This window comes from Hippocampus bargibanti, linkage group LG07 (assembly GCF_051943395.1).
Source record: "Hippocampus bargibanti isolate YZ-2025 linkage group LG07, ASM5194339v1, whole genome shotgun sequence".
Taxonomy (NCBI): domain Eukaryota; kingdom Metazoa; phylum Chordata; class Actinopteri; order Syngnathiformes; family Syngnathidae; genus Hippocampus; species Hippocampus bargibanti.
Genome location: NC_142740.1, coordinates 21115200 through 21320199, shown reverse-complemented (window position 1 = coordinate 21320199; position 205000 = coordinate 21115200). Strand labels below are relative to the sequence as shown.

The following is a 205000-nucleotide window of genomic DNA, read 5'->3' as shown; positions in this document are numbered from 1 at the left end:
TTACCTTTTAACACAAACACTTCAATCTCGTCTGCTACACACGAGCTAGCGTCTGAAAATGAAAATGGCTCTGCTACACGGGTGCTGGGCACGTAACCAAGTCACCTGACCAAGTCGACCAATGGCGCGACTGATGGCGTGACACGTGACAAAGTCACACGGCCAAGTCGACCAATAGCGCGACCGATGGCGGCTCATGTGACCAAGTCGACCAATGGCGCGACCGATGGCGGCTCACGTAACAAGACACGTGACCAAGTTGACCAATGGCGCGACGGATATATCGATATAAACAACAAAAATGGCCGGCGGGGGATGAAAAGGAGCACCGGAATAACCGGATTATCGTAATAACCGGGTATCGTACTAAACGGTACTAATTATACATAAAAAGACTAGAAATGTGCAAGGGAAATAAAAATAGTATCGTAATAAGCGGTACTATCGATATAACCGATATCGATATAACGAGACTTTACTGTATATATATATATACATACAGTAAAGTCTCGTTATATCGATATTCAAGGGAGTCCGAAAAAATATCGATATAACCGGGACTATCGATATATCCGACCCTGTTTGCGTGTAATTTTCTCCGTGCGTGCATAGAAATAGTATCGATATAACCGGGGCTATCGATATATCCGATATCGATATAACGAGACTTTACTGTATATATATATATATATATATATATATTATTTGTAAACATGCTCCGAATTTGTCTTGTGTCTATTTTACACATAGTGACCTGAACCTTTCTGGCCTGTTCTGAAGGAGAGACATGACGGAAGTGGGCAACAATAAGCCATGACCTAATGACAAAACCCATAATTCATGGAAGTATTCAGAGGAAAATGCATTCTGTTATCATCATGCTATGCACTCAATGAACTTTCTTTATCACTTCCCTTCTTGTCCTTTGGCCATAGCAGCAAAACTGTGGTGAACTCAAGGGCCAATCATGTCGTTTATCACAAAAGGCCTTCCCAAAAATCCATGAGCACATACATCTGATTACCGCACCGATGGACGAAACAAATTGTCCCTTGCATTTATCACCTACGAACAATATTTATGTTTTGCTTCGTTTTTTTTTTTCCTGTATCCACTCTTGTTTCTAGAAGTGCGTAAAGTGCCCCATTTTGGGATAAAACAAAACCAAATCAAACAGATTAGCATTAATTTTAGTTTATCGGAACTCCAAAATAAGAGCTGTTCAGGAGGGGCATTCTGAAAGGGAACAGGACCTGAGTGGGAGTCATTTTTACACATTTCTTAATCCTTCTGAAAGCCTCAGAAACCTTTGCCACCAGTGCAACCAACTGCTACACAATGAATGAACCATTGTTTTAGTGCTAAAGCACTAAAAGTGCAACTGAACATGAAGAGCACACAACTGCATGCCAGGTGAGCCACGAAAATGTCTTCTTTGGCGTGACAGCTCAGAAAATACCCAAGATGATAAAGCGCGACATTCAAACTGCAGGTGATACATTCTGAGTTGGATCTCGTGTTTAAACTGTTGTCTATCTAAAATGTAAACACTTTTTCATCACAGTTATGCATTGTAAATGGGTTCTCGGGGACTGAAGAAAAATGTTTCCATCTTTGCTCCCTGAGCTTGAAGCCATTTTACCTTCCATTATGTTCAAAGAATTTTCTCTGTCATCTGTGCAGACAAAATAGAAAGAGACAAGTGAGGTCAGGCTAAACCTTGACCAACAACCTGGTTCAACAAATAATAGGAATATAGCCAAGTAAAAGTGTGACCTTCATATAAATATGGTCTGTGAAAAACAGGCAAAACCTATTACATCTGCGACATAGGTTTATGCGAGTTCATGACATATATTATCAAGTCAAGTCAGATTTATTGTCAAATATGCTCTGTGCAACATACAGCACAGATGGAAGTGTCTCTTTCCTCCCAACCACGATGCAAACATGGAGTGCATTGAAAACACACACAGCTAAAGATGAGGGTCGCAAGACCGAACTGCATAAAAACGAAAGAAATAAATATTTAAATATAAAGAAGTAAAACAATATCTCGCGATACCCACTGCAGATAAGGGTTGAAATTTATTTGTTATGCAAGAATTCTAAAATGGCAAAAAAATGTCTGTCATTATGTCAATCACTAGATGATGGATACACTGGTATTGTAATGAACATCAGATTGCACTGCCATTTCGTGTGGTTTTTAAAACAATGTGCAAATGTTTAAGTATTCCTGCCACAGTGGCCATACCAAGTCGATATTGTGTTTTCTGTTTTCAGCACACCTTTTTAAACTTTGGCAAAATATACCGGCAGCTGCAGTTTAAAAATAAAACATTAACTATGCTACAATCCCTTGGTTGAAAAAAGGCGTGTTGTCACATTTTAATTCCTAAGAAAGTACACATTAGCCAGCATTGCGCCCGTAACCAAGGGTATGCAATTCATTTTGCAAAAAAAGGTCACATGAAATACTGAAAGGTTTGCAGAGGTCCAAGACAAAATTCTCACCATAATATTCAGAAATGCATTTTGTCATTTCACTAAAGTGATTAAGTATAGATGAGAAATGCATTATTTCATAGAAGAAATAGACATTCAAAGGAAAATAATCAGGGGTTATTAAATTACATCTTTTCATTGTGCACCAACCGCCAACTCTTGTGAGCCTTTTCGACTCCGAACCAAATAAGAAAAGAAAAGATACGGCCAAATTATACTGACATTGGTTTATAATTACAAAACGATGACCTTTCATAATTATAAACCTACAGATAGATAAATAGTGGTCAATATACTGGTCGTGAAAACGTTGCCAACACTCAAGACATGTTGTAGCTCTTGATCACTAGCTCACTTGTACTAGCATCCAAACTAGCACTTGAAAGTAAAAGCACCACTGTTTGACTTTGTCGTGACCCTGCAGGGGTCAGAGACAGTAGGAATCCTGCGACCTCTTGTGGCCACCTCCGTTTGCACAGGCTGATAAATTCCTTATATGGTGCTTGGACGCCTTCTTCTGGCCTTCTGGCGGCTTTTGGGTGCAACACGAGGTCCCCAGACCAAATAAGTACAGCAAAATAGCGACCTCTTGTGGCCACCTCCGTTTGCACAGGCTGATAAATTCCTTATATGGTGCTTGGACGCCTTCTTCTGGCCTTCTGGCGGCTTTTGGGTGCAACACGAGGTCCCCAGACCAAATAAGTACAGCAAAATACATCAACGTGATGGAAGGACCGCTACAATGCGTCTTTTTTACGGTCAGGGGCGGTCCTTTAGTGACGTCACGTACGGACTCGTCACCAACTCAAAAACAAGACTTCCTGAATATTCAGCGCGAGTCTTAAAATGTAAAATATAGCTATATGCGGTGGAATCTTTGTAAAATACGCTCAGTATAAGTCATTTGAAGCCATTTTACAAATTATGAACACAACTTGTCCGGAGACGTCGGTTGTCCTTTAAATATAAATATATTTTAAAGAATAAATTAAGATATCTAACAGCGTTCATGGCAAGCATGATGGCACACATGGTGACAGATTTTTTGCATAGTTTGACACCAGATCCCTTTTTTTAACACAACCCTCCATTTTTATCTGGTTGGAGATTCACTGGGAATTGGGTGTATCACAAAAAAGGGTCTCGCCTCGCGACACATGTGGGTTCTACCAGAATTTGACCAGAAGTAGAACCCCTTACTTTCTCCCTTTATGTCGGAATGCAAAGATATCACCAACTCAGTCATCACTCAATCGCGAGGTAACATATTTGTGTAAAGCCTACCATCCCTTGTTAGAATGTACTGTTAGCATAGTACCAAAAGTTGAAATTCAATGTTTTTTTGCTGATTAGAGATCATATTAAGATGTGAGTAGTTGGAGATATAAACCAATATTTGTAAAATGCTCAAGTGTTAAGATTATCTAAGTATAGTTTGGCAGCTGCAAACATGAGGAACACGTCGACAGTGAATATATTGCCAAGCAGAGATCAAGTGGCCGTGTTTTGACATTGCCCAGCCTGATGTTGCACGGTTTCTTCATATACAACATGAATTTACAACTCAATTTCATTTTTTGTTCATATTTATAGTATGCTTCCCAAATTTGTATTCCCCTCCAATCATCTCCAGTACAAGAAATACATTCACAAATTAACTGATTACTAAACTAGATGACCAATACTCCGGCTCAGATTGGTCTTGGAATAATGTTCCATTTGCACTATTCAAGATGTGTTTTCAAGGATTTTGAAAACACAAGGTCGCCACAGCAAATCAGTGTCCTCCATCTTTAGAGTTTTGATCCGCGTGTTTGTTTTGGCCAAGCTTTTACGTCGGATGCCCTTCCTGACACAACCCTATGTATTTATCCGGGCTTGGGACAGGCACAAGAAGACGTATGTCCCTTTGTGGCTACAGAACATACTTTATTCAACCAGTAAGAGAAATTCATTGAGTAAACATTGAATCTTGAATTTTCTTTAATGACAGCAGACCCCTTGAAACTTGAGTTCGCTTTGGTTAACCATAAAGTTAAGTTGTCATGGTGAAGACATTCCAAACGCCAAGAAATAAACCATAAACAAGTCCTGGTAGCACTTGAAACAACACGAACTTTTAACTGGGAGGTTTAACAATGAATACTGAGCGGGCTAGCTGGCCAATGTTGGCGAAGTCAAACCGTTGACACGCCACCCAAAACCGCCTTCACACTAACCCGTCCATGGTGTCGCGACCTTAAATACTACCCATTCGTTTCGTGTAGCATTTTAGCAGCCGTCTACACCTGTCGTGCATTCAACGTGGAGCTCTGACTGGCGGCAGCTAGCTTTCAGCCATTGGCAAATGCCAAATAATGACCGCCACACGTGTGAAGAATGACAGCAGGATGGCTCACACTCACCCAGAACCACCGGGACACGCTGAAGATCACCTTCGAGTCATCGTGAGATAATAGCAGCCGTTATCTTTGGGGCAACGTCGTTGAACAGAAGATACGGCTATGTTGAGACACGACAGTTAAGAGATGGTGCTGCGTTGACGGCTTAGCTCAGCAAGACACTCCACTGTTGCGACTTGTCAACTGGCCTGATCCGGCTGTGTGAGTCTTTTACAGGACGTGACGTTTACTACGTCACAGCGCAAACGAGTGAAACCTGCCGACAGATTAGCAAAGCATAAACATGTTTCTTATTTTATTATTTGGTGAATATAAGACCATTACACATTTGTAACACATTAATATTCCTTTCACGTTTCTTGACTGATTGAAACCAGTCCAACATCAAATTAGCCACGTTACCCAAATGCTACACGTTTCACTCCTCTCATTTTCCAAAAACATTTTTATAAAATTTGCGATATTTAAAGGATGATGTTTTTACATAATTTACGTCTCAAACGTTCCACCGATTTAAACCATTTGTTCACAAATATGGTCCACATTCAAAAAGATTCCCACACAGCAAACAGTAAATTCCACGTTTCACCCTCCCAAAACATTTATGTGATATTAAAGAATTGTTTTCTGCTTTCAAACGTTTTTGACATTGAAATTATTCATTTGTGTATTGGTCTGCTTTATCCTCACTAGAGTCACGGGCATCAGGCGGAAGGGTGGACACCCGGAACTGATTGCCAGCCAATAGCAGCGCACACAAACGAACCACCATTTCAAATTTAGAACTTTCAATCAGCCTACCATGCATGCTTTCGAAATATGAGAGGAAACGTAAATATCCAGAGAAAACCCAACCAGGCCAGAGGAGAACATGCAGACTACACACAAGGGAGGCCAGAGCTGAAATGCACTGTTAGGTTGACGCACAAACCACTGGATCACCATATTGAAAACCATTTAAAACTAATTATTTTTAATCTTCCCAGAAACATTTTCACGGTAAAATTCCCCCATTTTTCACGGTAATATTTCATACATACCGCCCTCTTCTTCCAAATTTCTTGACCAATTAAAATTGCTCCAACATTAACAAATTTACCATACAGTAGTTCTACAATCCCGACATTTCTCTTCCTTTATGCATTGGTTGCTATGGAGTTGCTAAGTAGTTGCAGTAGTCCTGTTAATGCCTGAACTGTGTTGATTATGTCAGGAGACTCAATGTCTTGCAGTATAAAAACAACTCTGGTGACTCATGTTGTCAATTCGTCAAGTTTTCTACCAGCAGCAGCTGTCTTCCATGTCTTCTGCATCCTCCCCTGACCCGTCTTTTGTATTTTTGTGTATTAAACACTTTTACATTTGAACGTTTCTGTCATGTTTGCTCCTCAGACCAAATGCCGCTCCTCTTGTGACAATATCCCTAGCTAGAGATACAGTGCATTCATACCCCTCATTTTTGTATGGTAGAATATGCATCTATACAACGTGTAAAAAGTATATTTTTGGAGGGGACAATGCCGATTATATGTGTTTGTCAAATGTTAAGTGAATAAATAATTGGCCTTTAGTTTCTGTTGTAGTCATGTGTTTGGAAACTACTGAGCATTTATTTTGCATTTCTTGCTTATAAACTTTCAGAATAGACCCCCCACCCGCACACACAAAAAAAAAGTCCTGCTTGCTCAGACAATATGGCGTCGACCATGCCTTCGGCAAGTAAGGCGATCGCTGACGTACGGGCCAAGAAAACACAATGGGCCTTTGCAAACTGTTGCTTGATGTCCTAATCCATGCACTTATCCCTTCTGCAAACAAGATTCCATCATTTTATTTGGGTCACCGTATGTTTTCTTTTGACACCTGATATTGAAAGGGGCAAGAGGCGGCCCAGAGATAGATATGCTAACTCAGCATTCATGATGACATTAGTTTGCGTCTACTGACGACAAATCCATACAAAACAGGCCAAAGCACACAAAGCACTGCAATAAATGGCTTGCTTAAGAGTCGTTCAGAAATCAGGTACAGTGGGGCCTCGGTTTACGAACAGCTTGCCCTATGAACTTTTCGGTTTACGAACGTTACATTTATGAAAATTAAACATTGGATTAAGCACTACCTTTGGCGATAGACACCCCCCACCACAGCTGGCGGAGTAATCTTCGGCAGAAGAACACCAAAGCACATGACCGAACATCGCCCCAGCCGGCCTACCTTTCCACACCCCCTTTCTATGAGTGCACACGTCGATTGTCTTCAATGATACTTTTGCCGTTATAGGACCGAAAAAGACACCACCACAGGCTCGTGTTCAGCCGAAGAAGACACAAAACTAAATTACAGTCGAGGAGAAGAAGGAGATCATTGAGAAACACGAACGAGGTGTGCGTTTGTGGCGTCACAGGTGCACACCGTGGCTTTCATGTGAATCTCAGCCTGACACATCTCCCACGCTGTGTGTCACTTCCCTGAGAGTAACTTCCCTGAGAGTAACTTTCTACTACCATTCTACAAATAAAGAGCCCGGTACCGATATGCTAAGTCCACCATTGCTACCATCTTTCGCAAGAAAGGTTTACACAAAGGCGTTATTCACTCGATGCTTTTACGTGACTAATGACACGAACCTGTCACGTGCGAGTTGACTGCTGGGGCGGGGCCGCCCCTCCCGATCTCCGCCACCTGATGTCAATCCCTTATTCACCGATACTGGGACATTTCAACGAGTCACTGTCACCTCACCAGTGACATGATTACAACGCCCCGCCAGTGTCTTGGACTTGCCAGCACATTAGTGTGCTTCACCCGAGGTGATTGTTAGCCGCAATCGCGTAAGTTTTTTGCTTTTCCGGGATCGCAAGTTTTTTCACCCCGCGTGCCATTTTTTTTTTTTTTTTTTTGCCAAGCTTGATAGGCTGGACGGATCGCCGCCGCCCGCTTTCTTTTGTCGGGTCCCTGGAATCATCGGACTCGCGCCTTTTGTTATAATAAAATCTCTGCCAGCACCTACGTCTCTGCCGCCTGCTTCGGGATTCAACGCCTTATGATAATGTGATGCCTCAGTTTTGTAAGACCTTACAAGTCAGAAAGCAACAGGTGTCAATTAAGAGCCATCAACGACTATCACAAATGTACATAAAATGACTTTATTATACAGTGCAGTGTAGTTCTTTCATTACAATACAATAGCACATTTTTATACATAGAATAATGTATGTTGTGTGTAGTTTTAAGGCTTATTTAGTTGAAAATTATATTGTATGGAGACCTGGGAATGGATTATTATCATTTTAATTGTTTTCTATATGGGAAATTAATTTTGGGGATACACACTTTTCACCTTACACACTGTGTCTGGGAACCAATTAAGCTACTAAGCCAAGGTCCCACTGTACCAGGCTATATCATTGTGGTGGCAATAATGGCGTTTCCTGACAGGAGCTCACATTTAACATCAATAAAATTCAAAATAATGTGATGATCGTTTTAGTTTTCAAAAGTTGAAGTGGACGCGAACAGAGCTGTACAAATGAATTTGGGCAGCTATTAGTCACTGTTTTCAGACAGTAGTTGATAACAGAACCTGATAAAAACAAGTCAGGAAAAAAAATCACAATGCTAGACTGCTTCCTTCGATTATGTTGACAGTCTGATAAGGGGAGTAAAAAACAGGCTACGGCTGTAAAAAATGGCTCCCACTCTGATATTCTGAGCGTATTAAAAAAACACACACACCCATTGAATCAAATTTTTTTCATGGTGTGATTTTTTGTGCTCATACAGAGAACTATCATACAAATTCCAATTAACGACGAAATCATGTGTCCTTTAAAGGACAACTGACGTCCCCGGACAAGTTGTGTCCATAATTTGTAAAATGGCTTCAAATGACTTATATTTTACAAAGATTCCACCGGATAGAGCTATATTTTACATTTTAAGACTCGCGCTGAATATTCAGGAAGTCTTGTTTTTGAGTTGGTGACGAGTCCGTACGTGACGTCACTAAAGGAACGCCCCTGACCGAAAAAAAGACATATTGTAGCGGTCCTTCCATCACGTCAATGTATTTTGCTGTACAGTGAGACCTCAACTTACAAACACCTTATCTTACAAACTTTTCGTCTTAAGAACCTCTAATTTATGAAAATTAAACCTTATAATAAGCACTATTTTCATAATACACATCCACCACGGCTGGCGGAGTGATCTTCGGCGGAAGCACACGACCGAACAGAGCTCTAGCCGGCGCTACTTTGCACACCCCCTCTCATTGAATGCACACGTCAATCGCCTACTTGGAGCTTTTTGCTCATAATTTTACTATGATGGGACCGAAAAAAAAAACCACAACAGGCTCGTGTTCAGCCCAGGAAGACACAAAATAAAATCACCATCGCTGAGAAGAAGGAGATAATTGAAAAACACGAACGAGATGTACGTTTGTGTGATTTAGTGGCACGGCTATGCTAAGTCAACAATTGCTCCCATTCTCCGGAACACAGAAGCCATCAAAGGTGCGTCTGTTGCAAAAGGTGTTTTCGTGCTCTGAAAGCGACGGTCTCGGGCAATCGAAGAAGTTGAAAAAAACATTATTTTACAGCACAGTTTATTTCTTTAATTACAGTCCTCATGTAATGTGCCTCTCTTTGTGACTTTATGATACAATGCAGTGTATTTCTTTCATTACAATACAATAGCACATTTATTATACATAGAATAAAGTATGTTGTGTGTAGTTTTAAGGCTTATTTAGTTAAAAAACTATATTTTATGGAAACCCAGGAACGGATTATTCCCATTTTAATTGGATTGGATATGCCTTTATTAGTCTCAAAGTGGATAAATTTACTTTTCACAGCAGCAAAATGATGAAAGGAATGAAAGTAGAAAAACAAAATACATGAGCTGCTGGAAAGGCAGCCACTCTCGCGGCGCCGTCTTGAAGTCAAAAGAACAAAAAAAAACTAAATAACAAATAATATGACAGCATAGAGACAATATAACAAAACAAAGACACAGAGAGACATTCATTCTTCAGGACTTGCAGTACCCTCTTTGTGATGACATGAAGCAGTTCTAGATGAAAGAGGAGAGGATCAAAGTGTCTTTCCACCAGTGGATCAGGGACATCATGATGGAATGTGCACGTCGACTACAAGCTAAATGTTGAAAGCAATGGTTTCCTATGGGAATTTTTTTCTTGAAATACACACTTTTCGCCTTACACACTGTCTGGGAACCAATTAAGTTCGTAAGTTGAGGTCTCACTGTACTTGTTTGGTCTGGGGACCTCGTGTTGCACCCAAAAGCCACCAGAAGAGGGCGTCCAAGCTCCATATAAGGAATTTATCAGCCTGTGGAAACGGATGTGGTCACTGGAGGTCGCCATTTTGTGCCTTTTTTTTGTTGAGACATTTCCCCTCAATGTTGCCTCATAATGGACGGATTAAATTTGTTAATCGATTGCAAACATGTATGCTTTCCTCTTCAGAACTATTTGAATCATATTCATAACTGGATGTGTAACAAGAAAGAATATTCTCCGAATCTGAAGCCATTGTTTTGATTCTCCAGCAATGCGAGACGTCTTGGCGTGACATCACGAACTGGGGGCGGGACTTTCTGAAAATGCGCAGCTCAATTTTTGGCAGATTTTGGACACTTTAACTCCTTTTATTGGTGTTTTGCATTTGACTAAAAATATCAGTCTGCGTGTTTTGGGTACTTTAGATGCTATAAAACGTTTTTCTGATGTCAGTTAAGAAACAAAAAAGTGACGTTGGTTGTCCCTTAAAGGTAGGGAAGAAAAGCAGTTAAGCATGAAGAAAGAACTTGGTTAGTCTGGTTGCATTTCGAAGAATAAAACACACCAGTGGTTAGATTATGATATCATTAATATGTAGCACGGAAAAAAATGCCAGTCATAGCATATTCTGCCTTTGTCGCTTATTCAGCCATTAATGAAGTGTCTCTTTACTTTTACTTGTTTACACAACTGGTTAAGTGTTTTGTTGCAATAAAAATACCAATGTGTTTGGAGAAAAATACAACATGTCATTTGTCAAAAACATACAAAGATGAGCCAATTATGATGTGCCAAAGTTCGCAAAAAAATTGATTCCTTTTGATATGAGTGTGTCTCCAGAAAATGCACTCAATCATTGTCCGAACTGCTTTATCCTCACTAGAGTTGCTGTTATGGGGCAGTCAGCAGTGGACACCCTGAACCGTTTGCTAGCCAATTGCAGGGAAAAGAGAAACCAACAGCGATTCGTGCTCACCCCTGAGGACAATTTGATTTGAGTTAGTCTGCCAATCATGTTTTTGAGGAAGCGGAATACCCACAGAAAATCCACACATGCACGGGGAGAACATGCAAACTCCACACAGAGAGGACAGAGCGGGAATTGAACCCACAACCTGCGCACTGCATAGTCAATGTGCTAACCACTCAGCTACTGTGCCACCCTGGGTCAGAAAATGCATGATATGAATGTGGAAACCAGAAACTGCTTCATCATGCGTGTTCCATAATGTGTCATAATCATTATATAGTTCTGCAATCAAACTTCAGGAAAGTACTCATTTAAAAATTGACTTGGACGCTAATGGTCATGGTGTAAAGTTTCGGAGCAGGCGGAGGAAGGAGAGGACTGTGCACCTGTGGTAAACTATTCTGCTTCTTATCTACACCCATCACCCTTGCCCTATTTTACCGTCTTGATAGCCTCGACACATAATTCACCAGATATGAAAGAAATTACTCCATGACATGATACAATTTGTTTTATAACTCCTTTGATAGGATATACATGACTCATTTTCCCTCTCGATACTTTCTATAAAGGAGAGGTTAGTTTAGTAGTCCCATTTTGCCACGCAACAGTCAGTAAAAAATTATGTTGTTAAATAATACATTTTCCATAAAAAAACTGTGTGAACCTATTTGTCCTATCTTATTTTAATCAAATATGTGACAATCAAAACCAAGCAAATTACATTGCATAGGCTTTTATCCCAAAACATTTGTGTCATATTGCATAATTTTTCATTACAGCACTGTACTGTACTATTGTATATTGCCATGCTAACCAAAATCATGCTGTGACTTGAGGAGACACGATAGGGGAGTAACAGTGCACCATGGTGGCGAAATGTCTGTTTAATCATACTACATATTGGATTTAGGTTTGTCACACACTGTATTTATATATTTGTTACTTGCCTTCCGTATCTTATGATCCAGATAGATTGTAACAAATCTTTATGGTGCTAAATTACATCTCTCTAATCTGTTTATATTGTATCAGGAAGTTTCTTTTCCTAGGATCTCTGCAACAACTCCACCCACCTGACAAGAAACAAGAAAGAAATAACTCAACTTAACTTGTCACCATTGAAAAGCTGAAAACCCCATCTGGACTGCGTTTTGACTGTAATGTTGACCTGCTTTATTTTGTTGTTGCAGTCTTCATCAAACTCGGCTGACTGCTCATGGGTAAAATGATTTTTCCAATTATCAACAATTCCTGCGGTGGAAAAAACCGAGACTTACTGTGCCCGTTTTGAATTGTGCTGACAAATAATAAAAAAACACTGAAGTCATGAAAACAGTGGAGTCAGGAAATATGGCCAAAATTTCCACACCCCTACTTCAGACATCTTCATGAAAATGGATGGATGGTTATTGTTTCAATGTTGTTGTAAAATTTGGTTTAAAAATATACAGTATACTCACTTTTTGGGCGGCTTACGGCTCCCAAAATAGTTGAATGGCCCTTTCAAATGAAGCTGGATATGATACGTGTCCGAATGAAGGACTACTTAATCATTAGATTTAATATTCTTGAAGGTGGTCAAGTCCATAATATATTTGACGATGTCATCAGCCAGGGACAAATCCAGGTACCTCGGGTGGAAAAAGTGGACAACCATGAACAATTTTGCCGCAAGGTTCATAGAGATAACAAAATCTAGGAGAAATAACTCAAAGACATTGAAAAAATATTTTCATTCATGAAATAAAATGAAAATGATGGTGCTTTTGCCAAAATGAAAACTAAAACTAGATTTTATATTTATAAAACGACCCATTATCGTCTTTCTCAAAATTTTTCATACATTAATTTTCTGGGGTTATATTCAACTATTTCATAAAAAATAAATCAAATAATAGTTTTTTTGGTTTTATGATAATGTGGCGGGCACTAGGACCAGGCATCTCACCCAGCAGGTGCAGAGGAGGGGGCGGTTCATGTTACATATATTACACTGCTTTTGCTGTTCAGTTGAGATCCACTTGTTAGCCGTTGGAATAAACACGTCTCCACATTTAATCGTGTGTGTTCATTCCTCAACGGCTACACTGGTGACCCCGACGATGGAAATGTTCATGGCAACGGACGAAGATGTTTCTTCTACGGCCATGTCGCCACGACCGGCGCCCAAACTCGCAGCTGCCGCCTACGCCGCAAAGTTGCCCGAGTTCTGGCACAGCGACCCGGCTTCATGGTTCCAGCATGTGGAAGCACTTTTCCACCTACAAGGCGTCACGACAGATGACCTAAAATACTACATGGTCGTGGTGTCCCTCGACCAACCGACAACGCATCGCATGATGCAACTTCTGTGCGCGCCTCCACGATGCAGGAAGTACGACGCGCTCAAACAATGGCTGCTCCGACGGTTCACGCTATCGGCCTCCGAGAGAGCAGACAGACTTCTTTCGCTTCCCGGACTCAGCGACGGAACAGCAGTGGATCTCATGGACAAAATGCTGTCGCTGTTAAATGCGGATGATGGCGGATTCCTTTTCCCCCACATTTTCCTTCGCCAGCTACCACCCGAAGTGCGCGCCGTGCTCGCTAACTCGACATGCCTAGCCACCGGCGACTATCGTGGCGGAAGAAGCAGATCGAGCGCTTCTGGCGATACGGCGGTTAGCCGTGCAAATTGATCCAACCGTCGTGGCCGCAGTGTGATCGCAGAAGCGGCGCGGGAAAGCCACCTGCTATTTCCATCAGCGGTTTGGCGCCAAGGCTCGACGCTGCGCACCCCCCTGCTCCTACGAGACAACGGGAAAATTCAACGCCCGACACCCAGTAGCAGCCGTGGGCGCCAGCAACGAAAGCGAGCTGCTTTTCGTCACGGACTCCTCGTCAGGAAGACGTTTCCTTGTGGACAGCGGGGCACAAGTAAGCCTGCTGACGCCCACCACTGCAGACAAGATGGCAGGTGGATGCGGGCCTGCCTTGTGCGCAGCTAACGGCTCGCCCATCGCAAACTTCGGTTCCAGGTCGGTGACTGTGCGTTTCCACGGACGGGAATTCAAGTGGAACTTTATTGTTGCCGCGACCACAGTTCCCATAATTGGCGCCGATTTTTTATGTGCTCACGGACTTCTTGTGGACATTGCCAACTGTCGTTTGATTGACGCCATCTCTTTCGCCACTTTTCCGTGTGAGGCTGGAGGGCTCGGGGCGTTAACGCATGCAAATTATTTAACATCGGGTAACGTTTATGAATGCCTGCTGACCGATTATCCGTCGTTAACCACACCCGCCTTTTCCAATGCCGATACTAAACACGGGGTAGAGCATTTCATTCCCACGGTTGGCCCGCCAGTTTTTGCCCGCGCTCGTCGCCTTGACGCGGCAAAATTGGCAATGGCGAAAGGGGAGTTCGCGACGATGGAGCGCTTGGGCATCGTGAGGCGTTCCAACAGCCCGTGGGCCTCACCATTACACATGGTGCCCAAAAGTGACGGTTCTTGGTGGCCGTGCGGTGATTTTCGTCGGCTTAATAATGTAACCACACACGACCGTTACCCAATTCCGCACATGCAGGACTTTTCCGCACGTTTGGCCGGAGCCGTGATCTTTTCCAAAGTTGACCTCGTTCACGGTTATCACCAGGTTCCGGTACGGGCAGAAGATGTGCCCAAAACTGCAGTAATAACCCCTTTTGGCCTTTTTGAATTCCTCCGTATGCCTTTTGGCCTAAAGGGGGCGGCACAGACCTTTCAGAGACTGATGGACTCAGTCTTGCGAGGTCTTGATTTTGTATTTGTCTATCTAGACGACATCCTTGTGGCCAGCCCTTCACCGGAGGAACACCTGTCGCACTTAACCGAAGTTTTCAAGCGCCTTGATTCGCACGGCCTTATAGTTAACCCTGTTAAGTGCCAATTTGGTCTGTCCAAGATCGATTTCTTGGGGCATCGCATTTCTCCACAGGGCGCCATCCCCTTACCCGCCAAAGTGCAAGCAGTGGTGGATTTCCCCCGCCCGGCCACAGTTAAGGCTCTGCAGGAGTTTTTGGGCATGATCAATTTTTACAACCGGTTTCTTCCTCACGCAGCCGACGTCCTACAACCCCTCTACGGCGCCTTGAGAAAAAAGAAGGCTAACGACCCCGTCGAGTGGGCACCGCAACGAGCACAATCCTTCCAACGGGCCAAGGAAGAAGCTCTTGCGGGTGCAACTCTTCTGGTCCACCCAATCTCAACCGCACAGGTGGCTTTGACTACCGACGCGTCTGATGTTGCCGTAGGTGCGGTGGATGAGCAGCTTGTGGAGGACGAATGGCAGCCCCTTGCATTTTTCAGTCGGAAGCTGCAAGATAACGAACGCAAGTACAGTGTTTTCGACAGAGAGTTGTTAGCACTCTATCTTGCAACGCGCCATTTTCGTTTCCTCCTCGAGGGGCGCCGGTTTACCGCATATGTGGATCACAAACCACTCACATTCGCCATGTCAAAGGTGACTGAACCGTGGTCGGCCCGACAGCAACGGCATTTGGCGGCCATTTCTGAATTCACAACAGACATTCAGCACGTGGCCGGCAAATGTAACCCTGTGGCCGATTGCTTGTCACGCGCGATTGTGTGTCCAGTCCAGCTCGGGGTGGATTTTTCAGAGATGGCCACCGCCCAATCTGAGGATCCGGACATCCACGAACTCAAGGCAGCAGGCCCTGAAACTTGAGAAGGTGGCACTGTGTGAAGGGGGTCCCGCTCTCCTCTGCGATGTGTCTACGGGTCGCACTCGTCCCGTGGTTCCGCAGGAGTGGCGTCGGCAAATTTTTGATTCTATTCATTCCGTTTCACACCCTGGCGTCCGGGCGTCAGTCAAACTACGTGGGGCCAAGTTTGTCTGGCCTGGGTTACGGAAGGACGTCAGGAAGTGGGCAGCTGCATGCGTGGCATGTCAGCGCGCCAAAGTCCACAGGCACACCCGAGCAAACCTGGAAACTTTTCCAATTCCGGACAGGAGATTTGACCACGTCCATGTGGATCTGGTCGGGCCCCTCCCTCCTTCGCAGGGTTGCACACATCTCCTCACCATGGTCGATCGAACCACTAGGTGGCCGGAAGCAGTCCCCCTGTCCTCCACGACCTCGGCACATATTGCCCGCGCATTTCTGTCGTCCTGGGTCGCACGTTTCGGCACGCCATCCGATATCACTTCGGACAGAGGCCCCCAGTTTGTGTCCGAGCTCTGGTCGGCCATGGCGCAGTCCTTGGGTGTGCAGGTACACCGCACTATGGCCTACCACCCGCAGGCTAACGGGATGTGCGAACGCTTCCACCGGTCACTGAAAGCCGCGCTACGGGCCGCGCTGTCGGACGGTAACTGGGTCGACCAGCTTCCGTGGGTCCTGCTCGGGTTACGTTCGGCCCCTAAAGAAGACCTTAACGCCGCCCCCGCAGAGTTAGTGCTCGGTCAACCACTCCGCGTTCCTGGTGAATTTCTGCCTGAAGCTTCGGGTGCACCTTCATTCCCCCTTTTGCCAGCAGAGCCCCTGACTCCAGCACCAATTCACCACTGCGTCCCCAAAATATTTGTTCCGTCTGCTCTTAGGTCAGCCCGTTTCGTCTTTGTGCGTCACGATGCCCACCGCTCTCCCCTCCGACCGCCGTACGACGGCCCGTTTAGGGTGCTCGAACACGGTGAAAAGAGTTTTGTGCTCGATATGGGTGGGCGGAGGGAGGGCATTTCAATAGACAGGCTCAAACCGGCTCATTTAGTTGCAGGCGAGGACGTTTCGCCTGCCCAGGCCCCACGTCGCGGACGCCCTCCGAAACCTCCAGCCGCACCGCGGCATGCCAGGGTTGAGTGTCGTTCCCCCACTGAGGTCTCGCCCGAATCACCTTCACCACCGAAAGACGGACTGCGTAGTCGTTGGGGCAGGCTGGTTAAGCCCCCTGCAAAATTTTCACCTTGACCTTCCTTCTGGGTGTTCTGGGGAGGGCTGTGTGGCGGGCACTAGGACCAGGCATCTCACCCAGCAGGTGCAGAGGAGGGGGCGGTTCATGTTACATATATTACACTGCTTTTGCTCTTCAGTTGAGATCCACTTGTTAGCCGTTGGAATAAACACGTCTCCACATTTAATCGTGTGTGCTCATTCCTCAACGGCTACAATAATACTTATTCAAAATCTTGAACTCACTAAATGCTCTATTGATGAAAACAACAGCAAATGCGAAAACAAATTCAAACATGTTTTTCAAAGCTTGTAAGTATTCCATTTTAGTGTTCTACCAGTATATAAACACATTTCTCTCAGCTCATGATGGCAAAAAAAACCCGAGATCTGTTTTAGATTCGGCACCCAAAAAACTGGTTTGAAATGGTTGTCAGAACAAACTCAACACAAAGCGTGTGGGAAGTAATCTTTTGACTAATTTTATGAATCTTGATCATTTTCCACTGCACAATGGATCGAACATTAATGTGCTGTGGGACAGTGGTTGGCAATCGCTGGCCGAGAGTTACTTGCAAAAAACATGACGCAAACCAAGAATCTCAAAGTGAAAAAGGGAGGCGTTTAAAATCAGTTTAAAAAATTAGTATTCAAGAGTGCGTTTTACGGTATTTGTATTTTTTTTTTTTATTGAATAGTAAATATAGAAACTATTTATGCTATGTAATCCAATTAGTTGCGTGATGACAACATTTCTTCATCATTAGGACTGGCTGTCAGCCTCGTGGCAAGTCATACCATTCTGAGGAAGCATTCATGAGGCATAGGTGCATATGTTTTGACAGTTTGAGGTTGTTCGGCCACTCGTGTAAGGGGAACGCCTCTCAATTCAAGGGTTTTGCTTCACTCCACTGCATTTTGCTCTTCAAAATCACACTACAAAACAAAGAGAGTTGCAGGTAAAATCTTGCATAATCAGCACACTATAAGTGAAGGATGGACTATTTTTCATCTGATTCATTGCAGACAGTGACTGACTGCAAAATCTCTGACTAAATGTGTAACCACATTTTCATCCAGATTTCAACAAAAAAATGTGAATTCCTGATTCAAGGGCCAACTTTGCAAAATACTGGTTTAAAAAAGTGGTTTAAGGACATTCACTATCATCACAATACATGTTAGCAATATACGTAGTTAGCGTGGATAGAGAATAGACAGAATAGAAGTTATCATATTTAAAAGTTTCATGCTGTTGTATGCTTAGTTGGCCGAACACAAGGCCCACAATGGAAGCACAGAAAAATATGGGGTCAATCTGAAGCCTGTTAAACTATCATCCTCAGGTAGGAGATCTGGCCTTGGGCAGAAGTAAGGACTTGGTAAACTCATTCACAGGAAGAGCTCATTAGCCAGTTTATCAGTTCATTGAAATGTTTTTTTTTACTTCAAGATGGCGCTGTGAGAGTGGCTGCCTTTCCAGCAGCTCCTGTATTTTGTTTTTTCTACTTTTTCCTTTCCTTTCCTAACTTTGCTGCTGTGAAATGTAAAGTTCTCCATTGCGAGACGAATAACGGTATATCCAATCCAATCCAAAGACAACACATAAAATGTCTATGTTCTGTTGGTTTACGGTTGTTGGTGCGTGAACATGAGATGTCCAAGGGTGTGGTATTCAAATCAAGAAGACTGTGTTTTACTAATGTCTCATTTACATTTGCATATACGTACTCTCAATAAATAGCTTGACAGAGGGCTGCAGAGGTTAGGCGTCGGTCATGAATGGCTACGTCGCCTGCCAGAAGTAAAAGACAATCTTCCTGTGTTCGAGCCTTTGTTCATAGTGTCCAAACAAACATCTCTTACAAGTGTTTACACTTTTTCCAGACTTTAAGTCACTTTTGTTCCTTCCATTTTCATCATTTCGCTATTCTTGTGGATTTTACCTGGGTGTGAATTCTATATCTTAAAATTAGAAATGTTCGCTAATCATCTTTGACTTTCTGTGAATTACCACTACCCTCTTTCCACTTGCAATAATGCATTTAAAATACATTCCAACTGCCAAAAGATAGAAGTAGTACACTATGTCCAAATTTGAAGGCAGAGTCTTCCAACGGAGGCTCATCATGAATTTTAGGGGGAACAAATATATACATACATATTTAATCACCTGCACATATTGCGTAGACAGCACAGAAAAAAATGGATAAATAAGATCTGACATTGGAAGTCAAGAATAATGACTGCGAATGTGTATTACCATGACAAATTGACATTTTGGGTCAGACGTTTGCAAGCATTATATACCTCAGCATGTTTGATTTGCTTTCGTGGGCCACATAAAATGATGTGGTGGGCCAGATCTGGTCCCTGGGTCTTGACTTTGACACCATGCTCTTAAATCTTCTCCTTCTGCCTTGCATTGTGGCCAAAGGTAGAATCCTGGTTGGTTAATGTGCCTTTTGCCTTTGAAAATAAATGGCCAAATCAATGGGGAGATTAGGGGTGGGGTGTGACCTCTAGAACCAAAGAAATATGGTATTGTTTTTTTTTTTTGTTTTTTTTTTTTGTCAGATGACCTACAATGACTCCCGAGCAGGGGAAAAACAAAAAAAACCCATCTCCCAAAATAGCAGCGATTGCTGGCCCCTTAGAGAGAGGGACCAATTTTCCTTCACAGACGTGACCTACTCAGCTTCCATCAACACTGTCACAGGAGAACAATTGGGGAGCACATAAAATAAACATTGACAAGTTTCCCAGCTTCAAGACTATTCTGTTTCATGATGAAATTGGTCTCTGTACAATACTGGCACATAAAATGCAACTGTCAATTCAACCTACCGGCAAATGTGAGATACATTATAACGACGACTGTTGAATGTGAAATTTCAAGTGTCGTAGCCCACCCTTAATTACTTGGAATGCATTTTACTAGGCAACAAGCTAGGTCTCATTTGGATTACTCCTCATAAAAAGGGTATTACTGGCTTGGCATTCATTAATCGAGTCATATCATAGAATCAGAATGCATGACCAACAACAGAACAAAATATTTGTTTGGGAACAGAGGTCAATTGTGGCTAAATGTCTGTAAAGATATATTATCATTCACTTTATGTAATCATTTGTGTTGTTAGACAAAATTTATCACAAACACATTTGCCCTTTCTAGTAAAGTGAAATAGTATGTAACGTGAAATAAGATAAGACAAATAAAATCCATTCCAGGCAGCGATTTGACTATTTGTTTAGATTTTGCCATAAAACCCTTGATGAACCATAGAAGCATTGTAAATATTAAGTGTGAAAATATAAATTGGCCACAGTGATAATTAATTTGATTGGAGTTTAATTTTAAACTTTAAACAAACTACTCATCCAAAGTTTTAGCGTGAATGTAAACATGTCACTCTTTTCACATTAATTGTCTCACAAGAAAAAGCAAACCAAATGCAGCGTTAATCAATTGTTCCTAAGTCAGGTACAAAGAGTTCTTGTGCGGCATAATGTGTGACATTGGTTAGAAATTTAGAATCCTTTCCACATCAAAGAATGTTGGTTGAATTGCCAATAGTACATTGAATTTATGTTGTTTCACTGTATCAGGTGTGCAAAGTATGTCCATTTTAGATATCAAAACCATCATCTCTGACATTAAAAAGCCACAGAATTACATGCATAATTCTAAGGTCTCGCTACAGCATCTGATCAAACTGGCTGACGGTTTGTCTCGTGGGAAAGACCTCCGATTGGCTCACTTCCCCAACAGTCATGTGAAAGTCTCAATGTTAAATTCTTCCACATTGTAAAGCAGTTGGATACACAACAATTGACAACATTACTCCATCTCAAGTCATCAAATACAAGAGCTTGGATTGGATTGGATTTGCCTTTATTAGTCTCACAGTGGCCGTCTTGAAGTCAAAAGAACAAAAAAAAACTAAATAACAAATAATATGACAAAACAAAGACAACATGACAAAACAAAGACACAGAAAGTCATTCATTCTTCAGGACTTGCTGTACCCTCTTTGTGATGAAATGAAGCAGTTCTAGATGAAAGAGGATCAAAGCGTCTTTCCACCAGTGGATCAGGGACATAATGGTGGAACGACTCCAAGCTAAATGTTAAAAGCAAACACGCAGCTGTAGCATCCATTGACGAAAAGAGATTGTCTCACATCTCCTGTCCCACATAAATCTGCTTCAATTCCAAGCCGCAACAGTTCCACAGACGCATTGGCGCTCTGCGCTGACGCTCCTTTCTTCTTATCACGGGCTCCTCAAGCCATGCATCCATCCAGCCGCAGACTGTCCAACAGCACCGACCTTTCCGCTGAACAAAGCGGGACAGTGAAGATGATGCCCATTACAGGCGCAAAAAAAAAAACACAATGGCCCCTTTGGTGTCCAGCGATGGCAGTCGAATGGCGCCGACATTCCTCCCATTCAAAAACAGTACTGGCATATTCATGCTGCCGAAAAGGCGCAACCGCTCAGCACAGTCTCCTCCTTGATGAATGTCATGGTCAAAAATGCTGAAAAACAATCCGTATCCATTCCACACGACGCCCAACAAAAGAAAACACAAAACAAGACAAAAACAACCAAAAAAAGCAAGGCTCATGAGAGCACTTGCTGACGGCCGCCTACTCGGGCGCCATCTTGGACTTCTTTAAAGTTGAAAGTGAAATAAGTACAGTAGGTGTTAATTATGCAACATTCCCATTCTTGTAGTTTGCAGAAGTAATCCTGTTCTATAATCCTACCACAACCCAAATGGTGGTTATTTCTTCTCTTAAACTACATAAATCCAAATTGCAGTGACATCTATATGGTATAAAGCTTTACAGTAGTCGGGCGCCATCTTGTGGTTTTTCCTGGGTGGTACTTGAACAAACTTGAAATTACAATACTCGTGCAGTATGAGTAATATTAAATTAGTGATTATTCTATGTACCGGTAATATTACTTAACCAATCTTACCCACCTCTGGATTTAGAATTGACAATTGAAAAGTCACATGATGTATTACAACTACCAACTCGTACCATTGGGCTTGTCCTCCTCAGAACCTGGGTGTGCACTACCTTCCCACACACTGTTGCTGCCTCTTTAGGGTCCATCAGCCACTAGATTAGGATATACTGTATATCTGCTTTATATGCTGACATTTATTCATGAATTATTATGAAGTAGTGTTATTTTTACACACATGGTGTTCAGTGTGTGAACCAACATAGCTTACTTGTTTTGTGGTGTCAATACTGACATTCCTATTGCGGCACCTCTTGGACAGATTTACATTTTTGCCCTTTGAAGAAAGAAGTTCCAAAAGTATCATTGTCAAAGATGTGAATTGCTAGCTTGTGTGGCTAGTAATTCTCCCCTTGCGCCTCTAGCCATCCGCGCGAGCTGCCTGCCCCACTGGGTACAAGCAGTTCCATTATGTGCCGTCCCAAAGATTAAAACATCTTTTTATTCTTTCTTTTGATTCCTGTTTCATTAATAATGATCCGAACATAGTGATTGGATCAATTCACTAACATTTTGATACCTGAAACAAATCAGGTTATGTGCAATTAATAGTAACTTGACATCACTTGAAGAGGCTGTGAGGATATTTTGAAGAATTTGATGCTTTCAGAGGTGTCAAACTTCTTCATTAATTTATTTATGCCGGCAGGGCATTTTGGAGTTACGTCTTCCCTCTGAGGGCCATTGTCACAGTGAAATCACAAAAATGTTTAATGTTCTCAAGTTGACACACAATTTGCATTCACTGGCCACATAAAATGACATGATGGGCCAGATCTGGTCCTCAGGTCTTGAGATGGACACGTGTGTGTTAAACTAGCGACTGGAAATTAACATGCCTCCACAGTCCAAATGTGGAAGTGGTGACTGCATGTGGTCTAACGTTGGGAAAGCATTCATGTGGATTCTGCAGTTTTTCCATCAACCATTTATATTTATGTAGCTGGTTGAATATCCTCATAATTTCTGCAAGTATGGTCTGAAGCAGTTTAAAAGCAGCTTGTACAGTATACAGGTATGCTGGAAAATGAATTGTGAAAATGTAAAATATGTCAGACATGGCACACATAAAGTTTCATAATTCTATCCCAAACACTGATTTGGAACATGCATCATATTTGTGGAGAGTTATGTACAATATACATATGTGGAATGATGTATGTTTAGAAATGAGATTTATGCTGACTGGAACAATCTGTATCTGATGAATATTAGTCATGATGTTAGTGCTCTTGTTTAGAACTGATGATCCAGGAAAAGGCGAAAGGAAAAAAAAAGTAGATCCAGTTGATGGAATATATCTCAGATAATGTTAACACCTCTTCAGTATTCAGAGATATGAAAATTCACAGATTCTATTCCCCATTAATTTAATAAAGGCACCATCTGGGCTGCTTTTCCAGTCTTTTTGGATTATTTTATACTTGAGAATAGAGCTTCAAGCATCAAGATGCTTGTTGAGACGACGAACTTTTTCCTTCTTGTTCCTGTTGCCATGTTTCTTCCAAGGTTTTCCCACCACGGTCTCCGTTCCGGCTTTTCCAGGAGCCACGATTCCGCTGCCTGGTTTGTAGCCCATGAAGCCTTGGACCCCTTTCGAGAGTGCTCGTACATTCTCCTATAACAGTCACACAAATCCCACAGTCTTTAAACAAGCCAAATCAAATGTTGCGACTGATGCAGTTTTGACGTTGTTCATTTACAGCATGAAAGAAGTTCTTGTCCACCATATTTTCAATTCTCTTGATCTTTCGTGTGTTACTGGTCGAAGAAGGGTCACAGTTATCCAAATCGTTTCTTTGGAATTTACTGTGCTGTGGCTGGAAGTCCTCAGCCTCGATGTGAGGTGGAGGGTGGCAGTACAGGAGTTTTCCCTGTGTAAGAGGCAACAATGTATGCAAGGCAATTTAGTTCCCATGACGGTTTAGTTGCTTTGAAGAGAAACTTACACTCTGGAGAACTATCATAAATATGGTATTTTTGTACGTTGAAACTTAACTCACATGAACATAATCCTTCAGGATGTAGCGAGCAGATCTGGGCTGATCAGGCTGTCCGTGTGATGTCATAAAGCCTCTCATGTCTGAAAAGAAACACAAAAAAGATTGCTAATCCCGTTCAAAACAAAAAAATTGTAAACACAAAATTAAAAAGATGATAAAACCATCTTTTTTGACTTTGGGTTTTTGTTGAAGAAATATATTCCCTGTGTATTAATTTGTTAAGTATTGGAGTCAGGCGGGAGAGAAAACGGCAATAGGCAAAAAGATATAACAGTGATATACAAACTTTCTTTGGCGATTCCATCAATACAATAGGCGACTGCAACTGATTTGAGTTAAAAAAAAACCAGCACTTTCAAAAATTGAGAGAAATTAGACAGACTGGCTATCTAATATCAATAAAGGCCCAATGTGATCAAATGACATCTTTCACACTTATTTCCTTGGGGGTGCCATTGTTTCTTTACAATTTTATAGTGTACCATAATCCCATGTAGCGTGCAAAAAAGTGCAACATCTTAAACCACGCTTATTGGTAAATTATTTCAGAAGATATCGTAAAATATTTGTTTATTTTGCAGTCATAATTTATTCTCGGCGTTCTGGATTGTTTGGACAGCTAATCCCAATAAATCAATTAATTTAATTTTGTTCCTCATAAATCATTTATGTTCATGAAAAGTAAAATTATACATTGGCTCATTTTTGAAGAACACATTGTGCATTATCATTTTTACAGCAGGTAGACTGCTGCAATCTGTTGTAATCTTACATCCATACGCCATGAGCAGCTCCTCCGAGGTGGGGTGTCTGTCGGGGTCGTCATCCTCTCGTGGCCTGATGATGTTGATACCATACGTGCCTTCCAGTACATGCCGAGGGATTGTCTGGCAGACTTAACAAACTCATTAAGTTCATAACACTCTTTTTTGGGAAGGTGGGAGTAAGAGGTTTGTGGGAATATGTTTCTCAAGTATAAAGGATATGAGAGAGACTGCTGGTACATGGTCTCTCATCTGGTCAATGGGCAGAATCCCACAGCAGATCATATCAGCTTTGGTAGAGACAAAGGAGGGCATAACTAGACCGGGGCAGTCACACAGGCACAGCCCCGGCTCCACAAACAAAGTCTGTGAAAAGTGAAGTAACATTCACATTTGTCTCCAGCACAGAGGGATAAATGGAATGGTTGATGCTGGTACCTGAAAGTGCTTTGTGTGTCCAGGAGTTGCAGAGACCGACACTTTTTTGTTTCTTAAAATGGTGTTGATAGTTGAACTCTTCCCCACATTAGGATAACCGACCTGTTGAATGCATAATGGTGAAAATGGTTAATATTAGCTCAAAATGCACCCCTGTTTGTGATATCTAGTACTTTCTGACCCGAAGGCTTGGTGTGAGACCCTATAAACTGCTCTTAAATGAAAGGATGAAACAAATACAGTGACACCTCGGTTTACAAACACTTTAGCCAACAAACTTTTCGCCTTATGAACATTAAATTCGCGAAAATATAATATTGGCATACAAACTAGTTTTCGGGAAACACACGGAGCGCCACAATGGCTGGCGGACTAGTTTTCAGCAGAAGAACACCAAACCACACGGCCGAACAGCGCCACTGTGGCTGACGGACTACTTTTCCACATTAAAGCTATCCATAACCTTGCCCCCCGACCATACCTATTATCTGACCTTCTTCAAAATTCTATTCCCTCTTGTTCCCTCAGATCATCTTCCTCCCTCCGCCTCTGTGTGGCCCCCCTGCCCGTCTCAGCACGATGGGTGACAGAGTCTTCAGCTGCTCTGCCCCCAAACTTTGGAACTCACTTCCTCCCAACATTCGTAACATCCATTCTCTTCCCACCTTCAAGTCCCATCTCAAAACCCACCTATTTAAAATTGCATTTTCTTTGTCGCTCGCTTTCTTGTTTCTATTTATAATTGTATTTTATTTATTGCATTGTATTTGTGATTATATTTTATTTATTATAGTACCTATGCTTGTTTGTGACTGTAAAGTGTCATTGAGAGCTTTGAAAGGTGCTTAAAATGTAATGTATTATTATTATATTATCACCGAAAAACCACGGCAAATTCACTCGGATATCAAAAGGCCACTACATCAACGACCATCACAAAGGTAAATAAAACGACGTTTTTATACAGTACAGTCTATTTCTTTAATGACAATACAATAGCACATTTATTATACATAAAATAAGGTATATTTTGTGTAGTTTTAAGGCTTATTTAGTAGAAACGTATGTTTTATGGGGATCAGGAAATGGATTATTCTCATTTTTAATGGTTTCCTATGGGAAATTAAGGTTTGGAAGACACACTTTTCGTCTTACACACACTTTCTGGGAACCAATTAAGTTCGTAAACTGAGGCATCACTGTAGGTTAAAAAACATGTACCCACCAGTCCGACTGTAAGTTGTCCCTCTTTACACCTGGGCCCATTGTGAACCATCTTGAACATCTCCAACAACTCGTCCTTGTGCAACAGTTGAGTGGGATTACGGAAAGGTGTTTCATTGGATTTCCAAACAAAATCTTCCACTTCCTGCATCTCATCTTCTGAGGCAGTAAACCACTCCTCCTCTTCAACGGTTACATTTTCCCGCAGCTCTTCCCAGTTATCGCTCTCCTCTCCCTCTGCATCTACCTCCTTCAGCCTCGAATCTTCATTGTCTGGCTCTGCTCCATCTTCTTGGTCACTCTTTTCAGATTCTGGCTGCTCCACCTCCATGCCCTGTGGAACACATACAGGTGTCCTCTCAGTAAATACTAATATTGGAAAAACATTATTTTATTTCAGTCGATTCAATGAGAAATTATGCTCCATGCACGCTGACCTTTTCTTCTGCATCCAACCTGTCACTTTCAGCAAGGGCGGACCAAAAAACTGCCCTCAACCCTTCTTTCTCAAAGTGTCGGGCCCAGGCTCTCCTCTGCTGCCTGGTCAGCAGGTCCGCCTTATTCACCAGTAGCATGTTCACTTTGTTCTTTGACACCTCTTTTACATATAACTCCTAGACGGATATAATGCAATTAATACTACATAATGGAAGCAAAATTAATATAAAAAAAAATCTCACCAGGTCAGGGCATCTGAACAATGATGGATTTCTGGCATCTACGATCTGAACAACAACATCACTGCAAGAAGTCACAAAATGTCACCTAAATTTTCAAATAATGCATTCTGATAAAGAGGGAAGCATTTTTTCTGTACCTCCTCTCAATAACTCTCCACAACTGCCTCCAGAACTCCAGATTCCTCTCAAACGGGGTCAGACACAACTTCTGTTCCTCTTCCAGCCTTAGGAAGCAGTTACAGTTATATTCTCGCTTCTTTGTTATACAAGATATATTTTAAGGCTTATAAATAGTATGTAGAATATGAATAATCACTGTGCCAGCTGTCTTCTCCATTCCAGGAAACTGTCCTTTTCTGCCAACTGCAATGTCTCAGGGCTGGTGCTTTCATCCCAGTTGGGGCTGGGGGAAAAAAAAGATGATATTGAAATATTCTAAAATAAAATGGTAAATATATATTATTATTTATTTTTTTTTTTTTTTTTGGGGGGGGGGGGGTACCGTCGAGGGATTCTGAGAAAATGCTTGTTTTCTTCATGAAGGTTCTTCAGCCTCTTTTTTTCCTCAGCTGTCATTAAGCCTGCTCTCGCTTCTGCTGGTACAAACTTGATGTTGAGTTTCTCTATGAAAATTACAACAAAAATAGAATGAATTAGGAAACCATATTATTACTTGAAATTATGGTGTTTATTTATGCCCAGCAGAAGAACATTGATCGAATTATTTATTGTCTCTGAACAAACTTGATGTTTTCTTTTTCCATTCATTACAAGAGAAAGTTATAGTCACCGGCTACAAACTCTGTTCCTGCTAGTTCCGCAGTAGCCAAAAAGTCATCCATGGAACTTTGTTCAGTCACTGACTGCAGGTTCAACCGTCCCCAGTCATACCCGTCATTCAGTTCACTGGTGTGAAGCTAGAAAGACAAAAATAACAGTCCAGTCAGTATTCAATGCCCTCCTTAGGGGGAGGTGTGTGCTCCGGAGAACACGGCACTACTGTTTCCCATACTGTCCAAGAATTTATACCGCAACAGTTGTTACAGGTGCCTTTACAAAGATCATCCACCCCTTCATTTTCTGATCCATCACTTTATCCTTACAAGGGTCGGGGAGCATGCTGAGCAAAAGTGTGGGACACCCTGAGCCGCTTGCAAGCTAATCGCAGGTCACACAGTAACAAACAACATCCGCACACACACTCACAGGTTGGGACAATTTGAAGTGTTCAACCAGCCAGCCATGCATGTTTTTGAAATGCGGGAAGAAACTGGAGTACCCAGAGAAAACCCATGCAGACACGGGGCAAACATGCAAAATCCATATAGGAAGGTTGGAGCTGGGATCGAACTGATGCACTGTGATGATGACGCACTAACCACTGGTACACTTGGCCGCATACAAAGATGCTAATCCTAAATTTTGATTGTCAATCAGATAGCAGTACGCAGTAGAAAATCAGCTGTATGTTTAATGTGCTGTTCTGTTTGTAGTCGGCAACGCGTCAGTGCTCCAAACTTTAATATTGAGTGATGCACTGAATAGTTTGGTTACCTCATTAAGCAATAGACTTCATGTAATTAGATACGAGATGTACGTATATATTCCCGTTACGCCCTTTGCAACGAATATTATACAGAGCTGTGTATATTGTGAAGTGCAGTTCTAAACTGTAATAAAAACAACAACAATATCAACCATAACTACAATAACTTTCCTTATTACCGTGATCAGTTGATCTGTGTTCAAGGTAGAAAATGAGATAATAAAGGTCCAAATCAGCCTGGATTAGTATATCTGACCCAAATGCTAGTCTTTTTTGACAAACCAAAACCACAGCAATGCGGCTACTGGTACTTGAAAAGAAAGAAACTTAACAAACTTCAGATGACACACATTTAAGTTATATGTGGAACAATATATTAATTCACACCTGGTTAAATACTTAATTGTCATTAGACACACCTATCGGGATACAATGCTGAGACGTAATGCGTTCTGATAGTTAACTGTGTAAATCACAAGTCATACCCATGTGTCGCCCCTCTTGTTGCCTCGGCCTGTCTGAAGTCTTTCCTTAATCAGAGCCCTGCCGAGTGATCCTCCACCTCCAGCCTTCTTCTTACCCATAACACCTCTCGAAGAATTACTTCACCCCACAACAATATACTTGTTTGGCTATAAAATCACGAAAAGTCACCAACGGATGTACATGTGCAGTGGGTTGTTGTCGGAATAACCGGAAAAGGAATATACCAATTTGGTAAAGGTGTAACAATGACAGCTTCGATTTTATTTCAACCCGTATTCCAAGCAACAATTTATTAGTTTATGAAAAGCCACTAATATTATAAATAAAGTTTATTCAATAATTAATATTTTAGCGAACCCGACTTGCACAATAAATTTTGGAACGTTCGAAATATGTGTCCAACTTCCAAAAATATCCCTAGAGAAAACGCGACCATGGCAGTTTTTCGTTCCTAGTGACCAACTGTCTTCGACATAAAAAAGGCCAAATTATTTTTCTTCAGGCAGTACATTAAAGCAAATTTATCGCAGACAGAAACTAATCTATCCAAGATGGTCTGTTACGCAGTTCCGGAACCTCTCAAATATGACCATTTGCAATTAAAACTTTCAGAACAATATTTATATTTTCTATTTCAATACTAAAATGAGAATTAATATTGATGTGTATTTTTATGAGAAACCTCGTCAAAAGTATTTAATAAATAATAAACGCATGCCATGTGCGAAATGCAGCTATTGTAAAAACCGGAGGGTGGCGTCATAACACATTGATACTGTGTTGCTCAGTTTCGGTGTTCAGATTCTCAGTTGGTTCAGCCCCCCCTACAATGGCAAAATGGTTTGTTCCAGTATATAGTCATCAGCTCCTGGCTCGCCGCTTTTCACTTGTTGATTCGACGCACAACATGCTGCCACGGGCAACTTTAGAGGATGGACACATGAAGTACGGTGTCTAGAGTAGAGTAGAACCTCACACGTGACTTCACTGGGATTAGAGAGCGCTAAAAATATTTCCTAAACTTGAGAAGTGCTATTCAAAAGTTCACCTTTCCTTCTCTCTCAGTCGAGGTGCTCGCTGCGAACGGCTCTAAAATGCTTCCTTGGAAGAAGAACAAGTTCGACTTGATCGAGGAAGACAAACAGTCCAAGCCGAAGGGCTATGCGGTGAGTCTCACCTACTCGGCGCTCACCTCCTTCGCCAAGTCGTGCCCAGAGAGCGCGCTCAACCGCGTGGGCAACATGTTCAAGTCCAAGCGGAAAAAGGTCAGGATCACCAGCGACGACCCCACGTACACAGTGTTCTACTTGGGCAACGCTACCACCATCCAGTCCAAGGGGGACGGCTGCACCGACGTGGCGGTGAGCAAGATCTGGGGCAAGAGTGACATGGGCAAGAACGGCACCAAGATGCGGCTGACCATCAGCTCGCAGGGCATCCGCATGGTGCACGTGGACGACAAGGCGAAGAGACCCGGACACTTGTACCTGCTGCACCGGATAACCTACTGCGTGGCAGACCCTAGGCTGCCCAAGGTGTTTGCTTGGATTTACCGGCACGAGATGAAGCATAAGGCAGTGATGCTGCGTTGCCATGCCGTGCTGGTGTCCAAGCCGGAGAAGGCGAAAGCTATGGCGTTGCTGCTCTATCAGACGTCGGCCACGGCCCTGGCGGAGTTCAAGCGCCTGAAGAGGAGAGACGATACCCGGCACCAGCAGCAGCAGCTTATCGGCGAGCAAACAATCCCCCTGGAGCCACTCAGGAAGCTGCTGAACGGCCAGTGCTGCTACAAGCCACCGGTGGAGCGCAGCCGGAGCGCGCCTAAATTGGGTTCCATCACGGAGGACTTGATCGGTGAGGAGGAGGAGGAGAAAGCCATGCACTTTGAATGCGAGGACATTCTGGACACGGCGGAATGTGTGGCCAATGGCAAGCAGGAGCTCACTCAGATTATTAACAATTTAGGCGAGATGAGCATAGGCAACGACGTGCAGACGCTGAAAGCTGACCTCACAGTCACCAGACTACTATCGGGAGAGAGCACGGGGAGTGAATCGTCTATAGACAGCACCCATGAGCTCAAAGCACTCTCCAACGGCTTTGAGCAGATACAAGTACAGTGAATAATATTGACAATACGCCATTATTATATGCTGAGCCAATGTGTCTCCTCTCCTAGAGACAAATCACCTGTTGACAGCATGGAAACTTGCTTAGAATTTGTGCCTCTACAACAATGTGAGGAAGGGTTACACAAACATTCACATAATTTCAGAGATTTGATGATATTGAGGAATTTGTTTCTGGGATGCAGGGAGTCTATTTGAAGATGTGTTCTTATAACCTGCCAAATTCTGGTGCTCAGAAACTAGAACACACAGTACTATTTCCCATGTTTTATTTAAGAGGATTTTCCTCAAGACTTGTTTACCCAAGTTTTCTTATTGGTGAAAAATAACATTTGTTGAAAATGTGCCGACGAGCATCCAGAAATATTCAGTTTGTTAGTTTTTTTTACATCTATTGTGGGGTGGGGAACCTGATATAGCATGCCAAGTGAATTTCTCCCAGCAGCCATTGCAACATTTAACCAAAACATGCTGATAATACATAATAATACAGTAGTCGGTTGTATTTTTCAGGTTCTCCACCCCTGCCTTTGTAGATGCAGACTTTTTTTTGTCTCTTTAGAGGACAACCCCTTCTGTTCTTTTATTTTTGCACTGTTGTGGACTTAACTTAATTGTCACATTGACAAAAATGTACATAGTGTCTGTTTTTGTTATGTTGTCAAACATAAATGTGATATTTTTGCTGTGCAAAAGAAAAAACACTTTTTATACAAGATATATGGTCAGATGTTTTAAAGTCTAAAGTATAAATATGTATTTTTTGGGAAATAATACAAAATTTGCTCTGTGAATCTTATTAATAAAAAAAATAAGACATGATCGAAGCTGTCAATTCATGAGTTTTGTGTGAGAACTTGACTTTTGAGTCCTGTTTAGATCCAAAGAAAGCACCTTTCTTCACTTTTATTTTTTTTATTTTTAGTTTGACTTCCAAAACTAATTAAAAAAAGATTACATTGGATTTTAATTGGAAAGACACCCTTTTCATTGGGAAGCAACTATACACTGAACATGATTAAAGCCCATACCGTATTTGTCTGGAATCAATGTGGCTTGTGGAATAGAGATAGTCTGCTAATAGATACTCTATTATATTTTCCTTCCATAGATTTTGGGGTGATTTCAAGCAAGCAAGCTGTTGAGAAGTTATTTTGTCACGCTACTGAGGTCTCATTCATTGTCACCAGCCTCGGGCAGAGACAGAGTACAGAAAGTTTGAACATCACGTGGCTCCAAATAGCAAGCAGAAGCAAGAGCACAGGGATTAATAGAATACTTTATGATTCTTAAAAGATATATTATTGAGTTATGTGCACAAAGACGTGTCATATGCTTAAGCAAAAAAAAAATCGCCTTTTGAGTGGAGCTTGTCCACAACTCAGATATGAGCCTCAGAAAAAAAAGGACAAAACACGTGGCTTGTTACCACACAGTAAACAACACGTATATTTTGGGTTGAAATACTAATTTGGGTTGGGGAAAAAAGTTGAATGTAAATTACTTATCGCTACTTATTTGGCAACGATATTAAGTAGCACAACAAAGTTCAGCAAGTTGTTCTGACTTATAAACTCAATGTACGTGTCTATTTTTAAGTTGGGGGTTCTATAAAAGGGACAACCATGCCAAAAATGTACTTTCTTTATTGTGAAATTCAGCAAAAGTAATTTTCACAAGAGCAAAACTTAGAATATAATACGATACATTGATTTATATAGCGCTTTAACAACAGCTGAAACGTCAGCAAAGTGCTTAACCTGACCGGGTATCAGATACAGGACATATGAAGCAGTCACAAAGTTAGTAGAAAGGACCAGGGAGTGAAACAATATCAAAACTTAAAACATTTAATCAAATTGCCCCACATAAAATCTAATGATTTTTTTGTTGCATTGAAATTTGTTGTTTCGTCAAACCCTTTTTTTTTGTTTTGCAGTGCACCATTGCCGACAAGTACTTTAAATATCCCGTATACTCACAATTTGTGAGCAATACAAATGTCAGCATGATACACTGGTGAAAAAGACACCATGATTCACTTATTCTGCATCTATACCTGCTTCAAACTACAAACAGTATGCAGTAAAAGTGGTGAGTGAGATTTCACAACTGTCTGTATCTTATGTATTGTATTATTTTGTCATTTTATGTTAACTGTTCTATTAATGGTGGTGCGGGAACCCACAATGGCTCTACATTTTGTCTGTTGTCTGGTTGAGAGGGAAGAAATTTCATATGTGCTGTATGCTGCACACATTTCACAATACAGTTATACTTCACTTCACTAGTTGCTCCACATTAGGCTCAGTGATATAACAACTGGACCAAAGCACACGTCCCTATTGATGTATTGATACATGTGGCATGGCTTGCCGTGCACTGCATAAAACGTTGGCACGAGGTAAGCAATAAAGCCAAAAGAAGGAAAAAATGCAAGGTAACCTTTATCTTGTAAACAGAGGTGATAAAATCTCACTGGCCATGCTAAGTTGAACACTGAATACAATACTCCCCCTCTCTATGAATTTAGGTAGAGATGTATAGACAAACAATGAATTTCATATTTCAGCTGCATGCTTGGTTTCCAAACAAACCCAGGGGTTGAAACTCTCCTGACTGGCAGCACTTTAAATGAGTCCAAATTTCCTTTGTCTCTGTTGATCGCTGACTTCAACATGATTGTAATTCCTCAACCTACATTTCGTCTCTTCCAGTGCAATGTGACAGTGGTTGAAGGCAGACCGTAGGTGTATCTGCGTAGACGAGACGACATCGTCATGTGTCACCGCCAAATATGATCTGCGGCCATGGCCTCGCGCATGCAAACAAAACTCTTGTCCGTCGCACTTCCCGTTAACAGCGGCTCAATACAATTCTAGGTGAACACATTTTTTCCCTGACCTACATTGTCACAGGAACATCTGTTACACCTCAGCGAAAATCAGTAGTTTTCACATAGGCACCCAGGCTTTGCTTAACGACGGCCATATACAGACAGTGTGGCTATTGAACAGTTGATAATGTTTGCGATCACGAGTGGTTCTCAAACATCCAAAGATGCCAATGTCTGCCCTTCCTTTCAGATACAGAGAGTCCATTGATGTATACTTGTTGAGCAAACACCTCAATGTTTGCTCACCTCACTATTTGGCTTATGAGCACGAAAGAGTCTTCCCATCTTCAAGAGAGTGCCAATCAAATTTAAACAGTGGTAGCCCATCAGGGCCTGCAAGGTCTTCTCTGCTGGTCTAAAAATATCTGAATCACAGGCTGACGTTAATTATAATTTGTCCATCAATTCTTATTAAATAATTCTAAATTGTCTTTTATCTTCCTTTCATTGCTTTTCCAGATGTGTGTTTTCACATTTAAGCATTTAATCAAGCACATTTCAGCCATCATTTGTTACTAGGGTCAGAAATCTACCTGAATGCCTTCACAATCAGTTCTGCAGGCCCTGGAGCAAAGAAATCAATGTTGATGAAATTATTGCTTTAATCAATCTGAGTTCGAGTTATCAACCGAAGGCCTGCTGGAAGGCGCTGAAAACGTCAGAGTTTTCGCAAACTATAATTGGCGAGTCACAAGATTGGCTAGTTACTAGCCAATAATAATATCACTCGCCACTAGTGAAAAGTGCATTCTGGCCAGAGCTAGCATACTGTATCTGTAGCGAGCTGCATAAGAAAATAAATTTTTGTGTTGATGTAATAGCGGTTTTGTCAACCCACAATAACTGAAGGAGGAGAAAAAATGGATTTCATTGGAGATCTACTGTCAAAGCCATTTTCAAGATGGACATTTCAAGAATAGATGGACATCATTAAGAAAGGTTAGACAGCTCGCAAAAATAGCAAATAATATTGCAATTTTATGAGGTTATCATGAATCCACACATTCATTACAAACCATTCCATCATCCATCCACCCGTCTGTCATAAATGTAGCTTATCCTCACCAGGCTCACACGTGAAAAATTAATTGAAATTAATCAAGAATTTCATGCAAGTTGAATAATTAAAGGAATGTTTAATTGTGGCTTGTCCTTTTTTTACATCCATCCATTGCTTTCTGCATATCCTCAAAGGGTAGTTGGTGCACTGGAGCTAATCCCAGCTGACTTTAGGCCAGAGGTGGAGTATAACTTGGCAGTCGACCAGGAAGTAGCATGGATAGTTTTCATGCTTGTTGGCCAATTGCTTTTTGCATTTCCAAGCAAGCATCCTTGAGCAGCGCGGCGCATCATCGCGCCCTCGCAGCACATGCACAATGAATGGACTTGTCAACAGCTTATTGAGTGAGCTCTGCTGTATGCAGTGTGAAAAAGCATTTTCAGGCAAAAGGATGGCTGCATGCACGTGTACTCGTACGTGAGTCAAGACAAACATGCATACATACAGGCAACATTCATGTTTTGGGAATTTGGAAAATGTCAAAATGCCACTTAAGCACAAGGAACACGTTCAAATTCCAAACAGAAAGGCAGGAACTCATGTTCAAACCGAAACTATCAGCTCTCCACTGATCTATTTTCCTTTTTTCCTGACTATAAAGGCATACATATACGCAGTATTTTTATATGGAATATCAGTGTCTGAAACTCATGACAAAAAGGGCAGACAACTCTGAATAGTTGCCTGCCCGGCCATAAAGTTGCCTTCCCAATTTTTCACAACTTGAAATATGACGACTAATCGCAAACAAAAAAAAGTAATAAGGATTGATAATCAGAATATATCACAGAACAACACTGTATTAAATATTAAGTAATTGATCGATGAGAAGGTTTCTTCAGCCGTCATCTGTACAAAAGTGAAGGTTACCTTCACTTTTTCACAAAAGTGAAGGTTACCTTCACTTTTGTACAGATGACGGCTGAAGAAACCTTCTCATCGATGGACCACTCCTGTACGACTGAGAGCTTACACAGACGTTAAGTAATTGATGTACCTCCCACAAATGCTCCCTTGCTTAATTTATCGTAAATATCCTTTGCTGATGATTTTGCTCGAGTTGTCGTTTGTCCATACACTTCCTGGCAGGTTGCACAGTGCAATATTTGCGTTGCGTCATCTGCTGCAAGACACGTAAACTCCTCTTTCCACGATGCTCTCAATGTACATTTACATTTTCTAGCGTCATAAATTTTGTTAGTTTCTTTTGAGTCTCTCTTCTGGGGCTGAGGTTTTGGCTTGATTCTTAACCACATATCCATTTTTTTGTGTTCTACTTCTACTTTTGAAAATGATATGCAAATGCACGACCTGATAACGCTCGAGAAAGTCCGGGCGCAAAGTTATTCGATGCAGGCTTCTGATTGGCTGCCAAGTATTTCAATTGCCAAACGAACCGAAATTAAAAATTGCCAAACGAACCGAAATTCCGAAATTTCAAACCGAACGAATATTTCAAAATCGGAATTAAGTTAACGTTTGATTTAAAAAAAAAATCTATTCCATTTTTTTTCTAGAAAAAGTTGTCGGCCACCCGGGCAGAGAGGTTCTGGAAGTTGTACGCCCGGCTTAAGTTACACGCCTCAGGCATCCGACCAGACGTTATTTCAAACACTGCAAATATTCTTCCTGAAATTCACGGTTGGATTTCATGTCGCAGCAGATGTCACAAGGCCCTGAATCATAGCTGTCAAGCAAATGTACAGGAACATTTCCACAGATTGCTCGTGACCAGTTCATCCGCAGCCAGTGAACATAATTAGACATTTGGTAGTTGCTGTTCTGAAGAATTCATGACAGGTGCTGAGCTTGATACTGCCATTTGTGATGACGGAGCGTGTAATTAAAACACACATTACAGGCACCTCTGCTGGAGGTGATTTCAATGTGTCTTTCAATGTGAATTACTGCATGTCGAGTGTTGACGGCTACAAACTATAATCAATGAAATCTAAAAGCGACAACTACTTGTACTCATCTTTTTAATTTACCCTCCTCTGTTAGAAATCATCCTATTGTCAAATGAATATTGAGTGTTGTGTTGTCAATCAAGCCTTTGGGAATTCCTGAGGAGTGACACCCACAGTGAATAATGGTCTGTCGATACTCTTTAAAACGTGCATTGCTGATGCAATGATTATACTGTGCCTTCGCACTGAATGGAGATGGGGATGCTTTGACTGGGATCTGCTTGAGAAAACATAACGCCATCATCCACATTATATGAACAAAAGTATTTGGTTGCCTTACCATTCCGCATAATGGAAATTGCCAAAGGTCGATATCTGTGCTTTACTTCTACCTTAAGGTAGTTGTTATGATTGAGGTCTGGCTTTTTGACACACTAAACTTATTTACACTCACCTTTATGGACTTTGCTTTGTGCAGACATGTTGGAACAGAAAAAGGCCTACCACAAATAGTTCCCACTCGGTTTGAAATATATATATTAAAATGTCTTCAATCTTGGCGAACGAGAGGAAATCTGTACAGGTGCAAAAGGACTTCTACTTCCTTTCCCAGTCAAGCATGCACTTCCCCATACAGTGCACACAGTGTTCTTTTGCTCCCCACATTGTATGAGTGATTGACTGTGTCATGATTTGAAGACAGGTTTGTTACACAGACGAATAGCAAGCATAGGGCTAGCCTCTGGGAACATACTGTACCAGTGCTCCAGTGATAACGTTAACAGGTTTATCTTGAACAGTTAGAATGTTTGCCAACCAGAACTGAAGAACTGTTTCATAGCAGGAGTAATATGTTGACAAAAAAGGCATTCATTTCAGTTGTCATGTTTGAAACTCAATTATTGTATCCCAGCATTTATGCAAAATTACCATTCAAAATAATTGTAATATAAAGAGAATACATATACAGTAAAGTCTCGTTATATCGATACGCAAGGGAATCCGAAAAAATATCGATATAACCGGGACTATCGATATATCCGATCCTGCGGGGGGGTGCGTAAATGCGGCATCTTTGTTATGGCATGTAATTTCATCATTGGGTTCATGGATTGCGTATCTAACATGTTTTTTGTACAGTAGTGAAGTGAAAAATAAAGTTGTGCATAAAATAAAAACGTCTTTACACTTTTTAATGACTATTTCCTTTCAAAAATGCAACCAACCAATGCTAAATCGTCAAGTTCTATTCACACGAAGCCACGAACGCCAGCATGTACAATCATATGAAAAACAGTGATTGTTGCAAACAATAAAGATATCTGGATGCAACACAATTAAATACTGTACATGGATGAAAAACCAAAACTGCAACGTTTACATAACTTACGTGACGTTCGAGAGTGGCTGAATAGAATCCCGGCGCGCAGCTGTGACGTTACAACAGCTTTTTGACTGACTCAAGAAACACAAAAAGTGATGTTGGTTGCCCTTTAATGCACAGTATGGAATGTACAGTCATTTTCAAAATCATGACGCTTCAGCAGACAAAACAACAAACATTGTTGCAAAAAACGCTTGCATTCATGTAACAGTACATGTACATAACACTGCAATTAGTATGTATGTAAGCTATTTAAAAAAGTCATCAATCTTCTTCTGCTTCCCATTTTTATATTTTAATATGAACACTTCCATCTTGTTTAACGTTTCTAAAAAACCGGATGCATTTTCTACGGATTCAAAGAAAGATCGCGTGTCCGCAACCCCTTGCAACGCTTTTGTCGAAGTTGCAAAAGGTGTGCATTCAGTCGCTTCTTCTTCATCGTCATCAGCATCATCATCATCACGGGAATCTACTGTGGCATACTTGGCTTTGACCTCCGCTGCGATATCCGCATCTGATGAGCTTGGGAATGTCGCAATGTCTTTGTCGACTGCGACATACGATGCAATGTCGGCGACTTTTAGCTTTTCAGCCAACACTGCAAGAGGAATGTTGTCGTCATCCTCTTCGTTAGCTGCAGATGTTTCCTCACTGCACCCTGGATTTTCAAATTTGCAGTGACGGAAGCAGTTCTTGATGGTGTTTTCGGACACCGTGCTCCACGCTTTGGAAATTGCTCTGATGGCATCCAAAACAGTCCATTGTTGAAGACACACGAGCAGCCGTCTGATACACACGAGCTGCCGTCTGAAAATGGCGTCTGCTCGGAGAGCTGCTCACGTAACAAGACACGTGACCAAGTTGACCAATGGCGCGACGGATATATCGATGTAAACAACAAAAATGGCCGGCGGGGGATGAAAAGGAGCACCGTAATAACCGGATTATCGTAACAACCGGGTATCGTACTAAACGGTACTAATTATACATAAAAAGACTAGAAATGTGCAAGGGAAATGAAAATAATATCGTAATAAGCGGTACTATCGTTATAACCGATATCGATATAACGAGACTTTACTGTATATATATATATATATATATATATATATATATATACAGTAAAGTCTCATTATATCGATATCGGATATATCGATAGTTCCGGTTATATAGATATTTTTTCGGACTCCCTTGAATATCGATATAACGAGACTTTACTGTATATATATATATATATTTCAAATCACATTGAAGTATTCACCTTAATAACATTATTGAGTGGCTTAATTTTAACATTGTATAAAGAGCATCCAACTCAAGGCACTGGTGCCAGATCCAGCCCACCACATCATTTTATGGAGCTGCCTGTCACAATTTGCAAGGTGGTGGTGGACACCAAAAAAGCAGGCAGGAGGGAGGAGCAGGGTGTATTTGACAAATTGTATTATATAGAGTCAGCAGGAACATAATGTCAAATAACAAAGTCATCAGAACAGAAAGGTGCAAAGTAGCAAACAAAACCAGGAGTTCAAACATGACAAGTGAAAACAAACGTGACAGGGTGAAACAAACAATGACCCGATCCTGAATGCTCGTGTTGGTAGTCCTTATAACTGCCGCTGATTAAAACGACCAACATCTTTGCAGCAGCTGCAGGCGGGGCCCTACAGTGCCACCCGTTGGTCGCAAACTGAAACGTGACACTTCCAAAGGAAATTTTGTGCATCAACTTCATGGCTCTGTGTGGCTAAAGTACCTATACAGAAATTGTCTTCACTTTTAAAAACATTGGAGACATTTTTGTGACTAAGTGCCATTTTGAAATAAAGGTAATATATTTGAAAAACATATTTTACATACGACTAATTACAAAAGTAGTTATTCATCAATTTGATAAACAGAAAAAGGGGGTGTTAAAAATGGACATATGCTGGAAGATGAGGTGAGCACACATTTAAAGTGATTGACAGTCTTAACATCCCTCATAAGGAAAATCATCCATACGATGTGGAGCGTGATAGAAATGGATTTGACACCCTTCCCCAATTGCCTTTTTTCTTCCTGAACATGAGACAACATTATCCGTGGGTTTTTGTGTATTCATCTGGACGGTATTCTTGTAAAATGATGCATTGTAGTAATAATTTCATTGTTTTAAGTGTATTTTGTCTTGTAATGTAAGTAACTCATTCACTGCCAGACATGTGCAAAAATGTGTCCACTCCAGTGTCAAGGTTTTTGTCATTTTCAGTCAAATTCGAGGACCCACGGAATATTGAGTTGTATGACTTCATAAACATTCAATGCAGCATAAGAAACCTTAGGCTTTCTTCTTTAAAAAAAGAGTTAATTCATAAGTTATATGGGTTTGGAGTAATAGGATGTGCAAGTGGGGGCGGCTGTACAAAAGGCACATTTTTCCCCCTTGCGGAAGGGAAAAAACATTGCCAGATGTCTGACCAGCGCTTTATCGGCATCCCCCCACAAGAAAAACCAAAACCCAAACAAATTCGGGATTGGTGCTCCACGTCATATTTCTCAAATAAAGTCGGGAATGGCAGTGAATGAGTGAAACAAAAAGATAATATAGATTGTAATATATATTTACATGGAAATTTCCATACTATTATGACTTTATCTTTCTAAAAACACGTTAGCATTACATAAAAATATATTTGATATAAATGGCAACTTTATTGTTGAATATTACAATATTGGTTACCTAATTTCACAATATTATTTCCGAACCACTTCTTGATGTCAGTGGCCCTTATACTCTTTTATATGTCTGTACACTTACAGGTCGCTAGAAATTAAAGGAGTTCAGTGCTTACTGTCACCATTGAGTTTTGGACAACGCAAGCGCTTTTGAGACATGATGCTGAGTGTCACACTTATCACAAGCTCTCCTTACAGAGTGTCTGGTGAAATAAGTGCGCCTGTGTCCCTGGACTCACCCCAACGAAGCTGTGAAACTTTATATCTCACAGTGTCCCATTCAGCGAGCGGTACACTTGTTTTCCATTTGCAGCAAGACAAAAGCCTTGCCCCTGTCATAGATTTCAGAAGGGTTATTTTGGTCTTTCCGCTCACGGGGAGGAAATGGAATAATAACCTAGCAAAGAGAAAAGAAAGATAACTGGCTGACCTCTTGGACGCGACTGTCTGAGGTCGAAGCAAACTGGGGGGATCCTTTTATGAGATTCCCCCGATACCCATCAGTATGTTTTGAGCTGGCCGTCTAATGACGGCAAGGAGGGGAAGTAGGTGACGTGTGAGCTACCTTAGTTACCAGAAAGTCTGGCCTACTTCTCTCATGTTGAATCCTCATGTGTAATTTTCCTGATTCAAATGCAGACAGGAGACCTGTCCAGTGGAAGGCTTGTTACTGTTGTCCCATAGAATGAACTGTCAGTCTTTGTGTTTCTACTAAGCAGTAACAGCAACTCCTTCCTTCCCCAAACCACAAGATCTACAGGACTGAACTTTGGGTTTAGTCACATGAGGGGAGCAAAGAAAGATAGTTGTTAGAAGTGCGGAGTGCCAAAAATGTGTCCTCCCCCTCCAAGGGGGAATACAATAAAGAGCCCTTTAATCCCAGCAACTCCATAAAGGGTAGCAGGACAAAAGGTGTAAGGATTGAAAGTTGCCTCAGGTAGATTCAAGTAGTGAAGTACATAGTGTTTACACATGATTTTTACTTGTACATCTTCATTCACTCTTTCCAAAAATAGCATGTAATGTAATTAGGCTACTCGTTCGCAGCACTCAAATGTCATATGGTGCATTGTCTCAGGAAATAGCTTAAAGAGAGACAACCTCACCAAAAAAAAAAAAAAAAAAAAACTCAGCTGTGCACCATTTGATTTGGGTTATACTCTATCTATTTTGACTTAAAATAAATATAAAGTACAATTGTAGTTTTATTTCTGGTTTGTTTTTTTGCTGTCCATTTTCCATGGCATTGATGTCATCATGGTCACAGGTCTGAACTATGACCTCTTCCAGCTGACTGAGTAAGGGGCAAGGTTGAATTGTGCATCCAGTATATTTAATTTTAAGTAATAAATTATATTCAGGCTTGCCTTATTCATACTAATAAAGTATTTCCAAAATTTCCAACAATGATACAGACTTGATCTTAGTTTTACTCCATGGTGCCTTCTACTATCTTTGTGACTCCTTTATTCATCTGTATATGATAGTTGTCCAAGTTCAGTGCTATGTTGCAGCTTCAGCTGTGGTTAAAACGATATATAAATCAACATATATTGTATGGTATTGTATATTATTTCATACTTGTTTCAAAGTCAGACAAGACATTTTATGCTTGACACACACTAAAATACACAAAAAATAATAATTATTGTTAGTTTTAATTGTCATTTATCATATTTATAGTAGTCATATTAGTCATCGCAGAAGTAGCAGCAGCCATAGTCCACAGTTGTTATGTTATTTTATTGATGTATTAGACTTCTGTTATTTCCAGTACTTTTTGTAGTTTACACTTTGCTTATCTATGACATTCATGTTTCCCTGAACGTCTCTCTAATTTAATCTGGAAGAAGAAAATCTTTCATCACATATTTCTTGTGGACTTGCAGCAAACGGTATCAGCCGGCTGCTTTCACCTCACTTGGAGATGAGGTGGCACAAAAGTTGAAAGCCCGGGCCAAGTCTGTGTTCCGTGCTTCTTTTCAAACGCCTCTCTGACATCATCTGCATTGAAGGCACGTGTGATTGGCTGCACAGGGGTTTAGCCAGATGGCCGCTCATCTAGGTGAAGCCTCTGAAAGCCTCTTAAAACGAAGGACATGAGCACCAGGAGACAACGGAGCAACCGTGCCGCCCGACGCTAATCTCCCGGCAATGTGCCGCAATCGCTGCGGAATTAGCATGTCACGGGGCTCTCAGGAGCCAAACACCGTTCAGGAAATGCTCAGCGACCGTGCCTGTTGCTATGTCCGCCTCCCTCACCTGGAGTCTAGCCAGCGTGCACTCATACAATGTGGGGCCATGTGTTACACTTCTGCTTGGGATCACAAAGGGCACATCACTGAGTTTATCGTAGTGTTTGCTTGTTTAAGTAAGGATGTTGGAGCTGGGAGTAATCCAGAAGGGAGTCATACTGGGTCAGTGGGGTAATATCATTAAACCATCATCAGCATAATTATGCATCAAATCATATGGTTGTCCATGGTATCCAACCAATGGTCCACGGGAGCGTCCTGGTCTAATTATGGCTTTTTTTGGAGAATAATGAAAACAAATTTGTTAAAAAAAACATCCTTAATGACAAATCTGAGGACAAAAGTATTGCTTTATTATGTCAATCAATTTTAATGTAGTTGTTTTGGGGAATGCCCATCTTGAACACCAACTTTGGCTATAAATTGTAAAAATAAACATAAAATATTCACAACTGTATACATAGGCCAATAAAAAAAATCCAATCGTCTGGCGAAAAGGAAGCATAGTCACAGTCAAATTTCATCCTGGAATATTTGAACATTTCATGTCACTAGACTGATTTGAATTTTGATTAATTGTTCACATTTTAGCCTTTTAGTGTGGGCAGCCCAAGCTACATTTTTCTCCAACTCAGATAATTTTGGAAGGAGCAGTTCTGTACCATGGAAGTCAGGCATTGCTCAAATCACACCGTTATCGTGATGGCCTGTATGGAAGCTATTTTGAACAGCACATTTTGAATTTTCCAAGAATAAAAGGCCAGTGTGCAAACAACTTCCATTAAGGGGAATGCATCAATGTTGTCACATTTTGGTTTGCGACCAATGGGTGGCACTGTAGGGCCCTGCCTGCAACTGCACAGGTGTTGGCTGTTTAAATCTGTGGCAGTTAAAAGGACTCCCGGCATGTACATTCAGGGTCAGGTCATTGTTTGTTTCACTCTGTTCGGCATGTCATTTCTTACCCATGGTTTTGTTTGCTACTTTGGACCTTTTTTGTTCTGAAGACTTTGTTGTTCTGCAGACTTTATTTAATACAATTTGTCAAATACACCCTGCTCCTCTCCCCTGCCTGCCTACCACCACTTCATTATCAAGCTGCCAACTTACACACCTATACATGCAGAAGATACAACCGCCCAACACAAATACAGTATTACCACATTTGATGAGCACTCAAGCACTTCAGAAATTATTTTTTAGATATTGAACATAATTACATGCATGACCATCAAAAATGCTAAAATGTTTATTTGAGATTTGTGAACAAATGACAATTAATAAAATGGAATTGCATTTCCTGTGAAAAAATAGGAAGACCAATAAACATGCTCACAATCAGTCTGTCAACGAACATGATTTAAAATAATTCCCTCAAAACCAAACTTTCCTTGATACCCGCGACATCCACACACGAACGCACACGCACACACACGCACTCACACACGCACACACACGCGCGCACGCACACACACACACACACACACACACACACACACACACACACACACACACACACACACACACACACACACACACACACACACACACACACACACACACACACACACACACACACACACACAATGTGTTTCCACAGACTTATGGCAGCTTGTGTGTGAACATGCGATAAACATGCCAACGACATTCTTGAAGTGACCCTTGACCTTCCTCTGACATTCTTTACTTGTTTTTGTGTCTCTTCCTTAATGGCTGAATTGTAATGACCTCAGAGCAACTTCTCATTAAAGTGATCTTTAAATACACAAGTACCACAGTGGAGGACGAGCCAATGTTGAACTCACGACAGGTTAAAACAAACAATGGAAAATCCTTTTGTATTGTTTGATGCAGGATCATTGTATTGTTCTAGCGTGTTTGAGTAACATTGTAACAAACATTTGTGTTTTCACTGTGGATACATAGGCCTCATTTACTGCTAAGACTGAAAAAAAGTAAGATATAAACAACCACCCAAAAAAAACATCTAATTTACGATTGTTGACTATAGGTATTGTATTTTCCGGTGTATATGGCGCACCCAAAAGCCTTGATTTTCTTCAAAAAATAAGCTTTGAAGTAATATTGAGCCATAACAGGTCTCTCAACTACAGTACTGTCAGCAGTCACCAACTCCATTTCCCCTGGCAGAAGTAGTGCGTAACCCCAACCTCGACTGTAGCGCCTTATAATGTGGTGTGCCTTGTATTTGGAAATCTATTATAGATTTATATATTATATTTAGAAAACTTCATTAATTGAAGGTGCGCCTTATAGTCAGATGCACCTTATATATGGAAAAAGTTATAAAATACACCATTCATTGGGGTGCGCCTTATACTCCGGTGCGCCTTATACACCGGAAACTATGGGATATTTAAATCGAGGGCCGTTATGAATTTGGGGAACCCATTAGAATGTTTAAATCCCTTCAAATATTACATATAGAGCACACAGCAAATTAATGAATAACTCGTTTTCAAATCTGAAGTCAAGAATAATGACTTTTATTGTGGTTGACATCTAAAAATATGAAATTTTGGCTCAGATTCTAGCAATCATCATGGAATTTAACAAGTTTGATTTGCTTTTTGTTTTTTTACACGTTTTCAATTACCTTCATGTTTCAATCAACACCTTTCCTCCCCTCCTTTTTTTCTTTATCGTTATGTCTGTTTAACCAAAATTTTCACCCTAGTCACAACAACAACATGGCCTTCACACGTGTGTGTTTTTTTGTGAGTCCTAGTTTCCACACAGGATGACAAAGGGAGAGTTGTAGTTGTGTGGATTCAGAGGAAAGCCTTTGACATTTCCTTCCCGTTTCCTTAATTTTATTATTTGGTATCCTGCTACAAACTGTCCCCTCTTGCCTCCACCTGGACACACATATAAAGCCAATTCAAATGAAGTTATGAAACCTTGCGTAAAACACACAAAACAAACAAAAAAACGACAATGATTTTCAAATCATATTTAACTTACAAAGACAAGATATTTAATATCAATGTTAATAATAAAGAACCGTTAACTTTTACAACACTTTTATGGCTGCAATAGGAGAAGCCACGGTGTGACATAAACGTCTTTTGACAACTATTCAGAGTTAGAGAACCAAGGAGAAAAGTTGTTGGAACTTTGTAGGATAAATTAGTTCCCATTCTAGCTTCTCCTGTCCAAAAGTCCGGGTGCTATGTTGTCCTATTTTATACTTCATAATGTGTCATATGGTTTCAATGGGAGACAAGTCTGGACGGCAGACAGGCCAGTCTAGTCCCTGCACTCATTCACTACAAAGGCATGCTGTTGAAACACATGTAGAATGTGGTTTGTCATTGTCCTGCTCAAATAAGCAAGACGTTACTTGGATGGCAGCTTATGTTTCTCCCAACCTTGTATGTACCTTTCAGTATTTATTACGCCATAACAAATTTCAATTGCCCTTGCCATCACAGATGCTGGCTTTTGAATTTTGTATCCATAAAAGATGGTTCTTTTCCTCTTTGGCCCAGAGGACACAGCATCCACAATTTCCCAAAACAATTTGAAATTTGGACCTGCCAGATGGGTCACTTTTCCACTTTGCAATCCGTCCATCAGAGATAAACTCAGGCCCATAGAAGTCGACGGTCTTTCTAGGTCTTGTTAATAAATTTCAATGCACTTCACATAAATGAAAATACATTTATAAACAAAAGAGTTCAAGGCATTAAAATATAAGACACACACAAAAAATAACTTTTGAGATGACCTTTGATCTTCTCTTAACTTTTTCAATTGTTCAATGTTTGTCAGTGACAAAAGAAGGTGAAGAAAGTATCAAACTTTCAAGACAATCCTCATAGTTTTGACAGTTTTGATAAGTTTTGACCAGGATGTGAATTTACAAGTTTATGTCACATTAGAAAGAGATTGTGCATTTCAATTTGACAAATGGCACCGCTAGTCACATCTCGTACACATTGGTCGTAGGAATTGGTCATAGGGAGGCAGAGGAACTGCAACACACTGGCCTGACCACAAAAGATCAACATGAAGCTCTATAATCCTTTCATTTATGAAAATGAAATTGACAGATACCATTGTTTGCTCCAATAAGCAAAATACATGAACTTGTCGTGACAGGTATGTTCCCAGTCAGAATACAGTTGATTAAATGGGATTGTATTTACCACCCATGTGTGTGAGTATAAGCATGTTTTGAATACTTGGTGTGAACAAGAATATTTTTACTTTTGCTTTGACAATACTGTATACTGTATAGTCTAGAACAGACATGGGCAAACTACGGCCCGCGGGCCACATACGGCCCGTTAGGCTTTTTAATCCGCCCGCCGAACTTGCCCAAATTATAGTACAAACAGTGTCTAAAACTCATGACAAAAAGTTAGCGAACAACAGGAAAGATAACTGAAAAGTTGCATGCCCCATTTTTCACAACTTGAAGCACAATGAGACAACTAATCACATTAAAAAAACATTGTAAGAAAGCATAAAGTTTATTCTAAAATCAAGAATGCACCTACTACAAATGCTACCTTGCTTAATTTACGATAAATGTGCATGGCTGTAGATTTTGCTGCAGTAGTCGATTGTCATTGCCGTGCACAATGCAACGTTTGCATTGCTTCCTACGAGCCACTACGCCCCTTTCATAAGTCTCACGTACACTTTACAGTCACGGTTTAATGTAAATTTACGTTTTTTAGCGTCACATATGTTGTTAGCTTCTTTTGAATCTTTCTTCTGGTCTGAGGTTCTGTGCATCTATTTTGGAAAATGACATGCAATTGCACGACTTTATAACGCTTGCGAAAGTCCGGAAGAAAGAAGCAGGTTTCTGATTGGCTGCCGTGCCGAGTATGCAAATTTCAACTGCAGGTAGTCTATGTTTGTGTGCTCGGCGACGGTACACGTGTATTGTTTGCGCGTGAAGGCGAGGGCGTCAGTGAGGAGTTTGTTGAGCGCGCGGTCAGGACAAGCCATCTATGATTTGGCGGAATTTAACACAAGTAGGTATTATTGAGCTTGAATATTTCATTGTGTAATAATATGTTTTGAATTTTGAAAGTGATTCCATTTTTCAATAAATGTTGATTTCTTTAACTTTGCCCCTTCGATGGAAACTTATTAAAAACAGACGCATTCTTGATAAATCACAGTGCATGTTATTTCAATCTATTGTAGCAGTTGAGGAATGAGAACACACGGTCGATTGGAGTACGTCTTTCACCCATATCGAGCACAAAACTCTTTTCCCCGTGTTCGAGCACTCTAAACGGGCCATCATACGGCGGCCGGAGGGGAGAGAGGTGGGCATCATGACGCACGAAGACGAAACGGGCTGACCTGAGAGCAGACGGAACGAATATTTTGGGGACGCCGTGGTGAAATGGTGCTGGAGCCAGGGGCTCCCCTGGCACAAGGGGGAAAGAAGGTGCACCCGAAGCTTCAGGCAGAAATTCACCAGGGATGCGGAGTGGCTGACCGAGTACTAACTCTGCCGGAGCGGCGTTAAGGTCTTCTTTAGGAGCTGAACGTAACCCGAGCAGGACCCACGGAAGCCGGTCAACCCAGTTACCGTCCGATAGTGCGGCCCGTAGCGCGGCTTTAAGTGACCGGTGGAAACGTTCACACATCCCGTTAGCCTGTGGGTGGTAGGCCATAGTGCGGTGTACCTGCACACCCAAGGACTGCGCCATGGCCGACCAGAGCTCGGACACAAACTGGGGGCCTCTGTCCGAAGTGATATCGGACGACGTGCCGAAACGTGCGACCCAGGATGACAGAAATGCGCGGGCAATGTCTGTCGAGGTTGTGGAGGACAGGGGGACAGCTTCCGGCCACCTAGTGGTCCGATCGACCATAGTGAGGAGATGTGTGCAACCCTGCGAAGGAGGGAGGGGCCCGACCAGGTCCACATGGACGTGGTCAAATCTCCTGGCCGGAATCGGAAAAGTTTCTAGGTTCGCCCGGGTGTGCCTGTGGACTTTGGCGCGCTGACATGCCACGCATGCAGCTGCCCACTTCCTGACGTCCTTTCTTAACCCAGGCCAGACAAACTTGGCCCCAAGTAGTTTGACTGACGCCCGGACGCCAGGGTGTGAAAGGGAATGAATTGAATCAAAAATTCGCCGACGCCACTCCTGCGGAACCACGGGACGAGTGCGACCCGTAGACACATCGCAGAGGAGAGCGGGACCCCCTTCACACACTGCCACCTCCTCCAGTTTCAGGGCCGTGCCTGCTGCCTTGAGTTCGTGGATGTCCGGATCCTCAGATTGGGCCGTGGCCATCTCTGAGAAATCCACCCCGAGCTGGACTGGACACACGATCGTGCGTGACAGGCAATCGGCCACAGGGTTACATTTGCCGGCCACATGCCGAATGTCTGTTGTGAATTCGGAAATAGCGGCTAGATGCCGTTGCTGTCGGGTCGACCACGGTTCGGTCACCTTGGACATGGCGAATGTAAGGGGCTTATGATCTACGTAGGCGGTGAACCGGCGCCCCTCGAGGAGGAAACGAAAATGGCACGTTGCAAGATAGAATGCTAACAACTCTCTGTCGAAAACACTGTACTTGCGTTCGTTATCTTGCAGCTTCCGACTGAAAAATGCAAGGGGCTGCCATTCGTTCTCCACAAGCTGCTCAACCACCGCCCCTACGGCAACATCAGACGCGTCGGTAGTCAAGGCCACCTGTGCGGTTGAGATCGGGTGGACCAGAAGAGTTGCACCCGCAAGAGCCTCCTTGGCTCGTTCAAAGGACTGCACTCGTTGCGGGGCCCACTCAACGGGGTCATTAGCCTTCTTTTTTCTCAAGGCGCCGTAGAGGGGTTGTAGGAGGTCAGCTGCGTGAGGAAGAAACCGGTTGTAAAAATTTATCATGCCCAAAAACTCCTGCAAAGCTTTAACTGTGGCTGGGCGGGGGAAATTCACCACAGCCTGCACTTTGGCGGGTAAGGGGATGGCACCCTGTGGAGAAATGCGGTGCCCCAAGAAATTGATCTTGGGCAAACCAAATTGGCACTTCACAGGGTTAACGATAAGGCCATGCACATCAAGACGCTTGAAAACCGTTCTTAAGTGCGACAGGTGTTCCTCTGGTGAAGGGCTGGCCACAAGAATGTCGTCGAGGTAGACGAACACAAAATCTAGGCCTCGCAAGACTGAGTCCATCAGTCTCTGAAAGGTCTGTGCCGCCCCCTTCAGGCCAAAAGGCATACGGAGGAATTCAAAGAGGCCAAAAGGGGTTATTACTGCAGTTTTTGGCACATCTTCTGCCCGTACCGGAACCTGGTGATAACCGCGAACGAGATCAACTTTGGAAAAGATCACGGCTCCGGCCAAACGTGCGGAAAAGTCCTGGATGTGCGGAATTGGGTAACGGTCGTGTGTGGTTACATTATTTAGCCGACGAAAATCACCGCACGGCCGCCAAGAACCGTCACTTTTGGGCACCATGTGTAATGGTGAGGCCCACGGGCTGTTGGAACGCCTCACGATGCCCAAACGCTCCATCGTCGCGAACTCCCCTTTCGCCATTGCCAATTTTGCCGCGTCGAGGCGACAAGCGCGGGCAAAAACTGGCGGGCCAACCGTGGGAATGAAATGTTGTACCCCGTGTTTTGTATCGGCATTGGAAAAGGCGGGTGTGGTTAACGACGGATAATCGGTCAGCAGGGGTTCATAAACGTTACCTGACGTTAAATAATTTGCGTGCGTCAACGCTCCAAGCCCTCCAGCCTCACATGGGAAAGTGGCGAAAGAGATGGCGTCGATCAAACGACGGTTAGCAATGTCCACAAGCAGTCCATGAGCGCATAAAAAATCCGCGCCGATTATCGGAACTGTAATCGAGGCCACAATAAAGTCCCACTCGAATTTTCGTTCGTGGAAACACACAGTTACCGACCTGGTGCCAAAGCTGGCGATGGGCGAGCCGTTAGCTGCGCGCAGGGGAGGCCCACATCCACCTGCCGTCTTGTCCGAGGCCGTGGGCGTCAGCAGGCTTACTTGTGCCCCGCTGTCCACCAGAAAACGTCTACCTGACGAGGAGTCTGTGATAAAAAGCAGCTCGCTTTTGTTGCCGGCACCCACGGCCGCTATTGGGTGCCGGCGCTGGCGTTTCCCGGAGCCTCGTAGGTGCAGGGTGGTGTGCAGTGTCGGGCCTTGGCGCCAAACCGCTGGTGGAAAAAACAGAGGGCTTTCTCGTGTCGCTTCCGCGTGACCACTCCGGCGACTAGGGTCGGGTCGATGTTCGCTGCCGCTCCGCCGAGGGGTTCGGCCGTCACGCTTTGCACGGCGAACCTCCGTGTCGCCAGCAGCACCCGGTCCGCTTCTTCAGCCAAACCTCGGTAGTCGCCGGTGGCTAGGCACGTCGAGTTGGCTAGCACGGCGCGCACAGAGGCCGGTAGCTGGCGAAGGAACACGTGGGGGAACAGGGGGAACAGGAATCCGCCGTCATCCGAACCCAGTAGCGACAACATTTTGTCCATCAGGTCCACTGCTGTTCCGTCGCCGAGTCCTGTTGCCATGGAAGAGAAAGAAGCCTACGTCTTTATTCCAACTGCTAACAAGGAGAAAAGTAAACCAAAACCGAAACTGCAGTGAAATATATGTGACATAAACCCGCCCCCTCCCGTACACCTGCTGGGTGAGATGCCCGGTCCCAGTGCCCGCCACACTATTTCCATTTCCTCCTCCAAGTATCTGCGAAATAGTATGTAAAAACGCCATATTCCTTGAGACAAATTTATTAACTGATCAGGGATATTTTTCACATTTGAAAGACAGTTAATAAATTGGGTTGTAGTGTTCTTACTGTGCTATGAGTTTTGTACATACTACATTTAAAGGACAACCGGTACCATTATTTGTTTTTGTTTCCCACTGACATCAGAAAAACGTTTTATAGCATCTAAAATACCCAAATCAGGCAGGCTGATATTTTTAGTTAAATGAAAAACACCAATAAAAATGACTTCAAATGAATCCGGAAATGTTCAGTTTCAGAAGGTTCCACCCCCCTGTTCGTGACGTCACGCCAAGACGTCTTGCCTTTTATCGAGAATCAAAACAATGGCTTCAGATTCGGAGAAGATGTTTTCTTGTTACTCATCCAGTTATGAATATGATTCAAATAGTTCTAAAGAGGAAAGCATAAATGTTTGCAATTGATTCAAGGAGTCCTCCCATATCAATTCAAGCCGTCAATGACAGCAATGTAGCACCCAGAAAATGCAGAAGATTGCGCCCAAGCTCCGTTGGAAATGGGCTGATTTGTCAGCTGGGAATTTGTGTCAGCGAATATCAAATAGTTGTCTTGGTGCAACACACAACGATTCACCATGGCGTTATTTATGTGTTTTCCTTCTAATTTCACCATCAACACGGATCAACACGAACTATAGCTATATATCTAAATGCATTTCTTGATTCTGCACTATGTACAGTCTTGTTTATAGAACGGTTTTTGCCCATCTACATTTGCACAGTATACAGTTGACATTTTTATTTTGTTATGCTTAGAATATCTTGTTTTCTATCCTTTCACTCCCACCCCAACCCCATCCCTCTTCAATTGCTGCTGTGGACTGCAAATTTCCCCATTGCGGGACGAATAAAGTGCGACAGGTGTTCCTCTGGTGAAGGGCTGGCCACAAGAATGTCGTCGAGGTAGACGAACACAAAATCTAGGCCTCGCAAGACTGAGTCCATCAGTCTCTGAAAGGTCTGTGCCGCCCCCTTCAGGCCAAAAGGCATACGGAGGAATTCAAAGAGGCCAAAAGGGGTTATTACTGCAGTTTTTGGCACATCTTCTGCCCGTACCGGAACCTGGTGATAACCGCGAACGAGATCAACTTTGGAAAAGATCACGGCTCCGGCCAAACGTGCGGAAAAGTCCTGGATGTGCGGAATTGGGTAACGGTCGTGTGTGGTTACATTATTTAGCCGACGAAAATCACCGCACGGCCGCCAAGAACCGTCACTTTTGGGCACCATGTGTAATGGTGAGGCCCACGGGCTGTTGGAACGCCTCACGATGCCCAAACGCTCCATCGTCGCGAACTCCCCTTTCGCCATTGCCAATTTTGCCGCGTCGAGGCGACGAGCGCGGGCAAAAACTGGCGGGCCAACCGTGGGAATGAAATGTTGTACCCCGTGTTTTGTATCGGCATTGGAAAAGGCGGGTGTGGTTAACGACGGATAATCGGTCAGCAGGCGTTCATAAACGTTACCTGACGTTAAATAATTTGCGTGCGTCAACGCTCCAAGCCCTCCAGCCTCACATGGGAAAGTGGCGAATGAGATGGCGTCGATCAAATGACGGTTAGCAATGTCCACAAGCAGTCCATGAGCGCATAAAAAATCCGCGCCGATTATCGGAACTGTAATCGAGGCCACAATAAAGTCCCACTCGAATTTTCGTTCGTGGAAACACACAGTTACCGACCTGGTGCCAAAGCTGGCGATGGGCGAGCCGTTAGCTGCGCGCAGGGGAGGCCCACATCCACCTGCCGTCTTGTCCGAGGCCGTGGGCGTCAGCAGGCTTACTTGTGCCCCGCTGTCCACCAGAAAACTTCTACCTGACGAGGAGTCTGTGATAAAAAGCAGCTCGCTTTTGTTGCCGGCACCCACGGCCGCTATTGGGTGCCGGCGCTGGCGTTTCCCGGAGCCTCGTAGGTGCAGGGTGGTGTGCAGCGTCGGGCCTTGGCGCCAAACCGCTGGTGGAAAAAACAGAGGGCTTTCTCGTGTCGCTTCCGCGTGACCACTCCGGCTACTAGGGTCGGGTCGATGTTCGCTGCCGCTCCGCCGAGGGGTTCGGCCGTCACGCTTTGCACGGCGAACCTCCGTGTCGCCAGCAGCACCCGGTCCGCTTCTTCAGCCAAACCTCGGTAGTCGCCGGTGGCTAGGCACGTCGAGTTGGCTAGCACGGCGCGCACAGAGGCCGGTAGCTGGCGAAGGAACACGTGGGGGAACAGGAATCCGCCGTCATCCGAACCCAGTAGCGACAACATTTTGTCCATCAGGTCCACTGCTGTTCCGTCGCCGAGTCCGGGAAGAGAAAGAAGCCTTGGCAGTTTTTACAGGGGATATATAATGATCAGACTAGGATTGTGGAGGGGAAAACCCTCCACCCCCACCTGCCGGAGACAAAACAAATATAAAAAACAAAAAACAAAATACTGTATAAATAATGGTCGTAATTTAGCGGAAATCCTGCCTGGTTACAAGATACACTTCAAAAGAAACATAAGAAGCTTTAAAATGCCACCAATTACTCCAAAGTGCTTGTTTAATCTGCCTCATATATAATCCTAGCAATGCAGCGATAATGGGATTGACACCATCATTTCATTACAGCTAAATTGGGCAAAATGCCATTTATGAAGGCACCAACAGACAACACACAACATTGGCAACACATTGATCTCTGCATTAGGGGCCCCAAAATCCACCCATCCATGTTGTATACCACTAATCCTGTGCAGGGGCATGAGAACCAGGAATTTATCATAGATGTCTTTGAAGGCAGACGACACTCTGAACTGTTCACCAGGTAACCGCCGTGCACGTATAGACAAACAGCTATTCACACTCGCATCCACTGCATCACTGAGTGGGAATGCAACCTGCACAGAGCAACTTCAGGGCCAAAATGCTTTTTTGTGTCATACAGAGCAGTTCTTAAACCGCCTGTAGATAAACGTGTCACATATATTTGGACATGAACTTTGCCCAGCAGCAAGTCAACCAACCCGTCAATGTGTGACTTGGAAAAAAAACCCAAATAATTTTACATTGATGCGCAAGTGCCACATGTGAATCATAAGACAGCATTCTGAAGAAAGGCGATGCTGGTAAGTGAAGCTTCGGCTTCTGCTGTAGTGCTGGAGAAGTTGTTTCTCTGCATCCTATTATGCCAAGCAGAATTTATAAATAGTGGTAACCACGTTTTTTTTTTTTTTAATGAATGTTGGTTGTTGTTTGTGTTTGCTCATAGTGTACAGAACGTTGTGTGTGTTATTTTCTTGTGTTCAGTCTAATATTAATATTTTACAACTGTGTTGAGTTGACTAATAATATTTGTTTATTTATATGCACAGCAGGTATATATATATATATATAAATATAGATAGATAGATAGATAGATAGATAGATAGATAGATAGATAGATATAGTCTCGTTGTATCGATATTCTCGGGAGTTAGAAAAAATGAAAATGCAGTCTGCTACACGGGAGCTGGTCACGTAACAAACTCACGTCACCAAGTCACGTGACCAAGTCGACCAATGGCGCGATCGATACAGCGACCGATACAGCGAAAGCGACCATACAGATTTCGATAATGGTGGTACTGTATAGAAACCCCTAAGCAAATATCGATTTACCGTAAGTATCTTTTGTATCGATATAAACATAGCAAAATGGCCGGCGGGAGATGAAAAAGAGCGCCGTAGTAACCGGATTATCGTAAAAACCACGAATCGTACTAAACGGAACTAATTATACATAAAAAGAATAGAAATGTGCACGGGAAATGAAAATATTGTCGTAATAAGCAGTATTATCAATATAAACGATATCGATATAACGAGACTTTACTGTATATATCGGAGTTGTGCACTAAGATTAGTAAATTATGACGGAAGTGATTTAATTCAAGTTTTGTCGAGTGGAACTTTGAAGCACATGTGCTTCATAGTGCTTTTCTGTTGCGCAGTTAATCACAAGATGAAACCCATGCGACTTCACCCATCCCTTCTGCCATACTGTGTTGAATGTAATAATTGTTTCATTTTGTTTTTATTGTATAGTATTTCGTTTCTTATGTCGTATTTAATTTGGCCGTGAGTGTTCATGGCGGGTCGAACTGTGCCGCCATTATCCAACGGACCGCGTGTTCACGCAGACAGTCTCGAAGGTGATGCGTTCAGGGACATCATGTAAATAACAGTGAACTTTTGTTGTATTCTCTTTTTCTGTAAATAACCACTATACAAACACACGTTGTTCATTCTGTTTTGTTATCTACAATATTTTGCATATTAAGAACTTCTTGGACGAGACTTATGTTAATCACAAGACGAAACCCATGCGACTTCACCCATCCCTTCTGCCATACTGTGTTGCAGCAATAAAAGAAATAAAAAGACACATCCATGGTCTGGTATTATTAAGACGGCAGCAACATGGAGCTGAAGACATGGAGCTGAAGACATGGAGCTGAAGACAGTCACTGTTGTGACACCCGTCACATTGGAGCCGTGACCCGTCACACACACACACAAGCTTTCCCCCTGTCTCTAAAAAAACTGCACAGTATAGAAACTGGATGGGATTTCACCATGCCGAAATGTTTCGTAAAAACTTCACACATAAATGAACTATGATCTTCAAACTAAGAGTCCATTCTTCTTTTGAAAGCCCGTGTCCCAGAATCGGTGTCCCAAAGCTGCAGCAGCGTAAGGGGGCTTTACTATATGTAGGTATGCATATGGGCACACATACACAAACCTGTTTCGGGAGCGGGTGAGCTTAAAAGAATGTGAGGGGGAATGTGCATGTTTGTTTTGTACGTGTATCTTCTGTGAGGCTCATTGTTGTTGAGCAAAGACTTCCTGTCAGCCAGAATAGCATAAAATCTCTTATCTCCTCGAATGGATGGGAAACACGGCTTTACAGCATTTGTGTTAGCAAAGCCAGAGCTCAACGCATTGGAACATTCAAAGCTGACTCTGTCCAATATACAAGCACTATTTCATAAATAGATACACAACTCTGTCACCAGCCTTATTAGAGGCTCTGCGGGTGTAAGGGTGAATCCCTCTGGAGGTTTCTTTGTTTTGTCGCTCAACAGTTCTCACAATCAACATGAGCATAATCCTACACCCCCCCCAAAGAAAAGGTACAGTGCAACACAATGTACTTATTGTTAAAAGCAACTGTGTCTGTCATGGAATGCAAACGACATCCCAGTGACGTGCAGTCAGTGGAGGCAGGGGAGGCAGTGCCTCACCTGTCATCATGGAAAGCTGTCATGGAAATATCAAATGAAAAAATAAATTAAACAGTTATATGTATTTAGTGATTTGTACTTTAAAGTTCTTGTCCATTTAACTTCACCGTTTTCGGATTTTTTTCAAAATCGCTGAATTTTCACATTTACCGTTCAAATACTAAGTAGAGACGAGCAGTGAGGCACCAGCCGGCTGATCCTCACCATGGATTGCGCAATCACTACGCTTACTGTGCTGGCTTGCTCTGCAGTGAGTCCGCATTGCTGTCCTTCTGTATATCGCTATTAAAGCGTTCAAACACGTTTAGTATATGAACTAAATTTCTTGAGTTTAGCTGGTGTATATAATGTAGAGTCATTGCACATTATAAACACTGCACTACAGTTTTGTTTTATTTTTATCAAAACGCTGTGCGTAGGTGAGGCAAACAGTTCTCCCGCCTCATGACAGGGAGGGGGCGCTTGTGATTCCAGAGATACTTCTTACTCCACGTCTGCAGAATAATAGAATTAGAGACAGAAAGCTACAGTAAACAGTTAGCAAGTAAAGTGCAACCCTGCAGTCATTTTTTTCGTGTTGCTTGGCCTCACTTTCAGAATGGAGGATTACATATCTAAATTGAAAGCATTTTCTAAACTGGACTTTCAATCGAAGCAGGAGGTAATAATTAAAGGAAGACCAACACCGGAGCTAAAAGGTTTGCTTCAGACAATGGGACACAATACTCGCTCTTTTCAGGCGGACTGGTACATACGAAAAGGCTGGCTGTGTGGATGTCCAGCAAGAAAATGCCTTTTCTGCTTTTCCTGCCTTCTGTTCTCAACTTGTGACAATGTCTGGACTCAAATGGGATATTGCGACCTAAAAAATTTACAACGGAGCCTCATCGAACATGAGCGAAGACTCAACATCAGCATCCACAATGCTAAGGTAAAGGAGAAGCGGGAGATTTTAAAAGATCTCATCAATGCCACCTGATTCCTTGCCAAACAACAGCTGGCATTTCGTGGAAATGACGAAAGTAAAGGCTCTGCTAATCGTGACAACTATGTTGAACTATTACATGCTTTCGCTGAGAAAGATGACAGGCTAGCGAGTCATTTTGGGACATCCACTGTATATTCTGGCCTGTGAAACAGAATACAGAACAATTTAATTGAAGCAGTTGGTGATGTCATTAGAAATGACATTAAAAAGGAGATCGGTGCAGCCCCATTTGTTGCTGTAGAAGTAGACGAGATTGTCATTCTCAGCACTGAAAAGACTGAAAACATACAGTCGGAACAGGACCGATCAAGGACGACTTTCTTCACTGGCAGTGATCTCCGTTGCGACAGAGAGACTTTTAAAACTGAAGAAAGATAAGGAAGGCTTCGACAAAGAAGTTATCGATGCCTTTCTTCAGAAGGAGCGGCGCATGAACCTCATTTACAAGTAAAGGTAACACGATAAAAACGTTTTTTTAATTATTTTTTTCTATGCTACAGTTTGTATATATAAAGAATGCTGACATGAAATTTTAAACAAAATACATTAACTGTTGCCAATCAAATGGTGAATAAACTACTCTGTAGAGTTCATATGTTTGTAAATCTGACTATGATGACGTCAGTGCCTCACCAGCCATGAACCTCACCGCACGTCACTGCTACATCCCCATGCCGCATCTCCAAATTTAACTTTATAACATTTCTTTCTCTTCACAACTTTTCATTCTGTTAATGTTGTTCATGTTGGCATGCTAATGTTTTGTTTTTGGATGATAATTTTGCGCCATTGATGAAATCGAGTAATTGATGAAATGGAGTAAGTGACAATAGCCACAATAAAGTGTACATACAGTTCATTCTCCTTACGTTTACACTTTGTAATCAGTATTGAGGTTACTAAAACTAATTTAGGTGGAACATACTACAGGCAATAGTAAAATAGCTGTGCCATCACGATGACATTTTGACAAGAGGCATTTGGTGCAATCAGCAGGATGCGCACTGGCTAGAAAGCAGAACTAATGAATTTTAAGCACACACATTGAAAGCACACACAAATTCAGACATTGCTCTCTTTCCCGTTGAAACATTCAGATGATCTCAGTGAAATGGAACAGATGATTCGCACAGGAAATAGATATGCGTTTTGCGTTCGTGCGTGTGTACGTACGTACGTACGTACAGACAGACAGACAGACAGATAGGACTCCAATTGTTCCACTTGAAGGCCTGATACACACGTGTGGACAATAGTGCCTTGCTGTCAACAGGAAACAGGACAGAGGTTTGGAGAATGTGTTTGGAAGGGGTGTTTGAAAACTGAGTGATTTGCCATTGGCTACCTCTCTTCTCCTTTGTCAGCCTATCTCAATTAATTTCATCATTTGTGCCTCACATGCAAGCATTTAGATAAGAAGTGTGTGTGCGTGCGTATCTAACTGTATTTTTGGCTCAGTCTGTTTCCCTATAAGAGGATTACTGACAACACTCACAGTGCAAGAATGTAACTGTTTGGCGCTCTATTTGGTCCCAGACCTGTTTTCTCTTGTAAACCTTACTTTTCAAAGAGTGAACGGAATAATGGCGAAAAGGTTAGGTAAGAGAAAAATTGATTCAGAATGCTGGGTATTTAACCTGCACTGGACAAACGATTATTTTTATGTTCAATGCAAAGAAAATGCTGTTTGTCTCATCTGTCAAGAGGCGGTGGCGGTATTCAAAGAATACAATCTTCGCCGACACTATGAATCCCGTCACAAAGACAAGTACGATAGCTTGCAAGGCCACATACAAGCAGCCAAACTCTCAAAGAGAAAAGTGGACTACTATCTCAGCAGAATACATTTGTACGCCAAGCTCAGCTGAAGAAGGCATCCATTCGGGCCAGCTTTCGGGTTGCTAAACTGATAGCAAGCAGCGGTAAGCCTTTTACGGACGGAGAGTTTGTTCAGAAATGTATGAATGCTGTCGCGGAGGAGTTGTGTCCCGAGAAGACAGATGCATATAATGCCGTAAGTCTGTCGGCGAGTACAATCACCAGACGCGATGAAGAAATCGGGATTAATGTATATGCCCAGCTGCAGCAGAAGACGAAAGAATTTGACTTTTTTTCATTTGCACTGGATGAGAGCACGGACGTGCAAGACACAGCGCAACTGCTCATTTTTATTCGTGGACTTAGCGCAAACTTTGAGATATGCGAGGAGCTGCCAGCCCTCCAAAGTCTCAAAGGGACTACAACGGGAGAGGATATTTTTGACCAAGTGTACCAAAACCATGGAGAAGTTGGACCTGAGTTACAGAACTGTGATGGTCTGAAAGACGGATTCAAGCCCAACAGTCTCATTGACTTGTATGCCGCCCTCCCAAACGACACAGATCCAAACATCAAAAAACACGCAATGAAAATGTCCACGGTTTTTGGCAGCACGTATATCTGCGAGAAAAGCTTTTCTTGCATGAGACTGCTGAAATCTCCGATGAGATCAAGATTGACAAAAGAACATTTGCATCAGTGCGTGAGACTGGCTGTAACTAGAATGGAACCTGATATTCAACTCCTCACCAGCCAGATGCAGACCCACAGTTCACACTGATGAACATACATAGGTAAGCTCACTTTTCAGACTTCAATGAGTCATTCTAAGCATAAACAAATATAATCATAATAAAATCTACTGTCTTGGCGTGACGTCACGGACTGGGGGCGGGACTTTCTGAAAATGCCCAATTCGCAGCTCATTTTCTTTTGCAGATTTTGGATACAAAGTCATTTTTATTGGTGTTTTGCCTTTGACTAAAAATATCAGCCTGCGTGTTTTGGGTATTTTAGATGCTATAAAACGTTTTTCTGATGTCAGTTAGGAAACAAAAAAGTGATGTCGGTTGTCCTTTAAAACTAGGCAAAGCTTGATGCGGAACGAGAAACAGGTGCACCACTGAAGACACATGCCCTCCATTAGAGCAAAATAAAAACAATGCAAAACCATGGCAAATTCCTTTTCCATGTATACTATCTTGTGAGGATTCACATTTCATTTTTTAAATTGAATGAATACTAAAAGCAATAACTTCTTGAATCTGTGTGAGACAGAAGTAAAAAAAGGGCAACAAAAACGCCATACACACTTGTTCACCTGTATCTCTGCTTCTATATTTAGCAACAGCCTGTTTTGCCTGGCTAAGGCTGATCTGCGTCTGGCTCCTGTATTGCAACCTTCTCTGTCTCTGCTGATTAGCAGGATGACAATAGGGGTTTTGGCGGAGACGTTGCCAAGAGCAATCTGCTCCGACTAGTCCTGTTCGTCTGGTCTATTTCGAGTTGCCGCCAGTGCAGGAGAGGAAAGTAAGCAGAAGACTCCGGTCCTGGCTCGAGTCCCTGCGCGCTCCGGAATAAGTCCTCCAAAAGGTGTTTAAATCACAGCAATCTCTGACGCCAACGCCCTGATCATGAACCCATGCTTTTGTTTCAAATGAGGTGGCGCTTTTTGATTAAATTTAACACAAAGACCATTGAAGAGACAGGATGTTTGGTCATGGAGTGATTCTGGCATAAGAACTGACAGCCTCTATTGTTATTTTACTCATTTCAAGTTATCATTCGTTAATTGTGGACATACATCGTAAAACAAGGACAGCAGTAAAGAAGATGGTTATTCTTCATCATTCGCACCCACGTTTTGACACATAACATTTCTGTCCACCTGCAGTGTCCTCGCCTGGACTCCCATTATGTCGGTTTCATCCACTTCAATTACTCGTGGTTGCAAATAAGCTTTGCACACAGCTAGTTTCAAAAGCATGAATGCATGTGCTTCCCTGCTGTGGAAGGAAGTGGTGTCCTGCATGTGTGTGCGTTTGTGTGTGTGAGACCAGTCTCCACGATATTCTTAGCCACAGGTATAAGCAGGGGCCTGACAGGCAAAGCATGGCTCTCCTATCAGACGACAGCTCTGCTCTGATAATAACTTGCTGGAGAGGGAGAACTGAAGAACAGATTAAAATTTGAAAATGGGTAGTTTTGGTTGATTTATGGTCCAGTCGTCTGATTTTAGAACTGCTTATCTTCCAGGCGGTCACGTACAAACAGCAGCCTATCTAATCTGTTTTACATCCCAAACTGGTTGCCAGCCAATCTCAGGGCACACAGTGACAAACAACCACTTGCGCCGACACTCACACCTAGGGACAATTTAGTGTTCGGTTAACCTCCCATGCATTTTTTGGGATGTGGCCTACCCGGAGAAACCCGCCCAGGCACGGAAACAATATTACTATTCACTGCTTCCTCGTATTGTAGCTTGATTGACAAACCGCTCTTTCTGATCTGCTCGTCTGACTGGTTATGACCCTGTCCATCTGGCCGTCAGTCACAACAGTCACAACATGTTCAGTTTTGAGATTTGTTGAAATGTACCCTGCATGTGCTGCAGTTTTATCCTCAGAATAAAACCAGGCTCCCTTTGAAGGAAAACGGTTGGAGACTGTTAACTAATTCACTGTCAGATACGTGCAAAAATTTGTCCACTTCAGTGCCAGGGTTTTTGTCATTGTCACTAAAATTACAGGACCCACATAATAGAGTTTTAGGACTACATAAGCATTCAATGCAGCGTAAGAAACCTTAGACTCTCTTCTTTCACTAGAAAAAAAACAGTTAATTCCTAAATTATATGGGTCTGGAGTTATATGAGCTTGAAATGAGGACGGCTGTCCAAAATACAATGCAATACATACATATTGGTTTATATTACGCTTTAACAGCTGAAGCTGGAACAAAGCACTAACATCAAAAAAGGGGAAAGCTGCTCTCTTGTGGAGAATTAAAAACATTGCCAGAGGCCATGGCAATGGCTTTCTCGGCACCCAAGCTTGATAAAACAAAACCCAAACAAATTTGGGAATGGCGCTCTACGTCATATTTTCAATTCCTGAATGAATAGTGAATGGCAGTGAATGTGTTAATTGTCATCTTGCTAGCCAGTCAGAAATACTCTTAGTCGACTCCTACCGATACACACATAAAATTACTTCCTAACATTCATGTACATTTTTTATTGATGTAAATGTTGGCAAAGTGAGATTATCGGAAGAAAAACCCTTCCTGTTTTGTTTCTTTCCTCCTTGTTGGCTTCCCGGACTTTTAGCTGAGCGCAAGGAAACATTTGTAACTTTTCTCTGTGCCAACTGACCCTCAGGGTTTGGGGCGGGACTATGCTTGCTTTCTGCACAGCAACTCACACCGCCAGTCACACAATGACAATATTCCTATTTCATTACACAGCACAAATCAGTTCCATGTATATACACCCACACATTTCATTGTGAAGTCTAATCCTAAACTTTTTTTATGGTTAATGTGACTTTACGCAATAACTGCGACAAATCAGCTTCCATACTGACTGATGTCATTAAAAGGGATGTATCTCTAGACACATTGACGGTCATTCTGATTCATTAGTTCCGTCTCTGACAAAGACTATTTTATGAATATGGTTGCACTTGACCAAAGTTTGTGAGCTGCAACAGGTTGTGTCACTGTCTGCTGTGCTCCGAAATAAATATCAGACAGATTACGTAAGAAAACAAAACTGGCCAAAATTGATGAAAGCCTCTAAGTTTGTTCACGTGAATTCTGTTACATAACGACATAATTTATGAAGCAGAGTGTCAAACCTTCTCTGGACACACAAAAAAATCACAATGAAGCATGTGACGTACAGTATTTGGACTTCTTCAAATATGAAGGATAACACATTTCACCGTTAAACCGACCAGATTTGAAATTCCAGCAATACCGCAGTACGAATGCCTTACACTTTAATGAAACTTTTCACACTGCACTGCTTTTTTAAGCAGGCCAAGCTGTGACTATTGGTTGCCAAGAAACAGATTTCAACTTTCCCCTTAAAACAAGAGTACAATGCAACAAAACAAAGTACGAGACATCTTCACTGTTCGATTTCATTCAACACTATGTGTTGTTATAAAACAGCAAATGACAATGACAACATTGAACTGCTTACACAAAAGTCTATTACATGATTTATTAGCGCTTTGCTATTCTTTATCTTGAGCTTTACAGAGAAATTCAAATGGAATCACTCAAAGGGAAACATCAGGTACTTAATTGGATGTTCTATTGTTGCATGGAACTATTGAGGAAATCATTACAAAAGTATGCATGTTTTTGCCCCCCTTTCTCTTAACTGGGTAGAATCATACTTGCAAGAAATGGCAAGTAACCTTGAATTTTCTTACTCATGTAAAAGATTTGATTCCACGCTGCAGCCACATTAGATGGCGTAGACAAAAACATTTCACAATTGTGTGGGACTCATCGGTCGAATAAAGTACAAGAGTTGAGTTTTAACAAACCGTAAGGTGCAAAACTGAAAGCTCCTTTTGTAAACATTTTATCACTACTAAAATAAGCTACCTTGCGAGAAGCAAATAATTAGGGTGCCAAAATAAAGAGTGTAAAGTTTAAAGGATTAAAATGCCACTCAGCAATTTGCTGTCTGTCTTCAAGAAACACGTTGAGAAACTACTTTACATGCCTCGGTTGCACCTTTTCGGCAGCACGAATATGCCGGCGCTGATTTTGATTTGGGAGGAATGTCGGTACCACTTGACTGTCGTTGCTGGACAGCTCTGGGGCGATTGTGCTGTTTTGCGCCTGGAATGGGCAGCATTTTCACGTTCAGCGGAATGGTCGGTGATGTTGGATAGTCTGTGGCTGGATGGATGCATGACTTGAGAAGTCCGCGATGAGAAGAAAGGAGCGTCAGGGCAGAGCGCCGATGCGTATGTGGAACGGTCGCGGCTTAGAATTGAAGTGGACAGGAGATGTCAGACAGTCTCTTTTCATCAATGGATGCTATAGCTTTGTGTTTGCTTTCAATATTTAGCTTCGAGCAGACGTGCACATTTCGCCACGTCATCCTCTGGTGAAAAGGATGCTTTGATTCTGTCCTCTTTTATCTAGAACTGCTTCATACAACAAAGAGGGTGCAGAAATTGCTTTAAATTAAATGACTGTCTTTTGTGTTGCTACATTATTATGATTATTTTTTACTTCAAGATGGCGCCGTGAGAGTGGCTGCCTTTACAGACTGTCCTGTATTTTTTTCTTGCCTCTTCCATTACTCTTACTTTCATCACTTTGCTGCTGTGAAATGTAAATGTATCCACTGCGAGACTAATAAATTCTAATCCAATCCACTTTATAATGCGCTTTTAAGGTATTTCAAGGCATTCACTGTCCATCCGTGAGAAATCTATGCTTTTTTTGCAGGCGTTGTAACTCATCTGGAAGGATTTGAATTTTTAAACTGAAGTGTGACAATTAAAGTCTTAGGATTCGCTGTGGTGACCCCTGAAGGGAAAAGCCAAAAGGAAAAGAAGACGTCACTCTTGCAGTTATTGTACTGTAACACTGGCTAAATGTTGAATATTAAGGAATTAATAAGATTGAAACGGTTTCTTTCTCTTGACTCAAACACATTCAGTACGACCCCAAGAATCAGAACGGACAGAAGTGATGCTATATATTGTAGGAGATTAGGATGTGCAAGATTAAGCAACCTGTCATAACTGTCCTATGGAAAAACACAATGTGCTGTTCAGTGTCTGTGTGTTCTCCTAAATCTGACAGTTATATAAGACACACGGACACACACATTTCAATCAATTCGATTTCTAATTTCTAATACCAATCGATGAGAAGGTTTCTTCAGCCGTCATCTGTACAAAAGTGAAGGTTTCGGACGTTTCGCCTCCTATCCAAGAGGCTTCGTCAGCGAACTAAAGTCTGACTGGTCGTATCGGCCCCATTTATATATCCCTAATGTCCAGACATGGTGGCGCCGGACACAGCTATGATAGGTCCCTACTCTCAGGTTGGGGGGAGCAAGGGGCCCCTCCCTGTGGCCCCACTGATTGTTCCTACATTCCTGACTAACGACTGGCCTATTACCCCCACTCCCCCCGGTATCACCTCATCAGCATAACGACCCTCATCAGCATTACGAAAGTTGCCTAACCTGTTTTGCCTAAGCAGGCTATTGTATGAACGATCCAAATTGAACCTCACCCCGGGAGATTATACCCGGGAGAGGCCACGCCATGTATCTATGGCCTGCCAAAAATACATAAAGAAGGGTTCCCCCTCAGACCCATTGTTTGTAGCATTGACTCCTCTACATACAATGTAGCCAAATATTTAAAAACTATTTTAGCTCCGTTGGTTGGTAACACACAATATCACGTAGAGAACACCACAGGGTTTGTAGAGAGGATCAAAGACCTCATATTGGAACCTGAGGAAACTTTGGCATCATACGATGTGACTTCTCTCTTTACATCTGTCCCAACCCCAGCAGCAGTCTCAGTGGTGAGGACGAGGCTGCTGGCGGATGTTTCTCTGCATGAAAGAACCAAACTTAAACCGGATCACATCTGCCAATTATTAGAAATCTGCCTTAACACTACGTATTTTCAATTTCGGGAAAACATTTATAAACAAATTCATGGTTGTGCTATGGGCTCACCAGTTTCACCCATAGTGGCTAATCTTTACATGGAAGAGATGGAGAAACAGGCCCTCGCATCCTTCCCGGGGACAAAACCTAGACACTGGTTTAGATATGTGGACGATACTTTTGTCATAATTAAGAAACAAGAAATTCAATCCTTCACAGATCACCTCAACTCTGTAGACTTCAACATTAAATTTACTCGTGAGGACATTCAAGAGAACCAACTAGCCTTCTTGGATTGTAAAGTAATTATAAAAGAGGACAGAGCGCTAAAAACAGAAGTCTTTAGGAAGGCTACGCACACTGACCAATACTTACTTTTTGACTCTAACCACCCTTTACAACATAAACTAGGAGTTATCAGAACCCTCCAGCATAGAGCTAAACTAATACCAACTAGCACTGAAGGTAGAGAAAAGGAGTCAATACATATCAGGAGAGCACTCACTAACTGTGGGTACCCTCAGTGGTCATTCAACAAATGTCAGAAAGAAAGAATAGCGAACGAAACCAATAATTCTCAAGATTCAAAAAGGAGAGGAGTAGCAGTACCGTACATTGCAGGAGTTTCTGAAAAATTACAAAGAGTCCTTTGGCAACATAAAATTCCTACTTATTTCAAACCGATAAACACGTTAAGGCAAAAATTAGTGCATCCAAAAGATAGGCTACCAAATGAAAAACAAAGTAATGTAGTTTATTCCATACATTGTAAGAATGAAAATTGTAAAGAGCAGTACATTGGGGAGACTCAACAAATTCTCAAAAAAAGACTTTATCAACATCGCAGGGATAATACTAGTGGGCCTCAATCGGCAGTACATTTGCACCTAAAAGCTAGCAACCACTCATTTGACGACAATGAGGTTAAAATCTTAGCGAAAGAACATAGATGGTTTGAAAGGGGGGTAAAGGAGGCGATTCTTATAAAACAACAAAATCCTTCATTAAACCGGTCTGGTGGGGTGAGGTTCAATTTGGATCGTTCATACAATAGCCTGCTTAGGCAAAACAGGTTAGGCAACTTTCGTAATGCTGATGAGGGTCGTTATGCTGATGAGGTGATACCGGGGGGAGTGGGGGTAATAGGCCAGTCGTTAGTCAGGAATGTAGGAACAATCAGTGGGGCCACAGGGAGGGGCCCCTTGCTCCCCCCAACCTGAGAGTAGGGACCTATCATAGCTGTGTCCGGCGCCACCATGTCTGGACATTAGGGATATATAAATGGGGCCGATACGACCAGTCAGACTTTAGTTCGCTGACGAAGCCTCTTGGATAGGAGGCGAAACGTCCGAAACCTTCACTTTTGTACAGATGACGGCTGAAGAAACCTTCTCATCGATGGACCACTCCTGTACGACTGAGAGCTTACACAGACGTTCTAATACCAATCCAAATCCAACACGTAGACGTGAATGGGGTACATGGCGACATACCTGTGTATCCATTCGGTGCCCCAAAAACTAAATGCAACAGCAATGATTTATGGAAATATCACTCTTTACTTAAAAATAGCAGACCCAATTACAATTTTAGCTTGGAGCTGTATTTTTCACTAATTAGCATAATGTGAGCAAGGTGAAAACAGTGAGAAAGTACACCAAAAATGTAGTTCCTCTGCATCATGCTGTGATTGTCCTAAGATGTTACTGATATTCATGTGTGATGATTTGTGAATACTAAAAACTGTCGTTGGCGGGTGTGGATCCCAAAAAGCAGGTAGGAGGGAGCAGGAGGTTGTGTTTGACAAATTGTATTAAAATAAAGTCAGCAGGAACAAAATCTAAAACATCAAAATCATCTGAACAGAAAAAATACAAAGTATCAAAAGAAAACCAAGAGTAAAAGTCCGCCAAGGTGAAACGAACACAAACACAGCATACAATGCATACACAATTGCATACAATGACTCGACCACGAATGGTCGCGCCGGGAGTGCTTTTGACTGCCACTGATTGGAACGACCAGCACATGCGAGGCTGCAAGCAGGGCTGACAGCGCTACCCGTTGGTCGCCAATCCGAACGTGGCAGGCTGCCACTGATCGGGACGACCAGAACCTGTGCAGGTGCAGGCGGGGCTGACAGAGCCACCCATTGGTCGCCAACCAGATCATGACAGTACCCCCCCCCCCCCTTCCAGAAGTCGCAACAGTCTCCCAAAAGGTCCATCTCGCCAGGAAACAATGGTGGAGATGGCAACCGTTGCCTCTCCAGCATATGATGGGCGGCGGTCCGATGGGAACGGGACTCAGCCTGACGTGGACGAAGATGCGGCACGGATCGTCGTGGACGTGTGTGTGACCCTTCTCGAACAATCACGTGATGACGCATGGCTTGACGTGGACGTGCACTGCCAGGCGCAGAGTGGCACCCCGGACGACCGTATGGGAACGGGTCTCGACAGGATGTTGACGTGGACGTTACGGCTCGTCGAGTGATGCAGTTCAAACTCGACCCACCGTGGGCTAACGTGGGCGTGAACTGCCCGGCACCGGGATAACGAGACCAGTCCTTAGCAGCTGTGGGATCCAGCGGTGATTGGGGTCTCGGACTGACGTGGACGCGGACGTTGCACAGCTCGTCTTGGATGCGACTCAATTCAACATGCACGACGACGCGTGGCTGAACATGGGCGTGCACTGCCAGACACCCAGTATCACCCTGGACGGCCATCTGGAAAGATGTCTCGGCCTGGCGTGGGTGTGGACGCGGCACGGCTTGTCGTGGCCGTGAGTGCGACCTTATCTCACACAATCACGTGACGACGCATGGGTCAACGTCGACGTTACACTGCCAGGCACAGGGTGGAAATGAGACCGGTCCGTTGTACCTGCGGGATCCGATGGTTGGTCGGGTCATTCTGTCACGGTTTGCAAAGTGGTAAAGGCGTTTGTGGATCCCAAAAAGCAGGCAGGAGGGAGCAGGAGGTTGTGTTTGACAAATTGTATTAAAATAAAGTCAGCAGGAACAAAATCTAAAACAACAAAATCATCTGAACAGAAAAAATATAAAGTATCAAAAGAAAACCAAGAGTAAAAGTCCGCCAAGGTGAAACAAACACAAGCACAGCATACAATGCATACACAATTGCATACAATGACCCGACCACGAATGGTCGTGGCGGGAGTCCTTTTGACTGCTACTGATTGGAACGACCACCACCTGTGCAAGTGCAGGCGGGGCCAACAGCGCCACCCGTTGGTCGCCAATCAGATCATGACAAAAACTTTGGTCAAGAAATGTGTTGATTTATGTTTAGTTAGTTGACAACAATACTTGAACATAACCAAAACCCTTAGCACCTACCCCACCCAAACATGTGGTTCTAATCCTGGGATGTCCTCGACAGTGTAACTATGATCGTGAACACCTGATGATCAGTGGTTGAAATGTGCAGTATGTCTAGAAAAACGCATCCATTCATCTTCTAATCCCCTTATCCTGAGAAGGGTTGCGAGCATCATGGAGCTTATTCAGCTGTCTGTACACCCTGAATTGATTTTCCAGGAAATACATATGAAATAGATATTTTTAATATTGAAACGCTTAACCAATATTGTAATGATAAGGATACATTCATTCATTTTCTATAGTGCTTGTCAATACTAGTCTTCATTAATAAGCTTGAACCTCGCCTAGCTAACTCGGCAGTACATTTAAAAATCTTATAAATAAAATTGCCTGTCTTGCACACTGACAAAACTTCAACAACAATTTTTCTGCTAACAAATAAAGTTCACCCGACTCACGACAGGTGTGTAGACAAAAACGTGCCCCTGAGTGTGACAGTCATTCGGAGAGGTGCCCAATATTGTCCCACATGTTCACATTGCTGAGAATTCCTCTGACGGGCACTTGATGGATTCTGTCACCTCCTACTGAGTCGACAAACGTCTCCATCCTGAAACATCACTTTGTCCTTGCGCATGTTATCTGTTCTAAAGCAGAAAATAGCTTCCATAATAGGCCCGCACATAAATTTGCATGAGAACAGAGAGTATCTAAATTAAGCAAATTGATAGTATATTTGTTACAATTTGTCCTCATTATTTGAGACCCAGTATTCAAACACTGTTTATTATTAGACGTTCTTCGAAGTGCTCTGAAAGAAACTCAAAGCTACAAATACCCACAGAGAAAGGTCTACATGCATCCTTGTTAGAAATGTCACAAGACCTTTCGATGCGCTTTACGCCTGCACGCACGTTATATTTCTGAAGAAGAAAAACTCACAAAAAGTGTGACTTGTCCTTGGCGCGTGCATGCACATGGACACACAGACACACACACAACACACACACATTCTTGCTCATATTGTTTGTGGTATGTGTGGACTCAAGATTCATGGCCTGATTCGTCCGACTGCACGTGCCAAAAGTTGGTGTTAAAAACAGAATGTCGGTGTTGAATTAACACCACTCAGAAATAAAATCGCCCCTGAAGTTGAAGTAAAAAATGTGACACACAGATGTGGTTAAAACAGTGACACCTGGACCAAACACTGATTGGGCCCTAAAATGCCTGCAATACGCGGAATATATATATATATATAAAATCCTCGTCTCACCCCTCATGGGTGGTGTCTGTCCCCCATTTTAGCTCGGGTCCTCTCGTCGAGTTTGGGGGTCACTGCCCCGATATATATATATATATATATATATATATATATATATATATATATATATATATATATATATATATATATATATATATATATATATATATACAGTGAGACCTCAACCTACAAACACCTTAATTTAGCCATCAACGACCATCAAAAAGGTAAATAAAACTTTATTTTACAGCACAGTTTATTTCGTTAATTACAGTCCTCATGCAATTCCCTTTGACCTTCGACCTCCAACGCCATTCCATCAAACCATAAATGACCATCACAAATGTAAATAAAGTGACTTTATGATACAATGCAGTGTATTTCTTTCATTGCAATACAATAGCACATTTATTATACATAGAATAAGGTATGTTGTGTGTAGTTTTAAGGCTTATTTAGTTGAAAAGTATACTTTATGGATACCCGGGAACGGATTATTCCTATTTTAATGGTTTCCTATGGGAATTTTCTTTTTAGATAAACTTTTCGCCTTACACACTGTCTGGGAACCAATTAAGTTCGTAAGTTGAGGTCTCACGGTATATATATATATATATATATATATATATATATATATATATATATATATATATATATATATATATATATATATATAAAACACCCCAAGGACCACCCATCTCACTCTATTTCAAAGGGAGACCTCTAGATTCTAGAATCTCCCTTAGAAATAGACTTTGGACCCCATAGGGAGACATGTCGGTAGAATAGAAAATATATATACGTACATGTATTCGAATTTTTAATGATTATATCCAGTTGTGCTTTTAGGATTGGTCCTCTGCAATTATGATTGAATTAAATAAATGTTTCTACAATATCTGACAGTAGTGAAACACATCTGTCTGCAGTATAGAACTGGATGAGAACTATAGCTGGTCCAATATGTTGCCTACTGGGATTTGTACCCAAACACATTTCCTCATAAAAATGCAGCTGTATCCAAGCATGATGGAGGAATTTGTGTGTATATGCACTGCATCCCTTCCAAATGCAATACCCTATATAGCTGCTTTTGTGGAACAATGCGTTTATTGTCACTTCCCCTAAAGTCCAAAAAATGGCCAATCTTATAATTAATCGATGAGAAGGTTTCTTAATCCGTCATCTGTACAAATTTGAAGGTTTCGGACGTTTCGCCTCCTATCCAAGAGTATCCAAGTATCGGCCCTGTTTATATATCCCTAATGTCCAGCCATGGCGGCGCCGGACACAGCGATGATAGGTCCCTACTCTCAGGTTGGGGGGAGCAGAGGACTACTCCCTGTGGCCCCACTGATTGTTCCTACATTCCTGACTAACGACTGGCCCATTTCCCCTACTCCCACCGGTATCACCTCATCAGCATTACGAATGTTGCCTAACTGTTTATCCTAAGCAGGCTATTGTATGAACGATTCAAATTGAACCTCACCCCACCAGACCGGTTTAATGAAGGATTTTGTTGTTTTATAAGAATCGCTTCTTTTACCCCCCTTTCAAACCATCTATGTTCTTTCGCTAAGATTTTAACCTCATGGTCGTCAAATGAGTGGTTGCTAGCTTTTAGGTGCAAATGTACTGCCGATTGAGGCCCACTTGTATTATCCCTGTTTTGTTGATAAATTCTTTTTTTGAGAATTTGTTGAGTCTCCCCAATGTACTGCTCTTTACAATTTTCATTCTTACAATGTATGGAATAAACTACATTACTTTGTTTTTCATTTGGTAGCCTATCTTTTGGATGCACAAACTTTTGCCTTAACGTGTTTATCGGTTTGAAATAAGTAGGAATTTTGTGTTGCCAAAGGACTCTGTAATTTTTCAGAAACTCCTGCAATGTAAGGTACTGCTACTCCTCTCCTTTTTGTATCTTGAAAATTATTGGTTTCATTCCCTATTCTTTCTTTCTGACATTTGTTGAATGACCACTGAGGGTACCCACAGTTAGTGAGTGCTCGCCTGATATGTTTTGACTCATTTTCTCTACCTTCAATGCTAGTTGGTAATAGCTTAGCCATATGCTGGAGGGTTCTGATAACTCCTAATTTGTGTTGTAAAGGGTGGTTAGAGTCAAACAGTAAGTATTGGTCAGTGTGCGTAGCCTTCCTAAAGACTTCTGTTTGAAATGGGCCAGTCGTTAGTCAGGAATGTAGGAACAATCAGTGGGGCCACAGGGAGTGGTCCTCTGCTCCCCCCAACCTGAGAGTAGGGACCTATCATAGCTGTGTCCGGCGCCGCCATGGCTGGACATTAGGGATATATAAATAGGGCCGATACGACCAGTCAGACTTTAGTTCGCTGACGAAGCCTCTTGGATAGGAGGCGAAACGTCCGAAACCTTCAAATTTGTACAGATGACAGCTGAAGAAACCTTTTCATCGATGGACCACTCCTGTACGACTGAGAGCTTACACAGACGAATCTTATAATTAGTGCACCCGTTTCACGGGGATGTGCTCAGTCTGGGCCACACTCCTTTTAAAGTGTTCTTCACAGCAAATAAAACTGTGACGGAGAGACCCTTGGGTGCACACTTGAGAACAACAACAACAGAGAGAGGAAACATCTGCGGAGCGACTCATTGCACATGCTGGAATGTTGGCATGCAGTATGTAACATGACTCACTGATGTTTATTTTGACTTGCATACGAAGTGCAATGTCTGATATTATGACAATTACACATATGCTATTTGAGGAATCCACCAAGACAGCAAAATATGAGCTCAGTAGTAAAATGTGCCAATGAACATCTTGGTCAAGGTGACGAATGTCTTTAAATGTTGCTTAATTCAGTTATTCTTAAAATTTCCACAGCAAATACCACCTAATAAAATCCTCTCCAAGGACCACAACAATGACCACAATTTAAATAATGTTCCATAGTTGGGCTACATAAATTAATCTAAACAATATAGAAGTTTGATTGTTGATGTCATGTTTTGTTCTGATTGGTATGGTGTTGTCTGAACAGAAACTCCTCCCGTGCACTTTCTTCTCTTGAAGGCTCACGTGCAATGTAGGTGTGAGAGAACCACCCAGTGGCAGAGACCCCCAAACCCAAAGATATAATTCCAGATCAGTACTTCAAGGGAGTGTTACAGGGGGTAGACAAGCAGATGATTGAGGAGGTGCACGAAAGAACCCAAGTCCCGTATATATGCCCCTCCAGATGACATTTTGTTCCCATTCATCACTAACCAGAAGTTCTTCAATGGAGGCACACATACAAGGATCAGCAGAATCAGAAAGCCTTTAATAGTCCCACCCTGGGGAAATTTTCATCTCATCCGCAAATAAAAAGAACTATGCAAGTAATTGGCACAGTTTTTTTATGAAATGGTTTTGCACATTTACAGTATACAGTTGACATTTTTATTTTACTATGCTTAGAACAGGGGTCGGCAACCTTTACGACTCAAAGAGCCATTTGGACCCATTTCCCACAGAAAAGAAAACACTGGGAGCCACAAAATCCTTTTGACATTTAAGATGAAGACAGCAATGCATATTTTCATCATCGTTTTTTACCTTTATATATGCATGAACAGACTATAGTGTGTTGCATTTATGAATCAATGAACTGTTACAGAGAAGCGAAATTACATTTCTGCACGCAACAAAAACATTTTAAACTCTGAAAAAAAGACGTTGGGTTGAAGATTACTTTCAAATATAATACTCAATGTCTATTTGAAAAAAAAAGAATATTTGCAAAATGGCAAATACAATATTTATCACCTGGTTAATGTGATTTCTGCTCCTGCACCTCAGCGCAAAGCCTCTGCACATCAGGGCTGTATGATCATCCACTTCATAAAATGATTTTTGCTCTGATCAGCCTTCCGCAATTTGGCGGTTGTGACCGGATATATGTCCACTGTCGATTGTTGTGACGTATATTATGAGTGACAAAAAATTGAATATGTTTTATTTTGTATTATTTATAATCGCCATAATCTTCAAATTTAGAATTACATTTTAAAAACAAACGAACTAAAATAATACACATTAAATTAAATATGAGGTGATACTGGTGGGAGTGGGGCAAATAGGCCAGTCGTTAGTCAGGAATGTAGGAACAATCAGTGGGGCCACAGGGAGTGGTCCTCTGCTCCCCCCTACCTGAGAGTAGGGACCTATCATAGCTGTGTCTGGCGCCGCCATGTCTGGACATTAGGGATATATAAATAGGGCCGATACGACCAGTCAGACTTTAGTTCGCTGACGAAGCCTCTTGGATAGGAGGCGAAACGTCCGAAACCTTCAAATTTGTACAGATGACGGCTGAAGAAACCTTCTCATCGATTAAATTAAATACTCATTATTTATTTTCTAAAGCTGCAGGGAGCCGCAGCAGGGGGGTGAAAGAGCCACATGCGGCTCCGGAGCCGCGGGTTCCCGACCCCTGGCTTCGAATATCTTGTTTTCTATCCTTTACCCCCCCCCCCCCACTCCATCCCCTTTCAAATTGCTGCTGTGGACTGCAAATTTCCCCATTGTGGGACAAATAAATGTTTTCTGATTCTGATTTTTTCTGATTCTTAATTTCACAAAGATTTTGGTGTCCAGAGATTGGAGAGGATGTCGAGGACTTTGTCAAAATGTGCTCCGCCTGTCCCTGTGGTAAATCTTCTTCCACCAGCTGCGACTGTTATGACCTCCACCCTGACCATACTCACACATCTCAAATGTCTTCAAAACTGGTGTCCCAGCTTTGCATTGCATTGTTGAATGTTCATTGTTACTTTGCATTGTTGAATGTTCTTCCATGTCCACTCAGGTCACCGCTCGTTCCGAACTTCCTTCCACCACAGAAATCACGAATTGACTTATTGATGATGTTTTCAGCATCGGTGGGATCTTGGTGAACAGTGTCCAAGACCGGCGACCCCAATTCGTTCCCCAGTTTTGTCGAGCCCGGGAGCCGCTGTGAACCTTTCTTCCGGATATAATCCACAAACAAATGGACAAACACAAAGGAAGAACCAGGATGTGAAGACTGCAGTCCAGTGTGTTTGTCCTTATCAGCCGGCATTTTGGGCCCATCTAATCTTGGTAGAGTACTCTCATAACATCTTGTTAGTAATGGGGCAGTTCTTAACAGCCTTTGGGTATCAGCAACCACTGTTCAATGTCGCAAAAGGAGCTAGTTGAAATTCCATATGTCCAGCTCCACTTGCGGCGGAGGCCCATAAGATTTGGAGGGAGACCAGGGCCGCCTTGTCTTTGACGACACATGGGGCCGAAGATCTTCATCTGGCTGGCACCTAAAGGAACTTGGGACCAAGATTCATCGGACTGTTTGTGATGGAGGTCATCATAAATCTAGTTTCCAAGATCTGTCTACCCCCCCCCCCCCACCATGAAGGTCCACCCAGTCTTCCAAATGATCTCGCTCAAGCCTGCTGCATCCAGTCTTCTGGCCCCAACTGTCATCTAGCCTTCACTGCCATGAGAAATTGATGGAGACCCCATGTACGCGTTGACTCTTTCCCTACCAATAACTAGCATTCTAGTAAAACTTGTGCCAGTGAGATTCTTTCAGTGTATTATAAGGTATTATAACTGCTTGTGAGTAAAAAATCATTCCATGTTTTCCACATTTTGTTGTTGGAGCCTTATTCCAAATTCATTTGAATTAGGACTTTTTTTCCTCATTTGCAATAAACTAAAAAAAAAAATCAAACTCAAATGCAACCTTACTGAGGACAAGCACTATAAAAATTGGCTGGGCAATACAGTGATAAATAGGAAGACAATCTAATAGGCAGTGTTCACTTCTGGTCCCAATACAGCGTATTAACCTAATTTTCTTGACAGCATTATAGATAAGCGTGTCCAGTCTAAGTCACAACAGTGGGGTCAGGAAACAGGGTTACTTGGGATCAAATGATACAGTTACAGAATCAAAATTGGGATGCCACACTTGACCAACTTTGATCTTGTCAGCACATCAACTTTATTGCTTTTATCATGCCATTTAATTCATTAAGTCATCTGCTCATCACACTAGCGATATCTAACAGTAGTTGAATGTCAACATTACCACAGCACAACGAGGACACAGAGTAACAGTACAGCCACCGCACGTGTCCTCGTCAGAGACACCTGAGCCTCACTGGTACACGTGCCTCATGACCGCTCATTTCAGCCATCATTTTTCCATCAGCGAAATGAATGTCACACCGAATGTAGGTCAAAACACAGACCGAAAGCCTTTCATAAGATGCTGCTTTCCATCCCAACTGCAAATAGGCGGATGAAGCTTCTATCGTGCCATTTTTCCGGCCTTAGTCGAGACCCATGATGAAACTTAATGGACTACTGTTACGGTAGGTGAGGCAGGGCCATCTCATTCAACAGTGCTTCAATCAACCTATTTTACAACTTTTGATGAAATCAAGACTTTCACATTAACTTTCATTTTTTGAGTATTCTAAGTGAAAATAAGAAATATGTATATTCCATATACATACTGCATCAGGCAATTCGTGTGTTTTTGTTTTTTGTGAGATTTTTGCGATCCTACCGCATATGAGAGTGAACTGGTGCAAAGAGAAACATTGTGGTGACATAAGACTCAAAATGGAACTGCAGTATCATGGGAACATAGAGAAATGATTTGTGTACCACGGTTTGCACTGGCAGCTCAATAAAATAGAGAACAAGCAATAGAATATACACTGCAAATCCATCATCCATCCATCCATTTTTTGTACCGCTTATTCCTCACTAGGGTCGCGGGGGGTGCTGAAGCCAGCTATGCTTAAATCTTATGAGACACACCTCCTCAGGCATGGATAGTAATCGCAATTCGTATATCTGCAGGTGAATCCTTGAGAAGTACATGATGAGTTTTAATATGCGGCAGTTCAAGAATGAGATTGAATAACTCATGAATATGAGCCACACCATTTTGAGAGAAAACATCACCAGCCTGAGACCGAAATGAGTCGCTTTGTGAACGTAATGTGACCAAGCACAAATGAGAGGTGCGTCACGGCCCATGTTCGCAAGGCCGTTTGACGTCAATTTCAGTTGATAGCAGGTGGTGATGCAGGATAAAATGTCATTTCCCTGAGATGGATGAAAACAAGTGGATTAATCAGACTAATTCTTATTGCCCAAATATAATATTAATCATATGACCAAAATTAGATTTTAGAATTTTGCACCATTCTTTTGAATTTTTAATTGATTGTCCATTCCATAACTTAAAACACATTCAATGTTCCGCGATTTGATAGCAACACTATATTACAAACAATTCATGTTTCCAATATTGCGGCTTTGGGTAACATTGGCTTGATCCACAGTGCTATTGGTATCTTAATATTGATTGCAGGGCTATATTGTAGAAACCAGGAAAACTAAAATGGTGAAAAATACTTTCAAGCTAAATCCCCAAAGATGAATATGACACAGTTCACAGTCTATACGTTTTTAGCAACAATCTTCAAAAAAGGGGAATGAATTTAGAAACAATTCTGATGATATTTTTCTGTTTTTTTAAGTTTAACACTAAATTGTAAACTGTGAAGTGATGTCATTTGTTAGAACACCTTGCATATCAGCAGCAAGAACCATGTATAGATCTGGTGGGGCACAGCGCTGTAATCCTTAAAGGACAACCGACGTCTCCGTACAAGTTGTGTCCATAATTTGTAAAATGGCTTCAAATGACTTCTACTGAGCGTATTTTAATAAGATTCCACCGCATATAGCTATATTTTACATTTTAAGACTCGCACTGAATATTCAGGAAGTCTTGTTTTTGAGTTGGTGACGAGTGCGTACGTGACGTCACTAAAGGAACACCCTTGACCGAAAAAAAAGACGCTTTGTAGCGGGCCTGCCATCACGTCAATGTATTTTGCTGTACTTGTTTGGTCTGGGGACCTCGTGTTGCACCCAAATCCGCCAGAAGAGGGCATCCAAGCTCCATATAAGGAATTTATCAGTACCTGTGGAAACGGAGGTGGCCACAGGAGGTCGCTATTTTGTGCCTCTTTTTCGGTGAGACATTTCCCCTCAATGTTGCCTCAAAATGGCACGGAATAAATTCTTTAATTGATTGCAAACATGTATGCTTTCCTCTTCAGAACTATTTGAATCATATTCATAACTGGATGTGTAACAAGAAAGCATATTCTCTGAATCTGAAGCCATTGTATTGATTCTCCAGCAATGCAAGACGTCTTGGCGTGACGTCACAAACTGGGGGCGGGACTTTCTGAAAATGGCCAATTCGCAGCTCAATTTTTTTTGCAGATTTTGGACACTTCAAGTCATTTTTATTGGTGTTTTGCATTTGAATAAAAATATCATACTGCGTGTTTTGGGTATTTTAGATGCTATAAAACGTTTTTCTGATGTGAGTTAAGAAACAAAAAACTGACGTCGGTTGGACTTTAACATCACATCCAAAGTAGAACATTATTAACAAATCATTCTCTTGTTGTTTTGCAAATGTGGCTAAGAACTAAAGTGTAGTTGAATTGAATGACTCATGCCAAAGTCACTCACACATTGCTAAAATATGCAAAAATGTGCCAACAACTCCTCATTCAAGCCTGCAATTCTGTATGTTCACTTAGCGCTGAAATAACCCTGCACCATCCAGCGGCTGGCAATCACACGTGAGCTGCGAATAACACCGCCCTCCCTTTCTTTCTTTCGTCAAGCGTCACACACTGTGAATGAAAAAGAATGAAGACCTATTTGTAAGACTGAAAAGCCTTTCAACCTTCACATGTGAGTTTGCATTGTTGCCAAATGATTTTGTCTAGTCACGGGCGAATGGGAAATCAGTGAAAGAAGGATGCGGACACTTCATTCATTCATCTTCATTGTCACGTTTTTATTTTGAATCTGATTGATTCATGTTTTTTTTGTGATAAATGAATCTGATATATTCTTAAACACCACAAGAGTATCTAACATGTTTACATACTTTACAGCTTTGATAAATGCACACTTATATTACAGCGGTTTTCTGTTTGGTTTCAAATGGACAGGCCCTTCCTGGAAAGAAGTCGCTTCATATGTAGCATTTACACTTTCATTAGGCCACACAACATATTCACATTTTAGAATGGCTCTCACGGGACTTTTAATTCCTTTTGCACTGGGAAATATTTGGAAAGCATGTGGGAAAAAGACATCTGACAGGGGGAAAAAAAAAATCCAGTTTTGTACAGTATTACTGTATTTTCACACTGTAAGGCGCACCTAAAAGCATTCATTTTTCTCAAAAGCGTGCAGCGCATGTTATAACTCAATGTACCTTATATGTAGATCAACATTCTGATAACTTGGACATTATTTTTTAAAGATTCTGCAACTAGATTGGTTATAGCTGCAGTCGTTGAATAAACTCAATATAAATGAAGCTGTATTGTGTTGTACTGCATTCCCTTTATCGTAGGTCCATTGAGTGAATGCACAGTGCAACTGCATAATGCGGTGCACCCTACCGTACATGTGAAAACATTTAAAATGGGCCATTCATTGAAGGTGCACCTTATATGGTGAAGGGAATTATAGTGTGAAAAAAAAAATATATATATGGGCGGCCCGGTAGCCGAGTGGTTAGCACACCGGCTTCACAGTGCAGAGGTCGCCGGTTCGCGTCCCGGTCCGGCCTCCCTGTGTGGAGTTTGCATGTTCTCCCCGGACCCGCGTGGGTTTTCTCCGGGTCCTCTGGTTTCCTCCCACACTCAAAAAACATGCATGGCAGGCAGATTGACCACTCCAAATTGTCCCGAGGTGTGAGTGTGAGAGTGACTGTTGTATATCTTTGTGTGCCCTGCGATTGGCTGGCAACCAATTCAGGGTGTCCCCCGCCTCGTGCCCGAAGACTGCTGAGATAGGCTCCAGCAACCCCCGCGACCCTAATGAGGAATAAGCGGTACGGAAAATGAGATGATATATATATGCTGACAAAAGCTCCCTATCACCTGTCTGCACTGGTATTGTTCAAAGAGATGAGCATTTTATGAGCTTTGCTACACTTGCTTTTATATTGACATCAAATAAGGCAGTCGATGAGAAGGTTTCTTCAGCCGTCATCTGTACAAAAGTGAAGGTTTCGGACGTTTCGCCTCCTATCCAAGAGGCTTCGTCAGCGAACTAAAGTCTGACTGGTCGTATCGGCCCCATTTATATATCCCTAATGTCCAGACATGGTGGCGCCGGACATTAGGGATATATAAATGGGGCCGATACGACCAGTCAGACTTTAGTTCGCTGACGAAGCCTCTTGGATAGGAGGCGAAACGTCCGAAACCTTCACTTTTGTACAGATGACGGCTGAAGAAACCTTCTCATCGATGGACCACTCCTGTACGACTGAGAGCTTACACAGACCAAATAAGGCAGTGTATTTATTATTAAGTATTTTGTCTTGTAGAAAGAAAAAAGTGAATGTTAATATATTATTACACAAGCATCTTTAATTTGGGTTCATGTAAATCAAAAGTGATGCTTTTTCAAATTCAAATTCAGTGTGAATGGGCCAATTAGAAACCTGCTGATTTGATTTTGTCTCTGCAAAGCCTTAGCTTTCTTATGGTTGAGAAAAACAAGCGAATGGCTAAGACTGGTGGAGACCAACTGCCTTTTGTTTAAATGCTGTACAGAAGTGCTACTTATCTATTCTATCTTTAATACAGACAATACTTATTCATGCCAATAGCAAGAAATCTTTGTGATTATGGCAGTGGCGCCAAGAGATGAATCAACTGTGAACTACACGTTTAGTGTGCATCTATTGGCTGTTGAATGCTCCCCCTTTGAGTGCAATTTATGGAAATTTGGACCTTTTTAATCGTGAATTGTATTTCATATTCTCAAGTATGTGATGTCAAATGGGAGTTTGCAAAAACAAAAACACACTTTTTGAAATTCTCCTTAAAATAACCAATGTGACCTGAAAGAGGCACGAGTAAAATAATCTTCAAAGAAAGAAAAAAAAGAAGAAAAAGAATGTTGCCCAATTTTGTACTAAGGGAAATACATTTGCTCAGAAACTAGAAACTATCACGATCAGTATGGAATCATTGATGCAATTTTTTTTCCGATGCCGCCGATGTAAAGATAGTAGAGCATAGTAATCCTAGCGCTCTACGTCCTTTTTCAATCTGAATCAACTTTTAATTCTCAAGAATTTGGGGCTTCAGGGGCTTTGCTGAAACTGGGGCAGATATATCCACCTACGGGGAAAAAAGACCATCCTCTGCTTTCCATCCACTGTGCATAAGACTAGAAAGCAAAGGCAGACCAAAGGGACGTCATGCAACTGAAGATTCAGAAACAACATGGAACAAACATTTCTCTTAGACAGGCAAGGTTTTTTTTCTTCAATTGACCGTACATTCCAAATGATAAAACTTCAAACGGATGTGTTGCATTCTACTTTTGGTGACGGGCAAAAATCCCAGACAGGTTTGATCCATGTTGTTTACACAGCAGTGCCCCATTTTTAGGGAACATTCATTTACAAGATGAGCAAGCAGTGCCATCACCTCAACCGTCCTAAAAGCTGGCACTTGCATTGCCTCTCATTAGGGAAAGGCTTTTGAAGGATGAGTTCCCAGTGAATGTTTACACATCCGTGGAGCATTCCTCTGACCTCTTCTGCTCCCCCCAGTGCATCCTTCTTTACTTGGAACATGAAGGGCTTTCTGATTATGACATATGACATCTTTCTGTGATTAGACCATTGGTTTTGCAGGCCTTGTTTTGTACATTGCAGGAGTTTCTGAAAAACTACAAAGAGTCCTTTGGCAACACAAAATTCCTACTTATTTCAAACCGATAAACACTTTAAGGCAAAAATTAGTGCATCCAAAAGATAGGCTGCCAAATGAAAAACAAAGTAATGTAGTTTATTCAATACATTGTAAGAATGAAAATTGTAAAGAGCAGTACATTGGGGATACTAAACAAATTGTCAAAAAAAAATACTTTATCAACATCGCAGGGATAATACTAGTGTGCCTCAATCGGCAGTACATATGCACCTAAAAGCGAGCAACCACTCATTTGATGACAATGAGGTTAAAATCTTAGCGAAAGAACATAGATGGTTTGAAAGGGGAGTAAAAGAAGCGAATTTCATAAAACATCTAAATCCTTCATTAAACCGGTTTGGTGGGGTGAGGTTCAATTTGGATCCTTCATACAATAGCCTGCTTAGGCAACATAGGATTAGTAATACTGATGAGGTGATACCGGTTGAAATGGGGCAATCAGGCCAGTCGTCAGAACGACAGGAACTATCAGTGGAGCAGCTGCAGTGGGTAGTCCTCTGCTCCCCCCAACCTGAGAGCAGGGACCTATCAGATGACGGCTGAAGAAACCTTTTCATCGATAGACCACTCCTGTACGACTGAGAGCTTACACAGACGTAAAACAAATGATTGTATGTCTATGTGTGCCTGGTGCTTGGCTGGCATCCAGTATAGAATGTACCCCATCTCCTGCTTGAAGATGGCTGAAAAAGGCTCAAACACGCCCACAACCCCTGTGTGGATGAGCGGATCAGAAAACGGATGGATGTTCGATTTGACCGAACAGTAATCATTCTGTGACCTCGGTTGTGGGGGTGATAGTTTACTCTAAGTCTGGTTTAGATGCCAAGTCTCCTCTTCCATTAAATAGCAGGCTGGGCAATCCCATCAGCAGGAGTTGCCGCACTGTCCAAAACTGTTTTCATCATTAGCTGGTCAAGGGGAGGCAAGTCTTTATAGGGCATGAGCTGAGCTGATTAGTCCTGTACGGAGATCCTGTAGATTAAAGAAAGGTGAAAGTGCTGTAATTGCCAAATGTACAATTGAGTTGTTTTTCTTTCTCCAGTTCTACAAACTTGCTGGAGCATTTTAAGAGAAAGCCCAGAAACATACCGCATGAGGGCTCATGGGAGGCTTGACCCTACTTTAGTTGACTTTGGGTGAACTACGGCGATGTTATATAAATTCGACCACTATAACAGTGACGTCAAATTTTGCAATTTCAATTTCAATGATTTTTCCTCAAGTGGCCGTTGTTGCTAAAAGTGCTTTTTTTTTTACAGAACTGAGTTCCTTAACTTCTTATTGGCTAAAATGACCTTAAGGTTCTTGGTTATATTTTAAATTGTTGCTCTGGCATGCTCTTCTCAGAATGCAAACATTTCTACACGTTTTATAGCATCTAACTTGATACATAAACATCGTCCCACAAGAATATTTTCTAGCCAGTTGTTAATCTTCTAGTCTTGGAAGTATGTTCACCCTCCTGAGAGTTGCAAACGTTTAAGGAGACATCATTTGCGGGACTGTTTTGACAGAATTGATGTGTTTAGCATGAGTCCATTAGATAATACATCTTAATGTCTGTTTGTTGTTCTTTATCCCAACTTGGCAGCACTCCAAACTCCTGAAAAGCCATTCCCAGGTGCCACAGTTCCAGGTATGTAAATAAATCCGTTAATAAATATATAAACTACCATAATACTTCACCTCCAGTCATTCTTATTTGTCAAGACATCTCCAGAATGCTCTTCCTGGCACGAAAGGGCCTCGTGCTTGTGTTTTTCCACTGTTCCATTATTTTACAGGTGATCGGCTATTTTTAAGTATTGAGGTTAAATTTATCTCCCTAATCTTATTTTTCTAAAACAGGCTGGAGAATTGAAAAGTTTCACAGATTTCCACTCAATAAAATGTAACTTTTTCTGTGTGAGGTGGTTGGACACATTGACATAGTATGGACCTGTCACGATTTGCAAGGTGGTGATGCCGGGCGGGTGTGGATCCCAAAAAGCAGGCAGGAGGGAGCAGGAGGTTGTGTTTGACAAATTGTATTAAAATAAAGTCAGCAGGAACAAAGTCTAAAACATCAAAATCACCTGAACAGAAAAAATACAAAGTATCAAAAGAAAACCAAGATTAAAAGTCCGCCAAGGTGAAACAAACACAAACACATGCACAGCATACAATGCATACAAAGCATACAACAATGACTCAACACCAAATGCTCGTGCCGGGAGTCCTTTTAACAGTCACTCATTGGCAATGACCAGCACCTGCGACGCAGCAGGCAGGGCTGACAGCGCTACCCATTGGTCACCAATCCGAACGTGGTAGTCCGCCACTGATCGGGACGACCAGCACCTGTGCAGGTGCAGGCGGGACCGACAGCGCCACCCGTTGGTCGCCAACCAGATCATGACAGGACCCAGGGAATTATATATCTAATTTTAAAAATTGGTCTTTAATCCAGTGGATTTTATTTCATGCAACCACTTGACAAAACAAAACAAAAAAAACCTTTGCGGGAAGGCTGACAATAGGCTCCTAGCATTTATTTCTGTCAAAGATGTTTACAATGCCAACATATTTGAAAATCTGATCACAGGCATTCTAATCTGGTGGTTCAAATTGGCAGTTTATTGATTTATCACAATTTATCTCCCTTCATGACAAAGATCACAAGATACTCCTCCATTTGGGGCAGCATGTCATCCGTGAGAGGGCATAACACCTTTTCAGATTGAATCCCATGGACTCAGATTCAGAGATGCTGAATCTCAATCTACTGTACTGTATTTTTGTGTGACTTTATAATATTCATCCATTCATTCAACATCCAAACCATCTACTCTCATGGACATTTTATTATATTTGGGTCCCAGTAAGAAGCTACATTTCTAATTCTGGACAGAATATGCTTGGGAAAACCTAAAATTGAGTCAAGAAAAAAAAAACAAAGAAACATGAAAAGAAAGGAAAACATATTTTGAACTTTCAACAGCATCATATCAGTACATCAACATGGAGCATATTAATAAAAAGAAGTCTCAGAATAACATTTGGACAGAATTAGAAAATGTTACGCAACTCCCCTCTAATGAGGCGTTGTTTGGGACTTTGTGTAATGACTAATGTGCATTTGTGTGTGCATGTGTGTGTAAAACCTAGATTAGAAACACCTTTACATCGACTGAAAACATAAAGGGGAATATAAAGTGTATAATGTATGTAAGATTGTTACTGTGGATGAATTGGATGACTTTGTCAGACAAACTTCAGCGGAACAAGGAGCCAAAGACCAGGACGCAAGCCAAAAGAGTTTCTCACTCTCATATTAAACCAAAAGCAGCAGCTTCAAGAAATATCGGGTCAGGGTGTCGCTATCCCTTCACAATGAGGTCAGGCTGAATTCATAAAAATATGATGTAGACTAAGAATAGCAAAATTGACTTTTTCAAGATGTTTGCCAAGACCCCAGACTGTTGGTCCCAATATTGCCCAACTTAATGGCAAGAAGAAAACTGCAAATTGTATTTACTGCATCAACACTCGATCAGGTTTGGTGCGCTATTAATTTTCTGACCTTAAACATTGAATTCCATTTTTGGTGCACTCTGAATAGTCATATGACACATTTGAGGACCACTCGTAGTTTACAAATGATCGCAGCGAACCAGTGCCTGCTCGGTGATTATGACTGAATATTTCTGACGGAGTATAACCCCTCTTGCCCTTGTGTCTCGCCGTGCATTCTTTAAGCCAAATAATAGGTCAGTTGGAAAAGCTCTCATCTCAGTGTTGAGTAATGTTTTCCCAGGATTCCTCTTTTCTCAATGTGCCTGAAATGAATCACGTGAAAAATATTTTTAAAATTTTATTTTAAAACCAAATCATCCTTTGTGAACATATAACTTCAGCACTTCGCCTTTTGAAGTGAATCACGTGAAAAATATTTTTTAAATTTTATTTTAAAACCAAATCATCCTTTGTGAACATATAACTTCAGCATTCCGCCTTAAAATCACCCACTCTTGACAATCGGTCACAAACAACAGAAGCAGGGTTCAAAACACAAAACCCTTTGACACAAAATCACCAACTCCTGACTTCGACTCCAGCTTTGACTTTGCAAAGCAATCTTGCAGCTCACGTGCTGGGAAACATTTGCTGGCGAAAACAAGATTGCTTAAAAAAATACTGACCCATTTTTAAACCCCTTATTTCATGACCTTGGAGAAATGAAACATTGAACAATCACAAATGGAAAAGTGGATATCTAAAGTTATATCTCAAATCTGTCAGTTGTAGTCAATAATATTTTGTTTTGGGAACAACTTGAAATCAGTTAAGTCTTGCATTCGGTTGTGTATGTTTGACTGCATTAACTGTTTGTCAAAAAACACATTTAAAATATCTTGGGCAAAGCCTTTTTCTGCTTGACCTTTGGACAATTTTAAACTTAGGGTTTGAGTTTACTGAAGGATCGTTCATTTACAACAAATTATTAAATCGAGAAAGAAATATCTGATATTGACTGAGTGGTACTTCTGATTGTGATAATGAGAAATACAAGGGTTCAAAACAAGATTGGAAGGCATCAATGAATTAATGTCGAGTATTTTGAAAGCTTCCAGGAAAAAAAAAAACTTAAGTGAATGAGCTTTTCCCCTGTCAGGAGTTGCCACAGCAAATCAGCTGTGCAGCTTTTACACTCGACAGCATTCCAGAGAGTTTAAAATAATTTTGCAAAGCTATGGATACATTTGATAAAGAACAGCATTGACCTGAGAATGAGTAACATGACAAAGAATTTGATGTCCCAGAAAAGAACTTCCAAGAACAGCATGTACCGGAAAGGAAGATTAAAACTGAAAAAATGACTACATGTGCACATCCAAATGAAAAAAAAGAGCTTTGCCGGAACGTTTTCGAATGACCCTGAGCTAAATCCAACTCATTTGTTCGGTAACTTGAATACGTATGTACACAGGAGTTACAGGAGTTACAGGCATGATCTGTAAGTTTTTAGTAAGTTTCGTGCACTGTTTTGGATGCTGAGCAACAAAATGTCTCACAGTGCATAGTACCGTACAGTGGTACATCTACTTATGAGATTTATTGCTTCCAGAAGAAATTTCATCACTAGAACATTTTGTAAGTAGAGACGCGTTTTCTATTCCATGTAAATACCCTAAATTGTGCCAAACCCCAAAAATTCAGACATGAATGTTTTCTAAATAATAAAAAAAACACCAAAATATGTAACACATACATGTTACAATGACATTATTGCACAATAACTGAGAGTTGTGCATAATTAACTCATTCACTGCCATTCATAAATTTATTTGGGAATTGAAAATATGATATAGAGCGCCATTCCAGAATTTGTTTGGGTTTTAGTTGTTGATGCTGGGGTGCCGATAAAGCGCTGGCCATGGCCTCTGGCAATGGCCTCTGGCAATGTTTTTTCTTGTCCACACGGGGGAAGCATTTCCCTTTTTTCAAAGCCACTCTGATCACAGACGATCCCTTCTATCACATTCACCAGTCATTCCAAAGACTACCATCAGGCAGAAAGGCCAAAGTCTCACTGTGCCGGAAAAACACCTACAACAAAAAAAATATTTGACTGGATTTGCTGTCAGCGTTGTGAACAATTTGACCTGATACATTTTTATTTTTCTTGTCTTTCTTTCTTTGTTTCTTTTTATTGTGTAAAATGTGTCTTGATGAGAATGTGTTTATTAGCTATGTCAAGGCCTCATAAAAACATGTATCCATCCATTCATCGACCCATCCAGCTAATATGTGACTTGGGACGTTGCTTCTAAAGTCAGTTGTTGTCAAAGGAGAATAACGTTGAAATCGATCAGGGATGTGTTCTACTTTTGGAGGAATTACACTGTATTATTCATTTTTACAAAACTACCGGCCGGGTAAGTTTTTATAAAGTAACATTGCCGCAGTGAAAAAGTTGATCAACTCACTAACTATAAAATCTAACCTAGTTTGGAAGCAAGTCGGTATAAGATAATAAAGCGAGTGCAGTCAAGGTACAGAAGACCAGAACAAAGGGTATAAGAATTCATTTCATCCAGCCATTTTCCAGACCACTTAATCCTCATTAGGGTCGCGGGGGGTGATTGAGCCTATCCCAGCCGTCTTCAGGCACTTGGCGAGGGACACCCCGATTGGTTGCCAGCCAATCTCAGGGCACACAAAGACAAACTTCCATCCGCGCTCACACTCATACCTATGGACAATTTAGAGTGTTCAATCAGCCTACCATGCATGCCCTGGGGCCTCTCTGTGTGGAGTTTGCATGTTCTCCCCAGGCCTGCGTGGGTTTTCTCTGGGTCTTGAACTCACGACCTCTGCACTCGACTACCAGGCCGCCTTCATTTCATTCTTATTTTGTAAAACAACAATGACTGGAACAGAAACAAAAACAGCACAACCCAGTACGTCCAGAAAAAAATATTTGGACAATGACCAATATTTCCTGACATTTACTGGAATACATTCAGAGTGGATTTGAAATTAAACAGTCAACATGTGATTTGAAGTTGGGCATTGACCATTCAGGAATCCTAATCACTTTCCCAGTAAATCCACACTTTTTTCCCCCTTGTCTCGGCCTGTCGCCAGTTAAGATTTTAAAATATGTTCAGACATGACAGTTGAGAAGGGCATGGGGGCACCCTGAAAGAGGACTGGCTAAGCACAGATTGAACTGACAGAATGTGATAAGAATGTGAGAGAAAATGTTCATATACGGCAGCAGTGACCTATTTTTCATTGATCCACAGAAAGCCTCAAAAAACACGTGTCCACACATAACTTTCCACAAAGTGGTGACAACAGCATGTGAAGGTGAGAGAGAGTGCGAAGGAAAAAAGGTGAGTGTGGGAGGACTCAGCAGTGATAGAAGACCAAGAAAGTGAATGTAGGTCATCAATTTAGAAATGTATGTCAGGAGGATGAGAGGAAGGATGGTAACCTCACAAAGCAAAGCCTAAGAGTTTTATAAAAAGCACAACGAAAGGAGCAAATCATTCATTCAGCAGTCCTTCCATCCATTTTTTTTAATTTGCATATCCTTATGAGGGTCGCTAATAGAGTTGACTTCTAAGACGAGTACAATACAGGTGTAAGAAGAGTTCCAAAGATTCCGAAATACAGTAGATTATTTCAACCAATTTCAGATGGTTAAAAAAAGAGTTGATGAATTAGCTGTCATTATCCCGATGATGGTGATTTTTTTGTGTCACCGTCACCAAAAGTCATTTTGTCCGGGCAGGAAGAAGAGATTTTGCCATTGTGCAGAGGACAACCACAGACAACTTGACTCTCATCTACTTTTAACCATTGTCTATTCACTATTATGACTGCCTTCTTGACTAATGTGGCTACTGCACTTGAAGTTGAGTTACAAAAGTAACCCTGGGCAAAATGACAGACATTTTGAGTCATCTTTCCAGTTTTTCTGTGGCGCATAATATATAGAATTTAATGAAAACATAACTAAAGGGAGGCTGGAATGGTGCAGTGGGCGACTGGTTAGCACATTCAACTCCTGTATGAGATGAAATAGAGTATGCAAGATTTCATATAGGACACTTGTGTATTCTCTGAGGAGAAAAACATGGGTGAAACACTTTCAAAGAAAAATATATTTTCTTGTCATGGTCAATTATTTTTCTTGATTTTATTCAGCTAGGAAACGAATGGATAACTTGAGTGTCTCTTTTTTCTCCTGTACTGAAAACTTCATTGTCACATACATTATTTTGGCTTGTCAAAAGCAGGCTTGGACCACAACAATGAACCACTGACCTACTGGATTGTACTATGCCGTTCTGTGTACCTCGACATGGTACAACCTTGGACATTATGTACACATTGAACCATTTCAGCCATTTATGCTCACGAGGGTACAACTTTACAATTGACGATAAAAATGAGGTTTCAACATGCAATCTGTCCATTCAATATGTTCAAACAGAAGCTTAATTGTGTTTTGTTTGTTTTGTTTTTTAATTTAGGTCACATCTCTGCACAAAAACACTATGATAAACGAACACTCTATGGCACTCTCTCATCTTCCCTCCATCCTTCATGTAGGCTTCCAATTGAGAACAGGCGCATAGGGCCAAGATCATCAAGTGTCCTCTTAAATCAAAACGTCTCCACTTGTGAATATAATCAAGTTTGAGAACAGCACGTGACACTCTTCTTTTGTGAACAAGAGTGGTGACTATTTGACTCAAGCGCCAATGACTCATTAGCACTACTGTAGCAGAGAAAGTGTGGAAACCAGCTACTGCCCAGGAATGAGTACACACACAACTTGGTACACACACATGGGGACAAGGTACTTAATACATGCAGCTGAAAATAGAAAATGGGTGTGTTGATGAGTGATGCGCCATGGCACTCTGATGATGTTTGCATCATGCAGAAAGTTCGAAAGCATCTTTGCCATTTTTTAATGCTTTTTCATACATCACTAATTTTCACCAGTTCTTCTGGTTTTTGTTTTGAACTAATTGTGACATTTGTTACCATCTGGTGTCATATTCGGATAAGTGCGACCTGAGCATTCAAAATGCAGTCATCACTGATATATTCACCCATCCATCCATTTTCTGTCTCATTTTATCATCTCAAGGTTCACAGGGGGTGTTGGAGTCTATCTTCAGGACGAAGTCAGGGGACACCCTGAACTGGTTGCCAGCCAATTGCAAGGAATACACAGACAACCATCCATACTTACACCTAGGGAATATTTAGTGTTAAATCAGCCTGACATGCATGTTTTTGAAATTTGGGGGGAAACCGGAGGACTCAGATCAGAATAAAACTACGCAGGCATGGGGGAACATGCAAAGTTCATTCAGAGCGATCAAACCCACTGTAGGGTTGAAGTGCTAAAGACTTGACCAAAGGGACGCCCATGTCTGATACATATCAAATTTATACCGGCATACGAAAGAGGTTTGGATTTTTTAAAAATCTGAATTGTACAAAAATGGATACTTGACACTGAGGAAAAAAAACTTTGATCTGCAATACAAATAGAGCATGCCTGAAAAAAGATGTGGAGTATGGGGAAAAAAAAACACAATGAACTAAAAAACATTGAACTGAAAGAAGGGAACAAACTATTTTGAGACAGCTGAACAGGACAAACGAGGAAGTAAGACAGCAGAACACACTTAATCAGCATAAACACAGGGAAACTCCTGCCAGAAATGGAGTATACTTCAACGAGTACACAAAGCAGTGAAAAATGTCACTCCAGAGGAGATTAGAATATAATGTGGCTCAGTTAAACTTGTTCTGGGTTGAAATTATGCTCTTCACGATACACGTCTTGTGATAAAGCATATACCTTTTTTTCTTATGACCGACTTATTTTGTATTGACCTAAATACTGCCGTCCGGTGCTGAGGAATTGGATGGATGTGGTGAAATTAGGTCAGGTCATAATCATGAAAGGTGAACTTTGGTCTTTTCTATCGAGTGGCCATCTGCATTTGCATCTTACTTCAAATCAGTGAGAATTACTCCATTGCAATTAATGCCCAGCTCAAAATCTCTGAACAAAGTCTAATCTATGTGACCTGGTGAATCCTCCGCAGAAGATTCTCTTCTCGTGACATCAGCACATCCGGTTCTAAAGTGTTTCACCCTTCCTAATAGATGCAATGACACAGCCTGTCTTCATCATAGCTGAAGATACTGCGCAGCTGCCTCGTTGCATGCGCTATAGCACACTGACCTAATTCTGCTTCTGCTACTATTTCACGTCACACAACTGCAAACAATGAGCAGATAATTACATTGAGTCTTACAGGATTTTTCTTTGTCCTTCTTGAATGTCTACCTCACAAGCAACAGAAGGAGTGAGACATAATATGCATTTACATTTGCATTTTGAGTAAAGTAAGCCCATTTTTTAAAGAATCTGATAGAAAAACATTGCCCCCCTGAAAACAAAATATCACAAACAAAAATCTGTGGAATAACGAATTAAAAATAATTTAATTCAAATTTAAAGATAAAAATCAATTTCTTGAGCCAACACCTTATTGTGGTAGTGAAATTTTTGTATCCAATTGATCATTGATGCTAAATTGGGTCACTTTTCACAAACAGGTCAGAGGTGAGTGACCAATGTGCTATTCATATCACAATCAGAATCATCTTTATTGCCAAGTATGTAGAACACACAAGGAATTTGTTTCCGGTCGAACACGCTGCACTAGTATCATCAGCAAAAAAAATGCAAAGAGGCACCCAACATCCGCAATAAAACCCACTTGTTTAAAATTGCTTTCAATGTATAGTTCTATCTGCTATTTTATTATGTATCATTTTACTTATGGTTTTATTGTTATGTGCTTTGTTTTATTGTTTTTATTGTCCTTGGGTGTTTTGAAAGGCGCTTGAAATAAAATGTATTATTATTATTATTATTATTAAATGTCTGCTGGATTTGGTGCGCATGAATCGGTAGCGCCTGCCTGAGGGGAGTAGCTGGAAAACATGGTGGGCAGGGTGCGGAGGGTCCAGTATGATTTTCCGCACCCTAGTTTGGAGTCTTGCAGTGTGCAAGTCCTCGAGAGTGGGTAGGGCGGTGCCAATAATTTTTTTCCGCCGTCCTAACTGTCCGTTGAAGTCGGATTTTGTCCATTTTTGTGGCGGCCCCGAACCAAACAGTGATGGAAGAACACAGGATGGATTCGATGACAGCCGTGTAGAAATGTTGCAGCACCTCCTGTGGCAGGCCATGCTTCTTTAGCAGCCTCAGCAAGTACATTCTCTGTTGGGCCTTTTTTAGGATAGAGTTGGTGTTGACCTCCCACTTCATGTCCTGGGAGACTGTGATTCCCAGGAACTTGAAGGTCTCAACGGTTGACACCAGGCAGTTGGATAGTGTGAGGGGTAGCTGTGGTGATCAATGTTTTCTGAAGTCCACGATCATCTCTACTGTCTTTAGCGTGTTCAGCTCCAGGTTGTGACGGCTGCACCAGAGCTCTAGCTGCTCCACTTGTTGTCGGTACGCAGACTCGTCGCCGTCTTTGATGAGACCGATGACCGTGGTGTTGTCTGCGAATTTTATGAATTTGACAGCTGGGTGCGTTGAGGTGCAGTCGTTCGTGTAGAGAGAGAAGAGCAATGGAGAGAGGACGCATCCCTGTGGGGCTCCAGTGCTAGTGGTTCGTGTTGAGGATGATATTTTCCCCAGTCTGACTTGTTGTGTCCGTCCTGTCAGGAAGCTGAGGACCCACTGGCAGATCGTAGGGGACACTCCAAGCTGGAGAAGTTTGGGGATGAGGAGTTCTGGGATGATGGTATTGAACGCAGAGCTGTAGTCCACAAACAGGATCCTTGCGTAGGTTCCTGTGTTGTCGAGGTGGTCGAGGATGTGGTGCAGTCCGATGTTGACTGCACCCTCCACAGACCTGTTTGCCCGGTAAGCAAACTGAAGAGGATCTAGCAGAGGTCCGGTGATGTTCTTTAGGTGGTTCAGCACGAAGCGTTCAAAGGACTTCATGACCACAGACGTCAGAGCAACAGGTCTGTAGTCGTTCAATCCCGAGGGTGCTGGTTTCTTTGGAACTGGGACGATAGTAGACTGTTTGAAGCAGGATGGGACTTCACACTGCTCCAGGGATATGTTGAAGATTCGTGTGAAGACAAGAGCCAGCAGGTCAGCGCAGACTTTCAGGCAGGAGGGGGACACTCTGTCAGGTCCCACAGCTTTCTTGATCTTCTGCTGCTTGAAGAGCCTTCTCACGTCCAGTTCGTGATATATGATGATAGACATTTTTTTGAACTTTTCACTTACCCGAATGGGGTCCACTTGTGTACCCCTCTGGAGCAGGGCCGGCAGTAGATGCTTCAATATGGAGCAGGGCCTGCAGTAGATGCTTCAATAGAGAGTAGCTGGTGTCTGGGCCTACATCCATCAGGCATCATCAGCACTGGCTAGAGTGGGAGGTGAATGCTGCTGATGTCAACTGGTGGCCCGTTCATTTTGTAGGGAGAATATTTTGAAGACCTCCTCAATTCCACCAACATGCCTTATCATGAAGAAGCAAAGACAGACTGGGTGCTCTGAGGAGGTCTGTCCCATCATTGGGGTTGCGGTCACTGAATTGGTTAAAATGCTCCTCGGTGGAAGGGAACGTGAATGAGATCCACTCCGAGTTCTTGAAGGCTGGAGATGTCATGGGGATGGCCTGGCTGACAAAGGAAGTGACAATTTCTGACTGGCTGACAGAAAATTGTGATACACTTCAAACTTGACCGTTATTTTTGACATGAAAACTGATGAGATGAGGTAACGGCGTGTAAACATCTCCGTGTTCCGACGGAGTCGGTGCTAGGAGTGTTTTCTAAATGTTGACGTAGAAGCGGCAATCCCACAGGAAGAGCATTCAAATTAACTTCATAGAAAGAATTATTTTATGAGGTGTTTAGGTGCTGGTTTTTATTTTGCTTTTGAGTGGATTCATTGTAAAAGGTTTGTTTAATAACTCATCAGACTTTGCGTTCACTTTTTCAATCTCAAATCCGTTGCACCATAATGGTCAAACTATGCCAATGCTGCAATGAAAACAATCTTATAAAGCCAAGGACAAATACAATTTCCTCTCATTGTCCTTCATGGAGCTCAAGTTCATAGATTCTAAAGACCACCACATCAAACATCCAAGATCCTTACTGTCGTTATTCTAAGTGAGTGACAGAAATAGGTCAGCTCTTGTTTGTGACAGAAAGAGGTCCAATTATTTTTTAGAATGAGAAACAAAGGTTGCAAATGAACAAACGTACATACATCGTTTGTACCTTCCAAATGAGGGTTGTCAAACTCAGGTCCTGGAATGCAGCCTTCCTGCATGTTTTCCAAGTCTCGCTGTTGCAAGACACTTGATTCAAATGAGCAGGTTCAATGTCAGGAAAAGCTGACAAAAATGAAATAACTTTCTAGCTCTTGATCAGAGCGTGTGTTGTAGATGTTATACTCCCGTACGAACCTACCCTACTACAGAGGGGAATAAACATTTCCAGTGTAAAAGAGCATACAGATCCATCACTTTAAATCATCATGAAGATGAAATGAACTGATGCTTACAATAAGCACAAATCCGCATAAGTGTAATCAAAACTTATTGAATTTATTTGAAATGTTTCTTTTCAAGAGTGTTTGGTTGAATGACTTCAAGCACATGCAGTCAACACACTAAACACTTGGGTGATGAATATTGAGTGTTGATATTTATTTGAATGTGAGAGATTGATCAAAATTGGGTCAGTATTTTTGAAGACATAGGAGGGACAGTTCATATTTCTCTGTAAAATGAAGACAAAAAAAATACAGACAAAAAAAGAAACAACTGGACATAAATACAGCATTCAAGTACAGTAAAGTCTCGTTATATCGATATTCAAGGGAGTCCGAAAAAATATCGATATAACCGGGACTATCGATATATCCGACCCTGCTTGCATGTAATTTTCTCCGTGCGTGCATAGAAATAGTATCGATATAACCGGGACTATCGATATATCCGATATCGATATAACGAGACTTTACTGTATTAACGAAATGCGATTTGTAGTGTAGTTTTCCTGTGTGGTCGACAGAGGCAATGGTCCAAATTGGTAAAGGTCTCAGCAGCCCATCGACCAGCAAAGAGAAAGTGAGTCTGTTCCAAAAAATCCACTGGTATTTTGTGAGGAACGCAGGACGGCATCTTAAGTGTAATCAAACAACACTGCATTTTCTGGATCTGGCATTAATGATCTGGTATGGGGCTGTTACAATTCCCGTGGTAGATATAAATGGGTCCATCACACCGATAATACAAGTCAAAGACATCTCTGTAGCCGTGGTCTCTCCACCAAGTACACAGCTGTCGATTCCAACCACAGGCCAATGAGTAAAACAGTTCTGGGTGCTCCATACTGATCATGGTAAAGAAGTCCTGGTCCCCGAGGTGGCCCCTGAGGCTGTACTTGTCAGCCAGCTTGGTCACATTTCTCGTATCCAGCAGTTGGTTGTAGAGGGTGGAGGCCCTCATTGCGTCGAGGTCCAGTAACATCACACCACTGTTGAAGCCGGGGAAACCCTCAGGCGGAGGATCACCAACTCTGGTTTGAGGGTTTTCCTTGCGATACTGCCAGAATGTGTGTCTGCGTGTGAAACGGAGATGTCAGCTGACAAATGTCAGTATGATTCTAATGCAACAGTCATCTTGCCCGTGGCTTCAAATTTGGTGTTCTCATGGACAACATTTGTAAGGACTATCCCAACAGAAGAGTTCCAGTATGAGTATAACTGGTATGGAAATTGTTTTCCAAAGCACAGCAAGCGCTCCCAACATGGGAAATTTCATATGCTTGCCCAATGCTTTTGGTTAAAATGAGAGGCACTTGTTGCAGTCTAAATATCCTGTTCTCATTTTATAAAGAAATATCTTTGAAGAAAACACAATTAAAAATACAATAAGCAAATATCTTTGGCCAGCAAGTGTGAGGAAGCCTGAAACGATTGACAGCCAATCGCAGGGCACATAGAGACAAACTACCATTTCTAATCACAAACACACCAAGGGACAATTTAGAGTATTCTGTTAACCTGACATGCATGATCTGGGAATATGAGAGGAAATGGGACTACCAGGACAAAACCCATACAGGAACGGGTAGAACATGCATACTCTACACAGGAACATTGGAGCCGAAATCGAAACCTGCACCTCTGCACTAACCAATCATCCACCGAGCCACCAATATTGAAATCAGGAATACGAAATAAGATAATTTACTTCAAGTTCTAAAAGTCAAATGTAATGAACCAGCAATTTATAAGAACAATCAGAAAATGAATCAAGACATTGTTTCTGCTGTGCACCCAATGGCCTCTTAGTGGCGCATGCATACATACACACTACCTATACTTCCGTACTGACATATGCGGTGAAATTAATTCATCTGGGGCGGACAATAAGTCCTGTCTGAATTGAACCTTCACAACTGTATCAAACCAATAACAGTTGACGGAAATGTACAGTTTGCTGATATCTAATTTTAGTTGCCCAACTTGCCAGACAGTGTAAAAGTATCTTGCCAATTGAAAAAGCACCAAGTACTACATGTATATATTTGCATTGTTAATGTGAAAACATCAATAAACAAGGAATGCTTCATGGTTGTTATAAGCAGTGGAATGGTGGTGACTCATTTGTCAATGAAATTATGATTCAGCCATTTTTAATGACCTGTTAACTAAAAATGTTTGTTTGAGCACATTCTTAAAACCCAGTAGCAATTCTGCTGTTCTTCCATTTGCTGAACAAACAACACAATAGGTAAAAAAATAGGAAGTTTGCAGGTCCAGAAGTGCTCGAGGAGCATGCCTGCTCAACAGCCTTCTCTGACGACATACCATGACTAACATTGGTTAATATGGGTACCTTGTTGTACATTGTGCACTTTTAAAAGTCTGCTTTATTGTCAGAAAGGCATAGACCATTTTATCACAGTTTAACCTTAGTTGAGATCGTAATACCAATTTTAATATTTCATGTCAGAGGAAATGAATACATTTTGACTTTTCAAGAAGAAATTGTTTATAAGATAAGCTTTGATTTTGGAAGTGTAGTCGATACAGTTAATTTTTCTTTTGCCCCGTTCACAATACTTCATAATTTTTGTTACTGTTGCGATTGACTAGCAACCAGTTCAGGGTGTTCTCCACCGACTGCACCAAGGCAGCCGGGGATGGCTCCAGCATGCCTGCGACCTCCGTGACGATAAGCGGATCAGATAATGGATGGATGCACAAAAAGAATGCAAGTGTTAAAAAAAAGATTCTTCAGGATAAGCGGTACAAAGAAGAGATGGATGACCATTTATTTCAGCCATTCTCATTCAAATAAAAATTTTGTTTTTGTACTTGGACAGTTTCTAAAACAAACTACTGGATAGCAACAATGGAAATTACGGAACTGGAAAATGTAAACACGAAGTAAAATGTGAACTTTGGATTAATATTGAACTGGATTAATGTACAGTATGTTGTATTTTCATAAAGCACTCTTATCACCTTCAAAACACCCCCCCTTGCTCTTCTCTTACATTTTAGCAACATAAACCATGGGTTTGAAGAAAGTCATTCATGAAATGAAGTGTAGATATCTGGATAGATATAATGTACTTTCCACTCGGGTTGTTTGCCCTTTCTAGGTTTTGAACCTTCAGTTTCTGTCACTTTCTGTCCTGCTCTTGTCCTTGCAATCTTTCTCTCTTTAACATGCATTCTAGACGCACATTGATTCATTTTCATAGAAAAATATGATTTGAGGAGTGTTTTAAGTGACGGGCTTCATCACAGAAAAATTAAACTTGCATCTTAAAGGCACCACTGGATGAGTATTGAGTGGTCTTGTGTGTGAACAACGTCAAGTTGTTCTTACTGTATTTACTGGCTGGAGCTTATATAACGGCATGGTCAACTGACCACGTTTTGTGATAAATTAGCACGTAGCCTCCTAAAGTTCGCTCTGCTCTGCTTGTAACTTGTATCCATGACACTTACATAAACGGGCCTCATCTCTTGGGCTTTTAAAACAAGTTAACTGCAGCTGTGGTGCAAAGACATGCAGCCCTCCTCCCGCTCCCGCAACACGCACATACACACACAACTATTGAACTTCTCAGTGGCAGGATGTGGTCTGAATAGCAAGAGGAAGCATTGTCCTGAATAATATTCTGTCCATTAGCACCCAATAGGAGTGGGAGCTCACTGTTGAAAACAGGAAAGTTCTCCAGAGGAGAGGATGCACACTATAGCTCGCCAGTACACATTCAATGCTTGGCTGTATTTCAAACCTTTTACAACCTGTACTCAACTCAAAAGACTACAAAGACAAGAAAATTAATGTTCAAACATTTCATATTTGATGTCTGTAACATGAACCGACAAAACTGGGACAACAAAAGAATGCTAAAAAACAGCACCTGTTCATTGCAAATAGGTGAGTGTCATGATTCAGTACCAAAGGGGCAACTCAGACAGGCTCAGTTGTTCGTAAGCAAGGATAGGGGCAAGGTCGACCACTTTGTGAAAAAAAATCTATGTGAATAAATGTGAACAAAATTTGAATCCAGTTTCTCAACCTGCAATTGTAAAGACCATCACAATTTTATCATCTACAGTCCATAACATCATCAAAATATGACTCTGGAAATACCGAAATTCTACAATGAAGGCCAGTGATCTAGGATCAGTGTTTTGAGGATGGGGCCACATGGGCTCAAAAACCCTTCAGAAAACCACTATGGGTGAACGGGATTTGTTGTTTCAATCGAAATGCAAGTTAAACTCTTCCAGACAAAGCCGAAGACTGGATTTAGCTCCCGATCAATGCCAAACTCGAAAGGATCAAGGTGTAGTTATGTAATGTTTTGTATAACGTTGCTTATGCGGATCGAATGCAGGCAGAAATGTAATATCCTACCAGTGACGTGGACGACGTACTGCACACATTTTAATTTCCTTCAGAAACTTTACTTGCAGGAGTAGTATTCACCTGATGGGACGTGGTTATCAAGTATGGACCACAAAGTTTTGCTCTTTGTGAAATAGCTTCTTCTTCTAGGTTAAGTTGAAAGGGTCTAGTCACAACAGGACACCAGAAATGAGCAAGCCATGTGTTTGCTCCAAATAAACAACTGCAATAGTAACTTTCCAGGTGACCTGACTTCACATAATCATACCGTGCTCCCCATATGCTAACTTGCACACGAAAGCGCATTGTCACAGCGACGTCAATTTTGACAGCCTGTGATGCCCAGAAATTTTAAATAAGTCAGAAAAAAATACTCCACTAAATGCACATGACCCGAGTCTTGACGACTAGATCGTATTTCCGCAGTCACGAGTCAGCAATTTACTCTTTCATGTGAGCAATAGGACAGAAATGCAACAAGTCAAAACATACTAAAGATATTAATAGATGGACACTTCTTTTTTTCATTTGTAATCCTTGATTGGTCAGGTTCGAGCAGTGAGCATATTGTTAATTTACTCCAGAAAGGGAACAAAGAAACAGAGGGCAAACATGAATCAGTGCGGCAACAAAAGCCTTTAGTGATTAGAGGTGTTTCTGTGCCAACTTCTCAGTAATCTCCTGAGAATAAAAGAGCAGACCGGCATCACGCCAGTAGGACAGTGGGCATTGATGAGCAAACACCTGAAGAACGGTTCCCCCCCCCCCCCCCCAAAAAAAAGAGAAACCCTCTTTTGCCAGCAGATACATTAATTTGACAAATACCAATGCCATTAACTTGGTCGCTGTGATTCACGAATTTATTTGGGAATTGAAGAGTGTGACATTGAGCGCCATCCCCAAATTTTTTCAGGTTTTGGTTTTTCTTGCTAGGGTGCCGATAAAGCGCTGGTCAGACCTCTGGTAATGTTTTTCCCTTCCACGACGGGGCAGAATGTGACTTTTTTCCATGTTAACACTTTGTTCCAGCATCAGCTGTTAAAGTACTATATACAGTGAGACCTCAACTTATGAACTTAATTGATTCCCAGACAGAGTGTGTAAGGCGAAAAGTGTGTATCTCAAAAAAAAAATCCCATAGGAAACCATTAAAATGGGAATAATCCGTTCCCGGCTTTCCATAAAATATACTTTTCAACTAAATAAGCCTTAAAACTACACACAACATACCTTATTCTATGTATAAAAAGAGAAATAAATACACTGCATTGTATCATAAAGTCACTTTATGTACATTTGTGGTGGTCATTTATGGCTTGATGGAATGGTGGTGGAGGTCGAAGGTCAAAGGGAATTGCTGTTTGGAAAGAGAGGCGCATTACATGAGGACTGTAATTAAAGAGATAAACTGTGCTGTAAAATAAAGTTTTATTTACCTTTTTGATGGTCGTTGATGGCTTATGGAAGGAGAGTCACCTTCCATTAACTCTTTGAACAGTAGCCCAAATGGAATTGTATAGTGCCTCTTTGCAATTTTTTGCTCATGATACTAGTGTAGCGTGTTCGACCGGAAACAAATTCCTTGTGTGTTCGACATACTTGGCAATAAAGGTGATTCTGATTCTTATTCTGATTCTGATAAGGACTGTTGGTAACTTAACCTCTGGTGCTGTTCGGTCGTGTGCTTCCACCGAAGATCACTCCGCCAGCCGAGGTGGGTGTGTATTATGAAATTAGTGCTTATTGTAAGGTTTAATTTTCATAAAATTGACGTTTGTAAGACGAAAGGTTTGTAAGATAAGGTGTTTGTAAGTTGAGGTCTCACTGTAAGTCAATATGTACAGGATGTATTGTATCATATTTTGTACAGCTGCACCCATTTCAAGCTCAGGTACCTCCAGACCCTGATAACTTAAGAATTAACTCTTTTTCTGATGAAAGACGAGAGACTAACGTTTCTAACGCTGTATTAAATGTAATGTAGTCCTAAAACTTAATATTCTGTTGGTCTTGCAATTTTAGTGAATATGGCAAAAACTCTGGCACTGTAGTGGACACTTTTTTGCACATCATATGGCAGTGAATGAGTTCAAAACACACATGTAGTAACCGAAAACGGAAAACGTCACTCTTGTGCAGCTAGTAAATAGATAAACAAAATAAATGACTGTTATGATTGTCACATCTCGTCGCCGCCCGGGGCGCGCCCCGCCCCTCCTGTCACCTCCTCCGCTGCTCCATGGAGACGGCCCCTCCCATCATCACGCACCTGGGTTCCCACAGCTGGTTGTCATTCCCTTGATTGTGCCTTCTGACTATATTTACCGATCGCGCAATACCGTCTTTGTCGGAGTATTCTGAAAGCCACCATTACTACTTCCATGCCGTCAGGTCTGCCGTCACCGATCTCTCACTTACCTCTCCCTGCTGTTATTTTTGCATGCGTGCCTCAGTAAAGACTTTTTGTTCACGAGTATCTGTCTCGCCGTGTATTTTGGATCCAACCTCCCCGCTTTCCTTTCGTCACTCGAGCCCTGCCCTCAAGCCTCGAGTGCCGTGACATAATACTCCGACCACCCATGGATCCCGCCGGCGAAGACAGATTCCTCGCCGCCCTGACCGTGCAAGCGGAGCGTTCGAGCCAGCTGGCCCGTGCCATCGCGGAAGTCAGCCAAATTACCACCATGCTGGCTCAACGCTTCGAGGCGGCTGAGGCACGCATTTCCGCCCTCACAAACAAGTCTTCCCCGCCCGTGAGTAGGCACGCTCTTCAACTACCGCTCCCCTCACGCTACGCAGGCGAAACCGGGCGCTGCGCTCAGTTTTTAATGCAGTGCACGCTCGTGTTTGATCAACATCCATACGCCTGCGTTAGCGATGAGGCGAAGGTAGCCTTCATCACCAGCCTGCTCACGGGAGAAGCCGAGAAATGGGTGCTGGACATCCGAGAGTCCCGACCGAAGCTGCGCACCTCGTACCCGGACTTCGTCGCCGAGTTACGCCGGGTTTTCCATCATCCGGTGACGGAGTCCGAAGCTGAGGGGAGACTACTGGACTGCGTCCAAGGGGCCCGTTCAGCCGCGGAATACTCCGTCGGCTTCCGCATCCGGGCCGCTGGCAGCGGCTACGGCGACCGAGCGCTGAGGGGGGTGTTTCGTCGCGGATTGAACGCCGATCTCAAGGACGAGTTGGCTACCCGCGACGCTGGCACCACCTTCGACGACCTGGTCGCCATAGTCACCGGCCTGGATCACCGCCGGCCCTGATGGCCCCGAAGCCGGTCCAGATCTCCCACACCCGGCAGCGAGCGCGTGCGGCGCCTGGAGGAATCCCCCGAACCCATGATCATAGGGGGAGGGAACGACCGCACTATCCCCGGGGCTCGCCGCACCCAAGGCCCCCAGCCAAAGACCTCAGGTCCCCGCAAGTCCCCGTCGAATCGGCGACCACAGCGACCTCTGGAGGTCAAAGCCACGACCCCCGTTACACGGTTGGAGCTGGACGGCGAACTAATCGGCCCGTCCAGCTCCCAAACCGTGCGGGCCCTTGTGGACTCGGGGGCCGACGGGTGCATCATTGATCCCCAGCTGGCGGACTCGTTGGGCTGCCAGCTGATCGATCTCCACCCCCCAAAGGAGATCGTCGACCTAAACGGCAGACTGTTAGCCCGAGTCACCCACCTCACTGCCCCGCTAAAACTCCGGGTAGCGGGGAATCACGTCGAACACCGCCAATTTTTAGTTATGCCCTCCTGGAATGCGCCGTTGGTATTGGGTCTCCCCTGGCTCAATACCCACGACCCATCCATCTCCTGGGAGGGGCCCACCATTCAGGGCTGGAGCCCCTACTGCTACGCCAACTGCCTGCGGTCGGCTACGGCAGGGCGAGACCCCTCCCGCGGTGGCCCGCCAGAGGCCATCTGCCTCAAGGGCGTGCCACATTGCTACCACAACCTGCGGGAGGTGTTCAGCAAAGACCACGCCCAATCCCTGCCGCCTCACCGACCGTATGACTGTGCTATAGACATGCAGCCGGGGGCTCCATTACCGGACTCCAGACTTTTCCACATCTCACAACCGGAACGGGAAGCCCTGAGCACTTACATAGACACCTCCCTCCGGCGGGACTCATCCGGCCGTCACGGTCTCCGCTGGGCGCAGGGTTCTTCTTTATTGACAAGAAGGACGGAACCCTGCGTCCGTGTGTCGACTACCGGAGTCTGAACGACATCACCATCCGGAACAAATACCCCCTCCCCCTCATGGACTCAGCCTTCACGCCCCTTCAATCAGCTACCATTTTTTCCAAATTAGACCTCCACAGTGCGTACCATTTGGTCCGCATCCGGGAGGGGGATGAATGGAAAAACGCATTTAAAACACCATTAGGACATTTTGAGTATCTGGTGATGCCGTTCTGACTCACGAACGCGCCCGCCGTCTTCCAGAATTTAATCAATGATGTGCTCAGGGACTTCCTCAATGTTTTTGTTTTTGTTTATCTTGACGATATTCTCATTTTTTCTCGTTCCGCAGAGGAGCACCGGCAACACGTCCGACGGGTCCTGGTGCGGCTCCTGCAAAACCGGCTCTATGTGAAGGCAGAGAAGTGCGAGTTCCATGTCCGCTCTCTGTCCTTCCTAGGGTTTGTTGTGGAGCAGAGGCAGCTCAGGGCCGACCCCACTAAGACTAAAGCGGTGGTGGAATGGCCAATCCCGAAGACGCGAAAACCGCTCCAGCGGTTTTTGGGGTTTGCCAACTTCTACCGCCGCTTCATTCGCGGGTATAGTCAGAAGGCACTCCCCCTCACTAACCTCACGTCCTCCAAGATTCCCTTCAGGTGGACGCCCGACGCTGAGGGGGCATTCAACCGCCTCCGTCTGGCCTTCACCAACCCCCCTGTTCTGCGTCATCCCGACCCGCATCTCCCGTTCACGGTCGAGGTTGACGCATCCGAGTCTGGAGTAGGGGCCGTCCTGTCCCAGCGCTCTCCCACGGACCAGAAGCTACGCCCATGCGCCTTCTTCTCCCGCCGGCTCAGCCCCGCCGAGGCCAACTATGACGTCGGCAACCGGGAACTGCTGGCGGTCGTCCTGGCCCTGCTGGAATGGAGACACTGGCTTGAGGGAGCGAAACACCCCTTCACCGTCTACACCGACCATAAGAACCTGGCGGCCATCCGGTCGGCCAAGAGACTAAACTCACGTCAGGCCCGATGGTCACTCTTCCTCACCCGTTTTAACTTTTCTCTCACCTACTGCCCAGGGTCACAGAACACCAAGCCCGATGCCCTATCCCGCATCCATGAGCCGGCAGAAAGGGAAGAGACCAGCACCAACATCCTGCCGGCCCAGCGCATCCTGGGTGCCCTGAGGTGGGAGGTTGAGAGAAAGGTTCAGCAAGCCCAGGGGACGACCCCCATCCCCAGGGGCTGCCCTAAGGATCGCCTGTTCGTCCCCCCCCTCTTCGCACGGAGGTGCTCGTCTGGGGGCACACCTCCAAGATAGCCTGTCACCCGGGGGTCAACAGGACGATCCAATCCCCATGTTGGCCGACGGACCGGTCTACACCGTGCGGGAGATACTGGACTCCAGGCGCATGGGCAGAGGAGTGCAGTACCTGGTCGACTGGGAGGGCTATGGACCGGAGGAACGACAGTGGGTGCCACATGCCTGGATCCTCGACCCGTCTCTCATCCGGGCGTTCCATGCGGCTCTCCCTTCCAAACCGGGTGGGCCGCCAAAAGGCGTCCGTTGAGGGGGGGGGCACTGCTACATCTCGTCGCCGCCCGGGGCGCGCCCCGCCCCTCCTGTCACCTCCTCCGCTGCTCCATGGAGACGGCCCCTCCCATCATCACGCACTTGGGTTCCCACAGCTGGTTGTCATTCCCTTGATTGTGCCTTCTGACTATATTTACCGATCGCGCAATACCGTCTTTGTCGGAGTATTCTGAAAGCCTCCATTACTACTTCCATGCCGTCAGGTCTGCCGTCACCGATCTCTCACTTACCTCTCCCTGCTGTTATTTTTGCATGCGTGCCTCAGTAAAGACTTTTTGTTCACGAGTATCTGTCTCGCCGTGTATTTTGGATCCAACCTCCCCGCTTTCCTTTCGTCACTCGAGCCCTGCCCTCAAGCCTCGAGTGCCGTGACAATGATAAACCCAGGTCTCAAAATAATATATGCTGAATAAGCATACCTTTCCACATGAGCCGGTCATCTTATGGATAAAAACGACATCCATTTTTGAAAGTTTGCAATATAGAAAATGATGGGAATCTTGTCCACAAAACTTGATGCTACTTGAGGTGAGAAAAAAAAATTGGATTTGGACCAGTTGAATGGGGTAAATGAAAGGAGCCATATCGATGACAGAATAAAAAAACAATTGTGATACAGCATTGCATGTGTCTGTGTGTGTATGATTGTGTGTGTGATTAAGGAAACGCTTGAAGTTCACAGAGGAAGCCACCAACCTCAATTAAATTATTCTTCCAGCAAACCTTGCGCCCAGAGTCATGCAAGCTAATATAAAAAAAAAAGATAGTTCCTTAATTCAATGTTATCCACAACCAGGTTCGCACATCCGCCTGTTGTAGTCTCTGAGGTTGGGGGACCTACGGTAAATTGTCCTGAAAGGTGAAGGGATGCTCATCTTTATGAGCCTCATTTGGCGAGTCACCCGTCTAGGATGTACCCAGCTTCCCATACCTGTGAGGCATTACAAAGCACCAGGTGCCACTATGTTGAGAATGTTCGTGAAACATTGTGTGCTACCTGTACACTGGCTGCATCTCCCTGACAATGCCGAGTACCGCTCCTGGTGGAAAGCGGTCAAATTCATGGAAGAGATCTCTGATGTTGGTCCTGTATTTCAGATCGATGTCAAGCTGCACAATGCGTGTCAAATCTGAAAGAAGGAAAAAAATAATCTCAATGTCGTTGACTGGGGAGCAGCTGTGTAAACAAGCAAATCATTCAGGAAATAAAAGCCAATGTGGGGGGAGTTGAACATGTTACATAAAGCAGTCATCAGAACTCATAACCAACGTCTGCAAAGAGGAAATTCTATGAAAATGTATGGATCAATAAAAGGTTAGGCAGGCATAGAAAAATGCACATCGACTGATTACAAGCACAGAGGTGCTGAGTGATGAACACAATAACTTGTTTGGGAAGAAAAGTGTATCCAGGATATTCAAGTTTGATCTGGTCATTGTTTCAATTTCCCGTGTTTTTTTTTTTTTTTTTTTAAGTTGACATGGTAACGAAACGGGAATTAATCAGTAATTGTGTCATTGACAGATCAGGGTTATTGTTCTGATAAAAATCACAATTAGGACATATAGTTTTAGGAACATCGTCCATTTTGTAAATAATGGATAAAAAGTATTTAAAACTTACTGTACAATGTGGTTGTAGCTCATCGTCATCGCAATAACTGCATGTGTAATGTTAATTTATCGCAAAGATGTGCAGTAAATTAAAGTTGGAACTACGTATATGACTTTATCTTACTGTGACCAATGAGATGTAAACTTAAATGCACAGTGCCAGTCAATCAGAGAAAAACAGCCAGGTACGTATATGAATAACAGTCAGTCCGTTTATATAATGTGTTTTCCGCACTATAAAGCACACCTAACCACGCGCCTTACATGTGGATCAACATTTTGATTTCCAGGATGTTTAAATTTTCTTTCAAGAGCTTGGTTACAGCTATATTAATCGTGAAAGCTCAATATGTATAAAGTGGTATTGTGTTGTATTGTATTCACTTTTGCGTAGCTCCATCTACTGAATGCATAACGTAACCACAGCCATTACTGTTTTCTTTGCTCCCCAAAAAGAAGCTAGCTACACACCACAATGCCATTATGTGCTCTTTAAACAAAGACATGCTGTGCAAATTTCCCCATTGTGAGATGTTTTCTGATTCTGATTCGTGATTGGTTCTGTTGGCTTGCACTAACTAATATGAATTGAACAGGAAGCAGGTATACACTTGTTATAACACTGTGATAACGTAGCATTGATATTGGATTTGGAACAAATGGCCAAAAGTAGGACTAAACCATTCTTTTTTTATTTTAAGAGTTTTACTTGGCATCCGTCATACAAAACGTACAGAACAAATGGAACAATCCAGGCTGACATTGCGCTGAAAATAAACACGAACTGGCATGGCATCCACTTATCCATCGCAGTTGTCAACCGTAATAACACAGCATGTACAGTTACAAACTGAGTCAGGCTCAAAATTGCATTGCGAGCATAAGTGGTTTAGAGAATGAATGAATTTTTTTTCAAGTACAGATGTAGCCTGCTGGTAATCTTCAGACGATATGGTGTAATTTACATAACAATGACAAAAAAACAACAACAAAGAAACAACCAAAGCACAGGCTTTTATTTCTTTTAAAGAGAGACCATGAAACAATAACAAATAAAAACAAATGAGTCTTTGCTTTTCTTGTGTTGTATAATTTGCTCTGTGAACGTTGATGTGTTATTGGATGAATAACATGATTAAAAAAGCACGGAGGGTGCTAAAGGCTCTGGTCAGAGAAGATAACACCATGCAGTAACACCTAAATTGTCCACAAAACAAAGGGCACACTGTTATCTAAGCACAGTTTTTTTTCAGAAAGAATGTGGGTCAATCTCATTAGGTCCTAATATCCCCCCTGATGTGAGCACTTAAAGCCTATTTACTATAGGGCATTGTTTTCTGTTATGGTCAATCCTGAATGGGCGCCATTTTCCAGAAACACATCACATGCAGTCACTTTCATACTTGTATCCCAAATTGGATTTATGGCACATCAAAGATATGTTTCACTCAAATCATCATGGGGCCAATTAAATAATATTTTTTGTCTTTATTGTATGACATTACAATATGCCCCTTTTGTTCGTTTTATTTCCCCCCAAGATATTGATACACAGCCCTGAGCTCTGATTTGCCTACTTATTCCAAAAAAACATGCACGATAGGTTAAAATGAACACTTTAAATTGTCTGTACATGGTGTTAGACTTTAACACGATCAATATATGGCAAATGTCCTCATTGAGGACATTTGAAAAATGTTCCTTAGAGCCGAGTTTGAACCAGCGACCTAAGGATTTCCGTGTGGCCACTACAGTCCTCCACTCTACCAACTGAGCTATCGAAGGAAATGATGAGTAATGTCAATGTGATCTTGTCCCAAAAGAGTAAATTATCCCAAAATGGAAAATCAAGAACACTACTGAGTGTAACAAGCCCTTGCATGTTGATATCTCCGGAGGGGATGAATGCAAGGAGAAAGTGTTTCCCTGCAACCTAGGCATTAATCATGACAAATTCCCATTGTCAACATTAAACTCATGGCAACTAGCAATAACTTTGATATTGATATTTTCCCGTTTCCAATTTTTAGCAATTTGTAACTGCCGCATTTTCTCTAAAAGTCATACATGGGTCACAATGTTATGGGCTCACCGCGGAACAAAGTCTGCCTGATGAATATTGACTGATTTTCGATGGGATTCAGAATCAGAATACCTTTATTCGTCCCAGGTATTCTGAATCTGAATCCCATCGAAAATCAGCCATTTGCAAGACTCCAACAATGCACTCTTCTCTGTGTGGACATCAATTTCCCTTTGTGTTTAGCATTATAGGTCCACGTCTTTCAATTTTATGAGTGCTAGGTAACATCGACTAGCGCCTCTAACACAAACATAATTTCTTTTATGACAGATGTTAAACAATGGTAACACATTGAACCCATACGTAGCAAACCTTATATTTCATATTTCAATGCAATGAGAACACCTCAGATAAGGGGTGTCAAACTCATATTTTGCTGCGGGCCACAATGTAGTAACAGTTTCCTCTCGAGGGCCATTACGAATTTGGGGAAACCATTAGAATGCTTCATCTCTTCCACATATTACATACAGAACACACAACAAATTAATGAATAACTAGTTTCCAAATCGGAAGCCAAGATAAATGACTTATTGCGGTTTAAATATGACAATTCGAAAATTCGGTTCAAACTTTCGTAAACATCACGGCACTCGACATACTTGATTTGGTTCCGCGGGCCGAATAAAATGATGTTTGGGGCCAGATTTGGCCTCAACTTTGACACCTGTGCCCCAGATGAACCATTCAAAAAACATTCAGAAGGTAATGTGGATGGCATGTTGCCATCGAGAGATTCATTGACATTTATTGCCAAAAGGCACAGGTAATTGGCAGCAATCAACCAACTCCTGTGCAGGTAACAACATGGGCAAAAGACCAAATCTTGACTTCTTGACTCCCCAGGGATCTCAGGGCACATTTTTGGCCACGACAATCATCAAAAAGGAGACTGTGCTGAGCGGTTGCGCCTTTCGGCCAAATGAAAATGCCAGTACTGTTTTTGAATGGGAGGAATGTCGGAGCCATTAAACTGTCATCGCTGGACAGCTCTGGGGCCATTGTGCTTTTTTGCGCCTGTAATGGGCAGCATCTTCACAGCCCCTCTTTGTTCAGCGGAAAGGTCGGTGCTTTTGGACAGTCAGCGGTTGGATGGATGCATGACTTGAGGAGCCCGCGATAAGAAGAAAGCAGCGTCAGCGCAGAGCGCCGATGCCTATGTGGAACTGTCGCGGCTTGGAATTTATGTGGATTCATGTGGGACAGGAGATGTGAGACAATGTCTTTTTGTCAATGGATGCTACAGCTTCGTGTTTGCTTTCAACATTTAGCTTGTAGTAGACGTATAAATTCCACCATGACGTCCCTGATCCACTGCTGACATGTATGCTTTGATCCTTTCCTCTTTCATCTAGAACTGCCTCATGTCATCACAAAGAGGGTACAGCAAGTCCTGAAGAATGGATGACTCTGTCTTTGTGTTGTCATATTTGTTATTTTTGTTTTTCCCAAGATGGCGGCGCGTGAACACGCAGCGGCTCCACTCTCCCGGCAAATTGGCGTTTTCATGTTTATTATGTTTGTTAAAGTCATTATAACTGCCTTGCATGCTGGGTCCGAAAGGACAGTAATTTCATCTGTGCTGTATGTCATGCATATTTGACAATAAAGCTGACTTTGACTTGACTTTTGACTTTGACTTCAGTTACTGTGCCAGCCTTACGCAGAGGAGAGCCTAGCCCAATCAATACGATTCAAAGAAATAAACACATTCAATTCTAAAATAATACTGGAGGTCCGGCAGTCGACTGGTTAGCACACCAGCTTCACATTACAAAGTCCCGCTCCGGCCTCTCTGTGTGGAGTATGCATGTTCTTCCCAGGCCTGTGTGGGTTTTTTCCTCCAACATTCCACAAAACTTGCATGGCAGGCTTCATAAACACTCCAAATTATTCCTAGGTGTGAGTGTGGGAGTGAATTATTGTTTGTCTATGTGTGCCCAGCGACTGGCTGGCAACCGGTTCAGTGTCCCCTGCCCAAAGATAGGCTGCAGCACCCCCCGCGATCACCGTGAGGATGAAGCACATCCGAAAATGAATGAATGAATATAAAAGACATTCACTCAGTTGCTATCAATTATTACAAGCAAGCGGCCAAAATGTTGGCAGTCAGTCACACTAACAGCTAACACTAACAATGACAACATGAACAATCATACTTGTTCTCAAATGTACAGATCATGAGTGCCCAAGAATGGTTTTGTTGGGCGCGCTGGTATCAGAGTATTGGTCAAGTGATTCTGAATTTAACTAAAATATTCCTCAATCATTTTTATTTTGCTATGCTTATATCTTGTTCTCTATCCCCCTCCACCCCATCCCTTTGCAACTTGCTGCTGTGGACTGCAAATTTTCCCATTGTGGGACGAATACATCTTTTCTGATTCTGAATCACTTTCTTTAGTGCAAAAGGTGGCTGGCTATTGCACTTACTGTGAGGCAAGATGCGGTGCATGGCAACAGAGAGGAAGAAGATGGCATCACTGAAATAAGCCCAAGATCCTGCACTGAAGTGCTTCTGCAAGGCTTCCACAATCGGGAACAGCTTGTGGGTAAAGGCGTCCACATCATGGAACAACACCTGTGTGGAAAATAAAACAGTGCTGCTAATTACCATGACAAAGCAAAAAATAAATAAAAATACAAATGTTATGTCTGCCGTTTAATGAACATTCAAATAAAAGAATGGACTGAATAGTCAAGAAAAGACCAAATTTAGGAACACATGGAAAAAGTGTGAAGTGTCATTTTTTTAAATCTTACAAGAGTTTAAAAGGGAACAAAAACCAAGTTGTTCAAACATTGTTATCTTAATGTGCAGCCCCTTTATATCAGCTGCTGTTTACTTAAATCTGAAGAGTATTTAAACAAATGCTTAAAATATCACATTTGCTTTTGTGCACTCGCTCAAGGGTACTTCCGTTTTAATATCAGAAAGTAGTCAATTAACATTTGTCCTTCCCAAGAATATTGCATGGTGGCTGCTTTCTTTTTTTAACCATTTTTAGTGGACTGGGGTGATGCCACCATGTGAGAGAGCGAGTCCTTGTTCCTAAGCTGTAACGCAAGTTTGTGATCCCTCCAAGATCACGTCTGGTGTTATCTAGAGCAAGATAGGCATTCTGTGATGTTGTACTGAAACAAATACATTATCTAGCCAGCACTGCCCCCTAGTGCAAAATGGTATCAACGCCAAAGCACTTGAAATAAAATAAATATTGGAACAAGATAAACAATGGTAAACAAAAAGGGGGAGAACAATTTCGGATTTTCCTGTTTCTGGAATTAAAACCCTGTCATATAAAAAAGGAATACAAAAATAATACCTAAATATTATACAATCAAAATTATTACCTGACTCACTTGAGATGATACTGATGAGGTTATGAACAGCATGAAAACACTTGTGCAACGGCTGAAGAATTTTTGCCCCCAAAAAACAGGAAGCTGTGCGATAAGTTCAAATGCTTAATGTGTGTGGGGAAAAAAGCGCTTAAAGTATAATATTTATATTATATTATATTTATATTATTATATTTATAAAGTAAAATATTTGAAAGCTACGACCAATTGCCACCAAAATTCACACGCACATCTCCACCCTTTCAGACATTGAAGTTGGTCAACGTATGAAAATATGAAGGCAACTGTGGCGATATTTTGAATGTTATGGGTATTATACAGTTTTTCTCTCGCAATACACATTTCACCATAGAGAAAAATCGTATGTGAGTCTCATATACACAAATCAATCTAAAAAATATCAAAACAATCGCCTCAATATTTCATATTTTATGGACGTACAGTAGTCCTAATGGGATAAAATACAGAACATTTTATAGATTATTTGTTCGGCTGGTAGAGTAGGATTTATTCCAGTAATATTTCTTGACTAAATAAAACAGCATTGGACTTTAGTGACATGATGGTCAAATAGCATGCATGGATTATTGATTTAGTTCTGGAGAAGTGTGGTAATAAAATGAGTATCAGTCGTGACACATAGCCAATTAAAAAGAACTTCACCATTATCGGCACTCAAATGAAGAAAAAAAAGCTAAAAATGCATGAAGGGAGGCCAATTGGTACAAGTTAACTTTTCGAGAGAGAAATAGATCTGGCTGTCATCAGCACAGCAGTGGTGTTACATATGAAAGCTGCTGAAGTCTGATGCAGACTGTTAAAGTCTTTGGCATTCTATTTATTTGTGTCAGTACAACATCGCAGAATGCCTATCTTGCTATTATAAAACATTGCAAAAATGTGTTATTTAGGATCATGCGGGGATAGGGATTAATGGCCTTCCCATTTATTTCAATGAAATGTGACTTATTTAAGTTATGCACATGCAGTGTCATAAAACAAATGTGTATCTCAGGATACCACTGTATGTGTATCTCAGGATACCACTGTACGTGAATGCAATCTAATGCAAACATACATTTATTTGATATTGGTAAACAACATAGGAGGCAATGCAAATATTTGTATACCAACCTCATAGTTGAATGTAACATTTTTAAAGAATTCTTGAAGCATCTTCTCTCCCAGTACTTTGCTGACCGGATCACTCACAAAATGAAGCACCAACATCTCTCCTTCCAAGAACTGTGCATACTTGACCATAGACAACATGGCTACCCTGAACTTGTCCTGGAGGCGTTGGCTTTTTTCCACTTTGGTGAACATCATAAGAACACTGTAGCGTTGGGCCGAAGTCTCATCACCATTCATTCTTGATTGAAAACCATTGTTCTCTACAATTTTCTTCTCCTTGGATCGAGGAAGCTCAGAGAATCTGGTATCTACGGTCAGGTCTGCATCATTTCTGTTGGTGCTGCGGCTTGCTTGAGACAGCTTGATCCTCTTGGTTGTGCTGGAGAAGTTCTGATTCTCTGAGCCAAAGTAGTAGAATGTCATCACAGCAAGGACACACGCCAGGATCAGCAAAAACTGGAGGGATCTGAACATACTGACCCTGGCCATGATTATGTATGCGAGTCTGAGGATGTGCATGTCTGCACACTCATGAGAAAAATGGAGGCAAAATTGTCACCAAGCTTTTGTCACTGTTTGAGTGGCATTTCTAGTCAGTTCCTGAAAAAAAAAAACGCACACACTTTAGTTCAGGTGCAAAGATAACACTAAAACTAACCAGAGAGACAAACGTGAAAACTAAACCTTTATCTAAAACTTTTGCATTGCACTGGTGGAACAGAGTGGACGTGGCCGCAGCAAGCAAACCAAAAAGGATCCATGTAAGAGGCTTTCAAGGAAACTCATCTATGCTGATTTAAGACGTGGGATCGTAAGCTTTCAATCTGTTTTCAAACTCACAAACTTTGAGTGGGAAGCCGAAACCTGGAAGTGTCTTAATATAAATTAATGCGTGACATAAAAATGACCAAAAAGATTAATTACACTGCTCAATAAATATTTCGAACTGCATGCACAACAAAAGTAAACTCAGATGTTTGTACATATTCCCTTGCACCTTGAGTAATTGTTGCTCTCTGAAGGTTAATTTTTCCATCTTGTTTTAAGGATTCACACTACAAAATATGCAATTTTAAAATGTGATGCAATTCTACCATGACATCAACAACATCGAATTGAAATGCCTCGACTGAGCGTAAACGGTGACGCCACAAGCGTCACAAATCTATCAATTAATATGCTGCATTTAACCCAAAATCAACCTCACATGAGCAAGAAGCGTAACATAATTCAAGGTCATTAATAATATAGTACTAAATAATAAAAATAACAAATACAGTCAAGAAGCTGCTGCTCTCTCAACAATCCACGCGGAACAGATGTAGTCATTGAGAAGCGTGAAGCAAATGTGTATACCTTGTTGCCATAAAAGAAAAAAACAACACTGTGTCGTCTGTCTTTGCCAGACGACGAGAGAAGACACTTCGAATAGAGTCCTTTGCAACTGCAGGAAGCTAGCTGTCGAGGTATGATTTCACCGCGCCCACTTTTGGCGTCATCCTGGTTCTGATTAATGTCACGTTGAAGTTTTCTGGAAAAATTCAATCAGTACGTCAAACAAACAATTCTCAATAACGCATGGCGCTTCATCTGTATCTATTTAAAATATCGAAGAAAAAAAAGAGGATTTTCTTCCTATTACAAGAAAAACGATTTTAGGAAATATAGTCAAAACATTAAAATATTCCCCCGACAAAACGAAAACGAAGCCCTTCATGGCGCATTGCAAGATACAATAAAACGTGTCCTCTTGCTCAGAAATAAAGCCTAGACAAAAAAGGCAAGTTCAATTCCTGAGAAGAATTAACATTCTCCCGGATTTGCAAGCCTTTTGACTTTAATTATGGTATTATTACGACGTTGTTCACGGTATTTGAATGCAGCATTATTCACAGTTCCTCTGTGCTCTTCACCGTCTCGGTCTCAACCCATGATCGTTATCCTATTTCTTTTACATTACCTTTTAGTATGAGCCTTATGCTTAACTAAGCCATAAACCTTACCCCGCACGCTTTAATGATATTTATGCATTCAGTACCGCAGGTTTGCAACCTCGATTAAGATTCGCTGAGATGACTTTCAGCACGCACGTCATTCAAGTGACAAATGTTTCCCCGAGCACAACATCGGACCAAATGCGGACTCTCTTCGGCTTCCTGGGAAACATAGAGGACCTCAAACTATTCCCACCTGAGTGAGTATCTGTGGAACAGCTTTTGTGTGTCGATGGGTTTAAAGAGTTTGATGTTTCTCTTTATTTGTAAGTAGGTTCGTTGTCAGATCTCCCAGGCAGGTGACGCGCAGAGATTGATCGTGGCGTGGAGTTGAGCAAGTCGTGCCGTGATGTCTGTCCGAAGCCCGGCGTTAGCCGGGCGTGAGTCCGAGATGAGTCTGATATGATTCTGCCCCGTGGTTCGCCCAATCTCTCTGTCCCGCGGCAGCTTCTTTTATACAATTTGCAAGCGTGTGCTATGCGTCAGGGTGCGTATCAAGGAATTCAAGGAATTGAAAGATATGAAAGTGTTGAAAGGCGCACTTCAAAATCATACACTCGTGTGACGCAACAGGTTTTTCCCGAATCAGTCTCACAGGCCTCATTGGAAGCGGAAGCTAATGCTAATGCTCGTACGAAATATGAGACTAACATAGTTTATTGTACCGTAACGGCCAACTTGTGATGTCCAATAGTCCCCTTTCCTTAACTTTAAGAACAACCGACGTCACTTTTTTGTTTGTTAACTGACATCAGAAAAACTTTTATAGCATCTAAAATACCCAAAACATGCAGTATGATATTGTTATTCAAATGCAAAACACCAATAAAAATCACTTAAAGTGTCCAAAATCTGCAAAAAAATTGAGCTGCGAATTGGGCATTTTCAGAAAATCCCGCCCCCAGTTTGTGGCGTCACGCTAAAATGTCTTGCATTGATTGAGAATCAAAACAATGGCTTCAGATTCGGAGAATATGCAAAATACATTGATGTGATGTAAGGACCGCTACAATGCGTCTTTTTTACGGTAAAGGCCGGTCCTTCAGTGACGTCACGTACGGACTCGTCACCAACTCAAAAACAAGACTTCCTGAATATTCAGCTTGAGTCTTGAAACGTAAAATATAGCTATATGCGGTGGAATCTTTGTAAAATATGCTCAGTCGAAGTCATTTGAAGTCATTTTACAAATTATGGACACAACTTGTCCGGAGACGTCGGTTGTCCTTTAAATTATCAGTATGTGATTTTATGACAACATGCGGAATTTTAGGCTTACTGGTTTTTTTCTTGTTTAGTCTTTGTTCTTCATTGTAAAAAAATGTATGTTTTTGCTGTTTTTATTGTTCCATAAGGACGCATTGTTTCTGCCTAATCAACTATAAAATCTGTTAGTCCCCGAAGGTGACTGCTGTCAGTTAATAAGACACCTTATCGGGTTGTCCCTGTTTGTATGCTTTGCACAACATATGTGTGTTTTCTTCCAGTGACTCTCCCTTGCCTGTGACTTCACGTGTGTGTTTTGTAAAGTTCCTTGAGTCTGAGTCGGTGGGAGCCTCCCAACACTTGACCAACACCGTCTTCGTGGACCGGGCCTTAATTGTGGTGCCATTTGCAGAAGGTTGGTGTCAGCTTCCTGTGTCTGTCCTCTGAACGCACATCACACGGTGTGCATTTGATGATTTGCAAACGAGAGTGACTATTATGCAGTCTTGTTGTTTCTTTTGTGACAAATTAAATATCACTAACGAGCATGGGGTGTTATATTTATTTATGGGAAGTTATTTGTGAATTTGTGTTTATTTGTGTCTTGCGTTCTAGCTATAAACTTCTCTCTGTTATTTGTTGTGGTTTTCATAGTGGACAAGTCAATTGCAGAGACCCCCTTCCATGCTGACTGAAAGTGGTGAACTACTGCCATCGGGAGATTAGCAAAAAATGGCACCAGGCTCGCAAGGCCCTTTTATCCCTCTCTCTCGAAACTCTTTTTCTCTTAGCTATAGTTATGCAAACGTATCCGCTTTATCAGTGCAAGATTAAGGCATCTCAAGATGTTTGTAATCACCAAATCAAATGAGGTAATCCCTACAACTGCGCGTGCCGAATTTTCGTAAATGTGATGTTGACGTCACAAGTACAGCAATTGTAATCCAGTAATTGCATTCATTATCAGACCTTTTTTTGACTAAGCGTCTCCATACGAACCTCTGAAAGGGTTGAGTGCCTTTCCCATTTTAACAGCGGTGTTTCTTTTGTTATTGTGTTTTACAGTTCTTTTTCCTGGTTCAGCAAGCCCAATATACCAGGCCCTGCTGAGAATGCACCAACCATTTTGTCCTCAGCAGCCTTATCCTGTTTCTCAAGTGTCTGTCCTATTGTTGGTGTGCATGCGTGTGTGCATACATGTTGTATTTATGGGCCTCTTTTACAAGATGAAAATGTCAAATGTTAAAAAAAAATCATAGCTTGTTTTCAGATTGCACAAGCATGGATTGAGCTTCCCCTTAAGAGCTTTCCTATTATGATTTGACCGTTTTTTCCTCCCAGCTTTTGGGAACAAGTTAATGTTTTTTATTTAATAAGATTTTTGTGGTTACACGGACTACATTTTGTTTAGAGTTCAAAAAACGACCTGTGTCGTATCTTGTTGTCATGTACCGGTATTTTTTTTTTTTTGGTTACTACAGTACCCTATTTCTTTTAATAGTGGTTGCCACCTTCATTTACACAGTACTGGCCTTCATCCTGCATACTTGCCGTCCAATTTAACACAAATACCTCATTTGAAATAAGGCTTCCTTTTTTATTTTTCATCCGCTTTTACTATTAGAAAACTCAATTAATCTAGGTTAAATTTTCCAACAGAGCAAGTTTCAAAAATCAACCACTTAAACTTTTTGTTGACTATTTGTGGCATTATTCAGCCAGATGTGAGGCCTGTGCCTTAAAAAATGTCTGTTCCTTAACTGCAGTCCTGCACCCATTGCAGTCAGATTTCTCCCTAAACGTAGTACAATTTCAAATCTTGCGAGAAAAAAAAACATGGTAGATGGGCCAATTATGCTAGCAGCACTGAATTAAAAAACACAACAACCAGTATGTAATATTATTTTTCTAAAATGGCGGGACAAATAATTTCTGAAAGAAAAAACTCGAATATCATGAAAATAATCACCCGTCTAAATCTCACACTTGAGTGAGCGCACAATGCACAGTGGCCCTGGCCACTATTTCAGTAATCAGGGTATTGTATTTTCTCATTTTATTTTCAATCAAAGTAACCAGACACAAAAGCCCAGAAAATGTAAATCCGAATGAGCCTTTCCCGTTTGTGTTTTAGTAGGTGCTGTTGAAATGTTCCCCTGTTGATCCGCAAATCACAAACTTTGTTTTTTGTATCTCAATGTTTCTGTGTGCTTTATAGCGAAGCAGCCGGCGCGAGTCGCTTGTTCATAAAACATCTAAAGTTCATAAAGAAAGTTGAGAGCACATCCCACGGGACAACCGGCTGTGCTTGTTTGGTTCATGACTTAGAAAACAAGTACAGGTGATAAAATTTTGGCAGTGTTGAACACAGTGTGTAATTGTGACTTTTCAACTCCTGTTTGCTAAGCCTACAAATCATACTGACACAATAGTAATACATTGGGGATTAAGATTTACAGACAAGACAACATGTGCATTTGCATTGGTTTTGGCTATAGAGCAGTCAAACTGGTGGCTTGTCTGCAAGTCTTGTCTTGATGAAGTTGTGCACTGTTGCTGGTTTGCCCGTGCTGAAAGTGCCTCTTTCTCAAGGAGTCATTCCGGATGAATCCAAAGCTATGTCGTTGCTGGCTCCAGCGAACGCCGTGGCGGGAATGATGCCTGGGGCGGGCCTTCTGCCAACACCCAATCCTCTGGCCTCTGTGAGTTCCCGCAAATGTAACTGGTGACTGTAAAGTGCCCTAAAGAGTTTTGAAAGACGCTTAATAAAAGAGAGTGGCGAACAACAGTCACTCTCACACTCTCCCTAGGTGTGAGTGTGAGAGTGACTGTTGTTCGTCTTTGTGTGCCCTGCGAATGGATGGATTATTATTATTATTATTATTATTATTAAATGCATCAAGCTGGCTTCTGCTTAACTCATCCACTGCCATATATGTGCAAAAGTGTGTCCGCTCCAATGCCAAGGTTTTTGTCATTGTCACTTGAATTCCAGGATCCAGAGAATATTGAGTTTTAGGACTACGTAAGCAGCATAAGAAACCTTAGACTCTTTCAAAAAAAATAATTCCTCAATTATACGGGTCTGGAGTTATCGGAACTTGAAATGAGGGCGGCTGTCGAAAATACAATGCAATACAGTACATACGTATTGGTTTATATCGCACTTTAACAACAGCTGAAGCTGGAAGAAAGCTCTAACATGGAAAAAAAGGGAAAAAAAAAAGAAGTACAGTACTTGCGGGTTGAGTGAACGCTGGTGAGTGTCAGAAAAAAAATCCTGTGACTGTAAAGTGTCCTTGAGCGTTTTGAAAGGCATTTATAAACGAAATGTATTATTATAATAATAATAATTATGATTAATTATTAATTATAATTATTAAAAAACACTGCCAGAGGCCATGGCCAGCGCTTTATTGGGCACCCAAACAAGAAAAAACAAAACCCAAACAATTTTAATTTACAACAGATTCTTTCTATCTATTCTAATTGAACACCGAAAAACACCGTCTGTAAGAAAAGAATCTGTTGTAAATTAGATATCAAGTAGACAGGATGAACTTAACACAACTAAAACCCAAACAAATTCAAGAATGGCACTCTACGTCATATGTTCAATTCTTGAGTAAATTCATGAATGGCAGTGAATGAATTAACATTTCAAATGACCAAATGTCACATTCCAGATGGGAGGATCACCCTTTGGCAGTCTCGGCGGGCCAAACTTGGAGCAGATGGCCGCAATCGGAATAGCGGGATCGAACCCTCAGGTAAAGTAACTATTGCCATTCATCTGTGAACAATAACTTATTGATGATTGAACAGATAAATACAATAGATGTAGTTTTGCAAGAAACTTTTTTTTCTTCTTGAAACTCTGAAAATTGTGGTAGTAAAGATAGGTCTGTAATTTGTAAATTAGTGTTTGTCTCCTTTGTGGTCATTTTTTTCTGTATTCATTTTTAATGGGAACACGGTTTTGAAAGATGCATTATACCCATATGCGAGAGGTTGGACGATATATGTTATAATACATTTTATTAGAGGTGTCACATTATCGCGTTAATTGTGATTAATTAATTACAGCCTTATTTAACAATGTATGTTTCTTTTAATCGTGTTAATCTATATTTTAATCTCTTAACATTTTTGTTTTTGTACGTGGCTTGCCTGTGGTTGAGCTATGAAGTCCGCATAGCAGCTGTAGCCTACTGCAAGTGATTCATGTATATTTATTTATTTATTTTTAACTTACAACACTGTGATTCAAATGACAACCGACACCATTTTTTTGTTTCTGACATCAGAAAAACATTTTATAGCATCTAAAATACCCAAAACGCGCAGGCTGATATTTTTAGTCAAATGCAAAACACCAATAAAAATGAGTTAAAGTGTCCCAAAACTACTTCAGAATGAAGATGCCGAGTTTCAGAAGGTCCCACCCCCTTGTTCGTGACGTCACACCAAGACGTCTTGCCTTGCTCTAGAATCAAAACAATGGCTTCAGATTCAGACAAGATGCTTTCTTATTACTCATCCAGTTATGAATATGATTCAAATAGTTCTGAAGAGGAAAGCATAAATGTTTGCAATCGATTAAAGAAGTACTCCCGTATCAATTCCAATGTAGCGTCCCAGAAAATGCACAACATGGCGCCCAAGCTCCGTTGGAAATGGGCTGATTTGTCTGCTGGGAATTTGTGTCAACTAGTATCAAATAGTAGTCTTGGTGCAACACACAACGATTCCCCATCGCATTATTTACGTGTTTTCCTTCTAATTTCGCCATCCCCACAGATCAACACAAAGTTTTCAGACCAAACAAAGTACCCAAAAAGCATTGTGTGTCGCTTTCTCGGTCAGGGGCGCTCCAGACGTGACGTCACCTAGGGCATCGTCATCATCTCGAAAACAAGACTTCCTGAATATTCAGCGCAAGTCTTAAAACATAAAATATAGCTATATGCGTTGGAATCTTTGTAAAATACGCTCAGTAGAAATCATTTGAAGTGATTTTACAAATTATGGACACAACTTGTCCGGAGTCGTCGGTTGACCGTTAAGGGTCTGTTTTAATTATTTTTATTATCTTAAGCAAGTTCCGAGTTGAGTACTTGCTCAGAAAAGTGTTCTTCCTGTTTTTGACAGGTTAAGCTTAGCACATTTTAAGGACCCAATGTTCTTTTTTTATTTTCATTTATTACTCCTTTGGAGATTTGCAAACAACACAGTGATATTTCTGTTGGAGGTCCAAACTAAAGGTGATAGGTGGACTTGGAACGTATTTCAAATACAGCAGAAAGTAAATGGCGATTACTGACTGCATCTGTCCAAGCCTGTTGAAAAACAATATAATGCCACTTTTTTTATCTGCCACAAAATTTAATGAATTGAAAATGATAATTGGGCCATCTCAGCAAATTTTAGATGAGATTAAACTATAGACTAATTGGATCATTTAATTCCAGAATTAATTAATCTTTTTTTAGAAGAGGGGTTGCTTGATATTACTACTTTTTATTCATGACAAATCAATATTAAAACAATAGATTATTTTTTACGTGTGTGTTTTCACAATATTTAATATTTCTATATAATTTACAGCACTAAAACATAGCAGTGGAATTGTTCTGAATATATATATATATATATATATATATATATATATATATATATATATATATATATATATATATATATATATATATATATATATATATATATATATGTTGTGTTGTCGATTTTAGGCCCTATCTGCAGACTTCCTGAAGCTCATGCAGTCCATAGATCCAAAGTAAGAACCTGCAGAGTCCAGTGGGCTGTTTGTTTCTTTTTTTTGAATGAAATATTAAAACTACTGTAATCGTGGACATTGCAGGTTGAATCCACTTGCAGGTGGGCTGAACTTAAATCCTGGCTTGAAGAACGACAGCTCCAACAAGGAAATTGAAGAGGCCATGAAGCGTGTTCGAGAGGCACAGTCCCTCATTTCTGCCGCCATTGAACCTGGTAGTGAGTTTTTATCACTAAGATTTTTGATTAAAAGAATAAGCTATAGACTATCTATGTCTATGTATATTCTGGTCTAATTTTATCTGACCTTTTGCAGTCAGCCATGGACAAAGTGTCCCATTACATTGAGTTTTTTGTTCTTTTTTGGGATAGGTAAAAAAGATGACAAACGTAAACGTTCTCGGTCTCGCTCAAGGTCACGGCGCAGACGCTCCAGATCTCGTTCAAGACACCGGTAAAACCACATCTTTCTTTTTGTGCTAGAAAGTGCTTTTCCTTCTGGTTAATTGGACTAAGAGACCCTCCACTTTGGTGTTGAAATAGAATTCATTGTGGCAAAAAAAGAAATTCTTGGGCAAACTTTTTATTGGGACCCAATGCATTGTTGCAGTAAAAGTGCATTGAAATGCTAAACTACGGCATATAAAACTCAAGTTAAAAAAAGTGAATGGCAAGCGTAAAAACAACCAACCATAACATGAGGGGACATCATCACACACTGAGATTATTGTGCTATACAAATAACCAACATTTAGTATTCCACTTTCATGGATCAGTTTGTCAACCAAGCATAATGACATAAGTGTAAATACAGTGATACTTCAGTTTACAAACTTAATTGGTTCCCAGAAAGTGTGTAAGGTAAAAGGTTCGTCTGCCAAACATTTATTCCCCATAAGAAACCATTAAAAATGAGAATAATCTGTTCCCAAGTCCCCATAAAACAAATTTATTCTAAATAAGCCTTAAAACTACACAAAATATACCTTATTTCATGTATAATAAATGTGCTATTGTATTGTAAATAAGGAAATAAACTGTACTATATAATAAAGTCGTTTTATTTAGCTTTGTGATGGTCGTTGATGTAGTTGCCTGTTGATTATATCAGAGTTGCTGTGCTCTCTCTGCGATAATACCCTCACTCACTGTCCCCTGTTGGCTGCTCTTCGTTAATCCAAATCAACAGAAGTTTTCAACCCCTTCTATTGCCTGAGACTGTTGCTTAGACAACACAGAAATACTCTTCGCCACACATAGCAAGCTGTGGTGGGGTCTTTTTCGGTCCCATAATAGCAAAAGTACTCCACTCGATAGCAAACCACGTCTGCACTCAAAGAAGGTGTGGAAAACTAGTCCGCCAGCCACCGTGGCGCTGTGTGGTTTGGTTCGTCCCTCGAAAAATATTTTGTATGCCAAGATATTATATTCTCGCGAATTTAATGTGCGTAAGGCAAAAAGTTTGTGAGCTTAAGTGTTCGTAAGCCGAGGTATCACTGTATATACTTTTTTGGCAGGCGCTCACAGAGCAGGTCGCGCAGGCGGTCCCGTTCAAGAAACAGGAGGAGGTCCAAGAGCCCACGGAGGAGGTCCCACTCTCGAGGCAGAAGCCGCCGCAGCAGATCCAGGTTAGAGTCTCAACTCTGAGTTTAGTTGATTTCATCAGTACAGTACTGCGGAAGACAATGAGGTTGAAAGACTCGCCCCAAAATAGATAAAAACAAAAGCAACAAATTAGCTGATTTTTGCCAATTGTTCTCTGTTGTGATTAAATGGGAAAAGGACAGTATCGTGAAAGAGTCAAATGTTCTTTCTAAAATTTATATACTAGCAGTTACTTTTTTAAGAACTAAGGGAATAAAAACAAATACATTTATTTTTTTTTAATCAGCTGATTAATCAGTTCTTGCATTTTGTTTCCAAACCCAAAAAGAAAATAAACAGAATCTTTTCTTGGGCATAAACACTGCAGTTGATTTGTATTGGCGGCATTTATGGTCAAAGCATCTATCCTGCCGTCCATTTATGAGAGCACTTATTGGGGTCACGAGTGAGTTGCAGCCGATGCAACTTCAACTTTCAGAAGGACGTGTTATGAGCCAATCATTGAGCATATATGGACAAATGGTCATTTCCAAAACCAATTTCAAGTCCTCGATGAACTGATTTTGGATTTCACATTTGTGGCTTTGTGAACTGAAAGTAATCTAGAAAGTCTTGATGTCTGCTTTTATGCATGTAGAGACAGGAAGGAGGAAAAGTCAAAGAAGAGGTCAAAGACGCCACCAAAGAGTTACAGCAGTGCAAGGAGGTCTCGCAGTGTCAACCGGTAAGAAGTGCATCATGGGCATTCATTGAAGTCAGTTCAATACTGTGTTACTTTTGTAGGTCAGTCAAAAACGACGGGCTGTTCTTCAGTAACAGATTGTTAAAGTAATCTCTTGATTTGTGTTTTTGATCCGTTTATCAAACTGTCTAAACTCATATTTCAGTAAGCACAGGCAAAGCCGCAGTGTTTCCAGGTCCCCCAAAAAACACTTGACCAGGTCTCCATCACCCAGACGGTGAGCTCCAATGCGCTCTTTCTTTTGAATTAGCCCAGGAAAACTAAATAATGACACTGTCTGAGTGTGTTTGTGTCTGCATGATGAAGGCACAAGAAAGAGAAGAAAAAAGACAAGGATCGTGAGAAGGAGCGAGAGAGAGAGCGGAGGGAGCACAGGGACCAAAGGAGAGAGCAGAGAGATCACTCCTCCAGCAAGAAGAAGAGCAAAGATAAAGAGCGAGACAGAGACAGCCACTCAGACAGCGACAAAGGCGATATGAAGGTTTATTTTGGGTCCGACTTTAATGTTATGATAATTTCGGCCAACCACGTCACTTGAATGCGTTTTGTTTTCAGGTGACGCGGGATTATGACGAAGAGGAGCATGGCTACGGCAGTGGCAAAGAAGCGGAAGACGAGGAGAGGAAGAGCGATTCTGATTCCTCGTCACCCACAGGACTTGACGAGATGGAGACAGGCCAAAACCACGGCCCCAAAAAGTCCAAAGCCAATAAAGATGATGACGACCAGGAAGACATAGAAATGAGCGACTAAGATTCCCATTTATAGGAAGGACATTTTTAATGTAGGCAAAAACGGATCTGTGCCGAATCAATTGAAGTACGTGTGGAATAACTGTAAACAGAGAAATGTAGAATGAAGGACTGTAATATATATAAACAGTCATAGTTTTAAAAATTCTTATGTACTTTTTGTGCTCTGTGTCAATTTTCAATGAAATGACCCCGCAATGTCAGGATGACTTATATTGACAGTCATTCTCCTTGCCTCCTCGCCCCCCTTCACTATTTAGCATTACCCATCACACATCCGGTTGCGTTTACACTTTCAGTCCTTAAGTGCATTGCAATGTAATGCAAAGGAAAGTAATTAAACTTGTGAAAACTGTCACCATTAAGTCCGTGTGGTTTGATTTACATCCTTCTCAAAAGAGCAAACCAGAGAATTAAGACATTTGTTTTCTTTATAAACATCTATATACCAAAATAGCAACTTCCACCATATTACAATCCAATATGTTGGATCAAGTCCGGTGACAGATAACATAAGAGGAAAAGAAATACACGACTCTTTAGTTGAACACAAAAAGACAAACACCAAAAGAAAGAAACACTGACTCAAGAACATGGAGAGATTGTGCAGGCGGCTTTTGTTTGTGTCAACTGAAAATATATTTTTTTTTTCATCCCTTACAACAGCTACTCATTATACAAAGCTAGTTTTGGAGTGTCGAAAGGTGACATAAGAAACTGACAGAAAACATTGTACCATAAAAAACTGCAGCATTTATAGCACTGCCTCGGCATAAGAACATTTCCAATGCCACCCTTTAAACTTGAGGATTGTGCATTTAAGAAGTGAAAGCATATCGCTCGGAAGTTACATGTCTCAAAACATTTGGTAAATTCTAGGAAAACCGATTGCTAAATCAAAAGTACATGTACATGGTGTTTACCCCTCAAATTGACAAGATTTGAAAATACAATTATAACAGAGTGACTCAGGCTCAGGCAAGGGAATTTTAAAAAATGTCAACATTCTAACATATTACAACATATAATACTGTACTCTAGTTTTGAATAAACTATTTTACATTTTGAAAATTCAAAAGCCAATTTTGTCACTTTTGAAATGTTCAGTTTGTGTACCGCTTGTGAGAAGTTTATTTTTTTGTCTCTTGTATCATGTCCAAATTTCCATCCAAGTTTGTGAATGTTTATTTACTTTCCTCAGGAATACACACTGCATTCTCGTTTGAGATGGTGAGTGGCATTAGAAGCCCTGAAAAACAGCAAATGTCAAATGAACACTAACTAACCTGACTGAAGTTTAATATTATATTTTTAGATACTTTTTATTACCTTTTTAGATACTTTGTGTAAACCATCCATCCATCTTCTTAACCAACTGCCCTGATGAGCATCGGAGGGGCGCTTGAGTGAGAATTAACTACATTGATAGACGATGAAATGTCTCATCTTTGGGGCAACACCCTGTACGGTAGTTTTTATTTTTAATTCGTGTGACTGCATCTGAGGAACTCCCTAAATGGTATACACATTAAAAGAATAAGTGCATTCACACTTGTACACCTCTGTGTCATACGGTTGTGGCGTGTTAGGAGGCCAGGACCACAAATGTTTGCTTTTTGTGAAAATCGTACTCAACTGCTGTTTCCATCAAGGAGTCCTGTTAGGCTTGCATATTCATTGTAAAAGACTGGAAGGGTGTTTTAAAAATAAAAGTGGGGAGGTGGTTGTGGGCCGGCGCTGTGCCACTTTTTTTGGCACATCCTTCCACAGTGTTATGGCCACAAAATGATGGAGCTAAATACATTGCAATTTGGTGATTGGATGAATAAAGAACACACATTTTTATTTCTTCCTCCAACCAACAAAGCTTTCTTTCCATTTGTCAGGAAGAAGATACTGTTAAATAGAATGCACTTGTAAAAGTCTAAGTTGTGTCCCAATGCCAAACTATCAAGCGATCCCTCCTGTCCCACATGGTGGAAACATGGCTGCATTCTTGTTGCTTATTTCTTTCTTTTTTTTGCTCAGGTGGCTGTGGGAGACATTCATTTAGCAGGTAGGGACTGTAAGGTTGTCAGGGAGGTGCTTGATGTTTTTGTAGCGTGTTGTTGCCTTCATAAACATCCACCCCACCGCCAGCCGGTTGAAAAGGAGGTTAAAGGTCAGGGAAGCGGCTGGGGTCTTCTTTGTACTCGCTGGGAATGGTAAAAATGGTTTCATCAAAGCTGTCGTAGCGAAACTCTTGAAAAGTCACGGTGGCTGTGATGGTAGGAAAAACTGGGATGTCTGCAAGAAGAGAACAAACAAGTGAGACTACAATTTTGGTTGAAGGGGTATCGACTATCACGGACAAATGTCTCCTGTCAAATGTATTGTGAATGACAGGGAACTTTGCAAAAAACTGACGGACGAAGCATCAACAGAAGCGGACTGTCGTCGGGTCACTGGAATCAACACCGAGGTCAGTACTGATAATTTTTCCTCAGGCAGTCATTTACAAAATCTTGTTTTTTTTTCCTGACAACTAACATAAACGCGCCGATAGTTCTAAAATACGGGTGACATTGATGCAGGTTAAAATAACGCTGGCGGAGTGATTGACTGCAGATGGTGGATGGATGGCCTTACCGAGTTTGACAGGAAAGCCAGGGGGCAGCTTCAACTGCACAAACTCCCTCAGTTTATTAAAGTGCTTGAAGGGTGCGATCACCTCCAGAACATTCAACAATCTGAAAGCAAAAACGAGAACTGCGTCAGATGTCACAAATATGCTACATCCAGGTATACTATATATGTGCTATGTTTTCTGACAGTCAAATTTATGAGTAGTATTTATCCAAAACACAATTATTCACACTGAACTAACACTGCAAGTTTAAATGGACACAATAAATCCCACAGGGGAACTCACGACTCAATGCTCAGGGGGAAGTCTTGACTCATGGCTATGGTGCACAAATATGCTACATCCAGGTATACTATATATGTGCTATGTTTTCTGACAGTCAAATTTATGAGTAGTATTTATCCAAAACACAATTATTCACACTGAACTAACACTGCAAGTTTAAATGGACACAATAAATCCCACAGGGGAACTCACGACTCAATGCTCAGGGGGAAGTCTTGACTCATGGCTATGGTGGCCTTGAAGTTTTTCTTGCTCTCCTTGCAGATCTGCTCTCTGCCCAGATGAGGAGGTCTGAACCAAGATGCAAAACAACACATGAGTTAGTACGTTGACCCAGATATCTTGTCGGGTCAGGTCAAGCGGTCAAGCCGTTTTCATTTAGAATATCCGTGCAATATCATGAGGTGGTGAAATGGACAAATGTCAAGTTTGTCCCCCACAAATTTCTCTAGTTGCTCAAACGTGAAAGGATGAGGAAATTAATCCAAGCATTCATTTTCATACCCCAAATAAAACTTGTGTGAGAGCTGGAGAACTATCCCAGCTGAGATTTGCCCAAGCCACATTCAATTGTCGGTCGTGTTTGTAAGGGACACCTACTTTCCATTGTCAGCAGTGATGTACTCTTCCCAGGATGTGGTGTTGGGTGAAGGTGGAATTAGAGATTGTCTCCTCACAGGCTGATAAACAGAGAAACACAAGACGGAGAAACAAAAAAAAAAATCACTTTATCCACGTGATGTGATTTCACTTTAGGTGATGCATCTCTTCATGTTCACAATTTCATTGTGAAGAGACTGATAACTGCGTTGTGAGTGAGTGATGCTCTCTTTAACTCATTCACTGCCAGACAATGTGTCCACTCCTGTGCCAGGGTTTTTGTCATTTTCACTGAAATTGCATATCCCCCAGAACATTTAGTATTAGGACTACATAAACATTAAATTCAGCATAGGAAACCTCAGACTCACTTCATTCATCAGAAAAAAAGAGTTAAAGGACAACCGACTTCACTTTTTTGTTTCCTAACTGACATCAGGAAAACGTTTTACAGCATCTAAAATACCCAAAACATGCAGTCTGATATTTTTTGTCAAATGCTAAACACCAATAAAAATGACTTAAAGTGTCCAAAAAACTACTTCAAATTGAACCCGGAAGTGGCCAGTTTCAGAAGGTCCCGCCCCCTTGTTCGTGGTGTCACCCCAAGACGTCTTGCCTTGCTGGAGAATCAAAACAATGGCTTCAGATTCGGAAAAGATGCTTTCTTGTTACTCATCCAGTTATGGATATGATTCAAATCGTTCTGAAGAGGAAAGCATACATGTTAGCAATTGATTGAAGAATTTATTCCGGTTATTTTGATGCATCTGGAGAGAAATGTAGTGACAAACTCTTTAGTACTCACTCACAGTACCCAAAAAAGGCAGAAGAGGGCGACAAAGCTCTGTGTAAATTGTCTCCTAGGACGTTTTGTAAGCAAACATGAAATACACCGTAGAAGTATTGGCGCAACACACAACGATTCACAATCGCGTTATTTATGTGTTTTCCTTCTAATTTCGCCATATCAACACGGATCAAGTTTTCAGACCAAACAAAGTACCGCAAAATGTATTGAGGTGATGCAAGGTATGTCCTTTCTTGGTGAGGGGCGTTCCTTCAGTTCCTCAAAAACAAGACTTTGGGAATATTCAGCGCGAGTCTTAAAACGTAAAATATAGCTATATGCCGTGGAATCTTTGTAAAATACGCTCAGTAGAAGTCATTTGAAGCCATTTTACAAATTATGGACACAACTTGTCCGGAGACGTCGGTTGTCCTTTAGTTTCTAAATTATCTGGATCTGGAGTTATCTGAGCTTGAAATGGGTGTCTTCTTTTCCTTTCGGCTTTTCTCTTCAAGGAGTCGCCACAGCAAATCAGTGGCCTCCATCTTTAGAGGTTTGATCCGCATGTTTGTTTTGGCCAAGCTTTTACGTCGGATGCCCTTCCTGAAACAACCCTCTGTATTTATCTGGGCTTGGGACCGGCACAAGAAGACATATGTCCCTTTCTGGCTACAGAACAAGCAACATTCAAAAAAGCAAAAACTATACTCACCATTTGATGACAATGCTCTGATCTTACTGTGAAATGGGCATCGCTTTCCTTACATTACATCACAAACTGAACTCTAGTCCTTTGAGATGCTTTATCTTCCAGTCACAGTATATCTAAATAATCTCTTTCCCTATATTACATCACAAACAGAACTTCAAAGTCCTTTAAGCACGCAAAAGCTAAAAACTGCTAAATTAACACTAATAATAATAATAATAGCGATATTACTATTACTACTACTAATAATAATGAGATAATAAGTACAATAGCTCTGAAATGGGTGTGGATGTACAAAATACAAACAATACATATGTATTCATATAGTGCTTTAACAGCAGCTGAAGGCATTGACAAAAGGCAAATTCTGCCCCCTCCTGGAAGGGAAAAACATTTCCAGAGGTCTGACCAGTGTTTGATCGGCACCCCCAGCAAGAAAAACCAAAACCTGAACACGTCACACTTTTCAATTCCCGAATAAATTCGGGAATGGCAGCGAATGAGTTAAATAGAAGAATCATCAGTGAGGAAAATATAATATGGATTCATCATGATGTTGGAATTTCCGTTTTGTTTCTGCCATATGTAATGCTGATCTGTAAGATGTGACTCACCTCAAAGGTCTGATCAATTGGGTTCCCTCCTTTGCTCAGACTCTCCATGATGGCTTTGTTCCTTAAGATGTCCTCCTCGCTCAAATGCTCCCGCCTCTTCCTGGACTCCAGCACGAGGCCGTTCACAGAGTAGAAATCCGCCAAAACGTTTCCGACACGCTCCTAAGACACCGAAAATGGAACTCAGTTTTGGAAAAGATGCGATATTTCCGGTTTGTTTTTTTCTCCCCCACATCTCCAGCGACAGGGGTGACAAGCCGTTACCAACCGTCTTGTCTTCTCTGAAGAGCCAGCCGGTTTGTGCTCTGGAGAACGTGATGGACTTAGTGGAGAGCGTGGCCGAGTACACGTCACTGCTCATCAGAATGTCCACTTCCTCCTCGGTCTCCATCTCAGACTCCTGCGGAAATACCAGCAGGTACATTCAGCGGGATTCTGTTTCCTACAATCTCACTCAATTTATTCATTTGTGAACAAGGGCCTCATGAAGCCCTGGTGAGTTTAGCGCATCGCAAACCTCATGGTGTATCCGCTGGTAGACTTTCTGCTCGTTGTCCAGCACCACAAAAGACTCCGAAGGGATGGCGTTGCCATTGAAGATGAAACTCAAGTCACCGCGTTGACACTTCATATCCGAGAAGTCGATCAGGGTGGTGTCCAGTCTACGGACGTGTACAGAAGTAAAATGGGTAGAGTAAGAATGCACCACAACAGTCAAACAAGGGAATTATTTTCAAATTAATACAAGAGTGTTTTTACTATTATATGAAACAGCCCTAGAAAATTTCACAAGTTACATTAAAAAGCAGATCGCATCCAAACAGCACACACTCAAACGTATATTTTGTAAAATGTGGTAATGTGCAATCAAAATAAAGAAATCGATTTTTCACATCAGATCCAGATAAAAAGGCCAACAAGTTGTTCATTGAACTCAGTGCAATGACAATCAAGTTTTTTTGTTTTTTAAATTGATTTATATTTGGTGACATGACTTGCCTGATGTTGAGTCCCTGTTTGTAGATTTTACAGGCATCCGACGGTAGAATTCTGGAGAGCAGAGGCACTGCAACAGTGGAAGATGAAAGATGTGTAAAACTAATTGGAGAGGACATTTACAGACAAGGAAAGACTCAATGATGAGGTCAGCTGTCCGCTTTAATGGCCCAGTAGCAAATACACCAACAACATACAATCTGACCCTGAGATGTCTAAATATTGTAGAACCCAAGTCATTTGCAGTGAAAATAACAAAGTGTGAATTTTTTTGATGCTGTCTTACACTCAGAAGCACAAAACACAGACCTTTTGATGTTACCCCTTTGAAATAAATGCACTGCGCATTCATTTCAGATACTTTCATTGTTGGTGATAAGAGGAAATAAAGCTAAAATAGCCACGGTGACATGAAGAAGCAACTAAATAAACACCCCGTCTCTACTAACTGTGCAGTTTATGATGTTGACAGTCTTCATGCTAAAACACATTTCTATTCTGTAAGCTTAACCCATTCACTGCCAGATGTGCAGAAATGTGTCCACTCCAGTGCCTGGGATTTTGTCATTGTCACTTGAATTCCAGGACCCACAGAATATTGAGTTTTAGGACTACATAAACATGTAATACAGTGTTAGAAACCTTAGACTATATTCTTTCATCAGAAAGAAATAGTTAATTAGTTATATGGGTTTGTAGTCATCTGAGCTTGAAATGAGGGCGGGTGTCCAAAATACAATCTAATACGTACATACATATTGGTTTATATAGCGCTTGAACAACAGCTGCAGCTGGAACAAAGCGCTAACATGGAAAAAAGGAAAATGCTGCCTCTTGTGGAAAAGAAAAAAACATGGCCACAAAGCCCGAACAAATTCGGGAATGGCTCTCTACTTCAACTGACAATTAGGACGGCGGAAAAAAATTCAACGGACAGTTAGGACGGCAGAAAAAATCATTGGCACCACCCTACCCACTCTCGAGGACTTGCACACTGCAAGAATCCAAATTAGGGCGCGGAAAATCATACTGGACCCTTCGCACCCTGCCCACCACCTTTTCCAGCTACTCCCCTCAGGCAGGCGCTACCGAACCATGCGCACCAAATCCAGCAGACATTTAAACAGCTTCTTCCCCCAAGCCATTAACTCTTTGAACAGTAGCACAAATGGAACTGTATAGTGCCTCTTTGCAAGTTTTTGATGATGATACTAGTGCAGTGTGTTCTACATACTTGGCAATAAAGATTGTGATTCTGATTCACTTTTTTAATTCCCGAATAAATTTGTGAATGATAGTGAATGAGTTAACAATGGAAACAAACCCTACTATTGCAGCACAAATGCTTGTATTTGACTCACCCCAACTTTGGAAGTCCCAGTGAAGTACCTGGTAAAAATCCCCAAGCTGCAAAAAAGTGACATGTATAATTATTTGCAGTTAAATACTGCAGAATAATAATGGGCTGTGAGATTAGACATCAGTCGTCTTCTTGCGGATACACTAATTTAAAACTATTGTTTGCAATGTGAAGATGATAAGAGGACATCACAGGAATATTTGAGCGACAAATACAAGTAGCCTGAAGGATCAAAATGTATTCATCCTGAAATCAAGGGGGTCTAAATTGTCATCTTGATAGTGACAGCATTCAGAAGAATGTAAACCCAAGAGGAAATTCAGTTAATCACATGGGATTGAGGTACAGTAATTATATTTGGTTATCACTGCTGCGCCCCTCGGAGGGGGGCACAAAGTGGCACGAAAATCTCCTTGCAGAACAGATGGTTTGGCCTGCATGCATAGCGAATGAACCACAACTGATGTTAACATTGACAATGCACGCAAACAGTTTTGTTCACATTCCATCAGGAATTAGAAATTGGTGGCCCAGTGGTTTAGTGGTTAGTGAGTTGACATCACAGTGCAGAGGTCGTGAGTTCAAAACCGGGTCCAGCCTCCCAGTGTGGCGTTTCCACGTTTTGCCCAGGTCTACATGGGTTTTCTCCGGGTACCCTGGTTTCCTCCCAAAACATGCATATAATTCCGATTGAATGATCAAAATTGTCCCTAGTTGAGAGTTTGAGCACGGATTGTTCATCTCTGTGTGCTATGCAATTGGCTGCTAACCGGTTCAGGGTGTCCCTAAGACAGGTGGGATAGACTCCAGCAACCCCCTTCTTGTGACGATAAAGCAGATTGGAAAATAAATGAATGGATGATTAGAAATTGCAAGGCGGAAGGATCACAGAGTAGATCAGGGGTGTCAAAGCCATTTTTTGCCGCGGGCCACATTGTAGTTATGGTTTCCTCTCGAGGGCCGTTATGAATTTGGGGAACCCATTAGAATGTTTAAATCCCTTTAAATATTACATATAGAGCACACAGCAAATTAATGAATAACTCGTTTTCAAATCTGAAGTCAAGAATAATAACTTTTATGTGGTTGACATCCAAAAATATGAAATTTTGGCTCAGATTTTAGCAATCATCATGGAATTTAACAAGTTTGATTTGCTTTCGCGGGCCGAAAAAAATGATGTGGCGGGCCGGATTTGGCCCGCGGGCCTTGACTTTGACACCTGTGGAGTAGATGATTTAATCAACAACTCTATGTAATATGAAGGTTTTGAATGATTAAATAAAAGACCACAACAACAACATACCTCTTTCAGTGCATTCAACAACTTTGGCCTCTTTTCCTCGACACTTTCCCTGGACTGTTGCTTCAGCTTCCTCAGCAGCGCAGTTACTGGACAACCACGGAGAAAGATGAGCAATTCAATTCATGAATACAGAAGACACCTATTGTACATCATAAACTTTGATGTGAATATGGGTCTAAACCAGGGGTGGGCAAACTTTTTGACTCGCGGGCCGCATTGGGTTCTAAAATTTGACAGAGGGGCGGCCGGGCCAGGAGCATTTGGAGGGAGTGTTTGGGCCGGAAATACTAAACCTAAAGCATTAAAGGACAACCGACGCCTCCGGACAAGTTATGTCCATAATTTATAAAATCACTTCAAATGACTTTGACTGAGCATGTTTTACAAAGATTCCACAGCATATAGCTATAGTTTACGTTCTAAGACTTGCGCTGAATATTCACGAAGTCTTTCGAGTTGATGACGATCCCCATGTGACGTCACGTTTGGACCGCCCCTGATCGAGAAAGCGACACACAATGCATTTTGGGTACTTTGTTTGGTCTGAAAACTTCGTGTTGATCCGTGTTGATGGCGAAATTAGAAGGAAAACACATAAATAACACCATGGTGAATCGTTGTGTGTTGCACCAAGACTACTATTTGATATTCGCTGACACAAATTCCCAGCTGACAAATCAGCCCATTTCCAACAGAGCTTGGGCGCAATCTTCTGCATTTTCTGGGTGCTACATTGCTGTCATTGTCTCGAATTGATATGGGAGGACTCCTTGAATCAATTGCAAAGAGCGAATCGTTGTGTGTCGCACCGACACTACCAACACCATAAAAGTGGACACAAATTCTCAGCAGACAAATCAGCCCATTTACAATGGAGCTTGTGCGCCATCTTGTGCATTTCCTGGGAGCTACATTGGAGTCAGCTTGAATTGACACAGAAGTACTTCTTCAATCAATTACAAACATTTATGTTTTCCTCTTCATAACTATTTGAATAATATTCATAACTGGATGAGTAACAAGAAAACATCTTCTCCGAATCTGAAGCCATTGTTTTGATTCTCGAGCAAGGCAAGACGTCTTGGCGTGACGTCACGAACAAGGGGGGGGGACCTTCTGAAACTGGCCATTTCCGGATTCATTTTGAAGTCATTTTTATTGGTGTTTTTCATTTAACTAAAAATATCAGCCTGCCTGTTTTGGGTATTTTAGATGCTATAAAACGTTTTTCTGATGTCAGTGGAAAACACCAAAAAATGGTGCCGGTTGTCCTTTAAATGTAGTGTGTACAAACCTCATAGCACAGTAAGAACACTACAACCCAATTTATTAACTGTCTTTCAAATGTGAAAAATATCCCTGATCAGTTAATAAATTTGTCTCAAGGAATATGGCGTTTACATACTATTTCGCAGATACTTGGAGGAGGAAATGGAAATAGATTAAAATAACATATGCACTGTGATTCATCAAGATTGCGTCTGTCTTTAATAAGTTTTCATTGAAGGGGCAAAGTTAAAGAAATCAACATTTATTGAAAAATGGAATCACTTTCAACATTCAAAACATATTATTCCACAACGAAATATTCAAGCTCAATAATACCTACTTGTGTTAAATTCCGCCAAATCATAGATGGTTTGTCCTGACCGCGCGCTCAACAAACTCCTCACTGACGCCCTTGCCTACACGCGCAAACAATACACGTGTACCGTCGCCGAGCACACAGACATAGGCTACCTGTAGTGAAATTTGCATACTCGGCACGGCAGCCAATCAGAAGCCTGCTTCATTCTTCCGGACTTTCGCAAGCGTTATAAAGTCGTGCAATTGCATATAATTTTCCAAAATAGATGCACAGAACCTCAGCCCAGAAGAAAGATTCAAAAGAAGCTAACAACATATGTGACGCTACAAAACGTAAATTTACATTAAACCGTGACTGTAAAGTGTACGTGAGACTTATGAAAGGGGCTTAGTGGCTCGTAGGAAGCAATGCAAACGTTGCATTGTGCACCACAATGACAATCGACTACTGCAGCAAAATCTAGCCATGCACATTTACCGTAAATTAAGCAAGGTAGCTTTTGTAGTAGGTACATTCTTGATTTAAAAAAAACTTTATACTTTGTGACAATGTTTTTTATTGTTATTACTTGTCTCATTGTGCTTCAAGTTGTGAAAAATGGGGCAGGCAACTTTTCAGTTATCTGCCCTGTTGTCCGCTAGTTTTTTGTCGTGAGTTTCAGACACTGTTTTTACTATAATTTGGGCAGGTTCGGCGGGCCGGATAAAAAAGCCTAACGGGCCGTATGTGGCCCGCGGGCCGTAGTTTTCCCATGCCTGGTCTAAACCAATCTTTGTGGGTGAATAAAATTCTGAATTCCTCGTAGTCAAGTTTAGAATTAACACAAATGTGTTGGCGCTGTTGCGCAGCGCTCCATCAGGCACACACAAAGTGAGTGCAAGCTCCCCGTATGAGCAAGTTGGCCAGTCACTCGCATCGACAAAGAGAGCAACAGGCTGGGGGTGCCTTGATGGCCCACATGCCTCAATGTGTGAGGACAAGCTCAGCAGAGGCTCCCCCTGTTTATCCCATTGTCAGTCAGTGGGGGCAAGATTAGAAGCATCTGCTCACAAACAACTCAGACGCCAAATACTCTACCGTTGGAAAACCTGTCTGCAGACTGCATCAACATTCAGCCATGCTCACTGACTTCACACCAATTCAGTTTAATGATGATACCATGATACTTTTGTGGGATTAATTAGGAGATATCTTAGCTACACGAACTAATGAAAAGGGAGTTTACACCACTACGGGTGAGCATCAGCTTGGAATCGAAGCGGGTTTACATAAAACCGGAGATGTGCGCCAATCTCTTTTAGTGAACTGACACTACAGCATCCCATTTGGTTTCAAATTTAGCTTGTAGCAGATATGTGTGCATTTTCAGCATGACGTCTTTGATGCAGTGGTGAAAGGACACTTTCTGATTCCCCCCTCTTTTATCTATAATTGCTCCAAACACCAAAGTATATGCAGAAAAGGTGGCCGCTCTCTCTACTGTGGTTGAGAGGAAAAACATTATTCTGCGTTGTATTGCACATGGAGCACATTTGACAATAAAGTGAGCGTGAAATTGAACTTTCCATCATTACCTTAAGCCTATTTAGCAGGAATCCGGGATCCTGAGAACTGTAAATATTGACGCAGGTAGCATAAGCACTCACTCAATGGGGAGGCGGAGCAAACAAACGGACAAAATCTGAATCATGTTTTAAATATTAAAACAGTCAAACATTCGTTGCAGAGCAATGATACATCTTCTTCTTTTTCTATCGGCTTTTCCCTTCAAAGGGTCACCACAGCAAATCAGTGTCCTCCATCTTTAGAGGTTTGATCACTAATGTTAACTTACCATTAGGTCGACTGAATAGCATTTCTGTCAATTCGTCATGTCGGAGTCGAAGCTACCGTTTGTGTCAAAAATATAGGAGGGTAGAGGGAATCACCAAAATCAATCTGTGAAATTTGTGTATATTTAAAAAATATGTATTTCTTCATTTTGGTCAAGCTGTTGCGCCTTCCCAGAATTCTCTGGGCATACTAGAGAGAAAAACTGAAGCTCAGCAGCAAACTTTGAATCAATGAAGTGCCAAGTAACACCACTAATTAGTGTGTCAGCCAGGAGCAGAAGCATCTTGTCTAATGAGCAGACAACAACTTGTCTGGGGCTCCCTTACAAGAGCTCAAGCTGACAGCAGAGCTGTGTCGAGAAGGCAATTCAGGGCACAAACGGACACACTTCCAGAACTAAAGCTATAAACGAAGACGGATTTCCGAGACAATACTTCCTTTGATTTTGAGCAGGAATCAAATCAAGAAAAAGTTAAATGACACATTGGGAGAATGGTGAAAATGAAAACCGGTTAAAAATAACTTCAAACAGTAGACTTTCATGAAGTGTCTTTCTAAAAATATGTTGGGATTCCAGTTCAGCTGCAGGCTTCTATATGACAATTCAGTGCAACATTGCGTTTACGAAAGGTACCAAGCCCTAACAATCATTTTTATTCCTCTGCGCACATTCCAGGCATCCATTTATGTCTTCATCCCACAGCACATTGTCAAACAGTCTGATACTTACTCATCTGTCTATCTCCATAACTAATAGCCTCTGCAAGGGGGCTCCAGCCCTGAGCATTCTTCACCTTCACTGGTGCATTGTGGGCCAGCAACAGATGGGCACACTCTGTCGGAGGAAGGGAATCAATAAGAACATCATAACAGTGCAATACACAAGCAACGTACAGCCCCTACTATTTTTTATAATTGTCTATAAGAATTGTTTGAACCATTAGTACACTTAAATTATGATCCGAAAAATGGCTGAATATCATATAAATAGCACAGTAGCTACAATTGTTGTTGAAAAATTACAAAAGGATATTAAAGGAAAAGCTATTCAATGGACACATAAATAAGCATATTTTAAAGTCCCTTATTTTTTTGTTATTTTTCACTTCTCCATTTTGTAGCTATCATTTTACCTAATACCTTTCCTAATACATTTCTGTTAACAAGCAGTGAGCCTTGAAACGCTGCTCTAGTTTTTTTTATCATGTCTGTAATAACCTCACTTTATTTTCTATTCTGTTAAAGGACAACCAACGTCACTTTTTTGTTTTTTAACTGACATCAGAAAAACGTTTTATATCATCTAAAATACCCAAAACATGCAATATGACATTTTTAGTCAAATGCAAAACACCAATAAAAATGACTTAAAGTCTGCAAAAATCTGCAAAAAAATTAAACTGCGAATTGGGCATTTTCAGAAAGTCCCGCGCCCGGTTCGTGACGTCACGCCAAGACGTCTTGCATTGCTAGTGAATCAAAACAATGGCTTCATATTCGGAGAATATGCTTTCTTGTTACACATCCAGTTATGAATATGATTCAAATAGTTCTGAAGAGGAAAGCATACATGTTTGCAATCGATTAAAGAATTTATTTGTGCCATTTTCAGGCAACTTTGGGGGGAAATCTCTCACCCAAAAAAAGAAGCACAAAATGGCGACCTCCTGTGGCCACCTCCGTTTCCAGAGGCTGATAAATTCCTTCTTCTGGCGGCTTTTGGGTACAATACGGTTTTCAGACCAAACAAGTACAGCAAAATACATTGACGTGATGGCTACAACGTGTCTTTTTTCCGGTCAGGGGCGTTCCTTTAGTGACGTCACGTAGGGCCTCGTCACCAACTCAAAAACAAGACTTCCCGAATATTCAGCGTGAGTCTTAAAACGTAAAATATAGCTATATGCGGTGGAATCTTGGTAAAATACGCTCAGTAGAAGTCATTTGAAGCCATTTTACAAATTATGGACACAACTTGTCCGGAGACATCGGTTGTCCTTTAACCTATAAAAAGGGGAGGTCATCACACAGGAAACGACATCTGTGAATTCCACCGTTTCCGACAATCGAATGCAAAAGGAAATAAATACGACAAGAAAGAAACAAAGGCACAAATGCTCATGACACAGAGTTGTCAGCTAAGACGTACACACAGAATTACATCCTGCTCAGTGAGCATAAAGAGGGAAAAAAAGACGCATCCACCCACCCACACGCCTAAATACCAATCATGTTGTTCCGGCTCAGCTGCCTATTTTGTTATGATGACGTCACTCATTAAAAGTTTGGCAGTGTCTGGACAACTCATTGGCGGAACACTAAGCAACAAACTCGTCATCTGCTAAATGCATAACAATGGCCATTTAATGAAGCTGAACTTGCACAAATGCTATTCCTTTTCTAAAGCACCGAGACAGATATATATTGACGCAAATAAGGTACAGTAACGCCATATTTGAAGTGCTTCTGCATCAAAATTTGTACAGTTTTTGTGAGCCACTTCCCAAAACTAGCATTGTCTATCGCAACGATGAAACCTTTAAAAAAGAGCTAACACAATAAACCACGTCAAGTGCCTATAAATTATAGATGAGTAAAATGGTCAGGTGCTCATACATTTTTTATGTTGACGAAGGATCTCCCTTTATTTGACGAGAACACACAACTAGTTAGAGTGCCCGTGCATAGAAATTTGGGTGGTAATGTGCTAATTATGATACATTAAAAAAATAAAAATAAAAAAAATAAACAGCTGCCATATTAAAAAAGGGTATTGAATGCCGCAAATGGTCAGTCGTCCGCTGTACTATGTGAGCCACCGATTGAAGAAAATGAAAAGACGTATGCTGGCATATGAGAAGAAAGGTGACATGCTCAAACCAGCCCATCACCTGCAACTTGCCCAAGAAGGCGGTGGCCATGCAAGCCGTGTCGTAAAATTATGGGTAGGTTGTTTTATGGCCATTGGCCATAGAGCCTGATGTAATACCACATTACTCGGACCATTAGGCGCACCGGATTATTAGTTACAATACCAATGAATGGATCTATTTTTTTCCCCATACATTTTCATCTATAAATTACAGCCAAATATAAAGGGCATTCATTCGGGAAATATTGTATGGGAATCAGTTTTTTTCATTGTACCATATGTTTATTTAATCGATTTAGCACGAATATGAGAGGTTCAGACCATGTCTGGCATGCTTTTGTTTGCGAAGCAACATCATGCGGTTTGCTACAAGCGGAGGAGATTGCTGCCGAGAAAATAAGTTTGAAAATCGCTTGTCAACCGGGTGACTTGTGCATTAAAATGATCACTTTGACTGTTATTTTGAAAGACAAAAGAAGCTTTGAAAATGACCTCATTTACCATTCTGTTAACCTATAGACACTTCAAATTATTTTCCTGTAAATCTACTCAAAATTGAATTTAGACCCAGCTACAGGCTTTGTGAGTCGTAGTCCATCCATCGATCCCTGAGGGTGGTTTCTTTTTAATGGAATTGGGAAGCAGTGCAGTGTGGCGAGAAGATCAGACTGCAGCTGCCATGAGGGTTTTATATCAAGCGAAAAGCATCAAACAGCTGTGCCCCATGCCGCGAGAAACATCTGTATTTCAGCTCGGGGATGAGGCAGCAGATACCAGGTGTTACTGCTTATACAACACACGTGCCCTCTGACGTAACTCTCACATTTCCTGAAGCTTTTCACCGGCATCCGGTGTTGTGTAGACAACATTTAGCAGACACCTATTACATAATCCGAGAGCCATTTCTCGCTGCCCGGAGCTGCAGAATGGCTCCTTTTCACTGATGCATCGTTGACATTTTCTCAATTTCAGCATCATTCTTTGCATAGGATTTGATATGATGCAATTTGAGGCACGTATTACAAAAAGTGAATTTTACCAATTAGTTTCATTATATTTAACATAGCAGATGTTTGGGTGTTGTCAATTTGTCATGACACGCCTATTCGGCCATCGTTAGTTGCAGATGATCATGTTACATTGATTGTCCAATCGGTGCAGCGGGAAATTCAGTTCGCTTAGTAGTCACCGTGTGACTGTTGTGATGGTATGTCATATAAAAACTGAAAATATCTTTATTTATACCATGTAATTTGAATTACTTTTTTCTGTTTTTAATAAATGTTTTTTTTAATGTCTTGAATTTTTTTGAATCAAATTGTATTTGCCTTTTTCTGTTTTTAATTAAAAAAAATAATGTATTGATTTTTTTTTAATCTTTTTGATTTTTCATGAATGAAGGGTCCAGTGAATGTGCATATGAACTGCTTTGATTCGGTACGTCCAACAAATTCAAGAACCACTGTTTTAGCTATGAGGTATGAGCTATTTAGCTTTTAGCTATGAAGATCATAAGATTGTAGCCAGTCAGTCGATGACCTCAAAGCAGATATGCTTAAAGGACAACCGACGTCACTTTTTTGTTTTTTAACTGACATCAGAAAAACGTTTTATAGCATCTAAAATACCCAAAACACGCAGTATGATATTTTTATTCAAATGCAAAACACCAATAAAAATGACTTAAAGTGTCCAAAATCTCCCAAAAAATTGAGCTGCGAATTGGGCATTTTCAGAAAGTCCCGCCCCCCGTTTCGTGACGTCACGCCAGGATACTCCAGACACAAAACAATGGCTTCAGAGAGTTCAGATTCGGAGAAGATGCTTTCTTGTTACTCATCCAGTTATAAATATGATGCAAATAGTTCTGAAGAGGAAAGCATAAATGTTTGTAATTGATTGAAGAAGTACTTCTGTGTCAATTCGAGCTGACTCCAATGTAGCTCCCAGGAAATGCACAAGATGGCGCACAAGCTCCATTGTAAATGGGCTGATTTGTCTGCTGAGAATTTGTGTCCACTTTTATGGTGTTACAGCAATTGGTAGTGTTGGTGCGACACACAACGATTCACCATCGCATTATTTATGTGTTCTAATTTCGCCATCAACATGGATCAACAAGATGTTTTCAGACCAAACAAAGTACCCAAAATGCATTGTGTGTCGCTTTCTCGGTCAGGGTCGTTCCTGATGTGACTTTAAAGGAGTTGAAGCAGTTTTGGGACACTTTAACTCATTTTTATTGGTGTTTTGCATTCGACTAAAAATATCAGCCTGCGTGTTTTGGGTATTTTAAATACTATAAAACGTTTTTTTCTGATGTCAGTTAGGAAACAAAAAAATGGTGTCGGTTGTCCCTTAAACCTTACAGGACATTTGCACTTACTGAGTGGTTTTATTCATTAATTTTTAATATACATGTACTTGTACATCCCAGGGGTTTGGAGTGGGACAGTTAATAAAGATGCAAAAGCCTACACAGACAAACAATGCCTCGGCATCCCCAAAAGGGCAGCCACACCCCGATGACAGTATGATCTCATGCTGTAGCCCTCCATCTGTCTAATTTGAGGATGTCTGGAGGACATGGCAGCAGCTCAGGCAAGAAAACTGACAAACTCATTAGTACAATTCCACTGTGTCCAATTTTACTTTGCCTTTTGAATTCTTTTCAGGCTGTGGTGGAGAAGTGGCATCCATTGCATGCTGAGCTCCATTGGAAGAACAAATATGAAGTCTCACTAATTGTGGAACCATCCTTGAATTGTTCCCTGAGAGGACACATTTTTCAAGAAAGCGTTCCCCAGCTTGCACACACAATCAGAAGGGCAGTGAATTAATATTTTAGACTCAAGCTTTCAGGTCAGCTTCATTGATTCAACTGAAGACAAGAACCATTTCATGTCTACACTGTATGCTTTATAGATTCTCACATATTACTCGTGAACGTCAAATGTAAATGTTATTCTGGGGGATGAGGAAGTCACATAAACACTGGCCTTGGTTCTAAGGCACTCACAGAATGAATTTGGTTCACCACTTAAAAGACAACCGACACCATTTTTTTGTTTCCTAACTGACATCAGAAAAACGTTTTATAGCATCTAAAATACCCAAAACACGCAGGCTGATATTTTTAGTCAAATTGTGGACAATTTTTAGTCAAACCAGTTCTTGTCTTTCCCAGATCATCCTTTCGTGATGAACCGTCCACAAACAAAGTATAGCCTTCAGTTAAGGGCGTGTCATGTAAGTCTGGCCTACTCTTAGCAGTCTGTTCAGACAAGGCTTGACAGTCATGAGGACTGCCATCCTCACTAGTAGGTATAAGAGTTGCTGGATTTAAGGCTGTACACCGTTCTATTGTCAAGTGCGGTTGAGACATCAGAATGGACATGCACGACAAATGTCTTGCAGGTGACAAGAAGGTCATTTTAGTTTGCAATAGCAAAGCGGAAACTGCATGAGGAACTTTCATCACCAAAGGGTGAAAAAGGACCACATCCGCACTTGATGTAACAGCCAAAGATGCAGCGATCACTGCTCTGACGCAATGGGGCATTGCGCGAGCAACAGCATCTAATTTGGTTGAATAGTATGCTACGGGACGTAACTTACTACCATGCATTTGGGTTAGGACAGATGTCATAAAATGTCCTTTACAATCGACCATTTGGTAAAAGGTTTTATTATAGTCAGGCAGAGCTAGTGTAGAAGTGCTGACCAATGCTCGTTTGAGATCACAAAAGGCCTTTTCTGCCTCAGGAGTCATTTTTTTCCACTTCTAAATTATCCCGCGGGCCTGATCCAACCTACTTGGGGGCCGGTTCTGGCCCGTGCGCCGTATGTTTGACATCCCTGGTCTATATGGACCAATGTTTTTTTTTTTTTTCCAACAAATTGAACCCTCAATCTTCTGATGTTGACATTTATCACACATTTCAATGGCAGTTTTCACATCATCAATTTTCAAATGCAACAAATTAATTCAAATTTCAAAACATCATTGTTTTTACACTTTATTTTTTGTCTCTCTCTCTTTCCTGATATAAAATGTAAAATTTTAACTCAGGTTACCCTCTGATATCTAAAAATCGATACTTTGGGACTTTTCCGGACCCAACCCGCATTTCCCCCTGTATGAAAATGCGGTCCGTGTCAAAATAATTTTGGCAATTTTCTTGCTTACAACCATACGGCCATAATATGCTAAATTTGCCCTTTGCCCAATCATTATATTTTAATAACGTTTTAATTCAGCCAGCATCTCTTCCAGAATAAGGTTATTCACCTCTTTTAATCAACATTATTTTGGCACCTCAGATCGAAGGCAGTTTGATTTTGAATGTCCGAGTAGGACTGACCACATTCCAACACTTCGTCCATCAGAAACAAGTGTGTTGTCAACTTTTATACATTCGGGGGCGCCCCTAAATACTGCCTGAGAGCTATGGCTCGAAACGTGCATCGCGCGACCTTTTTTCCCTCCTTTTATTGCTTCTATGAATTTGGTCCAGTTCTTCAACGCATAGGGCGGACTCTGGGTTTGTTCAGTAGGACAGCAATTCAAATTTACATTTGTGGTTTCTCCTTCTTCAACCCCCGATCGGGTGAGAAGAACTTGCATATTGCATCCACAAAAGTCTGCTGTTTGAATCCCACTGTATATTACATGAATTACGACACGTTATCGCAATTCCAATCACACTCAGACGCACTCGCGGCCGAAAACAGCTGGCGCTTCACTCACAGACAGTCAAGCTCACACAGGCACACACAGGCACCGACACACAGACACAAGGGTGATCAGTCCATGTGTATTTTCACTTCATCGCCCCTGAGATTTTTCCTCTGCTTGCGAGTAACATGCCTAGTGCTGGCAACAACCTTCTCACGCATCCGCTGTAAATTATCTTTTTTGCACTCTTGCAATGTTATTTTGGTTTGTAACATCTGATTCTGGTAGACGAGATGTTCCCAGGGAGAATATGTTTTCTCTACCAGTCACCATTTTCTTTGTCCAATCACCTACAGTGCCCTGTGATCTAGTAAAAGGCACATTTGGTGCAGTAGGGTGTAACATAGCTGCACTTGGAGGAGAATAAACTGGTGGTGTATTATCTTCCTCTTTTGGTGGCTTTCTGTCTAACATTTCACTTGCTTCTCTGTACGGCCCTACATACTCATCGTCCTCTTTTCTGTGAAACAACATGGTTGTTTTATCTCGCTCCCTACATTCTTGTTCCTGTTTTCTATCTCTTTCCTGTCGCTGCCTCTCCTGTTCCTCTTTTTCTATTTTAACTTGCCTTGCTCTTTTTTCACCTGCCTCTCTCTGTCCTGCTATTTTCATCTATACGTAAGTATGCTGAATACCTTCTTTGTTCATTTGTTTTTCCTTACAGTTCGTTTTGTTTCTGATTTTTTGCTGTAAGTCTTTTATTCCCGTCGTCGAAAGTTTGCCGTTAAAATCATACTTTTTTATCCAATACGGTAACGGTTTTAGTGCTTCTGGATCTTATTTTGCTATCACTGTCCAATCTTTACATTCTAGGTTGTCTATTTCTTTTTTTACGTTGTTTACTTTGCCCTTTTCCCATTTTGGCAATTTGGTCCCAACTATGATGAGTGCTCCCAGGGAGTCCTAATAGTTGGGGATGTTCTTAGTGAGGTGGTGATCAATGCCTTATTGTGGTAATTGCCAAGCTTCTACCCCGGTGAGGGCGGACAATTCTTGCCTCTACATCCACAACAAGTCACCACTTACAATCTCACTGTTTAATATGGAGTTCGAAACCTAGTAGTAATCTTACTCCCATTCACACACACATGTTCACACACTTTTAATGCGTTTTCTTATTTTGCCAGAGGACGCCGCCGCCCTTGCAGAATTTAACTGTATTTATTTTGCCAGAGGACGCCGCCGCCCATGCAGAATTTAACTGTATTTATTTTGCCAGAGGACGCCGCCGCCCTTTCAGAATTTAACTATCAACAGGACTGGAACTGGTACAATATTGGGTTCATTGAATGCTTCTCAGTGTTTTGAAATTGAAACTGTTGATGAACATTTTACACCCTTATCACAAAGTGACATATGGTGGTGGTGTGGTGAATACGCCATCTATGATAAGTTACCATTCAATACCACAGGTTATTGTGTTTCAGTCACCATAAGTTAGGCTGTTTATTTCTTTTGTTTTTTAGTGTTAATCAAGTTTTGATGTGATGTGTCATGTGCAAGTTTATTTCTGACAATTTTATTGGCAGATAAGGATTTTATTTTGTATTACAGTAAAGTCTTGTTATATCGATATCGGATATATCGATAGTCCCGGTTATATCGATACTATTTCTATGCACGCACGGAGAAAATTACATGCAAACAGGGTCGGATATATCGATAGTCCCGGTTATATCGATATTTTTTCGGACTCCCTTGAATATTGATATAACGAGACTTTACTGTATTTTAATTATTAAAGGGGGAGTTATCATGTAATCAGAGGTAGAATGATATAGAAAATAATTGAGAGCTTTCCGATGACTATGCTTCCGTTCACAGCAGAGGATACACATGCGCTATCGTCGATGACGGAGAAAGGGTTTCTCCTTTACCGACATGGCACTTCTCTGTGAGTTTGAGATTCCACCAACATTGGTGCATTTGGAGTTCCTCGTGGCGTACCAGATGAGTATGAATTGGTTAACCAGATTGCTGCACGTTAGTGATCCATTTTTATTTGGAATCAGATGGAAATGAATGACATGTGTTGACGGTATCCGCTATCTCCACTACAGTGTCCACGAGCATGCAAATTATACTGAAGGAGCCTATTGGGCTATTGGAAGCAAAACGAGTGACAGTCACATCTCTGATGGCGTTCTGGGACTGCTTGGTGGTCGATGTGCTCTTGGTTGAGGCCAATGGAGCGTGTGCGATGTTTGGTGAACAGTGACGTTCAACCTCAACCTCGCATAAACCCGCCCTTGTCGTCAGAATTGTGGAGGAAGACCTTTGTCACGTACAAATTTAGTGTCTGTCTTAATTTCGCTTAAATTTTATATTTCAACTCTCTGGACATTGTGTGGGGGTTGCTGCATTCCCTGTATCCAAGTTCTGCTTGTCCAATTTATTACTACGGCTGTTGCGCCCACGACGTTTAAAGTGAATGGGGTGTACACCCTGCTGTTACGAAGGAAACATGATTCAGATTTAGGAAACAGCTCAGCTCACTGACACATGGTTTCACTTCAATGCCAAAATGTCGCTGATAATTTTGAACAATGTTTTCCTGATTTTAATTTTAATCTGGTGATAACATCCTTCGTTCAAGACCCTGAGTGTAACTACGTTTGCACGTACAACATAACTCCTCTGAGTAAGATTCAACAGGAAAAATGTATGTGACGGACGATTTGAGCAAACAAACAGGGGATTGGTTGGTTTAGTTGTCACATAATTGCATGCTAAATGTATTCTGTTGCAATGAAGCATGTTTCTGCTCAGTGTAATTATGCTTTTATAAGAGAAATGCCACATTCGAGCCTAAATATTCCACACATATCTGCTGCACTTGGAGGAGAATAAACTGGTGGTTTATTATCTTCCTCTTTTGGTGGCTTTCTGTCTAACATTTCACTTGCTTCTCTGTACGGCCCTACATACTCATCGTCCTCTTTCCTGTGAAACAACATGGTTGTTTTATCTCGCTCCCTACTTTCTTGTTCCTGTTTTCTATCTCTTTCCTGTCGCTGCCTCTCCTGTTCCTCTTTTTCTATTTTAACTTGCCTTGCTCTTTTTTCACCTGCCTCTCTCTCTCCTGCTATTTTCATCCATACGTAAGTATGCTGAATACCTTCTTTGTTCATTTGTTTTTCCTTACAGTTCGTTTTGTTTCTGATTTTTTGCTGTAAGTCTTTTATTCCCGTCGTCGAAAGTTTGCCATTAAAATCATACTTTTTTATCCAATACGGTAACGGTTTTAGTGCTTCTGGATCTTATTTTGCTACCACTGTCCAATCTTTACATTCTAGGTTGTCTATTTCTTTTTTTACGTTGTTTACTTTGCCCTTTTCCCATTTTGGCAATTTGGTCCCAACTATGATGAGTGCTCCCAGGGAGTCCTAATAGTTGGGGATGTTCTTAGTGAGGTGGTGATCAATGCCTTATTGTGGTAATTGCCAAGCTTCTACCCCGGTGAGGGCGGACAATTCTTGCCTCTACATCCACAACAAGTCACCACTTACAATCTCACTGTTTAATATGGAGTTTGAAACCTAGTAGTAATCTTACTCCCATTCACACACACATGTTCACACACTTTTAACGCGTTTTCTTATTTTGCCAGAGGACGCCGCCGCCCTTGCAGAATTTAACTGTATTTATTTTGCCAGAGGATGCCGCCGCCCATGCAGAATTTAACTGTATTTATTTTGCCAGAGGACGCCGCCGCCCTTGCAGAATTTAACTGTATCAACAGGACTGGAACTGGTACAATATTGGGTTCATTGAATGCTTCTCAGTGTTTTGAAATTGAAACTGTTGATGAACATTTTACACCCTTATCACAAAGTGACATATGGTGGTGGTGTGGTGAAAACGCCATCTATGATAAGTTACCATTCAATACCACAGGTTATTGTGTTTCAGTCACCATAAGTTAGGCTGTTTATTTCTTTTGTTTTTTAGTGTTAATCAAGTTTTGATGTGATGTATCATGTGCAAGTTTATTTCTGACAATTTTATTGGCAGATAAGGATTTTATTTTGTATTATTTTAATTATTAAAGGGGGAGTTATCATGTAATAAGAGGTAGAATGATATAGAAAATAATTGAGAGCTTTCCGATGACTATGCTTCCGTTCACAGCAGAGGATACACATGCGCTATCGTCGATGACGGAGAAAGGGTTTCTCCTTTACCGACATGGCACTTCCCTGTGAGTTTGAGATTCCACCAACATTGGTGCATTTGGAGTTCCTCGTGGCGTACCAGATGAGTATGAATTGGTTAACCAGATTGCTGCACGTTAGTGATCCATTTTTATTTGGAATCAGATGGAAATGAATGACACGTGTTGACGGTATCCGCTATCTCCACTACAGTGTCCACGAGCATGCAAATTATACTGAAGGAGCCTATTGGGCTATTGGAAGCAAAACGAGTGACAGTCACATCTCTGATGGCGTTCTGGGACTGCTTGGTGGTCGATGTGCTCTTGGTTGAGGCCAATGGAGCGTGTGCGATGTTTGGTGAACAGTGACGTTCAACCTCAACCTCGCATAAACCCGCCCTTGTCGTCAGAATTGTGGAGGAAGACCTTTGTCACGTACAAATTTAGTGTCTGTCTTAATTTCGCTTAAATTTTATATTTCAGCTCTCTGGACATTGTGTGGGGGTTGCTGCATTCCCTGTATCCAAGTTCTGCTTGTCCAATTTATTACTACGGCTGTTGCGCCCACGACGTTTAAAGTGAATGGGGTGTACCCCCTGCTGTTACGAAGGAAACATGATTCAGATTTAGGAAACAGCTCAGCTCACTGACACATGGTTTCACTTCAATACCAAAATGTCGCTGATAATTTTGAACAATGTTTTCCTGATTTTAATTTTAATCTGGTGATAACATCCTTCGTTCAAGACCCTGAGTGTAACTACGTTTGCACGTACAACATAACTCCTCTGAGTAAGATTCAACAGGAAAAATGTATGTGACGGACGATTTGAGCAAACAAACAGGGGATTGGTTGGTTTAGTTGTCACATAATTGCATGCTAAATGTATTCTGTTGCAATGAAGCATGTTTCTGCTCAGTGTAATTATGCTTTTATAAGAGAAATGCCACATTCGAGCCTAAATATTCCACACATATCTGCCTTGGGGTCAGCGATCCCACAACATGACGAAGACAGTGTTAATGTCAATAAAGATGATGTTGACTATGACAATGAAATATCTTTTAACATTTCTGATCTTTTCCCAGATCCAGGCGATTATGAGTGACAACTTTTCCTCTAGGTCTAGGTGTAACTTTTCTTATGTGTTTATGATTTTATGATCAAAAATCCTTGTGAAGTGATCACTAAATGATGATCTACAATAAGTAAATTGGATAAACAGGAGGGAAATGTTGGAGTAAAACTGTATATCATGTAGTCACATTATATTCGTAAATTAGTTTGCTTTGCATTATCCAAGTTACTTACACACGCACATAGCTTTTCGTTTTGACTCATAGCCATGCTGACTCTCAATAACAGAATGTGCAGACACAATAACAGAATGTCTCATTGAACAGTCTTTTCTGCTTTTCTCAAAATATGCTTGTGTTTTGCGCCAGTCTCAACCGGTGTGCTCCCCCTCCCTTTAGACCAGGGGTGGGCACTCCTGGTCCTGGAGGGCCACCCTCCTGCATGTTTTCCAAGTCTCCCTGTTACAATACACCTGATTCAAATAATCAGATAATCACCAAGCTCTGCGGAAGCCTTACATTGAACCTGCTCATTTGAATCAGGTGTGTTGCAACAAAGAGACTTGGAAAACATGCAGGAGGGTGGCCCTCCAGGACCAGGAGTGCCCACCCTTGCTTTAGACGGTTGAGACCTTTGTAACCAGGCACTCCCAAACTTTCAATAAAAGCAAGAAGACCAGAGATTGTTTTCAAAGTGGGTCGGATGAATGTTACTGAACAATCTCTGAACACTCTCCTTGCAAGTCTATATCTCACGTCTTTGTGTCTTCTTTCACAATTGGTGATAATGTTTTGGTTTCAACCCTGACACAAATGCAAAACACCAATAAAAATGACTGAAAGTGTGCTAAAACTGCAACCAATTGAGCTGCGAATTGGGGATTTGCAGAAAGTCCTGCCCCCCGTTTGCCTGGTTCGAGAATCAAAATAATGGCTTCACATTCGGAGAAGATGCTTTCTTGTTACTCATCCAGTTATGAATATGATTCAAATAGTTCTGAAGAGGAAGGCATAAATGTTTGCAATCGATTAAAGGAGTCCTCCCATATTGGGAATTTGTGTCAGCGAATATCAAATAGTTGTCTTGGTGCAACACACAACGATTCAACATCGCATTATTTATGTGTTTTCCTTCTAATTTCGCCATCAACATGGATCAACACGAAGTTTTCAGACCAAACAAAGTACCGCAAAATGCACTGTGTCGCTTTCTCGGTCAAGGGCGGTCCAAACATGACATCACGTGGGGATCGTCATCAACTCGAAAACAAGACTTCCTGAATATTCAGCGTGAGTCCTAAAACGTAAAATATAGCTATATGCGGTGGAATCTTTGTAAAATACGCTCAGTAGAAGTCATTTGAAGTGATTTTACAAATTATGGACAGAACTTATCCGGAGGCGTCGGTTGTCCTTTAGGTTCCACTGTACAACTCATGTATATTTCTTTCATTTGAGAACAAAATTAATTTAATTCCTAGAATTGTCAAATGAATGAACATCTCACGAGACAATCAGAATGCTTGACCTGCATGTTAATATAACTGGCTCACCTTTGTGCCCCAACATGACAGCCAGATGCAACGGTGTGTTTCCTGGAGAAGGCAGAAGACAAAATTGACTGTAGTGAGTAAAAACAGACGAGAATAAGGGGGAGTGAGTAATGGCACTGTCGTAATTAACGTGTACTGAATTCCTATATTCAAAAGATGTACAGCCGTGAAGGTGCTGCACAGTGCATGTCACAAGGAAATTAATTGTTAAATGAGATTAGTAACTAACATGCAAAGGAAGAGCAAAGGGTTCATCCAAGCAATGCATTCTTGGAAAATTGGCACATCACCCCAGGGAAAAGCGATCAGCGCCCACCAAGCTTCTCTTTAAAGGTTAGCAGGAAAATGCATTCCAGACTAAGTGTGTTCTCCTTGGCAGAAACCCATTGTGGGTGACAATACAAAATGAAGAACTCCAATATGAAACAATATGCTGATAAAAGAGCAAAAGTGCTTTTGGAAACAGATCTCGCAACGTGGCTTTAAGTGGAATTTATCAACAGAATGGGAACAAACTTCAAAAGGCGAATCATTGTGTAAACATGGTGGTACTTGGACAAAACAGCTGTAGCTTCATATTTCTTTCTCCAAATAAAATCACCAAAGGGGCTTTTTAAAAAATCTGTATGTGTGTGTGCGTAGTACTGGCCTTCAATTGAACTTGTTTGGGATTGCCAATTTTATTGTATTGAAAGGCAAAACTATCGCATTCCTTGAAAAGTTCTTCACATCAATTTTTTTTTTATGTGAACTGTGAGTCTTGCTGAAAAAAACACCATCCCCAAATAGCTCCCACAAAGCCAGAAGCATCCAAATCTCTCTCTGGGCAGACAAATTCAAGGGGGAATTTAGGCAGAGGCCAACTTCCTTTTCCTTTCGGCTTTTCCCTTCAATGGTTTGCCACAGCGAATCAGTGTCCTCCATCTTCAGCGGTTTGATTCACACATTTGTTTTGGCCAAGCTTTTACGTCGGATGCCCTTCCTGAAAACCCCATGTATTTATCTGGGCTTGGGACCGGCACAAGAAGTCACTGGCTTAAGTCCTCTTGTGGCTACAGAACAAGCAACTCTATGAACTTAATAAAGATGAAGATGCTCAGTAAAAGGCAAACACAAAATGGCAGAGGCCAACCCTGAATGATAAAAATTTATCATCTACCTCAAATCATACTCGTTGCTCTGAGAACAATTAGTGTTTCATAAAAGTAAAGGAAGTATAATATGACAGGCCTCAGAGGTTTCAACTTCACTGCTATGGAATCTGACTCACATGGATGCTTGACAATTGAACAAAACAAAAGCTGCTAAGCTCCAATCCAAAAAGATCCTCACGGCTGTACTGTGATATGAGGACAGGCCACATTCCAGTACAGACAAGAACAAGAAGGGTGTGTTTGGTCGGAAATCCTGTTTTTATCTGAGCAGACTTTGCCCTGCTAAATTGGTGCTGTGAGGTGCAACCTCCACAACTTTGTGAGGTGATCACAAACTGAATACACACAACCAAATTACATTTGCATTTCCATTTTTTTGGGGGGGGGGGGGGGGTGGCGAGGGGTGATTCAAAAACATTCATGTAATCCATTTTCTGTGCCCCTTATCCTCATCCGTAAGGTGAACTCATCATTTCAAAAGTGAATATTTCACATGTGTATAATACTTGTCAAATTAATATTTGTGGCTTGATTGGTAGAAAATAGCCTTGCTGAACACAAGCACCTCAATAAGGAAAAAATACACTGAATGAGTAATTGCACTACTCCAGCAAATGTTTTAATCGAAATGGGACATCCATGTAACCATTAATTGTGAAAGTGATGTTACGAGTAGACTTTTTGCCGGTGCATTTTTAAGAGATATCAGTAGTAGCAACTTATTCTTGGCGTGTTTTGACAATCACGGACACATGTTTCAAAAGACAAGGATAGGTATGAAAAGCCTACATACACAACAACTACACATTTACTGATTTATTTAAATTTGTAATTTTAGTTAAAAGAGGGAAGACAAGCTAGCTAGCAGTCGGCTAGACTTTTATTTCAGTCAGGCCAAAAACATGCTATTGTGGAAACTCATCATCATCTGAAGAACCATATCTCTCAAGGCCTATTTGGGCGTGTTGCTGCTGAACTTCTTCTTTTCCTTTGGGCTTTTCCTTTCAAGGTGTCGCCAGAGCAATTCAGTGCCCTCCATCTTCAGAAGTTTGATCAGCATGTTTGTCTTGGCCAAGCCTGACACAACCCTCTGTATTAATCCGGGCTTGGGCCCTTCATGGCTACAGAACAAGCAACTCGCTCAATAAAAGGCTCCCAAACACAAAATGGTCATCGTTGCTGCTGAACAATGCGGCCTAATCCTTTCAGGATAATTGTTAGAAGTATTTCCGTAGGCATTACCAACATTAATTGTGCATATATCACGCACATGTGACGTCTCGACTCAGGTGATCTGGTCACATTAGGTAAGTATAACAGGGCACGGTACATTTTATTTATGGATGGATGGGTGCATTTATTTTAGTTTTTAAATGTGCATGACAACTAACCGCATTACAAAAAAATAACAAAGCACAGCCTTCCTTAAGTAACATTGTCAACTATACAGTATACATTCTTCAACATATTAGACACGACGAAAATGAGGCATGATGATTCTTAGCTAGTTTTAAGCCATGTTGCTAATCTAGCATATGGTGCTTGTGAACTCTCTTCGCTTTTTCCAATGTGTGTGACATTGTAAATTACATTGTGTTCCATTGTAAACAATTGTTTGCTTTATAGTATAGCGTTGGCTAAAAAGTAAGCTTGCCGAGACTTAAACAGTTTAGCAAAATGTGTCTTGGGACGTTCCCTTCATTCTGGTTGTGTCGCGCAGCTATACTCACCATGGATGTCTTTCTGAGATATGTTTTGAGTTCGTATAAGCGATGACAGGCGCCGCACATCTCCTTTGAACACGCATTCGTGGACAGGAAAGTCTTGTCCACTTCGGACAGTTGGGTTTTTGTTGTGGTCGTCAACGACATCGGCGAATGACAGCGTGCTGTTGGCATTTACGTACTGGTTCTGCTTCTGCTGTTGCTGCTGCTGAGTGGAGGTTGACTTGACCAACTTGTGGTTGAAGATTCGACTCGCCCTGCTCTTGTTATTCGTCTTGGAGGTAGTAAACGTCCCGATAGCTGCCTCTTCGTCATGCTGCAGCAAGCCATCGTCTTGGCTAGGTCTGTGATCCTTCCGCAGCGATCGGATCTTCTCTCCGGTCATGTTTTCAATACGCTGACGCGAGGGAAGCAGGGGGTGACGAGGACCCTCCAGGCCAACTGATGCAATTCGCCAGCTGGAAGTCTTCAAGCAACCAGTGTGAAGAAAAAACCCGAAAGACAATTGGGGGCTTCTTGACCAAAACAAATCACCACAGAGTCTCCTTTCATTGGTTAGTGTGTAAAACAACTGCGAGACTATTGTTATCCTCCCATCGCTTCGGTCAGCACAACATGAGCGTCTCTTGTTGACTTCGTTTGGTGTCTTCCGCCTTCAGTTATCGCGAGAGTTCACACCACAGGATACTAACGGTGACAATTATAACAATTAAAATAGAAAACTGCATTCACGATTTAAAACAAAATATAAATACATAAATAAATAATTACACAAAATTAGCAATTATGATTTTAATTTATCTAAATATTTTCGAAATTCTTTTCGGTCACCGAAGTCGTGGGTGGTGGAGCCTGTCTCAAGTCTCTGAGGGAACATAGTGCAGCTCCATTTTCGAATAAATTGTTCGAACAAAAAGCTCTGCTTCAACCACATTGAATGCATTACACACCTTGTTTCAACTTTTTTTTTGAAGGCGTTCAAAGAATTTGGATTGTTTATTGTCTTTTTACAAAATAAATGAAAAGGCATTTTATACTGATGTTGCGGGGTGAATAGCTGCCATTTAGCCCCATTACATTATAAATTACAGTATATTTTCAAACAACAGGAAATGTTACGCGCCAGTTTGACGTATCACGTGGTAAAGACGCCCCTGTGGTCGACCAATCGAGGCGAGGCAGAGCCGGTGTTCATACCAGGGATCTTCCCCCTCTTTAGCGGTGCAATTGTGCTGTCATTTCCAGTCCAGGGCTTTCTGGTCAAGTCAAGTGAACCACATCGCCATGGAGAGGCACATCGAGGGTGCCGGTAGCGACGGGTCTCCCGGGTTCGGCATGGCTTTCAAGTCGTTCGCAACCGATGCCATCCACGTCGGTCAAGAACCAGAGCAATGGAACTCTCGGGCCGTGGTTCCACTGATATCGCTCTCAACCACGTTTAAACAGAGCCAACCTGGCCAACACCACGTAAGTACAGCCACATTCATTCTGTGTGAATGACTCGTTTTAATTAAAAAAGTGAAAGTAGAAATTTGAATTTCCTCTTTTCTAATCAGGCCAGCGTTGCTTGTGTGGGGTTTGGGGTAGATTGCATCAGATTAATGAGTCTTCTTGAGTCTTTCTCGCGTTTTTTTCCATCTGTCTAATATAAAATTCATATTTCAGACAGTTCCGAAGAATGTGACGCCCGCGCTGCTTTCGTCTTGCTTGATTTTTTTTAAACTGTAAAGTCAGACCAAAAATAAAGAATAGATACAGAAGAAAGAGGAGACTTTTACTTCAGCTATTGCATCACATAATTCTTCCAACATGTCAATGTCTCTTTGAAGAAACAGTGGAGAAAATTTACATTTCACAGCAGCAGTTATGAAAGGAAGAGGACAGCAAAATAAGTAAATGAAAATAAACCAGTGCATACAACAAGTTAATCCATTTTCGAATCCACTTCTGCTGGTTTACTGACCTTTGACATTGTTTTGGTGATTCGGGTATGCATGACCCCACAACCGTGCCCCTGTTTTCGGCACACGTCCGATAGACAAAGTCAGAAAGCCCATTATACGGCTTGTGGGATGAAGGCTGACATCAGAATCATCTTTATTGCCAAGTATGTAGAACACACAAGGAATTAGTCTCCGGTAGAACACACTGCGCTAGTATCATCATAAAAAAAATCCAAAGAGGCACTACACAGTTCTATTTGGGTTACTGTTTAAAGGGTTAATGGCTTGGGAGAAGAAGCTGTTTAAATGTCTGCTGGATTTGGTGCGCATGGATCGGTAGCGCCTGCATGAGGGGAGTAGCTGGAAAAGGTGGTGGGGTGGCAGGGTGCGTAGGGTCCAGTAGGATTTTCCACGCACTTGTTTGGATTCTTGCAATGTGCAAGTCCTCGAGAGTGGGTAGGGCAGTACCAATGATTTTTTTCCGCCGTCCTAACTGTCCGTTGAATTCGGATTTTGTCCATTTTTGTGGCGGCCCCGAGCCAAACGGTGATGGAAGTACACAGGACATCTGTGGACTGTTGAGTATATTTAAATGTATTTATGTTTCGTAAACTAAATTGGCCCATCTGTTTTACTTATGCACACATGGTGCTGTTCACAAGAATTTTAACATGTTTCCTCCAAGGCAAACAGTAACTCGTATGACGTGACTTCACAGTTGTAATATGCACACGGGTACCCCACATTGAGATAAGACTAATTTGTACAGACGTCAGAATGAGCTGTAGTCCTGTTTTCAAACAGGAATCATTGGAACCTTGAAGGTCCACAAAAATAACTCCTGGAATTTATTGTGTTGTGTCAGTTAGCCACGAAATGCACATTAATATGTCAAATAAACTAAACACCCGCTTTAGGTGTGGGCCAATTAAAAGTTCAGACATGATCATAACATGTTGCATAAAACAGAAGGCTTTTCAGTCTTACTGAGTGGTGATGAATAAACCATGTTGATGAATTTGGCTAAGATAAGTTCGATTGACACTTGTGAATACAGTAAAGTCTCGTTATATCGATATCGGTTATATCGATAGTACTGCTTATTACAATACTATTTCTATGAACGCAAGGAGAAAATTTACATTTTTTTCCTACTCCCGAGAATATAGATATAACGAGACTTTACTGTATTTAAATACAACTTTCCCCAAAATAAGTAATCCCCATGACATTTAGGGGGGACTTGATAGTGTCAGGGTTTGCGAGGTGGCGATTGTTGTGGATCCCAAATAAGCAGGCAGGAAGGAGCAACAGGTTGTATTTGACAAATTGTATTAAAATAAAGTCACCAGGAACAAAATCTAAAACATCAAAGTAATCCGAACAGAAAAGTACAAAGTATCAAAGAAAACCTTGAGTAAAAATCTGCCTAGATGAAACAAACCTGACAGGGTGAAGCAAACACATTCTGTGCAATACAATATACTGCAGTAAAATGCAATGACCCGACCCCGAATGGTCGTGCTGGGAGTCCTTTTAACTGCCACGGATGAGGACGACCAACACCTGTGCAACTGAGGGCGGGGCCGTCAGTGCTATCCGTTGGTCGCCAACAAGAACGTGACAGTCTGCCACGGATTGGAACGACCAACACCTGTGCAGGTGCCGGCGGGGCCAACAGCACCACCCGTTGGTCACCAACCAAATCGTGACAGATAGCAAGACTTTGAAAAACAAAGTGATTCTTGCCCTGTCTTTTCTGGCAATTTTCATGCTCTGAGTGAATTTCATGCACCTTAACAGACAGTCGTGTAAATGAAATTGTTTGTCATGCATGATCATGCTAAAAATTTTAAACTGTGCCTCTAATAAGAGAGGAGGCAAGTTTCTTAGCGCTAACTATGAGCATCAAAGACGTCAAAGTATCCCATGGCTCGCTTCAAAGATTTGTTGCATGACATCAGCTGAGCAATGCTGTCTTGTGTGGTGATCCAAGCGAGGAAAAATTAGAGACAATGAGTGAGAGGAAAGAAAAAAACAGTCTCCTACTTATCTCATTTCATAGCAACAAGTCCTAACTTTGTTTTAGTTTGTTCGTTTTTATATGTCTGCACTGAATGCTACAGTTTATGGGCAGTATATTGTTGCACTTTGTTGCTTATGTTGTAACACGTTAACACGTGGACGTTTATGCAGGACATACCTGAGTTTTTTCACTGTTCTCCCCAATAAAATAAATACATAAATAAATAAAAAGTATTACTAGTACATGTATAATGTTTTAAAAAAATAAAAAAGTAAAAATAACACTCCACACATGGTGCCATTTACTGACAAACAATGAAAATGCATTCAAACAAAGAATGTTGTGTCTGTTTTTTATTTAGAAGAGCGGCCCAACTTTGTTTCTCCAAGGCACGTCTTTCACCATTGAAGAAGAATAAGCTTTGTGACTGTTATTTGGAAAACTAATACAGGAAGTGATGCGGGTTCAATTGTATTAAAAGTGAAAGTGAAGGGATACATTGCTTTGAGGGTGCTTCAACAAACAGGAACATCTGCTTTATTCAACTTTGTCATTCGGCATGCATTGTTTGGAGTTGTTATAATACATGGCCATTCAAAAAAATCTTCTTCTTGTTCTTCTTATTATTATACAGGGCTATGAATACAGCCGCAGTGGAAACCCTACAAGAAACTGTCTTGAGAAGGCTGTGGCAGCGCTGGATGGGGCGAAGCACTGTAAGTGCAACAATGTGCACACATGTAGACTGAAGTGGAACATCCAAAGATGACCATAGTCCATCTCAATATGCTTTTTCATACTTGAGCTATCCATCTGTCCATTTTATATAGCAGTTGTCATCACTCCTGTTGTGCAAAGACCCAAAGTGGTGTGTTCGGCGAGAGGTGGGACAGGACACAGAGTATACTGAAAAACAACCATTTATACTCATATTTACCTGTCAAGTTAGTCTTCAATTAACCGAACCTGTCAAATGTGATGTAAAATCCGTGAATTTGAGAACTTTAAATAACAAAAACCTCTGTCAATAAATGTACAAAGTTTTGAATTTTACTAATACCGTTTTGATTTAGAAGAAATCGGTTGGCCTAGTATAAATATAAATGGTAAACAAAACATTTTAACAGAATATTTTAGGAAACCTATCGAGAAACCAAATTTGAATGAAGTTGGGATGCTATGATGGACGACTGGTTAGTGTGTTGACCTCACGGTGCAGAGATTGTGGCTTCCTTTGTCCTTCCTGTGTGGGGTTTGAATGCCTATGTGCGTTTTCTCTGTTAAGTCTGTTTTCCCCCCACGTTCAAAAAGCATCCATGATAGGCTGATTGAACACTCTAATAAATCTAAACCCCAGTTGTGAGTGTGAGCACAGATGGTTGTTTGTCTTTGTGTGCCCTGCGATTGGCTGACAACCAGTTCAGGGTGTGTTTTGCCCTCTGGCTGAAGACGGCTGGTTCAACGTTGGTGTTTTTGTCTGCCTTTAGAGAAATATACAGTTATACCTCAGTTTACTAACTTAATTGGTTCCCAAAAAGTGTGTGTAAGGCGAAAAGTTTGTCTGACAAACATTTATTTCCCATAAGGAGCCATTAAAAATGAGAACAATATGTTCCCAGGTGTTCCCAGGTCCGCCTTCGTCAGACACTCTGACGAAGGCGGAAGTAGTCGCCGAAACATGTCAGGTATTTGAACACCTACAATACACTGTCTGTAAGTAAGGAATCTGCTTAACATTAGTTATCAAGTAGACAGGATGAATTTAGTACAACGATTACACAAAATATACCTTATTTTATGTATAATAAATGTGCTATTGTATTGTAATTAAAGAAATAAACTGTATTGTATAATAAAGTCGTTTTATTTACCTTTGTGATGGTCATTGATGTAGTTGCCTCCTGATGATATCCAAGTGAAGTTGCCGGGCTTTCTTTTTCTTTAATACCCTCACTCACACTGTCCCCTGCTAGCTGCTTTTCGTTTATCCAAATCAACATAAGTTTTTCAACCTCTTCTATAGCCTGAGACCGTTGCTTAGACAACGGCCACAGAAACACCCTTAGCAACACGTAGCAATGGTCGACTTAGCGTAGTAGTACTGGGACGTTAAGTCACACAAACTCACACCTCGTTCGTGTTTTTCGATTATCTCCTGCTCGATCGTAATTTTCCTTGATGTCTTCTTAGGCTTAACAGCCTGTGGTGGGGTCTTTTTCGGTCCCATAATAGCAAAAGTACTCCACTCGATAAGAACCCACATCTGCAAGAAAGGTGGTGACGAAAACTAGACCGCCAGCCACTGTGGAGCTGTTCGACCGTGTGGTTTGGTGTTTATCTGCTGAAAAGTAGTCCGCCAGCCACCATGGCGCTGTGTGGTTTGGTTCGTCTGCCAAAAACTAGTTTGTATGCCAAGATTATATTCTCGCAAATTTAATGCTCATGAGGCGAAAAGTTTGTGAGCTAAAGCATTCGTAAGCGGAGGTATCACTGTATTCCAAAAGTCTGATTTAACACAAACATGTACTATAGCAATAGAATTGTCAACTATACCATGAGGTGCCACTTCATTTGTATAGATATTTATGACTTCATTGATTGATTGATTTATTTTTATTTTTTTGTGTAGGCCTTGCCGTGGCTTCTGGGCTTGCTGCCACCCTGACCATCACTCACATGCTGAAGGCAGGGGATGGAATCGTCAGCATGGATGATGTTTATGGAGGTGAGTGCTCACTCAATACACACTCAAGAGTGGATTACATTTCCCAAGGTGGTTATCTTCTAAACTTTGAAAATTTAAAAGGTACAAACCGCTACTTCCAAAAAGTGGCTGCTGGACTTGGACTGCAGATCACATTAGTGGATTGTTCCAAACCAGAGCTACTGAAGGCGTCTCTCAAACCCAACACTAAAGTAAGTGCAACATGTTTGTTTTGCTCACCTTCCAACAAACATTTCACATTATGTTTACACAGATATTTAATTGAGCCTTTTTCTGGATGGGAGGGAAGGGGGTGTACAAATGTGTTACATATCTGTTTGTTTATTTTCTCTGTCATCGATTAATCTTTAGCTACACTATCAGAAGGCATGTTGTTTTTTTCAGCATATTTCTTACTGCTTGTTATGTTTTTGTTGCTGCTTGTGCAGATGGTGTGGATTGAGACGCCAACCAACCCCACTCTGAAAGTTGTCGACATTCGGGCTTGTTCCGACTTGGTGCACGATCACAACAAAGACATTGTGGTTGTTGTAGATAACACCTTCATGTCTGCCTACTTCCAGGTGTGACAATGACAAGTGCAATTGACCAAATTCAGGTTTAAAGTCAATGTGCAAAAATATCTCGATGATTTGTTCATATTTACTTTGTCTTCCCTCAGCGTCCTTTGGCTTTAGGGGCAGATATTTGCATGCAGTCAGCCACTAAATATATGAATGGTATGTCTGGTTTACCGACTTCTATTTTGTTTATTTTATTCATAAAAAGCGCCCGTTTTCATTCTGGGCCTATCTACAGAATCACACACATACACATACACTCGGCTTCAGGTAATCATGTGTCTGGCATGGTGAAGCAGCATTAGGCTCATATCACAATCTCATGATCTGGTTGGGAAGGAGCATCTTGTACAGTGCCCGCCATACTTAGTCATAGCATAAATGTCATTCACCCTACAAACATAACATCAAATATTTGCTGACACATGTAGATGTCCTTTGGGTTGAGGTCCATTTTGTCTTTTGTATAATCGGCAGGTCACAGTGACGTGGTTATGGGTCTTATGTCTGTCAACCGGGAGGACCTGTATGAACGACTAAAGTTTCTACAAAATGGTGAGTGAAAAGATCATGTAACCATGGTAGCCATGTGCTCAAAAACTGTGAGACGCTGAAATGCTCTACTATGAGGGGATAAATACAGAGGACACATTTTAACAAAATTATTGACACTCCGCTGCTAATGAATGAAAAACCTGCAGTGGTGCCAGGAATAACTTGAACCTGCAAACATAATAATGTATAAAATGGAACGAAAATTAACTAATGACAATTGGACATGGCTTTTAAATATTGGTTCAGTAGAATTATAAAAAAGAAACTCACCCAAAAATGTGTCGAAAAAAATGATTGTACCCATCAGAAATAAACAATTTGTCCAAACAGTGTGTCTCTTTTAAGTAATGGTGTAATTAAGTAATGGTCATTACTTAATTATTAAGTAATGGTTATTAAGTAATGGTAAAGGTGTCTTGAAAGTTGTAATCAGTCTGTTGGCCTATTTAAAGGGGAACAAGTTGTCACTGTGCTATTTGATGACGTGTACAACACTAAACATGCACCAGCGAAAGCGATGGATGCATATGCCTCAAGAGATTCGGAAAAGGAAATTGAAAACAAGCATGTTCAAGGCAAAGGCTTCATGTCCATCTCCAAACAGCTTCTCATGACTAGAGTTACATATACTATTCAGAAATTTAAGATCAACAAGACTGCAGCCAACGACCGTGAAGTGGCCACAGAAAGAAAATTGAAGAGAGGGACAATATAAACGGTAACCAAAGATCCTTGAGGAACTTCCAAAGAAATTAAAGGTGAACTCCAAGGTCAAGTTATATCAGTGTTAGAATGCAGCATTTGTTGTCATTTGAGCTAAATGAGATGGGGAAGGAAGACATCCGGGTTGAAAATAAAATGTAAAAATCGAGATTGGAATTGGCCAAACTGCTTTTTGACAAGCTGCAAAGCTTTTGGTAGAATGTCTAATGGACAATGAGACGAAACTAGACAATTTTTTGCTCGCCACATCAGCTCTGCATTCATTGATAGCATAGCAAGAAAATAAGAATGTTGCAACAATAACACATGGAGGGGATTCCTGTTCTGTGCTGGGGAAATCTCAATCAAATTGTTTGATTTCCTCAAAAGGTTGTGCACTAAAATATTAAGTTGAAAGTACTATTATTTTTGTCCTCGGCTTGATTAACATTTTTTTGTAATTCTGTAGAATTATAATGCAAAATGAATATATGCTTCTGATTGGTTAGTATTCATAATTAATTTCTATGTGGGTATTATGAAAGTTCGTTCTTCTGTTTTCAAGTATTGTATACAAATTACAACATAAAAATAAAATACGAAATACAGTGGACTTTGTTAAACATTTGTAGAAAAACCTTTGAAAAGGTGTCCTCGTCTACAACGGTCAAGGTCCAAAAGTTACAGTATGTCAAGATGGTGCTTGTAAAATCAAAATTAGTTGATGTTTTACTGTTAAACAGTATTTGATGGACCAGAGTGGTTTGAATGTGGCTGAATGGCCAGAAGACAACAGGAAACATCTCTATGGCCAATGAATCAAAGTCTCGGGATCAATATGTTTGAATGATGATTTTTTTATTTCGTAAATGGGTTTGTAAAAGTGTTTCCCTTCGTGTGTACTTCTTCATTTTAGCTCTGGGGTGTGTGCCTTCCCCTTTTGACTGCTACCTTGTCAACCGCGGGCTGAAGACTTTGCATCTGCGCATGGAGCGTCACTTTAAGAACGGCCTGGCTGCAGCCAAGTTTCTAGAGGCTGATTCTCGAGTGGAGCGTGTCATCTACCCAGGTCGAGTGTGATAATCATGCAACTGACTCGGAATAGTACATGATGTCATAAGGCCGACTCTGGCTCAATTGGTTGTCCAGTGATCAAAGGGTTTTAGGTTTGTATCCTTGCTCCATCTTTCCACTGATGGAGTGTCCTATGGCAAGACACTAAACTGTACTTTGCTCCCAATACGTCTGTGTAAGCTCTCAGTCGTACAGGAGTGGTCCATCGATGAGAAGGTTTCTTCAGCCGTCATCTGTACAAAAGTGAAGGTTTCGGACGTTTCGCCTCCTATCCAAGAGGCTTCGTCAGCGAACTAAAGTCTGACTGGTCGTATCGGCCCCATTTATATATCCCTAATGTCCAGACCTGGTGGCGCCGGACACAGCTATGATAGGTCCCTACTCTCAGGTTGGGGGGGGCGCGGGACCCCCCCCCTGTGGCGCCACTGATTGTTCCTACATTCCTGACTAACGATTGGCCTATTACCCCCACTGCCCCCGGTATCACCTCATCAGCATAACGACCCTCATCAGCATTGCGAAAGTTGCCTAACCTGTTTTGCCTGAGCAGGCTATTGTATGAACGATCCAAATTGAACCTCACACCACCAGACCGGTTTAATGAAGGATTTTGTTATTTTATAAGAATCGCCTCTTTTACCCCCCTTTCAAACCATCTATGTTCTTTCGCTAAGATTTTAACCTCATTGTCGTCAAATGAGTGGTTAGTAGCTTTTAGGTGCAAATGTACTGCCGATTGAGGCCCACTAGTATTATCCCTGCGATGTTGATAAAGTCTTTTTTTGAGAATTTGTTGAGTCTCCCCAATGTACTGCTCTTTACAATTTTCATTCTTACAATGTATGGGATAAACTACATTACTTTGTTTTTCATTTGGTAGCCTATCTTTTGGATGCACTAATTTTTGCCTTAACGTGTTTAGCGGTTTGAAATAAGTAGGAATTTTATGTTGCCAAAGGACTCTTTGTAATTTTTCAGAAACTCCTGCAATGTACGGTACTGCTACTCCTCTCCTTTTAGAATCTTGAGAATTATTGGTTTCGTTCGCTATTCTTTCTTTCTGACATTTGTTGAATGACCACTGAGGGTACCCACAGTTAGTGAGTGCTCTCCTGATATGTTTTGACTCCTTTTCTCTACCTTCAGTGCTAGTTGGTATTAGTTTAGCCCTATGCTGGAGGGTTCTGATAACCCCTAGTTTATGTTGTAAAGGGTGGTTTGAGTCAAAAAGTAAGTATGGGGCCCCGATACGACCAGTCAGACTTTAGTTCGCTGACGAAGCCTCTTGGATAGGAGGCGAAACGTCCGAAACCTTCACTTTTGTACAGATGACGGTTGAAGAAACCTTCTCATCGTTTGCTCCCAATAGGCCATGTAGCGCCTTGTATAAAAGTAGCCGAACATTTGGGTACAAATGTGTGCATGAATGAGTGTTTGGGAGTTTTTGCTCTATATAAGTTCCGGAAATGTACCAGTACTCTATTCCCTTCGGTGCATTAAGAACATCCATCCATCCAATATTTAATATTCTGCAGAGCTTGTCTTTATTTGTGGGATTTAGACCCTATCCTAATTAACCTAAAAGGCATATACTTTATGGTAGTAAGTTAGAGTAATTGACATAAAAAATAAAATAAAACATAATCACGAGGAGATAATTCAAACTTGTATCCATAACACTCATTGTTTTAATGCCCATCTTCACACATTTTTACAAACTAGCACTATTTCCACGATGCCCATAATGTAAATATTTTCTGGAATGAGCCTCTGCATTTATGAAACACATGAATTATGTTATGAATTACACATGTATTAGTTAAATTCTTATAAAAAACGTATTGACCCTCCGTATCTTCACTTAATTGACTCATAGTTATTATTAGGAAACAGGAGTAAAATGCTGCATGACATTTAAGAGGCTTGTTAAACTAATCTTGTATCTACACTGTCAAATTATGTTCTTAATAGCTTGGGTTGCCAAGATGCCTGTTTTCGCAAATGACAGTACTCCTCCGCATGTGCTCATGACACTGATGTGTACTTTATTGACAGTTTCTCTTCACTCTGTTGTGACAGGTCTGCCCTCTCACCCACAGTATGATGTGGTGAAAAGGCAATGCACAGGATGTTCTGGAATGATTGCCTTCTACATTAAAGGAAACCTCCAACATGCCAACACATTCCTCGCTAGTCTCAAAGTAATTACCCACTGCATTTTCCTTGAGCCATTTAAACCGTCGCTAGGCGAACATAGAATGAGCTTGTTAGTTACCCATGACTGCTTCATTTGCAGCCCTTTATGTTGTACAATATTCGTAGTGTCATGTTCACTTCAAACCACGGATATTATTTAATTTGGGGTCTTTAAAGGACAACCGACGTCTCCGGACAAGTTGTGTCCATCATTTGTAAAATGGCTTCCAATGACTTCTACTGGGCGTATTTTAATAAGATTCAACCACATATAGCTATATTTTACGTTTTAAGACTCGCGCTGAACATTCAGGAAGTCTTGTTTTTGAGTTGGTGACGAGTCCATACGTGACGTCAGAAAAGGACCGCCTCCTCACGTAAAAAAGACGTCTTTCCATGTCGCGTCTTTCCATCACGTCAATGTATTTTGCTGTACTGTTTTTTTTTTAAACCATGTCTTACACCCAAAAGCCGCCAGCAGAGGGAGGCAAACTCCATGCTAAGATAGTATCAGCCTGTGGAAACGAGCTGATTCATTCCTCACCGGAGCTGGTCGCCATTTTTCTGCCTCTTCTTGGGTGAGACATTCCCACACGACCGTTTGCCTCAAAATGGAAAAAATAAATTCTTTAATCGATTGCAAACATTTATGCTTTGCTCATCAGGACTATTTGAATCATATTCATAACTGGATGTGTAACAAGAAAGCATATTCTCCAAATCTGAAGCCATTGTTTTGATTCACAAGCAATGGAAGACGTCTTGGCGTGACGTCACGTAAGGGGGCGGGACTTTCTGAAAATGCCCAATTCGCGGCTCAATTTTTTGCAGATTTTGGACACTTTAAGTCATTTTTATTGGTGTTTTGCATTTGACTAAAATATCATACTGCATGTTTTGGGTATTTTAGATGCTATAAAACGTTTTTCTGGTGTCAGTTAAAAAACAAAAAAGTGACGTCGGTTGTCCTTTAAAGGGGCTCAGAGCTGATACAATGGCCATGCACTACTGTGATCCATTGTCTTCTTTTTTCTTCAGTTGTTTGTGGTGGCCGAGAGTCTTGGTGGTTATGAAAGTTTAGCAGAACATCCGTAAGTATTACATATTATTTACTATTGTGAACACAATCTTTGGTCAGGGCTTTTTTGCATGTTCTTACTGTGCTTACTACATTACTGTACTGTACGTGTGTCAACGGAGGGACAATGAAGCAATAGAAAAGTGGGGGAAGTGTCAAGTGTTTGAAACGCAAAAGCTGTAATGTCAGGCTTTATGCCACAAGAGGGAGGCTTAAGATTAAGAAAATATGTTTTAGTGAGCTGATATTTTTTCATACTTAACGCTTGAATTGAAAGCACATACACCTAATTGACTTCTATTCACGTTGTTTATTTTGTTATTTTTCTTCCCGTTGCTTTAGTTGACTTTTATTCCTAATGATTATCAAATAATCGTTTCACACACTTTTTATTAGTCCTGAATAGTTATTGACTCCGGAGAAAGTGACAAACCCCCTTTTGTTGGCTGACACACACACACACACACACACACACACACACACACACACACACACACACACACACACACACACACACACACACACACACACACACACACACACACACACACACACACACACACACACACACACAAATGTATTGAAGCAAGTGACTCACCCCAAACTGTCGCCATCTTTTTTCCAATGCAGGGCAATTATGACTCATGCGTCGGTGCCTGAGAATGAAAGGAACATTTTGGGCATTAGTGACACTCTAATCCGGCTCTCTGTGGGACTTGAGGATGAGGCGGACATCATTGAAGATCTGAATCAAGCACTTGCTGCTGCTTCTGTAAGTTTCAAAAAGGCAATAGCAAGTACATGTATTAGTATTTCATCAATCCCCAATCTGTGGATCCAAACCCAAAGTTGAAATGTACGCAAAAATTATTTCAGAACGATGAATGGTTTTGCCATCCAATGTTTTTTCTTTCTTTTCTAATAAGACCCTCTGATTTCTGCCCACTAATTTGTTTATTCTTTTAAAGGACAACCGACACCGCCGGACAAGTTGCGTCCATAATTTGTAAAATCACTTCAAATGACTTCTACTGAGCGCATTTTACAAAGATTCTACCGCATATACAGTAAAGTCTCGTTATATCGATATTCTTGGGAGTCCGAAAAATATCGATATAACCGGGACTATCGATATATCCGACCCTGTGCGCATGTAATTTTCTCCTTGCGGTCATAGAAATAGTATCGTAATAAGCGGTACTATCGATATAACGAGACTTTACTGTAGCTATATTTTATGTTTTAAGACTGAATATTCAGGAAGTCTTGTTTTCGAGTTGATGACGATGCCTGACGTGACGTCACATACAGAACGCCCCTGAACGACAAAGCGACACCCAATGCATTGTGGGCACTTTTTTTCGAATGATCGCGACCGCGTTGATTGCGAAATTACAAGGAAAACTACATAAATAATGCGACAGTGAGTCGTGTGTCACACCAAGACTACCAATTGCGGTAAAACGCATAAAGAAGGTGTTAAGTTGACACAAATTCTAGGCAGACAAATCAGCCCATTTGCAACGGATCTTGCATTTTCTGGGACTCTACATTGAGTCCAGACGGCTCTAATTGATACGAAAGGAATACTTTAATCGATTGCAAACATGTATGCTTTCCTCTTCAGAACTATTTGAATCATATTCAGAACTGGATGAGTAACAAGAAAGCATCTTCTCCGAATCTAAACTCTCTGAAGCCATTGTTTAGATTCTCGAGCAGGGCAGTTTGTGACAGTGTATCCTGGCGTGATGTCACGAACAAGGGGGCGGGACTTTCTGAAAATCAGTTTTCGAGCTCATTTTGTGGCAGTTTTGGGACACTTTAAGTCATGTTTATTGGTGTTTTGCATTTGACTAAAAATATCAGCTTGCGTGTTATGGGTATTTTTGATGCTATAAAACGTTTTTCTGATGTCAGTTAGGAAACAAAAAAATGGTGTCGGTTGTCCTTTAAGGCTGTCTATGCCAGAGGATAAAATACTTTGCCCCATAACGGTTAACTTTGAGGATAAATAGTGAATTAGAATTGCTTTGTAAAAGTCACATTGTAGAGGGCTGTGAAAATGTGTGGAGACATTCTGTAAAGTTATGCGGTGTGATTATGTGAAGGCCACACTGTACCGTCTTATTGTCTAATGTAATGAATGTTTTACTGCCATTTATTTCTCCCCGACAGCAAAGTAGTGTGCAGCTGGTGCCACAGTACAGATCAATGGAATTACTTAGTCGTTTTTTTTTCACAATTATGTCACATTTGCATAATTATCTGTTAGCGGGCAGAATTTATGGGGCCCATTAAAATTAGCGTGCATATGCCAAGAGGCCTTTGCTGCATCACACAGCAGAAAAAAGGAACCGGAAGATTTGACAGAAACAATGTGGCTTTAAAAATAAATCATTCGACATTTCACTTTTTTTTTTTTTTTTAGAACAGTTAGAAAAGAGAGAACACAGTCACATCTAGCATTATCTGGTCAAGACATCAAAACAAAACATAGGTCACATAACCATCTCAATAAAACGTTTTACACTTCTTGCAATTCTGCTGACGCAATGTCATGTTCACTGTGCCATATAAGAAAGCAAAGTAAACAAATAATGAAAAAAAGATGCAAATAATAGTAATCGTCACTTTCTTTTGACCTTGTCCTGCGAAGAAGAAAAACAACATTAGTTGAAACTGAATCATAAGTCAAGAGACTTATGATTCTGTTCCAACTAATGTTTTTCTTTTCAGTTCGCTCAGCTTTAGATAAAGTTGTTCAATGTCAGTGAACACTCGGTCTCTGGGGTCCACATAAAGTGCACAATATGAAAGAAAAATAAATTCACTTCCACATCATTACTGATGCCATTTTCACATAAGTTTCAATGGCCAGTGAGAGAACACCAGACTTTTAATTTCTTGATAACTGAGATAAAACATTGTCCAGGCGCAAACCTTTCCTTGATCTGCATTATGTTTTCAATTTGGCTTCTGGCAACATCTAGAAACCAGGTTTCTTAGAAATTAAAAGTAAGCATTGTTTCAAGAGAAGCACTATTACAATGTTATCCTTCATGCATTAATCTCAAATTGTGCACTTGCACCTCTGAAGCGCTTACTGCACCCAAACCCAAAAGGCAAACATTAGTATAAGAACTGCACTTCAAAAGTAATAATTAGGGACACATTTTCACTGTTTAGGGAAAAAAACGTCTGTTTTAGCATTTTGCTTTTATATTCACTTAATCTATTCAAGTCGTCACCACGTTTTTCAAAATGAAGGCTTGAAGAAAAATGTCATTGTTTCTATTTTGGATTCTCTGATTTACCCGTGCACCCATTTACTGCCATTTACCACCATTATACAAAACGAAGATGTCTTTGTGCACAATAGACAGTTATCTCAACTTTCTTTTTTTCCAGTTACTACTCAGAAAAGCCTTCAAAAAACACTGTCCTACTTTGTATTCACAAAAGCCATTTGTAGATGCACAGGCCATTTGTAGTACTCAAGATGCCCTCGTCTTGTATTTTTTTTTTGCTGCAGAAAGACATCAAAGTCTTTGCAAGGCCAGCCGATGGCCCATCAACAAACGTCTTCCCAGAATAATCCTCTTCTCAGGTTCTGTGCACACTTTGTTCTCTCTCTCTCTCTCTCTCTCTCTCTCTCTCTCTCTCTCTCTCTCTCTCTCTCTCTCTCTCTCTCTCTCTCTCTCTCTCTCTCTCTCTCTCTCTATCTCTCTGTCGCTCTCTCTGTCGGGCTCTCTCTCCGCAGTGTTGTGCACCATTGCTGTCTGCATCACATCTCACCTTTTGTTTTTTTGTTTCGATTTGATACAGTGGACCCTCAAACCTTCCGGCATAATCACTTTCTGGACATGTGTCATCTCTTACATTAAAAAATGTAAATTAAAAATAATATCTTCCAGGTCCAAATAGTCAGTTAATAGTCCAGTCAGTCTTGTAAAACATTGAAGTTTTCAATAAGTTAATCAGCCATTAGGTTTACGGGTGTGCTGAATCCTATCTCAGCTGTCTTCGGGCAGTAGGTGTAGGTCACTCTGAACTAACAACCATCCACACCTAGAGTAGCCGCAGAAAACTCACACAGGCACAAGGGTAACATGGAGACTTAACACAGGTAGGTTGGAACAAGACAGTGTGTCCCTTCTCAGACACTGAGTGTGAAAACCTACCCTGCCTTCAAATGTAATCTCCTTTTTATGTTTAACATATACCTACACGTCTTAATTCTCCACTGTGAGACTAATAAAGGCATATCCAATCCAATCCAATCCAATTCCACCATTGGCTAGAATGTATTCCAACAAGTCTGGCAAGAATGTCCATGCCGCAAGAGGAGGCACTAACTGCCAGGTAGCTCACATGCTAACAAACATCCGAAGCAGCAGCAAAGTTTGTCCAATGCATGACCTCTTTGCCCTGTATAGTTTGGGTGATTGGCTCCACATTACAGACATTTCAGTAAACCTTAAAGGACAACCGACACCATTTTTTTTGTTTCCTAACTGACATCAGAAAAAACGTTTTATAGCATCTAAAACCCAAAACACGCAGGCTGATATTTATAGTCAAATGCAAAACACCAATAAAAATGAGTTATTGTGTCCCAAAACTACTTCAAATGAGTTTCAGAAGGTCCCGCCCCCTAATTTGTGACGTCGCGTCAGGACGTCTTGCCTTGCTCTAGAATCAAAACAATGGCTTCAGCTTTGGAGAAGATGCTTTCTTGTTACTCATCCAGTTATGAATATGATTCAAATAGTTCTGAAGAGGAAAGCATAAATGTTTGCAATTGATTAAGGAAGTCCTCTCATATCAATTTGAGCCATCAGGACTCCAATGTAGCGTCCCAGAAAATGCACAAGGTGGTGCCCAAGCTCCGTTGGAAACGGGCTGATTTGTCTGCTGGGAATTTGTGTCAACTAGTATCAAATAGCAACACACAATGATTCATGATTGCATAATTTATGTGTTTTCCTTCTAATTTCACCATCAACACGAAGTTTTCAGACCAAATAAAGTACCCAAAATGTATTGTGTGTCGCTTTCTCGGTCAGGGGCGTTCCAGACGTGACGTCACGTCAGGCATCGTCATCAACTCGAAAACATGACTTCCTGAATATTCAGTGCGAGTCTTAAAACGTAAAATATAGCTATATGCCATGGAATCTGTGTAAAATATGCTCAGTAGAAGTCATTTGAAGTGATTTTACAAATTATAGACACAATTTGTCCGGAGGCGTCGGTTGTCCTTTAAATGTCTTTTAAACACAGCCTATGGTTAACCTGACAGACATTTGGACACATATTTCTTGCTAGTTTTGATGGAAAATGGCAATAATTTGTCCTGCAGCATACAGTAGCTAAAACAATGCAAAGTGAATCAGACTTGAGAATGTCAGCAAGATGTGGGAATTGTAGCATCCAGGAAATATTTTTGGGTTGCAGACAAGAGATAGCTAACAAATGATACAGTAATGTAATAAAAGTGCCATATTCTTATTTCATCGGGTTGGACCAATTCATGACTGAATGCCCACGTGCGTCCCCCCTTTAGCTACGCCTCAAAGATCTCTGACGTACTGAAGGAGTTTAACACAATATTCCCACAGTTGAGGGCATACTTCTCAGGATGTGCATGTTTTCAGCAATTATCTAAAAATACATAAATGAAGAATAAATGAATAAATCTAAAAAAATAAACACATTTCAGAAAGCACTTTCATTTTTATTTTATTTTTGTTGTAGAACAAAGAAAACTTAAGAAATATGTTTTGGTGAGGAAGAGGGCGGGGCTCATTTAGAAATAGTACAAAATTATTGAATAAAGTTGAAACGTGACCTTTATTAATCATTCTGGGTTTTGCTGAGATCTTGCATGATACCCTGAAATATTTGATCGGTGTTTCTGGTATGTACTGATGGGGATTTCAATTTTGATGTTCCACTGTACTCTATATTATAATCATCTTCAATCCCAAACCATTTATTTAGCGATAATGTAACACCCCTCATACCCCTCCTCCCTATTTATTGCATGTTTTCTTAGATGTCATTTCACACTTGGTAATAGATTTTAGCACATGGTTTTAATTGTCTTTGAGTGAACCGATGTTGCGATGCTCTTATCATCATTTGCCACTCACTACCACGCTGCCAGGAAGGAAAGTGCATTTCCAGAAATTGCCCTGCTGACGCGCTCATGCAGCAGACCTCTATGTCATACTCAACACTCAAATGGTATCTGCTGAGTTCTCCCGAGGACATTTGGAAGCAAATGGGAATTGGATTGGCACATGTCTGTGGTAGTGTGAGAATCCACCTGTGATGAGCGAGGCATTAAATTGAACCAGATGATGGCGCCGACTGAAGTCGAGCATCCTCATTCTACTTTTATGTCTCAAACTTGGCTGTTGGTTTCTGATTTGGCGCAGATGCCATCCATAATATAACTCTGAGTGGTCGTCTTTTAATCTGCATGTTATTCACAAAGCGCTGTGACTCCAATCACTCCCACCCCTTCGCGCTTTACTCAGCAAGCAAAGGATATCAAGGCTCATTCTTTTTTTTCTTTTTTTGTGAGAAAACATCATCTTATTGGCAGAATCTTATTCAAACAATATGCATGTTGCTTTGTGGATGAGTATTAATGAGTGTTGACTTCCTTCCATTTCTATTTTGTTTCTGCAGGGCCTTGTTCTTCGGATGAAAGGGCTTAATGATTGAGAGGGCTTAAATGCAGGTGACTGACACATACCACCACGGTTGTCTCAGTTGAACGCACAAACAAAAAATTTCACGTATTATTCAATAAAAGACATGTTGTGATTTCTTTTTTTCTTTTGATATAGCTTTTGTGGGAACATGGCAAGATGTTTACTTGTTTTTCTTTTTTTGTGTTTGTTTTACTTACACAAACTTACACTATCAAGAGTGAAGAGTTTGTTCAACACAATATTCTTGCATCATTACAGACCAAAGCATTTATTTTATTTCTCCACTCTGAATGTATCACTGAGCGCGGTCATGCAATAACTCCAACTTTTCTTCTTTCCTGTCAGTCCTTTGATGACAGAATCTTACTTATTATAAAACATGTCTATACCAAGAACAGTTTTCTGGATATTCATTTAGAAGTGCGTGTGCGTGTATGTGTATCTGTATGTGTATGTGTATGTGTGCGTGTGCGTGTGCGTGTGTGCAAGAATGACATTATATTCCTTCACTTTTACCAGAGTGAGACAAGAGTTGCTCAACTTGACATTACATACCATGCAGATCGGACACTGAGATTCCGTGATACGTGTGAATCCACGTTGTACATATTTGGTCTGAGCACTTTCTTTTTTTTCCTCAACTACGCATTTATCTAAATATTAGTCTTTAAAATTACTTTTTAATATACTTTTTTGTTAAGTGGTGTACTATTATCAGTCACTTGTTGATTACTGAGCAAACTGAATTTTCACTGATTACACAATCAATGTAATATGATCAACAGCAGCGAGCAATGGCCGATCGGGCATACAATAACTACCGTATTTTCCAGTGTATAAGGTGCACCTGAGTATAAGGTGCACTCCCAATGATTGGTGTCTTTTAAAACATTTACTACATATAAGGTGCACTGGACTATAAGGCGCACCTTCAATGAATGAAAAAAAGTTTTCCAAATTCAATATATGAAGATCTAAAAGTTTTCCAAATATAAAGCACACCACATTATGAGCCGCTACAGTAGAGGCTGGGGTTACGCACTACTTCAACAGGGGGAGTCTGTGACTCCTGTTTCGCGAGTCCTGTTGTCGCTCAAGATTACTTCACATATAAGGCGCACTGGCGTATAAGGCGCAGGGTCATCTTTTGAAGAAAATCAAGCCTTTTGGGTGCGCCTTATACACCGAAAAATACGGTAATTGACGTTTTGAGTTGAATGTGACTCCACTTTTGGAGCAAGATCGTGTGCCAACTTGCTAAATGACAGCTTGAAGTCAGTTTAGCGACCGTGTATGAGTTGGAATTGCACAGTACAGTATATTAATACCAAAGAGTTACCTCAAAATGACAATATAAAAATATTTAATCGTAATAATAATTTAATAAAAATGAATCCCAAAGCTGTCCATTGGCGTTTGATGATTTTACATATAAATTACCCAATATTAGGCAGTTCCACCCAATTACTGTAAGTTGGCGTCTGTGGAAGCTGCTGTAAACATCCCAAGTCTACTGGTTGTCTTGGTGAAGATGATTTGTGATCGCTGAACTTATCGCCTCCTGTTCAAATGGCACAATTTGTCTTCGGGACACCGATGAGCAACAGTTAAGGTGTGTATTCACTGTGGCTTTTATTATCTGTGTGAAATTGCAGCTGTTACAACAAGGTGTTCATAAAAGTCTGCTTTGTCATTGTTTGCATGCCTACCTGGATCTAAGACCTCTTAAGATTTTTATTACCATTCAATGGTTTAGTGCAGGCCAATAATAGCTCAAACTGAAACAAATATCCAATAATGAACGAGATAAATACAATGTACAATTGTACATCATACATTGTCCCGAATGTTAATGTTGTGCGTATTGTCCTCTCTGTGTCATTGTGTTGTCATATTTTTTTATTTTTTTTTTGTTTTTTTTACTTCAACATGGCGCCACGAGAGTGGCTGCATTTCCAGCAGCTCCTGTATTTTGTGTTCTACTACTTTCTTTCCTTTCATAACTTTCCTGCTGTGAAATGTAAATTTCTCCACTGCGAGACGAATAAAGGTACATCCAAACCCCTTTTTTAACCATACTATTCAATTCACAATATGATATTATTATATATTGGAATGAAAACAGCTATATTATATTGTATTATATATTATTGAAGAAGTCCAAGATGGCGCCCGAGTAGGCAGCCTCAGCAAGTGCTCTCATGAGCCTTGCTTTTTTTGGTTGTTTTTGTCTTGTTTTGTGTTTTCTTTTGTCACTTTGTGTTGTTGTGCATCGTGTGGAACGGATACAGATTGTTTTTCAGCATTTTTGACCACGACATTCATCAAGGAGGAGACTGTGCTGAGCGGTTGCGCCTTTTCGGCAGCATGAATATGCCAGTACTGTTTTTGAATGGGAGGAATGTCGGAGCCATTCGACTGCAATCGCTGGACACCAAAGGGGCCATTGTGCTTTTTTGCGCCTGTAATGGGCAGCATCTTCACAGCCCCGCTTTGTTTAGCGGAAAGGTCAGTGCCGTTGGACGGTCTGCGGCTGGATGGATGCATGGCTTGAGGAACCCGCAATAAGAAGAAAGGAGCGTCAGCGCTGAGCGCCGATGCGTATGTGGAACTGTTGCGGCTTGGAATTGAAGCAGATTTATGTGGAACAGGAGATGTGAGACAATCTCTTATCGTCAATGGATGCTACAGCTGCGTGTTTGCTTTCAACATTTAGCTTGTAGTTGACGTGCACATTCCACCATGATGTCCCTGATCCACTGGTGGAAAGACGCTTTGATCCTTTCCTCTTTCATCTAGAACTGTTTCATGTCATCACAAAGAGGGTACAGCAAGTCCTGAAGAATGAATGTCTCTCTGTGTCTTTGTTTTGTCATATTGTCTCTATGCTGTCATATTATTTATTTAGGTTTTTTTTTTTTTGTTCTTTTGACTTCAAGACGGCGCCGCGAGAGTGGCTGCCTTTCCAGCAGCTCATGTATTTCGTTTTTCTACTTTCATTCCTTTCATCACTTTGCTGCTGTGAAATGTAAATTTCTCCACTGTGAGACTAATAAAGGCATATCTGATGGAGAATAATAATTTATCATGTTTAAAAGTGCCGTGCTTTGCTGACAAACTAAACAATGGGCCTACAGTCAAAGCGCAGATGGCCACAGTAAATCTGAGTGAAATAGACACGGCAAGGTGAACTGTCGTCTCCATCAAGATTCTAGAAGGTCCGGCCTTGCACAGAATTTAGGGCTTGAGATACTCCTTTTCCACCAAAGTTATTTACGGCTTAAACATCCTGCACAAGCGCCAGATTACAAATTTATCAGTTCTTGGAAAAGACAACCAATTAAAATGTCTTATGTTTTACTGCTTGCAGCTGTTGGTGCTCAGAACGCCCAGAGGTGTGGCATTATAATCAAGAAAACTATGTTTACTAATATATCACTGTAATTTGCATATACTCTCAATAAATAGCTTGGCAGAGGGGCGCACAATTCAGACGTATGTCATCTGATGACTGCGTCTCCTGCCGGCAGTGGGGACAATCTTTCTGGTTCTGAGTCTCTGTCCACGGTGTCTGTCTGTCATATCTCTGACAATATCCAATTAGCGTAAGATATTTCTGCGCAGGCATACAGTATGAAAGATGGAATGTTTCACAGGATTCAGGATCAGTATCGAGATTTGATTTTGATTATTCATATTTCATTGTGAGTGAGAACAATGGCCTTGCAATATCATGGTTAGTCCCACCCACACATTGCGTTTTGCTCAATATGCAGAATAGTGTTGATGAAAACATTTGTAAAATGTCACAAAGGTCTAAAAATGGTTATGACATGTTATTACCAAAAATGGTAATGGCATGTTATTATGAATGGTTATTTATACGTGATCACAAAAAAAAAAAAACAATATCAAATATCTGGTGTTCCATCTTATCGTCATACCCTATTCAAAACACCTGAAAAGTGTTTGGCTTCAAGGCTTTAAAATGAAGGCTCTTGCTTCAGATTGAAGTGACACCATGAACAACCTTGAGTCAATTGTTATGCCCTTTCTGGCAACACACCTATTTGCATGTCTTACCAGGCTGACTCACTGACTCAATGCTCTTGAGAAGTATAGATGTAGCAAGAATGCTAATGACAGATCTGAAAGCTTTCCAACCTGTTTCTCTGTGTTTCCCAGAAAAAGCATCAGAATATGATTAGCTCTGTACCGTGTAAACATCAATTTAACCGCTTTTCCCTGAACTACAGTGGTTCCGAGTGCTGAGGTCATTGAGGAAAGTCTCACATATCAAACCTCGTTGAACTGCCATTACAAATATTATCATGCTCAGATTTTGTGTTCCCTGTAAAAAGCACATTTTCTGTAGCTTTTCTGTCGTTCGAAAAAACTAATTATTGAGAAGCTAAAAGGGGTTTCAGAACCATTGCACAAACAGTGGCTGTGGCCAATAAAATTTGGAAGGCATTTTCTTCTTTTAGAGTGACATTGCATTTGGAATGTCCTGAACAATACATAAACCATTGGTGTAACAGATGATGTATGAGTATCTGAAGGAACATAACAGCAGGTGATAGCAGGAAATTTCCCCCCCCCCTATCTATCTATCTATCTATCTATCTATCTATCTATCTATCTATCTATCTATCTATCTATCTATCTATCTATCTATCTATCTATCTATCGAGCTATCGAGCTATCAACCTACCTATCGAGCTATCGACCTACCAACCTACCTACCTACCTATCTCTCTCATGTTTGTGGGGCATTAGGGTGGAGACCCTCAAAAAGCAGGGTGGATCGAGCAAAATGTATGAACAAAAACACTTGTAGGGTAGATAGACTAAATCAAAAATCACAAAGAAACAAAAGTAACAAACAAACAAAAAAAAAACATATAGCATCAAAACATGATAGGGGCACACAGAAGTGCAATGATCTGAACAGGACTGTCAGAACTCTGCGATCTAAATACAAGCAAAGTGACGAGACAATGACGGAGCTGATTGGTTAAACACAAGGGACCCGAATGACCAAAACAGGTGGAGACAAAAAGAACATACGGAGAACAAAACCAAATGCAATCTAAACAAAAATTAAACACAGAGGCACTAAAACAACTGCCAAATCAGCAGAAAAGTTCATCACTGGCAAAAAAAAAAAAAAATACACAGAAGACGACCAAGTCAATTGTAAGCCTTGCAGCACACACAATAAGCATTCCAGCTGCTCGAACGGGAGTAATCCCCCACCCAATAAACAAAACAAAACAAATATGAATGAAATCTCTAGCAAAGAACCACCATTTGAGGATTGGCTGATGTCATGCGGTCACAGTGTTGAGCTGTCCGTTCATCCATCTGTCCATCTATCCATCTATTTTCTAATTTGCCGATCCTCACTCATTTCCCGGGCATGCTGGAATCTCTCCCAGCTGTCTTCAGACACGAGATGTGATATAACCCGAACTAGTTAACAGCCAATTGCAGGGCACACATAGATGAACAACCTTCGAGCTGCCACTCGCACCAAAGTGTTCTATTAACCCACAATGCACGATTTTAAAATATGTGAAGAAACTGGATCACCCGCACAGGGAGAACATGCACATTCAGGAACTCTGAGGCAGACATGCTAAAAATGTGTCCAACCTGTCACTCAAGTCTAAATAGTCAATTCAAATCAACAAATTAAATAAATGAATGAAAAACAGTGATCTTCCATAGCACAAATGACTTATTACAATCATTTGGACTCTGTATACCAAACTGATTATATTGAGGATTTGATTGTTACAATAGAAGCATTGTCCTCTGTCTGCCCTTCATGCAAAATTGCCTATGATGTCCTTGTTAGGCAAAGTATATTCTCCCCAAATGTGTACGCAATGTCTATAATACTGAGGCGAGTTAACGATTGTTGAGTCATGCTTGACTAAACTACGACTCCATAAATGGATGTAAATTCCCCACACAAATGCCAGTGATTGACATTATATAATAGAAATTCATTTTTGGTCACACTTTTTTATCTTTTCATGATTATGGTCTTTCATACTCTGCATTACCTCCACATGGACAGTACTGTATATACAGTAATGTACTGTATATGCATATAGGTTTATCCTCACTGTGCCAATTGCTTAAAATTGTATATGTTATATAAAACAACTTGTGCAAACAATTCATATACGGACCCAAAACAGTCAACACTGTATCAAGGTTTGTTTTGTTTTGTTCACAGTCTTACAACACAAGTGCAACACTTCCACATCGAAACGTTTACAATTCACTCGTTATCAAGTGAAGGTCAATACATGTCCGTTTTTGATTTAACATGAGTTTAAAATATGTGCAGTGGCACAGCATGACAACCTTTCAACTGCGAGCAAGCATGGGAGTGAGCGAAGCAGAAAATTGCATCTTGTTTCTCAATAATATGAGTATACCCCTACCCACACCCCATTCATTTTTTTCCTCAAATCATCAGTGCACCACATGCTCACACTGCCTTTCTGAAACGATATTGAGCAAGAGGTATGCGTCAGATTAGGGTAGAAAATAAAGCGACCCCTGCATGAGGTCAAAATAACTTGCAGGAGATGAATGCTTGAGCAACTTGAGTTGTAGAGGATGTTTACCCAACTCCTAACCCTGTGGAGGTGAGCTGCTGCATCAATGATTCACACACTGAGCTGGTGATGTCTGTCTGCATTTGTATAACTGTCATGATCTGATATATTTGCTTGAACTTGCGCTCTTTAGCGATCAGAGACCCATTATTAAGTCACAGCATGACAAAATACCCCATCACTGTCACATCTAGACATGGAAACGTGCAACATTCACTCTGGATTCACCAATTAATCAACAGGTGAGAGTGTTGCATTGAGTGATGCATTGAGTGGGAATGATGCATTGAGTCAGGAAGCTGTAGCTTGTCTCGGTTCATTTCGGACAAAGGAAAGACTACATCAATATTCTGATGGATTGCCAGGCAATCACATATACGGAAAAAAGGGTGGTACCCCTCTGTTGAAGGAAGAAAAAAGGAATGAGGACAATAATAACAGTAATAATAAATTAAACATAAAAATATAGCTCAGAGCATTTAAATTGTTTCAAATTTTTTTAGTGTGATATACGTCACCAAAAAACATTTTGACTACATGTCACTTCTGAAGAGGCATTAGTGTATATGTGTGTGAGTGTTATTATCCCTGTTATTACATTAAATTTCTTTTTTTCATATTCACATTCACACTGTCACTGAATGACATGTGAATTCACTTTGCTTTCTCACAAGAAAAGTGACTGCAGCCCTACATCCATCTATTTTCTGCAGTTCTTGTCCTCTCGAGAGTAAACTGGAGCCTATCCCAGTGCGAAATGGGTTACATCCCGGACTTGTCCGCTCCCTTTCTCAACAGAAATATAGACAAATAACCATTTGAAGTTATATTCACACCTTTTGACAATTCATTCTTCAATTACTAAAAAACAGGAGTTGATAACAGTTAACCCATTCACTGCCAGACATGCAAAAATGTGTCCACTCCAGTCACAGGGGTTTTGTCATTTTCACTCAAATTCTAGGACCCACAAATATTGAGTTTTAGGACTACATGAACATTCAATGCAGCGTAAGAAACCTTAGACTCTCTTCTTTCATCAGAAAAAAGTTAATGTCTAAGTGATATGGGTCTGGAGTAATATGAGGTACAAGTGAGGATGGCTGAATAAAAGGCAAATGCTGCCCCCTCGTGGGAATTAATTTATTATTATCCCAAGGCCTTTCTGGGATATAAACATTCTATCGCCCAATCAAATCTTTTTTTCTTTTAACGTGAGTGGATTTACATGAATCTCAAAAGACTTTCAAAAAATATTTTTAGGTCAAGGCCTTGATTCAGTGGAGTGAGATTTTTCCATGGTTCAGCCAACTGATGTTTTTGTTCCATTGAATTCTGTAAAACAAGGATTTTTCTTTTTTTTATTCATGGCTAAAAGTATTTTATAACAATGATCTACTCTGCTACAACAACTAACGTGCAAAGGTATATCAGCCGGCCTAACAACTGACGGAAAAGGACTGCTCTCACATAAAACAGTCATGGATATGTTGGTGGCGTTGCAATAACTCAGGCTCAGAGACAACTTATCTGCGACCCACATCATAATGAAGTGTCGTCTCCGTGAAAATGAAGGCCTTGAGGAAACAGCATCTCATCTCTCCAAACATGTATTTGCTCTTCGAGTGATTGATTCTCTCGATATAATGTCTGGTGGGAGGAGCTGGAGTTCAAAGAATAATTACAAGAAATGTGCCGAGATTGTTTTGTACAACTTCTCCATGGAACCTGCAGACTCCATACTTGACAAGGGGGAAGAAAATAATAATGCTCTATCTTTTTATATATACAGTAAAGTCTCGTTATATCGATATTCAAGGGAGTCAGAAAAAATATCGATATAACCGGGACTATCGATATATCCGACCCTGTTTGCATGTAATTTTCTCCGTGCGTGCATAGAAATAGTATCGATATAACCGGGACTATCGATATATCCGATATCGATATAACGAGACTTTACTGTATATAGTGCTCTGAGTGTGTGGGATGCTATGGATCACCAACATAATTTGCTACAAACATAATATCCACAATGCTGAGTCTTCTCCTCAGAGCTGACCTGTGAGCTGTAGCATGGTGTCACAGTGCATCCAGAATAACAGATGATAAAAAGTAAAACAATCTGTTTCTACAAGGACTAATCCAATTTTCACTGGCTTGGTTGTCAAATTGGCTATTTCCTCTTCGGTGATTTAACTCTTTCATGTACCACATCACCCGCTAATATGATTAACTGTCCACTGTAATAACTGCTGTCCCTGAAAGGGTTAACAATGTTTTTGTGGTGATACTTGATGTAATCTCATTTCGGCCAAACCTCACCACTGAAATGTGAATTCTTTTGTAATTTGATTTAAAAAATATGGCGTAAACCCATTCAACCTTTCTCTGGCAGCATGAAACAGGACACTTGGAAACTGCAGTGCACCTTGAGTAATGCAATCCTCAGTAAAACAAAAAAGATGTTTCCAGTCATAAATTTGAATTGTTTTTCCAAGTGGGTTTAACTGCTTTACAACTTTGAAATAAATAGGGCAGCAATACTCTGCATGATTCAACAATGCCATACAAACAGGAGTTCAAAATATTAACTCATTCACTGCCAGTCGTGCAAAAATGTCATTTAGAGACAACACTGCACAACAATCAATTGACATGCAATGAAATAAATGTACAGGGTTTTAAATCATCATGCGTGTATTCCTCAAGTGATAAATAACAAAATTGAACCTGTTTGTTTTGCTTGTTGGCCTATTCTATCCAGTAAGACGGCAGCACTGAATGACATGTGATTCATTTTAGTGTGAAATATTTGCTTTTCAAAGTGCTGAAATTATACCGCTATTAGTGTGACCATTGGAGTGAAAAATGTTAGCCGGGATGGATTCTGCACATTAACCTGTTGACTCTCACCATTTTGAATGCACAAAGCGCTTTACCCCACATGTGCACGATGCTGTAGAAGACTGGCTTTACAAAGATGGAAGTCACAGTCCATTACGACTGAATTTGCATTCCTGACACCATCTGACAACACTCAATTTACTATGCTATTAGAAAGAGCACTATATATTCTCATGGGCAGTGCAGTTGAAATCAGACTCAAGGAAATTTGTTTGTCAATACTCAGCGTGAAATTGGAAAAAAAAAATTGCATTTTTTTGCATCTTTCTCAAAGAGTATTCTTTCAGATAGGCAAAGACTCACCATCAAAATAATCCATTTTGGCAGTCTACATTGTCACAAAACAACATACATTGCAATTTCTCAACTGTACTGAGTGCAGAAATAGTGAACTCTTTCAGGTCAGCTACAAATTAGGTAAAGCTCTATGCTGAAGATTTAATAATGCATGACAAAACTTTGGGAAGCATAATGGTCTAGTGCAGGGGTGTCAAATTCATTTTCGTTATTTTAGTTAACATTTCCCTTGGAGGGCCGTAATGACTAAAGTCATCGAATCAAGAAAAGTAGCTTGCTCAACTAAGTTGCTATAATGAGGGGTTTGGCAACAACATCATTCGTCCAGTCTCTCTTATGTGTTACGTATGGGGAATTTTAAATTTTGGTCCATCCTTTAGCAATCATCATGGAAATTGCCATGTTGGATTTGCTTTCACGGGCCACGTAAAATCATGTGTCGGGCCAGATCTGGCCTTGACACCCTGACTTTGACACCAGTGATCTCGTGACTGCACATATTTCTCCTAGTTCTATGATCCTAAATTAGAATCTCTTTCTGCTTGTGTGAATTGTGGCTCTGTACGCCAGCTTTGTCCTATATTCCCCGAAAACTCTAAATTGTGAAGGTGAGCGTGGATGGGTCTTTATCAATGTGTGGTTTGTGATTGGTTGGCAACCAGTATTGGGTGTACATGGTCCTTCGCCCAAAGTCAAGTAGGATTGCTGTGAGCTCACTCATGACTCACATGAGGACAAATGGTACAGATGATGAATAAAAATGACCCTGCATCATTGTGAATAGAATCGTCAGCAATGCAAGAATAAACAGCTGCAAAAGGTTTATGTTGGGCCCCGAGACAAAACAATTATGTCTTCCCCTGTTTCAACAATCGATCTGAAAATGAAGGATACGATATTTGTCTTCATCGCGCCAATTTTCATTCTTGGAAAAAGCCCAGCGGCCCTCGACGACAACGCATGTCTGGGCAGCTCACAATAATTGCATGCTCCTCCTTGGCGAGATGCACAGCACAGCATTGTGTCGAAATGGACCAATAATAACATTTTCCCTTATCCAGAAGGGAGTGAAGCAGCCGACACTTCGGCTGCTTCAGCCACTCGGGTACCCACCAAAGACTATCATCCAACCATTTGGTACAGATGCGATGATTCTGAAGATCATATACTTTCGCATGTTGTCAGATTTAGACTATAAAAAAGAACATCATAAATCGAAAAATCCCAGCAAACCTGTAATGGATTTTTTTGCTTTGCCCATTTTCACTCAAACATTCATCATTTGATGATGAATTACTATAGAATTACTTAAGGCATGTCAAATTGTAATTATATTTGTTTGAAAGCATATTTTGTAATTTGTGATCATTTCTCTATCCATCCATGCATCGACCCATCCATCCTAACAACATCCATTCTTCATCCATACATCCAAACAACCATCCCTCCTCTGAGATATTTTTTACTCAATTTATACACATTCCGCAAATATGTATTTTATCATTCTTGCTTTTTTATCCTTCTTGTTTTTGTGCGTTACAGCGACAGCTACGATGTGTTTTGGACGTCAAGAAAAGCAGTACACGAAATAAATAACTACATGTATTTGAAAATATGTAAATAATAAAATAATGTATTCAGACAATAAAAATGAATAAATCACAGATAGAAGTAAGGAAAATATAGTCTGACTCATTAAAACATATTCTTTTGAAAGTTGAAGCAACTACTAACTCATTACGCCAGTGTTAGAACAGTGTAATATTGTATGTTTAATGACGGCATCTTCAGCTCACACCCTCGAGGCAAGACCGTGTTTGGACACCCCGGGTTTAACGTCAGAAGAGTCCTGTAAACGGTGTTCAAGCAAAAGTACTATTGGTGACATAAAATGGCCTGAAGTCACTATTGTTCTTCAAAGTATGTCATTCCAAAGTAAAATTAAATACTGCACCCATCAGTTTACAAAGGATTATGGGTTTAATCAAATACAATGGAATAATCCTATGGAGCAAATTGAGTATGTGTTTTCCTGTGGCTCCTACTTGGTTTACTGTAACCATCTGTTGTCAGATTCGGGGACGTGGATATTGGTGATTTGTGAACTCGACCATGCAGCCATCAGTTAAATATTCAAGTTTCTCTTTGGTACTAATTTGTTTAAACAGAAGCATGGGCTCCTCAACGGTGCAGCAGGTCCATCTGTCCAGCTGGCAGGTCATGTCCAGGAAAGAGCACTAATCACCACAACATTCACAATGCTTACTGTCACCATCGATTGTTATTCTTCAGGGCTCGACTGCTGATGTGCAGTTTGTGCTCACTAAACATACAAGCAAATAATATAAACCTTGGGCAAATTAAACACCAAAGTTCATCCACACGAATACAGCTTAAAAGGGCAGCGAATGTGGATTTTTAGGATTTCGCCCTGAAACAACATGAAAATGCCTGAGATATAAAACTATTGATATAAATTACGACGGGTGAAATGTTTAGATGGACAAAGACCATTCCCTGAATGTTCTTTACCACGGCTTCGCGACAGTCATGTTGACTTGCTATTTATAGGTCTCATTGTGTTTTTTTTTTCTGCTGTAAGAACAAAGAATGCTCCATTGGCTTGAAATCATGCAACTGACATGATCATTTATACATCTTTTTTTCTTGAAATGCATGAAGGAAAATCTAATATTGCCTCAAGAACCTGTGCATTGTTGCCTGGAAGTATATTTCAAGTACAGTTCTGTAATTAACTTTCTGCACTATGGAATATTTTTATGCCATTTGTCTGAATGTCAGAGCAGAATATACATGGTACAATTTCTTCACTAATACGTATTAATGACTATTATTTTCTCTGTTTCAAAGTTTACAGTAAATGTCTTTTATGATCTGTCAACAGTCATGTTTGATAGTCACTGTGTTTAATTTCATGTGGTGGGCTTTGAATTGTCATTCACCTTTATTTTACCTCCTGGTCCACTGACGGGCCCTCATTTACAATGATGACAAGCATACAAACAGAAAAATGACAATATCAAACAAACAGAAGAACAATGCTGACTAAACATTAGCCTACTCAAAAATATAAATCATAAAAAAGCATGGGACTCTGTCACTTCTCGTCGCCGTCCTGGGCGCGCCCCGCCCCTCCTGTCACCTCCTCCGCTGCTCCCGGGAGACGGCCCCTCCCATCATCACGCACCTGGGTCCCCACAGCTGATTGTCATTCCCTTGATTGTGCCTTCTGACTATATCTACCGATCGCGCTATACAGTCGCCGTCGGAGTATTCTGAAAGCCACCCTGTTACTTCCGTGCCGTCAGATCAGCTGTCACCGATCTCCCTCACTCACCTCATCCTGCTGTCATTTTTTCATGCGTGCCTCAGTAAAGACTTTTTGTATACGAGTATCTGTCTCGCCGTGTATTTTGGATCCACACTCCCCGCTTTCCTTTCGTCACTCGAGCCCAGCCCTCGAGCCTCAATTGACGTGACATAATACTCCGACCAACTATGGATCCCGCCGGCGAAGACAGATTTCTCGCCGCCCTCACCGAGCAAGCGGAGCGTTCGAGCCAGCTGGCCCGAGCCATCGCGGAAATCAGCCAAATTACCACCATGCTGGCTCAACGCTTCGAGGCGGCTGAGGCACGCATTTCCGCTCTCACGGCCAAGTCTTCCCCGCCCGTGAGTAGGCACGCTCCTCAATTTCCTCTTCCCTCCCGCTACGCAGGCGAAACCGGGCGCTGCGCTCAGTTTTTAATGCAGTGCACGCTCGTTTGAGCAACATCCATACGCCTGCGTTAGCGATGAGGCGAAGGTAGCCTTCATCACCAGCCTGCTCACGGGAGAAGCCGAGACGTGGGTGCTGGCCATCCGAGAATCCCGACCGGAGCTGCGCACCTCGTACCCGGACTTCGTCGCCGAGTTACGCCGGGTTTTCCATCATCCGGTGACGGAGTCCGAAGCGGAGGGGAGACTACTGGACTGCGTCCAAGGGGCCCGTTCAGCCGCGGAATACTCCGTCGACTTCCGCATCCGGGCCGCTGGCAGCGGCTACGGCGACCGAGCGTTGAGGGGGGTGTTTCGTCGCGGATTGAACACCGACCTCAAGGACGAGTTGGCTACCCGCGACGCGGGCACCACCTTCGACGAACTGGTCGCCATAGTCATCGGCCTGGATCACCGCCTTCGGGAGCGACAGAGGGAGCAGCGCGGCCGACGGCCCAGACAGCCACGCAGCCGGTCCAGATCTCCCACACCCGGCAGCGAGCGTGGGCGGTGCCTGGAGGAATCCCCCGAACCCATGATCATAGGGGGGGGAACGACCGCACTATCCCCGGGGCTCATCGCACCCAAGGCCCCCAGCCGAAGACCTCAGGTCCACGCAAGTACCCGTCGAAACGGCGACCACAGCGACCTCTGGAGGTCAAAGCCACGACCCCCGTTACACGGTTGGAGCTGGACAGCGAATTAATCGGCCCGTCCAGTTCCCAAACCGTGCGGGCCCTTGTGGACTCGGGGACCGACGGGTGCATCATTGACCCCCAGCTGGCGGACTCGTTGGGCTGCCAGCTGATCGATCTCCACCCCCCGAAGGAGATCGTCGACCTGGACGGCAGACTTTTAGCCCGAGTCACCCACCTCACTGCCCCGCTAAAACTCCGGGTAGCGGGGAACCACGTCGAGCACCGCCAATTTCTAGTTATGCCCTCCCGGAATGCGCCGTTGGTATTGGGTCTCCCCTGGCTCAATACCCACGACCCATCCATCTCCTGGGAGGGCCCCACCATTCAGGGCTGGAGCCCCTACTGCTACGCCAACTGCCTGCGGTCGGCTACGGCAGGGCGAGATCCCTCCCGCGTTGGCCCGCCCGAGGCCATCTGCCTCAAGGGCGTGCCACAATGCTACCATGACCTGCGGGAGGTGTTCAGCAAAGACAACGCCCAATCCCTGCCACCCCACCGACCGTATGACTGTGCCATCGACTTGCAGCCAGGGGCTCCATTACCGGACTCCAGACTGTTTCACATTTCACAACCTGAACGGGAAGCCCTGAGCACTTACATAGACTCCTCCCTTGCGGCAGACTCATCCGGCCGTCACGGTCTCCGTTGGGCGCAGGGTTCTTCTTTATTGACAAGAAGGACGGAACCCTGCCTCCGTGTGTCGACTACCGGAGTCTGAACGACATCACCATCCGAAACAAATACCCCCTCCCCCTCATGGACTCAGCCTTCACGCCCCTTCAGTCCGCAACCATTTTTTCTAAATTAGACCTCCGCAGTGCGTACCACTTGGTCCGCATCCGGGAGGGGGACGAATGGAAAACTGCATTTAAAACACCATTAGGACATTTTGAATATCTGGTGATGCCGTTCGGACTCACGAACGCTCCCGCCGTATTCCAAAATCTGATCAATGATGTGCTCAGGGACTTCCTCAATGTTTTTGTTTTCGTTTATCTGGATGACATTCTTATTTTCTCTCGTTCTGCAGAGGAGCACCGGCAACACGTCCGACGGGTCCTGGCGCGGCTCCTGCAAAACCGGCTCTACGTGAAGGCAGAGAAGTGCGAGTTCCATGTCCGCTCTCTGTCCTTCCTAGGGTTTGTCGTAGAGCAGGGGCAGCTCAGGGCCGACCCTACTAAGACTAAAGCGGTGGTGGAATGGCCGATCCCGAAGATGCGCAAACAGCTTCAGCGGTTTCTGGGGTTTGCCAACTTCTACCGCCGCTTCATTCGCGGGTATAGTCAGAAGGCACTCCCCCTCACTAACCTCACGTCCTCCAAGATCCCCTTCAGGTGGACGCCCGACGCTGAGGGGGCATTCAACCGCCTCCGTCTTTCCTTCACTAACCCCCCCAGTTCTGCGTCATCCCGACCCGGATCTCCCGTTCACGGTCGAGGTTGACGCATCCGAGTCCGGAGTAGGGGCCGTCCTGTCCCAGCGCTCTCCCATGGACCAGAAGCTACGCCCATGCGCCTTCTTCTCCCGCCGGCTCAGCCCCGCCGAGGCCAACTATGACGTCGGCAACCGGGAACTGCTGGCGGTCGTCCTGGCCCTTCAGGAATGGAGACACTGGCTTGAGGGAGCGAAACACCCCTTCACCGTCTACACGGACCATAAAAACCTGGTGACCATCCGGTCGGCCAAGAGACTAAACTCTAGACAGGCCCGATGGTCACTCTTCCTCACCCGGTTTAACTTTTCTCTCACCTACTGCCCAGGGTCACAGAACACCAAGCCCGATGCCCTATCCCGCATCCATGAGCCGGCAGAAAGGGAGGAGAACACCACCAACATCCTGCCGGCCCAACGTATCCTGGGTGCCCTGAGGTGGGAGGTTGAGAGAAAAGTACAGCAAGCCCAGGGGACGACCCCCATCCCCAGGGGCTGTCCTAAGGATCGCCTGTTCATCCCCCACCCCCCTCTTCGCACGGAGGTGCTCGTCTGGGGGCACACCTCCAAGATAGCTTGTCACCCGGAGGTCAACAGGACGATCCAACTCATCGCCCAACGGTTCTGGTGGCCGGGGTTCCGGAGGGACATCACCCTCTTCGTGAAGGCCTGCCCGACCTGTGCCTGTGGGAAAGCCTCCCATCAGCCCCCGGCAGGACTCCTCCGGCCGCTACCGGTACCGTCCAGACCCTGGTCCCACATCTCCGTCGACTTCGTGACAGGCCTCCCCCCCTCCCGTGGCAAGACGGTCGTCCTTACCGTTGTGGACCGATTCTCCAAGTCGGCCCACTTCGTCCCGTTAACCAGGTTGCCGTCCGCCATCGAGACGGCTCAACTCCTGGTTAACCACGTCGTCCGTCTCCACGGGATTCCGACGGACATCGTGTCGGACCGGGGACCGCAGTTCGTGTCCAAGGTATGGAAACGTTTCTGTCGGTCCCTAGGGGCGTCGGCGAGCCTGTCGTCTGGATACCATCCCCAGACCAACGGACAGACGGAGAGGAAGAACCAGGACCTGGAGGCGGCCCTCCGGTGCGTGTGCCTCCACAACCCGGCGTCGTGGGCCCTGCACCTACCCTGGGTGGAGTACGCCCACAACTCCCTGGTCTCCGCAGCCACAGGTCAGTCCCCATTTATGTCCGCCTGTGGCTATCAGCCGCCCTTGTTTCCCACTCAGGAAGGCCAAGTGGAGGTCCCGTCTATTGAACATCACCCCAGACGAGCCCACCGAGTCTGGAAGGAGACCAGGGACGCCCTGACACGCACCGCATCCCGGAACCAGCGGGTGGCGGACCGTCACCGGAGACAGGCACCCAACTACCAGGTCGGGCAGGAGGTGTGGCTGTCGACGAGGGACCTTCGGGTGGCAGGGTCTTCAGCCAAGCTGGGCCCACGCTTCACGGGTCCCTTCCCCATCGAGGCCATCCTCAGCCCGGTCTCGGTGAGGCTCCGGCTGCCACCCACCATGAGGATCCAACCCGTTTTCCACGTTTCCCTCCTCAAGCCAGTGGAAACCTGCTCCTTAGCCCCCACGCCCACCCCCCCACGTTCCCCCCGGATGTTGGCCGACGGACCGGTCTACACCGTGCGGGAGATACTGGACTCCAGACGCATGGGCAGAGGAGTGCAGTACCTGGTCGACTGGGAGGGCTATGGACCGGAGGAACGACAGTGGGTCCCACGTGCCTGGATCCTCGACCCATCTCTCATCCGGGCGTTCCATGCGGCTCACCCCTCCAAACCTGGTGGGCCGCCAAGAGGCGTCCGTTGAGGGGGGGGCACTGTCACATCTCGTCGCCGTCCTGGGCGCGCCCCGCCCCTCCTGTCACCTCCTCCGCTGCTCCCGGGAGACGGCCCCTCCCATCATCACGCACCTGGGTCCCCACAGCTGATTGTCATTCCCTTGATTGTGCCTTCTGACTATATCTACCGATCGCGCTATACAGTCGCTGTCGGAGTATTCTGAAAGCCACCCTGTTACTTCCGTGCCGTCAGATCAGCTGTCACCGATCTCCCTCACTCACCTCATCCTGCTGTCATTTTTTCATGCGTGCCTCAGTAAAGACTTTTTGTATACGAGTATCTGTCTCGCCGTGTATTTTGGATCCACACTCCCCGCTTTCCTTTCGTCACTCGAGCCCAGCCCTCGAGCCTCAATTGACGTGACAGACTCAGAATTGACTCCTGTGGAACACCCTATGTACCAGGTAAGAGGTTTGATGAGCTGTTCCATTGGCCATACTTTCCTCTTGACCTTTCATCTGTCCAAAGAGTGGGATTCCAGAACAGAACATTTGCAGAGATAAAACTCCGGCAAAACTTGATGCAGATATTTCCTGCACACGGATGCATAAAGATTCAACCATATAGTTGTGTAACAGGTTGTTGGGAGCTGCAAAAAAAGAAAAGAAAAGAAAAGCTTCATTTTCCTGACTGAATATTAGCTTTGGATGGGACTTTCACTGTATTTGCGTTATATTTTTTCCATCCATTACCTTTCCAGAGCAATTGTGTTGTGAGCGAACTGAAACCGATCCCACTTGAAACAAGAGACAGGATACACTCTGGATTTGTCACCAGTCAATAACAGAGATTAATATAAATGTTTTCAGAAATTGTGTAGACATGAGTGCATTTTTTTTTATATCAGTCAGGCTTATCTTTGGTTGTATTCAGTCCTACATCAGATCTACAACTATTCTGAGAAGGTGCACAGTCACAAGCAAGCCTTTTGAGTGGGTCCAATCCATCGAAGCTGGAAATCAAATCATACATTACTTTCTTCCATTCTGACTCAAACGGCCTGCGCAAACTCAAGCAATTAGCATCCATTTGTTGGAGTATTCACTCATTGGAATTCAGTTCAGTCTCAGGTCAGGACCCTGAAACCTTTTTTTTCAACCAATGTAAGCTAGAGACATGGCTGCGTCGTGACGCAGGAAAGGACACTTTGGATTTTTGAGGTGGAGTCAGCAGAAGAAGATAAAAACCTTTCCTTTTGTCAACAACAGCAAAAATGCAACAAAATTGAATGCAATGCGGAGGCTGTGATTATACAGCTGATTATTTATTTATTTCCTCCGCTAAATACAAGACTTGCATGCGCTTAGTATTGATTTTGTGGTGCAGCTACAGTGACACGCTGTGATGTGATGAAAATGTTGCAGCAGTGGTTTGCTAATGGTGAAAGCCAGTGGCCAGCTCGCGTCTTAGTGTAATTGGTTTATGATTTACGAAATCCTGTGACTCAATAATGCCACTTAATGGAAAAACCAGCATCGCGGTCAACTTTGATGTGCCAAAGCAATTTTATTGCAACTTGAGTGCATAGTTTTGAGTTCAGGCCTTTATTTATTTACTGTGGCTGGTACTCCATTAAATCCCAATTTGAAAAACCGCCATGTGTTTTCCTGTTCTTTGGAAGACTGCATTGTATTTAGCATCTTCAAGGTCATTATGAGTGTCAACAAATCAAACAGCGTTGCTATGCAGGCCTCAAGTACATCCATCCATCCACCCATCCTCCATCCATCCATTTTCAACACCGCTTACCCTGAAAATGGAGGGATGAGGTGCTGGAACCTATCCAAGCTGACTTCGGGTGAAATGCATATTACAACCTGAACTGGTCGCCAGTCAGTCGCTGGGAACAGGCTGAAGCTCAACAACGTGCAAATATTGACAATTAACTATCCAATTAGCAAGACCTTGGTTGAGGAATTACAACGATGTTGCTGGCATTAATTATATAAGCGCACACTCATTTCATTGTGATCTTGTATACCGAGCTCACTTTGTGTGCAAACAATGATGCATTTAGAGTGCTGCTGGGGTAAAAAAAAACATACTCATTTACTGGAACCTGTTTTGCTGAGTAAATAAATCTCCTGGAGGATTTCCATAGAAACAGCAGCTCCACAAGATTAGCCAAAGTGATGGGTCACCGTGGTCCAAAGCTGAACTAGAGCCGAGCTGACTTTGGTCCATGACTCCTCGATCCTCAGATTCATTAGACAGAAACTTGTCAATTGACTCCTTCTTTTCTTTAGATTCCCAGAGAAAGGTGGCATGGGATTTATACACACAGATGGACAAGGTTGTAAAGTAATTTGATGACTTTATTGAGCCATATGGTCAGAGAGATCAAAATTGTTCTGTGACTCGGTCTTGGGTGCAGATACCCGTCATTTGCTTTGCTCATTTAGACAAAATGTGTGTGATATTTATGAGCATCAGGGAAAAGGGATGAGCCACACCTCAATATTGACCTTTAATAATTTTCTACGGTCTATCAAAAAGTGCTCTTCTTCATTTTATTTCTAATGAAACTTAGGAGTGGTGTACCTTTTTGTGAAAATTATTATTATTATTATTTATTATTATTATTATTATTATTATTATTATTATTATTATTATTATTATTAATAATAATAATAATAATAATAATAGTAATAATAATAATAATAATAATAATAATAATAATAATAAAGTACTTGCATTACACCTAATTTTTTTTATTTTGGGACTGTAGTGTTGATTATGAAAATTAAGAATAGATACATTGTAGGACAACAATCACAATAACAACATCCACTGCTAGTCGATGTGACAGCCAGAGACCAAGGACATTAACAACATCTGTTTATAAAAAGAGAATAGACAGTAATCAAAGAACATTAATCAATGCACAATGCAACTACCAACCATAATCATCATAATAACAAGAATAATAATTGTCATGATGCTCATTAGAAAATATTTTCTCTCCTACCCCCTTAGGTGAAATATAATTGAAGATTGAAAATAATGTCTTTTTTTTGCTTGGAGCTGAGTTATGAATCTTGACTCGCCAACACTCAATTACACAGCAGTTTTCTGTGGCCTGTCACTTCCTGTTTACACTTTCACAAATATCTGATTATGTTTCTACGATTGAATTAAACCAGATTGTTCCTTCACAGTACTCTTTGCCATTGTGCGCGGGTTCACGAGAGAACATTTGATTTTGCTTTACACATTTCATGGTAGCTACAATTTGCTGTCAGGAGAGAAAAGATGCATCGTATTCAAGAACAATCAGAGCTTGGACAGCAGCCAGTATTGTACAGAACTGGGTAAACACACATGTTCCAATTGAACCCGCTTACAAGATCACAATCAGTATTTATTTAAACAAGTACGAGGACATAAATGGTTGAAATGAAAAAAAATAAGGACCAGGAGGCATGTACACAACACTTTGGATGAGACGCTACACACTAAAAAGGTTAGATTTATTAAAACACGATCGAGCCAGCATCATTTTAGGAACTTGGCACTTACTGTTCGCATCACATTATCAAACCTATTTCAAACCACTTCTGAAGCACTACTTCGCTGGACTGACGGTATCTTAGCAATCACTAAGGCAACAGTCAGAAGCCTTCCCATAAAACATTTTGTCACCAAAAGTAACACTTAATAATAATAATAATAATAATAGATTTCATTTATAAGCGCCTTTCAAAACTCTCTGTGTCTTACATGTGTTCTTTTGTCCAGACAAAATCTGGTATAGTTACAAGGGTGTTTTTCAGTCATACATACCATTATTGTTATTTTTTTTAATATTGTAACATGGTGACACCCTTGTTTGTCAATATATAATAATATGGCATACTTTGATCCAACAATATGTTCATACTACATTTATATGGACAATTGAAAACAGAGCAAATATACTTTCTTTGCTGAATTTAAGAAAGGATTAACTGTAGGCCAGAGGCACTTAAACTGTGGCCCACTGGGAAATCGCCATTGCCCAGATTACCCACTCCGGCCTGGGTGTCTAACCATTTAGTTTCACTTATATAAATTTTTTTTCTGTGATTTACTCGCCCATTCAAATACAGTACTTGCATTACACTATTAATATCAACTAAATTAAAACTTATAGAAATAGGTAGTTTTTATTTCTTTTTACTTCCTTTGAATATATAAATTGTGCTGAATTATGGCGGTCTTTTTCTGGTCTCGTTCTTTCATTCTTTTTTTTAAACTTTAGTTCCTGCCAAAATGTCTACAATATGTTTATATGTTAAATAAACAAACAAGCAAACCAGAATGCCAATTGGAGATTTTAAATTGCCAATAGATGAAAACAATGATGCCCTCTGGTCGACTATGTACCCATTTTGAGCCTGAGCAGGATACAGGGTAAAAAACAAATTCTAGCAAAATTCAAACAGACCGGAAGAAAAGGTGGTATTATCAGACAAATATAAAAAATGGGTGTAAAACCTTTAATAAGCTTTGGCAATCATCCATTTAAATTTGCAGGCAAGATGCAGTTAGAGGACAGACTATTTTCCTAGGGCGAGACATTAGTCTGTTATCTTTATTCGACTCACGACATTTCCAAACTCCACACAGACAGTTCTGGCACTTACAGATGCATTTAAAAAGGGACAGCTACACAAAGAATACTGTTGTAAGCAGAGATGGCACCAGGCCACATGGTTTTATCCTCCTCACAGACAGAAAATGCATTCTCATCCTTTGACTAGAACCATCCAGATAATGATTTCCAGTCATTCTGATTGTGCCGCCAAGTACCACAGTGAGGAGTGCCACCTGTTTCGAAGCAGTGCGATCCTGCCAAGACAATTCACCTTTGGAAATGTGACACATGAAACGTTGTCTTTCATTTATCAAACCCCCTCTCACTACTTTTCACACATTTCTCCACATTCCGCTCACTTTAGCATTACGCACTCATCTGTAAGACATTGTGACTTTTTGAAGGTGGTACTAATGGGGACTTCGCTATCATTTTTCATTCCCAATTACTCATCTCTCAACACACTGGAAGAACATTAAAACATTTTAAATTCATTATACTGATTAGGAGCGGCCCAATAGGTGAGTGGTATGCACGTTGACTTCACAGTGCTGATTGAACACTCAAAATTGTCCCTAGTCGTGAGTGTGAGCATGGATGTCACAGTTGTTTGTTTCTGTGTGCCCCGTGATTGGCTGGCAATGAGTTCAGGTTGTCCCCTTCCGATCGCGCAAAGACAGCTGGGATAGGGTCCAGTACCCCCTGCAACCCTAGTCAGGAAAAAGCGGTTCAGAAAATGACTGAATAAATGAATATACTGATTAGGATCCGTCATGATGAAATTAAATATACATTTTACAATATATTCTGTGTTGCAGACTGCAAGCAGACATTCAAGAGTTGCGAAAGAAGGGATACATCTCATTCACACTAAGCCTTCAGCCGAATATTATACTGTATGTGTGGCTTTGTAATTTTCATGCATGCGATAAACTCTGTCAGTTCGCCTGTATTTAGTTTCCCGCTTTCTGTTTTTTGTGGGGTTGTTATGTTTGCCGTCTTGGTTCCATTTATTTGTTACATTTTCACTTATGTTTGAATCTTGTTTGGAGCAGCTTTTAATGCAGTACATTATTCTCAATGTATTCGTTTTTTTTTTTTCGTTTAGTTTCAAATAAATGATGGTTGGAAATGGTCCTGTCTTCCTGCTTCCATCAACAACCACACATACTTGAGATTTTTACTGTTAAAAAAAGACTCAAAAAGTGTTCTATACTGGATATTCTCTCTGTTTTCATTCACATTTTGCATTTTCCTTTCGACATGTCAGTTCAGTTATATTCATGCATCCCTCTTCAGCTGTATTTGTGCAGTCGGCATGGGACACCGTAAACGAGTTTCCAGCCAATATCAGGACACGCGTATACAAAACAACCATGCACCATCTCGCTTAGGGACAATTTAGAGTGTTCCATTAACCTTCCATGCATGATTTTGGAATGTGGGAGGACACTGGATTACCCAGAGAAAGGCCACACAGGCACGGAGAGAACATGAAACCTCCAAAGATGAAGCCAAACTCAGATTTGAAGCCTATACCCTGCACTCCTGCACTGTGAGGTCAATGTGCTAACCAGTCAACGACCATATATTGAAATCAATTTAACAATTGAAAAACATACACTGTAGTTTCTTAGTCAAGTCAAAGTCATTAAAAAAACAATAGCATTGACTTATTTTATCAAAGTCAAATTATGGTGCAGACAATTCAAATAGCATGGCTAATACTACAAATATGAACATTGTGCTTTTTTTGCGCCTGTAATGGGCAGCATCTTCACAGCCCCTCTTTGTTCAATGGAACGGTCGGTGCGGTTGGGCAGTCTTTGACTGGAAAGGAGCGTCAGCGCAGAGCGCCGATGCTGATGTGGAACTGTCCTGGCTTGGAATTGAAGCAGATATGGGACAGGAAATGTGAGATAATCTCTTTTTGTCAATGGATGCTACAGCTGCGTGTTTGCTTTCAACACTTACCTTGTAGTCGACGTGCACATTCCACCATGATGTCCCTGATCCACTGGTGAAAAGATGCTTTGATCCTTTCCTCTTTCATCTAGAACTGCTTTATGTAACAAAGATAGTACGGAAAGTGCTAAAGAATGAATGACTCTCTGTGTCTTTGTGTTGTCATATATATATTTTTTTGTTCTTTTGACTTCAAGACGGCACCGCGAGAGTGGCTGCCTTTCCAGCAGCTCATGTGTTTTGTTTTTGGATTGCATTGGATTGGATTGGATTTGCCTTTATTAGTCTCACAGTGGAGAAATTTACATTTCACAGCAGCAAAGTGATGAAAGGAATGAAAGTAGAAAAACAAAATACAGTAAAGTCTCGTTATATCGATATTCAAGGGAGTCCGAAAAAATATCGATATAACCGGGACTATCGATATATCCGACCCTGTTTGCATGTAATTTTCTCCGTACGTGCATAGAAATAGTATCGATATAACAGGGACTATCGATATATCCGATATCGATATAACGAGACTTTACTGTACATGAGCTGCTGGAAAGGCAGCCACTCTCGCGGCGCCGTCTTGAAGTCAAAAGAACAAAAAACAAACTAAATAACAAATAATATGACAGCATAGAGACAATATGACAAATCAAAGACACAGAGAGACATTCATTCTTCAGGACTTGCTGTACCCTCTTTGTGATGACATGAAGCAGTTCTAGATGAAAGAGGAGAGGATCAAAGCGTCTTTCCACCAGTGGATCAGGGACGTCATGGTGGAATGTGCACGTCGACTACAAGCTAAATGTTGAAAGCAAACTTTTCTACTTTTACTTATACTTTTTTCTACTTTCATTCCTTTTATAACTTTGCTGCTGTGTAATGTAAATTTCTCCACTGCGAGACTATTAAAGGCAAATCCAATCCAATAATTTATTATCAGAATCAGAATCAGAATCAGAATCAGAATCATCTTTATTGCCAAGTATGTAGAACACACAAGGAATTTGTTTCCGGTAGAACACGCTGCACTAGTATCGTTGTCAAAAAAAACTGCTAAGTGGCACTATACATGCAATAGATTTATTATTGGTCAACTTCTCGTTTTCAAGCAAATAAACTTTCTATATAGCGCAGTGGCGGCCCGTGCATTTCACCCGTAGGCCTTCAGTGAAGTCCTGCTTAGTCCGACTCGAACAAATATCCCTCGTAATACCATAATTTATGACACAACGGCTGGAGATATCATTTACAAAAGCACACACATGCAGTACTGGGCGTGGCATCACCTTAATCGTCTACAACACAGGCTATTTTCTGGAGCAATTACACATCAATAAATCTGCATCAGCAATTAGAACTTGTCACTATACGTGATACTGCAAACACTTAAAAATAAAAGGAAATTTAAAATCATTTGTCCACAAAGTTTTATGAAGTCCACAAAGAATATGCAATCTTTAACAAGATTTTACGCTAAATTACAAAATGTCAGTTTAATATAAGAAAAACAACAAGACGTTCACAAAACGAACTATTTGTTGAAAATAAAAGTAAACAAATCTTTTTCATTTGTTCTTGAGAATAGGCTTACCTACATGCGACAGCGAGTTTTCCTCTCCTTCAGCCATTGTGGGTTAAAAAAGCGAGTAGATATACATGGTTTTTCTGCTAAAGTTTCTGGGTTTCCGGGCTGAGGGCTGAGGTAAAGTGAGTATCCAATCACAGGACGCGTACGTCATGTTCAACGCGAGGCCCTCTAGCTGGCCTTACTGTGCCAACTCATGATCTGATTGGCTATCGCAACTGTATATCAACTACATGTGCCCGTTCATGTACAGCGCACAGACGCCCTCACTGTTGACTCTGAAGGCGTCGGTCAGATTTCATACAGCCTTGCGACACAAACTAGCTGAATTCTGATTGGATTAAAAACTCTGACCTAAAACTACAACACTGAAAAGAGCATAACCAAATGGATATAATATAACATCAAGAAAACAGTATGTAGAATAATTATATATATATTTAGAAAAAATACTTTTTTAATGAAATTGACTTTTATTATAATTATGATAATGATTCTGATTATGTTAGGCCAGCAGAGAAGGCCTTGCTGGCCCTGACGGCCCACCATTGATATAGCGTTTCTGTTTTGTTTATTGCAGTCTTAGGGTACCTCAAGTGTTGAAGAAACAAAACTAAATTATGAATGGGGTTTAAGTTATCATGCAATCACATTGTCTCAAATCACAATTTCCATGGAACAATGAAAAATTGTTCATCCCTATTACTCGGGCCTATAAAAGCTTCCCGTTCAGTTTCTGCTTCATGTCCTCCCTGACATTTTGGTAAGTCAGTAACACACTCAATGAGGTGAACACAATCACTTAATAATAAGCTTCCAGAATCCCAAGTTGCATTCCATTATATCACTTTGACTCATTAGTTTCCTCCAACATGCACTCCTGAGAGGCGACACAGTCTTTTTTTTTTAATATTACAATGAAACACTTCATCAATTTTATCAATGGACTTGGGCGATGAATAAATATAAGTAGGATTAAATTCACGGATGGCTTCCTTGAATTTCTCCGAGCCATGAAGGCTGAAACAGAAACACCTTTTAATAAGTGTTATCACACTCGGCAGAGACCATTGCTCCATTCCGCTATTTTTACTCTACATAAGAGGAGGAATAAAACACAATTGAATTTATATTGTGCCATCAAACACTCCTGTTTCCAAATGTATTTCTTCTGTTTCGTAAGATTACACGAGGTTTACATTTCAGTTGAGCAGATGGGATTGACAGCTATTAATTGTGTAATCTCGTATGGCCGTCGCTATTTGATTTGAACATTGCTGTATGAAATAAAACAATCAACAAATTCTGACGAATGTTGCCTAGCTGAATGAATAAAGCTTGGATATGGTCATTCAGGAAGTGGTCAACTGAAAGAATTAAGAGTTTACTTCACATACATGTTGACACACTCATTGGACACTTCATTTGGTGAACCACATCTAATGACTCGTGCATCCAAGGCACAGATCTGACATTGGAAAAATATTAATTCCCACCACTAAACAAAAATGTCGCCAAAAGTAAATGTGCCAAAATAATGCTGATCTTGTTATAATATGTACTCACAAATGTTGTTCCCTTGTGTAACATTTGAGCCTGTTTATTCAAACACAAAGCTTATGTATGATTATGCTGTGTGACTGGCAACAGGTACATGGTTGTACTGTACAAGTTAATTGTAATTTTGGAAATCTATTGGAAGAGTATTTGTTCTTTCTGTCACTATATTGTCAATGACCTGATCATTGAGTTAAATAAAACAAACATTTGTGATAAATGGGTATTTTTGTTATGGGCAATTATGGGTAACTGAATTTGGCTGGTAATCGGCGCTCTAGCTCAAAGTATCAAAACTTGTGCTATTATTTTGAAAGAGGCATATTTTTTTAACACAGCTATTACACTGGGTCTCATTGTGTGAACGTAATGAAGTGATTTGTTTGCATCCTATTTGTATGTGGCCTTCATTCATTATTTAATAACCTTGGCAATCAATCAAGTTTGTTTCTAAAAAACTATAATCTATGGACATATTTCATTGTTGACAGATCATTAATGTTTCATTCACTTCTTTCACAAAATCTTTACTTATCAAAAGGAGGAGGCCATTTTGTTGGAGATTTATTAGAGGAGGAAAAATGATTAATGTAAAAGCATTTTGTTAAAGCTACTGTACAATTATGCAACTGAATTTGAGACGTATGGCTATATACCATTCTTTCCTAGGTCGTAACTGTTCAATGGTGTTTTAATTATCACATGACAACTATTGTTATTCAATTCGGAAAATTTCCCCATTGTGGCACTGTTCAAGGCTTTCTGAGTCTGATTTTTATTCTGATTCTGATTAATTCTCCTGAGGCTGTATGTAGGTTTTAAACACGAGTTGTGGCATCACTTGATCATTTTTTTTCCATTTTGATTCACAATCAGAATCAGGAAGCCTTTAATAGTTCCACAGTGGGTAA

The 205000-nt window shown here is 41.5% G+C and overlaps 7 protein-coding genes, 3 long non-coding RNA genes and 1 other non-coding gene across 24 annotated transcripts in view; 6 read left to right on the top strand and 5 right to left on the bottom strand.

Moving 5' to 3' along the window:
- The window catches only part of atp13a3 (ATPase 13A3), a 37206-nt gene extending 32093 nt beyond the window's left edge, over nt 1-5113 (bottom strand). For 3 of the 5 annotated variants that reach the window (XM_089000466.1, XM_089000464.1, XM_089000465.1), the window contains exon 1: nt 4914-5113. The gene's annotated coding sequence lies outside the window, so the exon portion shown is untranslated. The remainder of the gene's footprint in view (nt 1-4913) is intronic. The other 2 variants (XM_089000462.1, XM_089000463.1) reach the window with 1 other exon arrangement.
- A 17657-nt stretch (nt 5114-22770) lies between these two features.
- Nucleotides 22771-29619, bottom strand: lsg1 (large 60S subunit nuclear export GTPase 1). The gene is made up of 14 exons (XM_089001609.1): nt 29307-29619; nt 28066-28192; nt 27778-27898; nt 27592-27678; nt 27413-27499; nt 27276-27336; nt 27033-27209; nt 26597-26929; nt 25372-25473; nt 25156-25299; nt 24942-25065; nt 24170-24249; nt 23870-24040; nt 22771-23784 (listed from the first exon to the last, which is right to left on the bottom strand). Exons 1-14 carry the CDS (start codon nt 29403-29405, stop codon nt 23605-23607), a joined length of 1893 nt encoding a protein of 630 aa, XP_088857735.1. The 5' UTR covers nt 29406-29619; the 3' UTR covers nt 22771-23604.
- A 580-nt stretch (nt 29620-30199) lies between these two features.
- fam43a (family with sequence similarity 43 member A) lies at nt 30200-31451 on the top strand. Its single transcript, XM_089001695.1, has one exon. It carries the CDS (start codon nt 30402-30404, stop codon nt 31428-31430), a length of 1029 nt encoding a protein of 342 aa, XP_088857821.1. The 5' UTR covers nt 30200-30401; the 3' UTR covers nt 31431-31451.
- A 12555-nt stretch (nt 31452-44006) lies between these two features.
- Nucleotides 44007-116613, bottom strand: xxylt1 (xyloside xylosyltransferase 1). Of its 2 annotated transcripts, none has more exons than XM_088999869.1 (5): nt 116492-116613; nt 115136-115735; nt 113072-113219; nt 107939-108071; nt 44007-46541 (listed from the first exon to the last, which is right to left on the bottom strand). In XM_088999869.1, exons 2-5 carry the CDS (start codon nt 115652-115654, stop codon nt 46361-46363), a joined length of 981 nt encoding a protein of 326 aa, XP_088855995.1. In that variant the 5' UTR covers nt 115655-115735; nt 116492-116613; the 3' UTR covers nt 44007-46360. The 2 variants fall into 2 exon arrangements, with proteins under 2 accessions (XP_088855995.1, XP_088855994.1); XM_088999868.1 differs by lacking the exon at nt 44007-46541 and adding an exon at nt 96887-97842.
- LOC148895783 (uncharacterized) lies at nt 60118-81330 on the top strand. Its single transcript, XR_016115468.1, has 3 exons — nt 60118-61288; nt 76392-76459; nt 76617-81330. It is a non-coding gene; the product is annotated as an uncharacterized LOC148895783 (long non-coding RNA).
- On the top strand, nt 82079-113099 carry LOC148895781 (uncharacterized). Its single transcript, XR_016115469.1, has 3 exons — nt 82079-85288; nt 90444-90533; nt 113043-113099. It is a non-coding gene; the product is annotated as an uncharacterized LOC148895781 (long non-coding RNA).
- On the bottom strand, nt 110255-110340 carry trnay-gua (transfer RNA tyrosine (anticodon GUA)). The gene is given in 2 exon segments: nt 110255-110290; nt 110304-110340. It is a non-coding gene; the product is annotated as a tRNA-Tyr (tRNA).
- A 406-nt stretch (nt 116614-117019) lies between the features above and the next one.
- On the top strand, nt 117020-127588 carry LOC148895779 (uncharacterized). Of its 8 annotated transcripts, none has more exons than XM_089001210.1 (12): nt 117020-117329; nt 118617-118750; nt 120928-121037; nt 122022-122105; nt 124086-124132; nt 124217-124350; nt 124504-124585; nt 125649-125759; nt 126374-126460; nt 126624-126695; nt 126785-126959; nt 127034-127588. In XM_089001210.1, the coding sequence occupies exons 1-12, from the start codon at nt 117208-117210 to the stop codon at nt 127229-127231; spliced, it is 1356 nt and encodes a 451-aa protein (XP_088857336.1). In that variant the 5' UTR covers nt 117020-117207; the 3' UTR covers nt 127232-127588. The 8 variants fall into 8 exon arrangements, with proteins under 8 accessions (XP_088857336.1, XP_088857337.1, XP_088857342.1 ...); XM_089001211.1 differs by having other exon boundaries at nt 117021-117329; nt 124217-124347; XM_089001216.1 differs by having other exon boundaries at nt 117022-117616; nt 120554-121037.
- Nucleotides 127589-127845: 257 nt separating this feature from the next.
- On the bottom strand, nt 127846-157847 carry LOC148895777 (ankyrin repeat domain-containing protein 13C-like). Its single transcript, XM_089001209.1, has 13 exons — nt 157218-157847; nt 154334-154375; nt 140668-140772; nt 136517-136602; nt 135212-135257; nt 133854-133920; nt 133372-133516; nt 133123-133254; nt 132855-133016; nt 130742-130821; nt 130334-130432; nt 129859-129959; nt 127846-129516 (listed from the first exon to the last, which is right to left on the bottom strand). Exons 1-13 carry the CDS (start codon nt 157594-157596, stop codon nt 129386-129388), a joined length of 1575 nt encoding a protein of 524 aa, XP_088857335.1. The 5' UTR covers nt 157597-157847; the 3' UTR covers nt 127846-129385.
- Nucleotides 147855-152762, top strand: LOC148895778 (uncharacterized). 2 transcript variants are annotated; one of them, XR_016115591.1, is made up of 2 exons: nt 147855-148165; nt 149375-152762. It is a non-coding gene; the product is annotated as an uncharacterized LOC148895778 (long non-coding RNA). The 2 variants fall into 2 exon arrangements; XR_016115590.1 differs by having other exon boundaries at nt 149372-152762.
- A 567-nt stretch (nt 157848-158414) lies between the features above and the next one.
- On the top strand, nt 158415-177193 carry cth (cystathionase (cystathionine gamma-lyase)). Its single transcript, XM_089001218.1, has 12 exons — nt 158415-158678; nt 161815-161896; nt 163810-163905; nt 163987-164096; nt 164334-164468; nt 164567-164624; nt 164943-165020; nt 166639-166791; nt 168876-168997; nt 170031-170083; nt 170701-170842; nt 176773-177193. Exons 1-12 carry the CDS (start codon nt 158496-158498, stop codon nt 176806-176808), a joined length of 1248 nt encoding a protein of 415 aa, XP_088857344.1. The 5' UTR covers nt 158415-158495; the 3' UTR covers nt 176809-177193.
- Nucleotides 177194-205000: the final 27807 nt, after the last annotated feature.

What these genes read in the sequence shown, in the direction of transcription:
- lsg1 (XM_089001609.1), bottom strand. Translation starts at nt 29,405, where the DNA reads ATGGGTAAGAAGAAGGCTGGAGGTGGAGGATCACTCGGCAGGGCTCTG. An exon ending in AGGAACAGAGTTTGTAGCCG is followed by an intron (nt 27,899 to 28,065) that starts GTGACTATAACT and finishes TAATTTTCATAG; the next exon opens with AGAAACTCAACATCAAGTTT. An exon ending in TGTTCAGATGCCCTGACCTG is followed by an intron (nt 27,210 to 27,275) that starts GTGAGATTTTTT and finishes ATATCCGTCTAG; the next exon opens with GAGTTATATGTAAAAGAGGT.
- fam43a (XM_089001695.1), top strand. Translation starts at nt 30,402, where the DNA reads ATGCTTCCTTGGAAGAAGAACAAGTTCGACTTGATCGAGGAAGACAAA.
- xxylt1 (XM_088999868.1), bottom strand. Translation starts at nt 115,654, where the DNA reads ATGCACATCCTCAGACTCGCATACATAATCATGGCCAGGGTCAGTATG. An exon ending in ATGTTACATTCAACTATGAG is followed by an intron (nt 113,220 to 115,135) that starts GTTGGTATACAA and finishes TTTTCCACACAG; the next exon opens with GTGTTGTTCCATGATGTGGA. An exon ending in GAGATGCAGCCAGTGTACAG is followed by an intron (nt 97,843 to 107,938) that starts GTAGCACACAAT and finishes TTTCACACGCAG; the next exon opens with ACACACATTCTGGCAGTATC.
- LOC148895779 (XM_089001210.1), top strand. Translation starts at nt 117,208, where the DNA reads ATGACTTTCAGCACGCACGTCATTCAAGTGACAAATGTTTCCCCGAGC. An exon ending in TAGCGGGATCGAACCCTCAG is followed by an intron (nt 122,106 to 124,085) that starts GTAAAGTAACTA and finishes TGTCGATTTTAG; the next exon opens with GCCCTATCTGCAGACTTCCT. An exon ending in AGATCTCGTTCAAGACACCG is followed by an intron (nt 124,586 to 125,648) that starts GTAAAACCACAT and finishes CTTTTTTGGCAG; the next exon opens with GCGCTCACAGAGCAGGTCGC.
- LOC148895777 (XM_089001209.1), bottom strand. Translation starts at nt 157,596, where the DNA reads ATGACCGGAGAGAAGATCCGATCGCTGCGGAAGGATCACAGACCTAGC. An exon ending in TTATGGAGATAGACAGATGA is followed by an intron (nt 136,603 to 140,667) that starts GTAAGTATCAGA and finishes GTGGTTGTCCAG; the next exon opens with TAACTGCGCTGCTGAGGAAG. An exon ending in TCTTCAGAGAAGACAAGACG is followed by an intron (nt 133,017 to 133,122) that starts GTTGGTAACGGC and finishes TCGGTGTCTTAG; the next exon opens with GAGCGTGTCGGAAACGTTTT.
- cth (XM_089001218.1), top strand. Translation starts at nt 158,496, where the DNA reads ATGGAGAGGCACATCGAGGGTGCCGGTAGCGACGGGTCTCCCGGGTTC. An exon ending in GCCAACCTGGCCAACACCAC is followed by an intron (nt 158,679 to 161,814) that starts GTAAGTACAGCC and finishes ATTATTATACAG; the next exon opens with GGCTATGAATACAGCCGCAG. An exon ending in CTCTCAAACCCAACACTAAA is followed by an intron (nt 164,097 to 164,333) that starts GTAAGTGCAACA and finishes CTGCTTGTGCAG; the next exon opens with ATGGTGTGGATTGAGACGCC.